At 34.7% G+C, this 288,358-nt stretch overlaps 16 protein-coding genes and 4 long non-coding RNA genes across 26 annotated transcripts in view; 11 read left to right on the top strand and 9 right to left on the bottom strand.

Annotated features, from left to right (window-relative positions):
• Positions 1-1,398: 1,398 nt before the first annotated feature.
• Pisd (phosphatidylserine decarboxylase) lies at positions 1,399-3,199 on the bottom strand. Its single transcript, XM_089713978.1, has one exon. It carries the CDS (start codon positions 3,102-3,104, stop codon positions 1,962-1,964), a length of 1,143 nt encoding a protein of 380 aa, XP_089570104.1. The 5' UTR covers positions 3,105-3,199; the 3' UTR covers positions 1,399-1,961.
• An 854-nt stretch (positions 3,200-4,053) lies between these two features.
• Positions 4,054-9,347, top strand: LOC149475239 (zinc finger protein 711-like). 3 transcript variants are annotated; one of them, XM_089713786.1, is made up of 3 exons: positions 4,054-5,024; positions 5,430-5,602; positions 7,586-9,347. In XM_089713786.1, exons 1-3 carry the CDS (start codon positions 4,187-4,189, stop codon positions 7,979-7,981), a joined length of 1,407 nt encoding a protein of 468 aa, XP_089569912.1. In that variant the 5' UTR covers positions 4,054-4,186; the 3' UTR covers positions 7,982-9,347. The 3 variants fall into 3 exon arrangements, with proteins under 3 accessions (XP_089569912.1, XP_089569914.1, XP_089569911.1); XM_089713788.1 differs by having other exon boundaries at positions 4,054-4,793; positions 7,586-9,346; XM_089713785.1 differs by having other exon boundaries at positions 4,054-5,602.
• A 9,867-nt stretch (positions 9,348-19,214) lies between these two features.
• LOC149475238 (gelsolin, cytoplasmic-like) lies at positions 19,215-39,795 on the bottom strand. The gene is made up of 19 exons (XM_089713580.1): positions 39,639-39,795; positions 37,999-38,073; positions 37,042-37,234; positions 36,541-36,656; positions 34,640-34,817; positions 33,734-33,828; positions 32,972-33,085; positions 32,396-32,527; positions 30,903-31,014; positions 30,406-30,526; positions 29,205-29,337; positions 28,770-28,908; positions 25,687-25,781; positions 25,078-25,203; positions 23,944-24,064; positions 21,704-21,849; positions 21,108-21,218; positions 20,217-20,342; positions 19,215-19,411 (listed from the first exon to the last, which is right to left on the bottom strand). The coding sequence occupies exons 1-19, from the start codon at positions 39,699-39,701 to the stop codon at positions 19,352-19,354; spliced, it is 2,256 nt and encodes a 751-aa protein (XP_089569706.1). The 5' UTR covers positions 39,702-39,795; the 3' UTR covers positions 19,215-19,351.
• Positions 39,796-41,065: 1,270 nt separating this feature from the next.
• Positions 41,066-52,647, bottom strand: LOC149475237 (uncharacterized). Of its 2 annotated transcripts, XR_016318102.1 has the most exons (6): positions 51,983-52,647; positions 50,785-50,973; positions 48,911-49,044; positions 48,262-48,451; positions 46,763-47,799; positions 41,066-41,235 (listed from the first exon to the last, which is right to left on the bottom strand). XR_016318102.1 is itself a non-coding variant. In XM_089713680.1 (5 exons), exons 1-5 carry the CDS (start codon positions 52,141-52,143, stop codon positions 47,736-47,738), a joined length of 738 nt encoding a protein of 245 aa, XP_089569806.1. In that variant the 5' UTR covers positions 52,144-52,647; the 3' UTR covers positions 46,561-47,735. The 2 variants fall into 2 exon arrangements, 1 of the variants encoding a protein (XP_089569806.1); XM_089713680.1 differs by lacking the exon at positions 41,066-41,235 and having other exon boundaries at positions 46,561-47,799.
• A 4,781-nt stretch (positions 52,648-57,428) lies between these two features.
• Positions 57,429-76,135, top strand: LOC149475236 (uncharacterized). The gene is made up of 13 exons (XM_089713568.1): positions 57,429-57,777; positions 58,215-58,316; positions 59,352-59,476; positions 67,236-67,363; positions 69,403-69,524; positions 70,558-70,664; positions 71,418-71,534; positions 72,176-72,321; positions 72,672-72,780; positions 73,135-73,184; positions 73,754-74,009; positions 74,529-74,646; positions 74,774-76,135. The coding sequence occupies exons 1-13, from the start codon at positions 57,619-57,621 to the stop codon at positions 75,674-75,676; spliced, it is 2,442 nt and encodes an 813-aa protein (XP_089569694.1). The 5' UTR covers positions 57,429-57,618; the 3' UTR covers positions 75,677-76,135.
• A 12,101-nt stretch (positions 76,136-88,236) lies between these two features.
• Positions 88,237-96,910, top strand: LOC149475235 (uncharacterized). The gene is made up of 8 exons (XM_089713581.1): positions 88,237-88,465; positions 88,718-88,883; positions 89,087-89,209; positions 89,540-89,623; positions 90,716-90,940; positions 92,280-92,593; positions 93,464-93,687; positions 94,258-96,910. Exons 1-8 carry the CDS (start codon positions 88,395-88,397, stop codon positions 95,235-95,237), a joined length of 2,187 nt encoding a protein of 728 aa, XP_089569707.1. The 5' UTR covers positions 88,237-88,394; the 3' UTR covers positions 95,238-96,910.
• Positions 96,911-99,025: 2,115 nt separating this feature from the next.
• LOC149475234 (uncharacterized) lies at positions 99,026-109,909 on the bottom strand. Its single transcript, XM_089713665.1, has 7 exons — positions 109,731-109,909; positions 108,688-108,847; positions 106,205-106,269; positions 102,687-102,835; positions 101,849-102,005; positions 101,275-101,545; positions 99,026-99,526 (listed from the first exon to the last, which is right to left on the bottom strand). The coding sequence occupies exons 1-7, from the start codon at positions 109,750-109,752 to the stop codon at positions 99,367-99,369; spliced, it is 984 nt and encodes a 327-aa protein (XP_089569791.1). The 5' UTR covers positions 109,753-109,909; the 3' UTR covers positions 99,026-99,366.
• A 9,936-nt stretch (positions 109,910-119,845) lies between these two features.
• Positions 119,846-125,185, top strand: LOC149475233 (uncharacterized). The gene is made up of 3 exons (XR_016318108.1): positions 119,846-120,045; positions 122,453-122,611; positions 124,451-125,185. It is a non-coding gene; the product is annotated as an uncharacterized LOC149475233 (long non-coding RNA).
• A 2,213-nt stretch (positions 125,186-127,398) lies between these two features.
• LOC149475232 (WD repeat domain-containing protein 83-like) lies at positions 127,399-128,756 on the bottom strand. The gene has a single exon (XM_089713673.1). The coding sequence runs from the start codon at positions 128,611-128,613 to the stop codon at positions 127,702-127,704; it is 912 nt and encodes a 303-aa protein (XP_089569799.1). The 5' UTR covers positions 128,614-128,756; the 3' UTR covers positions 127,399-127,701.
• A 228-nt stretch (positions 128,757-128,984) lies between these two features.
• LOC149475231 (sorting nexin-16-like) lies at positions 128,985-134,677 on the top strand. Of its 2 annotated transcripts, none has more exons than XM_089713672.1 (2): positions 128,985-129,218; positions 133,791-134,677. In XM_089713672.1, the coding sequence occupies exon 2, from the start codon at positions 133,804-133,806 to the stop codon at positions 134,644-134,646; it is 843 nt and encodes a 280-aa protein (XP_089569798.1). In that variant the 5' UTR covers positions 128,985-129,218; positions 133,791-133,803; the 3' UTR covers positions 134,647-134,677. The 2 variants fall into 2 exon arrangements, with proteins under 2 accessions (XP_089569798.1, XP_089569797.1); XM_089713671.1 differs by having other exon boundaries at positions 128,998-129,097.
• A 22,498-nt stretch (positions 134,678-157,175) lies between these two features.
• LOC149475230 (uncharacterized) lies at positions 157,176-188,444 on the top strand. 3 transcript variants are annotated; one of them, XM_089713588.1, is made up of 18 exons: positions 157,178-157,503; positions 164,177-164,302; positions 165,336-165,450; positions 166,203-166,300; positions 166,755-166,845; positions 167,703-167,785; positions 168,090-168,177; positions 168,836-168,951; positions 170,137-170,313; positions 170,732-170,820; positions 171,556-171,678; positions 179,613-179,720; positions 182,365-182,470; positions 184,671-184,780; positions 185,639-185,747; positions 186,961-187,059; positions 187,905-188,021; positions 188,302-188,444. In XM_089713588.1, the coding sequence occupies exons 1-18, from the start codon at positions 157,378-157,380 to the stop codon at positions 188,428-188,430; spliced, it is 2,010 nt and encodes a 669-aa protein (XP_089569714.1). In that variant the 5' UTR covers positions 157,178-157,377; the 3' UTR covers positions 188,431-188,444. The 3 variants fall into 3 exon arrangements, with proteins under 3 accessions (XP_089569716.1, XP_089569714.1, XP_089569715.1); XM_089713589.1 differs by lacking the exon at positions 170,137-170,313; XM_089713590.1 differs by lacking the exons at positions 184,671-184,780; positions 185,639-185,747 and having other exon boundaries at positions 157,176-157,503.
• Positions 188,445-191,460: 3,016 nt separating this feature from the next.
• On the bottom strand, positions 191,461-207,256 carry LOC149475229 (zinc finger protein 711-like). The gene is made up of 13 exons (XM_089713591.1): positions 206,950-207,256; positions 204,395-204,535; positions 203,942-204,161; positions 202,884-203,010; positions 202,532-202,651; positions 201,435-201,552; positions 198,444-198,653; positions 197,067-197,185; positions 196,471-196,581; positions 195,556-195,759; positions 194,421-194,532; positions 193,089-193,196; positions 191,461-191,962 (listed from the first exon to the last, which is right to left on the bottom strand). The coding sequence occupies exons 1-13, from the start codon at positions 207,088-207,090 to the stop codon at positions 191,789-191,791; spliced, it is 1,905 nt and encodes a 634-aa protein (XP_089569717.1). The 5' UTR covers positions 207,091-207,256; the 3' UTR covers positions 191,461-191,788.
• A 10,342-nt stretch (positions 207,257-217,598) lies between these two features.
• Positions 217,599-222,091, bottom strand: LOC149475228 (uncharacterized). The gene is made up of 3 exons (XR_016318106.1): positions 221,946-222,091; positions 218,349-218,479; positions 217,599-218,240 (listed from the first exon to the last, which is right to left on the bottom strand). It is a non-coding gene; the product is annotated as an uncharacterized LOC149475228 (long non-coding RNA).
• A 9,622-nt stretch (positions 222,092-231,713) lies between these two features.
• LOC149475227 (uncharacterized) lies at positions 231,714-234,009 on the bottom strand. Its single transcript, XM_089713761.1, has 3 exons — positions 233,721-234,009; positions 233,448-233,636; positions 231,714-233,180 (listed from the first exon to the last, which is right to left on the bottom strand). Exons 1-3 carry the CDS (start codon positions 234,007-234,009, stop codon positions 232,954-232,956), a joined length of 705 nt encoding a protein of 234 aa, XP_089569887.1. The 3' UTR covers positions 231,714-232,953.
• A 10,671-nt stretch (positions 234,010-244,680) lies between these two features.
• Positions 244,681-265,239, top strand: LOC149475223 (uncharacterized). The gene is made up of 5 exons (XM_089713771.1): positions 244,681-245,052; positions 247,195-247,284; positions 247,798-247,884; positions 258,793-258,879; positions 264,825-265,239. Exons 1-5 carry the CDS (start codon positions 244,854-244,856, stop codon positions 264,968-264,970), a joined length of 609 nt encoding a protein of 202 aa, XP_089569897.1. The 5' UTR covers positions 244,681-244,853; the 3' UTR covers positions 264,971-265,239.
• Positions 245,790-247,156, top strand: LOC149475226 (uncharacterized). Its single transcript, XR_016318117.1, has 2 exons — positions 245,790-246,107; positions 246,570-247,156. It is a non-coding gene; the product is annotated as an uncharacterized LOC149475226 (long non-coding RNA).
• LOC149475225 (uncharacterized) lies at positions 251,830-255,277 on the top strand. Its single transcript, XM_089713742.1, has one exon. The coding sequence runs from the start codon at positions 251,830-251,832 to the stop codon at positions 254,545-254,547; it is 2,718 nt and encodes a 905-aa protein (XP_089569868.1). The 3' UTR covers positions 254,548-255,277.
• Positions 260,176-261,745, bottom strand: LOC149475224 (uncharacterized). Its single transcript, XM_089713770.1, has 2 exons — positions 261,429-261,745; positions 260,176-261,330 (listed from the first exon to the last, which is right to left on the bottom strand). Exons 1-2 carry the CDS (start codon positions 261,503-261,505, stop codon positions 260,244-260,246), a joined length of 1,164 nt encoding a protein of 387 aa, XP_089569896.1. The 5' UTR covers positions 261,506-261,745; the 3' UTR covers positions 260,176-260,243.
• Positions 265,240-265,354: 115 nt separating the features above from the next.
• On the top strand, positions 265,355-267,722 carry LOC149475222 (uncharacterized). The gene is made up of 3 exons (XR_016318116.1): positions 265,355-265,858; positions 266,068-267,502; positions 267,591-267,722. It is a non-coding gene; the product is annotated as an uncharacterized LOC149475222 (long non-coding RNA).
• A 19,735-nt stretch (positions 267,723-287,457) lies between these two features.
• Positions 287,458-288,358, top strand: part of LOC149475221 (uncharacterized) — a 2,073-nt gene continuing 1,172 nt past the window's right edge. The window contains exon 1 of the mRNA XM_089713741.1: positions 287,458-288,304. Within this exon, the coding sequence (XP_089569867.1) occupies positions 288,091-288,304 (214 nt within the window). The 5' untranslated portion in view covers positions 287,458-288,090. The remainder of the gene's footprint in view (positions 288,305-288,358) is intronic.

Here is a 288,358-nt window from a genome sequence, read left to right as displayed (position 1 = left end):
AGTGAAGCTAATGTTATAAGCTTGTTTATAAAAAAGATGAAGGTTTTATGATTTTTCCTTATCAATATTGAACATTGTTTATTTTAATAGATAGGTTGTGAACAAATGCTCAATTTAAGAAATCATGGTTTTAGACATTTCAAATGAAAATCTTACGTAGTTATGCAAGCACTAGTGAAGCATGTTTAATATATTGAATGAATAATATTTGGGGAAAAACCTACATTTGTCAAAATCCACTCTTTCCTAGTGATATTATGATCACAAAAGAACTATTTGTTACTGGCTTTCCGCCCGCGGCTTCGCTCGCGCAGTCAAAGAAAAACCCGCATAGTTCCCGTTCCCGTGGGATTTCCGTGATAAAACCTATCCTATGTCCTTCCTCGGGTATCAAAATATCTCTATACCAAATTTCATGCAAATTGGTTCAGTAGTTAAGGCGTGATTGAGTAACAGACAGACAGACAGAGTTACTTTCGCATTTATAATATTAATAGTATGGATTTATTCCCTGAAGAAACAATTGATACAACCTGGATGAAATTTTGCATAAAGATAGATATAGTTTGAATAGCTGTATATTATATAGACTTGCTTTTTAAGATCACATGCAAGTAAAGCCGCGGTGGAAGCTAGTAGCTAATAATTCCCATTATCCTTTAGATCCAATCAAGCTTAGTCCATGACTAAAACTATTTTGAAAGACTCTTTAACCCATTGACCACGGAGCGCCCCGATCGGGTCGCGACACAATAGATTTTCTATTGTGTCTGTGATTCCGGGGACTGATGGATTAACAGATTTTAAACATGATATTATTTCTTTGATTGTTACGAAAACATACCTACGAGTGTAGTACAAAAATATAATGAAGACGTTACATTTAAAATCCGTTAAAATATCTTATTTTCGTACTTGTATAATACTCATGTATCACACAAGACATTTCACACATGTAAATTAATGCTGTTTTACAATGCCCTGATTATTGAGTAACTAAATTCTATACAAATACGTAAATTAATAAAAATAAATATAGCTACATAGTGATGATCGCCTCCTTGGTACAGTGGATGACGCGTGCTCGTAGAACCGAGGGGTCCTGTGTTCGATTCCCTGTGGAGACGAAGATAAAAAAAAATGTTTCGGTCTGGCAGGACACAGAAGGCTGATCACCTACTTGTCCCTAAAGAAAATCTATCAGTGAAACAGATGTATGGATAATGCATCTGCCCCTTACCCCACTTGGACACAGGACTTCAGTTCAACGCTCACGCATCAACCACTGTACGAAGGAGGTGGTCAATTTACATTTTATTTATAGTTATTACATAGTTAACTGATAGATAAAGTGTTAAATAAGCTATCAGACACATAAATCACATAAAAAAGGCTATCTGTGACTTAAATATCAAGCATCAAATATTTTCACTATTTTATCTTCTCATTTAGGTAAAACTGATTGATGGTCATTTACTTTGATTACATTTTTTTATATTATTATCAAATACTCAAATTATCTGCTTGTTTTTCATTCAAAGCTATATCAGGTCATGTAATAAAATTGCTTAAAAATATTCAAAGAATTGGCAATATTATGGCCATAAAGTTGTAAGAAACTATAAATAATAACATTCTGGGTGGATTCCTATCGTTTCCTATAAGAATATTTTTAAACATTCTGCTTTTTAAACAATAATAGTGTGGTATAATAACAATAATAGCTTGATCCATGTATTGCTACATAAAAAAATACTTAAAAAGTTACTCACACAATCAGGGACATTGTACATAATACATAGATTGTAGATAATACATACAAGCTTGATCCACACATGTATACATTTAACGCAACACTGCTACACTTTACCAAACACTGAAACAGCTGCTTACAGCAACAGGGACATAATACACATCATGAGAGCCACTTGGGCGAAATACACTATGTCATTATAAACTGGTCATCTAGACTGCTCCTTTGTCATTTCTGTCAACGCCTGACCCACGAGGACCTTGTCCCCGCTCTTTAAATCAAACGTAAAATCTGCGGGAGCTTCAAAGAGCAGTATCACTGTACTGCCCATGTTGAATTGGCCGAACAGCTCACCTTTTTTAAACGACATCTTTTCTATTACTGCTTCGTCAACTCTGTTCCGTTTTCCTTTAGTGTTCGTTCTTAAATCTGGATCTTTGTATATTTCTATGGAGCCTACGTTTGTAGCTCCGACTGCTGTCATGCTGAAGAAGCCATGTTTCCATTCTCCAATGTATACCGCTCTTTCATTCATCGTAAACAGTCCTGGTATCAATTTAGCCATCCAAGGGTTAACAGATAATAATTTACCGGAAAAATGACGTCGGAAGTTCGACGTCCAGTCACAGGGCGCGTGGAATCTGTGATAATCGCCAGGCGCGAGGTATATGATGCACTGGTGGAGTATATTCTTTTTATCTTTCAACAATGACTCATAATAGTTGTTGCTTTTGTTCGCGGACCATGTATTCTCGCCTAGAAACTCTTCAAGGCTGTATGTGACACCTTTAACTTGCTCTATTCTATCCGTCTTTGCGGGACCACAGTTTAACACTACTCCGTCACAGGGGGAAACGCAAGGCGCTGGAGATATGTATCTTGCTCCATCTCGCAGCGGTCGCGTAAAAAATGCAGATAAACTTTTGTAATATGTAAGATCTGACACTGCAGCTTCATTTAAATTTACGTTGAACATACGGGCATAGGTACCATAAACGATGCTCCGTAGCGATACTGGAAGTTCGCAGGCAGCCAAACGGCCCCACAGTCGACTAGTCACTCGGAAAGGAAACATTTCGTAAAATTTTATTTCGACTTTCGACACTTCGTAGTCTATACTCGCGCGTATATAGCACCATCCCACGTAAATAACGCTCCCGAGAGGCACCCATCGTGTGAATATCGCTCGAAAACTTGTCCATTTAGACTTCTGGAGCTGAGCCGTGTTATTAATCGCCTTTGTCTGGTTGTGGATGTTCGATGTTTGCCTGAACGGCCTGTGCGGCTTCAATCGTTTGAACATAGGGTTTATGACTGGAAGGCAGCTCCGAATGCGCGTCGGCGGGAACATCTCGCACTCGGGCAACCTTCCGTAGCGGTTTAAAAATAAATTATGTTTATTTAATTAGTAACAAATAGTTTTGCGTACTAAAACCACCGTCCGATAACATCCAGTGTTAGCAACCTGAAGTGAGCTGATTATCGTACCAGGGGCGTAAAATTATCGTACATTAGGCGTTTTTGGTTCGAAATTATCGTACTTTTTAGAATAAAGTCAATTATAAATAAATAAATCATATAAATTGTAATATTGATAAGTATGCAAGTTCTCTATAGTTAATCTTTGTTTAACTACCGCTGTCAAATCAACGGGACACTGAAACCCAAACGTTTTCGTGCCTTAATATTCATTATACTCTTTGGTTTTACGCGTGGTACAGACTACAGACCTGAACCGATTCCATTTCCACTTTATGTTCAATAAACGCGCCAAGTTTAAAATTCAATCTGACAAAATTTCACTGTTCCCATGAAAGTTCGATATGAAACACGTCAAAATTTCATATTTGTATGGGTGAAATAATATAAATTCTCGAATTTTGCCTGATAGAAATTATCGTAAAATCAGCGTACGATAATAACATGCTATCGTACATCGTACGTAGGCACCAAATTATCGTGTTTGTACGATAATTATCGTACGGTTGGGAACGCTGATAACATCACAAGGCTACGAAGAATAATAAAAAAATTGTCAGATGCGTTCAGAAATTATCACCACGATTTTTTATCACCTCTTGAAATAAAATATTTTTAGATACAAGTTACATATTATATTATTGTATTATACTACTGATACTATGCATTTAATTCAGAATTACTATGCATAACATTAATTTATTTAGTAACAACGCAAAATAAATTGAAAACCGGTAATTATAAAAATAAACTTTGACAGTTCCGGTATTTCGATCGATTTTACATTTCGTTTCGTTTCATGTTTGACATTTGTATTTTGTATTGTCTTCAAGTTTCATTGAAAATTGTATAGTTGTTGTAATATTGTGGAATGCGAGAAGTTGTTGATGTTTTTTTCATTATTTTGTTTTTTTGATTTACTGTTTAGTTTCCCGTGTCTCAATCTAAACTTCCATGTTCAGTAATCGCAATGATCACCATGCAGAAAGACTGTCGACGGACGAAAATATTACGGACGAGAATTATGGCGCCAATAGTTTTAGTGAACAAAATCTCTCGTCTGAAGATGATTTCCGTGGCTTTGAAAAAATCCCAGTGGTTCGTATAGAACGTTTTGATATATCTCAATATCTGAAAGATGGGGAACACAGAAATGAGAATATACAGTTGGAAAAAGACGCGGCAGAAAATTCGGCTGTTACGAAGTTTCTGCAGGAATGCGTCATAAAGCTTGTCCGAGAGGATTTAGAGCAGTTAAAAGAAACGTATACTAAAAATGTGCTTCTAAATAAGGAGACGGTTAAGGACAGTGACGCAAAATTGATGTTAAAATGTAAGATTTGCGAGAAGGCGTATACCAGTGAGAAAAAGCTAAAGAACCACCAGGAAAACAAACATTTATTAGTTTACAAGCCTCGAGCCAAGACGCCGAAGCGTGTATCGTTTTCAGATCACGTCATCGTCCACGAAGTCAAGGAATACCACAGATGCAGGAAGTGTCCGAAAATATTCGAAAACTATACAGCATTGAAAGTGCACATGAAAAGAAACCATAAGAAGCGTAAGTGCTACATTTGTAACTATTGTTCCAAGAAATTTGTCGATCGCATGTTTTTCAAAGTACATATCAAGTTACACTGCGATGTTTGTGGCCAACTCTTGCTGAATAAGCAGAAATTAATGGAGCACAGGCGGAATGTTTGTAATGTAGTTAAGAAATATGCTTGCAAGACTTGTGACGAGTCATACTTTAGTGTTATGGACCTAAAAGACCACAGCTACGATCATTTGGGTATATTTTTTATTTGTGACGTATGTAAAGACCAGTTTCAAAGTAAATGCGAAGTCGCTCATCATATTAAGTTCCTACATTCCACGCAAGCAACCCAAGACTTGTTTGATGTCCGTACTTTGGGTTCAGATACATTATACACATGTAGATTTTGCGATATGAGTTCAGTGGAGAGAGATGTAATAGAGAAACACGTTTCTACCCTTCCCGATTTAACGAACAGAGCGATGACAGGTTACGACGACTTCTATTTCTGCGATCAATGTTGTAAACAGTTCCCCACGGAAACGGACATGTTGCGACACAAGTGGAGTCACTTTTTAAACTCAACAGACAACTCGCAAGAGCGGCCGATGCGGAAGTCAAAAATTAAACAAACATATAATGCTAGTGAAAAAATTCCAGAGTTTATGCAGCCAAAGCTGGTTCTCGAGAAGATTAAGGTCGGCGGGCGGGTCGTTAGCGAACCGCTCAAGTTCGTCAAAGTTAAGAATGTGGATATACAGAGTGGAGAGATTAAGAAGCCAGTTATAGATCCTGTGTCCAAGAAAACTATCATATCGAAACATCAGTGTGCTGTGAGTATTGAATTTATTTTATTAATTATTTATTACTCTTTAATAAAACTATACATGGGAAACTTATTGCTAATTTATACAAAACAAAACAAGAAAAGTATAGTTTATTAGGCGGCCTTATCACTTAGAAGTGATCTCTTCCAGGCAACCTTATCTTTTTTTTTATAAAAAATATGATAGTGTACATTGTTTGTTTTGTGTAAATAAAAGAAATGTGAATTTTCTAGTTACATATTATAAATTTTCGTTAATAACGTATTTCTTCTCTCCTTCATGATTTTATCCCTTTTTTTATAAATACCTTTTTTAGCTTAACCTGTATGTTTTATTGTTTTGTACCTGAAAGCAAAATTTATCAAATTATGTACATATTTTCTTAATAACATTAACACTTGATAGGCTGGGGTAGAAGCCTTTAAAAATAATGAAAAGATAAAAAAAATCGCAGTCGGATGAAACCCATTAGAAGAGGAGGGGAATATGATGAAAATAAAAGGAAAAATAAATTACGGTCAATCCGAGTTCGGGAAGTGGGAGGGGGGAGCTTTTAAGAGAAAAAAATGGTTTCTCCTAATTTCCGACAAAACTACAAGTCCTATAGAAAAAAGTTCAATGGCAAAGTTGTAGGTAATTAAAAGTTCTACAACTTTTGTATTCACAATTTTTTCACATAACCTAAAAATTTAGGTGAAAAATTCAAAAAACCAAGTTTTTGGTCTTTTATTTTTATCTACTTCAAAATTTATTTATTTTCTACGAAATTTGGTGGAAACTTACTTTATTATGTCCTAAATACACTGTAATTTATTTGATTGAAAATATTTATTTTTTCGCCTTATTTTGAATTAATACCAAAAAAACAACCTAATTTTCAATCGAAAAGTCACCCGTCAAACTATCAGCTTTTTTCAAAAACTTGGGGTGCCTTTTATTCATTGAAATCTCTACTTTCATATGGTGTAAAAAAAAATAAACACCACTATAGTAAATGTTCTCAGGAAATGCATACAAACAGTGTGATAATGAGCTTTTACTAAATCAGGCACACTTCTTGAACTCTTATATCTTCTCTTGTATCGGCTTTTCGGTAATATTTCAAAAGAAAAATAATTATATGTTCTAAGTTTAATATTTTACAGCATATTCAAAAGCAAAATGATGTCGATAATAACATTTCAGGTAGTTCGAGAAGTGTGCCTGATTTAGTAAAAGCTAATTTTCAGACTGTTTGTTTGCATTTCCTGAGAACATTTACTATGGTGGTGTTTATTTTTTTTACACCATATGAAAGTAGAGATTTCAATGAATAAAAGGCACCCCAAGTTTTTGAAAAAAGCTGATATTTTGACCGGTGACTTTTCGATTGAAAATTAGGTTGCTTTTTTGGTATTAATTCAAAATAAGGCGAAAAAATAAATATTTTCAATCAAATAAATTACAGTGTATTTGGGACATAATAAAGTAAGTTTCCACCAAATTTCGTAGAAAAAAAATAAATTTTGAAGTAGATAAAAATAAAAGACCAAAAACTTGGTTTTTTGAATTTTTCACCTAAATTTTGAGGTTATGTGAAAAAATTGTGAATACAAAAGTTGTAGAACTTTTAATTACCTACAACATTGCCATTGAACTTTTTTCTATAGGACTTGTAGTTTTGTCGGAAATCGAGAGAAACCATTTTTTTCTCTTAAAAGCACCCCCCTCCCGCTTCCCGAACTCGGATTGACCGTAATTTATTTTTCCTTACATTTTTATCATATTCCCCTCCTTTTCTAATAGGTTTCATCCGACTGCGATTTTTTTTTGTTTCAAAAATTATCTACTCTAGTCTATGAATTGATTGAAAATGATTTTTTTTCCTTCTAATATTATTTTATTTTTGCAGGTTTTTATTATTTACTTTGCTGTATTACATTTAATCTACACTAATCTTGAACATTGTAAATTCAATTAAATGTAAAATATGTCATAAAACCTTTTCAGACATGCCAGAAGTATTTCTCCTCAAACTACTGTCTCAACAGACATATATTGAAGGTACATAAAAAGTTCGATGATTTACAATGCCACTATTGTGAAGAGATATTTGTGTGGCCGTCCCTGCTACTGTCACACAACTGTATACGAAATAATATACCAGAAATGCCATTTTATGATGCAAGACCAGAGATACAGATAGACGATATGCCGCAAGATTATATAGACAACTTGGATAATGATATGAACTCGATCGACTACGATATGCCTGCTCCAATTTGTGAATTGACAGAATACGAAAATGTAAGAATTGTACTGAACTATGACGACTGTACGTCGTCGTCTAAGATATGTGTTAATCCGTTGCCCGATTATAATGTTATACAAGAGGTGCCTATTTAGTTTTAGTTTGTATATAAAAAATACAAAAATTGTCCCAAGCGAAACTCTGCCTATGCGTTTGGCAGAGTTTTCTAAAGAGCGATACAATCGATTTTGAACATTACTGCACAGGCATAAGGTTAATTTTATAGCTGTAGTCTGGTTATTTATATTATGTCAATACATTCTGGTGTTTGTGTATATAAATTTTTTTGTCACAGTCGTAATGCTACTCACATACCTGCAGCAAGGGTAATATTGGATTTGCACCCTTAATTAATGGCTCCTTAATTGTGATGTGTATAGGCAAGCGGGGGCAATTTAGAGAACAACCGAAATTGCCCCTGTGGCAGGTCGGTGAGTAGCCGGCTTAACCAAACTTTGACAGTTTGATCGACTTATTTTTTTGTATATTTGGTGGGGTTGAGATCATATTATATGGTTATAAAATATATTTTTATATCCCTAAGTGATCGTCTAGTATTCTATGTTATTATTTTCTTAATGAAAATGTAGATTTTTAAGTTAGGAAATCTAGGAATTCACTAAGCCTCAATTATATTATTTTTTTAAATTATAAAAATAGTGACGTTAAAGAATCTTAGTTTATGAGACAACTAATAAAGATATAAGATTGTAATATATACATAACTTTTTAAATCAAGTAGTAATTTTAATGTTAATCGTGTTATTTTTTTTTCGTATTTTTCAAGCTGTTTCAAATATTTTTTTTTTCTTTTTGTTATGTTTAATTTGGTAGTTTGACTTTGCAGCAAAATGTTTGACAAAACTTAGTTTAAATCATTTTATGACAGAAAATCATTAAGTACAGTTATATTAAGTTGTAAAATATTACAGTACATACATGCTAAAAAATATATTGTTTACTGTTTTGAACAAATTTTACAAAATTAACTAACTACATATCTATTATACATTATAGAGTATTAAACAAAATTAAACGAGTTATTTTTGCAAATCAAATTATATAATTTTTATCAAAGTGGCCTTTTTTTAATTTCAATTATTTTAAAATTAAATACTGTTTTTTTACGTATTGCATTGCGCGTTGCGAGGAATCTATGTTCCTGACTTGTTTTTTTTCTGCGAATTTCCATATGATTAAAAAAAATCGTGTTTGCCAAGCACACGTGTCAGAAGTGAAACTTCTTTAGCAAGATTCAAAGATACCAAAATCGTCGCCTTACTCCATGACGTGACGGTATTGTCATGACGCGACTTTGAAATTTTACTGTCAACGCGCCTAAAGAAGTTTCACTAGAAAAATGCGAGATACATATTATGTACTAGCTGTGCCCGCGACTTCGTCCGCGTGGAATAGTGACTGCATAGTAGTTACTACTTAACACACAATTATTGAGTAAACACGTCTTGAAACACGTACTACCATAAACAACTAAATTATAAGTACTTACAGATAATTTTACAGTCAAGAAATAAAATAAATAATATCACAAAATAACTGTTGGTAAAATTAAAACTAAACTGAGCTATAAAACTTTGTTACAGAAGAGTTCAAAATTTCCAGGGTGTGGCTATCCTCTCGCTCCCATGTCCCCCTCTTCTTTCACAGCCTTTCAACCCTTCCCTTTCCATCCCTAGTAAATGGCAGAACCGATTTTGATGTAAATAATATTATCTAATTGTACCTATATGTACACGTCATATCCTATCGTTTGATGCTCCATTTGGTTTATTTATCTAACCACTGTCACCCCTAAAGTGCCCTATATGTAATAAACGGATGAACCGATTTCGATAAAACATTACTAATTGTAATTCACCCGTTATGCACATTCATTTGATATATCACTTAGGTAGGTACTATCACAATATTTGACAACATTCGTTTCTTTCATTCCCACTTATACCTATACAGTAAAGTAAAAAAAGTAGTCAAATTTTATCAAAATCGGTTCATCCATTTATTTGATATAGGTATAAAAGTGGTAGATAATAAAAAAAGTGAATTTTGACTCAAGTGACATATGAAATGAAAGGGCATGACGTGTAAAGTATAATTAGACATATTTAATCAAAATCGGTTCATCCATTTACTATACCTATATACAGGGTGTAATATTTAAGTGTGCACAGGCGATTTTTCCGTAAGTGTTACAGATAACAAAAAACTTTAAACTGATATCGAAAGTACTTAACCTAATGAGTAAAATGGCCGTAATAAATTTTTAAAAATAAATCGAGAAATATCAAAAAAATTATCTTTATGAGGAAAATTATCTTTATCGAGAAATATCAAAAAAATTATCTCTATGGGAGGGTTTCCCATACATTAAGTATGAAATATGAATATCCCATATACATTTAATATGAAAGATTTTTAGCTTTCTTTTTCTTTTTTGGTTTTCTGCTTTAATTACTTCGCAAATTTGAAGTGGCATTTTCCACGCTTTTTCCGGACATTTTCACGCATTTTCCGGATATTTTCCAGACATTTCCCTGGCATTTTCCGGTTATTTTCCGGGATTTTCCAGACATTTTCCGGGAATTTCCCAGGCATTTTCCGGGGATTTTCCGAGCATTTCCCGGGGATTTTCCGGATGTTTCCCAGACATTTTCCGGACATTTCCCTGGCATTACCGGGAATTTTCCACGCATTTCCCAGGCATTTTCCGGACATTTCTCAGGCATTTTCCGGGGATTTTCCAGGCATTTTCCGGACATTTCTCAGGCATTTTCCGGGGATTTTCCAGGCATTTTCCGGATATTTTCCGGACATTTTCACGCATTTACCGGATATTTTCCGGACATTTTCACGCATTTTCCGGATATTTTCCTGGCATTTTCCACGGTTTTTCCGGAAATTTCCACGCATTTTCCGAGCATTTTCCAGTTATTTTCCGGGAATTTCCCAGGCTTTTTCCGGGGATTTTCCGAGCATTTCCCGGGGATTTCCCGGATGTTTTCCAGACATTTTTTGGACATTTCCCTGGCATTTTCCGGGGATTTTCCAGACATGTTCCGGGGATTTTCCGAGCATTCCCCGGGGAAAATGCCTGGAAAATTCCCGGAAAATATCCGGAAAATGCCTGGAAAATCCCCGGAAAATGCCTGAGAAATGTCCAGAAAATGCCTGGGAAATGCGTGGAAAATTCCCGGAAAATGCCAGGGAAATGTCCGGAAAATGTCTGGGAAACATTCGGAAAATCCCCGGGAAATGCCTGGGAGATTCCCGGAAAATGTCTGGAAAATCCCGGAAAATAACCGGAAAATGCCAGGGAAATGTCTGGAAAATATCCGGAAAATGCGTGGAAATGTCCGGAAAAAGCGTGGAAAATGCCTGGAAAATTCCCGGAAAATGCTCGGAAAATCCCCGGTGAATATCCGGAAAATGCGTGGAAAATGCCACTTCAAATTTGCGAAGTAATTAAAGCAGAAAACCAAAAAAGAAAAAGAAAGCTAAAAATCTTTCATATTAAATGTATACGGGATATTCATATTTCATACTTAATGTATGGGAGGGTTTAAAGATAATTTTTTTGATATTTCTCGATTTATTTTTAAAAATTTATTACGGCCATTTTACTCATTAGGTTAAGTACTTTCGATATCAGTTTAAAGTTTTTTGTTATCTGTAATACTTACGGAAAAAATTGTACAATAAAAAAAAAAAAAAAAAAAAAAAATGAACCGATTTTGATTAAATATGTCTAATTATACTTTACACGTCATGCCCTTTCATTTCATATGTCACTTGAGTCAAAATTCACTTTTTTTATTATCTACCACTTTTATACATGGATGAACCGATTTTGGTAAAATTTGACTTATTTTTACTGATAAGTCGTTCACTTTCATTTCATTTAATATATCACTAAAGTATATTCGACAACTTTAGTTATTTTCATTCCCACTTTTACCCCTATATACCTAGTTACAATAAATGGATGAACCGATTTTGATACAGTTTATTTAAGAACCAGCGTCGGAAAATATGCTGCCTAACAAAAAAACATCATCTAATTCGGATTACCTGCTAGCGAGCTACGGTGGCACAAACACACACACACACACAGCGGTCAAACACTTATCACCCATATTTTTGCATCGCGGGTTAAAAATATAATATAATACGACATAATTTAAAGGACATTTTATGTATAAAATTTACCTAGAAATAAGTATAATTTTAATTTGACCCCTCCCCCCTACTACCTCAGCTTACCCCCCCACCCTTGGGGACTTTCGATATGATCACTTGGACATAACTGTAGCGTATAACAGATAACTTACGTTTTATCGTACACTGTATGTGTACCATAGAATGCCTTAGCAAATGTTCGCCGTGAGTACTTAAATGGTCATAACTTTTTTATTTATGAACCGATTGACATGAAATAAACACTAAATGTTAAATGAAGATTACCAAAATATATTAGTGAAAACCGCATCGAAATCGGATAAGCCGTTTCTGAGATTAGCGTGTTCAAACATACAGACAAACGGACAAACAGACAAAAAAATTTTTAACTACAGTTTTGGGTTTGGGATCGATTTAATAATAACCCCTGATAATTTTTTTTTAAATATTTTCATTGTACAGACACCACTTTTCTAGAATTTTATTATATGTATTGATATAGTTAACTTGTGACTATAAATTGTCATAAAATACTGTCTCTTTCTTTCGTTAGCTATTCGCCTTTATTAAAGAGATATACATAGTTAATATCTTGTTCTATTATAGGCGTTTATATGTGAAAGAAAGGGATGGGGATATTAAAAATTAAAATGGATGTAAGCGTTGATTTATGAGTAAAAAAGTGTTGATAGGTTATTAGCGCTCCGAGTGTGGCACGTCAAATGTGGCTAGTTAGCCGCAATGTAAAATGTGGCTAATTCAGTTGTCTCTTTCGCTCACGACAGTTGAATCACGCCATCTCACTTTGACGTCTAATCGTGTGTGCGTTGCCGTTTGAAGATCGAATGTTGTGTTGCTACTTGCTAGCCTATCTACACCTTTTTACTCATAATATCACGTCTAACATAAGCTTAGTGACAATTTTTTGTTAAATGTATGGAATAAAAAAATTGTAAGGTAGATGGTAGACAATCATATTGCATGACATGCATTTTTTAGAATTAAAAAATATAGTTATTTTAGTATCCATTTCCGTTATCCGTTTTTAACCCTTAATCGGCCATGACTTCAAACAAGTTTATTTTAATACATCAGTACGGGGTTATATCGAGATTTAACAGTAAAATATTAAAAAGTAAAATATTGGGTAGCTTATAGGTTTTTTGGCGGTGGGATATTATTTCCCTATAACCATTAAAAGTTATGTTTTGTGGGAAATTATTTCCCTTTATCCATGAACATACATGTGGGAAATAATCTCCCACTTTTGCCGCTTTTGCCCGCGCCTTTACTCGTCGATTTTAACACAGGGACAAAAAATAAAAATGCATCATTAAATTTATTATTTATTGAATATGTATGAATTTTTAAATTACTTTTTACTTTACTCAACTTTTTACTTTATATACCTACTTGGTATCCTTACAGGATAAAGGGAAATATATTCCCACTTGAAGATTTCATGCACGGCTACATGGTATTAATTTCCCACCATTTTTTAAATTAGAAAAAATAACCCAAAGTAACAGCTTTCGTACGTTATTTTGTTTATATTTGATAAATAACACGTTCTTCTTTACGAATTATAAACAATTGCATATTTACAGGAATTTTTCTGGGCGTAGATCCAAAAACTATCTTGAATTTCGGGAAAAAACGGTCGTTTTAATGAACTTTTTACTTCGATTGTCTACCGACACTCACAGTTGACGTTTAGAAAGAAGTGTTGCAAGAAAAAAATTAAAAGAACTATCTATCTTAAGGTGGGTTCCTTAAATTTTACCGTATCTTTAAAAATACAAAAAATAATTATTAATTTGTGGGCAATGCCGAGGTGGGAAAATAATATCCCCATGGCTTATTAAGGGTTAAAACTTATTTATCTACACTAATAATAAAAAGAGGAAAACTTTCTTTGTTTGTTTGTTTGTAATGAATAGGCTCATAAACTACTGGACCGAATTTAAAAATTCTTTCACCATTCGAAAGCTACATTATCCACGAGTAATATAGGCTATATATCATCATGCTAAGACCAACAGGAGCGGAGTAATGCGGGTGAAACCGCGCGGCAGAGCTAGTTCCAATATAAAACGTTTTTAATTTTTATTCTATTGACATTTGTGTACTATTTTCAGGCTCTAAACCCCATACTTATATTTTGAATACAAACTAGTTGTGGCCCACAGTTTTACCCGCTTTGCTCTGCTCCTATTGGTCATAGCGTGATGATATATAGCCTATATGTTGATCCGACTTATGAGTAATATTCATGCAGAATTTGCAGTAAATCCATGCATTTTGCGTTTAGCTCTGACATGCATACAGACACACAGACAAAAATTCTAAAAACTATATTATTGGCTTTGATACCGATTGTAGATGCTCCCAAGTATTCTTTAAAAATATTCAATGTACAGTTTTGACTTTCCTAGGATTTTATTGTATACTTAGATGTGAGGTTTGAAGAAAATGCATGTCATGCAGCATGATGATTAAGGATCTGGTTAAGATATTATTGCTCATTAAAATTGAGATTGTGTTTATTGTTATTATTTTCTATTTGATATTAGAAAAATGCACATTTATGTTATGTTTTAAGGAAGTTTGGAATTTATTATCATGTACTGGAGTACATTTTTATTTAATAAGTGTAAAATATATGAAAATAGTTTGAAAACTACATGCTTATATGATAATTATCAACTTTTACATTTTGTATTGTGTATGATTAAAAAGTACAGTTTAAATTATTGTTTATTTTCGGTACCATAGCCAATTAAGAAAATGGATAATTTTTATTTTTTTCATTGTTATTATGATGACCTCTATAGGTCTCTAACTCTATAGTTATAGACATTGTTTAACTCTGCAATAAATCACTTGAGTATGATTGAAGAACCAGCCCCCCTAGTCAAGTGGCTTTCTGTTAGCGTAGCGTTCAATAGAATAGACTACGAATGTATGAGATTGACGTAAGCTGTAGATAAACGTATCTTCTATTGAACGCTACGCTAACAGAAAGCCACTTGACTAGGGGGGCAGTTTCACGACTTGCTGATAAATCAAGTCGATTTAACTGATAGACAAATAAATATATCTAGAAGTTGTGAAACTGGCTATTAAAATATTTGCCTAATTTCGATTTCATTGCTCTCGTAAGAAAGAAAGTACCATAGAGATAGAGATAGATATATCTATGATGTTTATATTTCAAAAGTACAGCAAAAAATTTTATGTTTTTTCGTCAATGGATGATAAATTTGATTATGTATTTTTAGACTTTTAAAACTGAAAAATTTTAAGACATTTTTTTTATAATTGTTGTATACGCCTGCTTTATGGCCAATTCAGTTTATGAAATAATTATTAATGTATTTCTGTATATTGTATTAATTGAGTCATTATTGGTGTGTCTAATAAATAAATAAATAAATAAATAAAAAAAAAAGAGTTGAAAACTCACTGTAAATGTTAATCAAAGATATGGTGTTTGATATGTAATGAAAAGAAAAGAAAAAAATGTTGTGTGGTTTTATGAAACCACGGTAAAAGTGAAACTGTTCGAACGGTTCCGAACACTGCTTTGTGTAGCGCATGTCGCGTGTCGGTCGGCTGCCGAGTAGGTATACCTACTCGGCAGCCGCGATACACGCGACATGCGCTACACAGACCAAACAGTTTGAGACGATGTAATAAAAGTTTCACTTTAAAAAACACTTGAGCTGTCAAATTTGACATTAGGAAAATAACGCCATCTCGCTTACAACTGTGTTGCCTTAATTTTATTTGGTTGTATTTAAAATTAAGACTCGAAGTCAGGAATTGTGTTTAATTTTATAAAGTAACTGTAAGTGTAATATATTTTATTAAGTCTATGTATATTCTTAATGTAAATATATTTTGTCGAATATTATAGTGTTGGGACTCGCACAAATAACCATTTTATATTATGTAAGATAGATAAAGAATAAGCACTAATTTTTACTTGAAATATGTTTTTAAAGAAATAGTTTCTTCTAAATTGTTTAATATTTGAAATACACTATACATAAGAAATGTATTTTTTTTGTTATTTATAAATGTGTATCACATAATATTTAACAGTATGTATCAGTGAAAAAAATGTCGTTTATTTTCAAAATGCAAGCTTTCATTATTATCAACTGAGAAACCTGTATAGTCGACTGTACTATAGATAGGAACTAAGAATAGGAAAGTAGACGACTTATTAAATAAATCAATCAATTTTTATTTATTTATTATTTGACTTAAAGAAGATTTGACTTACATACTTCTAGCTATGACGTCACAAAAAATGGCGTGGGTTAATTCCTATTCTTAGTTAAGAGGAGGCTCCCTAAATTGTATGTGAATTTGCATTAATATTCTGAAACAGTCACACATACAATCAAAATAGAACTTTAGTATATGATATTATAATAAGTCTTTTTTTGTTTCTATGTACAAGACAGTTACGTAATTGTAACATTTTCGCTCGATTCATTTTTTATTCAATAAATATGACCTTTTTAAGGATTACTTATTACATTTTTTATAAAGATTTACTAGGACTTTATGTCTAAAATAAATGTTAACAGTAAGAAAATATAGTTGACTATCCAATCCCAAGATATTTTTTCTCTAGATCATTTATTAATTTAGTTATAAACGAAATAAGAATTGAGACTTACGAGATTTATTTTCGAGCTCGAACGCGATCAAAGAGCGCACGCGATATTCAACTTTATTACGGCTGTGCTAGCGTCTAGCACCGTGCCGGTCTAACGGGCTCTCAGTGCCAGAAATTATGTTAGGGAGCCTCCTCCTAACTAGAATAGTATAGTTATCGACTATACTATTCTCGACTACGACTGCTGTAGTCTTTTATTTTTTACAGAAAACTACCTTATTTAGTTATTCGATTCTTCACATAATACGATGTAAATAGATATTTTATACAGCCAGTAAATTCATTATTTTTGTATTATTTTGAATGGACAGGCCAGACATTATGATTTATAAGGCATATCAAACGTGCCGTTTATTAAGCGGCGCTTAATCAAGAGGCTAGGCAATTGATTGAATGGCTGATTGAGGTAGTTTTCTCCATCAACAAGAGTATTTTAATATAAAAGAGGTACAATTTTAAAATAAATTAGTCAAATATATAAGTGCTCTTTTGGATATTGTATTTAGAGATCAAAATTGTTTTATTTTGTATTATGAAAAATATATAGATGTTAGAATGTAAACGGTATTTTATTTAAAAAGAGTAAATAATATAAATTTCCTTTACTTTGTAGATGAATATTAATATTAAATCAATCCAATAATTATCAGTGTGTGAGTGAAGTCCCATGTCCCAAGTGGGGTAAGCAATAAGGGGCAGATGCATTATACATCTGTTTCACTGATCGATACCTACGTACAAAAATCATGGAGACAAGGGGAAAAATCTCTACCTGTACTTTCGAATTTTCATCTGTACTCAGTTGGACAGCTGACGGCATAGTGCTGAATCTTATTATTTTATGCTCTTATATCGTTCTAGATAGGTCACGGGGCCTTAGACAAAGTAACAATTACAAAACGATAACGAAGTTAGAAATCGCAAAAATGTATGGGATTGACATTAGATAGACCACGTGATCTAACGCGGCGTATGTCAATCCCATACATTTTTGCGATTTCTAACTTCGTTATCGTTTTGTAATTGTTACTTTGTCTACAGGCCCAGGTGGTTCAAATGACCCTTAACTTTTTCAACATGGGCCTGTAGTCTTCTATATTATATCATTGTTAAGAATGAACTAGGGAAGCCTCAAATAGGGTTTTAACATTATATTTAAAATGTACATAATATATGTGTTCAGCATTCATCATTATTCATTTGTATGAATTTCATTTATTGTTAATTTATGTAAAGAATTTTTTATTATTTTTGTAACTTTAGTATATTATGTCAATCACAGATAATGTAATACTACGTAAAATTAAGTTCTGTAAATATAATATTATTAAAGTAAATTTCGCATTTTTGTTTTCATAAAATACTTAAGTCATCCTTACTTCTGAATGCGTGTATGTAATTGCTGTTAATTTTGCTTTGACCACGCGAACGAAGCTACGGGCCGAAATCTAGTTATATACCTACAGGATGGAAATTTTCAATGGGCCCTGGAGGGACGTTACTTGAAATACTGTAAATGTTGAACTTTGAATAGATAGAGATGAGAGAGGAGACATTCATTTATCATAAAAAAAGAAAAAGAACTTTTAAATACTTGAAAATTCACTTACAATGCCCGGGAATAGAACTTACTAAAAATTAAAAGCATTCCAATACAACAAACTATTTTAAAAAAAGGTCTGACAATCGCCTTTTCTACAACATACTATCTGCAAAATATTTTTTATGAAATACTAGAGGTCCGCCCCGGCTTCGCCCGTGGTACATATTTCGCAATAAAAGGTAGCCTATGTCCTTTCTCGGGTATCAAAGTATCTCCATACCAAATTTCATGCAAATTGATTCAGTAGTTTAGGCGTGATTGAGTCAGACAGACAGACAGAGTTACTTTCGCATTTATAATATTAGTATGGATTATTTCCAACATGGCTGTATTCAAAGACGTTTAACTATTAACTAGACTGTGCACCAAAGATATATGTTTTGATAAAATATGATTATAAAACTGAAGGGTTTGTTTCTTTAAACGCGCTAATCTCAGGAACTACTGGTCCGATTTGAAAAATTATTTTCGTGTTAGATAGCCCATTCATCGAGGAAGGCTAAGACCAACAGGAGCGGAGCCACGCGGGTGAAACCGCGGAGCGCAGCTAGTTATTCATATTAGGATACTGTATTTGATTTGTTATTTTTGAAGTGAAACTTCTTTATCGGGGTTGGAAAAAAATTTATTGTAACATTTTTTCGGTTATATTAACTAGTACATTATTTTTTTAAAAATACTTGGTCATAAAGAAGTTTCACTTCTTACGTGTGTACACTAGTACACGCACACATTTTTTTGTGATATTTTTTGTGTTCATTGTTTTACTTGTAAGTCAGTTTACGAACGATTTGTGTATTTTATTCAAGGGCTTTCAAAATAAGTCGACAAAAAATACTGTAAAAATAATATATTTAAAGTGCGTGATTTTAAATAACAGTTTTAAAGTGTATAAAAAATTAAGCATTAATAATATTAATAAGTAGATTTGACATTAGACTGGATACAATGTTAAATTATCCGTTATTTAGTTTATTCCTTGGTGTTGCCAGCTTTCGTTTCGTTTTTCAAATCTTCGTATGACGTTTGGTTCTGTAAATAAGAAATTTTATCATGTGATGTATAAAAACACGGTGTTTTTAAATTTTAAATTCAATAAAATGAACACAAAAAGATAGGTAGTCATAGGATTTAATATGTCAAGTAAAAAGTTACAATTCAGACCATTTTAATTCGGAACTTTTAAGGCTGTGTCCATTTCTTTTACTCTTATTAAAGTGAAACTTTTATTACATCGTCTCTTCACTTTTTGGTCTGTGTAGCGCATGTCGCGTGTATCGCGGCTGCCGAGTAGGTATACCTACTCGGCAGCCGACCGTCACGCGACATGCGCTACACAAAGCAGTGTTCAGAACCGTTCGAACAGTTTCACTTTTACCGTGGTTTCATAAAACCACACAACATTTTTTTTATATTTATTTTTTTATAAAAAAAAAGAAAAATATTAGCAACTTCAAATATAACATCAAACACAACAACAACTCTGCCTTCTGAACTAGGTAATTACCTGTATCTCAGAATTATTAAATTTTTTCTATGTTCCGTTCTTTATTATTTTAGATTAACACTGTGCTCCATTTTATTTTTTTAAATAAACTACTTTTAAACTATTAGAGCAGCCGTACACGGGCGGCTCGAGCAGTTATCGGTTGAGCGACGTTCATGGACTGCTCGAGCTGTCGCTACAAACCGCGCAGTTGACGGCTTGAAGCAGTCGTGACTGCTCGAGCAGTCCGTGTACGGCAGTGAATGAATGTCCATAGTTCACGATCGCGGCTTCAAGCCGTCGGTCTCAACTGCTTGAAGCAGTCCGTGTACGGCTGCCCTTAATACTCACCTCCCACATATCATCATCCCATTCTCTGAACAGTTTCTTGAAGTTAGCGGGCTCTTTACCCTGTTTCACTGATACTACTATAGCGGTATCTACAGTACGATCAAGGCCATCGTCTTCTAAATATTCCTGTATTTAATAAATATATGATTAAAAGAAACACAATGTTACAAATTGTTCTTGTTTATTTATATTAATAACTAGCGGTCCGCCCCGGCTTCGCCCGTGGTACCTACATGTTTAAACTATCCTATCTCTCAAGTTGGATCGAACTGTACATGGTGTGCGAATTTTATTATAATCGGTTAAGTGGTTTAGGAGTCCATTGAGGACAAACATTGTGACACGAGATTTATATATATTACTAGCGGACAGCGGTCCGCCCCGGCTTCGCCCGTGGTACATGTTTACGTTTTCTCTACATAAGAACCATCCTCGTACTTCAAGGAATATAATAAAAAAAGAATTATCGAAATCGGTTCAGCCGTTCTCGAGTTATGCGCTTACCAACACATTTTGCGATTCATTTTTATATATAAGAAGAAGATTAAAAGAAGATTAATAAGAAGAAGATTAATAATTATATTATTTTATAAAGAAACACAATAAAGGTAAAAACAAAGAAAATTAAAAGTACAATAGGCTTATCACTAAGAAGCGATATCTTCCAGACAACATTAGGATATAGGAAAAGTATGAGAATGTAAGTTTTAATCAAATTATTGGAGTTTATTTTGATTTTAATGATTTTTAATTGTTGTGTTTAATTGCTTTTTACAAGCTAGAGACATAATTTAGTCTTATTATTACAAATTGGAAGAAAGACATACATTCTTAATCTACTTAATTTAAATGTTGCCAGCCTAAAATTTAACACTAAATCATATTAAATACCTCAATAATTTTATCCTTAGCGGCTTTTACTCTTTCTGGAGTATTGATTCCCTTCCAGAAGTAAAGTTCCTCGCCCCCATCAACGATGTAAACACTGTCATCTGAGAGATACTGGAAATGTTGTTCAAAGATTAAAAAATGTTGTGTGGTTTAAGGTTTTATGAAACCACGGTAAAAGTGAAACTTAGGCACAAAATTATCGTATTTGTACGATAATGACTCCGAACACTGCTTTATACCTACTCGGCAGCCGACCGTCACGCGACATGCGCTACACAGACCAAAAAGTTTGAGACGATGTAATAAAAGTTTCACTTTAATAATAATTCAGGGCAACACGGCACGATCTGATCCCATACTAAGTTTTCGCTTGTGTTATGGAAACCAGATGGCTGATAAACATACATATATAATTTTAAATGAATACTTATATAGATAATTATCACCCAGACACAGAGCAAACATCTACGTTCATCACACAAATATTTGGGTGGGAATCGAACCCACGACCTCTTGCTTGGAAGGCAGGGTAACCAACCAAGCCAACCGGTCAGTATATTTGATTAGAAAGTACATTTTTACTCCCATTTGCTTACCGTTTGCTTAAAATCCGGCGGCAACTCCTCGAAATTCACTTTCCCGCCAATTGTGACGTTGACAGCTGTCAGTGTGACAGGCGTTGTGATGCGGCGGGTGACAGTTTGTTGCCAGCCCGATATGCTTTCTGTGGCTGGTGCACCGCCTGTTTTAATAAACGAATAATATCTCAAAATAACAATACATATAAATGATTTAAGTACGTTTAGGCCCTGCGCAGACGGCACACTTTTTGTTTTTGTTGCGATCGAGTCTGCGGCGCACAAAAAGTCTGCATGGCGCGCAAAAAGTCGGTCGCGGATTTTTCACAGACTCAACGCACACGACGCACATCTTCGATCATTTTGTCGGCAGAGCTGTAGGGACGTAGACGCTATGGAAATCGTGTAAAGTGTGCGCCGTCTGCGTTAGCGCGCGTTGAAGCAAATGGCTGGTTCACACTTTGATTAGTGCGAGTGCAGGTGATGAGTAGTACTACGTGTGGACAGCGACTGTTTAGTGCGAGTGTTTAGTAGGCTGTGTAGTAAAGTGAATAGAAGCGTGTTCTATTTTTTTGCGAGTGGACTGCGAGTAGCCACGTCCCGCGCGCCCTCCCTTCCCCCTCACTCGCAGCGTGCCTGCACTCGCACTAATCACCTGCACTCGCAGTCAATTGGACACTACTCGCACTACACACCTGCACTCGCACTAATCACCTGCACTCGCAGTCAATTGGACACTACTCGCACTACACACCTGCACTCGCACTAATCACCTGCACTCGCAGTCAATTGGACACTACTCGCACTACACACCTGCACTCGCACTAATCACCTGCACTCGCAGTCAATTGGACACTACTCGCACTACACACCTGCACTCGCACTAATCACCTGCACTCGCAGTCAATTGGACACTACTCGCACTACACACCTGCACTCGCACTAATCACCTGCACTCGCAGTCAATTGGACACTACTCGCACTACACACCTGCACTCGCACTAATCACCTGCACTCGCAGTCAATTGGACACTACTCGCACTACACACCTGCACTCGCACTAATCACCTGCACTCGCAGTCAATTGGACACTACTCGCACTACACACCTGCACTCGCACTAATCACCTGCACTCGCAGTCAATTGGACACTACTCGCACTACACACCTGCACTCGCACTAATCACCTGCACTCGCAGTCAATTGGACACTACTCGCACTACACACCTGCACTCGCACTAATCACCTGCACTCGCAGTCAATTGGACACTACTCGCACTACACACCTGCACTCGCACTAATCACCTGCACTCACACTAATCAAAGTGTGAACCAGCCAAAACGTTCAATTCTTTTCACACACTTTTGTGCGGAGCGGCGCGGTGCGGTCTGCCCGAATTACACGGATTTTTTGTGCGCCGGACTTTTTGCGCGTCGTGTGCGTTACTGCATATAATTTCATAGGTTCTATTTTCACAGACTAAAAAGTGCGTCACGGATAGTCTGTCGTCTGCGCAGGGCCTTATTGAATTACAATACCATTTATTGAATACACACATAGAAAACTAGATGATATAATATCTAGGTACTAGGTATACTAGTACAATACAAAGAAAAAGAGAAGGGCGAACATTTATTATGTAAAATATTAGTTTGAATGTAATAAGAATGTACTGCGATTCTACACAGCTACCTAATTGATAACAAAACGCAGCAAGTCAACGACTTTTAGCAAAGTGAGGGTAGTTGGGTCGAACGTCGTATAAACAACGTCCGAGCCCCTAGGCACGATTCGTACGAATGCGCCACGAGTCAGGAAAGCGGGAATTTATAGTATTCGACAGCTAGGCATGTTCAGGCATGAAATAATGACAACCACATTGACAACTATTCATCCACAAAAATATTAAATCGAAAGTTACGTCTAACATTAAATATAAGGTAGCTTTTCGCTTATAAGCGATCTCTGTCAACTCCAAACCCAATATGTACTGTATAAAACGCGGACGAACAGAATAATTTATAGTATTACTAGTTTTCCACCCGCGGCTTCACCCGTGAGAAATTTATGTACAAATTATCATTTAAAATTTAGAAAGAAGTAGCATTCTTAATTAAAAATATATACAGATGATATTAAATAAAACTTCTCCGCCACGTCATAGAGTAAGGCGACGATTTTGGTATCTTTGAATCTTTCCAACGAAGTTTCACTTCTGACACATGTGCTCACACACGCTCTTTTATTTTCTTACTCACCCAAAGCCGTCCAAAATTCATAAGTCTCTTCACCCTGTATCACCGCCACCACTTCTCTCTGATCACCGACCACTGTTTTGGTGAACTGTAGCGCTGCGGCTTGTTCTTTTTCGTTTGATTCCTGTATCAAAAGTGAATTAATGTGGTTTTATTTAATTAATAGGTACTTGATCTTAATATAAAGTTCCTTAGCAATTTTATAGCTTTCAAATGCTTTAAACTGCTTTATGAACATTGAGGTACGTATGGATTTACTACGTATAGAGAGGACACCACGAAAAAAATCTGTGCGCGGCGCGGGGCGGCTAGTGAGTCATACAAATATTGTTTATTTTATTAAAAAAATGTGAATAAACTTATCAATTAAACCCAATCAATGTAACAAAAAAAATGGTTTGTGACGATTGACTCCACAGACATAGACTCTAACTCGTGTTACAAATAGTGTAGTAGCGATGTCCTCTTTAGTACGTAGTACATAGTAACTCAATGTTACTCAAATGTAACTCAAATGAGAAATTTGGCACGTAAAAAAATTAAAGAGTCATAGATTATCATCTATGATCTCACGGGTTGGCCCGGTTTTGCGAAATAACGCGTGTTCGAATCCCGCCTCTTGATCTGTTTTTTTAATTCTCATTTTTATTGCAAACTAGCTTACCGCCCGCGGCTTCGACCGCTTTGTCTAAAACCTAATAAATTATATACTAAAACCTCTTGAATCACTCTCTCTATTTAAAAAAAACCGCATCAAAATCCGTTGCGTAGTTTTAAAGATTTAAGCATACAAAGGGACATAGGGACAGAGAAAGTGACTTTGTTTTATACTATGTAGTGATAAATTAAATGTTGGTGTTATTGTAAAATTAAGGGAAGGATAAAGAAAAGACGACCAATTTTCGTAAAAGTGAGCTTTTATTTCAACGATTTAAACATTTTCAATTATTTGGTGGATATTAATTATTTGTAATTTATTTGTATTTTTTTTTTATTAGTTTCTTGAGAATACAAAAATCATTTCTACGGAAGTGAATAAATGTGGCAAAGTTAGTGTTATTTTATCTCGATATTATTTGATACAAATCATCAATTTAAATAAAGATAATGAAATCACCGAGCAAATAGTTTTCTTACCTTTCCATTCCAAACATAGACAACTTCCGGTGTTTCTAGAATGAACACATCATCGTTCTCTAGCGACTCTGTTGTCTCTGGCACTTGCACTATTCTCATATCCTCTTCTGTCTCTATGCCTTCCACCTGTAAGTTATATCTGATATTAATAATTCTTAAACAGTTACTAGTGGTCCGCCCCGGCTTCGCCCGTAGTACCTATATGTTTAAACTATCCTATCTCTCAAGTTGGATCGAACTGCACATGGTGTGCGAATTTTATTAAAATCGGTTAAGTGGTTTAGGAGTCCATTGAGGACAAACATTGTGACACGAGATTTATATATAAACAGTTATTAATTATTTTTATCACAAAAGAGGTTAAACCGCCTTCTATTTCATATTGTCAAAAACAGAATTTAAATGACACAAATCAGAAGGTATCATCAGCTTTCAAATAAACAAAGAATAATCAAAATCGGTTCATCCATCCAAAGAAAACTGCACGAGTTAAAAGCGCGATTAGAATAATTATTTTAATTAAGAAAGAACCATTTATTTCACGCCACAAAACAAAACATCACACTAAAAATACACAACAAACAATTTATTTATTTATTTTTCACTCACTTTAAAGAGCCGTATACCATCATCTTGGTAAGAATGATTGAAGTTATCTGGACTGTATTCATTGTTTTTACCACCGAAGAGGATTCCCAATTTTCCTGGAAAAAATAAAAATAGTGAGTGAGTGAGTTTGTGAGATTGTGAGTCGGTTTGTTAGTTGTGAGTTAGTTACCTACTTTGTGAGATTATGAGTTAGTTACCTACTTTGTGAGATTGTGAGTTAGTTTGTGATTGTGAGTTAGTTACCTACATTGTGAGATTGTGAGTTAGTTTGTGATTGTGAGTTAGTTACCTACTTTGTAATATTGTGAGTTCTTTAGTTAGCAGTAGTTATGATTGTTCATTACTTCCGTCACGACTGGATATATTTTGTTTATTCAATTTGTTACTAAGGTTTTAATGGAGATATTGCATACAAAGTTAAAAAGAATAGAAAGCTTTGCATACTAAGACGATTGCAAGGAAAAACATTGGCTAAACTGTACATTATAGGGCGTGGAGTTGAGAGTCGTAATTTTTTTTGTGGTTAGCTATTGACCTATGGAACCTAAATCTGAAATTTCACAGCGCGAAAACTTTTTGTTTTTGAGTCACGAATTTTTGAAAATCGGAAAATTTTACTCCATTTTATCTTTGAAACGCGAACTTACTGTTATGACAGTGTCAAATTGACCTACAGCGATTGTCAAACGCGTTTCATTTCAGGTAAAACATTTCTATCTAACAAAAAAAATATTATAATTTAAATTTTATTTATGAAATTTGTATATTTTTTAACAACAACATTAAAAATAATTATTATTAAGTATAGTTTTTGTAAAATAGATTAAATAAAATAAAATTATTAATATTCGCAATTTATAATTTAACAAAAATATTAATCGAAGTGTCTAGTCGTCCGCTAAACGGATGAATAAAATAAATTAGTCGTCCGATTACCGGATGAATAAAATAATTTAATCGTCCGATTATTCGGATTACTAGATAACCTTTTAACACTAAAGCTAGTTGGGTTGGACTAAAGCAAAGGGGGCGCAGGACTTTTGATGGAGTTGGTGTCATTTTAACACCTATTTATTATTGTTTTATCGTAAAGATAACGCTAATATAAGCATGTTTTATAGGAACAACTTTTCTCTAAAATCAAAAATGGCGGAGATATTCACCCTCAATTCGTTAGGTTAGGTTTAGGTTAGGTTAGCCTTTAGGTTAGGTTAGGTTAGGTTTCTTAAAAAAAAACTACACAGAAATAGGAGCCCCGCGAAGCGGGGCTCCGTCGACGCGCAAAAAAAATCAAGTTAGGTTAGGTTAGCCGTTAGGTTAGGTTAGGTTAGGTTTCTTAAAAAAAAAAAACTACACAGAAATAGGAGCCCCGCGAAGCGGGGCTCCGTCGACGCGCAAAAAAAAATCTAGTTTAGGTTAGGTTAGCTGTTAGGTTAGGTTAGGTTAGGTTTCTTTAAAAAAAACTACACAGAAATAGGAGCCCCGCGAAGCGGGGCTCCGTCGACGCGCAAAAAAAAATACCTACGTGTGCCCTCCTCCCCCCACAAAAAACCTATAATACGTGCGGCAGTTCTCTAAAGAAACCCCGATAACCTAACTATATAGATAAATAGATGTTATCGGACGATTCAATTATTTTATTCATCCGGTAATCGGACGACTAATTTATTTTATTCATCCGTTTAGCGGACGACTAGCGCTGTCCAATATTAATTGTACGCTTTGTACCGTGGAACAAAACAATAACGACGTCATTTTCAGTTACCGTTCGTTTGCTGCCTTTCAGTCGAGATCGTTTCGTGCGTACTCCTGTTAAGCCCTAAAACTGTACAAAACTATTAAACTTTTACTTTTAGCATACAAATAGGTAGCGAGGAGCGAAGCGACGAGCGTGTTAGGTTAACATTTGAACTGCCGCACGAGCCGAGCGAGCGAAGCGAGCGTGCCGCGGCAACGGCCGGCGAGTGCCAGAAGCGACTTTAGGGCGATTCCCACTCAAACAAAAAAAAAACTACAGGTCATACTAATGTCTATTACATTAAATCTGTCATATTTCAAATCAAAGAGCTAATGCAATATTACTAGTATTGAAAACTATTATTGTAAAGTAATAATTAATATTAATTGCTTCAGATCAATGTGGAACTGGAAAAAAATACCTAAAGCAAAGGGGGCGCAGGACTTAGAAAATTTTTGATGGAGTTGGTATCATTATAACACCTATTTATTATTGTTTTATCGTAAAGATTACGCTAATAAAAGCATGTTTTGTTGGGGCAACTTTTCTCTAAACTTGATAATTACCAAGATACATGACGGATTGTAAAATGTAAATTTTTTCAATGATGGAATATTATGTATTCAATATTAAGCTGCGAAAGTCCGAATCTAGCTAAAAAACGTTACGCTAAAATAAGCATTGCATTATCATAAGACTTGCCACAGAACCGAAGCTGTCAACCCCGAATTCCACGTGGTCTTGTCTGCCCTACCCCTAGAGTGTATGTAAAAAGCCGGAGGCGCGGAGGGAGAGGGAGAAGAGGGAAGGGCTGCACTTCCCGTAGCGCCGGAGCTAAGGCAGTGTCTGAGACAATATAAAAAAGACATGAGGAGATAGGGAAAGGGTTAGGTTAGGTTTTATCATCAATCTTTGAGGGCGAATATCTCGGCCATTTTTTATTTTGGAGAAAAAGTTTTTTTTATAAAACATGCTTATTTTAGCGTTTTGAATAAAAATTATGTATTTTATGATACCTATACAATTTTCACTTTAGATCAAAAATTTTCTAAGTCCTTACTTTGCGCCCCCTTTGCTTTAGGCGGACCAAAACTTAATTTGTAAATATCTCGAAAACTATTAATTTTCGCGCCCCCCCCTTTACAGGGGAAGTTCCTAGTACCCACCCCCCCTCTCTCCACCCCCCACTACCCCCAAATTCCACGCCCTATAATGTACAGTTTTACCAAAACATTGAAAAATGGAAATATTTAGCACGTTAAAAAAAGACACAGATATGAGAATTGAGAATTATTTAAAAAACGCAAAAAACAATCTCTCCTCAGCAAAAACAGTTAAAACCTACCTTTAAACAGTTTCAAGAAGTGTTTTGTCTCTTTCCCTTGCGGCACTGTCACGTTATTCACATCTCCCTCTAACTCTTCTTCCAATTTATTGCAAAACGCTTTTGCTGCTGTTTTAGTATCTTTTCCTGTTTTCTCACCCTTGAAATATTAATTATTACGTATAATATGAAAATTTTCGTTAAAATGAAATATTATTAGGTTTACAATAACATGTTTTCAGAATTATTTAAGATTTTTTAGTAGTGGAGTTTTATTTCAAGAAGAAGCAGGGAAAGCATAGGAGTTGTTATGGTTCGCCTGATAAATAACCAAAAAATTAAAGTATAGTAGTAGCCAAAAATATAAAATCGGAAAGTTTAATTATTTAGAGAATTAAAAAAATCAGGTAGCAATTGCTATTAAAATATAGATATTAAAAAAATATAAATACTTACAACCCAAGTATATAGGATATAGGCATCTTTACCATCCGAATCATATTTATATTGAATTACATATACGTCGTTCTGGTATAGAATTGGTGTTTTCGATATTAACTCAGTAACATCTTCGGGCTCTTCGCCAATTCTGAAAAAAAAATGTGCTAAAATAAACGTGTGTCTTGAGCACACGTGTCAGAAGTGAAACTTCTTTGTTGCAAAAGAAGATTTAAAGGTAGGTATCAAAATCGTTGCCTTACTCCATGATGTGACGGTATTGCCATGACGCGACCTTGAAATTTTTAAGTTAGCTTTTCGCCCACGTGAAAGGAAATTACGATCGTTTTTCATTTCCGGAAAAAGTAGGTACACACTTTAAATATCAGTAAGGATGTTAAAAATATGTTACAAAATAAATAATAAATAAATATTTCGGGACAAATTTCACACACGACACGATCACTAAGCTTTCGCTTGTGTTATGGAAACCAAATATATGATAAAAATACATATAAAATTTTTAATTAAGTAGTAGTTTTTAATGAGCAAAAAGCGATGTTCATCACACCAATATTTGCCCTGGTTCGGAATCGAACCCACCTCTGGCTTCGAAAGCAGGGTCACTACCAACGTATATAAAAAGGTACTCTGTGCTACCAACTAAGCCAACCGGTCAGTCCAGACTGACGTCTTGACTATTTGTATTTATTTATATAACTAACGTTATGACGATTAAGATATTGAAATGTGATTCTAAAGGAAGTCTTATTGAATACTAGCTTTCCGCCCGTGGCTTCGCACGCTTTGTCTAAAACATAATCTACACTAATATTATAAAGAGGAAAACTTTGTTTGTTTGTTTGATTGTAATGAATAGGCTCATAAACTACTGGACCGATTTTAAAAATTCTTTCACCATTCGAAAGCTACATTATCCACGAGTAACATAGGATAGGTTTTATCCTGGAAATTCCACGGGAACGGGAACTATGCGGGTTTTTCTTTGAAAACGCGGGCGAAGCCGCAGGCGGAAAGCTAGTTAATTATATACTAAAACCTTCCTCTTGAATCACTATATCTATTAAAAAAACCGCATCAAAATCCGTTGCGTAGTTTTAAAGATTTAAGCATACATAGGGACATAGGGACAGAGAAAGCGACTTTGTTTTATACTATGTAGTGAAATAAATGTTTAAGTTTGAGTTTCAATATTTACCTATACACAGTCATTTCACCACTACCATCATCTGGCATATAACCTCTCGCTGCGGCACTCTTGCCAATAAATTTCGCAACATTTTCTGGTTCATCAGCATCGCTTGAGAAATAGCCAACGTCTGGAAATTTAACACGATTTTAGTTTCACCTGTATGTTTGTATGTTACTGACTTTTGTGGACTCGATTTTGATCCACTTTAAATTAATTTTAAGTTTGTACACTTATCAAGGATCGATTTAATAAATTGCTTAAATGTTAAAACTCAGCTTGTATTAGTTGTAATAGGCAGAGTTTTAATGAGCTACACAATACATATAAAAAAAAACAAGTCGAACAATAAATGCAATAATTACTTACCATGATGTAAAAAATAAATATATATGTCTTGACAATATTATAACCTTTTTCTAAGTGATAAATATGTACATATTATGTACACATTAAATAAATAAATAAGATTATTCATTTATTATTTATTCATTCATTGAACTCACCAAATTCGCTAACAAGAGCTCTCACAGAGGAAGTGACGATAGTCTGCCAGTTATGGAAGTATTGTTTGAAGTTACTATTTTCTGAACCTTCCGACACTCGAGTTACATTCACCTTGAAATAATTAATAAATATTTCAGGACAATTTTCACACACGGCACGATCTGATCCCATACTAAGCTTTCGCTGGTGTTATGGAAACCAGATGGCTGATAAACATACATATATAATTTTAAATAAATACTTATATAGATAATTAACACCCAGACAAAGAGCAAACATCTATGTTCATCACACAAATATTTGCCCTGGGTGGGAATCGAACCCACAAACTCTGGCTTGGAAGGCAGGGCCACTACAAACCAAGCCAACCGGTCAGTAATGTTTTATAAAACTTTAGAAGTATATTTTAAAAGTTTTAATGATCATCATTGTATCTACTGTAGGGAATAGTTATAGAAACAATTAAAATCAGAATGTATCAAAACGTACCACGATTTTCTGATTTAAATACTGAATTACGATGAAATTAAATATTTTTAACGAACTTTAAACGCGATTTATTCATTATACATATACTATTATATTCTCGACGTTTCGGACACTTTGCAGCGAGCGTAGTGACGGGGAGACAAATTTAAAATCTTTAATTTCAAAATGTATAATACTCGCGTAAAATCGAACAATAGAAAATTCTATGAATGACGATGTTCAATCATTAACGTAAAATAAACAACTTAACTCACAACTAATCTTAACATTTTCTATTGAGTAGTTTATACAATAGACTTTGAGCATTACTGCCACGTAATAAGGTGTCAAATGTAATGAATATTTTGTACAATGATTCTCGGATATTTTTAATTGTGAGTATAGTTGTTTATAATACGTCAATGCATTCAAATCAAATTCAAATAGGTAATGTTATGACCGCTCAATTTTTATTGTTACGTTATGTTATTTTGAACGCAAGGTTATAAAAATTAAGTTGTAAAATAATTAATTTATGGCAATATGACCATATTAATTGAAAGTGACAATTTTTACTATATAGAAAATTAATGCGTTATTTTATAGTTTTGATAAGATAATTGTATAAATTGGATTATTTATTGATATAGCGCCATACGTGCATATCATAGTCTACATACTGATTGCAGATAATTAAAAACAAAATACGCCTTACTTATCAATAAATATTATTAATTGATCGTTTTATCTTATTTTATTATCTCTAGTAAGTATAAATTTCGCAAAGAAAGAGGCGTTACCTGATTTAATACATGATCTACGAATTAACATGATAAGATATAAGTATTCAAAATAATCCTTAAGTTTTTAATATGAGGAGCTAATGGAAAAATAATTGTATTTTATTATTATAGATATAATCAGAATACATTAATTTATTCTCAGTTTAATTTTGCAAAAACACTATATATTTTCTTCCGTTATTTAAATTTTATAGCAAAATAACTTAATTTGTTTTACTTACCCAAGCAGGATAATTTTTCACATCAAGATATTTCAGAACGATGTCGTTATAATTCTTCTTAACTTCAGCATCGACGTCATTTCCGATCCAAATGTATACCCCAGAGCAGGGAGTGTCTAATATGTAGATGTTCTGTAAAATAACAACAGTTAACAGATTGTTATAAAAGAAAAAACAGAAAAAATGACAATAATGCCATTGGTAATGGTTCAAAATCTTTTTTAATAAATAAAATAAATGCCAGTAAAGCTATTTTAAAAAATCATTCTATTTAAATAATTACATATTCGTTTGTTTTAAATTATTTAATTTGATTACCTAACTTAGGTTTTCAAGAACAAAAAGAAAAGATTTTAATTTGGCGAGAAATTCAGCCATATTTTTTTTGTGTCACGTCAGATATATGACGATTCTCAGGACAAGAAAGAAGCTATTATTCAACGTTAAATATAATTTTGAAGTCTTTGTCGTATATTTATGTATGTTAGGTACATACAATAGATCATTTTGCGTCTATATTCATCCAAAAAAAAAACATTCATTCCTTCAATCATTCATTTATTCATTCATACTCACGTCAGACTCCAACTGGTTTTGCTTGAAGGGTTTGTTCAGAGCGTCCAATTCGACATCATCATCGTAGAGCACCCTGTATAAGTATACAGTTGTCATACTTTCTCTGGAGAACGCCTGGAATAATAAATAATAATAAATGAGTATTTAAACAAATATAAGTGAAGTCCCATGTCCCCAAGTGGGGTAAGGGGCAGATGCATTATACATCTGTTTCACTGATCGATTTTCTTTACACAGGAAACAGAAGGCTGATCACCTACTTGTCTTAAGTAGGTGATCAGCCTTCTGTGTCCTGCCAGACCGAGACATATTTTTTTCTTCGTCTCCACCGGGAATCGAACCCAGGACCCTCGATTCTACGCTCACGCGTCAACCACTGTACCAAGGAGGTGGTCGAAAATAACAAATATAAGGTTACAATAAATAAATCAAAATGGTACGCTATAGACGAATAAAAAGGTGTAAAAGCTGATGGAAAATAATCATTAATAAAATGGCAAAAAATGCGAATAATTAGAGACCAAACAGTATTAAAAATTTGTGTAATTTTCACACTTCTTAAAAAAATGTTTTAAGTACCTAATGATCGATTTACTTCAACTTTGTTGCTATTTTTTATGTTTGATACGGTTATTTAATGATACAATATTTGAGCATAACTACCTATTACAATATGGAGTATACCTACTCCTTACAATTACAAAAAAATACTGAAAAAAAGTATTTTCGTTTTTCCTTACTTTTGTTAAAACAGCTTCTTACCATAATAGATTCCTCTCCTTCTATCAGCTCATCCTTGGAGCCGGATCCGAGCGCTTCGAAGAACATCGCAAAATCATCGTTCGATGAGAACTCGTCTAGAAAATATGTTAGTGTAAGCCTATTACCACTTTGTAAATACACACAAGTTAAAGACTTTTTAACGGATTTTAAATGCGATTTATCATTGAAGTGAAACTTCGGCACGTTGAGAATAAAATTTCAAGGTCTCGTCATGGTAATACCGTCACATCATGGAGTAAGACAACGATTTTGAAATTTTTGAATCTTGCCAAGAAGTTTCACTTCGGACACGTGTGCTCGGCACACACGCTCTTTTTTTGTAAATAAAGTGTTCATTCACATCTTGTTTGTATACGTTGTTCAATAAATGATTTTTTTTTACATAAACGAGCTGTGCAGTGTGCACCCAGGCTTCGAAGATTTACTTAACATCACTTACTAATAATAAATAATTTTTTTTAAAGAAAATAAATAATTTGAACACGAGGCGGGATTCGAACCCGCGTCGTCCCTGACCAACTCGACCACCTGTGTTCCCGCCAGAGCAATCGAATTTATTCTACTCTTTCAGTTTTATGTATCTAAGCAGCAGCAGTCTAAGCTAATTTATAAACCACTAGATTTCTGCACGCGGCTTCGCTTGCGTTTTAAAGAAAAAAGCCGCATAGTTCCCGTTCCCATGGGATTTCCGGGATAAAACCTATCCTATGTGTTAATCCAAGTTACCCTCTATATGTGTGCTAAATTTCTTTGTAATCGGTTCAGTAGTATTTGCGTGAAAGGGTAACAAACACACACATACACATCCTCACAAACTTTCGCATTTATAATATTAAATAGGATAGGATTTGAATGCCATAAAACCAAAATATCAAGTTCACTTACCAATAATTTCAATAGTTGCCCTCCCATTATGTTCCTGGTCTCTCAAGTTATTGGCAACACTAATAATTTTTCGTCTCTGCGTGGCTTTAGCGCCTTGCGGCATTAGCACGAATATGTCATGTTCCACTTCGAGTATGAAACAGTTGTTTGCGGTTAGAGATGAGGCTTCTGCTGGTACCTTAAAAAGGAGTTAATTTTATTGTAATAGATTTGAAAAGAATGAAAAAAGTTTTATTGTAATAGATTTGAATAAATCTTAATCACTACATAGTATAAAACAAAGTCGCTTTCTCTGTCCCTATGTCCCTTTGTACGCTTAAATCTTTGAAACTACGCAACGGATTTTGATGCGGTTTTTTTAATAGATAGAGTGATTCAAGAGGAAGGTTTATATGTATAATAACATCCATTAAATAGTGGAGAAGTACTGTTATTTTTGAGGTTTCTAATGTGATGTCGTAAATAGTTACATTTTTTCCGCTTACATTGCAAACGCATGCTGAACCCTACGAGGTTTATCAAAATATTGTACTAAGTATTATACAGTATACACATTGAAAAGTTCTACAGACACGTCCGCGATGGTATATGTCTATCTCTTATAACAGTTTACAACCTATTCTATAATCTATGACCTACGGAATATACCCTTTAAAATTTAAAAAAAGAAATCGATCCTTATCCGATTATTTCATTATAAGTTCATTATATTATAGAACTTTATAATATTAAAGTAAATATATTGTTTACAATATTAAATAGTGAATGGATATGAATGTGATTTTTGTGTCAATTTCACGCAAAATCTACACAGTCGTTTTGAATAAAATTTGGTATGCAGATTGATTGGAATGAAATAACCATTGGCCGTAAATAGATAACACGTTCCGTTCTAAATTTCTGATACAATGTTTATTTTATAATTATGTAATATTATGCTCATCTATTTAAGATACTTTCTATAATAATATTATAAGGCTGAAGAGTGTGTTTGAACTACTGGTCCGATTTGAAAAATAAATAAAACCACTTTTATCGTGACAAAATCAAACGTTTATCTCGAGAAAAAAAGAGCGCCAAAAGTGGTTTATCGCAGATAAAACCAAAACTAAAAGTAATTACACAAAATGCTCTGACAAATATCTTGCAAATGTTTTAATATAATTGTTTATGAAAAAAAAATCATAATAAGTATTACCATGTCAAGTAGAAAACGTAAAAGTGTGAAAATTAGAGCTAACTTGGTGATTTTTTTTTATCGAGTAAATTTTAATATTTTATGTTTTTGATTAAACAGAATCGTTGAACATATCATTTAGTTTGATATATATTTTATTTTTTAGATTTGGTCTTGCATATTACACGTATCATCTAATAGAAGATTGGTTATTTTGCTTTATGCGCCCCCTTAAGACCAACAGGAGCGGAGCCACGCGGGTGAAACCGCGGGGCGCAGCTAGTACTATTATAAAGGCGAAAGTTTGTAAGGATGTATGGATGTATGGATGTATGGATGTTTGTTACTCTTTCACGTAAAAACTACTGAACCGATTACAATGAAATTTAGCACACATATAGAGGGTAATTTGGATTAACACATAGGATTATCCCGGAAATCCCACGGGAACGGGAACTATGCGGGTTTTCCTTTGAAAACGCGGGCGAAGCCGCGGGCGGAAATCTAGTTAGAAAGTAAAGCAAAATTTAAAACGTTCATGTTGCGATTCGATTTTTATAAACAAAAGAGCGTGTGTGCCGAGCACACGTGTCAGAAGTGAAACTTCTCACGCTTTTTTTATAGACTGTTGTTTTCGAGGAATTTAGAACACAATTTGTTAAGTTTTAAGGATGGAAATCTAGTTATTACTTAAAGGCTTAATTAAAAAATATAATATAGGTACCTCTTCAATCCTCATATTATCGCAGCCAGACAGCCTCAACAAGCGCTTCTCAGCACCAGCATTTGTTTCCACCTCGTTGAAGCCAGATTCATTGCCACCTTCCAAATATCTGATGGCTGTTGGACAAAATATAGTTTATTAATCTCATCCCATGGCTTCACTTGCTTGGTAAACCGACAAAAAGCCTGTCTGTTAATCTATAGTAGACTATAGATTAGTACAGTATAGATACTGTAAAAGCTTTGCCAAATAAAACGCGTATTTAAACGCTGTAACGCGCGCTAACGAACAATTAAAGCAAACAGCTCACAAATTGTAAAAAAATGGGTATCGTAGCGCAGCATCAGGCAAGCGCTCTGACGCGCGATAATAACGCGCTCTATCTGACAAAGCCGTAAGCTATCGCTGCATCAAATTTCATACAGATCCGATCAGCTATGCATTTTTGCATGCTATAAATTAAATATCAAATACAGATTATCTATAAAAAAAAACGCTCACCAGGCTGAAAATACCCCACAAAAGAACTCGACTCATGCCCCTGTACTTCCCTATGGTGCACCGCTTTACCCCCGAGCTGATCATCCAACGTCACCGTCCATATAGCTGCAGAACCCTTCTTATCCTGCGTTGTTTTACTGCCTAACCAGAAGTGAACGTCGTAGTATAGGGTTGAATTGTTCTCGCCTGTTGTCTAAAGTTTTAGTACAATTTTAACACATATTATTTAGAAATTAAGGATAATTTGTAACGGATTTTAAACGAGATTTATTCATTATATTATTTTGAATGACCGTCAAGCCGATTTGAAAAATTATTTCGGTGTTAGATAGCTTATTTATCGAGGAAGGCTTTAGGCTATATATCAACACGCTAAGACCAACAGGAGTAGAGCAGCGGGGGTGAAACCGCGCGGAACGGAGTAATGAATAAATCGCGTTTAAAATTCGTTAAAACCTTTAATTTTTAAATGTATTATACTCGCGTAAAATCACACTTCAAAATACTACATATTATTATATTATCTGTGTGTAGTATTATATTATCTCTGGTAATACGTAATTATAAGCATTGAAGTACAATAAACAACTAGACTCACAACACTCACAATCAAGCAACTCAGCTTACGCATCTACTAGTTGTGTAATGAGTTATGAGATACAATAGACTTTGAACATTATTGCTAGGGAATAAGGTGTTAATTTCAATGTATGACATCGTCGCTCGAACATAGTTGATCTTTTAATAGGTGAATTGTGAGTTTAGTTGTTTTATAATACATAGTTTTAATTTAGTGTTATTAAAATAGCATGTCTGTGATTTTTAATTAACTGTTTCTCTGATGAATTATTTATTATTAATAATTTATTATTTACAAGAAATGAGACAGTGTTTTATTTTTTATATATTTTCTTCGAACGCGTTATTTAATTATTTATGTATGTATAAAGAACTTACCTTTAAAACAATATAGGAATCACCATTGTAAAATTTCCCATACTTCTTTCGGTCTATGGGGACAGGCTCAAATTTCTGTAAACATAAAATACGCTTAAATACCTATAATTAAGGCTCTGATACAATGTTTCCGCACTTGAGATAATATCTATCCATAATAATTAATAATCCGTACTTAAAATCGATAAAGAATATCTATCGGTATATACTTTAAGAAGTTCCGACTTTCTAAGTTCTGACTTGTAATAGGTATTACGAGAAAATTATTGTGCAATCATTGAGATATACATATGGAGACGACACCGCCTACATCACTTATGTTCCGCTCAACATACGCCATATGGCGTAACTGCACGCTCATTTTTTATTTGTTTTAAAGTGAAACGCATCAAATATGTTATATGCCTTCGTGTGTGTTACGATATTGCACAAATAATACAAATAATACGGAAAAGTGCAAAGGAATAACTTTCATCGGTAAGTAGGTACCTAACTAAAACTTTTTAGATAATAATTTTTAAAACTTAGAGCAAAAAAATGGCGCACAGATTTTGTTCGTGGTGTCTCCTCCATACGTAGTAATATTATATCAATGTGTGCAATCAATATTATGCATTTTACCCACTGCGACAGAAGGAGGGATATGTTTTTCGAGTGTATGTATGAATGTCTATTTCTTTGGCACTCCCTAGCGCCTTAACGTATGACGACGTTGATAGTGTTGTTGTTTTTTGAAGTGAAACTTCTTTTAGCGCGTTGAGAGTGGCATGGCAATACGTAAGGAGTAAGCTTTTGTTTTCTTATAAAACTCGTATTCCTGGTAAACATTTGTCGAGCAACAAAGTTGACACAACATGTTGCAGAAAAGCTGTTATCATGTTAGGTACTGGCAACACTACGTTTTTATTGAAAAGTAAAGTTCTCGACCAAGGAGCGTCAAAATTTGGGAAACTCGGATTTGCACGACAATTCAATATTATCTATGTGAGATATATTTTAAAACAGCTGTTATCACTTCATACAATATGTACCTAGTAATACAGCAAAGTCGTTGCACGCGTATGTGTGTATGTAATAACAAATAAGTATGCTTAGATCTTCAAAACTACAAAACAGATTTTGATAATGTTTTTTTAATAGCTAGAATGATTTAAGAGGAAGGTTTATAAGTATAATTTATGTATTAGGTTTTAGAGACAGCGGGCGAAGCCGTGGGCGCAAAGTTAGTTTCTAATATTCCAATTTCTCTAAGTTATAAAGTTTTTATAAGAAATATCACTACATAGTATAAAGCAAAGTCGCGTCCATTTTATATTTTCGATCGACTATTAACTATTTCACATGGCTCAATATTGGGGAAATAAATATCATGATGACACACAAAAGAGTTTCATCGTAGATAATAAAAATCAATATCTAAATTAGGGTATAATTTGTTCATTAATATCACTACATAGTAAAAAACAAAGTCGCTTTCTTTGTCTCAGTCCTTATGTATGCTTAAATCTTTAAAAATACGCAACGGATTTGGATGCGGTTTTTTTAATAGATAGAGTGGTTCTTTAGGAAGGTTTTAGTATACATAATTAATTAGGTTTTAAACACAGCACGCGGAAAGCTAATAATTTGTAAAAACTTACGTCAATCGTCCAAATTTCCAAGCCTGCTTCCGCGCCTGCATCAACGAACGCCGGGTGTTCCATTTTCAAATTATAATGTTGCCAATTTAAAACAATCACAAAATAGATTAAAAATAAATATTGTCACACAATGTTCCTCTAACTAATACTGAGTCACAACTGGCTGAAGGCTATAATCGTATATGATTCATGAGATAATAAAATCGATATCATGCGATGGTGTTGATAACATTATGAGTGTTAGAGATGGATAGGTTAGTCAAATTTGCTCGAGCCTAAATAAGCATAGGCCATCTTTGTTTTATAGATATTATACGATTAAACTATACTTATCGCTACATAGTATTAAACATGTACAACAAAGTCTATCCCTATATTTAGTTCTTTAAAACTACGCAACCGAATTTGATGCGATTTTTAACAGTGGTTTCGAGATAGGTGCGAAGCAAAAAGCTATTTTATAATACATAGTAGTATCATATAATATTATTGGTTCGTTATCAGAGCCTTGAATAAATAGCTCTAAAATCTAAATAGTGATTAAAAATCGTTTTTTTTTTTCACTTTAAAATTTTCTCACTAACTAATCCCTACTATATTATAATAACTGTATGTCTGTTACGCTTTCCCGCTTAAACCTCTCAACCGATTTTTATGAAATTTAGCACAGACAATCTTTAGACCCTGAGAAAAAACATAGGCGACATATTGCGAAAAAACTCCTCGCGGGCGAAGCCGCCGGCGGAAGCTAGTTTATAATAAAAACCATGCTTCTTAGTAAATTAAAATTTATTTTTATTCCTGATAAGTCAATCAAATAAAAATAAGTAATCAAATATTTATTATACCTACTCGTATGAGGTAAGTGAAGTACATGCTTATGTTTAAGTATAAAATCTAAGGTTAAGTAAAATATTTTTAACACATAATATAATATTGTTCTGCCAAAAAATCGGTTATGCATTTTATTTTATCTTATCTAGCTCAATTATCCCGCTATCAATTTCATCGAAATAGTAATGCTAACAGATTGGTAGACGATAACATTTGATATCGAAAAAACTTATTTTTGCAAATGTAAATAATATCTATGTATTTCAATGGCTTTATTTTAATAACTAGCTTCCGCCCGCGGCTTCGCTCGATAAAAGGTAGCCTATGTTATTTCTCAGGGTCTAAACTCTAAAGATACCTATTGTCTGTGCCAAATTTCATCAAAATCGGTTGAGAGGTTTAAGCGGGAAAGCGTAACAGACAGACAGACAGAGTTACTTTCGCATTTATTATATTAAGTAGGGACAATATATCCATATTGTATTGTATTATATATTTATTGTATTGTATTTTTAAACGACAGTTCATATTATCTTACTTAAATGTAACTATAATAATATTATAAAGCTGAAGAGTTTGTTTGTTTTTTTGTTTGTTTGTTTGTTTGAACGCGCTAATCTCGGGAACTACTGGTCCGATTTGAAAAATTCTTTCGGTGTTAGATAGCTCATTTATCGAGGAAGGCTATAGGCTATATACCATCACGCTACAACCAACAGGAGAGGAGCCACGGGGGTGAAACCACGCGGAGCGGCTAGTGTAACTATAAAACACTAACCGTTGCCCGCCGCTCCGCCTGCGTGGAAAATATAAATTGTCATGTACATTTCATCCCCTTTTTTATCCGCTTGGTGGTAGAATTGATCACAATCCTTTCTTAGCGGATTCCTACGTCCTAACATCTACCTGTATGCCAAATTTCAGCCCAATCCGTTCAGTGGTTAAGGCAGTGCATTGATAAATCAGTACCTATGTCAGTCAGTCAGTCACCTTTGACTTATATATTATAACTAGCGGTCCGCCCCGGCTTCGCCCGTGGTATATGTTTACGTTTTCTCTACATAAAAACCATCCTCGTACTTCAAGGAATATAATAAAAAAAGAATTATCGAAATCGGTTCAGCCGTTCTCGAGTTATGCGCTTACCAACACATTTTGCGATTCATTTTTATATATAAGATTAGAAGATAATACATATCACTCGCTCACCCACACAAGTCAGGCAATTACCCGGCATTAACCATCTTATATTTCATCTTTACAAATACTCAACACACAAATTCAAACAGAAAGAGGGTGGTTTTATATTTTACCTTACCGTATTAGCGTATAGCCTATAGCCCTCCTCCATGAATGGGTTATCACACTGAAATAATTTTCCAAATCGGACCCGTAGTTCCTGAGATAAGCGCATTCAAACAAACAAATCTTCAGCTTTATAATATTTTAAAAATATACTTTGAAAGTACACAGGTGAAATAAAAAAAACACAAACAATAAAAGCTTTTATTATAATTAATCTTACTTATGCTAAATAACAAATAATATGGCAATACCACAATTGCACCGATAGTCAATACCAATGACACACATGGAGATCATTACATAATAATAGAGCAAAAATTTAAACATACACAAAAGAGCAGCAATCCTTTGCCTGAATTAAAAAAAAAGAGCTGGTGACACAACTTTGACAGATGTCAAACGTGAGTTTTAATCAAAGAGGTATTATAATAAATAGAAAGAGACCGAAGGACGCGATACCCATAAAATTTAACAAATGAAAACTTTTATGTAAATAAGTACCTATAACCATAGAAAACAAAAACGTATAAAATGAAATAATATGTATGCTTTTTAGCAAAAACGTCAAAATATTCTAGTATTTATAAACAATACTTTTCCGCGTCTTCTCTCCAACTTAAAATGTCTTTTGAATCATCAAATACGAAAAAAAACAGTTATCACCAGTTCGGGAAGTAATTTCTACGGAGAATAGTCAATCTCTCCTTCTAATAACTTCTATCTTTTCTATGATACCTCTTTATAAAAACTCATAAGTGTTACCAGCTTAAAGAAATTTTTACATTTTCTTACAGCCATTTTGAACCTTATTCCTTAGCACTGTTCAAAATTGTGTTTAAATTCTTGAAAGCGATTTCGAATCGTACGACACAAGCATACCTATAATTTTTATAAGGGCCAATATAAAATGGTCATAACCCTTGATAGTATAAAAAAATATTGCATACAATGCAAATTAATACTAATTCTTATTTTATGGTCATATTTCTACTGAAGTGTAAGCGTCATATGTTTTAGTTACTTGGTTAATCCGTCGTCATGATGTCTTAATAGATAGAGTGATTCAAGATGAAGGTTTGAGTATATAATTTATTAGGTTTTAGACAAAGCGGGAGAAGCCGCGGGCGGTAAGCTAGCATACACATAAAACTAACACAGTAGAAGAAATTCGATTGCTCTGACAGGATCACAGGTCAGGCGTTGGTCGCTCCAGCAAGACGAAAAACGCGGATTCGAATCCCGCTGAGTGATTTTTTTTTCTTTTGTGGTAAGACAGTTAACTTTCGTACCATAAGAAGATAGTTTCTTATTCCACCCGCTAGAGGCACCATAGAATATGTCAATTAACTGTCAAATCTGACAAACAGCCACGACTCAAAAACTCAGTAGAAATATAACCATATTCATTAAACATTAAAATCACTTGACTAGTCTAATTATTTATTCACGAAGAATACAACAGTAGCAATTAAAAAAATATAATACATATACATAACTATAGAACGGTTTCACCGCGCATTTTGACGGCTAAAAAGCACATTTTTTTTTATACAATTACGATAAGATCTAAAATCTGACTTTCAAAACACGATAAATTAAATAGTCGCTTAATAGCCTATTCAGAGTAGAGCGGTATCCGCTACCGCCGTGGGTAGCGGTATCCCGATGGCACGCGATTAAATATCTTACGAAGTATATTATAGAGACTCTAATCGCGTACAGTTCGATTCAAACTTAATGGCGGTTCGGAAGTTAGCGGAAGAATGCGCGAGCGCGCAGGTATCCGGCCCTAAACGTTCCGGTAATATTTAAAATTGTTTTCTGCGCATCAGATCGCTCGATGTTTCGAGCCGCCATTAAGTTTGAATCGAACTGTACCGAACGGTATACTCGGAATCTCTTGCGTAGTACATTATTACGCGATTAGAGTCTATAATATACTACGTAAGAGATTTAATCGCGTGCCATCCGAATACCGCTACCCACGGCAGTAGCGGATACCGCTCTTATCTGAATATAGACTACAGGCCCATATTGAAAAAGTTATGGGTCATTTGAACCACCAGGTGACCTACCTAGAACGATATAAGATGTAACGGACAGTAATATGTGTTCTGTGGTAACGGACGTGACGTCGCCTGTCACCCCCGTCAAGCCTAGCCGCCATGTTGACATCCCCTCCTGCCAGCCGCCATGCCACCGCCATGCCTACCAGCCAGCCACGCGGAGGGGATAAGCCTATATATTAGCTTGCCATTGCTAAACGTAGATTATTCTTGTTAAAACTTTCAAAATAAATAAGTGTGTCGTTACGCTGCAATTTTATTTTCTCCATTTCTTCACAAAGAGCATAAAATAATAATATTCAGCACTATGCCGTCACTTGTAAGCTGTCCACCTGAGTGCAGATGAGAATTCGAAAGTACAGGTAGAGATTTTTTTCCATGATTTTTGTACGGCGTTGCGGAATAATGGATTAAAAGCAGTATAGAAATAGTATGTACATGACAAGTGACGGCATAGTGCTGAATCTTATTATTTTATGCTGTTATATCGTTTTAGATAGGTCACCTGGTGGTTCAAATGATCCATAAATTTTTCAACATGGGCCTGTAGTCTAATAGGCTTTAAACTAGCAAATTAAACTTCAAATTAGCAAACAAAAAAATAACAATATTCATAATCATATTATACAGGGTTACTTGTAAAACACCGGCAACCTCGCAGGACAAGATAGCTAACATCATAAGTAACAACATTTGTTCTACGACTTTTGATAATTTGTTAGATTTTATTTTCATACAAAAATAAATATTCATTTAATTTTCCGTCTGAATATTATAAACTCTACGCCTCCCAAAAATTACGTAAACAAAAAGCGAACGAGAGGGGGAAGGGGGCGTCGCGTCGTCCATCCGATAATGAATAGAACATAGACTTACAAATGTAAGGAGAGTACAATAAAAGTTTAAAAAATCATTTAAAAATAATTTATTGCGTTATGCCAAAAGTCGTAGAACAAATGTTGTTATTTATGATGTTAGCTATCTTGTCCTGCGAGGTTGCTGGTGTTTTACAAGTAACCCTGTATATAGATTTTTAAACCTCTCCCGATTTCCACCAAATTTAAAATTACATCACCAAATATGGTGAACGCTTATTCTACACAATGATAATTACAACTAACGAAGAAAGAGATTTTCATATTAGAATACTTATTTTTTTTAAAACACTTATCTTTAAAATTTTGTACTGAAAATCGGCCGATTCATAATTTTTACTTACTCTGTAATCTGCTGTATAGATAAAAAAAATTGTGAGAGCAGATATTAAAAAGTTACTTTATAAAAAATTTAGTAATGTTTTTTCTCGCTCAAAAACTATGCATTAGAGGGAGACGGCATGTTTTTGTAATTATCACTTTTTAAAGCAAAAATTACATTGAATTAAGAGAGCCAGAACGGATAATTTCAAAAATCTGGTGATCAATTTGAATGTCATGAATTTTCTTTTGAAAATAGTAATATAATGTGAATCCTACCATGTAGGGTTAGAAACCGCTTACTTTTTATTAAATATTTCTTTCTTTTTTCTTGCCATTTCATACTTTAGTAACGACTTCATAATTTTGAAAAATAAATCTTAATTCCTATCCCAATTTCGCGCCATTTCGCAAACAATATTATCAAAAAACACCCGCGCAAATCCGCCATTTTGAAAACGCCTTGTCTATGGCCGAAATTTTTTTTAATCTATACAACAGACCAGCGCCTAACTTACAATCACATCACCAATCACAGATAGTAGAACCCTGACGTTATGCCGTGCATTGTTGAATTAAACATAACCTTTGCCAATACATATCATAAAAAAAGTGTCGAGCACACCTGTCAGAAGTGAAACTTCTTTGGCAAGATTCAAAGATACCAAAATCGTAGACGTAACTTTTGATTTAGTATTTTTGTGGATGAATAGTTGTCAATGTGGTTGTCATTATTTCATGTCTGAACATGCTTAGCTTTTGTAGAATACTATAAAAAGCCGTTTTCCTTTGACTCGTGGCGCATTCGTAAGAATCGTGCCTAGGGGCTCGGACGTTGTTTAAACGACGTTCGACCTAACTACCCTCACTTTGCTAATAGTCGTTGACTTGCTGCGATTTTTTATCAACCACCTACATCAATTAGGTAGCTGTGTAGAATCGCAGTATATTCTTATTACATTCAAACTAATATTTAACCCGACCTCGCGTGTTGTTTCTTATACTGTTATTTTTTTCAAACTTTGAAAAAATTATATTTAATTCAACATTGCAGACCACCCAATGCCACCCAAAACGACCTCCATGCCAAATCACCAAAAATTTTCCCCTATCTAAAGTTCTAAGAGAATCTATACTACACTATTGTTAGATGACAAAATTAAATATTTTGTTTTTATTTATATTATCAGTACATAGTATAAAACAAAGTCGCTTTCTCTGTCCCTACTCCCTATGTCCCTATGTATGCTTTAATCTTTAAAACTGCGCAACAGACTTTGTTGCGGTTTTCTTAATTGATAGAGTGCTTCAAGAGGAAGGTTTTAATATATAATTTATTAGGTTTTAGACAAAAGCCGCGAGCGGAAAGCTATTTATTTTAATCAATGATGTCTTCTCTTTATCGATTTAATCTTGAGATGTTATTTTTTTCACATTAAAATTTCGGAAGTTATAAAATTATTAAGTGGATTCTTGTACGTGTATTTTGTATATTAATCTAATAAATATTATAAAGGCGAAAGTTTGTAAGGATGTATGGATGTTTGTTACTCTTTCACGTAAAAACTACTGAACCGATTACAATGAAATTTAGCACACATATAGAGGGTAACTTGGATTAACACATAGGATAGTTTTTATCCCGGAAATCCCACGGGAACGGGAACTATGCGGGTTTTCCTTTGCAAACGCGGGCGAAGCCGCGGGCGGAAATCTAGTATACAATAAATTTAGTTATTCGTATCCATGACTTTTACAAAATAATACCTTTCTCGCGCCATTTCAAGACACATGATTAGAACTGTCAAAATTTCATAGACAAAACATTGAGGAATTATTACTACGTATAGAGAGGACACTACGAACAAAATCTGTGCGACAAGCGCGGCGGTGCCGGGCGGATCATATACGAATATTATTCCTTTGCATTTTGCTGTACGATTTGAATTATTAGTGCTATATCTCTGCACACATTTTAGCATTTTGAACAGAGCAATAGCACGTATTGACGCGGCAAGCGGGGGGCACAGCTGGGCACAGAATAAATGAGTTTGTTCGATGCCCTCTCTAGTGCGTAGTACATAGAACTCAATGAACAATAATTATTATGTAAACATTTTTTCATTATCGAATAAAAAAAAACAATAAATTGGCGCCAATTTTGTTGCCGTTATTGAGACTCAGTACCTACATAAACATTTGCCATGTACTCTTTCAGCCCTTCTGTATGAATAACTTTTAGATCAAAATATTTAATTTTGTCATCCTTTTTTTTTGTATGTAAATAGTTAAATACTAATATCCGACTATATTTTTAAAATGTACTTCACTAGAAGTTTTCATATGTATGTACGTCGTTACTCCAAAACAATAAAAATACGTTTAGAATAACGTCAATTTTGAAAAAAAAATTATACAAATTTTGTATTTTATACATAAATATGTAAGTATATAATTTTGAAAATATTTTTTTTCCTAATAAGATATTTCTTTAAACAGATATATATAAGAGATCGAACCTGCAATCGAAAATTAGAGGCGGTTATTTTGAAGATTGAAAATAATAAAAAATAAAAATAGAAAAACATTTTTTTTTTAAACAAATACTTCAGGAACATTACAGTGCCTAATAAAAAAACAACTAAATATATTTTTGAGAAAAAAAAAACAAAAATAACATAAATGGATACTTATTGTTAATTTCGTTGTTCCAAAGTTGTTTCATCTGTGTTCTCCAAATGTGACATTTTCATGTGCCGCCTGAAAAAAAGAATACATATTTACTATTATTTGAAATGATTTTATGAAATAAAATAATTTCTGGAATAATACCTCTCCCATGTACAGTCATTAACTATCTTTTCAGCAAATTTCATCTAAATCGGTTCAGTAGTTTAGGCTTGAAAAAGAGACAGACGGATGGACATTCATTATATGAGTAGGAATAGTATAAAGTATATAATTTCTCAAAACTATACAGATAAATCTTAATATATATAAATCTCGTGTCACAATGTTTGTCCTCAATGGACTCCTAAACCACTTAACCGATTATAATAAAATTCGCACACCATGTGCAGTTCGATTCAACTTGAGAGATAAGATAGTTTAAACACGTAGGTACCACGGGCGAAGCCGGGGCGGACCGCTAGTTAAACTATATTTATAGTTAAACTATATAGTTTAACTATAAACTATATAGTTAAACTATTTTTATCTTACCTCAATCCCCTCTCCCCGCGGCACGTCAAGTTACAAATCTTGCACACTCTACTATCTCTGACCTCTTTCATAGACAATTCTGACATCTCCGAGTTGTCTATGCCCTGCGAGTCTGTTGTCTCTGCCACCTTGGCTTGGACTTTCGGCTTCTTGTCTTGAAGTTGCGGCTGTTTGATTTTGTATTTAAGATCTGTAACACGTTTTAAATATGGAAAGTTGTTAATTAATCGTACCTTCTATTTTTGTATTCGTTATTTTATGTTATAACTTTGTTCTTAAATATATTTTTTTCCAAAAATTTATTAAATTATTTTAGATAAAAAATGCATTTTAACAATATTATGATTTATGACTATCTGACTGCCGTCTCATGATGGATTTGTCCAAGTTTGATTTTTCAACATTTTAACAGGTACCTATCCTTATCCACGCCTAAAGTTTATACACGAAAAATAATTTAAAAACTGTTCAGACATTTGAGTTACAAGTATCTTAAGAAGTGTCTTAACTAATTCTCCACACTCCATTTTGGCGCCGATGTTGGTATCTTTGAATCTTGCCAAAGAAGTTTCACTTTTGACACGTGTGCTCGGCTCACACGCTTTTTTTACATCTGCATACAATGAAAAATTAAGAACATATGACTTACCACTCGTTACAATAACAATATTTGGCACATCATGTCGGGGCGAAGCGCTACGTCGCCCTTCGCCCCGCAGCGGCGCTTCGTCGCTCGACCCGTCTGAGTCCTTCACTTGTTTCTTTTTTATTCGCTTGCGAAACCTGGAATAAGCATCTAAATTAAATAGTTTTTAAATAATTATCGTATTAAACCGCGTCTTCCGTCGCTTTGTCTAAATCCTAATCTTAATATATGTATATAAATCTCGTGTCACAATGTTTGTCCTCAATGGACTCTTAAACCAGTAAACCACTTAACCGATTATAATAAAATTCGCACACCATGTTCACTTCGATCCAACTTGAGAGATAGGACAGTTTAAACATGTAGGTACAACGAGCAAAGCCGGGGCGGACCACTAGTAAATTATATACAAACCCTCCTATTAAAAAGTATACAAAAAGACGGGTTGCACTCCGGGAGTGCCGGCAGAAGTGAAAACTTGATTATTATAATTATACAGTGTGTCCAAAAGGGTAGTGACTATATTTTAAGGTCGGATTCTATTCACAATTTTATCGATAAAAACACCCCATATTGGGGGTGCTAACCTCACCCCCTCCAAGACAGAGCTGTTTAAAAAATTTTAGTCGAGTTTTTTGCCTTTGTCTATTAAAGTACCCAAATTACGAGTTCTAGACATCCTACAGACCTGATTTTTTTACTTTTCAATAGGTAATTAGATATTCTACTAAAATTAATACTAAAATAATCGATATTGAATTGTTTCGAATCAGTAATTAAATGACAAAGTTATAAAGAATACATTAATTTTAATGAAATTTTTGGTTTTCTTAAATTATTACAAAAACTAGCTGCTTAAGATATCATTTTTTTGTATTTTCTTGATAGGTTTTGAGTTTATCTACAAATTAGTGTTTAAATTTCTACTCTAAGTCAAGTATTTTAAAAGTTATTACAACTCGCATTAGACCCTTTCGCAAGCGCTCAGGGCAGGTAGCTGACCTTATTCGTAGAAAAAAAGTTTATTGTGTGAGTAGGTACATCGTGCTCAGCTCAATTGTAATTCCTTGTTAACCTTATTATTAAAAACAATCATGAAACTTAAATTTTCGTTTCATTTATCTTCTTCGCTATACTTAATTTCTCAGTGCGCTTTCGAAGGGGTCTATGCGAGTTGTAATAACTTTTAAAATACTTGACTTAGAGTAAAAATTTTAACACTAATTTGTAGATAAACTCAAAACCTATTAAGAAAATACAAATAAATGATATCTCAAGCAGCTAGTTTTTGTAATAATTTAAGAAAACAAAAAATTTCATTAAAATTAATGTATTTTTTATAACTTTGTCATTTAATTACTGATTCGAAACAATTCAATATCGATTATTTTAGTATTAATTTTAGTAGAATATCTAATTACCTATTGAAAAGTAAAAAAATCAGGTCTGTAGGATGTCTAGAACTCGTAATTTGGGTACTTTAATAGACAAAGGCAAAAAACTCGACTAAAATTTTTTAAACAGCTCTGTCTTGGAGGGGGTGAGGTTAGCACCCCCAATATGGGGTGTTTTTATCGATAAAATTGTTAATAGAATCCGACCTTAAAATATAGTCACTACCCTTTTGGACACACTGTATAATAGGGCAGCCTTTCCCAACCGTTTCCAAAGGCAGACTCCTAGCGCCACCTTACCATGACCCGCGGCCCGCGGGCCCCTTAAAAAACTTAGCAACATAAGTCAATCTATATTATTTAAAAAATTGCATGCCTGCAAGCAAGCCTTAATTGAGCTTACTGTGTGACTAGGTCGATTTGTGTAATAATGTCCTATAATATTTATTTATTTATTTATATAATAAACTATTCCACACTCACCGCTTCTTAGGCCGTTTCACAACCGGCACCTTCTTCACTTTCGTCTCCTCATTGTTATTAATGTTTATATACTTCTCACAAGCCGTGCTGCCGAGTTCCAAGTTCTCTAGCTCTGTACTGCTTGATATAGAGCTTTTATCGCACGCGAATAGATCTGTCTCGTTGCTTAGATCGCTGCTTCCAATGTCACTGGAATTACAAGTGACTATATAAGAATTGACCGCCTCCTTGGTACGGTCGTTAATGCGTGAGCGTAGAACCGAGGGGTCCTGGGTTCGATTCCCGGTGGAGACGAAGAAAAAAAAAGTCTCGGTCTGGTAGGACACAGAAGGCTGATCACTTACTTGTCCCTAAAGAAAATCGATCAGTGAAACAGATGTATGCATCTGCCCCTTACCCCACTAGGGGACATGGGACTTCACATAAAAGAATAATTATTTTCCACAAACACGGAGCAGATGCCTGTCAGATGTGAAACAACATTCTGTACAACAAATTTAGTGGAAACGCTTAAGTTTATTTTTGAAAATATTTGAATGCAGTTCTATCAAAAAAATTATTATATATATTTAAAAATAAAAGAATGTTTCCTTTCAGCAAAATTTGCAATCTTGTATTTCAAGTACTTTCCCTCCAGGGCCCATAATCCTACTAATATTATAAATGCGAAAGTTTGTGAGGATGGATGTGTGCGTATGTTTGTTACTCTTTCACATTAATACTACTGAACCGATTACAATGAAATTTAGCACACATATAGAGGCTAACTTGGATTAACACATAGGATAGGTTTTATCTCGGAAATCCGATGGGAACGGGAACTATAGGGGATTTTCTTTGAAAATGCGGGTGAAGCCGCAGGTGGAAAGTATTAAGTATAAGTATTCTATATTCATTTCCACATCTCTAGCTTCTCAAGTCTCCAGATGCAAAAATTATTTCATAAAACGTGAACGAAAGTCGAATATACTTTAGAATTTACAATATTAGGAAGGTTACAGTAAATTTTAAATTAGATGCATATAATTTAAATTGAAGAATGAATTCAACTAGTCTGTTGAAAATGGTTAAGAAAGTATTGGTGAAGGCCATCAAATTTTAATGAAAACTTGATAACAACTTACTCTAATTAATTTTCAACTGTAGGTAATGAAAAAAATACAATCACTTGACTAGAAAAAGAAAAATGTTTAACAACCTTTGCTCTGAAACATCGCTCTGAGTGGAATTTTCCAGTTTTTTCACTTGAAACGTTATATTTATCCTCTTGTATATTTCCTCTGTTATATTCCTGCATTTTTCATATAACGTTTCCTTTGGAATATTTGTCCAGTCGCTTTGACTATTCAGCGTCGACATTTCGAACGAATTCTTATACGATTCTTATTAGAATTCAATCAATTCACAGCTATTGACGTACATTAAATGGTAATTGAGCAATATATCCATATTAACCGTACGAATATCTAAAATGTATTTTTATTATGGAAAATCACAAAATGGCGGGATCGTATTTTCAGCGTTTCCTGCGATTAATAACTCGTATAAACGTAGTCAGATACCTGCTACAGCCGTTTTTTTACTTGACCCAACTGGAAACCACTTTAAACACTAAAATATAGCACCACGATTCATTATTTTCAAAACAAAGGAAATCACCAACACTTTTATGGCACTTAACTTCATTTGATGGATCTGAATTGCCTTGCGAAACTTAACGGTTAAATATAAGACTAGACAAAATAATTTCCACTCTTATAGAGTGTTTTTTTTTAAATAATAAACAAACACAACATTGTTAAAAATAAAAACCTACGGTCGCCTTTGCGGCTTTTTATTATTTTTTGACGTTTTCAATTTAGTGTTGCTTGACACTAATTGCTCATAATTTTTAATGAAAAAGTACTTCCTACCATAAACAACACGAGTATTTTTTCTTTAAGCGTCTTATTTACGGTCCATCTTGACGTACAGCGTCTTATTCACGGTCAATCCCCGACGTACGTCGGCTCAAGGCCGCGGTGCTGGATGTATCCTACTGACGATCGTGCGCGCATCAAGCATGGCTAGGGTTGCCAACTTTTATTTGAAGAAATAGAGTATATCTGATTTTAAAGGAGGTAAATAAAGAGTAAATAAATATTTTTAAAAATGTATTTTTTTGTACTTTTTGCAGTAACTAAGAATTTTTCATTATTTTTAAATGAATTATATGAATCCAAACATTCCAAATCTAAATTTATATATTTCAAGAGCTCATTTTTAATTAATTTTTAATGAAGCTCGGTTTCTCTCTTCCCGCCACTTCACATTCATGACCGAAAAGACTCTTTCAGTAAATGCTAAAGTGGCGGGAACAGAGAGTATATAGCTAATCATTTTTTTTAAACAAACAAATTCGTCAAGATATTTTTTTTTTAATAAATTGCCATTTTTCTGCAGTGGACTTTTGCATAAAATCTGTGTTATTCAACAATTCGCCTTGGAGTTCTTTTAAAATAATAACTTCTGAATATAAACTGTCCATGTGTACAAGGTTGATCCAAAAGTAATGATAATTGGGATTTCCTGTGTACATAAAAATCAAAAATAACCGTTTCTTGCTTGTTCATGTACTCACTAAGTTATCACAAAAAAATCATATCAATAGGCCACGTTTCCAAGTATTTACATTAATTTCTGTTGGCAACACTAATCTGCTGTACGTCCGCGCTATTCACTGTCCATCTGCACGACGTTCGCGGTGGTGGGGGTGCTTGCTGGATGAAAAGTTGGTCGTGCACATCCAGCAAGATAATAATAATAATTATTGACGTACGTCAACGCTATTCACTGTCGTTTTGCGTCGTGCATCGTGTATGACCTTGGCGGGACGTACGTCAAGATGGACCGTAAATAAGACGCTTTATTTACGGTCCATCTTGACGTACGTCCCGCCAAAGTCTAAGGGCGCGTTCCCACCGTGTCGTGACGACAGATAATCGTGTAGTTTTAAGTGTCGTGGCTTATATGTTTAAATGGAGGTGTTCACATTTAGAACGACACAATTTACTGTCGTCTACGACAGTTTTTGCAGTGACGACACTTTGTCGTGACAGTGGGAACGGCAAGCACGACAGTCGTAAAACGATAAAAAATCGTGGACGGCAACTCTATGACGTCCATTGAACTCAGGAGAGTAAACGCACTAGTAATCACCAAGCGAACGCAGAGGCGACTAGATTTGTAGCTTGCTGATGATGTGTAAACGACAAAGCGACTGCCAGGAAACGATAAAATGTCGTCGCGATCCAATGGGAACAGCTAGATACGACAGTCGCTAAACGATAAAAAATGTTGACGACAAACAATCGTTATAATGGGAACAGGTAAAGACGACAGTCGTCGAACGATAAATTAGTCGTTACGACATAGTGGGAACGCGCCCATACACGATGCACGACGCCAAAACGACAGTGAATAGCGTTGACGTACGTCAATAATTATTATTATTATCTTGCTGGATGTGCACGACCAACTTTTCATCCAGCAAGCACCCCCACCACCGCGAACGTCGTGCAGATGGACAGTGAATAGCGCGGACGTACAGCAGATTAGTGTTGCCAACAGAAATTAATGTAAATACATACTTGGAAACTTAGATCATTAAGTAATGGATGGAGCACGCTGGCAAATGTTCTAACTAAACTTTCTGCCGGTTTTGGTGCGGGGAGGGTAACTCACACTTTGAATCACAATCACACATTCACAAAAATAATTTGTGTCTTTACAAACTCAAACTATTACAAAATGGACAGACTAGCATGTTTTTGCACACATACATCGATTACACAGAAAAATCTCTATACATATACGTAATAATACAATCGCTCTAAAGGGATGTAACCATATCGATATTACAAAAATAATAATTTTGTTGAAATTAGAAATAACATTAATATTGTATTCATAAAAAATACTACACAGGTCATTTGTAACGTTTTCATCATTATTATATGCATACGAAAAAACAATAAAACGCCATTTTATTTGTATTTGAATATGTATTTATTCAACACATCACATATTATATTCAATAAAATAAATATCGGTCCAGAAATTTTTATTATTTCTGTACCGAGGTGTCCATTCTGATTTTCTCCCACAGCATTCAATCCACCTTAGCCTTAAAGCAGGATTTTTTGTAAATCTGAAATATACGCAATATTCGTACATACATATAAATAAAGTAGCTGCTCCGCGTGGTTTCACCCCCGTGGCTCCACTCCTGTTGGTCGTAGCGTGATGATATATACCTTCCTCGATAAATGGGCTATCTAACACCGAAAGAATTTTTCAAATCGGACCAGTAGTTCCCGAGAATAGCGCGTTCAAACAAACAAACAAACAAACAAACTCTTCAGCTTTATAATATTAGTATAGATTACATAATAGAAAGGTTATAAGATTAACATAACAAAAAAAAAACGGCTAAATGCGAGTCGGACTCGCGCACGAAGGGTTCCGTACCATTAAAATGTTCTGCCAGTTAAAAGTAACCGAGCGTAAATTTTAATAAATATATACAAGACAAAATAAACATTATACTCCTTTTTATGCAGTTGTGTAAAATTTTAATATAATAAAGATTAATTCTCATCTCATTTCAAAATAGAAAACCATTTTTTTATCGACGTTCAAGTTAAAAGCAGTCCGTCACTAAGAAAGTCGTAAAAATTAACGACCTTTTAAGCGACGAGTTTTTAAATTTAACTCTATCACTAAGTTCATAAAGATTAAATTTGAATTTCTCTTCAAGATAGTCTCGCTACATCACTTTATAGTCTCGTGGGGAGTGCGGTTCAATATCGCGTTCTAAATTCAACTTTATCGCTTAGTTCATAAAGATTAAATTTGTATATTTTCTCTTCAAGATAGTCTCGCTACATCGCTTTATAGTCTCGTGGGGAATGCGGTTCAATATCGCGTTTTAAATTCAACTTTATCTCTTAGTTCATAAAGATTAAATTTGTATATTTTCTTTCCATGATAGTCTCGTGAGGCCGCATCAATGATCGAGTACACACATGACTCGATTATTTGTCTTGATCATATCGCTAAACGATACATCGACGATTATTAGAAATTGCATTTAATTAGAAATGTACGTTAAAAAAATAAAAAAATATACACAAATGAAAGGTTATTCCATCTTTTTTAATATTCGACATGTTTGAATTGCTTCTGCAAGACTTGACAGTGCAAAACGGCATTTTTAGCGGAGCACTCGCAGACGTCCTTTCGATGTTTTACGAATACGCAGAGTGTTCATAATCGATTACGCAAGTAGTTTTTATGAAAGCATAAGATTTTTCGATTCGAATAATCTTATACCTCGGCAAAAGGGGAAACGCCTGCGTGTGTTATCCATTACTTAATGATCTAAGCTTGGAAACGTGGCCTATTGATATGATTTTTTTGTGATAACTTAGTGAGTACATGAGCAAGCAAGAAACGGTTATTTTTGATTTTTATGTACACAGGAAATCCCAATTATCATTACTTTTGGATCAACCTTGTACACATGGACAGTTTATATTCAGAAGTTATTATTTTAAAAGAACTCCAAGGCGAATTGTTGAATAACACAGATTTTATGCAAAAGTCCACTGCAGAAAAATGGCAATTTATTAAAAAAAAAATATCTTGACGAATTTGTTTGTTTAAAAAAAATGATTAGCTATATACTCTCTGTTCCCGCCACTTTAGCATTTACTGAAAGAGTCTTTTCGGTCATGAATGTGAAGTGGCGGGAAGAGAGAAACCGAGCTTCATTAAAAATTAATTAAAAATGAGCTCTTGAAATATATAAATTTAGATTTGGAATGTTTGGATTCATATAATTCATTTAAAAATAATGAAAAATTCTTAGTTACTGCAAAAAGTACAAAAAAATACATTTTTAAAAATATTTATTTACTCTTTATTTACCTCCTTTAAAATCAGATATACTCTATTTCTTCAAATAAAAGTTGGCAACCCTAGCCATGCTTGATGCGCGCACGATCGTCAGTAGGATACATCCAGCACCGCGGCCTTGAGCCGACGTACGTCGGGGATTGGCCGTGAATAAGACGCTTTACTTTTTCCACGCTTATTTCACGGCACGGGATGGCACTTTATTTGCTAAATGATGTAAAAAAATAGTGTTAAAGTCCCAAATATTTTAAAAATACGGTAGAGAGCTACTGGCTGCCACGGGGTTCAAAGCGTACATAAATTAATGATTTAACAGAACGTCTAGATTCCATGTGTCAGTAGTCAGTACTGACGAGTGACGAGTGCGATATCTTTATCTAGCGGAGATTCTTGCCCAAGATCTAGCTGGTTTATTAGTTAATCATAATTAATAACATGTTAATTAATCAAACTGGCAAATAGTTTAAGGTAGAAAAGCGTGCAGAACTTTTTGTTTTAAATATAATTTTTTACTTAAATGCAGTTTTCAATGAAATAGTAAAACTGACACTATTAAAATTACTGTTATTATTTACAAATATTTTACTTTCAATAAAAAATATTCAAAGTATCCATTTTTCTATGATTTAATACCCATAGACAATAAATTACGGATACCACCACGGTTTCCCGCCAAACGATAATTTATTTTGACGTTTACTTTTAATCAAAGTGAAATCGAGAACCAACTTATTATGTGTTCTTTCATCACAAATAGATAGAAAACTCCGATATATTCTTTGTTATATTATGTTTTATTCATTATTTTGTATATAGTTGTTAATGAACTGTATTTTTGTTTATTAGTAAGCTTTATATGTGTACTTTTATACAATCATGTTATCCAAGTTAAGTATTAGGAAAAGTAAACATCTTTTAGCAAGAGTAGCTTCCAAATGCGCTCCTTGTGCCTTCTGCAGGCGGGAAGTAGACGATGAAGTTATTTATGGTAAACTATACGCTATTGGCGACATACATGTCCACTATTTTTGTGTGGTAAGTTATAAAAACGGTTGATATACATAGTTTAGAAATGGAACATCAAAGATGTGTCCTATGATTTTTGTTTATGCTTAAACATGTTAGAACTCACATTTGAACCCTATAAAGATACTATGGTATTCATGAACATTTACTTATTATATATTATAGTGATACAATCATATTATTAGACTTTATTAAAGTTAAATTATTTAAAACTGGCTTACCGCCCGCGGCTTCGCCCGCTTTGTCTCAAATCTAATAAATTATATACTAAAACCTTCCTAATGAATACAAAGGGACATAGGGGCAGAGCAAGCGATTTAGTTTTATACTATGAAGTGATTATATAGTGATGAGATCATAATATTAGACTTTGTTAAAGTTAAATTATGCTTTACTTACAAAAAACATGAAAATAATATCTAAGTATAGGATATTGTATATTTCAGCTGCTCTCATGCTGTCTAATTCAAAAGGGTAAAGATGAGGAAGGCCTCTTTGGTTTCCTATACCCTGATATTTTGGAAGAAATTAAAAGAAGCAAAAATCATGTAAGTAACTAGCCGTTTAATTACCAGTACCCCTACCATGAGTTGACATAGTTAAATCGTCTGACGTAACTACAATAGTAAACGTGAATAGTTCACGAGATTATTTTCCGTGGATGACGTATCTATCATCGAATAGTTATAAACTATGACATATGTCAAAATTAGAACTAATGGTGCAAAAATTGTATGGTTACTACAGCGAGTGTAGTATAGTTTACTATACGTTATCTACTGTAGTATACTATAATGCACCTCATGGTAGGCTTTTTAGTTCTAATACGGCACACTAGGGGGCGCTGTACGAAATTTCATACAAACCGCTTACTACAATCGCTAGCGAGTATCGTGTGCGTAAACTCATGGTAGACCTACTGAATAAATACAAAAATATAGCCTTTGTCTCTTATGAAAAAGGTAGTACTGGTTAAGGAAGATCATTATTTATTTATTTATTGTACCACACAAATTAACATTACAATGTACAGTTTATATTGTTGTATAGATGCATTACGGTCTGAGAATCAGATAGTGTCTATTTCCATACCCCAAAGTGATAAGAGAAAGGCAGAACAATGTTTGCCAGAATTGATGTAGTCAGTTGATAACAAATCACAGCAAGTCAACAAATATGATAACATAGTGAGGGTAGTTGGGTCATACGTTGTATAAACAACGTCTGAGCCCTAGGGAATTCAGAATTCAATGGATAGCGGAATTTTATAGTATTCGACAGCTAAGCATGTTCGGACAGGAAATAGTGACGACTACATTGACCACAAAACATTAAATCAAAAGTTACTTATATTATTATCTGTTTTCTATATGTAACTAGCGGTCCGCCCCGGCTTCGCCCGTGGTACATATTTACGTTTTCTCTACATAAAAACCATCCTCGTACTTCAAGGAATATAATAAAAAAAGAATTATCGAAATCGGTTCAGCCGTTCTCGAGTTATGCGCTTACCAACACATTTTGTGATTCATTTTTATATATAAGAAGATGAATTGTATTTAATTATTACAACATTCTTACAGAGGTGTTCATATTGTAACAAAGAAGGAGCGACCTTAGGATGTTCCATATCACAATGCAGGAAGCAGTTTCATTTGCCATGTGGCAGGGAGAAAAACGCCATTTCTATGTTCCACGGAAATTACAAGTAAGAAAAAACTGTATAAATACAAATATATTAAATTAAAGTTTTTATTTGTATGTTTTACTGTGTCCACGACTTCATCTACTTAAAATTGCAAAAGTTACTCCTTTATCATCAGCTATCTGTAAAATAGAGTAACATCAAAATCGATCTAGCCGTTTTAGAGATTACCCTGAACAAACAAACAGACAGATATAATTTGTAAAAGATGTACAGTGGATTTCATTAATAACGACCTCGGTTGTAACGACCTTTCGGTTATAGCGACGTCGAACTTACGTCCCTAGAATTTGAAGCATACTTTCTGTTGCCGCAACAAAATCGTGCGGAACGGAGCGTTGCGACTGCGTCATCGCGTCGTCACGTCGCGGCGCCGTGCGATTGGCCGCGGATTGACCCCACTGTCCTCTACGACTTGGACTCGCCACGCAACCGCTGAGCAGGACACTCCCTCACTAAAATTAATTATTCTACCAAACGCACTCTGTAATTTTTATTATTAAACTATATACGCACAAGTTTATTGTCTTCTTCTTTCGTCATCAACATTTTCTGGTCCTTCGAGCCGGATCACATCCTGGATTTTGGAGACGCAATCGGCGAAGAAGTAGCAAAATTACAGTGCAGTTTGGTAAGACGGCCAGCTAATTTATCCAACCCTGTAAAGCTTCATCTGAGTGATACTGTGCTTTGTATATTCCAGAGCTTTTGGTGTTGCTTGCCTCCTCACGTGCTTTTACGCAACCGAAGAATCTGCTTCACGTGGCACGTAAGTACTTGTAGCTTTTTACTTCAGTCATTATGTCTCTTTCTGAGCAAAAGGAGCTTAAGGATTTGAGGAAAAAAAGGGGGTTAATCAAATGTAGGTTAACGAATTTTAAGAAATATGTTTCGTCTTTTGAAAACGTGGATCTTGATACACATCAAAGGGCAGAACTAAAATTACGTATACCAGGTGCACAAAGTTTAATGAACGATTTCAACCAAGTACAAAGTAAAATCGAAGATCTTGTCCCGGAGTCAGAAACGGATAAACTCATAGAATCACGCGTAGAGTTTGAGAGGGAATATTATGTTGTCCTGGCGATGCTGGACTGCATGGTAAACCCAGATAATTCCGAGGATAGATCTAATAAATCCATTGACTGTTCCTTAGCGCACGACCATACGACCTGTAACAATTTTAATAACGATTCAGTAAAATTACCGACTATTTCTGTACCTAGCTTTGACGGTTCACATGAACACTGGGTAGAATTTCGCGACACGTTTTCATCCTTAATTCACAATTCGAAAACAATACCACCGGTTCAAAAATTTCATTATTTAAAGGCGAGTTTAAAAGGCGATGCCAAAATCGTTATAGAAAACGTTGAATTTTCATCCGAAAATTATCTGGTTGCATGGGAGCTTTTATTACACCGTTTTAATAACACGCGATTGATAGTGCAAAGTCACATTAAGGCAATATTTTCACTTCAAAACGTCTCAAGAGAATCGGCTATTCAATTACACAATTTAATTGATACAGTTTTAAAAAATTTACGTATTCTTAAAATCTTAGGAGAACCCACGGAATACTGGGACACTTTGATTATTTATATCGTAGTTTCAAAGTTAGATCCTACCACTGAACGCGAGTGGGAACAATTTAAAAACACATTTTATAAATTACATAAGGACAAAATTATTAAACTAAACGATTTATTAGAATTTATTAAAGAAAAAGCCGATTTATTAACTACACTATCCGTAAATCACAATAAACCTAGTATTTCAAATAACTCAAATAAATTTTCTACTTACCAAAATAAAAATTCATCATCCAAAATTCATTGCAACATAGTTTCGGATAACAAACAATCTAAATCGCAATCCAATAAGTCGCGCAGCCATTACAAGTCATGTTTGCTATGTAACGAAAGGCATCAGCTGTATTCATGCCAGAAGTTTCTCGACTTATCTCCGCAACATAGGGTTAATTTCATAAATGATAAAAACTTATGCATTAATTGTATGCGCCCAGGTCATTTAGTTGGTACTTGTCTTTTTGGTCCGTGTAGAAAGTGTGAACAAAGGCACAATAGTTTACTTTGTGATGCAATTAAATTATCACCAATTAAACAAAATACAGTGACGTTAACTACGTACGAGCACCCCTCGCTTACTAATACGCATCCCGTTTCAGTGGTTTCAGTAGATAACGCACACATGCAACTTCAATGTATTAATCACGCACAAACCGTTATGCATACAAAGGATGACAATTCTTCGCAACAGATTGTCATATTGTCTACGGCGATAGTTGAAGTATATAATGAATCGGGTGAGTATTATTGCGCACGCGCAGTTCTAGATAGCGGAAGCGAGCGATCCTTTATAACGCAATCGTTTGCAAATAAATTAAATATACGAATATTACAGTCCACTCAACATATTCACGGTGTAGGTAATTCTATTACGCAATGTTCGCAATCTTGTAACATTGAAATTAAATCGCGCGACGGGAGCTTCACTGCCCGTTTTCAATGTTTGATTTTGCCCCAAATTACATCAAAATTGCCTACAACCACGGTTAATTTAAATCAATTTAATATTCCTCACAATTTATTGTTAGCTGATCCCAATTTTTACGAAAGTCAACCTATTGATTTACTGATCGGTGCTGATTTATTTTGGGAATTAATAACCGAAGGAAAAATGCGCCTGAAAAGTGGTCCTTTCCTTCAAAACACCAAATTAGGTTGGATAGTGTCAGGTGCAATTAAACCTTTTCCGTATACTAGTAATAAAAAATTATCACATATTAATTGTAATTATTCGACGTTATCCACGGAAGATGATTCACTCGATAAGTTAGTTAGGAATTTCTGGGAATTAGAAGAATTATCCGCGCCTAGCAATAAATTACAGCAATTATCGAGCGAAGATAATATTGCTTGTGAGGAACATTTTATTCGCACAACACGTCGACTTTCCGATGGTCGTTTCTGTGTTTCAATTCCGTTGAAACAATCACCTGAGTTATTAGGTAATACACGCGCACAAGCTGAATGTCGTTTTTACGCGTTAGAGAAACGTCTTCAGCAAAATACTAATTATAAAAAGATGTATTCTGATTTTATACAGGAGTATATTAATTTAGGTCATATGAGTCTCGTCAATACGTATGGGAACCCGCACTATTTCCTACCGCATCATGGTGTGTTTAGGGAGCACGCCACCACAACTAAATTACGCGTAGTTTTTGATGCGAGTATGAAGTCTAGTTCCGGCGTATCATTAAACGACATACAAATGATTGGACCTGCTATTCAAGGTGACTTGATTTCTATTTTATTACGTTTTCGCGAGAATAGGTATGTTGCATGCGCTGACATTGAAAAATTTTACAGGCAATTGAATATTGCTGAAGATCAGCGTGACCTGCAGCTGATCTTGTGGCGGGATGATCCCTCAGAGCCGCTGAGGGTGTACCGACTCAACACCGTGACGTACGGAACGGCATCCGCACCGTATCTAAGTTGTAGATGTTTAAAGGAATTAGCCAAACACTCGAATATTCCGTATGTAGCCGATACTATTAATAATTGTTTTTACGTTGACGATCTCATAGTTTCATCGAATTCTATATCCGAATTAGAAAATATTTGTAAAGAAACTAGTAGTCTTTTAGATTCAGCATGTATTAAATTACGAAAGTGGATTTTTAGTCATAATTTAAATTTAATTACGCCTAGCGTTAATGAATCGCAAACACACGATCTATGTTTACTGAATAAAACTTGTAACAATAAAACTTTAGGTATCGGATGGAATAGTCTCGATGATTATATTTATTATTTCACACAAATTATACAAAAGAGTGAAGTAGTGACAAAACGTATTATTTTATCGTGCGCTTCACAAATATACGATCCGCTAGGATTATTGAGTCCGTTTATTACTATCGCAAAGCATTTATTACAAAGATGTTGGTTGTTAAAATTGACGTGGGATGAATCGGTTCCTAACGAAATTTCGCAAATATGGGATAAGTTTATAAATGGATTATCTTTTCTTAGTAGTTTACGAATACCGCGTCACGTTATGTGCATTGATCCAGTGCGAACCGAACTACATATATTTACCGATGCTTCACAGGTCGCGTACGGAGCTTGCGCATACGCTCGTACGATCAATGCAACAGCTGATGTCACAGTGCGCTTGATATGTTCGAAGGGTAAGATCGCGCCGACTAAACCTACAACTATACCTAGATTAGAGTTGTGTGGTGCGTTGTTAGGTGCACGATTATATTATAAGCTTATTGGATCACTGCGTTCAAACTTTAATAAAATTGTATTTTGGACAGATTCAACTATCGTTTTAGGATGGTTAGGTATGCCTATAAATTTATTAAAACCTTATGTTCAAAATAGGACGGCAGAGATTCACATTTCACGAGCTGACCAAGGAACATCCATGGCGTCACGTCGCAGGCAAGGATAATCCAGCCGATTTAGTCTCACGCGGGCAAAGTCTAGAAGCGCTTAGCTCCTCATCTTTATGGTTATTTTTACATAATGTACATTTTGAATTGCCCGAATTAAAACATTCCAAATTAATTAATTCAGATTTACCGGAAATTAAATCTACGAATATTTGTTGTCACATAAGTAATAATTTAAACGATAATTTAATTATTTTTTCTCGATTTTCACAATATAATAGACTTAAACGCGCAGCTGCTTATGTATTACGTTTTATTAATAACGCGCGAAATAAAACTAATAAGTGGACAGGTTTATTATCAGTCGAGGAATTAAATCGTGCTGAATTAACGTTAGTAAAGTTGAGTCAACAGGAATCGTTTCCCGATATTTACTATGCGCTTAAAAATAATAAAAATATAACGAATATATCAGGCTACAATCAAATTTCTAAATTAAATGTATTCTTTGACGCAAATAATAATTTAATTCGTGTAGGTGGGCGTATTCAAAATTCGCCAAATTTTAGTTTTAATAAAAAATTTCCTATTTTAATCGCAGCTAATCATCATTTTTCAGTTTTGCTTTTTCGGTTCGAGCATGAACGTTTACTCCACGCCGGGCCACAGCTTCTACTGTTTACGCTCAGAGAGATGTGGTGGCCGGTCGGCGGCAGAAACCTCGCTAGGAAGGTGGTACATTCGTGCATGCGCTGCGCACGACTGCAACCGACTACGGTCGCGCCTATTATGGGGAATCTACCGCAGGAGCGTCTGGACCCAGGTTATCCGTTTATACGTTGTGGTGTCGACTACGCTGGCCCAGTGTTCACGCTGAATCGTAAAGGCAGAGGTGCTAAGTTACAAAAATCGTACATATGCTTATTTATATGTTTTGTTACACGCGCGGTTCACTTGGAACTTGTTAGCGATCTATCGTCGGAATCATATCTCTTAGCTTTGAAACGTTTTATATCGCGGCGAGGTAAACCCGTGACTATCTTTTCTGACAATGGGAAGAATTTTGTCGGTCTCATGAATGAGTTCAAAAAATTTTTAGCTACCTGTTCTGATGAAATTAAAGCATATGCAACTTCGCAAAATATTAATTTTAAAATGATACCTTTTTACGCTAGTCATTTCGGGGGATTGTGGGAAGCTGGAGTAAAAAGCTGCAAGCACCATCTCAAACGTGTAGTAGGTAACGCACATTTAACGTTCGAGGAGTTTAGCACAGTATTGACCCAGGTTGAAGCTGTCCTGAACTCCCGTCCTTTGTCCCATCTTTCCACAGATCCCAATGATTTCCTTCCACTTAGCCCTGCACATTTCCTGGTTGGTCGTCCGCTGACTGCACCTGTAACGGCTGAGCTGCTATACGACGTGCCTGAGCTTCGTCTCCCGAGGTTCCAGAGGGTGGAACAAATACGCCAGCACTTTTGGAATCGTTGGTCCAAAGAGTATGTCTCCGAGATGCAAACGCGAACCAGATGGCACCAGCACAAGGGGGATCTCAAGGAGAACACGCTCGTTCTCATTAAGGACGACCGATTGCCGCCGTTGAAGTGGAGCTTGGGGCGCATCCGAGCGACATATCCGGGGAAGGATGGAGTAGCACGAGTGGCCGACATTCGTACTGCAGACGGCATCGTGCGTCGGGCGTTCACTAAAATTTGTCCGCTTCCTTCACCAGATAGCTGATTCTTCGCTTCGTGGTCGACAGTTCGTTGGAACCAGCACGTTCCAAGGCCGGGAGCATGTTGCCGCAACAAAATCGTGCGGAACGGAGCGTTGCGACTGCGTCATCGCGTCGTCACGTCGCGGCGCCGTGCGATTGGCCGCGGATTGACCCCACTGTCCTCTACGACTTGGACTCGCCACGCAACCGCTGAGCAGGACACTCCCTCACTAAAATTAATTATTCTACCAAACGCACTCTGTAATTTTTATTATTAAACTATATACGCACAAGTTTATTGTCTTCTTCTTTCGTCATCAACACTTTCGTATAAATCCATTCGGCAATAGCGACTCCGGATATAACGCCTAATTCGGGTATAACGACTTGTTTTTATGAACTATTTGGGACAGATTCCTAGAAATTCATTGCGGATATTGAGACGGAGTCGGCAAAGGCGCAAAGACTCATTCATCAACTTTAACTATTAAGCTTGTATTATGTAGGAATGTAAACAAAGGATAAGAATCTTTTGTTTACATTCGCAGATGGTCAAGTGATTTGTTTCTGTGTAGGATTACTTAGCACGTGCATGAAGTTAAAATTATGAATCAGTTACGTATCAATTTCCAGTGAGTAAACATCGTTTCTTAAACTTGTGAAAATGGCTCCTAGACGTACATTTACTGTTAAAGAAAAAGTAAACTTAAGCAGTGCACTATAACTCGTTTTTTTAATAAAAGCCTTGTATAATATAAATAAGTGATAAATAAATAACTACGTATGTATATATACATAATGTACGTGATTTTTTATTATGTATTTCGGATATAGAGACCTCCGGATATAGCGACAACATTAAAGTGGTCCCTCCGCCGTCGTTATAACCGAAATCCACTGTATATGCATTTGCTTAAAAGAGGTTATTTCAATACTACAAACTGACACTACACATATGTTCTTATATTGCCTTGTAGTTCGCGTATTGCCTGAGTAGATCCCGTATTGTCTGAGTAGTTCGCGTATTGCCTGAGTAGCTCCCGCATTGCCTGAACAGTTACCGTATTGTCCGTGTAGTTATCGTATAGCTTGAGTAGTTCTCGTATTGTTGCCTGAGTAGTTCCCGTATTGCCTGAGTAGATCCCGTATCGTCTGAGTAGTTCTCGTATTGCCTGAGTAGTTCTAGTATTGCCTGAACAGTTCTCGTATTGCCTGAGTAGTTCCCGTATTGCCTGAACAGTTCTCGTATTGTACGAGTAGTTCTCGTATTGCCTGAGTAGATCCCGTATCGTCTGAGTAGTTCGCGTATTGCCTGAGCAGTTCTCGTATAGCCTGAGTAGTTCTAGTATTGCCTGAACAGTTCTCGTATTGCCTGAGTAGTTCCCGTATTGCCTGAACAGTTCTCGTATTGTACGAGTAGTTCTCGTATTGCCTGAGTAGATCCCGTATCGTCTGAGTAGTTCGCGTATTGCCTGAGCAGTTCTCGTATAGCCTGAGTAGTTCTCGTATTGCCTGAGTAGTTCTCGTATTGTCTGAGCAGTTCTCGTAGAGCCTGCCAACTTCAAGTCAGTCAGTTTTATTGAATAAATAAAGCATTTATTTTATATTTTCAGATCATTCTGCTGGAAGCATGCGCCCAAACAAAAGGTAGCAAGTAACATTTTGGACAACATTAAAGAAAGAAAGATAAAAGAAAGGAAATTAAAAGCTATAGTGGGGAAGGGGGAAATGAAATCTGAAGGTAATTTGACCGGTTGGTTGGTTGGTAGGTCTTCCAAGCCAGAGGTCGTGGGTTCGATTCCCACCCGGGGCAAATATTTGTGTGATGAACATAGATGTTTGCTCTGTGTCTGGGTGTTAATTATCTATATGAGTGTGTATTTAAAATTATATATGTATGTTTATCAGCCGTCTGGTTTCCGTAACACAAGCGAAAGCTTAGTATGGGATCAGATCGAGCAGTGTGTGAAAAAAAAAATTTACTATTTTATTATTTCAACAACATAGTCAATACTAGCTTTATGTTTCTCTGTGTCGCGTTATCCGCAGGCAAAAGCTAGTATTTCTGTATTTTGTGTTATATTGGTACATAAGCTTCCTCACTGCCAAGTATCATCAAAATTGGTTCAGTGGTTTTTGCGTGCAAGAGTAATTATAAACATACGTCCATACATTCTTAACAACTTTCCCGTTGCTCCGCTCCTGTTGGTCTTAGCGTGATGATATATAGCATATAGCCTCGATAAATGGGCTATCTAACAGCGAAATAATTTTTCTAATCGGACCATTAGTTTTTGAGATAAGCTTGTTCAAACATACAAACTCTTCAGTTATATAATATTATACTAGCAATGCCCTGCGGTTTCACCCGCATAGATAGCGATATCGTTACAGTGAAAAGTCTACTACAGGTCGGACTATAGGTTTAATTTTTAATCACATGAAAATCACCTTTACCCCGTCCCGCACTACGGCCTTTTTTTTTTTTTTTTAGTGGGGAAATCTTTCATAGATACCCACGGCCTCCGGGGGAGGGGCCGTGGGTTATGTCGGATTCCTACCGACCAAAACCCCACTGTGTTCCGTCAAGATGCATATTGGTAGAATTCCTCCGTGACCCCCGCACTACGGCCTGCTCGAACAATATACCTACTATTTTCTGTAGATTGACACTTTTAAAAATTCGTTATATATTTTGAATGGAATATCCAATTCTTTTCATTTAAAAAGCATTTTGCTGGTATTGAAACAGTCTATAATAAAACATCATTTAATGGGATAAGGATTAATATATGTGTAATGGATAACATGGTTTGATTACTGTCGGCACTTCTATTTACTTTGAAAACGTAAAAAAGTTGTTGTAGTAACATAACTACTGAAGATGGACATATGGTATCGCGGACTTTCTTGTAGATATTGATCCATTCTATAATACCGTAGAACATTTTTTTGTTCTATCTTCAATAGATTCCGCAGCGCACGCGATGACAGAAGTTTTATTGAGGATTTTTTTACACCTTGGGTTACATTATTGCATTTTTGGTAAGGATCTCTAATTTTTTTGAAAATGCAATATAGCCTATGTTGCTCAGTAAAGATGCAGCAATGCAATGGTGAAATAATTTTTGAAATCGGTCCAGTAGTTTATGCGTGAATACCATACATACATACATACATACATACATACTTACAAACTTTTCCTCTTTATAATATTAGTATAGATAAGATATGTTTTTAAAGTTAAACTTTAGGCGCGTTGAGAGTAAAATTGTAATGTCGCGTCATGGCAATACCTTCTCCTCATGGAGTAAGGCGATTTTGGTATCTTTGCATCTTAACACGTTAGGTGCGAAACAGGGCTTGAAACACCCTGTCCGTGTCTCGTCGTTATAGCGGTAGGAAAAAACTAAAACTTCTCTGTCGTGCGGGCGGCATAACTTCCATCTGGTTCAGTGTAGGAAAGTGATAACTATATATCTGAGATGTGCTATTGATTCCTAGTTCAATGGTATACCGACCTTAATACCGGATTTCTTAGACCTCGTGCCGCACTGAAAAAATAAAAATTTGCACCCTTTGTCTTATTTGGCGCCAAAAAAAGGATTTTGGTCTCCTACGGGCGGTGGGGTTTAATATGCCTCGTGCCGCCACCATCTCTGGTATAGGACAAGGTTTAAAACAACCCGTAACGCAGTAATGGAAAGTACAGATATATCTGTGCCGCTGGGAATGTGTTAAAGAAGTTTCACTTCTGACACGTGTGCTTTTTTATTACAGATATACAACAAGATATGGTATGTGTTATATGCTATGAAAAAGTGGATGCTTTTCCGTCTTTGTTGACTTTTTGGCCGCCTTGCTGTGCGAGAGATGCCTGGTTCCATAGATCTTGTTTGCAGGTAAAGTTTAGTTTTGAGTTAGTTCATACAGTTTAATAGGGAATATGCATAAAATTTGAAATGGCCTAAAATATTTTTCTCTCGAATGCTTATTATCGTAATATTATAATGAAAAGGTTTTTTTTTTATTTACTTATTATTTAAACCCCTAAAATAATATTCAAAAAGTGCAAAATAAGGGAGCGAAATTCAAACTTCCAAAACGCGCCACCATTGGTCGAACGAAATGTGACGTCATCTGACACGACATTGTATTCATCACTCCACAGTAAACACTAAGGTGAACACCCACTGGACGTGTCATGTGACGTCACGCAAAGCGCGAGCAATATGGCGGCGTTTGAACTGCTTAAACTTTTTTAAAGTTTTAAATTTCATTTTTAAAAATATCTAGAGTATTTTGAAGCCCATTAATATATTTTTTAATAGTAAACTATTAATTTAAGACAAAAAAGAATAACATGAATATTCCCCATTGTAGTGAGGTGAAATAATATAAATTGTATGTATGATAAATACATTAAATAACTAGGCACTTAGTTTAAACAATCTGGAGATAGTATTTTCTTTCGTTTGCGTCGTTGTTTACGCGAGTATTATATAGTAGTTGTGCCCAGCAGTTTTACCCGCATTGCTCCGCTCCTGTTGGTCTGAGCGAGATGATATGTATCCTACAGCCTTCCTCAATAAATGGGCTATCTAACACCGAAAGAATTTTTCAAATCAGACCAGTAGTTCCTGAGATTAGCGCGTTCAAACAAACTCATCAGCTTTATAATATTAGTATAGATCTATACTAATATTATAAAGAGGAAAAGTTTGTAATTATGTAATTATGTATGTATGTATTGTTTTCACGCATAAACCTCTTAACAGATTTTGATGAAATTTGGCACAGACAATCTTTAGACCCTGAGAAAGAACATAGTACATAGTATATTGCGAAATATGTACCACGGGCGAAGCCGGGGCGGACCGCTAGTTTATAACAAAATGTTTGACAAAAACAGATAAATTTTTTATTATTTTTCAGCGAATGGCTTTAAGTGCAGGCATGCACTATTTAAAATGTCCGCTATGTAATGATAAAGAACAATTCTACAATGCTGTTATGAGCCAAGGGTATTACATACCGGATAGGTAAGTGAAGTTTATTCTTGTGCATAAAAATATATATTTATATCTAAAAAATTAATCCCTATTTCCCTTAAAAATGAATCGCTATTGCCCTTGGTCACACACAGCATCACGCGTGAACGGCTTGACCGATTTAGATGATTATTTTCTCTGCTGTGTTCCTTGTTGTCAATAGAATAATCTTATGAAGGAAAAACCTAAGAAATGTTTAGCAAAAAAAAAGAAACTTCTGTCGGTTTGGCTGATAAATTAAAAAGAGTGTTTGTGCCGAGCACACGTGTTAGAAGTGAAACTTCTTTGGCAAGATTCAAAGATACCATCGTCGCCTTACTCCATGACGTGACGGTATTGCCATGACGCGACTTTGAAATTTTACTCCAACGCGCCTAAAGAAGTTTCACTTCAAAAAGAAACATAAATAATAGAAATAAAAACATTGAGATAATATTACTTCGTATGGAGGAGACACCACGAACAAAATCTGTGCGCCATTTTTTTGCTCTAACTAAGTTTTAAAAATTATTATCTAGTTAGGTACTTACCGATGAAAAGTTATGTTAGTCACTTTTCCGTATTATTTGTATTATTTGTGCAATATCGTAACACACACGAAGGCATATTTGATGCGTTTCACTTTAAAACAAAAAATGAGCGTGCAGTTAAGCCATATGGCTTATGTTGAGCGGAACATAAGTGATGTAGGCGGTGTCGTCTCCATATGTATATCTCAATGAATAAAAATAATATATTTTTCAGAGACGCAGCATGGGAATTGGAACAGAATGCATTCGCTGAAATATATGAGAGGAAGATCGTTTGCAATGTGCCGGAATGCAAGTGTCCACAAGGAAGGGAATATGATGTCGATAACGGGTAATTATTAATAAAATCCATACTAATATTATAAATGCGAAAGTAACTCTCTCTGTCTGTCTGTTACTCAATCACGCCTAAACTGCTGAACCAATTTGCATGAAACTTGGTATAGAGATATTTTGATACCCGAGAAAGGACATAGGCTACTTTTTATCCCGGGAAAATGACGCAATCCCGGAAATCCCACGGGAACGGGAACTATGCGGGTTTTTCTTTGACTGCGCGGGCGGAAAGCTAGTATATTATGAACTAGCCATGCCCTGCGGTTTTACCCGCATTGCTCCTGTTGGTCTTAGCGTGATGACTGATGATATATAGCCTTACTCGATAAATGGGCTATCTAACAGTGAAATAATTTTTCAAATCGTACCAGTTGTTCCTTAGATTAGCGCGTTCAAACAAACTCTTCTTCTTTATAATATTAAGTATAGATTATTTATACTGTATACTAGTGGTCCGTCCCGGCTTCGCCCGTGGTACCTACATGTTTAAACTATCCTATCTCTCAAGTTGGATCGAACTGCACATGGTGTGCGAATTTTATTATAATCGGTTAAGTGGTTGGAGTCCATTGAGGACAAACATTGTTACACGAGATTTATATATATTAAGACTAATTATATTTTGTTCTTTTTCAGTCCATGGGATATAAAACTATGTTTATTATGCGGTAGTGTAGGCGCACACGCACAATGCGCGGACATACATACAAATTTATATGTTTGTGCTGTGTGCGAACCGGCTGCGCCTAGTGATGTGGAGTACTTGGAAGCTATCGATAGATGTGAGTCACATCGGTTTTTGTTTAGCCGTCTTCTTTTATATGACGTGTATGAGTTAGAGTTACTTAGAGGCTATCGATAGACGTGAGTCGCATCTGATTTTGTTTAGCCGAGGATTTGATTTTGTGCGTTTTTTGACTATGACCCTAAAAAAGGTACTATTAAAAGACAAAATGTTACATTCATATAGTTTTTGCTATAGCCACTGCGGATTGAACGCTATCGATAAACGTGAATCGCATCGGTTTTTGTTTAGCAAGTGTGTGTGTGAACCGGCTGCACTGGACGTGATTCATGAGTTCCATCAATCATGTTTTTTAAAGTATTTATCGAATTTTAATCTATTTTACAGTATCGCTCCCAGATCCAAATCAAAATATGTCAAGATCGAGGCAAGGACCGAGGATGCCAAGCCGAATGTCCTTAAGACGAACAAAACCCAAGTTATTTGTTAATAATATGTAAGTAAAATGTTTTATTTTTTTGGAAATTAAAAAAAAAAACATTTTATAGCCAAAAAAAAAACATTTAAAATTATTAGGCTATTTTTTTGTTTATCATTTTAAGTTTTTAATATGAAAATTCAATATATATACTAGTGGTCCGCCCTGGCTTCGCCCGTGGTACCTACATGTTTAAACTATCCTATCTCTCAAGTTGGATCAAACTGCACATGGTGTGCGAATTTTATTATAATCGGTTAAGTGGTTTTAGGAGTCCATTGAGGACAAACATTGTGACACGAGATTTATATATATTATATATAACTAGAACAATACTGCAATACAATAATGCGTGTTATTTATATTTCACAGGCCGTCAAGTTCGAATGTAAATCAAGAAAAAGTTCAAGCAAACGATCAGAGTAAGTATGTTTTTTTTTTATTATTTTTCATTTTTCTTTAGGCGCGTTTAGAGCAAAATTTCAAGGTCACGTCATGGCAATACCGTCACGTCATGAAGTAGGGCGACGATTTTGGAATCTTGCCAAAGAAGTTTCACTTCTGACACGTGTGCTCGATACACACGCTCTTTTTTATTAATTTATATTATATAAAAATTTGGATTCCATATTCCAAGAAATACTGACTGATTTTTTTAGATAAATATCATTTTTATATATTTTCTTCTTTGTCTAAGACTAACAAGTTTAAATAACAAAAAGAATAAACCACACATAATTTTGATCTGTTATTCATTTATCTACAACGGATAAACACATTTTAATGAAAGCTAGTTCTTCACTACATAGTATAAAACAGAGTCGCTTTCTCTGTCTGTCCCTTTGTATGCTTAAATCTTTAAAACTACGCAACGGATTTTGATGCGGTTTTTTTTAATAGAGTGATTTAAGAGGAAGGTTTGGGCGAAGCCGCGGGCGGTAAGCTAGTATATTTATGAAACTTGGTTATAAACGTTTATTTTTCTTAACAGCATCACAAAACACATTAACAAGCAGAAGCGAGTTAAATCTAAAACCGCCGAGGCGAAGAATTTTCGAGCCATACTACAAAAATTTGGAAAATAAACTACAATCGCCCATAAAACTGTTGGAAAAGAAGTTATGCGAGAAATTGGAAGACATCGAAACTCTCGACAGTTTAGCGTGGAACTCTAGCGAAGTGATAGATGTTATTAGAGAGAAAATACGGAAGCCGAGGCCTTTGGCTGTGAAGAAGAAAATTGTGAAGTGAGTAAATTTTATTCAAATTTTAAAGAATCTGTATTTCTATACTAATCTGTACTGTATTATAAAGCTGAAGAGTTTGTTTGTTTGAACGCGCTAATCTCAGGAACTACTGATCCGATTTTAAGTATGATTTCGGTGTTAAAAAGCCCATTTATCGAGGAAGGCTATAGGCTATATATCATCACGCTAAGACCAACAGGAGCGGGGCAATGCGGGTAAAACTGCACAGCACAGCTAGTATTATAAGTAATCCTACTATAATATTATAAATGCGAGAGTATGTCTGTTTGTCTTTCACATCGCATCATATCTAAATTTCATTGTAATCGGTTCAGTAGTAATTGCGTGAAAGAGTAACAAACACACACATACACATCCTCACAAACTTTCGCATTTATAATTAATATTATATTAGTAGGATTGATAACAATAGAAGAATTTCATCTAATTGAAGCATGTTTTTTTATTTTTTTGTATATTTGGCACATACATAACTATAAGAAAATCTTTATTTTTCAGTTCCGTCATAGACAACGTTCTTAATAATATATTGAAAGAGCGAACAAAAATAAAAGAACCCGTAAAAGAATGGATATCGCCTAAAAAGAGCTGTGACATAACAGATGCTGTTTCTCAGGTACAATAGCTCAAAATGTAACATTTATTCTTAATATTGCCATATTTGAAAATATACAATTTACATCTATCTCTATTTTTTATTTCTTATCTATATCTATTTAAGAACAGTTTTATTTTTATTCCAGAAAATGGAAGTAGATTTCACTCAAGATATAAAGCAAGAACATAGCAACACTCAAGAAAATCCTATAATATGTCAAAATTTTACAAATATGTCGAACAAAAATAATATAGAAAATGAAAAACATATGGACACTTCCAATATACTAACTGAAGAGTTTCTTGATAAAAATCTACCGATCATTAGTCCTAAATCAAAACCGGTAATTGTCAATACCGATTCAGCCATCGAAATATCTAAAAACGATCAAAAACTAGATATAAACGTAGTTAAAATCGCGCCAAGTGACAAAGATAAAATTGTCCCGCTAAAATTCAGTCCGCGTAAAGAAATTGCAGGCAAAAACATAGACATCGATGTAGAAAGCTTCAAAAATCAATACTTGAACGAAGTCACCAACAAAAATAAAACCGATTCAAAACATACGGTAGAAGAAAAATCGAAAAACCGTTCCAAAATTCGAAAGACCAAAGACAAGAGACGTGAAAAAAATAAAAGTGTCAAATCGAAGATTAAAAAACGTTACGTCACAGATAAAGTAAAGAGCAAAAGCAACATCAATTTAGTCTTTGACATGTCAGAGAATATTGCCAGCAAAAAAAGTAATAAAGTGTCACGCAGAAAAAGGCGCGAAACCGAACTGTCAATACGCGATAAAAATATTCACGTCAATATAAAATGGAAGAAAGAACAATTGAAGTTAAAAATAACGAAATCGAAGGAGGAAAGAAAAGTTTTGAAGCAATATGTGTTGAATTATCCAGAAAATTCTCAAAGCGGTGTGCTTTTAAAACCGGACACGGAAATATCGCCTATTCGAAAAAAATTAAAGAAATCTGAAAAAAAATCGGATAATTTAGTGCAAACATCTATTGCTAACTTTTTTAAAATAAAAGTGCCTGAATAATAACTTTTGTAATATTAAAATTTATTTTTTTACACGACTGGTGTAGTGTAAAAGGAAGTTATATTTAGCCCTAATTTTCCATTGAGTTACTACTTACTATGTACTACGTACTAGAGAGGGCATCGCTACTACACTCTTTGTAACACGAGTTAGAGGCAAACGTCACAAACTCATCGCTTAATCTATGACTCACTAGCCGCCACACTTGTCGCACAGATTTTGTTCGTGGTGTCCTCTATACGTAGTAATAATACCTCAATGTAATGTTCTCTATATTTTTTATACATTGTATACAGTACTGATTTTAAGTAAGTTAAGCTTAGATTCCACCGCACTTAACTATATATTATATTAATAAGAATAGAATGTATTAATAATTATTATTATATACCGTCTATTCTATAGAATAACTAATTTATTTATTATTTACCCTTAGTTTTTGTCTATGATACAATATTTTCCAAGACTATCCATACTAATATTATAAATGTCTGAAAACTGTAAACTCTGTCTGTCTGTCTGTTACTCAATCACGCCTTAACTACTGAACCAATTTGCATGAAATTTGGTATGGAGATATTTTGATACCCGAGAAAGGACATAGGCCACTTTTTATTGCGAAATATGTACCACGGGCGAAGCCGGGGCGGACCGCTAGTATTTTATAAAATGACATATAATTCTGAAAATATATTGAACTCGCGATCCACCTCGGCTTCGCCCGTGGTACATGTTTACGTTTTATCTCCTTATGAACCATCCTCGTACTTGAAGGAGTATTATAAAAAAAGATTTAACGAAATCTGTTCAGCCGTTCTAGCTTACCAACACATTTTTGGATTCATTTTTGTTACTTATATAATTGTAATTGAAAAATTAAAACCAGTCTGATTTATGCAATAATAAAATAAAACTACAGCAGACTATAAATATTAGAGATGGGCCGAGCATAACCGTCACCGAATACGAACATTCGGCCGAATATTCGGTACAGCTAGATACCTATATTTTGCATTATGTTATTATCTTTTTACCACCCTACTTACTACTACTTCGTTGAAAAAAAGCGTCAGTAACGACAAAATCAGAAAGCTACACTCCAAAATACTTACCCCATTATGTGATTCAGTGGAATATGAATATTCGGTAAAGCCGAATATCGAATATAAAACGAATATTCGGCCCATCTCTAATAAATATGCATTTTATAATATGAATGAATAACGGGCCACAATAAATTTGTTAAAATATTCTTATTTCAAATATATTCTATAGTTATAACATAATTCATCCCTGTATCCTTACTATAGCTGTAAACGTTCATATACATATTATTATCAATAAAATATATTTTTTTTTGAAGATGTTGTTTTATTTTCCTAATAAAAATTACCACATACCTATCTTTTGTATTCGGCATTTCATTTCAACAAGTTTCAACAGTTAGTATTTAGTCTGTGATATTAGTATAGATTTAATACATTCGTGTTCGCTATTCGCCAGTCGAAGTTATATTCGATGAAACAATAGCCCGGTTTACACGCACGCTCTTTCGCACGATTCGGCTTTCACGCGGGAAAGAGCGAGCATTTAAACGATGACAGAGTGAACGAGATTGCGCGTCCACTCCGCACACACTCCAACGCGCCACGCTTTCCTTCGTTCAATCGCGCGCGATTATCGTTTACACGCACAATCTTTCCTCTTTCCTCAAAGACGCACGAATAATCGCGCGCGAAAGAATAAGTGCATAAAAAAACGTGACAAAACAATCCCTCGCGATTGCGCGCGTGTGCTTTCCCGCGTTCAATCCCGCGCACTCAATCACGCGGTAAAGAGTGTGCGTGTAAACCGGGCTTCGTATACCTACGAGTGTCGACGCGGACGTCAACGTTCACTCGACACTCGTTCCTTTTCCCTCATATATGGTGGTAAATGTTAAAAATAAGTTATGTCAATTCAAAAGTGCTTCTGTAGGAAGTCTTATTGAATAAATAAATGATTATGTTTGAGTTTACGCGAATTTCAAAGCCAACAGCGGGTCCTCATAGACATGCATACAATAGGTATCCAAGCTCAGAGGAATAAACCTATAGAGTACTTGTATCGAGCGTATACAATTTACATATATTTGTTTCTTTCTATCTAAAGAAAACGTCGTAAGAAAGAATGAGATAGCTATAGACTACAAGCTACGTTTCAACATAGTCATGGCACCATTTTTACTATAGGTACGTATTTAGATAGATAGAAGGTGATAGTGATGGGATGTGCTTCAATCGATAAAATCGTGAATGCATTTTGCATTTACGGTTTCGTGAAATAATAAATAATAAAAAAAAACAAAATTAATCATAAATTTCAGTTGAATACATTATTTGTTTAATCCTACGAATATAATAAATGCGAAATTATGCGAGAATGGATAACTTTCTCTTTCACTGCTGAACCGATTACAATGAAATTTTGTACATACACACATAGGATAGGTTTTATACCGGAAATCCCACGTGAACGGGAACTGTGCGGGATTTTCTTTAAAAACGCGGGCGGAAAGCTAGTATATTTTAAAATAAATTTTAAAACTTGAAATATAACTACATAATTTAAAATGAAGATCAATAAAGTTAAAGGAGTGAGGAGAAAGGCACAGTCAGCATGAATTTTAACAAGTTCATAAAAGGACAGTTTTAAAGAAAACATTTTCCTTACATCCTACTAATAAAGCGAAAGTTTGTGAGGATGGATGTTTGTTACTCTTTCACGCGAATACTACTAAACCGATTACAATGAAATTTGGAAAAAATACTTTTGATCCCGTAAATCCCACAGGAATGGGAACTATGCGGGTTTTTCTTTGAAAACGCATGTATATTAAGTATGTATTTCAATAGTAGTTTCTCATCTATGAGAACTGTCATTTAATCAACCGTTTAATTTTCACATAGTTACACATTTATAGTAAATGTGTAAAAAAATTTCCAAATAAAAATTCACTCACACACAAATGTATTTATTATCTAAAGGAACAAAAAAAAACGTAAGCGTAAGATTGCACAATTCTTCTAGAGTCTCTCTATCTTGATAACACGCAGGCTCGAAATGCAGTGAACACAATCTAGCTCGACGGCGTCCAATCTACACGTCTCATGTTTTATACCCATTTCTTATTTAGCTCTGGAAATCTAAAACAAAATGAATTTATTAATAATCTAAAAGAGAAACAACAAACTAAACAAATAAGTAAAATAAAACAACCACGTGGTATTTTTTATTTTCTTGCTGTAGAAAATATACATCAATTATTTGCTACAACAACTACATATAAATCTGATATAAGAAACAAAATAAATAAATCAACGTTAAGGTGATTGCAACGATCTGTTCCCAGCCAATATCCCGCTAGATGGCGCTGAATTCTACATTTCTAGTTTATTTGAGTTTTTGCGTAATTGGAATAGTCATCAAACCTAGGAATAGTCATGGCGGTTACTGAATATTATATTTTATTGAAATATGTTATATCATTGCCTTAAAATCCACCCAATTCGGTAAAATTATGCGTTTTAACATCTGTCATTGCATACAGGGTCGTTTACACACACAGACGTATACAAAAATGATAAAGATTTAACTCTAGATGGCGTGAATGTAAAGCGCGTCACACACGGTGAAGATACTACCTATAATATTTTATCTAATCTAGTAATATTTTATATTACAGTATCTTAAGGTATCCGGTATCAGCGTTCTGACCATCATTTTTCTTTTTTCGCTGTAGAACCGCCATCCTGTTACAAATGACCCACAAAGGAGAATGACCACGGGTGGTATCGGTAAAATTTTAGTTGTGCCACGTATTCGTTATATTGTTAATTCCTATTTGTATTTATAAAGATCATATGTATCAATATTAAGTCTTAATTAAACCGGATAAATTGAAATAATAGTAAAAGTAAAAGTTTTTCTTTTGAAACATGTATGACTACGTATGGAATCGGTAAAATACTAGTTGTGTCACGTGTTCGTGATATTGTTAATTCCTATTTGTATTTATAATGATCATATTTATCACTATTAAGTTGTAATTATACCGAATAAATAGAAATAAAAGTAAAAGTTTTGTTTTGACACATACCTATATCTATCTCTCTTGCAAACGTCATATGTCATAGTTTCTATTTGAAATGTCAAATGAATGTGTTCGACGCATTGTTCGATGTTATTTTGAAATAATGTTTAAATTACGATTTACTTTTCACATTTGTCTTGTAAATTAAAATATTAAGTACCTATGTAATAAATGTAAAACTTAACGTTCATCGTTAGTTTAAACTCGATTAAGTAGTTTTTTGAAGTGTTGAATAAAACTATTGTTTTATTTTTATTGTCGCGAACTGCGGCTTATTTACATAAAAACTTTAATCATATCTAAAAGTACTAACATCAAGCTTTAAATTGAGCTATATTTCATCTTGACACAATAAGTTTGATTGCGATACCAAGTGCCATAGTCACTTGGGCAATCTCCTGTGGTTTTCATTTTTCTGTATGGGTAGACAAAACTTCAAAACGCCACCTGCTACGGTTTATATTATTATGAACGATTAGCTTTCCGCCCGCATTTTCAAAAAAAAACCCGTATAGTTCCCGTTCCCGTGGGGTTTCCGGGATAAAACCTATTCAATGTGTCCAAGTTACGTTCTATATGTGTGCTAAATTTCATTGTAATCGGTTCAGTAGTATTTGCGTGAAACACACACATACACATCCTCACAAACTTTCGCATTAGTAGGAAGTAGGATTGTTATAAAAATAAAAGTTATATTTGTTGGCGTAAACTATTTTATTGTAATTTTGGGAAATAAATAATGTCAAAATTGATTACCTACAATAAAACGCAGTTTTATTTTATTACCTACATTACACTATTGTTTTTTTTTTATCAAAACATGTATTTGAAGTAGCAAATATGATATTATGCTGATCCAAGCATTTTCACTCAAAACTAATATCACTAATGATTTGTAAAAGTAAATTATTTCAAAATACATTTCATAACCAACAAGTAAGAATAATTATTCATACAACAACAAATCAAAAACACTATTTACTATGGAAAAAATACCAGGAAGGTGAAAAACATATTTACGATTTCGATGCACTCGACTTTTAGTAAAATAATAGGTAAAAATATTATTATGGTTTTGATCACAGACATATCTGTGGTTTTGATTTTAGCTACTAGTATCAGAAAGCTGCGTGTTCAATGCACGTCGGGGTCCCACAACTGTGGAGGAAGGAAGGTAGAATACCTCCATCGAATAAGTGAAGTTTCTCGACATACTCGATTTGCCGGCCGGCCTCAATGAAGATTGTCCGAAAGTTGTATATGTGCTCTGTAACGAAAAAATTTCGCTAGCGCGATTCAGAGTGAGGTGTCGTACAATATACCTAATGAAGTTTTTCATCTTTTTATTTTACTGCAAATACAAAATAAAAATTAAACAATGGTAATGTAAATTCTAAACAAACTACTACCAAAATACAATTAGAACAAAAATCATTTGACTTGTTTATTTCACCCAGAGGCCAGAGGCGGCTCGTGACAAAATTGTATAGGTGTTCACTTGAAATAAAACAACGAAAATACAATAGCGTTCGGGATGATTTATTACAAAAAAATGAGCACCACATTTTATAAATGTCTATAACACTAAAAATTACAAAGTACAGGCTATTTCAAAACGAATTCAATGACTAGGTATCAATAATTAGTAAATCACCGAATTTGCATTCGCGAGCGTAGGTATCCATAGTGTTTGTCACTGACGGTCACTGACCTCTATAACTTATAGTTATAGAGGTCAGTGGTGTTTGTTGTGTAAACATGTTACATACATACATGTTTGAGTAGTTAGTAGCATATTATATTCTGAATTTCTGATCCATGCCTATTCACTCAAAACTAATAACACTAATGATTTGTAACAGTAAATTATTTCAATAGGTAGGTATTTGAACATTTCCCAACAAGACGTAAGAATAATTATTCGTAGGTATACAAGATACAATAACAAATCTAATACACTATTTATTATTTTATTATTTACTAGCGGTCCGCCCCGGCTTCGCCCGTGGTACATGTTTACGTTTTCTCTCCATAAGAAGTAATAGCTAGAGAGCTAGCGCAAAGCTACCTGTATGTATTTGACCAGACCTGGATTTTTGTGTGTTGATTCCCCTATACCTACTATACATGAGATGAGGAGTCACTAAGCCCAGAGTGGTGGACGGGGCGCGCGCTTAGGTAAGACAGGTGGAAATTTTTGGCGAACTTTGAAACCATTTGACCACGTCTGCCATTTTGATATTTGAAAATAGATTATTATTACTATCGGAAAATAACAATGGCAGACCATTATCACGCGGATAACATTCTGGCAGACACTTATGAAAGTGCTGAAAAAAATACAATTTTGAAAGTATTTGACCAGATCTGCCATTCATATATTTTATTTATTAGGGTCTTAAAAACTTATTTTCGAAACGGCAGACATTTTCATTGCGTACTGACTTCAGCAGACAACAAAACTTTACAGACTTCAGCAGTCAACAAGACTTAGCTTCTACATGGTCAGATGTATATATGTATTACGTTCCCTGACCTTACATCAATGATTTACTTTATTAATGTTTTTATGGTCATTTACATTTAATTTTGAAAACTATGGAATAAAATTTATAAATTTGATGATACAAAACTAAATATACATTTGTAAAGAATCTCAAATATAAAGTTGTGTTGCAAATAACAAATCATCATTTAAATATTTAGTTTATTTCTTTATTTAAGAAACAATTAACAATTACAAAACAACATAAAAAAACACGCATGCATTTATTGAAATGTTCATTCATCATCACTATCGTATGGCGTTGTGTGACTCGTCTTCATAATCCATTGAATCTGATTCTGTAAAAGTAAAACGTAAATTATATAATAAAAGAAATGAGTCATTATAAACTTACCTAGTAAGGCAATGCCTTTGATGTCGCACGATGCCGCCGCGCCGCCAGTGTAGGTACTTCTGCTGCTACATGAAAATATGCTAGGGTTGCAACAAATGGGAAATAAAACAATTGTGATTATTACTATTATGATGTAATCATTTATTCATATTATGTACATTCAAAACAATTGCTATTATTAAATCTGATGTAATTATTTTTTCATAAATATATAATTATTATTAATTACATAATATATTGCACTGTGAAATATTTACGTATCACTTTATTTTTGATGTTCTTAATTGTCTTTTATAAAATTTAAGTGACGCATTCGCATTGGGATCAACAATCCGATAAGAAAAGAATGGAGACAACATATACATAGCTTTGATTTCAATTCTACAGATACAAAATATACAATCTATCTAAAATGATACAACGGATGTTTCCTGCGTTTTCTCGTCAAAATACCGAAACAACGTAATTATTGTATAGTAGTTGGGCGTGAAAGTAAAAAAACAAATGAAAAGTGTTTTCCATATGATTATTTATTAAATTTACGCGATTAAGAATAATTTCAACGATACAATTTAGTAACCGAGAATTCAGAGGATTAAAGAAAATACCTGCCTGATCATTTTATCAAACTCTAAAAGAATTATGGTTATTTCGCATCACTCGGTTTATTAGTTTGGTAATAATTATTAAAGGTAGTTACAACCCTAGCCATTGAGTCGAACGGTAGGCAACACAATATCGACTTTGTGCGGGTACATATGGTACATTTCTTCTTGCTGTGAAGCGTAATTATTATTATTAAGATTTTTTAGGCTATTTTGAATCAGCTGTTCTAATTTAATTCTAGAAATTTATTAAAACGTGATTTTTTTAAAAGTATATTATGAGTTTATAAATACCTCAACCAATAGTTATTGTGTCCTATCCTCATTTCTTTATATCTTGGTAGTTAACTAAAGTGTTAAATTTACATAACCTCAACAACAACATTTACACTGCCACTGCACTAAAACTAAACTAACTAGCTCTCTAGCTATAAGAACCATCCTCGTACTTCAAGGGATATAATAAAAAAAGAATTATCGAAATCGGTTCAGCCGTTCTCGAGTTATGCGCTTACCAACACATTTTGCGATTCATTTTTATATTAGACTAGCGGTCCGCCCCGGCTTCGCCCGTGGTACATGTTTACGTTTTCTCTACATAAGAACCATCCTCGTACTTCAAGGAATATAATAAAAAAAGAATTATCGAAATCGGTTCAGCCGTTCTCGAGTTATGCGCTTACCAACACATTTTGCGATTCATTTATATATATATATACTAGCGGTCCGCCCCGGCTTCGCCCGTGGTACATAATATTTACGTTTTCTCTACATAAAAACCATCCTCGTACTTCAAGGAATATAATAAAAAAAGAATGATCGAAATCGGTTCAGCCGTTCTCGAGTTATGCGCTTACCAACACATTTTGCGATTCATTTTTATATATAAGATAAGATTATGTGAAAATAACCAGGAAGGTGAAAAACATATTTACGAAAACATAGTAACATAATATGGCTGTCGCTACAATAATTATATTTCAATTTTATCTTTTTATACCTAGTAGAACTGGCCGACGAATAAAAAAAATCGTATTAGAATAAATACAATAAATTACGGAACAAAAAAAGGATTGTAACTGAATTAGGTATGTTTGTTTCTGGGCGCACCGTTTTCGACGACGCGACGCGCGACGTAAGCGTATAGGTATAGGTACCTACTTTGCTAAAACAAACTAATAAAATTGTGTGTCTGTCTGAAAATTCGGAAAAGCATATTTTGCAAGTTTGTAATTACTTTGATAGTTTACCGATTTATAATAATTGTAATTGTAATTGTATAATATATAATTTGCAATGTGGTGAAATTTCATAAAAATCACGGGCCAATTTTTTGTTTTGAATCCCACCGAAAATATAATTGCGTTATTAGAATAATTAATTACTATACCTACCCACGATCAATTATTACAATATAGTCTCAAATGCATACTAGAGAAATATTGCAATTTGATTCAATTAAAATGCATAGCATACAAAAATAAATTCACAACACAAGAAATTCCGCGCGCAAATCATAGCGCGTGTCAATGAAATCAAGAATGTTTTATATCAAGCCGACGCGGACGACGACGCGACGCCGAACAAAAGTACCTACGACGGACGACCACGCTTCGAGTTGCCAAACAACATGAGTAATAAATTGTTTACAAAAAAAACAAGTTTTCCATTTTTCTGTATGAGTAGACAGAACTTCAAAACGCCACCTGCTACGGTTTATATTATGAACGATTGTTATAAAAATAAAAGTTATATTTGTTGGTGTAAACTATTTTATTGATCAATAATTTTGGAATTTAAAATTGTCAACATTGATTACAATAAAACGCAGTTTTATTTTATTACACTATTGTTTTTTTTATCAAAACATGTATTTGAAGTACCATATAATATTATGCTGATCCAAGCATTTTCACTCAAAACTTATATCACTAATGATTTGTAAAAGTAAATTATTTCAATATACATTTCATAACCAACATGTAAGAATAATTATTATTATTCCTACCTACAACAACAAACCTAAAACACTATTTACTATGGGAAAATAACCAGGAAGGTGAAAAACATATTATTATTTACGATTTCGACGCACTCGACTTTTAGTAAAATATAGTAGGGAATCATAATATTATGGTTTTGATTTTTGCTACTAGTATAAGAAAACTGCGTGTTCAAACTACTTGTTTGTCTGTCTGAAAATTCGGAAGTACTTTGGTAGTTTACCGATTTATAATAATATTGTATATATCGTTGTTTAAAAAATATTCAAACACAATAAAATATGATATATGTACTGATTTATCACTGGTTTCAGTGATGAACTGATGAGTCAATTATAGCCACTATACTTTCGTCATACGTGTGTATGATTGATGTGATTTGCAACGTGGTGATATTTCAGAAAAATCACGGGTCAAATTGTCCCACCGAAAATATAACTGCGTTATAAGAATAACTATACCTACGATAAATTATACATAATACAATATAGTCTCAAATGCATACTAGTGAAATATTTTATTTGAATCAATAAAATAAAAAAATAAATAAAAAATAATAATAATACAAAAATAAATTCACAACACAAGAAAATCCGCGCGCAAATCATAGCGCGTGACAATGAAATCAAGAACTTTCGAGCCGACGCGGACGACGAAGGAGCCTAACAAAAGTACCTACAATCATAGGCGGCTCGTGACAAAATTGTATGGCCGTGTTCACTTGAAATAAAACAACGAAAATAGGTACCTACAATAGCGTTAGCAGTACAAAAAAAATGAGCACCACATTATAAATGTCTATTTATACACTAAAAATTATAGAGTATTTCAAAACGAATTCAATTATTATTTAGCAATAATTAGAAAATCCCCGAATTTGCATTCGTGATCGTATTCATAGTGTTTGTCTACACTAATATTATAAAGAGGAAAACTTTGTTTGTTTGTTTGATTGTAATGAATAGGCTCATAAACTACTGGACATTTTACCAATGTTTGCAAGTTTGTGATTACTTTGATAGTTTACCGATTTATAATAATTGTATACTTATATCATTGTTTAAAAATATTCAAACACAATATGATATAGGTACTGATTTATCACTGGTTTCAGTGATGAACTGATGAGTCAATGTTAGCCACAATACTAATCACTTTCGTCATACATGTGTATGAACTATGATTGATGTGATTTGCAATGTGGTGAAATTTCATAAAAATCACGGGCCAATTTTTTGTTTTGAATCCCACCGAAAATACATATATTACTCATTGCGTTATTAGAATAATTAATTACTATACCCACGATCAATTATTACAATTTACAATATAGTCTCAAATGCATACTAGAGAAACATTGCAATTTGAATCAATTAAAATGCATAGCATACAAAAATAAATTCACAACACAAGAAATTCCGCGCGCAAATCATAGCGCGTGTCAATGAAATCAAGAATGTAATTTTATATCAAGCCGACGAGCGACGACGCCGAACTAAAGTACCTACAGTACCATTTACCTTCAGTGTACAATACAGTTTACAGACCTACGACGGACGAACAATAATGAGTAATAAATTAAAAAAAACATAGTTTCTAAGGTCATTAGTTTTATTTTATTTTATTGTTATTTTCTTTGAACGATTGGAAATGAAATTACTCAATTTTTACACAGAACTTTGATTTATTAGAATTATGCTCATTATGCATAAGATAACGAACGCGAATGCACGACATCTAGCGCGTCAATGTCTAAACATCGCCTTTCGTTTAGACATTGACGCGCTAGATCTGTAATAAGTATATAGTCTATGCGCTAGATGTCGTGCTTTATGTCGTGTTTCGCTTGGCAAAAGTCACGCACACTACTGTAGAAGTGTCAAATTTTTCCGGTATTTTACTGTTGTTTTTCTAAGTAAATATTGTAAATTATTGATTAAAAAGGTCGAACGCGCACACATTTCATTATAGAGAAGTGGTAAAATGATTAGTTTTAAAGAAATAGTGTCTGTGTTAAGTGTTTAGAGGTAATCAAAAATGTATGGAGGGACGGTCGGAACATCAACCTTAATATGAAATAGATTTTTTGTCATAAATCGATAATATACGCTAGATGTGTTACAACACTACGGTGGTAAACAAAATGCCAAACTTGATAATATTGTGACATTTTTTAAAAATTATTTAATTCTTTTGTATTCCACAACCCCATAAAGTGGGTAAATGTTACAGTTACAACATAAACTTATAAAAAAGCGCTTGATATAACCTTCAAATAGGGTTAGAACATAAATATTTATCAATTTGCTGAAAATCACTTACCGATGGAAAGATATTTTTTCATTGTTTTCATCCAAAACTCCCATTCGACTAGTAATAGCCGGTAGCTAAACATACAATAGTCATTTTAGCACACTGACAAATAAAAAGAAACACTATACACTTTATATTTTCTAAATATTTCGTTAAAAACACTTGACGCACTGAGCCCACCAGCTGGTTGGAAAACAAACTGACTGCCGGCGCACTACGTTTGAAGACAGTGCAGATACTCTATCGCTATCTCAATCTGACTTATGCTGTTATTGACTAAGAGTAAGTAGATTAGAAAATATGTATTTTGTTCTGTCTCAATATAAGAACTCTATAGGTTTATTCCTCTGAGTATCCAAGTTTTTCGCCTTGCTATTCGCGCGATTGTGCTAATGTACCTTTAAAATATATTCTGTGGTTGAAGCGTAGACAGAGACATAAGACAAAGTGATAGCTTCCACCGCATTCACACGAGAAAGAAAACGACTTATGCCCACGTCATGATAAGAATCGAGACAACACGATTCGATGTTTTGTTTTGCGTTGCGTCATGCGTACCCGGTTTTCCAATGCCAGCAATTATTAGCAAAGTGCAAACCAGTTTGCTAAACAAATTTGAAGAAATTTGACAGGTATCCGTTGCTCTTTTGTTTTTCAAAATTAAATTCAAATTTTATGAGTAGTGATTGAGGTTAAGGCGCTATAACCTTCAGAGTAAGCTTCAGGCATTGTAGAAGACTTTCTTCAAAGTGTTTACCCGGAATAATGGTTCGTTGTAGCGTATTGGGGTGCAAAAGTGACAGTGGAATGAAGCTTCCCAATTTGTCTTTCCACTCGTAAGTACGGTTCATTTGATAAAGCTGTTCAGCTTTATAGTTACGTTAATTATTAATATACGTAATAAAATGGAGACCTTAACTTTGCGCCTCAAATACCTAAGCCTAAAAAGTCGATTGTTTACCTTGATATAACCTAAAAATAATTAGCTTTAGTGTTGCCATCTTCTGGTACTAAATTTCCCCAAAACTCCCAAGTAATTTTTTGAAATAATTAAATGCAGTTCTTACAGTTAAATTTATTTGTTTTAGTTTTCCTATAAACGATGATTTACGAATGCGTTGGATTGAGGCTACGGAGCGACCAAATTTTACACCAAATAAGTTTTCTAAACTTTGTAGCAAACATTTTGCGGCAAACGACATTTTTAAAAAGAGGAAATTGACTGTTCTACATCCTAATGCCGTTCCGATGCTGGTAATTATTATATATATAATATTGGTTTATTTATTTTTATTTAACCTTGTAAAATCACACAAAAGGATTTATGTACTCACCTATTAAACTAATTGTTGTAATTATTAATACATGTTTAAACTAAAGAAACGAAAGGAGTAGTTTTAAAATCCCTTTTAAATTACTACTACCGGTACTACTAATTCGTCAATTTTGCTTTTCAGAAATCAGAAATACTTATTCCTATTCCTTCTACAAGTTCTCTAGTTGAAGAACCTGTGAAAATTAAGAAGGAAGAAGAAGAAGAAGACAGTAATTTAATACAATCTAGATCAGATGCCGATTTTGTAAGCATACTTGTAATTCTCTTTATAAAATACTATTTGCTGTATCTTTTATTCGTTAATATTTATTATTAAATCAATTATCAGTATACTAAAGCACACGAGCAAAGTGACTTCCTCCCTCCTATCAGACACTAAGCAAGTGACAATGGACATTCTCCTAAATAGAAATAGTTAATTAGAAATTTAGGTTAACATAAAATTATTTATTAGTCTTGTAGGCTAGATTGTAATTTCTATAAGGTTCTATTTTAAATATCACCTTATAGATCACCTTTTCAAAAGAAAAAAAAATATCTTCTGCCGTTACCATAATGTTGTTTTTTTATTTAGATCAATGGACCAGATTCCCCAATAACTACAGATGTAGATAAATCAATGCCTGGAACTAGTTTCAATGTTGGTGAATCTACAACAGTAAGTTCAGATTTAACTCTGAGATCACTATTTCTATTATATATAATACTAGCGGTCCGCCCCGGCTTCGCCCGTGGTACATATGAAAAATAGATGTTGGCCGATTCTCAGACTTACCCGATATGCATAGAAAATTTCATGAGAATCGGTCCACCCGTTTCGGAGGAGTATGCAGACTAACATTGTGACACGAGAATTTTATATATAAGAAGAAAGATATAAACATAAACTATATATACATTATTCTTTTCGAAGGGTGGCAATTTTGTTTGAGTACAATCACAGAGTACAATGTACATTGTCTATAGTATTCTCTGTCTATGCTCGGATCATATATGTCAATGTCAATACATTCTTGTTCTACTTCTGAGATGTCAAAAAAAAACATTAAATATTGTGCCACTTCGTATTCGTAAAAACATCCGTAAAAATGGTAGGTATAACAAATTTGTTTATAAATAATTATTTCACTGTAGATTTATGCTCAAAATGAGATTATTCGGATTATACGTCATTTAAAATGCAAGTGCATAAAAATTTGTCAAACGGCGTTGTGTAAAAGATAAACAAGAAAACAAAAGCAATCTTAAAAGTCCAGATATTTTAAAGGAACCTTGTCCAAAAAGACGCGAAACATTATGGTCGGTATTAATTGTATTCTTTTTTGCTATATAATAAGTCGGGTTTTCCTTCCTGACGCTATAACTACAGAAAGCACGAACCGATTTCCACGGTTTTGCATTCGTCGGAAAGGTCTCGGGCTCCGTGAGGTTTATAGCAAAGAAAAGGTGTTTTTATTATAACATAGATAAATAAATAAACAATGGAGAGGAGGCCAGTCTCTCTCTGTACTTAGGACAAAACATGCCTTTACATTTTAGTTGTTATCACACTTTCAGCTGTGCTCCGCGGTTTCACCCGCGTGGCTCCGCTCCTGTTGGTCTTAGCATGATGATATAATATGGCTTCCCTCGACAAATGGACTATCTAACACCGAAAGAATTTTTCGAAACAGACCAGTAGTTCCTGAGAGTGGCGCGTACAAACAAACAAACTCTTCAGCATTTTAATATTAGAATTTTTATTTTACAGAATGTATCTAAGGAAGCAGATGAAATTAATATTGTGAATGTGTATAAACATTTCATGAAAACATTGCCACTAAATGACAAGAAGCATAGACGAATATGTGAAAAAACCGCATCAATCCTCAATACAAGTCTAACTAAGGTGTGGCGTGTTTTGAAGAAGAATGGTATCGATTATACCGACGATTTCCGGAGACCTAACACTCCGATAGTGTTAGATGAAGACGAGGTATCTTTTTAACACGCTTATATTATTTTTTGGGGTAAAACATGTTAAAAAAAAGACGTGTGGCCCTCGGGGACTGCCGCAGTAAAGCTATTGCATGCTATGCCTTCAAGCCACACCTCCGTGCCCGTTGGAGTGGGGAGCGTGAGGTTTTTCGTTACGGAATTTCTAGATTCCGTCCGTGTGATCAAGGCCCGCGATAGAAGCTATGCAATAGCTTAATAATATACATATATATTAGCTTCACTTGTATGCTTGTATGTAACCGTACTAATTTAGTGTAATTTTTTGTCTCCTTATTTTTTATTATTATTTTTTTTTCCTCTTTTCTAAGTTGTAGTTAAATTGTAATGTATGTTTGCTTTTTATGTTTTAAGTTTTTTGCTGTTGTTTTTTATGTGAATGTTTTTATTTTTAATGTCCTTGAAATAAATGTTTTTTCTTTCTTTCTTTCTTTCTTTCTTTCTAACTGATTCAGATATACTCGATTTTGAATAAGTGGACAGTTTAAATACAAAAACACTTATCAAATTTAAAAATGATTGTGCAGTTGGCTTGGTTGGTAGTGACTCTGCCTTCCTAGTCACTGATCGAGGGTTCGATTCCCACCCGAGGCAAATATTTGTGTGATGAATATAGATGTTTGTTCTGTGTCTGGGTGTTAATTATCTATCTAAGTATTTATTTAAAATTATATATGTATGTTTATCAGCCATCTGGTTTCCATAACACAAGCGAAAGCTTAGCATGGGATCAGATCGTGCCGTGTGTGAAAATTGTCGGCAAATATTTATTTATTATTATTTATTGGTGCCAATATTAAATATCATGAGTTTTATATTTTAATTGTTTATTAAATAAGATAATCGCCCGCATATTCAAAGGAAAACCCGCATAATTCTCATTCCTGTTGGATTTCTAGGATAAAACATGGACTATGTCCTATTTTGGGCCTTCATCTACATACGAATTTTCATTGTAATTTGTTCAGTAGTTTTTATGTGCAAGAATAACAAACATACATCTATTGCCACTAACTTTCGCATTTATAATATTAGTAGAATAAGTTACCCCATACAGATTATAATATACTTCACTATATATTCATCACATAAATATAAAATAAAAACTAGCTTCCGCCCACGACTTTGTACGTGCATCCCCGTTTTTCCCCGTTCCCGCAAGAATTTCGGGAAATCCTTTCTTAGCGGATGCCTACGTCCTAACATCTACCTGCATGCCAAATTTCAGCCCGATACGTCCAGTGGTTTGGGCTGTGCGTTGATAGTCACTGTATCAGTCACCTTTGAGTTTTATATATAGATTAACAATATCTTTCCAGATCGAAACCATTACTATAAGTGATATAAAACAAGAACAAGCAGAAAGTAACCAAGAAGGAACCATGAAAGAGCAGGACTCGCATACAATCAGATCTATATGTCCAAACATAGCTGTCAGGACGAATTTGTTGAACGGACAAATAGTTCACAATGATTTTTTAACGAAGAACAACCCGCCAGAAGATTTAACTGCCAATGTAACGAGAAAAGTAGAATTGTTCGAGTATTACGAATGTCCTATGTGTAATATATTGTACCCTAAACATATAAATGTGGTTGAGCATCTGCAATTTTACCACAGTGTAGGTGGAATGTAAGTATCTAAAGTGAAATACATACATTTATTTACTAGGGGTCCGCCCCGGCTTCGCCCGTGGTACCTACATGTTTAAACTAGGAATGAATCTCTCAAGTTGGATCGAACTGCACATGGTTTGCGAATTTTATTATAATCGGTTAAGTGGTTTAGGAGTCCATTGAGGACAAACATTGTGACACGAGATTTATATACTATACTAGCTTTCCGCCCGCGGCTTCGCCCGAGTTTTCAGAGAAAACCCCGCATAGTTCCCTTTCCCGTGGGATTTCCGGGATAAAACCTATCCTACCTCTCAAGTTGGATCGAACTGCACATGGTGTGCGAATTTTATTATAATCGGTTAAGTGGTTTAGGAGTCCATTGAGGACAAACATTGTGTCACGAGATTTATATACTATATTAAAGACTAGCTTCCGCCCGCGGCTTCGCCCGCGTGGTGTTTTGATATAAGGTAGCCTATGTTCTTTCTCAGTGTCTTAAGATTGTCTGTGCCAAAATTTCATCAAAATCGGTTGAAGCGGGAAAGCGTAACAAACAGACAGACAAATAGAGTTACTTTCGCATTTATAATATTAGTAGGGATTTAAATGCTATATAACTAAATTGACGACGACGCAGTTGCCCGGTCAGGGCAAATATTTGTGTGATGAATTATTTGTGTTCTTGGGTGTGGGTGTTATCTATATATGTATTTATTAAATATTATATTTATCGTCGCCTAGTACCCACAACACAAGCCTTAATTGAGCTTACTGTGGGACTAGGTCGATTTGTGTAATAATGTCCTACAATATTTATTTATTTATTTATTTAAATATCAAACTAGTGACATGCATATTGTTTTTTATGCGTTTTATATTACAGAAATCCAGAAAGCATCGAGAAAGTCATTGTACAACAGTGCGTTATTTGCAATAAAACCGTGAAATCGTTATTATTCCACCAATGCATTCAGGGGAACTTAGTTTGTGACGCGAGCACTTATCATTGTGCAATATGCAAAAAGTTTTTTACAACTATGGAGATTGAAAATCATATGCAAGTACACGGACAGGCGAAGGAAACAATGTATTTTCCCAGCTATAGAGGTGAGTTTGTGAGCAATAGCTAGTGGTATGCCCCGGCTTCGCTCGTGGTACATGTTTACGTTTTCTCTCCATAAGAACCATGCTCGTACTTCAAGGAATATAATAAATAAATGCTTCAAGGAATGTTATAAAAAATATATATATCTATCTCGTTCCTACAAAATTTTACTTCTTTATAACACTAGCGGTCCGCCCCGGCTTCGCCCGTGGTACATATTTACGTTTTCTCTACATAAGAACAATCCTCGTACTTCAAGGAATGTTATAAAAAATTATCGAAATCGGTCCACCTGTTCACGGGTGATGCCGGGACCAAGGAAAACGGGTTTCATTTTTATTCGTTGACAGTAAAATTTCAAGTTCGCGTCACGGCAATACCGTGATTTTGGTATCTTTGAAACTGCCAAAGAAGTTTCACTTCTGACATGTGTTCTCGGCACACACGCGTTTTTTTTTAAATTTTCTCAAAAATCGATTACTTATATGAGAATCAAGATTTTTTTCTCTAATCACTTAAGTTTAGTATAACAAACTGCCAAAAAATAACTTTAAAATTTGTTCTATTCGCAGATTTTCGATCATGGAAAGAATACATAGAGGCACAAACGTTGGTGCAATATACGAAAGCGGAGGAACACGACAATAAACAATATTACCGCTGCGTATCTGTGAACGGGAGTAGGGCGCAAATATGTCCCGGTTTAATGATCGCCCAAGAGTATGGGAACGGCATACACGTTGATCTCTTCGAAACACACGAGCTTATGAAGAAGAAACACACATTGCCAGCGAAATTCAAGAAATATTATATATCGAAACTGCTCAACCCAGTCGAAGGATACAATGCTACAAAAGTAATAATGGACGGCAACGACCAGTACTTGAAATTCAAAATATTGCTAGAGAACATTGTGGTTGACGCGGCGAAGATTGACGTGAACAGATTGAAGGTTCTAATGAGCAAGGCGCTAGAAATGGCGTCTATATTGACGAGCTATGATGAAGAAATAGCAAATACAGAACAGGACAATTTTGCGCAAATACCAAATACGTTGCCTGATAGTGATGCGAGTGCAGTGAAAAGACCCAAATTTGATACAACCCCGAAAATAGTGAATACGTTCTCGTTAGCGAGTGTTGAAATCGATAGTGATAGTGATAATAACAGTGATAGTGGTACTAGGTCAGTCGAACTTGAAGATGTTGAATTGGAGTTATTTAAAACTAGCACGCAGTTTAAAAATGCCGAACAAGACAAGTGTAACAAAAACGTTCAAACAGATACCTCGAACAGTGAAAATCAAACGGACACAACTAAAGTGACGTTCAATGATACGTATAGAGATTTTGTCACGAAACATTTTGATCGCGACGCACCGTTACCACAACACCTGATACGTGGGAAAAATTCGCCTGCAACAACTAAGTTAGAATATATACGACATGGTAAAATATCTGAGAACACGAATCGTGAAAGAGATAATGAAGTCGCGATTGGAAAATCCTCTGTGGGCACAGTGTATAGAGTATTCAGTAGTACAATTTCGTAATAAACGCTGAAAACACCTTTTTTGGCGTGCATTTAAATTGTTAATATTGAGCAATAATCAGAATAGTGAGTGAGTTTTCGAACTATATTACAAGTCGAACAAATCCATATATTCAAAATTAATTGCTTGTATTGATAAACTATCGAGAACGGCTCGACAAGTTTGGCAATTTTTTAACGTTTTTTGTTAAGACAAAGATGATTCTTTTGGAGGGTAAACACGAAAAAGGGGCAATAGGGCAGAACTGCTGGGGCAGCTAGAGGGATCTAATATTTTATCCCGAATAACGTATCTTTTTCTATCTTTAGCAAGATACATATTCCAAACATAGGCTGGGATGCATCATGTTACTTTAGCAATAACAAACACGATAAAGTAACGGTTAGGGAAAATATGAATTGCACCATTTGATAATTTTATAGAAGACGTCAGAATTTTAACACTAAGGGCGGCCGTACACCGTACACGGACTGCTCGAGCCGTCAACGACCGATTGCTCGAGAAGTCCGTGTACGGCTGCCATAACTATAACCGCTCTTTTTTCACCGGTTAAAGCTAGTTAACGTTAAATAAATGTCAGAGGTGTCAAATTCAAAATGAGATGACATTTAATTTGGGACTTTGATAATTTTAGCTAAAAAAATACGCTGGTGTAACCCATTTCGCTGGCACTGTAAAAGTTACCGTTAATGTTATTGTTAAATTTGACATTAACCTTAACTATAAGCACACCCCGGACACTCCATACAAAATGATCGTTTTGACAGTCACACTGTAGAGACTGCAAATGTGTGTGTTAACGCTTTATGGTTGGCACATTTGTGACTAGCGTAAAAAAAATTCGCGTTTTTCTGATGAAATACATCCGTAAACAGCACAATATCTAACCATTTTCTACGAAAACGATAATCACAAATCCAAAATAATAAAATTACTTTAAGTCAATTTGATTAATGTTGTCAATCTTCGTTGCGTATCGTCCTTGTAGAAAAATATGGCCCATTTTATGTCTGATCGCGCGGGGGTGAGGTAAGTTTAATTTTGGCGGGAGGCGGAGAGTGTCCGTTCTGTAGCGTTTAGCTACTATTATGTATTCTGTGCTATAAGTAAAATGTCTTGCTACAAAGTCTTAAGCGCGTCACACACGGTGAAGGTACTATAATATTTTATCTTAAGATACAGTAATATTTTATATTACAGTATCTTAAGGTATCCGGTATCAGCGTTCTGACCATCATTTTTCTTTTTGTCATTGCGTCCTAGACCACTGTAGAACCGCCATCCTGTTACAAGTGACCCACAAAATTCCGGGTTATTATAGTAACTTCACCGTGTGTGGCGCACTTTAGGCCGCGTTGCCATCTGCAAGAAAAGTCCGACAGTCTGTTGGACATTTCGGCAGATGGAAACGCGGCCTTAGTATATGTATTTTAGTTATTGTAATTAATATAATGCTTTTGTCATATAAAAGTTATTTAGTTTATGTTTGTATAAAGACATATGAAATGTTGTTTTACTTTGTAAATAATTTATTTACTTTTTTTGCTTCAATATACATAAATATTTTAAGTTCTGTATAAATTCTTTTTACATGATAGAGCGTTTCACGCATTTACCATGTTCTTGATAATTTTGTTAAATTTTAGTAATAAGTAAGTAGATGGTATTAAAGAATTTTTATATACATTATAGTTTTATTTACCTTTACCTTACCTAACAGAAAATACCATAGGTTCACTCTCACAAAAAACAGACATTTTTCATTTTGACATCTCACAAAAAACTTTGGGGTTAAAAACGCGTGTTTACAATACAATACTACAATAATTAATAATATATATTATAACTAGTAGACTTAGCTGAGCCGCTTGGTTTAAAGTCGTGGGCAAAAGCTAGTTTGTGTAATTCAGTATTCTGGTGTAACATTACTGCCAAGTAACATCAGTGGTTTTCCGAGAATAAGTATTTACGTCGCCTCTTTAAAAATACTAGACAAATCTACACTTAATATCTATACTTAATATTATAAAGCTGAAGAGTTTGTTTGTTTGAACGCGCTAATCTCAGGAACAACTGGTCCGATTTGGAAAATCATAGTGGAAAATTCTTTCAGTGTTGGATAGCCCATTTATCGAGGAAGGCCATCATCACGCTAAGACAAATGTAATGCGGGTAAAACCGCATGGCACAGCTAGTAAAAAATAATAGTCGAATGGTGTTCGAGTTCAAATCCAAAAATACTCGAAATGAAAAGTTTTGCTCGATATTGATAACGGGCTACGGCATCTAATTATTAAAATAAAAATAGGGACAGATTATTACAGTGAAAATAAAAAAAATATTCAAAATTCATCTTGTTTTACATGTTCTGTGTAGTGTTGTTTTATTGTTGCTGCTGCCCTCTGCTGTTTAAAAATTGGAAATAAGCTTATCTTATTATATAAATTGAAAAAAGATGTCGCTATTATAAAAAACGAGTAAAATCAACTTGAACATGCTAGAACCTTTAAAAAGTGCTCAAAATTGCTTGTGAAATCCGCTATCGACAGAATTCGACAACTAGATAAACAGAACCACAATATATAATATATTAATCCCCGTATAAAATATATATTAATATGGTCAAAAAGTCTAAGCAAAAAGTGGAGGAAGTAACAGGCAAGAGTTAAACCTCAAAATAAAAAAATGATGTACAATCTTAAATGGTGCGTTTAGACCAAACGAATAAAGAGCCAAAGTAAAAGCATTCTTTCGTGATCTTTTAGTGTAAACGAAAACTCTTAGGCCATGCGCAGACGACAGACTATCCGTGACGCACTTTTTAGTCTGTGAAAATAGAACCTATGAAATTATATGCAGTAACGCACACGACGCGCAAAAAGTCCGGCGCACAAAAAATCCGTGTAATTCGGGCAGACCGCACCGCGCCGCTCCGCACAAAAGTGTGTGAAAAGAATTGAACGTTTGCTTCAACGCGCGCTAACGCAGACGGCGCACACTTTACACGATTTCCATAGCGTCTACGTCCCTACAGCTCTGCCGACAAAATGATCGAAGATGTGCGTCGTGTGCGTTGAGTCTGTGAAAAATCCGCGACCGACTTTTTGCGCGCCATGCAGACTTTTTGTGCGCCGCAGACTCGATCGCACAAAAAGTGTGCCGTCTGCGCAGGGCCTAAAACAGATATTCAGTGTAGTTCAGTCTGTTCAGTATTAAAACATTGCATAGAATCTTTTTGAACGCACTAAAGAACAACGAAAGAATGCTCCATGCCCCTTTACACCTTAGGTTTACATCCATACTATATCCATACTAATATTATACATGCGAAAGTAACTCTGTCTGTCTGTCTGTTACTCAATCACGCCTAAACTACTGAACCAATTTGCATGAAATTTGGTATGGAGATATTCTGATACCCGAGAAAGGACATAGGCTACCTTTTATTGCGAAATATGTACGACGGGCGAAGCCGGGGCGGACCTCTAGTTATAAAAATAATTTGATATAGTGGGCTTAGAATGAGCATTTGCTCGTTTGCATTGATCTAAATGCACCGAAAGAGGCCGCTCACCAGCGCCACACGCATTCACGCGAGAAATTGTTGGTATGGATGGATGTTTTTTTATTGTTTCAGATATAATCTACTGGACGGATTTTGATAAAACTTTACAAGAATATAGTTTATACATCAGAATAAGATATGAGCTATGGGAATACTTGATTTTGCACGCGGGTTTGTCTACAGGTGATACCGGCACAGCTAGGAAGTAATAAAACAACATATATTCTTAAACTGGTCTTTTATTTCTTATACACATCAAATAATTACAACATTCATCACTACATAGTATAAAACAAAGTCGCTTTCTCTGTCCTTATGTCCCTATGTATGCTTACATCTTTAAAACTACGCAACGGATATTGATGCGGTTTTTTTTTATTTATTTTTCATCCTTTTTTTGTGAATTTTCCATACTTTTTTTCTTCTACGTAAAACTTTGTCCTTGAAATAAATCTTTCTTCTTTCTTTCTACAATACATTTTTCTCTAATATCTTTCTAGTTCCTCCTACATCCGATTCCACATCAATAGATCTCATAGATCCTAGATCTTGATCACTGGTAGATCATTCTTCGTTAAAAGTGATTTTATTCGATTTAATCTTATGGAATATATGAAATAATTCTGAAGTAGGCGCTATTGCCCCTTTTAGCGCCCAACTATACAACGATTTGGCCACGTCTTCGCTCTTCAAGTTTAGCGTCAATTTCATGTTCTTGTTCAACCTGTAAATAAAAAAAATGATATGTAAATTTAAGTAAAAATAAAATTCGATAAGCGACTGATTGGTTGGCCCTGCCTTCCAAGCCAGAGGTCGCGGGTTCGATTCCCACCCGGGGCAAATATTTGTGTGATGAACATAGATGTTTGTGTTAATTATCTATATAAGTATTTATTTAAAATTATATATGTATGTTTATCAGCCATCTGGTTTCCATAACACAAGCGAAAGCTTAGTATGGGATCAGATCGTGCCGTGTGTAAAATTTGCCCTGAAATTTATATTATATTATTATTATTTATTTAATAAGCACATGAAAGAAAGTGAAAGTTTTTTTTAAATAAGTTTTTTAATTGAATTTATATTTTTGGTTTTATGGCATTCAAATGCTTTATAAATATAAATTTATAAAGAATAGAAAAAATTCGATCACGAGGCGGGACTCGAACCCGCATCCTTCGCGCCATTCCGGGGCGGATGCCTCACCAACTCAGCCACTCGTGACCCGCCCGAGTGATCGAATTTATTCTATTCTTTGAGTTTTATGTGTCCGGAATGGCGCGAAGGATGCGGGTTCGAGTCCCGCCTCGTGATCGAATTTTTTCTATTCTTTATAAATTTATATAAGTTTTTTAAGTTTATCAGAAACCACTGAACAGATTTTGATGATACTTGGCACTGGCAATATTCGCTTAAGATAGCTTGAAACAACAGCACAGCTTATACATCTTATTAACACATGTTTTTAAGTTGTTAAAGCTTAAATCATATATATATATATATATATATATATGATTTATATATATATAATATATATATATATATAATATAATATATTTATATATATATATATATATATATATATATATATAAATCATATATATATATATATATATATATATGATTTATATATATATATATATATATATATATATAAATGAAACCCGTTTTCCTTGGACAAGGCATCACGCGTGTACGGGTGGACCGATTTCGATAATTATTTTTTTATTATATTCCTTGAAGTACGAGGATGGTCCTTATGTAGAGAAAACGTACCACGGGCGAAGCCTGGGCGGACCGCTTGTATTATAATAAAATCGTGGGAAAGTCAAAACTGTAAATTGAATATTTTTTTTAAATAATACTTTCCTACGATATATTATATGTATACAGGGTGTCCCACTATTGGTATACTAAGCGCGAAGGGACTTGTAGACTTGCATACACTTATCACGTAAAAAATACTTAAACAGCAAAATTACGCCAAAATTTTGAAAATTTTTCTTCGCGCAGCCGACATAACGCTTTGCTAATGTGAGCATTTTGTCTATGAAAACATAATCTTAAACGATAGCTCATGTGCTGGTGGCAAAGTAGAGCGGGTTGCTTGTTATGGGTGTACACATATAGTTTTAAGAATTCATCTATTTGAAAAAAAAATTGGTTGTCTGTAAAGTCGGTTTACTGACGATAGTTGAACGTGACAACGTCCGATTGTGCTTCTTTGTCGCTCGTTCCGCGCTCTCGCTCGCACTTCAAGCCTTACATGGAACGCCTCAGAGCGAGGTAACGCCGCATGAGTCATGTTTTTTCGTGCGTGCAGCCGGCTCTATCGAATTATAAGACGTTGTCATGTCAAAATGCGTCTGGAATTTTTCAAGTATTTTTACGTAATCAGCGTATGCAAAACTATAACCTCCTTTGAGCTTAGTATACCAAAAGTGGGACAGCCTGTATATAAAAAAATCTCACCTTTCCGGATCAAAAAAGTCTTTTTCCGACGTCAAAGTCAATTTAGACAAATGGGGCGGATCGGGCCCAATCACTTTCTGAACATATTCCTCGTCATACTTCCTTCCCGTATAATCTATACCAGATTTGGTCACAACAGGCAACACTCGATACTCTGGCAACCCAGCCAAATGGTCCGCGAGGTCAGTGTTGCCAGTGTTATATATGCGTAGTAGAGAATGTATGTCGGGTCCGTTTAGATGAGCGTCTTCGTATTTCTCGTAGCCGAGTGCTGAAAGCAAATAAACTTGATGTAATACTTATTTAAAAAAAAAACAATTCAAACTTATAATTTACTAGCTGTTCCCCGCGGTTTCACCCGCATTGCTCCGCTCCTGTCGGTCTTAGCGTGATCATATATAGCCTATAGCCTTCCTAATATACTAAAACCTTCCTCGTGAATCGCTCTATCTATTAATATAACCCCATCAAATTCCGTTGCGCAGTTTTAAAGATATACACACATATTATGGACATAGGGACAGAGAAAGCGACTTTGTTTTATACTATGTAGTGATAAATTGATTAGACCTACCTTTAACACAAGTCTTCACTAAACCGCTATGCAAAGAACTAACAACCGCTACAGGCTGGCCCGGCGGAGTCGCTATATACAAAATGGCTCCTTCCTTAGTATCGGACAGCATTTGAACACTTATGTATACTAGATCGCCGAGTTTATCGATTTGTACCTGGAAAAAATAAAAAATCTTATGAACTAGCTCTGCTGTACGGTTTTACCCGCATGCGATCCTGTTGGTCTTAGCGTGATGATATATTATAACCTATAGCCTTCCTCGATAAATGGGCTATCTAACACTGAAAGAATTTTTTATTTTATTTATTTATTTATTTATTAAGTATACTGTATAACTGTGTGTCTGTACACCATTTAATACTATGTAGTGATGTTAAAAATTATATTTATAATGTTAAATGAAATAAATAATTTAAATTTAAACATCAAAATTCTGTGTTTTGTGATTATTTTTTGTAAGTTGTTGTGTGTGTTATTGTTTGTGAATAAATGTCTATGTCAAATCGACTTCGGCCTAGTGGCTAGTTATTCAATTGAATGTCGTCATTCAATGAACGCGCTAGTCATTCAGGCAAATAGCAGATTTAACCAGATGACGGCCACATAGCCATTTCTTCCCTAAACAACCAGACGTACGCAGTAAAATTAAATCAAAGGATAGACGTCTAGAAAAAATTCACATATTATAGTTTGGAAAATAAAAAATCTAAAAATTAAACAATGTTAAAAATATTTGAATGAATGAATGAATGAAAAATGAATGAATGAATGAATGATATTTTATTTATTTGTAATTTACAATTTACAAATAAAAAAATATTTCAAACTTATTTACCTGCGGCCGCATATTCCTATGTCCCTTAGCTGCCCGTATCGCTTGTACTACACGGGAGGGCAAAGCCCTAGACATCACATTGATCGGTTGATCCGTGTGGGGCTCCAATAGTGTTATAACATGCCAAGTGCGTGTCTGTGTTGCTATCACTGTAAGAAAATTGTTTTTTTTTTTCAGGACAATTTTCACACACGGCACGATCTGATCCCATACTAAGCTTTAGCGTTATGGAAACCAGATGGCTGATAAACATACATATATAATTTTAAATTACTAAGCTTTAGGGTGCACTCACACACATCAGTCACCGTCAAGTCACCGATGACTGATCGGTGACGGTTTGTGTACGTATCCACAAACACCAGTCACCGTCATGTTGTCCGTCAGTCACGTCGCCGGTTTGACTGAATCATTGAACACATACATCAGGTTAGTCAGTGATTAGACGTGTGTCACGCTAGAGAACATGTAGCAATTGACGGTAGCACGACGCTGACTGAACTGAGACGTGACGGCACCGGGTGAGTGGGGATAAAAGTATGGTACATGTATGGAAAGATTATTTGACGTGCCTGACCGGGGACGTCACTCATAGATTTCGTGCCGGCGACTGTCGTGTGGGAACAGAGTCATACTAGAACTATTGATACATATTTTTTTTTAATCCTGTCCGGTGACGTGCCGTGACGGTGACTGATGTGTGTGAGTGCACCCTTAGCGTTATGGAAACCAGATGGCTGATAAACATACATATATTATAATTTTAAATAGTTATATAGATAATTGTTATTGTTTCACTGCAAAGCGTTTGTATATCAAAGAAAAAATACGCGACTCTGATAATAAAGTTAAAACAGTTTGGTCAATTATTAATGGTGAAATGGGTAAAAGCAAATCAAGTAATACCATAAAACTTGTAAATAATGACAGGGTTATTGACAAAAGTGCTGATGTTGCGCTTGCTTTTGAAGAATTCTTCAGTAGTGTCCCTGCTACTATTACTAATAGTTTAAATTCGTCTTCAGCACTTGCAGAGACCTTTTTGAGGGACCATGTTGCGGGGTGTAGTACATTATTTGAATTACGACACGTAACTGCTAATGATATTGTTACTGCCTTTAAGACGCTTAATCTTAAAAATACTTGTGATCTTTGGGGAATGTCCGTAAATTTAGTTAATAATATAATAGAAAATATTGCGAAAAATTTAGCTTCCATATTTAATAAGTGTTGTGACTATGGTACATTTCCTAATTTACTAAAGCTTAGTAAAGTTATACCTTTATTTAAGAAGGGCGATCAAGAAGACTGTAACAATTATAGACCTATCTCTATTTTACCAACATTAAGTAAGGTATTCGAGAAGTTAATATTAAACCAATTGAGTAGTCATTTTGCAAATAATAATTTACTGCACACCAAACAGTTTGGTTTCACAAAGGGGCGCTCAACCACAGATGCTGGAGTTGCACTTCTAACACATATATATAAGGCATGGGAAAACTCAAAAAATGCTCTAGGGATATTTTGTGACCTCTCCAAGGCATTTGACTGCGTTGAACATTGTACTTTGTTACGTAAACTTAATCACTATGGAATTAAAGGAAAAGCCCAGAACCTCATAGCGTCATACCTGCATGATAGGATACAGACTGTAGTTGTTAATGGAGAACGTTCTAGCGGTGCGTCAATTAACATTGGTGTTCCACAGGGGTCAATTTTAGGTCCCTTCTTGTTCTTGGTATATATCAATGATCTTCCCTATTATTTGCAGGATAGGTGTGAAATAGTTCTGTTTGCAGATGATACCTCATTAATTTTTAATGTGGATAGGCATGACCCAAATGTTGACGAAGTGAACAGTGCTCTTTTACACATATCTGAATGGTTTACTGCCAATAATTTATTATTAAATGCCAAAAAAACCACTTGTGTTGAATTTTTACTTCCTAATGTAAAAAAGTTGAACAGAGATATTACCTTGAACGGGGAGGTATTGCATCCTACTGAGTCTACTGTATTTCTAGGGTTAACATTGGACGAGAAACTACAGTGGGGAGCCCATGTCAACACCGCTGCAGGTAAGCTCAGTTCTGCTGCATATGCAGTCCGAAAAATAAGGCATCTCACCGATGAAGATACGGCCAGATTGGTTTATTTCAGCTACTTTCATAGCATTATGTCCTATGGAATTCTACTGTGGGGCAGGGCTGCAGATATAGAAACTATATTTATCTTACAGAAAAGAGCCATTCGCTCTATATATAATTTACGTGCTCGGGACTCACTAAGAGATCATTTTAAGAATACTGGTATCCTTACTGTACCATCACAGTATATATTTAATAATATTTTGCATGTACACAAAAGCTCTGACTTACACACAAGAGTAGGAGATAGACACGATTATGGCACAAGGAACAAGAATAGAATTGAAATGCCATTTTTCCGATTAGCTAAAGTTAAAAATTCATTTATGGGTCAAGGTATACGCTTATACAATAGAATTCCTCATAATATTAAAGAGTTTAGTAGTACTAAATTTAAACTTACATAAAAAATGTACTAGTTCAGAGAGCGTACTACAGTATTCAGGAATATATGGACGATAAAGACCCATGGAGGGTTGTCGCGTAAAAACCACAGGACAGTTCTTTGGCATATTATGTAGTTAGGTAGATATAAGTTACATATTATGTAAATTTATTGACATTATTTAAAAGAGCAACTATGGAGTTTCTTGCCGATTCTTCTCCATAGATACTGCTTTCCGAATCGGTGGTAAATGTTAAAATACTATGTAATGACGATTCGAAAGTGCTACTAAATAGTAGTCTAATTGAATAAATGAATGTTTGAGTTTGAGTTTGAGTTTGAGTTATTCATAAGAAGAAGAAATAAAGAAAAAAAAGTGAAATTAATTGTGAAATTTCGGGGGAAATTGATATGTTTTTAAAAAAGAGCGTGTGTGCCGAGTACACGTGTCAGAAGTGAAACTTCATTGGCAAGATTCACAGATACCAAACTCAACGCCGTACTCCTTGACGCGACCTTGAAATTTTACTCTCAATGCAAATAAAGAAGTTTCACTTCAATAATTTTGGCAAACAAGATAATTATTATCAATAAATCCAGTTTAAATTTTGAATCAAAGAAAGAACATTTAATAGCAAAAATGTTTAAGTATTTTTGACTCTAGCATCATACACACATACTCTTTCACTATTAGAAAAGAATATTTCATTTAAAAATTGCATCAAACACTTTCCATGAAATTTTCGATCAAACAATTCCTGTATAAAAGTGAAGTCCCATGTCCCCAAGTGGGGTAAGGGGCAGATGCATTATCCATACATCTGTTTCACTGATCAATTTTCTTTAGGGACAAGTAGGTGATCAGCCTTCTGTGTCCTACCAGACCAAGACATTTTTTTTTTCGTGTCCACCGGGAATCGAACCCAGGACCCCTCGGAGGCGGAATTCCTGTATAAAAACTATATAAATAACATAACACTTACACTTAAGCCGCAGCCTCGCTACCAAATCCGCTAGCTCCTCTGTATCCATATTTTTACTTGCAAACCTGCAGAGCAAAAATTTAATTTTAAACTTTATTTTGCTCAGTATTTTTATTGGACTACATTTTTTACATGTATTTTAATTATTATTGCTTATGTATACCAATACTAATTACTAATAATATTATAAAGCTGAAGAGTTTGTTTGTTTGAACGCGCTAATCTCCGGAATTATTGGTACAATTTGAAAAATTCTTTCGGTGTTAGATAGCCCATTTATCGAGGAATGCTATACCTAGGCTATATGTCATCAAGCTAAGACCAACAGGAGCAGAGCAATGCGGGTATAACCAAGGAGCACAGCTAGTTAAACTATAAATTGACTCTATCGATTCGCCCGCTTTGCCTAAACCCAATAAATGATACACCTTCCTTGAGAATCACTCTCTATTCAATAAAAAATCGCAAAAAGCATAAAATCCGTTGCATACTTTTAAACATACAAAGGGATATAGGGACAAAGAAAGCGACTTTGTTTTATACAATGTAGTGATTTTATTGTATACCTACTTAATGTGAATCCATACTAAAATATTATAAATGCGAAAGTAACTCTGTCTGTCTGTCTGTTACTCAATCACGCCTAAACTACTGAACCAATTTTCATGAAATTTGGTATGTTGATACCCGAGAAAGGACATAGGCTACTTTTTAACCCGGGAAAATGACGCAATCCCGGAAATCCCACGGGAACGGGAACTATGCGGGTTTTTCTTTGAATGCGCGGGCGAAGCCGCGGGTGGAAACCTAATTTATTATAATAATATATTGTGACTGATTATCTTGCACTAACAAAAAAAGCAAACAAAGTATCTGGACGACATTCCAGAGGAGGCTAAAGGACAACACATAAGACGGAGTGTGTCTTTAAAAAAAGAAAAAGAAATCTATATATCTTCTTATCTTTCTTATATATAAAAATGAATCGCAAAATGTGTTGGTAAGCGCATAACTCGAGAACGGGTGGACCGATTTCGATAATTCTTTTTTTATTATATTCCTTGAAGTACGAGGATGGTTCTTATGTAGAGAAAACGTAAATATGTACCACGGGCGAAGCCGGGGCGGACCGCTAGTGAATATATAAAAATTAATCGCAAAATGTGTTGGTAAGCGCATAACTCGAGAACGGCTGAACCGATTTCTATAATTCTTTTTTTATTATATTCCTTGAAGTACGAGGATGGTTCTTATGTAGAGAAAACGTAAACATGTACCACGGGCGAAGCCGGGGCGAACCGCTAGTATGAATATAAAAATGAAACCCGTTTCGCATTGTCACGGCATCACGTGTGAACGGGTGGACCGATTTCGATAATTCTTTTTTTTATTATACTCCTTGAAGTACGAGGATGGTTCTTATGTAGAGAAAACGTAAATATGTACCACGGGCGAAGCCGGGGCGGACCACTCGTAATTAATATATTTCTAAAAATGCTTAAACTCATGAAATTTTATTGTCACCAATCCTTGATAAGCAATTTTGAATTATATACCGTTTACATTTAAAATCGATTCTAAAGGAGTCGGTTGCATACAAACATACAGGTGAAGCTAATGCGTGTAAACAGGGGCGCCGGGTTTTTAAAATTCTCGTGGAAATGACATAGCTACTAATAATTTTTTTATATATCTAGGTGTCGCCATTTTGTATTTTATTTATTTATTTATTTATTTCACCTTACCACCACCAATATAATATTACAATGTAACAATTTTAGTCTTTGAAATCATCAACATAGATTCGTAGGTATAAAAGGCACGAGATAGAATATAAATAGAGTATAAATACTGAAATTACATACAAAAAAATTTTGTATGGCGATCTATCCATCGAGATTCGAGAAGTCAGAAGTACTTACAACGGAAGACTAAATCTATGAAAGCGAAACTGCGTACGGAAGTCTAGCTAGTAAATTAGTAATTACTAAATGGACACAAGAAAATACAAGATTGTTTCTAGGCGCGCGTATTACGTTTAATAATTATGTTTATTACATACTAGCTTTCCGCCCGCGGCTTCGCCCGGGTTTTCAAAGAAAAACCTGTTCCCGTAGGATTTCCGGGATAAAACCTATTCTATGTCCTTTCTCGGGTATCAAAATATCTCTATACCAAATTTCATGCAAATTGGTTTAGTAGTTAAGGAGTGATTGAGTAACAGACAGACAGACAGAGTTACTTTCGCATTTATAATATTAGTATGGATTTAGATCGTGCGGATTAGTTAAAAGATGAGAATTATTATTTTAAATATTCATAGTCGTGGACCTCGTGGGTGCTTGGCACCCACTATTTACCTCTCTCCTCTCTTTATAGTTTGAACGAAATCTGGCCGTTTAAAGTGGGTCAAAATCGCGCCCAAAGAAGTCGGTTACAAACATACAGGTGAAGCTAATATAAAGCGTGTAAAAAAGTAATACCTGCACAGCACCCTCGCAAAGCTTGCCGGCACCATTGGCAGGCGCGAGTTGCGCACCGCTTTCGATACATCTTTCCATGACAATCCAAACTCTGGTAGCGCAAGACTACAGCACACTTCAATTGGCATCTTTGTCAGGATGATTTGAAGGTTGAGTAACTCTGAAAATGATGATTTGAAACTTTTGTAGTTGGTGGTAACTTGTTTCACTAACATGTTTATATTTATATAAATAATATAAATAAATATTTTCACACGGCATGATCTCCCTCTCCTATACTAAGCTTTTCGCTTGTGTTGTGGAAACCAGATGGACGATAAACATACAGATATAATTTTTAAATACATACTTATATAAATAATTAACACGCAGACACAAGAGCATACATTGATGTTCATCACACAAATATTTGGGTGGGAATCGAACCATGGCTATGGCAACCCGACCTATGGCTTGGAAGGCAGGTTCACTATCAACGAGTCAGTTGAAATTTATGTTATGACATTTCAAATTTTAATAATAAAATTATATTGTATTTTTTTCGTTTATCTAAGCAGATGCCTATGTCCTAAAATCTACCTACATGCCAAATTTCAGCTCGATCCGCCCAGTGGTTTTGAGCTGGGCGTCGATAGTAGGGCGTGGAAAGTATCATAATTGTGTTCGTAAGTATAAAGTATAAAATACGTCATTGAACAAAAAAAAAACATTCTCACTACATTAATATTATTGGGCTTATTTATTTATTTATGGAACACACAACAATAAATACACATTACATTATACATATATAGGATGACATTATCTAATTAGTTGTATCTTATGTATTTATCAATTATAGGTGTACACAACATTCACATTAATAACACTTATACAATTAAACATAATAGGGCTTCTTGCATTTAAGTCATGATATTACTGGAAAGCTAAGAAATACTTGATTCACAATGAAATTCCGTTTCCCTCAACAACGTTGTACTTAGAAAAGTAGAACAAACAAAATAAAGGAACGATTGTAAAAGTTTAACAAAATTTGTACTTACTGTTCTTTGATACTTGCTGCATTTTGGAATAGTCCTGTGTCACACACTGATTATATTAACAATTTTAAATTAGTTATCGTCACAAAATTATAATTAAATCTAAAATACAACAAATAAAATATAGCACATCGCAATTCGCTCAGGCATGTCCGTTAAGTTTTGAAATTGAAATTTCAAATTCGTATTTTTGACATTAGTTGACATTTAGGTCTATTATCTATGACTATACATTGATCGGGCGTTAATTCATTTGTAAATATTTGTTTTACTTTAAAAAATAATATAACATAATTTACCACGATAAAATAACTAAAATCATGTAAAGGTAAAAAATATTTTAAATTTGATACATTCAATTAAAGCACAAACTCGAAGCATGAAACCAACTGAGGCACGAGCATGAAAATCGTATCGTCATCGAACTTAGATCATTAAGTAATGGATAACACTCGCAGGCGTTTCCCCTTTTGCTGAGGTATAAGATTATTCGAATCGAAAAATCTTATGCTTTCATAAAAGCTACTTGCGTAATCGATTACAAACACTCTGCGTATTCGTAAAACATCGAAAGGACGTCTGCGAGTGCTCCGCTAAAAATGCCGTTTTGCACTGTCAAGTCTTGCTGAAGCAATTCAAACATGTCGAATATATAAGATGGAATAACCTTTAATTTGTGTATATTTTTTTTATTTTTTAACGTACATTTCTAATTAAATGCAATTTCTAATAATCGTCGATGTATCGTTTAGTGATATGATCAAGACAAATAATCGAGTCATGTTTCGAGAGAGAAAGAGACGAGACTATCATGGATGAAAATATACAAATTTAATCTTTATCTACTAAGAGAGAAAGTTGAATTTAAAACGCGATAATGAACCGCATTCCTTACGAGACAACTTGGAATGAAATACAAATTTAATCTTTATGAACTTAGGGATAGAGTTGAATTTAAAAACTCGTCGCTTAAAAGGTCGTAAATTTTTACGACTTTCGTGACACAAATTATTTTTGTGAATGTGTGATTGTGTTTCAATAGTGTGAGTTGCCCTCCCCGCACCAAAATCAGCAGAAAGTTTAGTTAGAACATTTGCCAGCGTACTCCATCCATTACTTAATGATCTAAGTCATCGAAGGAACATTTGAATGGGAATTTTAAAAACGCCTTTGCCATATTGTGTCAAACTAACAATTTTTTGTTATCTATATTTACTTAACTACTTCCGCCCACGGCTTCGCCCGCGTTTTAAATACCGTTTCTGTGGGATTTCCAGAATAAAAATATGTGTTGTAAATTTGCAAGAAATTTTATGTTTTTAATTTTAAATCATTCCCCAAAGCGTTGAATTCGAATACTAGTTTTTGATTGTTCTAGGCAACGGTAAACAAGATTATAAGGTAAATAAAACTATGTTATATTATGAGTATAAAATTTTTAATACTACCTACTTATTATCTAACCTAACCAATAAAGAACACGATTACGCGGGCAATGCAACATTCTACCCCGTAATAAAAAATTCTACTTTAAATATTTTGATAGTAGCAAATAAATTGGCGCCAAAATTTTGTGGTACTTTTTCAATACCTACCTATTGATGGTTTGTATAAATTTAAATTATTCATATCATTAAAAAAACTACATTTACAACATTTTTATTAAAATTAAATACAATGATATATTTTATAAATAAAAGGTGTAGATATGTTAGAAACACAACATTCGATTTCAAAGCGGCACACTAACGTCAACGACTAACGTACCCCGAGTAAACGTAAGATTTACTGGCAATTTCTGGCCAATTAGCCACATTTCGACGTGCCACTTTAATAACCTTCCTACCTTTTTACATAATATTATAATATTTATGAGTTAGATGCACATTCATCTCTGCTAAATAACATTAAAACGAAATCATTACCTATTTCGTACAAGTTGCAAACGCAAAAAAAAGGAAACGTGATACACAATATTTTGTGATTTTCTTTACTTATTTACAAATTTACATGTACTTAAAAAACTATCATAATTTTATATTTACAATAAAAAAATACCTGAAGGTAAAAAAGTAAATTACATAATACGCGCCCAAAGTCCAAACTGACCTCTTTGACATTAACCAATCAAAATATGTATAATTAAAATTAAAAAAAATGTATAGTCCGTGGATTCTATGGCAAAAATATTGTGAATAGTTTTGCCTCTTTGCAGTAGGTATTAAAAATTAAATTGAATTCATTTTTCTGTTCTATGTTGTAACTGATTAAATTTTCAGAATATAAATTGCTATAATATATAGGTACATAACTTAATAATAATTAGTTTAATTCTAGTTGAATAAATTAAATGTTTATTATTTGAATTTCCGATTTTTCTTTCGAGATATTTTTTTGTGCGAATTAGACATTAATAATAAATTTGGCGCGCATTAAGGCGCATTCAAAGTACAGCGGTATCCGCTCCCAGTACAGTTGAGAACAGCCAATCGGTACGCGATAAGAGTCTCTATGATATAATATGTAAAGCCTCCTCTACACTACTCGCGAAGTTTCTCGGCGAAGTACGCGGCCGAAGTTGACTGAAGTCCGCGGTGCTACACTACACACTTGTTCAACTTTTTTCGATCGCATACGTTCATATTCAGAATGCACTTCGGGTAACTTCGTGCCCTTTGTAAAGTTGGACGAAGTAATCTCTACATTTTTCTATTCGTCTAACCTCGTACAACTTCGCGAGTAGTGTAGAGGAGGCATAAGGATTATCGCTTGGCTTCGGGATACCGCGATACCCACGGCACTTACGAATACCTAGGTGCAGTTTGAATGGCCTTTATAACTATAAAAGTACAATAATCAGTCAATACATTTTTTTATAATTTATTTAAATACAATAATTTAATGAATGTAGCATTAAATTGACAATATTTGATCAAATTAATAATATAAAATAGGTGAAAACAAGTTTTCACAACAAAAAAAGTATCAAAAGCTTAGTAACCAATAGAAAGTCTATTCACAGTATTAACAAGGGGATAGGAATCACTATAATAAATTTTCTATAGTATATTATAGTTTTAACACTAAAATATTACAGTCTTCCTCTTGTTCAATCACTTCATATTCAAAATCGACTTTCCTTGAACTAACACTAGACACTCGCGTCACACTTTTAGGTACCACTTTGTTTTCAATTTTATCACTAACACTATTTTTTTCACTCGTTTTTGCCATTGTCACATCATTTTTAACGACTTGGTTAATTTTAGGAGTTACTTTTGTATCATTTTTAACGGCTTGATTAATTTTAGGAGATACTTTTGTATCATTTTTAACGACTTGATTGATTTTAGGTGATACTTTTTCATAATTTTTAACGAGTTGATTGACTTTAGGTGATACTTTTACATCATTTTTAATGAGTTGATTAATTTTGCGAGATAATATTTCATCAATTTTAACTACTTGATGTTCAGTGTTCAGAGATTTTTCGCTAATCGTCGTTGTTTTTACATCATTCTTTTCTACCGGATTCGGAGCAATTTTAACAGGATTAAATTGCCCAATCTTTGTTTTGACGACAGGCCTCCGTTTCGGTTGACACGTGATCGGTTTATCGTTCTGCACAAAGTTCTTCGTTACGAAATCCTTATATGTGTCATTGAATGTCACTTTATTTGTATCAGATTGATCGCTACAATCCTTCAATATATCCGTGTCAACTGTTTTACGTTCCATGTTGCTTTTTAATATTTCCAGATCTATATCGGTTTGTTCATCCTCACTGGCTGTATCACTGTTATTATTTATTTGAATATTCGCTAAGGAGAAGGTATTCACAATTTTCGGGGACATTGCGTCTAATTTCGGCCGTTTAGCTTTAGTTACGTCATCGTCTTTGTCCTGTAATGCGTTTGCAATTTGCGCGTCTGACAAATTGAATTGTTTCTCCACATGTTCCTCTGTTTCTTCATCGTAACTCGTCAATATAGAGGCCATTTCTAAAGCTTTGCTCATTAGCAATTTCAAGCCAGCTATGTTAATCTTTGCTGCGTCAACCGCAATGTTCTCTAGCAACGTCTTGAGTTGCAAATACTGGTCGTTGTCGTCCATTATTACTTTGGTAGCGTTGTACCCTTCTACTGGTTTTATCAGTTTCGATATGGAATATTTCTTGTATTTGGCCGGCAATGTGTATTTCTTCTTTATAAGCTCGTGTGTTTCGAAGAGAACAACGTGTATTCCGTTGCCAAACTCTTGGGCTATCATTAATCCGGGACACAGTTTTAGTTTTAATCTATCTGCACATTCGCAACGATAGTACTTTTTGTTGTCGCGTTCTTCTACAACTTTGTAATGTATGCCCGATTCGTTTTCTATATATTGTTTCCATGATACGAAATCTGTGAAGATAAAAAAAAAAATTAGCAAACCTGGACGGTTAACATAAAAGACATTTATACACTACTAGCTTTTCGCCCGCAGCTTCGCCCACGTAGTCAAAGGAAAATCTGCATATTTCACGTTCCCGTGTGATTTTCGGGATAAAAACTATGTTATGTGTTTAATCCAAGTTACCTTCTATGTGTGTACCAAATTTCATGAAAACTAGGTCAGCAGTTTATGCGTGAAAGAGTTGTTACAGTAGGATATATTTTTAATGAATTCGTGTATACAAATGTTATACAGTGCTCAAATTTGTATATAGTCTATCGAAACTGGACTTTGGGAACGAATATTATAATCTATGTATATATAAAAAATGAAACCCGTTTCACGTTGTCAGGGCATCACGCGTGAACGGGTGGACCGATTTCAATAATTCTTTTTTTAATAAATTTCTTGAAGTACGAGGATGGTTTTTATGTAGAGAAAATGTAAATATGTAACACGGGCGAAGCAGGGGCGGACCGCTTGTAATGAATATGATTGAAAAAACCTTAAAAAAACATGCTTAACCAAACATGCTTAAAAATCATGAAATTATTGCATTGCCTTCGATCCTTGATAAGTGTACAAAGCTTGGATTAAATCTGTCCATTTAAATTCAAAATCGAGTCTAAAGCAGTCCGTTACAAACATACATGTGACGCTACTAAAATAAAACTCACCATTAAAACTAGGAAAGTACGACGTCTCCTGCGAATGCATTTTAATCACGTGATCGTCAAATATTCGGATTGTAGGGTATTTCTTTTTACATATCGAACAGTTGAACGCGCTTGATTCGAAAAATAGCTTCTCGTTTTCGCATTGGTGTATTAGCAATGATTTCACCTTTTTCTTACAAACTGGGCAGTGTCGTACTGACACTTTTTTTAGGCATTCTGGATTTCTGTAAAAAAAAAAACGATTTGTACGGTTAATTTAGATTATAGATAAAACGAGCAAATACTCATTCTAACCCCACTGTCAAATTATTTAAGTGTAAACAGGCGTAGAGCATTCTTTATTGTTCTTAGTGCGTTCGAAAACATTCTGCAATGTTCTTATACTGAACAACACTGAATACGAGTTCGTATACACTAAAAGATGACGACGAATTCTCTTGCTCTAGCTCTATGTTCGTTTGATGTAAATGCAATGTTACAATATTATCTACTTGTTGATTAATTAATTGTGATGATTTTGTAATTTATCTGTGAACTAGCTGTGGCTCGCGGTTATACCCGCAGTGCTCCGCTCCTGCTGGTCTTAGCGTGATGATATATAGCCTATTTTTCAAATCAGACCAGTAATTCCTGAGATTAGCCCGTTCAATCAAACAAACAAACTCTTCAGCTTTATAATATTTTAGTAAAGGGAAGATGGGTTGATGATGATGACTTCAGTTTAAATACTTACATTCCTTCTCTACTGTGATAATATTTCAAGTGCTCGATCGCCTTTTCACTCGATGGGTACGTTATTTTGCACAACGGACACTCATAATGTTCAAATGTTTCTTCATTACCATTCTTTGTGACAAGTTCTAGAGAAGTATTTCTACTTAAGCATTCTACAGCAGCTTCGGGTAAATTAACTTTATTTTTCGTCAAATTCCTCTTTACGGCTATCTTTGGATGTATGGGCGGGGGTGTTTGTGTATCCTTTCCTTTTCTTAAGTCATATGTTTTGTGTGCTCGCTTGGTTTTTGTTGGGCTTTCTTGGTCACTATTACTTTTGTCACTGTTATCGCTCTGGAAAAGTAAAATTGTTATTTAGAATGCATACCTCTAGGACCATGTATCAGTCATTTTTAATGTTTGTAGAAATCGTATTCTCTTCGGAATTTGTTTCATGTAGAAAATAAAATGGCTTAAAATGAAAATATAATATTTTAATATACTTTCTGTTCAATTACAAACGAAATAAATTGCATTACAATCAACTACAAACGTAAATCTATAAGAAAATAAAAAAAATGTGTGCGTGTACTAGTGTACACACGTAAGAAGTGAAACTTCTTTATGACCTTATTTTTCAAAAAACAATTTTCTATATGCAATTTTACAGAAATACGTCGAATCAAGATGGCGCGTAACGGAAAAACGTCACGCGTAACGATAAAAACTTACACAAAATTTTTTTCCAACCCTGATAAAGAAGTTTCACTTCAAAATATATTTTTTGCAATTTCGGGGGACGAATTTTTTTCTGTGCCTATAAATTTTTTTAGGCGCATAACAAACAAAATAAGTTTCACTACTTACTACTACATATCGAAATCTTATAAATGAACACAAAAAATGTTTTTTTTTTTAAAGTCGGGTGCCAAGTTTACATAGCTTGACATACGATAACTAATAAAAGTTGTTCCTATTGGTGTACATACTGGTTTCACTTGCTAGTAATGTACCTGATAGCCTATTCAACACTTTTTGACTGACATATGAAAGAATTTATTCAGTTGTGAAACCAGCCCATTGAAATGATTGATTCTAAATAAGGAGATAAAACTAATTTAGTTTAAAATAAGTAGGGTGAGGAATTACATTAGAAAGAAAGAAAGCATTTATTTGAACACACACAAACTAAAATCAGTATGAGGCAAATTATAAAAAAAATAATTTGGAAAATCCAAAAGTGCACGCCTCATAATTTTTTTTTAATAAATATTTATTAATTATTATTTTTGTTTATTTAATAACAATTAAACCACATCGAATCAGACCCTGAAAAATGAAAGGGTTCTATTCCTGAGCATACTCAAGCGTAAGAGAAAAAAAAAGACTCGATTAGTAAAGTATTTCGGTCGCTATCGTGTTAACAAGAAAAAGGATCCGCACATACAGACACACGGACGTCCAAGACAGAACTTTTTTAAACTGTTTTTTAACTAGTTTAAATAACAAAAATGACATCAAAAATATCATGAACGTTAAAAATAGTGTTTTTTCTTAATATGTGTGTGTATGTATTATCTTACAAGTGCAATGTATGATACATAAAGACATTTTAAGTTTGAAAAATCAGATGTTTTGCGCGAAGTGACAGTAGTACCCACCTCAACGCTTCGCTTATGAGGCGTGCAATAATACAAACATTTATTAATTTTTTAAGCCATCCTAGATAATCTCAGTATTCATTAAAAAACATAAAAGAGTGTGTGTGCCGAGCACACGCGTCAGAAGTGAAACTTCTTTGGCAAGATACCAAAATCGTCGCCTTACTCTATGAAGTGACGGTATTGCCATGACGCCCTTAAAATATTACCCTCAACAAGTTTCACTTCAAAAAGGTACATACCTCATATTCCTTCGCCTCTATTGGAGTTATCGGCCTCTGGGGCTCTTTCGTAACATCGACACCTTTACTTTTTAAAACTCGGCACACTTTAGCGGGGTTTGTTGCCAGGACTTCAGCTGTTTTCTCGCACATTCGTGTATGTATCCTATCCTTAGCAGGCCACGTCTCTAGGAGATGATTATACACGTCGATAATCATTTGATTTTCGTTTGGCCCTGTTTTGAATCCCTTCTGTAAAAAGTTTAAATTCATCAGTTTTTTTTTTGTGGGCTGCCAATGTAAAGTAACATAAAAACAAATCTTGTACAAAAATGATCGAATTGTGGTATTTTCACTTATAAGTCACTAGCTTTCGGTTTCGCCCACTTTGTCTTAAACCAAATAAATTATTAAACCTTATAATTATTAAAACCTTCCTCAGAAACCACTCTTGAAAATAAGCCGCATCAAAATCCGTTGCGTAGTTTTAAAGATGACAGTTGAATTGGGAGTTTTAAATGTAACATATTTGGATATATCTCATTTTAATCTTAAAACCTTATTATTGCCATTTTACTCATTAGGTTAAGTACTTTCGATACCAGTTTAAAGTTTTTTGATATCTGCAATAGTTACCGAATAATCGCCAGTGCACACTTAACGATTATATAGTGAAGTCCCGTGTCCCCTAGATTTTTTCAATGTTTCAATGATCAATTTCATTTTGGGACAAGTAGATGGTCAGCCTTCTGTATCCTACTAGACCGAGACTTTTTTTTTCTTCGTCTCCAACGGGAATCGAACCCAGGACCCCTTGGTTCTACTCACATGCGTCAACCACTGTACCAAGGAGGCAGTCAACTTACACACATTTAACGAATATTATTATTGTTTTAGATATTTAGTAGTAGAATTTAGCAGTGGTTACATTTTATCTACAATTGGAATAACTTATATTTTAGCTTTATGTTGTTGCCTTGAAGAGATCACTTATCACTACTAGCACACCCCAAACACTCCATACAAAATTATTGTTTTGACAGTCACACTGTAGAGACTGCAAATGTGTGTGTTAACGCTTTATGGTTGGCACATTTGTGACTAGCGTAAAGAAATTCGCGTTTTTCTGATGAAATACATCCGTAAACAGCACAATATCTAACCATTTTCTATGAAAAACGATAATCACAAATCCAAAATAATAAAATTACTTTAAGTCAATTTGATTAATGTTGTCAATCTTCGTTGTGTATCGTCCTTTCAGAAAAATGCGGGCCATTTATTGCGTGACTGTGCGGGGTGAGGTAAGTGTTTAATTTTGGCGGGAGGCAGAGTGTCCGTTCTGTAGCATTTAGCTACTATTATGTATTCTGTGCTACTAGTATAAAACAAAGTCACGTTCTCTGTCTGTATATTGATACGTATGCTTTAATTTTAAACACTACTCACTGGATTAAGATACCGTTTTTTTATATATAGAGTGATTCAAAGGATGGTATATATTCGGTCGCCGCGCTCAAGGCCCGCGATAGAAGCTATGCAATAGCTTAATTATAACACTAAAACATCTTACCGCGGATATTGTAGGGACAGCATCAGCTTTTAGGCATTGACGAAAGTTGACCATAACAAAACACGAAGGTTCAAAGTGTTTGCTGCATACGACAGTGTTCTTTGAGATTCTTCGCCTAATTTCCATGTTTTCGAGCCATTGCTTCCGCCTCTCTTCGTTTTTCGGTAAACTGGAGAAATAGTGCAAAAATTATAACCGCATCGTAGTTAACTGTCACTTTACTAAAACATTTGTAAATGTAATTATTAACTTACACGTGGAATGATAAGTCGGAACCTTTATTAGATTCACTCGTACAAGCATAAACGCAACACGTTCCCACCATTTTAACTCGAAATATTCGTGTAGATTCTTGTTATTTTATTCACAAATCACATCCTAAACGTCAACAACATTGTCTTCCACGCTGACCATAGACCACAGAGCAAGTAATATGACGCAACATGACATTTGAGAAGCATTTGATAATTTTTTTTTTAATAATTTATTCATGACCATGGATACAAGTCCTTCAGTCGCAATCTTAAAGTAATATACATTTCAATATAATATAAAACATACATTATACAAAAATAATAAAATAATTATAATAAGATACAGAACTAACATTAATATTTTAACTTATTTACTAAGTTTACAATACAATTATACATATTATATATTCGATCGTTTTTCAAAACAGTATTAGAAATTAAATTTTTTCTACAGTATTAACAATGTAATTATATAGCGGAATGAAATAATCTTTGTTAGATAATAAATCTTCGACCCGGCGGGGAACACTAATTGAATGTCCTTGGGCGATATCACTTATTTCACTGACAAGTGTCAATCTTTGAATACCAAACGTTCGATACTGTAAAATAATATGGTTTATGTCTGCATTTTCCTGGGAACAATGGGTACAAATGTTTTCTGTAATTATTTTCATCCTATAAAGATGCGCTGGAACCAAGCAATGTCCAAACCGCAAACGGCTAATGATCGTTATAAACTTTCGACTAGTGTATCTGAAATCATTATACCAAGGTGTTGTAGGTAAGTTTCTTTGTAAATTTGCATACCATTTTCCTTTGTTTTCTGTGGTCAAATCCCAGTAATCTTGCCACATATTTTTCATTAAAGTTTTAAACTTATGATAATAATCCGTAAAAGGAACTTTGAAAGATCCTGTCAGGTCTTCCTCATGCTCCTGACGTGTTGCCTCGTCTACACCCAACCAACAAATCGTTGCTCTATAGAAGGGATAAGAACGTTTCAGAGGTGCTAACTGGTAGTTCTATAAGGGTGATAAGAACGTTGTATAAACCCCAAAGTGGCGCATTTATAAAGCCATTTGATGGTATTGTGTTGCTGTAGCAGCAACTCAGATGCCAATTGGACCTATAGAAGAGTACACTTATAGAATCGCGATGCTGTTATAGAGCGAAGTAGTGATATAAAAGGAACCGCGATGCTGTTACAGCGCGAAGTTGTGTTTTAAGAGTAACCGCAAATCTTTTGTAGCACGAAGTTGCGATGTACAAGTCACTGCGACGCTATAAATATAATACAAAATGGTAAATCGTGTACCAATCGATACGAGTAAATGACTATAGGAACCATCATCGTGGTGTCGAGTATTAATTTTTGTTACACTGTTACTTATGTTAGATACATAAACTGACTTGTGAATGAAATTTTACTGATAGATTATATGCATAATTACGCTGTTTTTTTCATGCCCCCCTCGAATTATTGAGTTTTAAGTAATTAAAAAACTAATTTTACACCAAATTGCTGTATAGGATGCCAAATAGCAACTCCGTGGCTATTATACGTCCGCAAACGAACGTAGTTTTGACAACTGTCATGCCATATACTGGATTAAATTAGTAGGGTTCCCTGATGTAAATAGAAAACCCATAACATGTTTTATTTTGTATTTTCTAGTGTAAATTCCGATTTTTAGATTCCGATCCCGAAATGTCAAGCAAAACACTAGTGTCTGAATGGTCTGCTTCTGAATTATCACAAACCACATGATGGCTGTTAACTTGGTTCTGTTCATAGGATGTAACAGATTGTACGGAATCATTGTCCGTATTCGAAGCCTCACCTTGAATTTGTCTGGTGTCAATCGTTACTGAAGCTGCGATTTTTTTTAATTCATTCAATCCATGATTATTAAAAAGAACCCTTCAATTATTTACGAGACGGTGCTGACAATATGGCAGGTTTTTGTTGTTTTAAAGTGAAAGAAACTCTCTTATAGGCCGTATATCTCTCGTAAGTGTCGCATTTTACTACATTAATACGCCGTTTTTGTTACATAACAGAGTTATTAACTCTTTTATACAGTAAATCAGTCCTATAACTCTGACCACTCAGCTATTAAACCACTGCGTTATAATGGGCAGAAAAACACTAATATAATTCAATTAGGTTACAAAGAAGTGATATAAAACTCGGATATATCACCTAATTGCTCTATTATGGAGTTTCAGCAACCATGAAGATTCACAGTGCTATAATAGTAATAAGGAAAACCATTACAACACTAAATTGTCCAATTGTAGATTTTTTTACGCCTCTATAGGCATGGGACTATAAAGGTTACCCTAGAATCGTTTATTGCACTAATTTGCTGTAAAAAAGAGACCACCAGCGCTGTTATGTGATAATATCGTCCTGTTATTGCTGTACCAAAATCTGGATAAGAGCTGCTCTATAAACGCCGTATAAAATAGTGATATAAACGTTTACATCACCTTGTTATGGGATGAATTTGCTGTGTATGATTATAGAGCAAAATCATCTCATTAAACGCTATTATACAACAAGCTTGTCACCGCGACACTGTTATACGTCATTTAAAAAGCTTTTTAGTGATGTAAGTTATTGTTATAGGACATCTTTGCTGGTTGGGCAATTTCGTTACCAGTTATGCCACTGTGTGAGGGAACCCATACAAATTCAATATGTTTGCCAATAATTCGTAAAAAATCCTTAATCCTATACAAAATATAATTCTGTTTAAATACAAAATTGCAATTACATAAAGCAGATAACACACTTTTGGAATCTGAAACTATCAAAATATTTAAATTAATTACATTAGATTTTACATATGTCAAAGCAGCCAGAATGGCCCAACTTTCTGCTGTGAAAATACTACAACTATTTGGCATTCTGAAACATTTAGTTACTTTCATTTGTGGGTCATAAAACGCAGCCTTAACATGACAATCACTCTTAGAGCCATCGGTATATACAATGTAAAAATCAGTTTTATTGGATATATATTGTCTGAATTCAAACTTGTTATTAACAGAATCTAAATCACACTTTATATCTAGAAAATTAAGTAATGTATCATAAGGGAATTTGTAAATTGGCCATTTGTTGCTAATGTACATATCTTTTGTTAGATTTTTTACATAATTCACTATTGTTATAATTTCAGGCAAATTACCTGAGATAATTGTATTAGCCGTGATGTTGTGAGTACCAGTTGACTGTAGAATTGGATGAATGATATTATTTAGAACAATATTATTATTACAAGATAACACCTTCAAACAAAATCTCTCAGCCAGCTGCAATCGTCGAAGACACAATGGAGGTATGCAATTCTCAATTTCCATAGAATTAATAGGAGTGGTGCGCATGGCTCCACTAATTATTCTCAGACCCATATTTTGTATCACATCCAATTTTCTTAATAATGTATTACTAACATTCATATAAGCTAAAGAACTATAATCAAAATGACTTCTGACTATACTTTTATATAGCATACTCAATGTTTTTGGATCAGATCCCCAAAAAGTTCCTGCTAAGCTTCTTAAGATATTTATGCCCCTCATAGCATTCTGACATATGTAATTAATATGCTTATCAAATTTCAATTTATCATCTAGTATGACACCTAGAAATTTATGTTGATTGGTACTAGGAATGATTTCATTATTATATTTAATATTTACAGTAGAGTGTGCAAAAGGATCTTTACTAAAAATTAGAACATTGCTTTTTTCCGAACTTATTTGAAGTTTTAATATGTTACTATAATAATAATGCAATTGTCTTAATGCTGTATTCATATTTTCAATAGCTATATTAAGATTTTGATTTTCACAATATAAAAGCAAGTCATCAGCAAATTGCAATATTTTAACTTCTGATGTGTCTACAAAATTAAGGATCTGAGATGTGTATAAGTTGTACAATAAAGGTGATAATGTTGCTCCCTGCATTGTCCCTTTGTTTACAGTTCTAGGTCCATGTAATTTATTGTTGTATTTTACAAATAGAGTTCTTTTATATAAAAAGTTTAAAATCCAGTTTAAAATATGTCTTGGTAATTCCAACTCTTGCAATACATTTATCAAGCTCTCAATATTAACATTATCAAATGCACCTTTAACATCTAAAAAGACACATATAACATTACTGTGACTCAATTTTGCCTTTTTAAGGTCTGATATAAGAGATACAAAGCTTTCAGAGCAACTTCTTCCTTTTCTGAATCCAAACTGTATGTCTGGTAATTTTTGCTGTGTCTCAGCAAAGTAATCTAAACGTAATTTTAACATATTTTCAAAAAGTTTGCCCAAGCATGATGACAGAGAAATAGGTCTATATGATAGAGGATTGTTCGCAGGTTTATTTGGCTTTAAAATCGGGATTACACATTGAGTTTTCCATGAGTCTGGTATTACTAAATTTAACCAAAGTTTATTGTATATATTTAATAAAATTTCTTGCGCATTGGGGTGTAACTTTTTAATTAATAAGTATGGAATACTATCTAACCCTGGTGTTGTATCTTTCCTACTTTTAATTGAAATGTACAGTTCATTGATGGTAAATTTGCTATTGAGAAATGCATTTTTAGAGTTTTCAACAGATTTATGTAAAATGGCATATAACCTATCTTCATTTAACTGTGTTGAATCTGATATGTTATCTAAAAAGCTTGGAATCCAGTCATCATTGAAATTCCTATTATGACAAGAACCTATTCTTTTAAATCTTTTTACATAACTCCATATTTGAGAAACAGGTGTCATTCTATTAAAACTAGTACATAAGTTGTGCCATGAATTAATACTTTCCTCTTTTAATATCCTTTTCTTTTGAGCATCAAGTTTTTTATACTTAATAAAATTAGGAATACTTGGTGACTGTCTATATTCTCTAAGGGCTAACTTAGAATTTTTGACTGCATCCTCACATTTATTATTCCACCAAGGTGCAGGTTTCCTCATTACTTTTAAAGATTGTTGGGATTTTTGTTTTGGAACAGTTGACATTCTAATATCATACAAAATATTTACAAAATTATTATACAAATCAATTGGTTCTGTGTTATCTATATCTAAATTTGAAAAACAGGTTTCTGATAATTCATGATATTTAGACCAGTCTGCCTTGCTATAAATATATTTTTCATCCACAGGACGTACTTCATATATAGATGGTTTCACATTCATAACAACCATAGTTGGATAGTGATAACTACCCATTGGATCATCGTGGACATGCCATTCACACAGAGGAGCCAATGAGGGAGTGACCAGGGATAAATCGATTGCAGAAGCATTTCTATTGGGATATTGAACAGTTGTTGCCTGACCATCATTTAGAATACACATATCAAATTCATCAATAAGATTATATAAACTGTTACCTCTATTATTATTAGTCGCACATCCAAATAAAATGTGATGTGCATTTAAATCACCCATGACAAGACACGGCTTAGGAGTTTCGAGTAAGACCTTTCTCATTTTGTTGGTGGCAAATCTGTTACTATTTGGAGGAGCATATACACAAAGAATATGTAATTTACCTATAGATGTATCAATTGATATGCAAATGTTTTGAATGCTTTCATAAAAAGTTGTTTGTACAATATTGTATTTTAAATTTTGTTTAATTAATATACCTACTCCATTATGCGTATTTACTGAGTTTTTATATATAAGGTTATATGGTGTAAAATTAGGAATAATACTAGTACTTTTAAGCCAGGTTTCGTTCAATAAACAAATATCTATATCATGCTCCGAGAGAAATGTTTTTAATAAGGCTTTTTTGCTTTGTAAGCTTTGTATATTAAATTGTAAAATCTTTATATATGCATCCATTATGTTATTAAATTACTTAATAAAATATCTTTAATTGTTTTATTTGTTACTGGAGTACTGTTTTTGCTATTACCAAGCATTATGAGAGACTTGACTAATGCATTTATAATTATTTCATTATCTACAATTTGCTCAAGGTTGAGTGATTTTGAATTAGTGCCAGTAGCTGTGTCTATCGGCTTAACCGGTTTATTAAGAGCTGGGAATCTTTTATCAGGGATAGTGGGTACTGTACTCACCACAGTGGCATATGATCGACTGAGGTTCATGTATTTACTTTTCTTTTCTTCTATTTTTTTTTGTTTTACTGGGCAGTCTCTCGAGATTGCTAAGTGATGACCGCTGCAGTTGATGCATATAATTTCTTCAACATCGCATTCCTTGTATGAGTGCTGTCCAGCACATGAAGAGCACATTTGAGTACCTCTGCAAGCTTTTGCTGAGTGATTAAACTTAAGGCATTTATAACATTGTAACAGGGGTGGGATGTACGACTGGATCGGGTATCTGAACATTTGTATATAAGCATATTGTGGCAGCGTCGTAGTCGCAAAGGTTACTGCAATAGTACCTAATGGTGTCAGTTTTCCATCTACTTTTCTCTGGAATCGTTTTATTGAAATCACTTCCGCATCACAAGTGATAATCTTGTATATCTCTTCATTTGTTAAATCTGTGGGGACATGCCTAATGACCCCAGTGGATTCTGTTAAGTGCGCCGGCACAAATGCTTTTAATTTATTTTTTAAAAGAAATTTCTCCATTTTTAAGAAATTGTTAGCTGATACTGCTTTTTTAAATGTAACACCAAGTTTGAAAGCATTGACTCTGTGCACACCAGCAACACCTTTAACATGCTCAGTGAAAAGTTTAGTAAGCGCTATTGGATTTTTATTACCAATTTTTTCACTGTCGAGAGATTCTACGTATACTATACAGTCTGTGCTATGATTATCTGGGAACTGTCTCGTATAATTTGGTTTGGTAAAAATTTTGAAATCGAGATCTTTCTTCGTCGTAGTCAATTTTCTTTTTTTAGTTTCTTTTTCAACGGGGCTTTCGCCACCGTCAGAATCGACTCCCATGATATTTAAAATATATTTTGGTGTGTATTAATTAACTATATAAACAATTATTCACAGTATTTAAACAAAATGTTGAAAAATTTAATCGCAGAAAAAATTAAACCTCCCGCTTAGTTTGACTTCCCGCCAAAAAGTCCTAAGCATTTGAGACTTGGGAGGGTTACCAGTTACCACTCACATTTTTCTATTATAATATGCATAGTCTATGGTTATCACTAGCTCTTGCTCTCACAGAGCAAGTATTAAGCTCTTGCTAGCAACACTTACTGCCACACAGAACCAAAATTTAAATCTTTAAAACTACGCGATGGTTATTGATGCGGTTATACTAAAGTGAAAGGTATAGATGTATAATTTATTTGGTTGACACAGCGCGTAGAGTGAGAATGAACCAACACAGCGGGTTAAGCCGCAGGCGGAAAACTTACACGAATGAAAAATGGGCATTAGAGATTGCTTCCAAAAGATTTATCAACGTTATACAAATGGAGATCTCTTGGCTCTTTATGCCCATAATACACTTTTCTAAATTTAGCGACTGAATGTAGAAACACAATATAGCTCATTTTGAAATCCGAAGCTTCCGATCACACTATCCTAAATTTAGAAACGAAATAAGATAATTAATATTGTAATAGTTTTACAGGGTACAGAAATTGTTTATAGATTTATTCTAGAATCTAGATCGTTACATACACAATATTATTAAGTTATGTGAAATCGTAATGCCTTTAATACAGGAACTAGCGGTCACTAAATTTAGAAAAAATTTGCTTTTAGCAAGTTAGCATCCAAAATTCAGAAATCTGAATGGTTTCTGACTGACTGATCATTTAAAAGTAGATATGCAATTATGAAGGTGTTATTGCATTCAGTCATAAAAAAATCGACACATTCAAATAGGTACTTTTATAATTCAAAATTTTTGGATATTATTTTTCAGTCAGCAGGGGTTGGATATTATAGAACTCAATAATTATTATCACTACATAGTATAAAACAAAGTCGCTTTTTCTGTCATGTAATAAAATCTTTAAAACTACGCAACAGATTTTGATGTGGTTTTTTTTAATAGACAGTGATTCAAGAGGAAGGTTTTAGTATATAATTTATTATGTTTTAGACAAAGCGGGCTAAGCCGCGGCCGGAAAGCTAGTAAATAAAAATTCATATTTTACTTCCTTTAATAACATATGAAATAGAAATTGTTTTCATTTTTAACATTTTAGCACACTTTTATTAATTTCACCTGTATGTTTGTATACTTGTAGGAAACCAACACGAGTATTGGTGACAATACAATAATTTAATGAGTTTATACTACATAGTTTTTAATTTTATTAAACTTCACCACACTTCACTTACTAAAATTAGCATTTATTCTAAGGCTGCGTTTCCATTTGCAAGAAAACTTTGTCTGACAGCAGCTTGCAAGTCTAAGACCAGATGGAAATGCAGCCTAACTTATTTTAATATTAATCATCCATAGCCTTAATCCCCCATAACTTGACTTCATCTTCACATGCAGTTAATAAATAATTATCAGTAGGATGATGACTCAGAGACACCACTGCTTTATTACTAGTATGTACTAACTTATTTGTTATATTACTTGATATTAAATCCCAATAAAACACCTCACCACTCGCTGAACCAGATATGATGTGACTATCTTTTTCATTTATACAATTCTCCAGCATATAATCTCTACTTTGGTGTCCTGAAAATGTGTTCAGTAATTCACCAGAATCTTTGTCAAACAATTTGATTGTATCGTCTGAACAACTTAATACATAACACTGCCCATCATGTGTCATGCTTCCATGGGTTATAATAGCGCCGACATAATCAGAAATCATTTTTCCCACTCTCATATCATACAACCTCGTGTGACAATCGACGGATGTAGTTAAAACTTCATGGTCAGTAACCTGTATGGATGTGATACTGTCTTTCGCGTCTTTTAACGTCTGCACAGGCTCTTGCCTTCGACTAGCGACGTCCCAAAAAGCTACGGTATTGTCTATGGAGCCAGACACAGCCATGGTCGATTCTTCGTTAAACCTAATACACGTTATGGAGCTTGCATGTGCGCGGTACCGACGAAGCGGTTGGCCTGTAGTTACGTCCCACAATATTACAGATTTATCCACGCTTCCCGATATTATCTGGCTACTGTCGCATGACCCAGCAACGTCTAATACCTCATTCGCATGACCGCCGTAGGTTTTAAGTAACAAGTTTTTATGTGGATTCCATAATTTAACTTTTTTGTCGGCACCACACGTGAGGCAATATGTCCCATCGATGTTAAATCTCACAGCACGCACAGCTTGCTGCTTACATTTTATTGTTGTTAATGTTATTAATTGTGTTGTTTCAGACATGTTTTTACGACTGATTCATTTATTTTATTGTATGGTTTTATAAAACTGAAATGATACAAAACTGTAAAGTAAACAAATAACTAAACAGCTGTTTGACTTCAGATTGAATTTGACATGATTCTGATACTTGTTTGGTGTTTCTATTTTTTTACGTAACCACTGTTTAAAAATTAAATTAGCTTACTTAATATAAACCGTTTAAACAACTAATATTTTCGTTGTTCAAGCTCAAACGATAACAATACACTTATCTTATAACCATATAATGTAAGAAAAGCGCACTAAAACAGTTTTTTACGTCCTAAATATTACGAACAATATCTGTGATGTGCAAGACGCAAGTGAATATCAAAATTATTTAATCTGTGGTAGGTTATAGGTAATTAAAAAAGTGACTTGTAATTTGACGTGTTTTTATGTTATCGAAATTATTTTCCCATTTAATTCTCATAAAAATAAACAAACGTGAGTTAAATATTATAAAGTAAGTGAATCGTGGTGCTATATATAAATTTAATGTGAATACATTTGTGTTAAAGTGCATAATAATAAACAGCGTCAAAAGTAAAACATATCAAACAGCAACATATTGATGATAATAATATGTAAGTTTATGCAAAAATTTTTTAAATTTCATCGTTGTCCTTCTTTCATGTTAATTTAAATATTGTGATTAATTTTGAAGAACTTGTGTTTAAATGGGTATCGAAGTTTTGCTAAAACTTTTATGACATTAGTTATTGTGGTCAAATCACCTTGAACTTACAAAAGAGTCAACATTTTAACGCATTAGTCGTTTAATAGCATTACAACTGTAATTATTACGCCTATTAACTTAAATGTGAATATACTGTATCATATATAATTTGTTTACAAAATATGTTACCAATAGGAATTATAATTATAATTATTCTATATGACGATAATACGAAGATTCCGAGTTTGTTTGTTTGTCCTTAAATCTCAGGAACTACTGGTCCAATTTGAAACAATCTTTCTGTGTTAGATAGCCCATTTATTGAGGATGGCTATAAATCATCACGGCAGGGCAGACCTATTCATGTTTTAAAATTTCTTTGTTGTGACATAAAAGAAAGACAAAGAATATAAAATATTAGTTATAATATATAAGTATGGTTTGAAAAACAAATTTTAAGTATTCTCTTGTGTTTGATTTTCCAGTACTTATTATTATTTATTATCATTTAATTAAAAAAATAGGAAAGAAATAATAAAAATAATTCCTAACTTCATATTTTGGTATGAAGTGCATTATCTTCATTCTACCATATAGAAGTAACATAGTATAAAGAGAACGAGTAGGCCGACTCTCAGCGTTTAGGAGCTCATGGTACCCAGAGTAGTCGCAGGGTTGTCACTGGTCACATTGATATTTTAAATAAGTGTATAAACAAGCACCGACCGCTCACAGCAATGGGGCAATCCTAACAAGAACGGTCCATGAGGAGGAACCGAGCGGCGTTGTGTGCGTGCGTCAAGCTTGCATACGTATTGTGTTTTCCCAATCACTTCTATGCCACTTATCGTTAGTTACGTGGTCAGCCTAGCGATACTTAGGGCGGCCAACTGGCAGGCGGCCTAAAGGACGTCCCAAGTAAGCCCGCTTATCAGCATGATCATCTACCATTCACATAACATGGCCTATCCATCATAGCCTGTGCGCTTTCACCTCTCCTAAGATGTTCGGTTCAGCCAAAAGTGTCTCAAACTCCTTATTTGTTGTCACTCTCCAACTGTCTGGCAAAGTGGCCAAGCGTTCCGCATACATACAAACGGCGCGATGTACCTTTGTTCGAAGATAACATACTTGTTCTCTTTATACTATGGTAGTAATAAATGTAACAAGCAAATCTATAAATAGAATAAATAGATTAAGGGTCACAAGATATTACAATAATGCATACATTTGCTTGACCTTTTTGCTATAACAACGGATCTACATTTAAATTCTTGTTCAAACTCAAACATTTATTTATTCAAGTAGACTTCTTTTTGAAGTACTTTCGAATCGTCATTACATATGTTTAACATTTACCACCGATTCTGAAAGCAGTATCTACGGAGAAGAACCGGCAAGAAACTCCAGTTGCTCTTTTAAAATCGTGTCAATATTACAATTGTTATCTATTACTTGCTGTGTCCCATTGTTTCACTCGCATTTCTCAGCTCCTATTTGTTGTAATACAGTGATGATATATACCCTATAGGCTTCCTCGATAAATGGACTATCTAACACTGAAATAATTTTTCAAATTGGACCCATTGTTCCTGAGATTAGCGCATTGAAGAAATAAACAAAATATTTGGCTATGTGAACTGGGCACTCGAAGTTAAAAACACGTCATTTTTTGTGTGAATTTGAAAAATTTCAATATGTAGTAGTAAATAGTGAAACTTAATTTGTTTGTGGTTGTGCCAAAAAAAAATTATAGGTATCAAAAGATTGTATTGCCCTGAAATTGCATAAAATGTTATTCCGGTTGATTCTACCTGAAAAAAATATTCTTTTGTAGCCAGAGGCGGCTCGTGACAAAATTTTATGGGTGTTCACTTGAAATAAAACACTGAAAATACATGGTGTAAAGCAGTACATTTATCAAAAAAATTACTTATAAAGGAAATACATACGTCTTTCTTTTTGGTGTGCAAAAATATCTATAACTTAAAGCGACAAGACATACGTAAATATCTGTTGTTGCTTTCATCACAACCACACAACCACGGTGTTTTCACATATTGTTCAGATTTAAACACACGCGTATATGTTTTCGTTTTTGTCGTACATTTTTGCGTAAGATCAAGTTCAGGCCGTGGCGGTCCCTTAGCTTTACATTCAAGCCGAATTTGTAACGTTTTATCACACTTTTTAATGAACGCCACATTATAATTATTGTTCATTTTAACACTCACAAGTAATACTGATAACTACAGGCTATTTCAACACGTATTTTATAATTTTAATTAGAAAATTGCATGAATCGCGCGCGTGCATTGAAGTTGACTCGAGAGTCGAGTGTTTGTTTATATTATAGACGTGGCAACTGGCAACGTCTCAATCGCTGTCCTGCCGGGCGGTACTATATTACTTGCTCTGTGCCGGGCGGTAAAAACGAACCGGCAACGTTTGCGGGTGCGCCGCTCCGAATTTTGCTACTTTTCCATAGAAAATCTTTTGTTTCACGCGCAGGGCTTTGGCAAAACCCTCTCTTTCACTCCTATTGGATTTCGTATTAGGAAATGTACTAAATCTTTTTTCATTGGATCGCAATCGTGAGCGCACCGCTTCGCGCGTTACATTAATACAGTAGGTATTATACAGGTGTATGGGATGATGGAATGATGGATATATTCATTGGTATTAACAGTAGTTTTAAAGATTACGATTGATTTTAAATAGTAATAATTAATGTTAATAATTAAATTAAGGAGTATGATTTTATTATAATTATTTATGGGAGTTCACTGCACCAGCGCTCCTTAGGGCGAGCCGCCTCTGTTTGTAGCTAATCAGAAATTGATTGAGAGCGGATAATCGAAAAAATCGATTTTAGACTCAATTTATCTCAATATCTTCCGATTCGAAAATGTTAATTTTGCCTCAAACGTTATAAATGAATTATAAATGGCCCTAGGGGTAGAAGTGGAAAAATATTCGATTGTAGTAAGCCGGAAATTGATTTAATGCGAATACTTAATCGATAAAATCGATTATCTTTTTATCTTCCGATTTGAAGATTTTACGATTGATACATACGTAAAAATTACTGATAAATGGTCACAGATGTTTGTAGTGGAATAATATTCGATCGTAGTAAGTCAGAAATTGATTGAAGGTGGATAATCGAAAAAAATCGATTTTCGACCCAATATATCTCAATAACTTCCGATTCGAAGATTTTACGATTACTACATACGTAAAAATTACTGATAAATGGTCCTAGATGTTTGTGTATAATAAATATTTCCAATAAAAAAAATGTGCTTTTTTTAAGTTGGATGCCTAGTTCACTTCTGACACGTGTGCTCGGCACACAGGCTCTTTTTAATAGAAGTGCTCGAGGAAGGTTTTAGTATATAATTTGATGAGAAGACAGAGCAGGGGAAACCGCGGGCGGAAAGCTAGTAAACTATATTTATATTATTATAATCTGTTTAATATCTTAAGACATATGTTTCGAAGCCATGTAATATAATTCTATTATATATATTCTTATGTAAATGCAACTGTCTTGCATTTACTTGTAGTATTGTCTTAAAGCAGAGAAGTAGAGACAATTGTTTTTTTACGGAGAGCAGTGAGTCACACTGTTGAGTGGTAGAGTTACTTTTATTATAAACTAGCGGTCCGCCCCGGCTTCGCCCGTGGAACATATTTACGTTTTCTCTACATAAGAACCATCCTTGTACTTCAAGGAATATACTTAATAGAAAAGAATTATCGAAATCGGTTCAGCCGTTCACACGTGATGCCGTGACAACGCGAAACGGGTGCAGACCCGCCGCCTTTTTATAGCTCCCGCCGCGAAGCGCGTCGAACGCGGCAACTGATACACGAAAATAATCCTTATGGCATGATTCTGTATTCACGCGCGATGACTTTTCATGTATAACTTTGGTGTTTCTAAACCGATTTACATGATTCTTTTACTATAACCTGCCCAGGAGTATGAAGAATAATTGTGCCAAATTTGGTTAAAATCCGTCGTGTAGTTTCTGTTTCTATAGCGAATATACAGACAGACAGACAGACAGACAGACAGACAAAAATTTTACTGATTGCATTTTTGGCATCAGTAGCGATCCCTTATCACCCCTTCATAGTTTTTTTTTTAAATATATTTCATGTACAGAATTGGCCTCTCTACAGATTTATTATAAGTATAGATTATTACATCAATCATTGCATTAGTCGTTGCCTTTCCTTGCATAATGCATTATGTTTAAAAAAACATCTCTTTAATTATAATGATTATTTTACAAAATTTGTTTAAATCTTTGACACAATAGAAACTGGCAAAACGTAGGTATCCGAATCCAAGAGAACAATAGTTTTCATTACAATTCCTTATCAAAGAGATGATATGATCAATTTGAATAGATAACTCCAGGTCATAAATCAATTTATATATACGTCTAACCTCGATCCATTGTTACAGATTCCACAGTACAATGGCAGCAGTACAAAACTTAGATAACCAACGGACAATAAACATACCAGATAACAGGAAAGAGCGAGACGCCATGAACAATGAGATATCGTCTACATCGAGTGATGAGACCCAAAACACAGCGTCCATCGTCAAATATAATATATACAAGAAGAGATACAAAGATTGCGCGTCTGACAACGAAACAGATGGTCCCAGGAACAAGACAATCATGCAACGTAACCATTACAAATCCATGGGCAATCTAAACGATTCGTATCATCGTGAATTTAGAAATAGCGTGAACAGCATCAGTAACGTCGATTTAAGCCTACACAGTGATGATATAAAGAAGTTTGAATCACTGCAAATACCAATAGTTGGGTACGAAGTTATGGAAGAAAGAGCAAGATTCACAATATACAAATTAAAAGTAGAAGATGATAAGCGGGACCAGTCCTGGCTTGTTTTCCGGAGATACACAGACTTTGTTCGATTATACAATAGGATAAAGAGCGAACAGCCGAACCTGATTCTCCCGTTGCCAGGGAAACGGTGGTTCAGGGATAACTTCGAACCGGCGTTCTTAGAAGAACGAGTGCGTGGGTTACAAGTGTTCGTGAACGCGATATTGAATAAACTACCCAATCACCCTGTCGTTAGGGAGTTCTTTTGCTTGGACGAACCGCCTCAAGTGTTCACGTACCAGCCAGAAGTACAAGCGGTGTATGGGGCTCTAGAAGATTCTATTACCACGTTGAAAATGCAGTTGAAGCAAAAGGACGCGACGATCATGCATTTACAAACACGCCTGTCGCAGATCGAGGATAAAGTTAAGAACTGTCCGAAATGTTCTAATCAATGATATTATAAGTAAATGGGTGTAGATAGGTTTTTTAAAGCATAGAAAAATTCGATCTCGAAGCGGGATGCGAATATCAAGCATTTGAATGATGTAAAACTAAATATCAAATTCAGGTGTAGATAGATATTTAATATATCATTTTGGTTATATTATCTATATTAATATATCATTTTGGTATTTTAAATACGCATTTTCATCAATTTTAATAAAATATCCACGGGTTACTTAACGTTTGAACTGATGTCACCATAAAATATATACATAGAATCAATAATATAAGTACTATGTTACAAACACAACATTCGATCTTCAAAAACGGCACCCACGCACACACGATTAGACGTCAAAGTGAGATGCCATGATTCAACTATCGTTAGCGAAAAAGAGACAACTGGAGGGTTACCATGATGTCTTATAGAAGTGTTATTCCCAGAGTGAGAAAGTGTTTGCGCTAGACGATCTATTTAGTGTTGTCATTTTTCTGTATGAAGTCAATAGTGGTTACTTAGCCACATTGTGGAATGCTTTTAGCCTATCTACACCTTTCTACGTATAATATTATATTTTTTAGGTTGTAATGTACAAATGTAGTGATATTTATGTTATATTATGAAAGCATTTATTTTTTTATTTGTGTTGTGTTGTGGGGTAGGGTGTGAACAAAGAACAAATATTTTCTTTCTTATAATTAAAAGATATTAGAGAGTTAATTAAATCGGTCAAATTTTAACATGATTACACCGATTGCAGTTTATTTACGTAAATTTGAAGGTAGTTGAATATTAGTTTTGTTGAACTGCCCTCATTTAATTTCAATTTAAAACCTTTTCATGCAATGATTCTTAATGAATATGAAATTAAATAATTATGACGTATATAACAATGTACAAATAATAGTTTTTAAGATCAAATAAAACAAATAAATAAAAATATATGTCAATTGTTCACACCCTTTCTCTTCACACATTTCAACATTCAATATTTTATTTAACAGTAACATTTTAATTTTAATGAAATTACCAAATACTAAGAAATGATCTATTTTTTGATTGCGAGCTGAAAGTTGTAATTTAATGTACGAATCACACGAATATAGTTTGTATGTTTGTTTGTTCCACTCACAAAGAAAGGCTAAACAGATATGGATACAATTTGGTACAAAGATAGCTTATTGTTTTACCTAAGCGCGTTGCTATCATATTGCTTCTTTACTACTATCTCGCTCTAGCAAAAAATAGCATCGTGTGTTGTGAATAAAAAAAATAGCGAGTTACAAACCATCTGAGTCAAACTCCATCAAATTGCGTTCAGCCGTTTTTGCGTGATTAAAAGTGACATATGTACATATAAAAAAAAAACTTCAGCTCGTAATCAAAACAAGTATTATAACCTATAGGTGCTAATTGATAAGCATTTTATTGTGATAAGCGTATGTGTAATTGTTCATTAGTTTTTAGATTTATTTTAAGTATTTTTCTAAACATGACACTAAAAAGGGCTGGTTTTTACTTTATAATTCACAAGCTGCCGCGGATGTACCCGCGTGCTGAAACAAGTATTTCTATAGCGCATGTTGTGTTCTCATGTCCAAAAAAAAATGTGGGCGTGTACACACGTAAGAAGTGAAACTTATGTATGACCTTATTTTTCAAAAAATAATTTACTATATGCAACTTTACAGAAATACGTCGAATCACGCGTGGTAGTGATAAGAAAAAGATGGCGCGTAACGGAAAAATGTCACGCGTAACGAAAAAGACTAACTTCAGATACAAAATCATATAATACTAGCGGTCCGCCCCGGCTTCGCCCGTGGTACATATTTACGTTTTCTCTACATAAAAACCATCCTCGTACTTCAAGGAATATAATAAAAAAAGAATTATCGAAATCGGTTCAGCCGTTCTCGAGTTATGCGCTTACCAACACATTTTGCGATTCATTTTTATATATAAGAAGATCAAGAAAGGCCTACAAACAAACGGTCGCATTTATAATATGTATTAGTAACTTATTATATTAATTTTGTATTAAATTCAAAAAAAGCGAAATATTAACAACAATGCATTCTAATGAAATGGTAGGAAAAAATCAGCCCTTGACTAAAATTTATAAGTGAAAAAATGTGTGAATACAGCTTAGTTTCAATATAAGTTCTATTATTAAGTGCAAATTAAATACATATTATAACACAAATCTACAAAAATTACATGGAAATTGTTGATTTAAAAACTTGTAATGGATTTTAAATCCAGTCGAATAATACAAAAAAATGTAGGGTCAACCGGGGCAAATGCAACTATGGGGCTATGGCAACTAGTTATCATAACTAATTTATTAGAGTTGTTGTAATATATCGCCACCTATGATTCAATAACTCAACGACTAATAAATCTTACAAGTAATAGATGGTGCCACTACGATGAAAACTATTGGATTTATAGGCCATTGTGTCAAACCGCTATTTTGAAGTTGGTGTGCGTAAAAACAGGTGTCGAGTTTTACAGACAAAAAAATTGTTTAGGAGTGATTTTTTGCAGGTGTTTTTGATTGGACACGATTATCACAAGCCGTTAAGCATATTTCATTTATATTTTTAATGCGTTAGTTGACTCTATTTTGTGTTATTGATGCAGTTACAATTGCCTCATGAAAATTTCACTGTGGGGTTATTGCAACTGTGAGGTTAGTTACAATAGCCCCTTATATTTTTGTATGAAACTAAAAACACTAGTGATGTGACAGTGTCGATATTTTTAATTTATTATGTCCTTCTTGGTGGTCAAAATATACTTTCTTTATGATTAATTAAAGAAGAACCATCGATTATTTCTTCGATATTATACCCAGAGACGGGTTCATAAGTAAAATTCAAATTAGATAAAAAAGCGTGGTTAAAGAATATAACTAAAAACGATAGGTAGGATAGTTCTGTGATTGTTCAAGTAATTTTTAGTTAACGGTTGATTAACTAATAAACGTATTTTGTTTGGTTTACGATTTTAACAATATTTAACACAAAGAATATTATTTGTTCTGACCAAAAACTAAAATTGACTTAGTAGGTAGTACACTGTATTGCACGCCTCATAAGCGAAGCGTTGAGGTGGGTACTACTGTCACTTCGCACAAAACATCTGATTTTTCAAACTTAAAATGTCTTTATGTATCATACATTGCACTTGTAAGATAATACATACACACACATATTAAGAAAAAACACTATTTTTAACATTCATGATATTTTTGATGTCATTTTTGTTATTTAAACTAGTTAAAAAACAGTTTAAAAAAGTTCTGTCTTGGACGTCCGTGTGTCTGTATGTGCGGATCCTTTTTCTTGTTAACACGATAGCGACCGAAATACTTTACTAATCGATCTTTTTTTTCTCTTACGCTTGAGTGTGCTCAGGAATAGAACCCTTTCATTTTTCAGGGTCTGATTCGATGTGGTTTAATTGTTATTAAATAAACAAAAATAATAATTAATAAATAATTATTTTAAAAAAAATTATGAGGCGTGCACTTTTGGATTTTCCAAACTATTTTTTTTTGTTGCGATTATATATAGAATAATAAAAATATATCGATGAATAAGTTTTTTGCATTCCCCACACTAATTCTCTAACAAATAGTTGCATTTGCCCCACATTTAGAAAAATAAGATTTTTCCTGAAAACTCGTCCTTGCTACACGGTAATCCAGTTCAAAATCCTATGAATAACATGAAATCTCATAAATATATTCTATATTCGTTGTTTTATATGAAATAGAAGAAGAGCTATGGCAGTTAGTTGCATTTACCCCCGACTAGGGGTTAATGTAACTTTTTCTACCAATTTTAGGAAATATTCTCACTACCAGTTATTTATAAGACTACTGTATTGCTTGATTGGTTTAAAATAATCTTGAATAAATACAAAAAACAATAAATGGGTCAAGTAAATGACCAAATATAAAAGGAGATAACTGCAACCGATCAAACTTGAGACTTGTTATTTTTTAGTTGCATTTGCCCCGGTTGACCCTACAAATAATTTACATGATGTTAATAATTTTAAATAGAGCCGGCATTTATGGCATATTTATAGTACAGGCAAACAAAAATATTCTGAGAATTCTAAAGTTTGTTTTTGTATAAGAAGTGGCAACATTACAGCATAAATATTAAATTGCAAAAAAATGAAAAATTATTGATATAATTATAATAGCAATTTATGATGTTTATGAAAAATATTAACTAATTTATAAATACCAGAGTTTGTTTCATGTTCAAATGTATAAAGCCTACTGTAATACAAAATATGTGCATAGTCTTAATATAATTCGCAAAATAACCATAAATAAATGTTAAGTTTTTACTAAGTATTAATAACCGGTTTCTATATTCTTATATCATTTCATCATCATCATCAGCTCATATACGTTCCCACTACTGGGACACGGCCCACGGGCTTCCTATAAGGGTACAGGCCATAATCCACCACGCTGGCCAAGTGCGGGTTGGCGGATGTCACATGTTGTCGATGATATCATTTAGGTATTTTAAATACGCATTTTCATCTATTCTAATAATTTTTATACATTTGAAGTAACAAGACCGTAAACATAAAGATAGAATCAATGATATTATAAGTAAAAGGGTGTAGATAGGTTACCAATACAACATTCGATCTTCTAAAACGGCACACACGCACACACGATTAGACGTCAAAGTGAGATAGCATGATTCAACTATCGTGAGCGAAAAAGAGACAACTGAAGTAAATTGTGGATAATTCATTTACGCTAAGAACCAATCTTTGCCTTTTTACTTATAAATTATTATAATATAATTGGTCAAAACCACGGGTCAAAACTGAGTTATGTCACTACTCACTTTACTCAAAATTCAATATTGCGTCGATAAAAAAAATAATTTTGGGAGCCAATTTTTTCAAGAATATAGAAACCGCCGGTTAAAATGAATCAGCGTTGTGATAACTAAATGTACAAGCAATAATGTGCCTTATGTAACATTTATTATATACAATCGTTTACATGTATTTTTAGATCTTTTGCCGTTATACATATGAGCGATTTTTGCTTGATACGGGCGATGTTTGTCTTATATAGTTTTTATAAGATATACGATCTTTTGTCTCTCTCGATTGCGTTAAAGTATCGTTTGTTAAAACGAGACGGAAGTAGAGAACATGCTTTTACATTTTAAATATAATATGTGAAATAGTCAGTCTCGCTCTAGCGAATAATGATTCTATGTTATAGAAAGAGACAGGTTTACATTGAAATAGTATTGAACAAAATTTGAAAAGAACCGTTTCAATATGTTATTCTAATATGAACCATTTTCTGTACAGATAGAGTTTATATTGCATTGATATTTTAGTAATTATCAACATATTCCTGTCGTTTGGAATGATTTGTCAGTTTTGTTTTTATAAATAACTAGCGGTCCGCCCCGGCTTCGCCCGTGGTACATGTTTACGTAAGAACCATCCTCGTACTTCAAGGAATATAATAAAAAAAGAATTATCGAAATCGGTTCAGCCGTTCTCGAGTTATGCGCTTACCAACACATTTTGCGATTCATTTTTATATATAAGAAGAAGAAGATTAGAAGATAATTAAAATATTAATTTAAATTTAATGTAATAAATGGATGTATATTTTCTTACCTATCGATAATTTTTATTTTTTTATTTCTGATGGCACAAAGTTTTTTTTTCTATAAGGAATAATATTGTAAATACTAAATATGTACTTTTTTTCAATGGGAATTTGTTTAATTTATAAAACTCGGATTCTTGATGTAATTTATGAAATTTACAAAAAAAAAAGCATTTTGTTTACCTAAAAATCTGAACTCAATAAAAAACATTAAAAATCAGTTCAGATGTTGTTATTGTATTAAACAACTAGCATTCCGCCTGCGGCTTCGCCCGCGTTTTCAAAAAAAAACCCGCATAGTTCCCGTTCCCGTGGGATTTCCGGGATAAAACCTAGCCTATGTCACTCAGAAATGATGTAGCTTTCCAACAGTGAAAGAATTTTTCAAATCTGCCAAGTAGTTTCGGAGCCTATTCAATTCATACAAACAAACAAACAAAAAATCAAACCTTTCCTCTTTATAATATTTGTATAGATAAGTTAAATTATTTTGTCCGTATGAATTGTCTCGAAATTGATTGATGTTAATGTAATACAATAAATTTTATAGCTATGTTGTATTCTTTATTTAATACTAACGGTCCTCCTGGCTTCGCCCGTAGTACATGTTTACGTTTTCTTTTCTCTCCATAAGAATATTTTTTGTTAAAATCAGTTACATATTTCCTTTCGTTGAAGAATTGAAGATATTAACTATATAATATGGAGAAATCTAGACATAGGACAGAAATTTCTCAAATTCTAAGCTGCAACCCCATGGCTTTAACTCCCATCCCTCCCACCGCACTTATTTAGTAAAACTCGATCTTATGTGTATAATGAATAGGGAAACTCAATCGCTGTTCTATTATATTACTTGCTCTGTGGTTCTATCACAGAATACGTAATAGTAGCTAAACGCTACAGAACGGACACTCTCCGCCTCCCGCCAAAATTAAACTTACCTCACCCCCGCGCGATCAGACATAAAATGGGCCATATTTTTCTGCAAGGACGATACGCAACGAAGATTGACAACATTAATCAAATTGACTTAAAGTAATTTTATTATTTTGGATTTGTGATTATCGTTTTTCGTAGAAAATGGTTAGATATTGTGCTGTTTACGGATGTATTTCATCAGAAAAACGTGAATTTTTTTTTACGCTAGTCACAAATGTGCCAACCATAAAGCGTTAACACACACATTTGCAGTCTCTACAGTGTGACTGTCAAAACATCATTTTGTATGGAGTGTCCGGGGTGTGGTTCTATTTAAAATTTAAATAACAGGCAACAGCGCTACTTAAATTTGTCAAATATCTACCAATTGACTATTGAGTGGGTTTGTTTAATTGAGTATTTGAATAAAAATTTTTTTTGTGCTAAATGGAAAGATTATATATTAGTTTTATAACAAAACTATTTTTTAAAATTTTTTTTTGCAATAATTCAAAAGTTATTTCAAAATAAAAATTCGTCTTTGAATCCAGTACCGAAAACACACCGACAACTCCCGAAGCGTCACCCGAACGCGTGTGACGTCATAATGTTAGTTTTCACTCATTGCAGTTGATAGAAAAACATATACAACTATAACATTTTGACGTCACATCTATCGTGACCAGTCATGGCGCGTATATAGTCACGTGACTTTAATTTAAATTTCATCAATTTTTAATTGCTTATAATTAATTGAAAAATAATTTTTCGGAGTTTTTTGCATTAAATATCAATATTATTAATAATAAAGTTTTAAAATACATTAAAAAAATCAATATTTTTTTATTATTCAAATACTCAATTATTTAACCGTCTCGGGCTCACACGCTCAATGTTTCTATAAAATATTAGTCTACAGATACAAGACACAAATAAGAAGATTTCTGGCTTTTGAACACAGTTTTTGAATATCCAATTTATTTTTACTATAGGTATTACTCATATATACTACGTATGGAACCCACACTCCCTAAGAAAAAGTAAAGTCAAAGAATTTGACCTTGAATCTTATCGTTTCCCCTCCGTCTCTTTCTAGTTACGGTGTCATGGAAATATAATATATAGTACGTGCGACACAAAAGAGATGAAAATAAATGAGGGCGCCACCGTCGCTCATATAGCAACACTGATACTGCGACGCAAGCGATCTTGATACTATAGAATAAAAATCCAAAAATCTATATATATAATCTAAAATAAATACCGCGATTTAAACCGTTATAATTGTTTCATTGTAGCAATAGTGTAAATTTAAGACAAAAATACATAGTATTTTAATTGACCTACCTAGGTCAAATTTTACTTAAATGTATTTGGAATTAGTTATTTTATAAAAATCGGTCAAGTGCTTAGACTGCAGAGGCGCACATAGAATCAAACATACAAACAAACAAGCATACATGCAGCTCAAACACATTACCCTCTTTCTGGGTCCGTCGGGTAGAAAAAAACAAGGCGATTTGAAAACCACATATTTTTATTTTTTTTGTGGATAAATTTTGTACATTAATATAATTCATCAAAATCTAAATATTCTACTCCTTCAAAGGACTGATCATCACTCTGTTTCGAAGTACTGGCAAGAGGGTACGGGGCATCTTCAGTATCTGTAAATATGATTTTTTTTCTTATGGTTTGATTGATTAATAGATAGATAGCTGTATGAAAACAGTTATCACTATACTATGTAGTAAAATCTAAACTAGGTACTTTATTTGAGGCTGGTTGGATTGGATATAACTTCTTGACTCAAATTGTGCTGGTCGCACTATAAAAACTAGTTTTTGTTTACATACAAATAACCTCAAATTAAATTGCGAAAACGTAATAATCGCCATACATACATACATTAAACACTCGTCACTAATGGAATATTCTATTTTACGTAGTACTGAGCAAAAATAAATGGAATCTCACCGGTATATTCTGCTGTACGTTTGTAAACGTTTTCCAAATCAGTCAATAAATTTCCAGCTTGAAATTCGGACAAACACCGAATAAAAACTTTATACACCACATCACGGACACCGCTACGTTTAACCTTTTTCATGATGTCTCCTTTTTTATTTAAATTTCTTGTTCTAAATAACAATTTTATCTCAATAATTCTCCACTTCACGAAAAAAACAACAAATTTTTATTCAACTTGACAGCTACATTGCCAATTCAGGGTTGCCAGGTAATGAAAAACGAATTAGTTCCAAAATAATTAATTTCATCTCTTTTATGTCGTACTATATGTCTATATTTCCGTGGGGTGAGTATAAATTTAAAAAATTCAGGATATTATGGAAAAAATTACGGATACATAAAATTTTATTCGTATTAAAATTTTACTATAATACTAGATGTTGCGCGTGACTTCGTTCTCGTGGAAGTCATAAAACGTAAAATCCCATTTACCCCGTGGTAATTTCGGAAAAGCCCTTCTAAGTGCACCTTTAGGATACTCAAGATATACAGTGTGCCAAATTTCAAATCTTTAGGTCCAGTGGTTTTAGGCTGTGCGTTGTCTGTCAGTCACTAAGTAACGGAAGAGTTTTACATATATTGATCGATTGATGGTTGATGATTTACGGTAAGGCTGAAATTAATTAATTAGTTACATTTTCTATGCTTACAGCTGTTACTGTAGAGTTTTTGCTAACTAATAGATGTTCAAGTATTATTCATTGGAAAATTGGAATGTTCTTTTCAGTGTTTTTTTTTTCATGTTTGCGTCTTCCGCTATGCTAATGCATCTTCAGAACACAGGACCGCTATTATGAAAACATTTTGCTGTATAATTTGGCGAAACGTCCAGTCATTTGAGGAATTAATGAAGTAAAATATCAATGTGTTTTAATAATATTTATTTATCATTACAATGGAAAAATATAAGAAGAATACAAATTATAAGATACAATAACAATAAAAAGTAACGAAATCGGTTCACAGAAAATATTTTTATTATTCCTTACCCTTTAGTATTTTTGAAGTTATACTTCTTTTGGCGCGATGGAGAAAAATGATGAGAGTGAATTTTTACGATGCGCGCGCACACCGACAACTAAATTTAACAGCATGAAGTTAGTTCTAGGTGGTATGAAAATTGATTGCTTGGCCGAAATAAGTGCTATTATTGACGAGTCGGACACTCAATGTGTTTATATTATGGGAGACTTTAATGCCCATCCTTCCGCCGAGTTTGGCCAGGAGTTAATTAAATTTTGTAAGGATATGTTGTGGGAATGTGCAGATTTTAATATACTCGGCATAGACTACAAGAGTCCTATGAAAATTTCAAATAAAAAATATTGGGAACAGACTTTGGAAGAAACAAAAGAATATTTAAAATCTTTGAATATTAATGGAAAAAATATTTTACAACACGGGCGCAAAACATTCGCATTAGGTTTTTTAATGAATATAGATAATTTTCCCTTACTTTTTGCGGATTTATTAAATCTAGATCCTCCAATTAAATATCTTCTTACTTTTAAATGCTCACAAGATAATTTAGAGATATATTTTTCTTGCATAAGAGCCCGTGGTCGGACAAATGATAACCCAAGTCCTTTAGAATTTCGGCGAAGATTGAGGAAATTGTTGTTTCGAAACTCGGTACAGCCCTCAATTAACGCCAATTGTATCGTTCATACGTATGAGGCAACTCATGTCTTTGATTATCGGACTCAGCCATGTTTATTAGAACCAGCACAATATAAAGATGATGATACAGATACTGAAGATGATATAGAAAACCAGTTGCGGGGTCTTGATTCATATAATACCCATACCGATTATCAAGCAAATATCCTTTATTATATAACAGGATACATAGTAAAAAATATAGTAAAACGGGTTAAATGTAATGACTGTAAAAATTTGCTAATTACTGCAGATCATTCACAAACGGATCATTTATACGTTTTAAATGTAAATAAATATCAGTCGTTTACAACATTTATTAATCGAGGAAAACTGCATTTCCCATCTGTGCAGGTGTATAAAATTGTACATTTTGCCGATAAAACATTTAGAAGGGCGTCTAATATGAATAGCCTCAGACAAGCAAACATAAAAAATAGATTAATAAATATTATACATAAACATTTCATCCCACAGTTGCAACAAATGTTTCATCATCCAATGGATGATGGTATACATTGCTGTGAATATCACGAATCCAGAATTTCGGGCCTCCTATGAGGGTACAGGCTATAATCCACCACGCTGGCCAATAAGGGCTGGCGGATGTCACATGTCTTCGAACTTTTGATTTTTCGAGAGAGTTTCCTCACGATGTTTGATTAAAAATCAAGTTATTTCCTGCGTACTCAAACAAAAACTTCACACTACATAAAATTAAATTTAAAAATATTTTTTATACGTGGTTAAATAAAATAGTTTTGTGAAGTTTTTGTCGCTTGGTACGAACAGTACTTAGCTTTTCGTCCATACAATTTTTAAGATGCGTTCTGAGACGCATGGTCAAAAAATAATTGGAAATTAATTTTAAAATTCTGGATTCGTGATATTCACAGCAATGTATACCATCATCCATTGGATGATGAAACATTTGTTGCAACTGTGGGGTGAAATGTTTATGTATAATATTTATTAATCTATTTTTAATGTTTGCTTGTCTGAGGCTATTCATATTAGACGCCCTTCTAAATGTTTTATCGGCAAAGAGTACAATTTTATACACCTGCACAGATGGGAAATGCAGTTTACCTCGATTAATAAATGTTGTAAACGACTGATATTTATTTACATTTAAAACGTATAAATGATCCGTTTGTGAATGATCTGCAGTAATTAGCAAATTTTTACAGTCATTACATTTAACCCGTTTTACTATATTTTTACTATGTATCCTGTTATATAATAAAGGATATTTGCTTGATAATCGGTATGGGTATTATATGAATCAAGACCCCGCAACTGGTTTTCTATATCATCTTCAGTATCTGTATCATCATCTTTATATTGTGCTGGTTCTAATAAACATGGCTGAGTCCGATAATCAAAGACATGAGTTGCCTCATACGTATGATCGATACAATTGGCGTTAATTGAGGGCTGTACCGAGTTTCGAAACAACAATTTCCTCAATCTTCGCCGAAATTCTAAAGGACTTGGGTTATCATTTGTCCGACCACGGGCTCTTATGCAAGAAAAATATATCTCTAAATTATCTTGTGAGCATTTAAAAGTAAGAAGATAATTAATTGGAGGATCTAGATTTAATAAATCCGCAAAAAGTAAGGGAAAATTATCTATATTCATTAAAAAACCTAATGCGAATGTTTTGCGCCCGTGTTGTAAAATATTTTTTCCATTAATATTCAAAGATTTTAAATATTCTTTTGTTTCTTCCAAAGTCTGTTCCCAATATTTTTTATTTGAAATTTTCATAGGACTCTTGTAGCCACGTCCAAAAGGTGATTTAGAATTCATAAAATCAAAAATTCTGTCTATAGTTTTTAAAAACTCGACCGTGGCTTCACTTCCCAAAAAAAGAGGATTCCCGCTAAGTCTTAAAAATTCTATGGACTCTGCAACCGATGAGCTTAAAACTTGGGCGGCAAGTTTGACGTTCATTTTTTTGTTTTGATATTCTACGTGGGTAGATGATAATTTATTGCCAAATTTAAAACCCTCTTCTCTTTGCACTTCGTGCAAACTACGAATAAAACCGTATGACGTGGACCTACTTGGTGATAATATTTCATGTTCTGCTAATACATTTCGTGCTAATTTCAACATGTGTGCGGCATCCAAAAAGCAGTAAATTTTGTCGCGACCATTTGGATGTGAAAAATATGGCTGGAAATTTTCCGGTTGTAGTTGACATCCTAAAAATTGGTACGCTCGTATATTAGATGGAGCGCCATCGCATGTCATGGATCGGACTGTAATACCAATTTCGGTTAGTAAAACAACAGCAGTGTGTAACAGTTCTGCAAGAAGTTCAGCGTGCAAAGTATTTTTAATAAAAAAATAAGCTATTGGGCACTTGAAATGAGTCGTGTAGGACACGATTTGAAAGACCAAAGCTTCAGTAGCCATTTCTTCCGGATCGCTCACAACGATTTTACCTAGATCAACATAACCAAAAACTTTGTCGAGTTTTTGGTCATAGATTAAATCTTGTTTTAACGCCATGCCGTCAAATATTAAGGCAACATTTTTTAAATAACTTTTTTCAGGTACTTGTACTTGTAGCTTCAAATATTCTAGAACTTCGGACAGAAATCCCACATTGCAATTATATGAAGCCAAAGAACGTCTCAAGGTCTCAACGTGTGGTAAAGTTGCATATTGTTTTATGAACTCATACGCCTTCGCCGAGTAAAAATGCAATGTTAAAGCAAAAGATTTCACTTCGTCGCTATACCTCACACCTTGTGGGTTTTTAGATTTTTTTTTAAATTCCTTACATATGTTAGCAAAATTTCCTGATATAATATTTTCTATCTCACTATTTTCCGTATATGACTTTACAATTTTTATTAAAGATTTCATATTAGTAATAGTTTTGTTGAGGCGAAATATTTTTTGAACTAATGATTTATTTCTTTTCATTAGTGTTTCTTCTCGCGATGATTTTAGACGTGTTTGCACACTTTTATCAGCGCAGGAGATTTGAACAGGAGAAGTGCTTCTGTCCATCACCTGAAAAACAAAAACATTGTAAAACTAGTACTTTTTAACAGACTTCATATGACGGAGTAGTGCTAGTCGCAGACGCGTCTAAAATAACGAGTCAAATTTTAGATAAATATATTTTAAAAATCTATTACTATAATTGAACTAGTGTCACTCTCTTAATCAAGAATGTATATAACGACACCTCTCAAACTAAAATCCGTCAATTTATTTTAGCTACAGAGGTGCTAAAGAAATATCCATATGAACATTTGGAAAAATAACGGGTAAATACGAAACATGCATCATAACACATAACAATTTTTAACAACCCAATGCTAATAGATAATATTAAAATGTCTTTACTTTTTTGGGTGTCAAAGTATCATCAATGGGCATGTTTTCCTTTCCAGCTTCCAAAAAGTCTCTTAGTATAGACCGCGGTTTTTTACAAATAGAGACAATTACATTTTTTTCAGTAGCATCATGCAGCGGCAATGATTCCTGAAAATAAATGAAAATCTGTATGTTATATTGTTAAGACTATAAGAAGGATTTAATGGTTTATATTTATTAATCTTTTTATTACTTTTCTTAGGGTTCCGTACCCAAAGTAAAAAAAAGGAAGCTATTACTGAGACTCAGCCGCTTTAGCATGAAGACGGATCATACATACATACACATTTATAATATCAGTAGGGAAAAAGGGACTAAAATAATATCCACTCCAAATTTCAGGTAGATCAGGCGTGTTACTATTAAAAACAGACACACGAAAAATGTGATTTGTAGTCTAGGGCGCTCGGTAAATAATAAATTATAAGTATAATATACAAATTCTGTCTTAATATTTTATTACATATATAAATAAGGTTTTAAAATTATAAAATGGCTTGTCCACTTACATGACTGGTAGATGGTTTGGCTGACATAGTTTCCCAGGTTCTTTTACAAGCTGCGCTAGTTGCATATTCCTCGTTCAACTGCAAAATACATATATTAGGTATTATATTAATTTATGACAGATTATTCTCATTATAACAAAAAAACTATAAGAGTGTAACATTAAATTTTATTATAATATTACAATCTCCATCATCCTGAACAGTATCAGGCTAAACTGACAGTTTAGATAGATTTTCATTTTTAATTTCCTTGAACTGATGAATTAAATAACAAAGGCTCATCCCTTAGTTCTTAAAATATTTAGAACAGTATCTAAAAAAAAACTTTGGGCTATATCAAAAGCGAATTCATCTCTTTCTAAACGAACTGCGAAAAAAATTGTCAAGAGCAAAATGTTTCAATGTAATTTTTTTTTTCTAAGACATGAAACACTGCTTTGATCTTAAAGGTGTGTCTTTATCACTGTCATTCAAAGATCAAACACAATTTTTTGAACAACAAGTATGAGAAGTAACAAGTTACAAAAGAATAGTTACATACCTGTAACGGAGAAGAATTTGCTTGTTCGTTAAAAAATGGTTTGACTCCTGGTCTTAATCTTTTTCCCGTAACCATATAATCTGTTGGTTTGAAATGAAGAGAGCAAATCTTCGCTTTTTCAAAAAAAGGTTTTTTTAATTGTACTATATTCAACCATTTATTAAGTTCCCCTTGATTGGATGGAAACCTATAAAGGGAAAGAAGATTATTTGAAAAATATAAATAAAATTGTCATTCAGATACAGATTACACGAAATTTGTGCTGTTGTCTTGTGCTTCCATTTCAGTAGGGACCATATATACTTTATATAATTGTATAAAAGAAGTAAACAACGTTTTTATCCCGTCCGTACGTTTCATTATATAGAAGTAGTAAACAACGTTTTCATCCCGTTAACTTTCACGCAAATTGAGTAAGTAGTCAGTGGAGAAAGACTTCTCTTTTTCTTTTACCTCATATAAATTACCGTACCGAAATACACAATTTTATGAAGTATGGACACCCTAGTCTAATATTTATTACAATCATGAATCATTAAATAAGAAGCAAATAACGAAGTTAAATGGAAAAAAACTAATCAAAATTAACATTATAATCACAACTTCGATCTATTATTCCAGATTTAACAACAATTTAAGTAGAAATATTACTAAATTACAATTTCACATGAAGCGTAGTTTATGCATGGTGTTTTGTACTTACGAATGAAATATAATATCACATCCTGGATACCACTCACTTTTGCAACCGCGCACAATACATTTAATAACCATTGTAATTAATCTTAATTCAGAATAATTCCAAAATAAGACAACAAACTAACGAAATAAACAGAAACATCCGCCATTTTGCAGTAAAGTGTAAACATTATTTGCCACCTAGAATTGGGGTTGCCACGCAACGATTTTCATAACATAATTCAAAATATGGGAAAAAAATTATGAGCGTGTTCGATAAGCAGTCCATTTTAAAAGTTGTAAACCTTTGTTATTTCAATGGAAAAGCAAACCTGCATGAATCTCGTTTAAATTTCATTTTTTTAGCGGATTTTATTAATGATTTTTGTCATATAGACTATTATTACTGACAGTCGATTTTTTAATGCACGTCAATAGGGGAAAAATTTACAATCATGCTGGCTACCCTATGGGGTAAACAGGGGTTACTTGCGGTCATTCTATCAGTTTTTTATTTATTCTTAGGAGTTTGGGTTCCAGTATGACTTATATTCCATGGTATTACTTAACATGTTTTTGAATGTTATTATCTACGTCAATGTCTTATGTTGGCACTTGACATTTAATTATTTAGGTACCTACTGATCACAGAACAAATATACTCTAGGGAGAAGAACGACCATGGAACTATAGTCATACTGGAACCCAAACTCCTAAGAATAAATAAAAAACTGATAGAATGACCGCAAGTAACCCCTGTTTACCCCATAGGGTAGCCAACGTGATTGTAATTTTTTCCCCTATTGACATGCATTAAAAAATCGACTGTCAGTAATAATAGTCTATATGACAAAAAACATTAATAAAATCCGCTAAAAAATGAAATTTAAACGAGATTCATGCAGGTTTGCTCTTCCATTGAAATAACAAAGGTTTACAACTTTTAAAATGGACTGCTTATCGAACACGCTCATAATTTTTTTCCCATATTTTGAATTATGTTATGAAAATCGTTGCGCGGCAGCCCCAATTCTAGGTGTCAAATAATGTTTACTGCAAAATGGCGGATGTTTATGTTCATTTCGTGAGTTTGTTCTTGTATTTTGGAATTATTCTGAGCCAAAATTAATAGAAATGGTTGTAAATATATTGTGCGCGGTTGCAAAAGTGAATGGCATCCAGGATGTGATATTATATTTCATTCGTAAGTACAAAAAACCATGCATAAACTACGCTTCATGTAAAATTGTAGTTTAGTAATATTTCTACTTTAATAATTGTTGTTAAATCTGGAATAATAGATCGAAGTTGTGATTATAATGTTAATTTTGATTAGGTTTTTTCCATTTAACATCGTTATTTGCTTATTATTAAATGTTTCATGATTGTAATTGTATTAGACTAGGGTGTCCATACTTTATAAAATTGTGTACATATATTTCGGTATGATATTTTATATGAGGAGAAGTCTTTCTCCACTTGAGTTAGTTCAATTGGCGTGAAAGTTAATGGTATAAAAACGTTGTTTACTACTTTTATATAATGATATATTGTAAAATCAAAAACTCAAAGTACATACATATATGGTACCTACTGAAATAGAAGCACAAGACAACAGCACAAATTTTGTGTTATCTGTATCTAAATGACATTTTTTTTTTATATTTTGCAAATAATCTTCTTTTCTCTTTACAGGTTTCCGTCCAATCTAGCGGAACGTAATACATGGCTAAATATAGTAGAATTAAAAATATCCTGTTTTGAAAAAGTGAAGATATGCAACATTCATTTTAAACCCGCACTTGGCCAGTGTGGTGGATGTGGCTGTAACCTCATAGGAAGCTATGTCCCAGCAGTGGGAACGTAATATATACGTTACGGGAAATAAAATGTATGGGAGGGTTTAAAGTTACATTTTTAGATATTTCTTGTTATATTTAAAAAAAGTTATTATTGTTATTTTACTCATTAGGTAAAGTATCATATCAGTATCATATCAATATCAGTTTAAAGTTTTTTGATACCTGCAATAGTTACGGAATAATCACCTGTGCACACTTAACGATTACACCCTGAATATATATATTTTGTTTTTTATTGTATGATAGGGAAGCGCTAGACCACGATCTCATATTTCAAGTACTCTTAAAACTATTTAAATACTTAAGGGTATGGAATGATAAAAATATTTTCAGTGAACCCATTTCGTTACTTTTTATTGTTATTATCTTATAATTTGCAAATTTGTAAAGGCAGTTGGCATTGTAATTATAAATAAATATTATAAAAACACATTGATATTTTACTTCATTAATTCCTCAAATGACTGGACGTAACGCCAAATTATACAGCAAAATGTTGTCATAATTTATAGCGGTCCTGTGTTCTGAAGATGCATTACAGATAGCGGAAGTCGCAAACATGAAAAAACGCTGAAAGGAACATTACAATTTTCCAATGTTAAATACTTGAACATCTATTTTTTATCTATTTGCAAAAACTCTAGAGTAACTATATTAGAATAATAAATGCAATTACGTAATTTATTTCCGCCGTAAATCATCAACCATCAATCAATCAATAAATATAAAACTCTCCCGTTACTTAGTGACTGACAGACAACGCACAGCCTAAAATCACTGGACCTAAAGACATGAAGTTTGGCACACTCTGTATATCTAGAGTATCCTAAAGGTGCACTTAGAAAGGCTATTCCGAAATCCCCACGGGATAAATGGGATTTTATGTTTTATGACTTCAACGAGGATGAAGTCGCGGGCAAAATCTAGTATTATAGTAAAATTTTAATACGAATAAAATTGATGTATCCGTTATTTTTTTCCTTAATATCCTGAATTTTTTACATTTATACTCACCCCACGGAAATATAGACATACTATATATATTTCCATGACTCACCGTAACTAGAAAGAGACGGAGGGGAAACGATAAGATTCAAGGTCAAATTTTTTGACTTTACTTTTTCTTAGGGAGTGTGGGTTCCATACGTAGTATATATAGTTCCATGAGAACGACGACTTCGTACAAAAAAAGTAAAGACAGTTTTGCTGCGCGCCATCTAGTGGCACCCCCAGAACAACTAAAGAACGCGATTAGGGCGGGATATTTGAAATATTTTAGAGAAAATTACTCAAAACTGAATTTTTCTTTCTAGATGTGCCATAGGAATGAATAATTATCTCAAATTAGCATAATATATGACGTAGTACCTACGTCATATATTATGCTAATTTGTTATAACTTTTCATTTCTATTGCACAACCAGAAAGAAAAATGTAACTTCAAAAACATGACCTACATTAACATTAGCAAAAAAAACTCAGGAATTATAATAATTTTCTTTATTTTTCAATTTCATTTGTGTTTTAAAATATCAATTTTTCTCTTTAAGGAAGCTTTCGAAGCTTCTTCTGAGAGCTGACGATTTTTTAATGTACAGTGCCTCTTTATACAAATATATGATACATTGTCAATAAAATAATTGAGATTTCTTTCCCAATGTGCTGGACAAGCCTTTAAAAACTCATGATCAACTGATTCTATAATTTTTTCTTTTACTCTTTTAAGTACTTGCTTTTCGTGTCCTATATCTTCAAGCATTCTGTTTGCCACCAAAGCACAGGATTCCACATAATTTATTATATTTTTATGGGGATAATTCAAGCTCTGCTTTTCGGAGTATTCTTTAAATTGAATAAATAAATGTTCTACTGACCCTTTTTCCTTAGAAATTAATATTTTATTACATATATAAATAAGGTTTTAAAATTATAAAATGGCTTGTCCACTTACATGACTGGTAGATGGTTTGGCTGACATAGTTTCCCAGGTTCTTTTACAAGCTGCGCTAGTTGCATATTCCTCGTTCAACTGCAAAATACATATATTAGGTATTATATTAATTTATGACAGATTATTCTCATTATAACAAAAAACTATAAGAGTGTAACATTAAATTTTATTATAATATTACAATCTCCATCATCCTGAACAGTATCAGGCTAAACTGACAGTTTAGATAGATTTTCATTTTTAATTTCCTTGAACTGATGAATTAAATAACAAAGGCTCATCCCTTAGTTCTTAAAATATTTAGAACAGTATCTAAAAAAAAACTTTGGGCTATATCAAAAGCGAATTCATCTCTTTCTAAACGAACTGCGAAAAAAATTGTCAAGAGCAAAATGTTTCAATGTAATTTTTTTTTTCTAAGACATGAAACACTGCTTTGATCTTAAAGGTGTGTCTTTATCACTGTCATTCAAAGATCAAACACAATTTTTTGAACAACAAGTATGAGAAGTAACAAGTTACAAAAGAATGACTGACCGGTTGGCTTGGTTGGTAGTGGCCCTGCCTTCCAAGCCAGAGGTCGTGGGTTCGATTCCCACCCGGGGCAAATATTTGTGTGATGAACATAGATGTTTGCTCTGTGTCTGGGTGTTAATTATCTATATAAGTATTTATTTAAAATTATATATGTATGTTTATCAGCCATCTGGTTTCCATAACACAAGCGAAAGCTTAGTATGGGATCAGATCGTGCGGTGTGTGAAAATTGTCCTGAAATATTTATTTTATTTTTATTAAATAGTTACATACCTGTAACGGAGAAGAATTTGCTTGTTCGTTAAAAAATGGTTTGACTCCTGGTCTTAATCTTTTTCCCGTAACCATATAATCTGTTGGTTTGAAATGAAGAGAGCAAATCTTCGCTTTTTCAAAAAAAGGTTTTTTTAATTGTACTATATTCAACCATTTATTAAGTTCCCCTTGATTGGATGGAAACCTATAAAGGGAAAGAAGATTATTTGAAAAATATAAATAAAATTGTCATTCAGATACAGATTACACGAAATTTGTGCTGTTGTCTTGTGCTTCCATTTCAGTAGGGACCATATATACTTTATATAATTGTATAAAAGAAGTAAACAACGTTTTTATCCCGTCCGTACGTTTCATTATATAGAAGTAGTAAACAACGTTTTCATCCCGTTAACTTTCACGCAAATTGAGTAAGTAGTCAGTGGAGAAAGACTTCTCTTTTTCTTTTACCTCATATAAATTACCGTACCGAAATACACAATAGGCATGACGACAGTATCCATAAATGTTCGAATTAGTGTTTTTAAGGGAATATGTATAATATATAAATTAAAAATAGTGACTTAGAAATATTAAAAACATTAAGATTAATGAGATTATCAATAAAATAAAACATTGAAATTCTGCAGTCGGCCATTTTGACTAAGGGTGCACTCACACACATCAGTCACCGTCACGGCACGTCACCGGACAGGATTAAAAAAAAATATGTATCAATAGTTCTAGTATGACTCTGTTCCCACACGACAGTCGCCGGCACGAAATCTATCAGTGACGTCACCGGTCAGGCACGTCAAATAATCTTTCCATACATGTATCATACTTTTATCCCCACTCACCCGGTGCCGTCACGTCTCAGTTCAGTCAGCGTCGTGCTACCGTCAATTACTACATGTTCTCTAGCGTGACACACGTCTAATCACTGACTAACCTGATGTATGTGTTCAATGATTCAGTCAAACCGGCGACGTGACTGACGGACAACATGACGGTGACTGGTGTTTGTGGATACGTACACGAACCGTCACCGATCAGTCATCGGTGACTTGACGGTGACTGATGTGTGTGAGTGCACCCTTAAACACGCTTGACGTCACGTCTACGTAAACAACTCACAACAACTTCGCGGCAGGTGTATTTTGTTGTTATGAATATGCTGAGAATACGCATTTTTATTTATTTTCTATTTTTTCACGTATGCTTTATCGACTCAAAACAGAAATATAATTGCGAATTCACGAATATGTGGTTCGGGTTTCTCTGCGTCAAATTTATACAATCATTTCATATTATTTTCTCACTTTAAACAATTACTAACACTTTTTTTGGGTATTATTTTTATGTAGATTCACATTGCAATACTGCACACCACTTATAAACTTTGAAATTAGATTCTATAACACTTTATAATTAAATATTTGTTTAATTTTACTTCGCTATGCATACAGATAATTACGTATTTACGTAAGAGTGACGTCACGCCTACGCCATGACACCTGTGAGCTGTTTTAGCACAGATAATAAATATTTTTTGAAAAATGGCTTTTATCTTCGTTAAATTTAAGTATATTAGCGAAATATAGGGTTTTTCTTGTTTAATAAACGTATACACACATTATGGAAGAGGTTTTGAAAATCTTTCGTCATGCCTATTTTATGAAGTATGGACACCCTAGTCTAATATTTATTACAATCATGAATCATTAAATAAGAAGCAAATAACGAAGTTAAATGGAAAAAAACTAATCAAAATTAACATTATAATCACAACTTCGATCTATTATTCCAGATTTAACAACAATTTTAGTAGAAATATTACTAAATTACAATTTCACATGAAGCGTAGTTTATGCATGGTGTTTTGTACTTACGAATGAAATATAATATCACATCCTGGATACCACTCACTTTTGCAACCGCGCACAATACATTTAATAACCATTGTAATTAATCTTAATTCAGAATAATTCCAAAATAAGACAACAAACTAACGAAATAAACAGAAACATCCGCCATTTTGCAGTAAACATTATTTGCCACCTAGAATTGGGGTTGCCACGCAACGATTTTCATAACATAATTCAAAATATGGGAAAAAAATTATGAGCGTGTTCGATAAGCAGTCCATTTTAAAAGTTGTAAACCTTTGTTATTTCAATGGAAAAGCAAACCTGCATGAATCTCGTTTAAATTTCATTTTTTTAGCGGATTTTATTAATGATTTTTGTCATATAGACTATTATTACTGACAGTCGATTTTTTAATGCACGTCAATAGGGGAAAAATTTACAATCACGCTGGCTACCCTATGGGGTAAACAGGGGTTACTTGCGGTCATTCTATCAGTTTTTTATTTATTCTTAGGAGTTTGGGTTCCAGTATGACTTATATTCCATGGTATTACTTAACATGTTTTTGAATGTTATTATCTACGTCAATGTCTTATGTTGGCACTTGACATTTAATTATTTAGGTACCTACTGATCACAGAACAAATATACTCTAGGGAGCTACTGATGCCACTTTCGAAATCGAAATTAAATCAATCAATAAAAATAAACAAATACTTGCTTTAAGTGCTTACAATATTTTGTACCTAATTTCATTAATGAAAATCTGTTCATAGTTATAAATATACTATTACTATTCAATGCAAGATTTTAAATACTTCTTTTGCAATAAAACCAGTTAGAAATGGATGAAAAAGTAGGAATACAAAATGTATTGTGTATGGCCTGTTTATGTGTTGATCGTGCGTTAAATAAACTTGATAATGAACCTTTAAAAAAGTACTATCTAGATGCCCTTAATGAAATACCGGTAAGTAACTAATTTTAATATGTACTATTATTACTAGTATTTTCTTATATTCGTAAAAAGTTTGTCTTCAATTTTTAACTTGAAAAAATTCTTTTTTCAAATTGATCCAGTACTTTTTTGTGTAAATATTCCAAACATAAGTAAATATTAACTCTTTGATTTATTACAGTTTAGATTATTGTTGTTTTTTAAACATGAAAGCATATTTACAATGTATAAAATTAGGATGAAATTTACTATATATTTAATCTAACTAATAATCCGCCCGCCGTGAAATTTAGTACAGGAATAACTTGAGACCTGAAAAAGGACATAGGATATGTTTTTTATACTAGAAATCCAACAGGAACTGTCTGTGTTTTTATAATATTGTTGTTTACAATACCACAGGACAGTTCTTTGACATATTATTATTATAATATACTAGCGGTCCGCCCCGGCTTCGCCCGTGGTACATATTTACGTTTTCTCTACATAAAAACCATCCTCGTACTTCAAGGAATATAATAAAAAAAGAATTATCGAAATCGGTTCAGCCGTTATCGAGTTATGCGCTTACCAACACATTTTGCGATTCATTTTTATATATATATATGCCTCGGGGTAGCCTTATTCCCTAGAGGCCGCGTCCCCAGGTGGCGGATAGGGGAACGCCCTGTGGATGGACAAACTGGTTCATGCATTGGGTAGAGGAGAATCCTCCGCGGACCACAAGGCCGGAGAAGGTTAACTCCGTTATAAAAACCTAGGTTGGAGAGCTGAAATAAATACTCCTGAGAGTGGTATGTGAGCAGTGCTCTCAGTACTTGGCTGGGGACGATAAGGACGACGTGCGCCAAAAGGGCCCAGTACAAGATAGTGGCTGGCGGGACTAACCGGCAGGCATTCTGCAAACTTAGTGGAGAGGCGAGAAGGAAGATGGAGGCAAAATTAAAAAACAAACTACCCCAGGAGGGTACCGGTACTTCCGGAGAATCCCTCCCCGAGCAATCCTCGGGCAGCCCCTCGTATTCTGGGGGGGGCACAATTTTGCCAGCACCCTTGATTGATAACTGCACAGGAATGGGCCACCAGGTTCCTGCGACAGCAAATGCTACTGGTAACAAGAAACTCGTGCAACAGGCCTTTCATCCGAGCCTTTTTATTCAGAGACCACGCAGTAATTCGGTAGGTAATGTGCCTATTGCAAAACAATCAATTGACTTAACTAATCAGAATCTGCCTCTTGATGATAATTTAAGTGTTGAACAAAATTATCCAGTGGAAAACACAGAAACAATATTACCACCACCCTGGCAAAGAATACCTCAAGCACGTAACCCTAAAAGAAAAAAGCTATCAAATTCACCATCCCCAGAAATTAAGACATATAACCGATTCAGTGTTCTCCCCCTGGATTTGGCAGAAGAAAATGATTCAGACAATAATTACAGGAAACCCAGCAAACCACCACCTATTATACTGTACGGAATTGATGATGTTAATCGATTAACAGAACTCCTTGAAAGTGTTGCTGAAAAAAATCAATTTTCTCTTAAAAATATTAGCAGAAATCAGTTAAGAATTAACTGCATAAATGTTGAAATTTATAAAAAAATAATAACACTAATAAGAGAAAATGGAATAATTGGTCATACTTTTAATAGAAAAGATCAAAGAAACTTTAGAGTAGTCATTAGAAATTTACATCCCACAACACCAATTATTGCAATTAAAGAGGAAATAGAATCTACTGGAAACACAGTTGTAGGCGAGATAATTAACGCAAAATATGGACCTGAAAAAAAACCAACCTCAACATTTTTCGTAAACATTGCTCCTGGACCTAATAATAAAATTGTTAAAGAGTTAAAATTTATATATCACCAGTCCGTTGTTATAGAAGACCCAAGGAAAAGACGATCGATTGTACAGTGCCACAGATGCCAGCAATACGGACACTCTAAAAATTACTGCATGCGCCCGTACAGGTGTGTTAAATGTGGAGAACCACACAAAACATCCGAGTGTAAAAAACACGATAGAAATATGCCGGCAACGTGCGCTCTCTGCAACGGACCACATCCAGCTAATTATAAGGGATGTGAAATCTACAAAGAGATCCTTGCCAGAAGAACCAATAACAAACTAAACTCGAATTACAAAAAAGATTTTAAAACTCCATCTGAAAATAATATAATCATAGATCATAATAACACTAATAGAGAAACGAAAAATCCGAAGAAATATACTCTCTACTCAGATATACTAAGACAGAAGAATAATGAACAGAAGACTGAAACAAAACAAGCAGATAACTCTCTACTTGAACAAATAGTTATAAAACAAAACGAAAAGTTCGATCAAATCTTACAACAAATGAGTAATCTAATGGTACTCATAACTAAGCTAGTCGACAAAATGTCAAAATGACAGCTCTGAAGCTAGCCACCTGGAACACAAATGGTTTAGCGCCTAATAGAAATGAAATCGAACTGATTCTTAACGAACATAACTTAGACTTACTACTGGTATCTGAAGCACACTGTACCTCAGCTTCAAACATAAAATTTAATAAATATCAATGCTATGTAACACTCCACCCAGACGGAACTGGCCACGCTGGATCTGCAATTATTGTGAGAAAGACAGTTAAACATCATATCTTACCAGAATTTAAAACCGACTACATCCAAGCTACTACAATAGCTATAGAAGATAGGACCGGCTATATCAAAGTCTCGGCGGTCTATTGCCCTCCAAGACATAAAATTAGCTGTGAAATGTTCTCCGAATTCTTCAGCAGTCTAGGAAGTCGCTTTATTACAGGAGGCGATTGGAATGCGAAGAACACTCACTGGGGATCACGGTTAACAACTACAAGGGGCAGGCAACTAAAAACTTGTATAGACAATAATAACATGCGTGTCATTACTACTTGCGAGCCAACGTATTGGCCTTCAGATAAGAATAAAATCCCGGATCTACTCGACTTTTTCATTACAAAGGGTATGTCAACATATTACTTTAAAATAGAATCTTGCTACGATGGTTCTTCTGATCACACTCCAGTTCTACTAACAGCTAGCACCCTACTAATAGAAGAAGAAAACATAAAGACACTTCATAATAAATCAACAGATTGGGATTCCGTTAGAGAATATCTGAATAATAATATTGACCTAAAAGTTTCCCTGAAGACACCCGATGACATAGAAGAATCCACAAAATATGTAACATCGCTTATTCAAAAAGCCTGTATCCTAAACACTCTGGAAAGTAGGACTTTAAAAATACCTGATAATTATCCTCGCGATATAAAAAGGGCTATAGTAAATAAAAGAAGAGCAAGGCGCATCTGGCACGACAGCAGGTTGAGTACAGATAAAACAAAATTCAACAGAGAGGCAAGAAAACTGAAAGATATGCTTCATAATTGGCGAAATAAAACTCTCGAAACACAACTCCAATCGCTGACTGCAAATGCCTCGACGAATTACTCGCTCTGGAAGTTTACAAAAAATTATGATCGTCCACAGAATGCTAAACCACCAATAAAAGGAACGCAAGGCTGGGCGAGGACACCAGAGGAAAAAGCAACCTGCTTTGCCGAACATCTAGAAAAAGTTTTCCGTCCCAACAAAGAGACCTTCACTGGACACGACGATGAAATCATTAATGCCCTTAAAGAGGATATGCAAATGTCTCTCCCACCAAAACCAGTAACTACCGCCGAAGTATGGAGGAAGATAAAAGATCTTAAAGATAAAAAAGCGCCTGGTATAGATCTTATAACCAAGGAAATTTTAAAGCAGATGCCCCGTAAGGTTATAGTATTCCTGACCATCCTTTATAATGGAATTATAAGGGTTCAACATTTTCCTAATCTCTGGAAATTATCAAACATTCAGATGATACATAAGCCTGGCAAACCGGCTAATGAGGTATCATCATATAGACCCATTAGCCTATTACCGATACTGTCTAAAGTATTCGAAAAGATTTTGTTATCCAGAATGCTTACCTGCCTCGCAGTGAACAATGCTATTCCAGATCATCAATTTGGCTTCAGACAGGAACATTCCACTATTGAACAGGTTCATAGAGTAGTTGAAAGAGTTCGGAAGTCACTAGAAGAAAAGGAATACTGTTCATCGGTGTTTTTGGATATCCAGCAAGCTTTTGACAAAGTGTGGCACGAAGGTTTGCTATACAAATTAAGGCAAAATCTACCTCACAGCTTTTATCTACTTATAAAATCCTATCTTAGTGAACGTCGCTTTCAAATTCTGGAAAGTGGAAAGACATCAAACATCTACAACATCAGAGCAGGTGTGCCACAAGGTTCAGTGCTTGGACCAGTACTATACACACTTTTTACAGCTGACTTACCGCTTACTGAAAACGTTACTACAGCAACATTCGCTGATGACACAGCAATACTAGCAAGTAGTAAGGATCCGGCAATTGCATCAAAAAATTTACAAAAAGGTCTCAACGCAATCACGGACTGGATGGAGAGGTGGAAAATTAAAGCGAGCTCCTCAAAATCGGTACACGTCACCTTTACGCTTCGAAAAGAAGATTGCCCGCCTGTAAAGCTTAAAGATTCTACACTACCACACACTGACAGAGTCCGCTACCTCGGGCTACACTTGGATCGACGTTTGACCTGGAACCACCACATCAAAGCAAAAAGAGAAGAAATAAACATTCGCTACCGCAGCTTGTACTGGATACTGGGCCGGAAAAGTCGCCTGTCACTGGACAACAAACTACTGATATACAAAAGTGTAATTAAACCTATATGGACATACGGCATTCAACTATGGGGTAGTGCCAGTAACTCATCGATCTCGCTACTGCAACGACAGCAAAATACTATACTGCGAACTCTCAGCAATGCCCCCTGGTTTACTACTAATGCTGAAATTCAAAGCCACACTAACATATGCTCCATAAAAGATGAAATTAACACGCATACAAAATCTTATGTTGCTAGACTGGAGAAACATCCCAACAAACTAGCTAGCCAACTGATAAAAAGGTCCTACCACAAACGTCTTAAAAGAAAAGATGTAATCTAGCTTTTTTTACTTGAAGAGCAGTTGTCCTCACTGGAGGGCTCGCTCTACCTGCCAAACTTTGACTTACAACACATCCGCTTATAGCGAAATCCGCTGATTGCAGATGAAAAAAAAAAAAAAAAAAAAAAAAAAAAAAAAAAAAAAAAAAAAAATTTTTATATATAAGAGAAGATGATGTTATACCGTCATATCCTCCAACATTGCCTTTCCAGCCTATCTTTGCCCAAATAGAAATTTTAACTTTCCCGAGTGTTTATGTGGAGTAGCATGACATTTAAGACTTGTTTTGTTTTGTGGTAGAAAATTAAAGTCTTTTCTCGTAACACTGATTAGATAGTACATGTATAACGTCAATCAGTCTGCTGCTACATGTCGACAAAGAAGGAGGTGTTTTGGTGGTGCCAAATTTTTCTAAAAAAACTTGTCTCTGATCACTGGGAATCAATTAGAATACGTGGATATATCTTATTATTTATTAAAATAGAATATAAAAAAGGAGGTTATTTGTTATTTCCAAGCAAAAATACGTAGTATTATAGAAGTTTTGTCGCTGGGCAATGTTAGGTTAATAAACGTAGTGTGACCTATCCCAACATTGCCCAATCGTTTTGAGGTGCTAGGGCTGACACATTTTTAACAGACTTCTCAAATAGGTAGCAAGGTAATTTTTTTTAGGTATAAATTAAGTACACAGCATGTTTTTTCTTTTAGGTACCTAGGTAGGATTGTACGAGTATGTATGCCTACCTAGGTACTTTTTAAATGTTTAGTAGAAGTTACGTATAGGTACATAAATACTCATAATTTCAGTGTCATTTTAAAGATATACCTAGAAACAGTACGAACGCAATATTATTGCATGTGTACCTACCTATTACTTGTTACCCACCTACATATTTTATTAAACTTAATTTTTTCATCCTTTACTTAGTTGATTTTTTTGTGACAACCCTAAACCCTAAAGATTTTTGTATGAAGATTGTGAGAAAATTACACCTAACTTTGCCCATACAATTTAATGAAGATCTACTTATTTTGGATCATTTTTTGTAAGAGATTCGGCATCTTTGCCTTGTCTTGTACTTTGTCTCTTAAAAACAGCTACGTATGTCTTAAAATGGCTGAAATATTAAAGGTGGGCAAAGTTGTATACTTTTCCACCTTACTTCGCCCACCTCTTTCTTCCTTATTTTTAGAGAAACTATTAAGAATATGATTATTTCAAGTATATCTATTCATTCTAAATTCAATTCCCTACTCAAATAACAGCATCAATTCTGTAAATATTTTGTTTTTTCTTGTATATGATCAAAACACTGTGAAAAGCGGGCAATGTTGGAGGATATGACGGTATGTATATTGTATAATTAAATTGTAAATCTGACATGATTTAAAAGAGCAACTATGGAGTTTCTTGCCGGTTCTTCTCTGTAGATACTGCTTTAATCTGACATGATTTAAAAGAGCAACTATGGAGTTTCTTCGGTGGTAAATGTTAAAATATGTATTGACGTTTCAAAAGTGCTTCTAGAAGCTAATTGAATAAATAAATTTTTGAGTTTCAGTTTGAGTATAATATAACCGCAAATACTATTGTCTTATTTCAGCTTCTCAGCCCACTATGTATTGAGCCTATAGTATGCTGGGATTGTTCGATTATACTAAAAAAATGTCTTGCCTTTCGGGACCAAGTGAAAGATTCATTCAGAATATTGCAGACTTATACGGAAGAGGTAAGTAAGATTTAAATCCATACTAATATTATAAATACGAAAGTAACTCTGTCTGTTACTCAATCACACCTTAACTACTGAACCAATTTGCATGAAATTTGGTATAGAGATATTTTGATACCCGAGAAAGGACATAGACTACTTTTTACCCCGGGAAATAGAAAAGGTTTTATGTCGAAAATCCCACGGGAACGGGCACTATGCGGGTTTTTCTTTGACTGCGCGAACGAAGCCGTGGGTGGAAAGCTAGTATTATATAACAACATTTTACAGAGCATTTACATGAAATGAGCGAACGCTAATTCTAACCCCACTATGCCAAATTCTTTTAATGTAAACAGGCGTAGAGCATTCTTTTGTTGTTCTTAGTGCGTTCGAAAAGATTCTATGCAATGTTCTAATACTGAACAACACTGAATATAAGTTTTTGTTTACACTAAAAGACCACAAAAGAATTCTCTTGCTCTATCTCTATGTTTGTTTAACCCATTAAGCCCCGAACGGCCCGATCTGTCCACGACACAATAGATTTTCTATTGTGTCTGTGATTCCGGGGTCTGAGTTATAAATGTAAAATTCACCGTTAGAATATAACCACACCTTTAGACTCAATTTGACCAACTTTAAACATGCAGATTTTATTAAAATTTTGTAAATATCAAAGATGGATGTCTTTTTATTAGTTTTACATATAAATATTGATTTTTCCATACCATAATATATTTTTTTGGTTTATCGTGTTGATGACAATAATTTTCTTTCTTTCTAATACAAAATAGAGGTTAAGCAACGGTTTGCACGTTCATAAACTGGATGGGTGACCAATTTGAAGTGAAACTTCTTTAGGCGCGTTGAGAATAAAATTTCAAGGTCGCGTTATGGCAATACCGTCATGTCATAGAGTAAGACGACGATTTCGATTTCGCCATCGAAGTTTCACTTCTGACACGTGTGCTCGGCACAGTCTTTTTTATTTATCAAACAAATCAGTCTGTCTAAAAAAATAATTATAATTCTTTTTTTTCATTTTTAGTCTCTTCAAGAATGCTTGTTGAGTGACGTCTCACGACCGCCACGATTAAGAATACATGCAAATGAAGCAATTAACATTTTACCGAACAATGAGATAAAAATTGAATTTGATGAAGGTAAGAGAAATTTATTAAGAACTAGCTTACCGCCCGCGCGCCCTCTTGAATCACTCTATCTATTAAAAAATACCGCATCAAAATCTGTTGCGTAGTTTTAAAGATCTAAGCGTACATATTACTATCTGTCCCGGCAAACGTTGTTCTGCCACTCTTATCACTTAGGGGTATGAAAAATAGATGTTGGCCGATTCTCAGACCTACCCGATATGTACAGAAAATTTCATGAAAATCGGTCCAGCCGTTTTGGAGGAGTATGGTAACATAGTGACATGAGAATTTTATATGTATTAGATAAGTGAACATAAATATCTGTACTGATATTATAAAGCTGAAGAGTTTGTTTGTTTGAACGCGCGAATCTTAGGAACTACTGGTCCGAATTGAAAAATTCTTTCGGTGTTAATTAGCCCATTTATCGAGGAAGGCTATAGGCTATATCACGCTAAGACCTACAGAAGCGGAGCAATGCGGGTAAAACCGCGTGGCACAGCTAGTTACAGCTAGTTATGTTCGCCTCCTTGGTACAGTGGTTGACGCGTGAGGGTATTAACGAAGGGTCCTGGGTTCGTTTCCCGGTGGAGACGAAGAAAAAAAAATGTCTCGGTCAGGTAGGACACAGTAGGCTGATCACCTACTTGTCCCTAAAAAAAATCGATCAGTGAAACAGATGTATAATGCATCTGCCCCTTACCCCACTTGGGGACATGGGACTTCTCACAGCTAGTTATTAGTAAAATCTTATTTTTCAGTAACTAATAATGGTGATGAGTTTCCTAAATGTGACTCAGATGATGATTTGAACGCAGAAGAAATACAATCTATACCTTGTGATGTGAAAGATGAATTTGTAAGTCGTTTATTCTCTGCCTATCTCTTTCTCTTATCATCTCTTACCATCTCTTTCTCTTTTTATTTACCTGTATTGATAAAAGTAGTAAAATATAGCCTATAATATTTATACACTCATAAATTTATCTAGCTTCCTAATGGTGGAACTTTTTTTTTCAAAATCAAATGATTTTTTTAATGCAGTTGTTTTTGAGGTAAATTAAAAAAGAAACAGTCAATATTTCCCCATTTCGACAAGCTTTATTCTTTTTAAATATTATTTTTTGAAGTGAAACTTCTTTAGGCGCGATGAGAGTAAAATTTCAAGGTCGCATTATGGCAATACCGTCACGTCATAGTCTAAGGCGACGATCTTGGTACATATCTGAATCTTGTGAAAGAAGTTTCACTTCTGACACGTGTGCTCGGCACACACGCTCTTTTTAAAATAAAGTTATTTCTATTATTTGTAGAATTATCCAGAAGACAGTGTGTCATCTGCAAGCGACATAGATCGTTTGTCATTACCAAATAATGGAGAAATTAAATTGGAATTTAATAATGGTAAGTAACCCATATTACTACTACTGTCTACTACATACTATGTAGTATGTAGAAACTATCCTACTTCCTACTTATTGTTATTCTACACTAGCGGTCCGCCCCGGCTTCGCCCGTGGTACATAATATTTACGTTTTCTCTACATAAGAACCATCCTCGTACTTCAAGGAATATAATAAAAAAATAACTATCGAAATCGGTTCAGCCGTTCTCGAGTTATGCGCTTACCAACACATTTTGCGATTCATTTTTATATATAAGAAGAAGAAGATATATATAATAGCGTTCCGTCCGGGCTTTGCCCCTGGGTATGTGTTTACGATTTCTCCTCGTAATATCATTAAAAAAGAATTAACGAAATCGGTTCAACCGTTCTCGAGTTTTACGCCTACCTACACATTTGGTGATTCATTTTTATTATACAGGGTGTCCCACTATTGGTATACTAAGCGCGAAGGGACTTGTAGTTTTGCATACACTGATCACGTAAAAAATACTTAAACAACAAAATTACGTCAAAAATTTTTTGCTAAATTTTTCCTGAAAATCTATGTTTTCTTCTCTAGCTTCGCGCAGCCGGCATATACCGCTTCTGTAATGTGAGCATTTTGTCTGAAAACATAATCTTAAACGATAGCTCAAGTGCTGGTGGCAAAGTTGGACGGGTTGCTTGTTATGGGTGTACACATAGAGTTTTAAAAATTCATCTATTTGAAATAAAAGCGTCTGGAATTTTATAAGTATTTTTTACGTACTCAGCGTATGCAAAACTATAACCTCCTTTGAGCTTAGTATACCAACAGTGGGACAGCTTGTATAGAGATTACATTGCTACTTCATAACTCTTTGCTCATTTCAGGGGTATATGAAGATAAACATACAATTTCAGAAGATTTCAAGATATGTTCAAATTCAAAGGAAAAGTTAAGGAGGAAGAAAATTGTGAGTTTACTTTAAATAATTCAAAATGAATAAAAAAAAGCGTGTGTTGAGCACACATGTCAGAAGTGAAACTTCTTTGGCAAATGGTATAAAATTAGGTCTTACTCCATGACGTGACGATATTGCCATGACGCGATTGATATTTTACTCGCAACGCGTCTAAAGAAGTTTCACGACAAAAGTGCTTCTTATTATATATTTTTCCAACCGATAATCAAATGAATATAGTATATTGATTATTTAAATAATATAATGAATAATTCGCGTTTAAAATCCGTTAAAAATTAAACATTTTTTGTTTCAGGGTAAGAAAAGTGTTAGACATAAAAATGCACAAGAAATTAGTAGAAATGAGGAAATAAATGAAGACAACAAGACTGTACTAAATTTAGGTAAGTAAAAAAACTAGCTGTGCCCCGCGGTTTTACCCGCATTGCTCCGCTCCTGTTGGTCTTAGCGTGATTATATATAGCCTATAGCCTTCCTCGATAAATGGGCTATCTAACACTGAAAGATTTTTTCAATTCGAACCAGTAGTTCCTGAGATTAGCGCGTTCAAACAAACAAACTTTTCAGCTTTATAATATTAGTATAGATTTTATTATACTAGCTTTCCGCCCGCGGCTTTGTTCGCTTTGTCTAAAACTTATATGTGTACTAAAGCCTTCCTGGAGAATCACACTATCTATTAAAACCGCATCACAATCAGTTTGATAGTTTTATAGATTTAAGCATACATAGGGACGGCGACGGACTGACAACGACAGCGACAATGAATATATATAAATAAAATAATATATGTATGATACTAATATTATAAAGAGGAAAGGTTTGTAATTATGTATGTATGTATGGTTTTCAGGCATAAACTAATGGACCGATTTCAAAAATTCTTTCACCATTAGAAAGCAGACTTCACTGAGCAACATAGGCTAGGTTTCATCCCGGAAATCCCACGGGAACGGGAACTTGTTGTTTTTCTGTGAAAACGCGGGCGAGGCCGCAGGCGGAAAGCTAGTGTATGATAAAATAAATATAATTTTATTACAGATATGGAATCTTTTGAGCAAGGAAACAACGAAGAGATAAACAAATCTTTATTAAAAGAAAGGAAGATGAATAGACTGAGAAGGATTAATAGGAGTAGGAGAAAGAGTGAGATAGAGGTAATCCATACTAATATTATAAATGCGAATGTAACTCTGTCTGTCTGTCTGTTACTCAATCACGCCTAAACTACTGAACCAATTTGCATGAAATTTGGTATGGAGATATTTTGATACCCGAGAAAGGACATAGGCTACCTTTTATTGCGAAATATGTACCACGGGCGAAGCCGGGGCGGACCACTAGTATATATTACATATAAATGTGAAAGTAACTGTCTGTGTATTACTCAATCACGCCTAAACTACTAAACCAATTTGCATGAAATTTGGTATAGATATATTTTGATACCCGAGAAAGGACATAGGCTTTTATCCCGGCTAGGGTTTTATCCCGGAAATTCCATGGGAACGGGAACTATGCGGGTTTTTTTTACTGCGCGGGCAAAGCCGCGGGTGGAAAGCTAGTTTTTAGATAAAAAGAGCGTTTGTGCCGAGCACACGTGTCAGAAGTGAAACTTCTTTGGCAAGATTCAAACATACTTAAATCGTCGCCTTACTCCATGACGCGACCTTGAAATTTTACACTTTTGTTTCACTTCAAAAATTAACTTATTGCCTTTTTTATTTAGATATCTATAAGGTTATATTTGTCTATGCTATAACGCAAAAACAGCTTAACCGATGTGTATGGATTTTAAACATAGATTCACACACTTAATCACAATAGGAAACTATTACAACAAAAAAAAATATACCGGCCGAATTGATAAGTGATAACCTCCTCCTTTTTTTTGAAGTCGGTTAAAAAAGTAAAAATATTTTCAGTAATGGCTGTACCCAAATAATATTCAATTTTTTTATATTTTACAGGAAAATCTAATAAAGATAACAATGAAAATTTTATTTAAAATATCTTTGTTTATATTTTTGAAGTGAAACTTCTTTATCGGGGTTGGAAAAAAATTTTGTGTAACGTTTTTTCGTTACGCGTGCGGCGTGACATTTTTCCGTTACGCGCCATCTTTTTCTTATCCCTACCACGCGTGATTCGACGTATTTCTGTGAAGTTGCATATAGTAAATTATTTTTTGAAAAATAAGGTCATAAAGAAGTTTCACTTCTTACGTGTGTACACTAGTACACGCACACATTTTTTTAATATTTTACAGGAAAATCTAATAAAGATAATAATGAAAATTCTATTTAAAATATCCTTGTTTATATTTTTTTTTATTTTTGCAGCAACAAACAAAAAAAATAAATACGATACAACTTACATATGATCAAATGATGGCAGAAAGACTAGCGATATCGCAAAATGATAGTTTTTCAAACTCAAAATATAAATGTGCAAGTTGTTTAATTACATTCACAAAGAAATCCACTTATAGTGCTCATGTGAAGAATCGCCATGATCTTGTAAGTATCAAATATTTATTTATTTATGACTAGCGGTCCGCCCCGGCTTCGCCCGTGGTATATATAATTTACGTTTTCTCTACATAAGAACCATCCTCGTACTTCAAGGAATATAATAAAAAAAGAATTATCGAAATCGGTTCAGCCGTTCTCGAGTTATGCGCTTACCAACACATTTTGCGATTCATTTTTATATATAAGAAGATGATTTACTAGCGGTCCGCCCCGGCTTCGCCCGTGGTACATATTTCGCAATAAAAGGTAACCTATGTTCTTTCTCAGGCTCTTAAGATGTGTGTATATCTGTGCCAAATTTCATCAAAATCGGTCTAGTAGTTTATGCGTGAAAACCATACATACATACATACAAACCTTTCCTCTTTATAATTTTAGTATAGATTTATTTATATATTTACAGAAAAAAGGAAACTATTCGTGCCCCATTTGTCAAACAATACTGCCATCTATAGAAAGATTTGGCGCACACTATAAGAAGCATATGAAAAGGTATTTATTATTTACTAGATGTGCCGCGCGGTTTCACTCGCATTGCTCCAATCCTGTTGGTCTTAGCGTGATGATATATAGCCTATAACCTTCCTCGATAAATGGGCTATCTAACACCGAAAGAATTTTTCAAATCGGAGTAGTTCCTGAGATTAGCGCGTTCAAACAAACATACTCTTCAACTTTATAATATTAGTATAGATTAACACGCTTTTTATTATAGTATAGATTAAAACGCATGTTTGTATGTAACCGACTCCTTTAGGGTGCTTGATTGTAGAATATCAAACGATGATTTTTTAGATTAATAATCTATACTTATATTTTGACGTGACAACGTCTTATAATTCGATAAAGCCGGCTGCACGCACGAAAAAACATGACTCATGCGGCGTTACCTCGCTCTGAGGCGTTCCATGTAAGGCTTGAAGTGCGAGCGAGAGCGCGGAACGAGCGACAAAGAAGCACAATCGGACGTTGTCACGTTCAACTGTCGTCAGTAAACCGACTTTACAGACAACCAATTTTTTAGTTTATTTTTCAAGTGAAACTTTTTGCGCGTTGAGAGTAAAATTTAAACGTCGCGTTATGGCAATACCGTCACGTCATGGAGTAAGGCGACGATTTTGGTATCTTTGAATCTTCCCAAAGAAGTTGAACGTCTAACGTGCGTGTTTTATTAGTTTTTCAAACTATTTATAATATTATTTTAACAATATTTATTATTATTTTCAGATACGAATGTGCAATATGTAAAATGCGTTCGAACGACGCTAAAACATTATTACGGCACTATGATAGTGCCCATAGTAATGACACTAAAAGTTATTCGTGTGACGATTGCGGCCATGTTTCGAGGTGAGTGAGCTAGTTAGTGAGTGAGTTGGTGAGTGAGTGAGTTGGTTAGTGTGATGGTCAGTTAGTGAGTGCGTTGGTTAGTAATTTAAAGAACATAAGGCAAGTATACGGCAACTTATTCGATAGAATACATGATTAAGTCATGCAGTTAGTAAAATGTTCATATAAAAAGTAAATTTGTGAGTGAGTTATATCGTATTATATGTACTTCATTTATTGCAGCTGATTGCAGCTCAGTGGATCAACATAAAGATCAGTTTCATAAGGTTTTAGTGCAATAAAGTTTGTATGGCTATTGTTATTTTATATCGACAATATCACTCATATACAAACTATTTAGTAGCGACATGTAGCAAGATGTGTGTTAGGTTTTGATATGTTCGGTTTTTTAAAAATAGTTATTGTTCTTGTCTGCCATCAAGCGTTTTATTTTATTAGAGGTTATGAGCCCAGATTTTTTAGTTGAAAATGACGACGAATTATCTTGTTAGTGTGCCTAAATTGAAAGGACGTGAAAACTACAGCGAATGGGCTTTTGCGGCTGAGAATTTTCTGGTGCTGGAGGGATTGTCTGATTGTATCAAGTCGGAGACTGTACCAGCAGAAATAGGAGCAGCAGGTGACGCGAAAACCAGAGCTAAGCTGATCATGACAATAGATTCGTCGCTTTATGTGCATATAAAAAGTGTACAAACGACACATGAGCTGTGGAAGAAATTGAAGAACCTATTTGATGACTCAGGATTCACGAGAAGAATCAGTTTGCTGAGGAGTTTGATTTCAATACGACTCGAAAATAGTGCTTCAATGACTTCATACGTGACACAAATCATTGAAACAAGCCAAAAATTAAGCGGTACGGGCTTTAATATCAATGATGAGTGGGTCGCATCGCTTTTGTTAGCGGGATTAACAGAAAAATATTCCCCTATGATAATGGCGATTGAGCATTGCGGCATACCATTGACATCAGACGCCATTAAAACAAAATTATTGGACATGGAAGAAAGTGGAAATGGCAAAGACAGTAGCGCTTCCAATTCCAGTGGAGCATTTGCGAGTTATAAGATGAAACGGAATGTTGGTAACACTGAACAGATGTCAAACTTGTCAAAGTCAAAACCAAAAGTCATTAGATGCTACAAATGTAAACAAACAGGACATTATCGCAATCAGTGTACATTTTCGGACAAAAATGCGTCGAATACAAATAAAAACGAACGCACAAGAAGTAACGCGTTTAGCGCCGTGTTCCTGAATGGTGAATTTTGTAAAAGTGACTGGTATATTGACTCCGGGGCGAGTGTTCATCTTACCGCGAACGAAGAATGGTTGTCAAATGTGTCGCGAGATGTTATGATCAAAGAAATTGTCGTGGCAAATAAAGATAAAATACCAGTAGTATGTACTGGAGATGTGCAGATTACGACAAAGACGCATGCCTGTGAATACGATATTACAGTGGAAGATGTATTATGCGTGCCGAAGTTGACTACAAATCTGTTGTCTGTTAGTCAACTTATATCAAAAGGAAACAAAGTTTCATTCAACAATAATGGATGTCAGATTTTCAACCAAGCAGGAGTATTAGTGGCTACAGCGAGTCTGTTGAATGGTGTGTATAAACTAAACATGCCTGAGTGTTGTTCATCGGCTGCAGTGATGGTGTCCAGTGAAGTTTGGCATCGACGTCTAGGTCATGTCAACAGCCAGTATTTGAACAAGATGCAAGATGCTGTACAGGGATTGACACTTGATAGTAAGACTGATATATCAAAGTCATCATGTGTTGCATGCTGTGAGGGGAAGCAGAGCCGCTTACCTTTTCCCAAAGAAGGTAACAGAAGTACTGAGTTGCTACATATTGTGCATACTGATCTCTGCGGACCAATGGAAAACCTATCTCTAGGTGGTTCTAGATACTTTATGCTGTTCATAGACGATTTTAGTCGTATGACATACATTTATTTTTTGAAAAGTAAAGATGAGGCATTAACATGTTTTCAACAGTATAAAGCAGAGGTTGAGAATCAACTTAATTGCAGCATAAAGATCTTGAGAAGTGACAACGGGACAGAATTCTGCAACAGTAAGTTTGACAATTTTTTGAAGTCGCATGGGATCGTACATCACAAAACGAACCCATACACTCCCGAGCAGAATGGCCTCTCGGAACGATATAATCGGACTGTCGTTGAGAAAGCCAAGTGTCTACTGTTTGATGCAGGTCTCGAGAAAAGGTTTTGGGCAGAGGCGGCACACACAGCAGTGTACTTACAGAACAGGACTGTGACCGCATCATTAAATTATAAAACTCCTTTCGAGATATGGACAGGCAGAAAGCCTGATGTAAGTCATCTTCGTGTTTTCGGTAGTACAGTCATGGTACATGTGCCGAAACAAAAGAGATTAAAGTGGGACAGAAAGTCTGATAAATGTATCCTTGTCGGCTATTCCAATGAGGTCAAAGGGTACAGAATTTACAACCCGAAGACTAATGCCATTACTACCAGTCGAGATGTTATAGTGTTGGAGAAGATGGAGACAGAGAGTGATCTGAAGGTACAGGAAAATTGTTCAGATGAAGTGAATATGGTTCCAGTGGAGGAAAAAGACTTGACACCTCAGGAAGATTCACTTGAACAATCAGAGAGCTCGAACACAGATGACAGCAGTGAACTATATGTACCTTGTGAAGAAGACACATTAGATAGCTCTGAGACTGGTACAACAGACAGTGAAGACTCCATTATATTGAACAATGTCAACATAATATCTGGTCCCCGGCGTAGGCAGCAGCCAGACAGATATGGATTTGCAAGTGCTTAATGACATAAATTATTATTATATTATTCATAAATTGCCATTTATGGACTTAAGCAAGCCTCTAGAGCTTGGAATAAAAAGGTTGATAATTGTTTGATCAGTAATGGTTACAAAAGGTCAAAAATAGAACCATGTATGTATACAAAGAATATTAATAATTGTAAGACCATTGTGACAGTCTGTCTATGTCGACGATTTCTTTATATTTTCCAATGATATAATTGAAACTAATAACTTGAAACAGATTTTATCTAATAATTTCAGCATTAAGGACTTAGGTGAAGCTAAATTATGTCTTGGAATGAATGTAACCTTCAATAAAGATAAAGGATATGTAACTTTGAGTCAGGAAGCTTATATTGATCAACTTTTAAGCAGATTTAATTTAAGTGATTGTAAGACTGTTGATACTCCGATGGAGGTCAAATTAAATGTAAATAAAGGTCCAGTAGGGGCAAATAGTCATGTGCCCTATCAACAACTAATTGGTAGTTTGATGTACTTGTCAGTCTTAACTAGGCCAGATATTAGTTACTCTATAAGTTTTTTAAGTCAGTTTAATAATTGTCATACAAAAGAGCATTGGGAATATGCAAAAAGAGTATTAAGGTATTTAAAACGAACTAAATGTTATGGAATAAAATATTGTAAAGAAGGTAATTCAGAAATAACAGGCTATGTAGATGCTGATTGGGCTTCTAACTCTGAAGATAGGAGATCATATACTGGAATGTGTTTTTTGTTATCTGATGGTGTAATATCATGGGAGTGTAGAAAACAGAAATGTGTAGCCCTCTCTAGCACTGAATCAGAGTATATTGGTCTATCTGAAGCATGTAGAGAAGCATTATATCTTAAGGAATTACAATATGAAATAACCAATAAGATGTACACTATTTGCATATTTAATGATAACCAAGGTGCGCAGAAGCTGTGTGCAAATCCAGCATTTCATAAACGTACAAAGCATATCGATATTAAATATCATTTTTGTTGTGATCTAGTAAGAGATAAAATTGTTAAGGTGCTGTATTTGCCAACAGCTGATATGCCAGCTGATATTCTTACTAAAAGTTTATGTTCAGCAAAACATTATAAATTTATGTTGCTTCTTGGCATAGTTTGTATAGAATAATTTTGTATATGATTGTTTAGTGAATATTGCGATAAGTAGGGGTGTTATTTTATATCGACAATATCACTCATATACAAACTATTTAGTAGCGACATGTAGCAAGATGTGTGTTAGGTTTTGATATGTTCGGTTTTTTAAAAATAGTTATTGTTCTTGTCTGCCATCAAGCGTTTTATTTTATTAGAGCTATAAATTTTGTGTGGTAGAGATCGCCATAGGCTATAAGCCCGTATTTTATACCATTTGTGTTTTTTTATGTGTATTGAACGTATGTTTAGTTTTAATTTAACATTTAGTTTTATAGCCTTCAAATACTATGAAATGACATATTTTTAATTAAAAAATCGTTCACGAAAAACGTGGGTTAGAATAATCATTATATTTTATTTTTATTTTATTATTTATTGCACACACAAAAGAAATAGAGACACATACAGTACAGATAAGAGGAAAATATTAAATAATGTGTACAAACGTATATGTAAACGTATACATATGTAAGGAGAGACGTTAAAAGGAGGTGGGTGAGCAAAAAATAAGGCGTTAGGGAAAAAGAAAGAATAATTATAAATATTCAATGTGTATAATATATATCACATACAATACATATATAGTAGAAGTATATAACCAGAGAAAATATAATTATAAATATTTAATAAACATAACATATAGAACAAATATACAGGGTGTCCCACTGGATATACTAAGCTCAATGGAGGTTATAGTTTTGCATACGCTGAGTACGTAAAAAATACTTATAAAATTCCAGACGCATTTTTTTTTCAAATAGATGAATTCTTAAAACTCTATGTGTACACCGATTACAAGCAACCCATCCAACATTGCCACGAGCACGTGAGCTATCGTTTAAGATTATGTTTTCATAGACAAAATGCTCACATTAGCGAAGTAGTATATGCCGGCTGCGCGAAGCTAGAGAAGAAAACGTAGATTTTCAGGAAAAATTTTGCAAAAAATGTTTGACGTAATTTTGTTGTTTAAGTATTTTTTACGTTATCAGTGTATGCAAAACTACAAGTCCCTTCGCGCTTAGTATACCAATAGTGGGACACCCTGTAGAACAAATATATAGTAGTAGGTATATAAGAAAGAAGAAAATAAGATAATAGTAAGGAAATAGAGGAGGAAGCTATGCAAGAGAAAGAATTATATTTATAATCTTTAAAAATTTATCAAGTTGTTGAATTTTATATTTAGTTTTAACTATTAGTCCATCGAATGAGTCCCTCCAAGGGGGGTCTAGAGTGCGAGAGTTAGTAACGTAAGATGTTTCTTCGGAAACATGTCAAGAGTCCCTAGGTAATAAACATACTAAAACCCCGGGACACTAGGAGGAGCCCCAAAGTGGGGGGAGGGGGGAAAAGGTCCATTTTTTTTCATTTTTCGCTTAAATCTCAAAAGCGGTACATGTTAGAGAAAAACTTTCAAGGAAAAGTTGAAAGGCCATAAAATTATCTACAAGTTGTACCTAGATCATTTTTTTCTATTCGCAGCCGTTTTCGAGCTACATCCAATGAAATGTGAAAAATTCGAAAGCTTTTTATTTTACCTAACTACTCTAATAAATTCAATACCTCCTAAACGCCTCCATGGTGGAATCTGTTTTTTTTATCAATGATAGACATAATTATGAGCAATCTATCTGAACCGGTATCAAGTTGCACTTTTGAGTTTTTTGGAAGAAAAAAATAAAAAGATCAAGTTCAGTAACTCAAACTACCCTAATATTATAATATTTTGACAATCGATTCCTCCTAAAGGCTTCTATGGAGGAATATATTTATTTTACCAATTATAGACCAAATTAAGAGCAATCTATCAGTACCGGTCACAAGTTGCACATTTGAGTTTTTTGGAAGAAAAAAAATAAAAAGTTCTACTATCGTAACTACCCTAATAAAATTCAATTCCCCGTAAAGGCCTCCGTGGTGGAATCTGGTATTTTTATCAATGATAGACCTAATTATGAGCAATCTATCTGTACCGGTCACAAGTTGCACTTTTGAGTTTTTTGGAAGAAAAAAATAAAAAGATCAAGTTCAGTAACTCAAACTACCCTAATAATATAATATTTTGACAATCGATTCCTCCTAAAGGCTTCCATGGAGGAATGTGTTTATTTTACCAATCATAGACCTAATTAAAAGCAATCTATCAGTACCGGTCACAAGTTGCACATTTGAGTTTTTTGGAAGAAAAAAAATAAAAAGTTCAAGTATCGTAACTACCCTAATAAAATTCAATTCCCCGTAAAGGCTTCCGTGGTGGAATCTGGTATTTTTATCAATGATAGACCTAATTATGAGCAATCCATCTGTACCGGTCACAAGTTGCACTTTTGAGTTTTTTGGAAGAAAAAAATAAAAAGATCAAGTTCAGTAACTCAAACTACCCTAATATTATATTTTGACAATCGATTCCTCCTAAAGGCTTCCATGGAGGAATGTGTTTATTTTACCAATTACAAACCTAATTAAGAGCAATCTATCAATACCGGTCACAAGTTGCACATTTGAGTTTTTTGGAAGAAAAAAAATAAAAAGATCAAGTTCAGTAACTCAAACTACCCTAATATAATATTTTGACAATCGATTCCTCCTAAAGGCTTCTATGGAGGAATGTGTTTATTTTACCAATTATAGACCTAATTAAGAGCAATCTATCAGTACCGGTCACAAGTCGCACATTTGAGATTTTTGGAAGAAAAAAAATAAAAAGTTCAAGTATCGTAACTACCCTAATAAAATTCAATTCCCCGTAAAGGCCTCCGTGGTGGAATCTGGTATTTTTATCAATGATAGACCTAATTATGAGCAATCTATCTGTAACGGTCACAAGTTGCACTTTTGAGTTTTATGGAAGAAAAAAATAAAAAGATCAAGTTCAGTAACTCAAACTACCCTAATATAATATTTTGACAATCGATTCCTCCTAAGGGTGCACTCACACACATCAGTCACCGTCACGGCACGTCACCGGACAGGATTAAAAAAAAATATGTATCAATAGTTCTAGTATGACTCTGTTCCCACACGACAGTCGCCGGCACGAAATCTATCAGTGACGTCACCGGTCAGGCACGTCAAATAATCTTTCCATACATGTATAATACTTTTATCCCCACTCACCCGGTGCCGCCACGTCTCAGTTCAGTCAGCGTCGTGCTACCGTCAATTGCTACATGTTCTCTAGCGTGACACACGTCTAATCACTGACTAACCTGATGTATGTGTTCAATGATTCAGTCAAACCGGCGACGTGACTGACGGACAACATGACGGTGACTGGTGTTTGTGGATACGTACACAAACCGTCACCGATCAGTCATCGGTGACTTGACGGTGACTGATGTGTGTGAGTGCACCCTAAAGGCTTCCATGGAGGAATGTGTTTATTTTACCAATTATAGACCTAATTAAGAGCAATCTATCAGTACCGGTCACAAGTTGCACATTTGAGTTTTTTTGGAAGAAATAAATATTTTTTGATCGTATGGGGTAATTGTTTGAGCCAAAATTATTTTTTACTGCGTGTAACTCAGAAACGGTAGGATATAGGAAAAAATGATTTAGGAACAACTTGTAGATAATTTTATGGCCTTTCAACTTTTCCTTGAAAGTTTTTCTCTAACATGTACCATTTTTGAGATTTAAGCGAAAAATGAAAAAAATGGACCTTTTCCCCCCTCCTCCCACTCCGGGGCTCTTCCTAGTGTCCCGGGGTTTTAGTATGTTTATTACCTAGGGACTCTTGACATGTTTCTGAAGAAACATCCTACGTTACTAACTCACGCACTCTGGAACTTTTTATTCAATGGACTATATAGCATTCAAATGCTTAATAAATATATTTTTTTCATACCTTTGAAAATTTATCAATTTATTTTTATTTATATGCTCTATGAATAAAATTCATTCATTCCGTCATTCATTCATTCGTTCATTCATTCCAGTTCAGTGGACCAACACAGATACCACAGGGACACACACAAGCGTCGCATACAATGTAAAGACTGTGATAAAACGTTCACACATAGATCCGGACTTATGAATCATAGAATGTGAGTGTATTGCCTTATTTTGTAGTATTTTTTTTATTTGGGATTTAAATAAATTAAAACAAACAAAAAATATACACAAAAATGTCTGAGGTGTCACATGTGGGACACCCGATTGGAACGAAGTTTTCTTTCGTTTTGAAATAAGTATTATAGGAGGTATAATCAAATAAATTAACAATATTTATAATTAAGAGGAGGCTCCCTAAATTTTATGTGAATTTGCATTAATATTCGTAGTGTCGTGAGGATTTTCCAATGAACTTCGTTCCAATTACACAAAAAAAATCATAACCACGGATGATGATCACGGAACGGGAACTAACTATGTTTTTCTTTGAAAACGAGGGCGAAGCCGCGGGCGGGAAGCTAGTTATTAATAATCCATTGTTTATTGATTTTTAAATAATAGATTAATCTGGCATTTTACTATTACGCTGATTTATTAAACAAAGTATTCTTATTGTTTGAAAAATTCATGAACTATAGAATTTTATCATTCTAAAACACATTTTATAAATATAGTGTTAGAAATAACAAGCGAGGCCGGGTTAAATATTACTTAGTTATTTATTTATTTATTTATTTATTTATTTGGAGATCTTACAGAAACAATTAAAGGCGTATACATAAATTAATGACATAATCAATAATAACATTAACAATTGTTTCCTCTACGTCTCACAGTGAACATAATAGAAAAAGTAAAAGAAAAAAAAAACACAATACAATTATTATCTGTTGCAAGGTAGCCAAATATTTAAAACTAATACAGACTTCTGAAATATTAAACCGGGAGAAAAAGCATTAATTTAAGCATGTAGATACTTATTCAAAGTTAAAAGGTTTATACATATAATTGGTTTATTGAACATTTGAAACTATATCGGGAGCATGAAAACAGATCTATTTCATTTAGTTTGTCATTGTGTAAGACACACATTCTGTGAAGTGGCGCGCGTTGTCCTGCGTTGGTTCTGGTATGTTGTATGTGGAAAAGACATTTGGAACGAGTTGGTCGCGAAGGCACACGAAAGGACAAGTCGGCTAGTAAGTTCGGAGAATCAATTTCACCCACACAAATGCTTCTTAAAGTGACAGCATCAGTTACTGAACGTCTGTTGGACAAGGACATCATGTTATATTTTTCTAAGAGTTGATTGTAAGAGCATCTGGGAGAGCATAAGCGATAGTTAAGTGTGCGCAGAAACTTCTTCTGTATCATTTCCAATTTATTTATATAGCAATTATAAAATGGATTCCATATAGGAGATACATAATCGAGGTGTGATCTAACTAATGATTGGTAGAGGCAAATAAATGTATCCTTTCGTCTGAAATTCTTAGTAATTCGGGTAATGAAACCCAACATACGGTAAGCTTTATTCAATATGTAGTCAATATGTACGTCCATTGTGAGTTTAGCATCAAGGTAGACGCCTAAATCACGAATAGAAGAGTCGGTATCAAGAATGTGTTCTCCTAGTTTAAATTTTGATGGAATAATATTTATATTTTTAGTAAAACGGACATGTTTGCATTTATTGTAAGATAGGTATAGCTTGTTGTTTTTGCAGTATTCGCCTAACCTATCAAGGTCTTCTTGTATAAGACGAATGTCATTTTTATTTGAAATGGAAGAATATATTTTTAAGTCGTCGGCATATAAAAGAAATTTTGAGTGAATAAAGCAACTGGATATATCATTAATAAATATAGTGAAGAGCAAAGGGCCGAGAATAGATCCTTGAGGAATACCAGATGTTACAACTACTGGAGAAGATGTAAAACCGTTCATTACTACTACCTGGACACGATTTTGTAAATATGAAGAAAACCAACGGAAAAGATTGCCTTAGTTTGAATGTAATAAGAATGTACTGCGATTCTACACAGCTACCTAATTGATGTAGGTAGTTGATAACAAATCGCAGCAAGTCAACGGCTATTAGCAAAGTGAGGGTAGTTGGGTCGAACGTCGTATGAACAACGTATGAACCGAGCCCCTCCCCCCCCCCCCCCCCGGGCACGATTCGTACGAATGCGCCACGAGTCAAAGGAAAGCGGCTATTTAGAGCTAGCGCGCACGAGCAACTTTGTCTCCGCAACTATTTTGTCTCTCCCATCAATTTGTATGGGGAGTTGCGTCGCTACGTGCGCGCACTTTCATACTAGCCCATGGGTGGGAGAGACAAAATAGTTGCGGAGACAAAATAGTTGCGGAGACAAAGTTGCTCGTGCGCGCTAGCTCTTATAGTATTCGACAGCTAAGCATGTTTTGACAGGAAATAGTAACAACTATTCATCCACAAAAATATTAAATCAAAAGTTACGTCTAATAATAGTGTAATTTTTAATTGTTATTTGCACGCCATTTATGGCTAATGTGTTGATTCGAATTGTAATGTTATTTTGTTATCTTTGTGCAAATAAAGATATTTATTTATTAAGGGCCGATTTTTCAATGCTTGGATAAAACTTATTCGTCGAATAATGTATAAAACTACCATTTTAAAAACGTATTCTTATTGCCCGTATTTGACAGTTTACGTGACATTTTAATATTATCGTGTAATACTTTATTGGACGGATAAGTTTTATCCAAGCATTGAAAAATCGGCCCTAAAATAAGTATTTTATTCCACAGTTCAGTGCACGAGTCTAAAAATGAGTTTCCGTGCCAGTTTTGCAAGAAAATATTCCGATGGAAGGCGAGTCTGAAACGGCATTTGGAGAAACATGCCACTACTAATGTAAGTTGAAATTATTATTTATTGAATCCTATATCATTATATACTAATATTATAAAGAGGAAAGGTTTGTAATTATGTATGTATGTATGTATGGTTTTCACGCATAAACTACGGGACCGATTTCAAAAATTCTTTCACTTGAAAGCTGCATCTTCACTGAGCAACATAGGATAGGTTTTATCCCGGAAATCTCACGGGAACGGGAACTATGCGAGTTTTTCTTTGAAAACGCGGGCGAGGCCGCAGGCGGAAAGCTAGTTACTAATATGACCGCGTCCTTGGTACAGTGGTTGACGCGTGAGCGTAGCACCGAGGGGTCCTGGGTTCGATTCCCGGTGGAGACGAAGAAAAAAACATGTCTCGGTCTGGTAGGACACAGAAGGCTGATCACCTACTTGTCCCTAAAGAAAATCGATCAGTGAAACAGATGTATAATGCATCTGCCCCTTACCCCACTAGGGGACATGGGACTTCACATTATCATACTAATATTATAAACTGGCTTTCCGCCCGCGGCTTTGTCCGTGTTTTCAAACTAAAACCCGCATATTTCCGGGGATTTCCGGGATAAAACCTTTAGTATGTCTTTCATCATGTCTCAAGCTTGTGCCAAAATTGCAGTAAATCACTTATAAGTGATCAGGCCGCCATCTGTGCTGTGTCTTCTTTTAGTATAAGTTTTCTTTTTGTAATTTTTGTTGGCAGTACAATAACGTATTTAAATAAAATTTAAATAAATCCATGCAGTACTTCAGCTACCTAGTACCAAGTTTAGCCCGAACAAACATACAGACAAACAAACATTCTGAAATCTACATTTTTGGCGCAAGTATTCATTAAAAAAATATTTAATGTACAGTTTTGACAATCCTGCTATTTTATTATATACTAGCGGTCCGCCCCGGCTTCGCCCGTGGTACATATTTACGCTTTCTCTACATAAGAACCATCCTTGGACTTCCACAAACATTAAAAAAAATATCGAAATCGGTTCAGCCGTTCACACGTGATGCCGTGACAACGCGAAAAGGGTTTTATTTTTATATATTAGATAGATGTATATAGATTTGAAACAAAAATATATCTTATATGCCTTATGCCTGGTAGAAATCGCTTAGTAGCGATAAGGCCGCCTTTTTAGCTTTATAATCATATTGTCTGTTTCTTTTTTTACGTGTATTTACATGGTGCTGAATAAAGTGTATTTATTATTATGTCTCTCTCCATAATACACGGGTACCACCAGAAGGAAGATACCCGGTCCTTTGGAAGGCTTACGTGGGGACACAGGTCCAACACGCAGAGGCCCTTTAGAGAATTTAATGTGTTGTGGGACACCAGCCGCAGCCTGCCCATGACTGCACTATAGAGATACAGCCCTGGGCAGTCCGCGGCCAATGTAGGACTATTGCAGAAAAATGGAAATGAACAAAACTGGGTTATGGAAGGGGGTGTTAGATGGACTGGTATATTGGTTCTATGGGGACTATGGACGTCTGCCTTTTCAATATTAAAAATTGAAAATAATGGCAGACGGTGACTCGCCAGTTCGGTCGATGGGCTCCCAAAAAGGTTACCGAGAATGGCAACAAGGGGGCAACATCAGCTGAACGGCTAGGGGTGTAGAGAGGTGCGGCACCGGTTTCACCATCACGGGCCTTAGGGCCCGGAGCGGGTTTCCCCGCTATTACGCCATTAGACACTTCCACCCCCGAGCATATAGCTCTGGCGGCTCCACTCTGGACGGCCAACAAAGGCAAGCCAGAGGTGGGGGATCCTGAACCTCGTCATTGTTCACTCCGAACTGCCACTGGGACAGTCCAGAGGTGAGGACAGGGACCTCCCCCGGGAGCGCTCGGTTCCCGCGGGGTCGCTACTCCCCGACACCTCGCCACAAGGTGCCCTGCGGGGTGACTGACTGCACGGTTGGGATATCTATTGTAGATATGCCAACCGGGGGCGATGGGGTCGTCACATCCCTACGCCTTTATTATTATTATTATTATTCTTATATATAAAAATGAATCGCAAAATGTGTTGGTAAGCGCATAACTCGAGAACGGCTGAACCGATTTCGATAATTCTTTTTTTATTATATTCCTTGGAAGTACAAGGATGGTTTTTATGTAGAGAAAACGTAAACATGTACCACGGGCGAAGCCGGGGCGAACCGCTAGTAAGTTAATATATTTATCCCCAGCAAAACCCCGAAGCATTTTGCACACAATGTGGTATTGGTTTCGCGTCAATAGCGTCTCTACAGCGCCACTTAAAGAACAGTTTGAAACACGTCACGCCGGAGCAGTTCAAGTGAGTTAGTTATAACAACACCTATCTGCCAGTGAAAGTCCCATCATAATCGGTCCAGCCGTTCCTGAACTTAGCGCGAACAAACAGGCAAAATTTGTAAAAAAATTTGGTATATTATGTACAGTGTATACATATGCATTTAGTAAAAATCGGTTACTTCAATATTAAAAACTAACCAATTATTTTATTAGACTGACTTGCAAGCCACTGGTCGTGGGTTCGATTCCCACCCGGGGCAAATATTTGTGTGATGAACGTGTTCGAAAATGTTTGCTCTGTGTCCGGGTGTAAATTATCTATATAAGTATTTATTTAAAATTATATATGTATGTTTATCAGCCATCTGGTTTCCATAACACAAGCGAAAGCTTAGTATGGGATCAGATCGTGCCGTGTGTGAAAATTGTTCCGAAATATTTATTATTGGTATAGAATATAGATGATGTCAGAAAGTGTAAGGTCATGTTAGCCGATTAAAGAATTGTTAAATATAAATTCTTCATAGTTCTAATATTTTTACTATAGAAAATACAATTTCATAGTGTTCATATTTTTATATAGATAATTCATTTTCATTGAAAAAATTCATAGACATATATTCATTTTCTATAGAAAATACAATTTTTACCCGATTTAATACCGTTAAATAAAAATTCTTCTAAGTGCTCATATTTTTATCAAGATAAATCATTGAAAAAAATTCATATACATATTATATAAATTTTCTATAGAAAACTCATTTCTTAACCGATTAAAACCCGTTAATCATATTTTTTTCATAGAGGTCATATTTTTCCTATATAAAAAATAAAAATCATATTTAAACCGATTAAAATACAGTTAAAAATTAAATTACAGATTTATTTGCGACCACTGTAAGCGTCGTTTCGCTGATAAAACGAAACTTCGGGTACATATAGAGGATAAACATTTGCACGTGACATACCAATGTTATATATGTCATAAGGTGAGATTTTTAATAATTAAATGTAATTATTAATTACTAGCGGTCCGCCCCGGCTTCGCCCGTGGTACATGTTTCGCAATAAAAGGTAGCCTATGTTCTTTCTCAGGGTCTAAAGATTGTCTGTGCCAAGTTTCATCAAAATCGGTTGAGAGGTTTATGCGTGAAAACCATACATACATACATACATAATTACAAACCTTTCCTCTTTATAATATTAGTATAGGAAAAGAGTGTACCCAGCATGCGTGTCAGAAGTGAAACTTCTTTGGCAAGATTCAAAGACAATAAAATCGTCGCCTTTCTCGCGTCATGGATATACCGTCACGTCATGACGTAAGTAGACGGAGTAAGACGACGATTTTGGCATCTTGTTAAAGGAGTTGTTTGGTGAGTTTTACTTCTGACACGTGTGCTCGGCACGCACGCTCTTTTTAATATATTTCACGAATAAGGAAATTTTTATCGCAGCAAAAAAACTGAACCGATTTAAATGCTATTTCTAATAACTTTTGAAGGAAATCATACCCAAGCGAAAAATAATTTGTAAACATATTATAACACTTTTGGTGAAGTGAAACTTCTTTAGGCGCGTTGAGGGTAAAATTTCAAGGTCGCGTCATGGCAATGCCGTCACGTTATGTAGTAAGGCGACGATTTTCGTATCTTTGAATCTTCCCAAAGAAGTTTCACTTCTGACACGTCATGTGCTCGGCACACTCTCTTTATTATATATTTCACGAATAAGGGAATTTTAAATTTAAATCACACCCGAAACCGCTGAATAAAACCTATCCTATGTGTTAATCCAAGATACCTTCTATATGTGTGCTAAATTTCATTGTAATCGGGTCAGTAGTATTTGCGTGAAAGAGTAACAAACACACACACACATCCTCACAAACTTTCGCATTTATAATATTAGCAGGACATTTAAAATATTTTGTATAATTTTATTATACTAGCGGTCCGCCCCGGCTTCGCCCGTGGTACCTACATGTTTAAACTATCCTATCTCTCAAGTTGGATCGAACTGCACATGGTGTGCGAATTTTATTATAATCGGTTAAGTGGTTTAGGAGTCAATTGAGGACAAACATTGTGACACGAGATTTATATATATTCTATTATTATATAGTAACTTCCATATGGAAACACGTGTTCTGAAATAAAACAATTTTATTTTTATTTATTTTTTTTATTTTTTATTTTCCAGCCGTCAAAAAACAGCACGTGTTTGGAACAACACATACGCAATGTTCATAAGGGCAGGCCTAATAATAAGATGTGCCATCATTGTGGAAAAGGATTTCCTGTAAGTATATTTATATAAAAAAAATGTGTGCGTGTAGTGTGTACTAGTGTACACACGTAAGAAGTGAAACTTCTTTATGACCTTATTTTTCAAAAAATAATTTATGCAACTTCTCAGAAATACGTCTGTTAAACTGTCTTACCACAAAAAACTTTAGACAGGGATTAACTTTAAGCGCGGTTTCTCTTTAATCCGCTTTTGTCGTATTTCACATACACAACTATTAAAGTGACAGATCCCTGGTTTAAAGTTAGACTGTGTTTAAATTGTTTTGTGGTAAGACCAAAAACGTTTTTTTTTTTTATTTTTCTTTCCCTAAGAAAAAGTATATAGAACAAAGTTGCTTTCTCTGTCCCTATGCATGTTTAATTGAAACTACGCAACGGATTTTGATGCGGTTTTAATCTCATTTGTATTTAAAAAAAGTTCACATGAATGGTCTTACCACAAAACTACTACTCTAAAAAAACATTTTTTTACAGGGATCTTATTAAAGTGTCTTTTTTGTTATTTTTGACTAGCTTACCGCCCGCGGCTTCGCTCGCTTTGTCTAAAACCTATTAAATTATATACTAAAACCTTCCTCTTGAATCACTCTATCTATTAAAAAAAACCGCATCGAAATCCGTTGCGTAGTTTTAAAGATTTAAGCATACAAAGGGACATAGGGACAGAGAAAGAGACTTTGTTTTATACTATGTGATGTATAGATATTACTTTTTTCCGATATCTCCCTCTAAAAAAAACAATTTCCTTGTAACTTTGTAGATTTTTCTGATTTTTGATCTTAGGTATCTTATTATTATTATTTTTGTTTTTTAATCTATTTTTTTATTAATTTCTAGACGAAAGTACAACTGGATTGTCATATACGTATACACACGGGCGAAAGGCCGTTTATTTGTGAATTTTGTCCAACAACTTTTTCACAACAATCCAACTTATATAAGCATCACAGACAGGTAAGTGTATAAAATCTATACTAATATTATAAAGCTGAAGAGTTTGTTTGTTTGAACGCGCTAATCTCGGGAACAACTGGTCCGATTTGAAAAACTCTTTAGGTGTTAGATAGCTCATTTATCGAGGAAGGCTATAGGCTATATATCATCACGCTAAGACCAACAGGAGCGGAACAATGCGGGTAAAACCACAGGGCACAGCTAGTAATATTATATCAGTCATTATAATTTAATGAAATTAACTAAAAAATTACGTTAATTCATTTTTTATATTTTTCAGGTACATCAAAGTATAAGAATGAATAAAAAGAAATTGCCAATACTAAAAAAGGATGAAATTCCACAAACAAGTACTGAAGTTCCGATGGTGTTGCAATATATAGCTATGCCTGATGTTTTTGGTGTTTAAATATATATGTATTTTTAGTATTTTGTGTTTTATTTACCTTGAATATAAGCATACTAGCGGTCCGCCCCGGCTTCGCCCGTGGTACATATTTCGCAATAAAAAGTGGCCTATGTCCTTTCTCGGGTATCAAAATATCTCTATACCAAATTTCATGCAAATTGGTTCAGTAGTTAGGGCGTGATTGAGTAACAGACAGACAGACAGAGTTACTTTCGCATTTATAATATTATATAAGCATATTTAAATCTATTGTATATTAATTATACTAAGGGCCGATTTTACAATCCTTGATTAAAACTTACCCGTCCAATAAAGTATTACACGATAATATTAAAATGTCACGTAAACTGACAAATACGGGCAATTAGAATACGTTTTTGAAATAGTAGTTATACGTTACTCAACGAATATGTTAACCGAGAATTGCAAAATCAGCCCTAATTCAACTGTGATATAAAATAAATGTTCTTAAAGCTGAAGCACGCTGAAGACAGTTTGTTTTAACGCGCTAATCTCAGGAACTACGGGTCTTATTTGAAAAAATATTATTTATTTATTTATTCTCTTTATTGTGCTGCCAAAGTACATAAAATACAAACAAAACTTATTCTAAAAGAAAAACAGCACAGAAGGCGGCCTTATCACTTAAGAGTGATCTCTTCCAGGCAACCAACTGATAGAAGGATAAATAATAAACTAGAAATTAGTTTATAGTTAGATAGTCCATTTATCGAGGAAGGCTATATGCTATATATCATCACGCTAAGACCAACAGGAGCGAAGCAATGCGGGTAAATCGCAGGGCATAGATAGTTCTTAATAATGCGAAAGGATGTTTGATTTGTTTTACCTCGCAATGGAGCCATTTTATGATGATTTTTGTCTGTAAATAGTTAGGAGGCTAGAGAGTGATATATATATCTTATATATAAAATTCTCGTGTCACAATGTTAGTCTGGATACTCCTCCGAAACGGGTGGACCGATTCTCATGAAATTTTCTGTGCATATCGGGTAAGTCTGAGAATCGGCCAACATCTATTTTTCATATGTACCACGGGCGAAGCCGGGGCGGACCGCTAGTATACTTGTAATATATTCATTCCTGTGAAAAAATTTATGAACACGCGGGTAAAGCCGCGGGCGGAAAGCTAGTGTAAAAGTTATTATTCGAAAAACAATAAATAGGTGACTGAGAGACTGTCATAATTTAATACATATACTTAATATAAACAAAAATGAAATATTTTCCTTTTAAAATATTTAGTTCAATCTTATTGTCTTTGAATGTAAATTAATTTCCTTATTCTATCTTTATTTCTGCGATAATACACAAAACTTGTCTCTATAGTGTGTACTAAGGTAATACTTTTAATTTAAATCACCACTACCTACGTAAATTTCATTAAAAGGTACTAACTACTAGTTTGAACAGAGAGGACCAACTTCATAAAACTTATTTTACTCAGTATACAACTAGCGCCATCTATCGTAACATACAGATTGAAATAAACCAATTTTCGATAGGATGGTCCAGCAAGCCAAACAGTACCTAAATTTCGTCAATCATTTCTTCAAAGCTGACTGAAAACTTGAACTATAGTCACAGATTTGTATTTTCTAAATAGTTACTATGATAAATGCTAAAAATATGTAATAAAAATTCAAAAATGCTTCTAGAAAAAGTCTAATTGATTAAATAAATGTTTGAGTTTGGTGGGTTTTATTTATATTCACTCCTGTTTGTAAATCTATTACAATTTACAACCTATCGCTAATAAATATATAATAGGTATGTATAGCAAAGCAATAATGAAAGGTGAAATAAAACAATATCGTAAATAAGAACAATTTATTGAAATAATAATACTGTTACAAAATATCATGTTATCTTGCATACGAACTATGTCGCAGGTTGCTCCCGGGCCCTGGGGGAAAATTTAATGTATTTCTATAGCTTATTTTTTATTAAGGTACTTATGCCACATCACTGCAAAGTGCCAAGTATATCTAATCAAAGTTCGTCGAGTAGATTTTTGGTGAAAAGTAACAAATATATCTACTTGCATTCTTACAAACTTTCACATTTATAATATTATAGTATGACTTTATTAGAGTTCTGCTAGCAGAAGGAACGAAATTTTCGGTTCGACCTGATATTTGAAAGTAGTTTTAAAAAACTTGTAAATTAGCTTGAAGTCCCCGGCGGGACTACGGAATAATTTCAGAAAATTTTAATATAATTGTAATTATCGAGGAATGTTTTAGACTTTCATATCACTCGGCTCTTGTTGGTATTAGCTCGGAGATATATAGGCTGTAGCCTTCCTCGATAAATGGGCTATCTAACACCGAAAATTTTTTTCCAATCGGACCAGTAGTTCCTGAGATTAATGCGTTCAAACTCTTCAGCTTTATAATATTAGTATAGATTTAAAAATGATATCTTTTGAAAAATACACTTTTTATAGGTAAAATAGAAGGTGAAATAAGACACATTTTAAATATAAACAATTTAATAAAATACTTTATTTGATAATACTACATCTGTTACATAATAAGGCATTTCTAATATATTGCTATTATAATTATAGATAATATATTTTGAACCAATTTTTACATAAAAAACATTCTTAATATTGTCATTTCATTAAAACACAAAAAAGGACACACAATACTTGAAACAACTTTTGTATAGAAATTAAAAAAAATACAACATCATATTATAATTGTTCAATGAAGTAAAATACAGTTTTATTAGCATAATAATATATTATATAATAGCTTTTTATAATAATAACACAAACTGGATTAAAGGACGTAAAACTATTATTTTCTTTAAAATTTATGAATTATTGCTTAGTATTTAATTTATTGACTTGGTAGTCTTGGTACTAAAAATTGTTTGAAATTGCTGTTTTAATATTAAAAATAAATATAAATAGAAATTAAAAAGGCAATAAAATTATATTATTAAGTTTTTTCATTGAAATAAATAATAATCGATGGCAAATGTTAAAAATATGTGACAAATTTGAAGTGAAACTTCTTTAGGCGCGTTGAGAGTAAAATTTCAAGGTCGCGTCAAGGCAATACCGTCACGTCATGTTAAAGGCGACGATTTTGGTATTTTTGACAAAGAAGTTTCACTTCTGACACGTGTGCTCGGTACACACGCTTTTTTATTTTCCTTGGTCACGGCATCACGCGTGAACTGGTGGACCGATTTCGATAATTATTTTTTTATTATATTCCTTGAAGTACGAGGATGGTTCTTATGTAGAGAAAACGTAAATATGTACCACGGGCGAAGCCGGGGCGGACCGCTAGTTATATATATTTTAATAAAGACTATATTATTATTCGGGCTTTTCCATAAACTCGACGACTTTTCTTGGCGGCAAAAGTTTGTGTACTCTTTTCTTGTGTGTATATAAAGACGCCTTTTGTTTGAATGTCTGTGCGCAAATATCACATGACAACGGTCTCTCTCCAGAATGTATCGCTGCGTGTTGGTTCAGGGCTTTTCTGTCCTGAAAATAAATATATTATTTAATTATATGCCTAGCAAGAGAGCCAGAGCCTCATATTCAATTTTGTATAATCTAAAGGTGAAATAAAGATTTATATTATTTACTAGCTTCCGCCCGCGACTCCGTCCGCGCGGATGTCGGTCTTCGCGTGGATGGTTTATTTCTCCATTTTGAGTAACTCTGACAATGACATCTTATAAATATCTATTGGACCCAAATACGGCTAGGCCTATAATAATACGCAACGTGTGTTCGCGGTTCTACAGAACAACGTCTATGGATAAAACTGAAAAATTAAGATTAATTTTTTTTTACGTATTTTTTCAGGATAAAAAGTATCCTATTTTACGCCCAGGATAATAAGGTATAAATATACTAAGTTTCATCGAAATCGAACCGTTAGTTTTTACGTGATGCCTGAACATACAGACAGACAGACAGACAGACAGACAGACAGACAAAAATTTTTTTAATCACATATTTGGGTTTGGTATCGATCCAGTAACACCCCCTGCTATTTATTTTTTCAATATTTTTAATGCACAGAATTGACCCTTCTACAGATTTATTATATCTATGTATAGATTTATTTATTTAATTTTTATTTATACTAGCTGTGCCGCGCGGTTTCACCCGCATAACTCCGCTCCTGTTGGTCTTAGCTTGATGATATATAGCCTATATGACTCGTGGATAATGTAGCTTTCGAATGGTGAAAGAATTTTTAAAATCGGTCCAGTAGTTTATGAGCCTATTCATTACAATCAAACAAACAAACAAAGTTTTCCTCTTTATAATATTAATGTAGATGTAAAGAAAACGCAAGTTATTGAGGAATATTGTAAATTTGTAGTAGTGAAATTATTATCAAAATCTGTTCAGAAGTAAAACATTGTTAATAAATATAACATACTAGCTGTGCCCCGCGGTTTTACCCGCATTGCTCCGCTCCTGTTAGTCTTAGCGTGATGATATACAGCCTATAGCCTTCCTCGATAAATGGGCTATCTAACACCGAAAGAACTTCAAATCGGACCAGTAGTTCCTGAGATTAGCGCGTTCAAACAAACAAACTCTTCAGCTTTAAAATATTAGTATAGATAAAAATATATATTTTAATACTTACAGAAAATCCTTTCCCGCACTGATTGCAGATATGATTCTTCGGTTTCTCTTTTTTCTCTCTATGTACCCTCATTATATGTTTTTCAACATTCGCCTTTGAAGCTATGGGCTGAAATTTAATATCAAAATATTTTTTACGTATTTATTTTTTGTTTTGACTTACTTTCGGTTTAAAGAACTTTATTTATCTCATAAAATAAACAAGAACAATACAATGAATTACTTTTTTGAAGTCAAACTTCTTAAGGCGCGTTGAGAGTAAAATTTCAAGATCGCGTCATGGCAATACCGTCACAACATGGAGTAAGGCGACGATGTTGGTATCTTTGAATCTTGTCAAAAGAAGTTTCACTTCTGACACGCGACTTTTTTATTTCTTATTAACTTTTCGTTTAACGTTTCACTGTAAAATTTACATAACCTAGCCTGTGTGCCGAGCACTCGTGTCAGAAGTGAAACTTCTTTGGCAAGATTAAATGATACCAAAATCGTCGCCTACTCATGACGTGACGCTATTGCCCTGACTTGACCTTTGAAATTTTATTCTCAACGCGCCTAAAGAAGCTTCAATTCAATAAAAATATATATAAATATAGTTATTTATTTAAAATGAATGACCGCCTCTTTGGTACAGTGGTTGACGCGTGAACGTAGAACCGCGGGGTCCTGGGTTCGATTCCCGGTGGAGACGAAGAAAAAAAAATGTCTCGATCTGGTAGGACACAGAAGGCTGATCACCTACTTACTTGTCCCTAAAGAAAATCGATCAGTGAAACAGATGTATAATGCATCTGCCCCTTACCCCACTTGGGGACATGGGACTTCACATATTTATTTAAAATTCTCATACCATAGAAATCTAAATAACAAAACACATAGAAGTGCTATAATGTCATAATTCGTATGAAAACCGCTGTCGCCAAAATCAACACATTTAAACCGATAGCTAAACAGTACACACAAGTAAACTATGCCTTTTATTGGACAGCTTGATTTTAGTGAAAACTAACTTAAATATTAAATTAAGCTTTTTAATATGTATCCTAACGCACGAATTTACGGTTTATTTTAGAATAACATCCCTAAGCATATGAGACGTTTTGTTTATTTTTGCTCCAATACGCAAAAATTCGGCTTTTCTACAACAGAGGTTGTCAATTTTCAATAGATATAACTTTGAACATAAACTCATAGAAATAAGGTTGAAATTTGTGTTAAACGTGATAATAAGAATGGTCATGGTCATGTGGCATGGTTACCACCTGAGCGGCGACAATGTCACGCGCGCTTACCACTTCTATTGCCTTTTTATTTAGATTTCTATGTCTCATACCTTATTACAAATAGGACATTTGTGTGTAGTTTTCCCCAAATGTTGGTAATTAAAGTGATCTTGCATCGCTTCTTTTGTAGGATATCCTTTATTACACATAGGACAGGGGTATCTGTCAATAAAAAATACATATTTCAGGACAATTTTCACACACGGCACAATCTGATCCCATACTAAGCTTTCGCTTGTGTTATGGAAACCAGATGGCTGATAAACATACATACATATATGTATATTAAATAAATACTTATATAGATAACTAGCGGTCCACCCCGGCTTCGCCCGTGGTACATATTTCGCAATAAAAGGTAGCCTATGTTCTTTTTCAGGTTCTAAAGATTATCTGTGCTAAATTTCATCAAAATCGGTCTAGTAGTTTATGCGTGAAAACCATACATACATACATACAAACCTTTCCTCTTTATAATATTAGTATAGATTAACATCCAGACACAGAGCAAACATCTATGTTCATCACACAAATATTTGCACTGGGTGGGAATCGAACCCACGACCTTTGAAGGCAGGGTCACTACCAACTTAGCCAACCGGTCAGTAATAATAAAAAAATAATAAATAAACCATTAATATATTATTTACTAGATTTCCGACTGCGTTTTCAAAGGAAAACCCGCATAGTTCCCGTTCCTGTGAAATTTCCGGGATAAAAAGCCTATGTCTTACTCTGGGTCTTCAGCTACCTGCATAACAAATTTCATTGTAATCGGTTCAGTAGTTCTTACGTGAAAGAATAACAAACATCCATCCATCACAAACCTTCGCATTTATAATATTAGTAGAACTAGCTATCCGAACAAATGTTCTTATACCTTACTCTTATGACTTAGGGTATGAATAATATGGTCTTGGTGCCAAAAACAAGATAGTTACTTAACACCAACTTGCAAAAATACCAATAAATCATACATTTTAAGCATCCAACTTTATAAAACACTTATTGCATCCTTCTAACTTGCAAATAACACCTATCAAATGCTTCCAACTCGCAAAAACACCTTCCAACTTGCCAAAAGCACTTATACCTCGCAAAAAACACTTTTAACTTGCAAAAAACACTTATCTAACACTTTTTTTTTGCCAAAAACACTTATAAACACTTAAAATTGTCACTAACTTAAACACAATCTCCGTGGCATGTGCCCTGGCGTACTTCAAGTGTGCTTGATATGTTGCCAGATGTGAAAACACTTTGTTACACTCGGCACACTCAAACTTGCTGCTGTCTTTGTGTCTTTGTATATGATACTTGAGTTGCACAACTCGCACCAGTTTTGAACATATAGGACATTTTTCTCGGGGCAAGGGGCCTTCGTGGAGTCTGTAAAGAAAGATTGATAAGATAAGATTGGTTTAAAAGATAGATACATTGAATAGCAATATTGCGATATTAAAAAAATGTGTACGTGTACTAGTGTACACACGTAAGAAGTGAAACTTCTTTATGACCTTATTTTTCAAAAAATAATTTACTATATGCATCTTTACAGAAATACGTCGAATCACGCGTGGTAGGGATAAGAAGATGGCGCGTAACGGAAAAATGTCACGCGTAACGAGAAATAGATAAAGAAGTTTCACTTCAAAAAATTGGTAAATTGAAATGATAGATTGGTTTAAAAAAAGATACATTGAATAGAAATATTGCGATATTAATAAAATTTTAAAATACATGTTGTTTTCAAAAGATCAAATTCAAATTCGAAATTTATTTATTTTTCACAATTTTTTACATTTTTAAACCCACTATTTTTATATATTATTACTAGCTTTCCGCCCGCGGCTTCGCCCGCATTTTCAAAGATAAACCCGCATAGTTCCCGTTCCCGTGGGATTTCCGGGATAAAACCTATCCTATGTGTTAATCCAAGTTACCCTCTATATGTGTGCTAAAATTCATTGTAATCGGTTCAGTAGTTTTTGCGTGAAAGAGTAACAAACATCCATACAAACTTTCACATTTATAATATTAATAGGATGATAGTTATGTGTATTTTAATATGAACTAGATAAATTTTATTATTAAACTTACTTCAAATGTGTTGCCAACGTTGTTTTATTGACAAATCTTTTTTTACAATGGTCACACTGTAAGCCCTCTCTGTGAAATCGGGCAACGTGATTTTTTCTCGCACGGGAATTTCTGAAAAATAATTTTACATATTTTCTTTAATTAATTTAAAATAAAATCAAATCATTATGCGTACATAAAAAATCCATAAATATATTTTATTAAAACTAAAAAATTCATTTTTTTAACTAAGTATTCATAACTACAATAATTTTTTGTTGTTTTGAGATAATAATATATCTAATGAAATTATTGTATTGTCACCGATCCTTGATAAATGTACAAAGTTTGAATTGAATTAAAATAGAGTCTAAATAAGTTGGTTACATACAAACATACAAGCGAAGACAATAATGTATACTAATATTATAAAGCTGAAGAGTTTGTTTGAACGCGCTAATCTCAGGAACTACTGGTCCGATTTGAAAAATTCTTTCGGTGTTAGATAACCCATTTATCGAGGAAGGCTATAGGCTTATATATCATCACGCTAAGACCAACAGGAGCGGAGCAATGCGGGCAAAACCGCGGGACACAGCTAGTAATAAAATACTTACTTGAAAAACATGTCACATTCTAAGCATTTATATCCAACTATTGTAGTTTTTGATAATAACTTTCGTAAGTCACCCGGCTCCGGTTGTTTTTCCTCGTCGTTGTTTTTTTTCTTTCTACGCTGTAAGTTATAAAAATTAATGTATGTATAAATGTTTTAATACAGGTGGGATATTATTAAAAATGTATTCAACAATGTTATTTTTTAAAGTATATAATATACTAGTGGTCCGCCCCGGCCTCGCCCGTGGTACCTACATGTTTAAACTATCCTATCTCTCAAGTTGGTGTGCGAATTTATTATAATAGGTTTAGTGGTTTAGGAGTCCATTGAGGACAAACATTGTGACACGAGATTTATATATATTAATATTTGTATTATTAAGGGGGGTTAGGCGGTCAGCGAAAATTTAGCTATTCGGGTCTGAGGTAAGCGGTGAGGGGGTCCGCGTTTAGTATGGAATCAACGTGCTCGAAACTGAAAATCGTAAGCGCCATTCACATTTTTATCAAAAAGTGAATGAAAATATCTAGTATTTTCTAAATCTAAAACAGTCACGAAATCGAGAAGGTAAATACCTATGTATTTGTGATTTTATACGAATTATTATCGTAAAATACAGTTGTAATGAGAATTTATATGATATTTTAGAGGTAACTTTAGGATTTTTTTTTATCGAGCAAAATTTTTCCAATCGTGTTTTGGAAACAGTCATCCCATCACACATACGTTCTGTAATACATATTAGAAATTTCAGTGCGAAAAAACTTCAATATTTTCAATTATAGCTCATAGAAAACAGTCCATTTTTCCGTTTTCACCTACTAAGGGCCCTTAAGTTGAATCTGTAAGTTATTAGGTTTAGTTTAAGTAAAGTTATTTTAATACAAGTAAGTTAAAAGTAATTTTAACAATATCATTTTCAAATGTATGGAGTTTCTAATATGTATGGACTTAAAAAACTCTACGTAACGTAAACGGCTGAACCGATTTCGTTAATTTTTTTGATAATATTCCTTGAAGTACGAGGATGGTTCTTATGGAGAAAACGATTAAATGATGTTTTATTGTAGACTGTTTCAATACCAGCAAAATACTTTTTAATTAAAAAAAAATAGATATTCCATTCAAAAAATATAACGAATTTTTAAAAGTGTCAATCTACAGAAAATAGTAGGAATACTGTTCAATACAATGAGCAGGCCGTAGTGCGGGAAGGGGTAAAGGTGATTTTCATGTGATTAAAAATTAAACCTACAGTCCGATAATTAAACCTATAGTAGACTTTTCACTGTCACGATATCGCTATCTATGCGGGTGAAACCGCAGGGCATTGCTAGTATAATATAAAAACATCAATAAAAACAATTATAATTACCTTTTTAACACTATCCCCTATAGGAATCACGCCGCCCGGAGTTTTCTTGCTCAAGTGCGTTTGCACATGCAACTTGACAAGTTTTTCACTCAACTCTGTATGACTGCACATTTTACATATATATCTTGTGTAATGTGTGTCTGTGTGTTCTTGTAGTTTATCATCGTCAATATATACATAGCATATCTTGCAGGGCGTTGCGTTGGGGCGCTAAATCAAATCAAATCAAATGGAAATCAAATCAAATATCAAATGGAAATCAAATAAATAAATAAATAAATATTATAGGACATTATTACACAAATCTACCTAGTCCCACAGTAAGCTCAATTAAGGCTTGTGTTGTGGGTACTAGGCGACGATAAATATAATATTTAATAAATACATATATGACGGAAGAAAGTGCTCAAAGGCTATTTTTAAAAAGAGTGACGTCAGCAATTCCGACGTCCCCATCATCAGGGCAGGCGCTCATACTCGAAGAAGAACGCCCGTGGGTATTTTTCTGCCCTTTTTATCCTCGTCGTAATTATAGAGAGAGCTCCGAACGCTCCGACGGCCGGCGAGTGAATGTGCTCTGTGCCGTCGGTCGCTCGTATTTAAAGCAAACAATGACTCACAAGAATTAGTTTGAGTGTTGCCACTCGAATTTTTACAATGAATTTTCATCAGTTTTAACAAACATTAATTATTTCGTTAATTTAATTATTTCATTAGTGGTTGATTAATGAATCAACCACTTATTTAAAAAGATCAAAGTAAACTTTCGCTAGTTTTAATTATTTAGTAGTTTGAGGGTAGTCGTTTATCGTCGTTGCGCCGACACGGCCATACTGACAGGCGGTGCGCGCTCTGCACCAGCCTCGTTGTAAATGTCTCGTTGTAAAAGCAGGTCACTAATGCGCTGGACTGACCAAGTGAAATCTGCTATAGGAATTTGTGTATCAGACTGCACCAGACATTCTATTAACAGGAAGACATGGCGGGAGATCGTGCGGAAAGCTGTGTCCGCCTCCACTACCAATGTGGATGTCTCAACGTGACCACGACCACTCTGCCAAGAGTGAATCGACAAAGAAGAAGAGAACGATTCTCGGCGTATTTTGTGTCGGTTCTCGGAGAGTCTCGAAGGTTCTCGTAGATTTCTCGGAGGTTCTCGTAGATTTTAAGTCTAACACGGCCATACTGACAATCGTACGTCCTCGTACGCCTTTTCTCGTATGACAACACTACGGTAGTTCATCTCGGGATTTCAAAAACACACTGCCTCGGCCACACTGACCTTTCAGAATACTGAACACTCCACATGACAGACACAGTCCGTTCGCGTATCATGTGATCAACACCTACTCATTTGTGATATAGGCAGATTCTCGAAGTTTCTCGTAGATTTCTCGGAGGTTCTCGTAGATTTATGCTTATCACAAAGAGAGGCGCAGCTCAGATAACACACACAATTCCTTCGATGAACTACACTCCCGTTACAATTATCCACGTAACAAACTTTTACTTTACACAACGCACGAAAAAACACAAACGCCAGTGTGCCGTTACAAAACTACGTAAACGTTAACATTTAAAAATAGAGAGCTTGAATTCTATCCAACTTCTGATGACGGAAGAAAGTGCTCAAAGGCTATTTTTAAAAAGAGTGACGTCAGCAATTCCGACGTCCCCATCATCAGGGCAGGCGCTCATACTCGAAGAAGAACGCCCGTGGGTATTTTTCTGCCCTTTTTATCCTCGTCGTAATTATAGAGAGAGCTCCGAACGCTCCGACGGCCGGCGAGTGAATGTGCTCTGTGCCGTCGGTCGCTCGTATTTAAAGCAAACAATGACTCACAAGAATTAGTTTGAGTGTTGCCACTCGAATTTTTACAATGAATTTTCATCAGTTTTAACAAACATTAATTATTTCGTTAATTTAATTATTTCATTAGTGGTTGATTAATGAATCAACCACTTATTTAAAAAGATCAAAGTAAACTTTCGCTAGTTTTAATTATTTAGTAGTTTGAGGGTAGTCGTTTATCGTCGTTGCGCCGACATATATATAGATAATAACACCCAGACCCAAGAACAAATAATTGAGTTCATCACACAAATATTTGCCCTGACCGGGGATCGAACCCGGGACCGTCGGCTCAGTAGGCAGTTACTTTACCACTGCGCCAACCGCGTCGCCAAATGTATCAAATCAAATGGCATCATAGTATTACGAGAAAATCCTACTAATATTATAAATGCAAAAGTTTGTGAGGATGTTTGTTATTCTTTCACATAAAAATTACAGAACCGATTACAATGAAATTTGGTATGTAGCTGAAGACCCAGAATAAGACATGGGCTAATTTGTATCCCGGAAATCCCACAGCGGGCGAAGCCGCGTGCGGAAATCTAGTCAATTATATATAAGTATAAAGTAACATATATTGCATGAATCAAATCAAATATAAGTCAAATGGAAATCAAATTGCATCATAGTATACTTTACGAAAAATCATCTATATACAGGCTGTAATCGATAAGTGTGCACAGGCGATTATTCCGTAACTATTGCAGGTATCAGAAAACATTAAACTGATATTGAAAATACTTTACCTAAAGAGTAAAATGAAAATACTTTTAAAAAATATAACAAGAAATATCTAAAAATGACGAAACATATCTTGCAGTGTTGCGTTGGGGCGCTGAATCAAATCAAATCAAATATAAATTATACAGAAATCAAATCAAATAATAAATCAAATCAAGGATGATGTTACATATATGTATTTTGTAAAATTAAATTGTAAAACTGACATGATTTAAAAGAGAAACTATGGAGTTTCTTGGCGGTTCTTCTCCGTAGATACTGCTTTCCGAATCGGTGGTAAATGTTAAAAATATGTAATGACGTTTCAAAAGTGCTTCTATAAGAAGTCTAATTGAATAAATAAATGTTTGAGTTTGAGTTTGAAGGTTAATCACAGTTAAGTTTTTGATGCTTACCACTCTATGTGCGGCTATGAAATGCTCTTCGACTTGTTGTTGCAAATAAAATTCTATTATACATAATTCGCATTTATACACCGCATTAACATATGATATTTTCTTTTTTAATTCTTCCCTGAAAAATAAATATATATTTTACAGTGACATACCTAATCTTAAGCGCAATCTATACTAATATTATAAAGCTGAAGAGTTTGTTTGAACGCGCTAATCTCGGGAACTACTGGCCCGATTTGAAAAATTCTTTCGGTGTTAGATAGTAGGGAAACTTCATACAAACGTTCGAAATGGCTCACGCACACAAGCAAGCGTGTTTTATGAGAACCGTAAATCTGTCAAATTATTCAAAGATACCAAAATCGTCTTTCCTAAATATGGTCCTAATAAATTACGCCATGACGTGACGGTATTGCCATGATGCGACCTTGGAAATTTACTCTCATCGCGCCTAAAGAAGTTTCAATTTATCTTTATTAGAAAAAAAAAACTGATAAAAAAAGCATACGTAAGGTACAAACATTTTGCACAATAGGCGGCCTTATCACACACAGCAATCTCTGCCAGGCAAACTGGTAAGATAGGAAAGGTGTTTTTTGTTGTGAAAAATAACTGATAATAACTAATTCGACTGGCCGGTTGGCTTAGTTGGTAGTGGCCCTGCCTTCCAAGCCAGAGGTCGTGGGTTCGATTCCCACCCGGGGCAAATATTTGTGTGATGAACATAGATGTTTGCTGTGTCTGGGTGTTAATTATCCATATAAGTATTTATTTATAATTATATATGTATCAGCCATCTGGTTTCCATAACACAAGCGAAAGCTTAGTATGGGATCGGATTGTGCCGTGTGTGAAAATTGTCCCGAAATATTTATTTATTATTTACTAGCTGTGCCGCGCGGTTTCACCCGCATTACTCCGCTCCTGTTGGTCTTAGCATGATGATATATTACTCGCTAGCCTATATTACTCGTGTATAATGTAGCTTTCGAATGGTGAAAGAATTTTTAAAATCGGTCCAGTAGTTTATGAGCCTATTCATTACAAACAAACAAACAAAGTTTTCCTCTTTATAATATTAGTGTAGATTAACTTACCTACAAGCTAACATGTCTCCTTCTAACATATATTCCACGTCATATCCTAATCTGTTATTTGTTATTATATTTTCCGATTGTTTATTCAACTCTGTAACAATCAATTGTGTTGTGTTTGTTCTGAAAAAAAAGCGATTATTAATACACACTACATAGTATAAAACAAAGTCGCTGTCTCTGTCCCTTTGTATGCTTTACCTTTAAAACTACGCCACGGATTTTGATGCGGTTTTTTTTAATAGATAGAGTGATTCAAGAGGAAGGTTTTAGTATATAATTTATTAGGTTTTAGACAAGGCGGGCGAAGCCGCGGGCGGAAAGCTAGTTGTTAAATAAATTAAAAACAACTCACTCCATAGTAAATTCAGGCGACTCGCCCTTGACCAGATTCGTAAAGTCCGTCGAAACAAGCGCGTCCGTGCCAACTACTATGTGCGTTATTTCTCCTGTCAGCGGATTCTTTATATCCAATTCAGGCACTGAAATAAACAAACAATTATAAATAAATAAATAAAAAATAAAATAAAAATCATTTATTGAACAATTTGTGGGACCCCAAACTAGGACAGCATGTATTTTGGGGTCTACCTATATAATTATCTATATCTATAGGTATTCTTATATATAAAAATGAATCGCAAAATGTTTTGGTAAGCGCATAACTCGAGAACGGCTGAACCGATTTCGATAATTCTTTTTTTATTACATTCCTTGAAGTACGAGGATGGTTTTTATGTAGAGAAAACGTAAATATGTACCACGGGCGAAGCCGGGGCGGACCGCTAGTATTATATATTACAAATATATTATAATAACAATTATATATTATTACAAAGTGTGCGAAACATCGGGAAAATAGTATCTATAATTCTATACTAATATTATGAAGCTGAAGAGTTTGTTTGTTAGTTTGGACGCGATAATCTGGGGAACTACTGGTCCCATTTGAAAAATTCTTTTGGTGTTAAGATAGCCCATTTATCTATAGGCCCCTATAGGCCTATTTATCTTCACAGGATATATATCATCACGCTAAGACCAACTGGAGCAGAGCAATGCGGGTAAAACCGCAGGGCGCAGCCAGTATTTAATACTAGCGTTATTTACACACGTGTCAGTTTTTTTTTACAATATTCCTTGAAGTATGATAATGGTTCTTATCCATACTAATATTATAAATGCGAAAGTAACTCTGTCTGTCTGTCTGTAACTCAATCACGCCTAAACTACTGAACCAATTTGCATGAAATTTGGTATGGAGATATTTTGATACCCGAGAAAGGACATAGGCTACCTGTTATTGCGAAATATGTACCACGGGCGAAGCCGCGGCGGACCTCTAGTGTAAAGATAAAGTAAATATGTACCACGGGCGAAGCCGGGGCACACCGCTAGTAGATTATTACTCACCTTGCGACATCCTCTCATCGATAGCAAGACTAATATGATCTCGCAGGCTTAAATCAAAGTTCTCGTTTTTAACCGTCTGCGGCGTTGAAATAGTTATATACGGCTGAACCCATTGTGATTCGGTTTGGCCAGTGTAGTCGATATATAGTCTATCGTAGTCCCTTTTTACGACACACTCAAGTGTCGATAGAGATTGCGACATGTATGTATGGTCGAGACTCTGAAATAAGAAAAAAGATGTTAAATCTCTACTAATATTATGAAACTGAATAGTTTGTTTGTTTGAACGGGCTTATCTCAAGAACTACTGGTCCGAGTTGAAAAATTCTTTCAGTGTTAGATAGCCCATTTATCGAGGAAAGTTATAGGCTATATATCATTACGCTACCAACAGGAGCGGAGCAATGCGGATGAAACCGCGGACAACAGCTAGTAGTATATACTGGTACATACCTCTTGCGATTGACTTAGAGCCAACACGCGTAAATGTTCTTGCGCACTTTGCACTTTCTTCCTGAACTTGGCACATTTTATCAAAATGGCGTGGCACTCCCAGCACAGGGCTATTTCTAACGCACATAGTGTATCGTCAATCTGAAAGAAGTATATAAAACATATTAAAAACCATTGAGATATACATATGGAGACGACACCGCCTACATCACTTATGTTCCGCTCAACATACGCCATATGGCGTAACTGCACGCTCATTTTTTGTTTGTTTTAAAGTGAAACGCATCAAATATGCCTTCGTGTGTGTTACGATATTGCACAAATAATATGGAAAAGTGCAAAAGAATAACTTTCATCGGTAAGTACCTAACTAGATAATAATTTTTAAAACTTAGTTAGAGCAAAAAAATGGCGCACAGATTTTGTTCGTGGTGTCTCCTCCATACGTAGTAATATTATCTCAATGTTAAAAACCGGCCAAGTGCGAATCGGATTCGCGCACGAAGGGTTTGCGGCAATGGAAATACATCATTTGTGAAGAATTCAGCTTTCTAGCTATCACGGTTTATGAGATACAGCCTAGAGACAGACAGACAGATGACGAAGTCTCAGTAATAGGGTTCCGTTTTACTCTTTCAGTATGGAATCCTAATAAAAAACAACATAAATAAACAATATTAATATTATACTTTGGGATCACACACTTTTATTAGCTTCACCCATATGCTTGTATGTAAGACAACTTTAGACTCTATGTTAACCCACTTTAAACAAACAGATATAATTCAAACAATTTATGAGAAAGAAAAAATATATATTATTTAGATTTAAATTTCACTAAACCATTTATTTTTCAATGGCACAATATAATTTTTTTTTATTTATATTCAGTTAGTTATAGTCTAAGATCCCACCGCAGGATTGGTGTGGTCATAGTTTTTTTGATGAAACCATATTTTATGTATATTTATAGTCTATCTAGTACTATTATAACATATATGCATACAAAATATACAGAATACCATCGTAAATACAAGTTTCACTGTAGTTTGTTTAAGAATAAATGAATAAAAAATTTTGCACTTGCATATATTTATTTAAATACATACATAAATATATTTTAGTTCAAAGAAAGGAAAGTTGTATAAACTTTCGATTTCATAAATACAAAATAATTTGGAAAATCCAAAAGTGCACGCCTCATATTTTTTTTTTAATAAATATTTATTAATTATTATTTTTGTTTATTTAATAACAATTAAACCACATCGAATCAGACCCTGAAAAATGAAAGGGTTCTATTCCTGAGCATACTCCAGCGTAAGAGAAAAAAAAAGACTCGATTAGTAAAGTATTTCGGTCGCTATCGTGTTAACAAGAAAAAAGATCCGCACATACAGACACACGGACTTCCAAGACAGAACTTTTTTAAACTGTTTTTTAACTAGTTTAAATAACAAAAATGACATCAAAAATATCATGAACGTTAAAAATAGTGTTTTTTCTTAATATGTGTGTGTATGTATTATCTTACAAGTGCAATGTATGATACATAAAGACATTTTAAGTTTGAAAAATCAGATGTTTTGCGCGAAGTGACAGTAGTACCCACCTCAACGCTTCGCTTATGAGGCGTGCAAAAAAAGACTCGATTAGTAAAGTATTTCGGTCGCTATCGTGTTAACAAGAAAAAGGATCCGCACATACAGACACACGGACTTCCAAGACAGAACTTTTTTAAACTGTTTTTTAACTAGTTTAAATAACAAAAAATGACATCAAAAATATCATGAACGTTAAAAATAGTGTTTTTTCTTAATATGTGTGTGTATGTATTATCTTACAAGTGCAATGTATGATACATAAAGACATTTTAGGGTGCACTCACACACATCAGTCACCGTCACGGCACGTCACCGGACAGGATTAAAAAAAAATATGTATCAATAGTTCTAGTATGACTCTGTTCCCACACGACAGTCGCCGGCACGAAATCTATCAGTGACGTCCCCGGTCAGGCACGTCAAATAATCTTTCCATACATGTATCATACTTTTATCCCCACTCACCCGGTGCCGTCACGTCTCAGTTCAGTCAGCGTCGTGCTACCGTCAATTGCTACATGTTCTCTAGCGTGACACACGTCTAATCACTCACTAACCTGATGTATGTGTTCAATGATTCAGTCAAACCGGCGACGTGACTGACGGACAACATGACGGTGACTGGTGTTTGTGGATACGTACACAAACCGTCACCGATCAGTCATCGGTGACTTGACGGTGACTGATGTGTGTGAGTGCACCCTTAAGTTTGAAAAATCAGATGTTTTGCGCGAAATGACAGTAGTACCCACCTCAACGCTTCGCTTATGAGGCGTGCAATAAACCATTAGGTACATACGAATGAAATAAATTTATTACAGTTTTACTAAATGCTTTTCAATCTATTCGAGCATTGTACTCGGAAGTTTAGTTGTTACGTAATTTATTTAAAGCCAATTATCTTGTCTCTATTGCGTATTGAATGAGAAAAATATTAATTTGAAAACTTACCCTATCACCCGCGTTGTCACATAGTAATAGTCGGAATATTGAATAAAGATAAGATGTGGAATTTATTGTAATAATATCCCGATCGGAACTTAAACACGCGCTACATACGGTTCTAAAATAGTCGTCAATCCCCTGCTCCATTTTTAAAGTAATTGAAACATGCAAAAACTTTCTACAATAATGTTTGTTTTCATTAATTTCAAATCACAACAAAAAGTAATACTCCCATGTAAAATAGACGAAATTCGATGAACATTATTAAATGCCACACCGACACCACAAAATGGCCTCTTTACCCGGTGTTGCAATATACAAAAACAATTATTTAGTGTATTGGCATTTTGTCGGGCATTTACTAGGGCTTTTATTATAAAGTTTATTATAAATTGAAAAAGCTACTGATTTAATAAAGTTGCTGAATGAGGTACACTATTCAATGCGCTATGTATTGAAGTATACAATTATATTATTGAATCCATAAACTGGCTTGTTATGTTTTGTTAACTGACCTCTCCCATTTTAAAGCTGAAAAAAATCAACATATATTCAATCGGTAATAATTTCAAAGAAACATCAGAGAATTTTACATTTTAACTTCAGTAAATAACATATTATAGATAGTTCACGTTTCTATGATATACATTTTTGTTCGTATGTAAATATTGAAGTATGTAACGTGGCTATACAACGGCTATACCAAGGGCTATACCAATAAATGATGGTGTAATGAAGGTGTAATGAGAGCCCTTTGAGAGCCATTCAAATTCAAATTCAGCTATTCAAATTCAAATTATTGTCTTGCTGATTTATATTTTCCTTCATTCGAGAACCAACCAGTGTATTGTATATGCATAATGCATTACTAATCTGTGGTCACTGGTCAGCACAAAGCACATACTCTGTGACAGTTTTGTTGTTTTTCAATTTTCTGCATTCCGAATTTAAAAAGCTCCAATACGAGCTCCAATAATCCATACGAATTCAAATTCTTCTGTAGATATTTCATTAACATCAAACTGTTTTACCAAGGTTTTACCTTGTTTGTTTTGTTGTGTTTTACGTATAAAAATAAGTATCCTGATAAAATTCGACGTAAGTAATAATAATATGTCTGCCGGTAGTATGGACTATGGAATAATTTTGTCTAAAAATTCTCTCGTTTGTCATGCTGTGTGTCCATTATTGAGATTTTGAAGAATTCTCCCAATTGTATTTCTTTGAAGTTCTCAGTTTGGGTTGTTCGTTTATCATCACATAATTGTGTTTGCTCTTAAAAATACCACTGCTCCAGAAATACAGATGTGTATATTGCACATTGTAAATTTCTTATTCATTTTTATTGGTAAGTGATATGACAGCACTTGTCTAACAAATGAATATATTTTTTGGTATTATAATGACATAACATTTTAGAAGTATTAGCATGAAATTTTAAACTTATAAAGTCGTGTAATAAAATAATATATTGTAGTGAATTGAGGTGATGTTCAAATTATTAGCGATAATCGTTGAAAAAGCATGGTTTACCATTTCTGAAATAATAAGTAATATTGCATCAAGTCAGATTAAGAAATAATATTTTTAAAGTTTTCAAGATATTCTGTGTATAAAAGATTCTTCGTTTTGCATCCCTATTGTTGCATCCATCAAAATCCAGTCTATATGAGTCGGTTACCTACAAACATTCAGGTGAAGGAAATAAAAGCATGTTAAAAATAAGTTCAAACACATTTTAAGTTCTATATGTATATTTTATAGCCTTAATTACTTCCAAAAACGGATCTTTTTTATTATTTCCTGCTACTACCTGATCCTCTCGTTCTGCTGACTGGTATTTCTCCACTGCTTCTTGACAATACCCGTACCAGTTAGTAATAGTAACTGGAGTTAAACATTGTCCATCCATTCGTGTACCATCCTCCCATATAACCTTATCCATCGGCCATTTGTGCGCATAACAGTAAACTAAATAGAAGATCGTGGGCAAGCAGATTTTCGCGTTTTCGAAAAAGGTCCCGATAGACCGGGCTACGCGATTCTTTCCCTTGCACTTACCTTTATAACACGCAAATGCGCCGACAGTGTTATTATTTGAATAATATATTCTCATTGGTACACGATGGTAAGTGCAGATTTTTTCTTTTTTAATCAGGCCGTGGTCTTCAGCGAATGTTACGCATTGTTCCCGAGTACCTAATTCTCTCACAAGTTTCGGTAAATTCCACATTCGAGCTACTTCTCTTGATTGTACCTCCTCGTTCGAACTATCAGGGCGGCGGGATTCAGCACTGGTAGATGGTTGTTGGTCTTGAAATTCCATAGTGGATCAGTCTTAAATAATCACAGTCAATCGGTAATGAAAATTAATCAAAATACAGTAGGTTAGTTGTAAATCTGGGGTCCAAAATACATGCAAAGGTCTGTAAGAAGTTTTAAAATTAATAATAAAAGATGATAGCCAAGTTCGTCGTCGTCTTTTCACAATGAATTACAGCAGTAAAGAAAACAGAGCACACTCAAGTAACAAGTGTAACGGAATGAGCTTCCAAGATGGCGTCCTGTCAACTTGACGTTGTCATTTGTCAAGTTACGTCGTTTTTTAAATTATTATAGTGGCGTCGAGTTATTGTGATTTTGGAAATGCACGACAATGTTGACACAGTGTGGAAATTTTCGATGGGCCCTGGAGGGAAAGTACTTGAAATACTCTAGTATTTAATATATCTCTAGGTCCTATACAATAGTTTTGCCATTTTACTTTAAATTAGGTTAACGAAAATGTAATTTTAGTTGATGTTTGATAAACATTTTCGTCCAAATTATTACGGTGTTTCGATTTAATGTGAAGCGTACTTGAAAATCCGGTCTCACATAGGTGTGGCCGTTGTCTGTCTGTTATATTGATATTTTACAGGGTGGTCGGTAATATGTACAGGTAGGGTTGCCAACTTTTATTAGAAGAAATAGAGTATATCTGATTTCAAAGGAGGTAAGAGTACGGACTTACGAAAAAGAGTATCATTTATTTAATATTTTAAAAAATGTATTTTTTTGTATTTTTTGCAGTACCTAACAATTTTTCATTATTTTTAAATGAATTATAATATGAATCCAAACATTCCAAATCTAAATTTATATATATCAAGAGCTCATTTTTAATTAATTTTAATGAAGCTCGGTTTCTCTCTTCCCGCCACTTCACATTCATGACCGAAAAGACTTTCAGTAAATGCTGAAGTGGCGGGAACAGAGAGTATATAGCTAATCATTTTTTTTAAACAAACAAATTCGTCAGGACATTTTTTTTAAATAAATTGCCATTTTTCTGCAGTGGACTTTTGCATAAAATCTGTGTTATTCAACAATTCGCCTTGGAGTTTTTTAAAATAATAACTTCTGAATATAAACTGTCCATGTGTATGTTTAGTCTTCGTAAAAGTACTTCTGTACAGTACAGAAGTTGGCCTGTACAGTACAGAAGTTGGCCTGTACTGTACAGAAGTACAGTACAGGCCAACAACATATAATTTGAGAAATGGAGTGATATTCCAAAATGTGCTAATTTGTCATGATGCAATTATTGGAGACTAAAAAAAAACTGAATTGTGTTTATTCTCTCAGATAATGCATTGTAATTTTATGTTGCAAATAAATAACGACATAATGTGTTTTTAGAGATATAACTATAAATTTGTTACATTTAAGATAAAAAAAAAGTTTTATTTATTGCCATGTATTACCAAAATGCACTAAGTCATTAGGCATATTGTACTAAGTCATAACTAATAGTAGGGGAGGCCAAGAGGGGATTTTGGGATTTACTCGAGCGCGTCAGATTACTATAAGGGACGGTACCTTAGCTATTCATTAGTACCTCTAGTCAATATGAGCAGTTATGGTTGGTGGGTGCGCTCAGGGGCCCCGCTGGAAAATTTGAATAATCCATAATTCCCTAAGGTTGAGCTCGAATCGTCAGATTAGCGAAATGGGGACTTCTTATATTGTAATTAACCCCCCCATATATTAATCTGACGCGCTCGAATAATATTACTTTAATTTTTTACCCTTTCTTCATAGCGATTAAATCGCCACTTAAATCGTCAGATTAACGTATACTTTTTTTCAGTGACGTCCTGGAGCATGCAAAATATCAATATCTAACGCGCTTGAGTATTTCCAAGCCAATTTTTTTCTTTTTTAAATTAAAAAAAATCAAAACACCCTTCCCCACCGCTAAAAGTGAAAACATTATAGGACCTTTTTTTCTCGCTATGGTCTAATCTACCAATTCTAATAGGTTCCCGTGACGCTCGAGTAAATCCACATTTAGCATCCTGGGCTCCCCTACTATAAGTACATTTTGAAATAAAATCACATTGCAAAATCGTAATACTATTGTGCCAGTCGCCAGTGTGGTAGGTTCAGTTCATCAAATCAGAAAAGTGTCATTTTATACATTTTAATATAAAGAAGCACAATTCACTAATGAAAGTTATGAAGTCAAACAATCAATGTAACACTACCTAACTAAAGAAATGAAAAAAAAAAATACAATCTGGCATATTATAAAATTTATGGCTCATATAAATACTCTTCATCGTCATTTCCATAAATAATTTCTTCATCTGACACAACACTTGCACAATTTCCGAGTGCTTTAGTAGCCACTGATAAATCACAAAATTGAAGTAATTTTCTTACATCATTCTTTTTATCTTCTGATATGCAGTTTTCAGCTGGATTTTGAATTTTATAGTCATTGCTGTCTATGCATTTCTCAACCATAATATCATCTTTTTCCGATGCAGTTGTCATGGGTGTATTAACTGCTTCTGAATTCTTACTGTTTCACAGCATAGGATCCTGATTTTCAAAGTCGTTACAATCTATCCATTATTCACAAAATTGAAGTAATTTTCTTACATCATTCTTTTTATCTTCTGATATGCAGTTTTCAACAGCAGGATCAACTTGTAGATTATTATTGTTGTGGACTGTATAATTTTTTGGGGTTCGTGGTCAAAATAAAAACCCTTCCTTCGACATACATACATATATTTTCCCTTTTTACACTATTACAATAATTATACCTAATCACTATTACTACTTATTCACTACTGGTCTGTAATAAGGACTTGCTCGAACTGAACGCAATTTGAAAATGTGGGCTATTTATATGGAGAATCTACTGTGTCCAATATAGTGGAAGAAGTGTGTGATTCTTTGTGGAAGCACCTTCATCTATTTATGTTAAGTACATTAACAATATGATCGGTCTTTATTTCTTCAAGTGCAAGTGCGAACATTTGCGCAAGTTGAAATATGCCTGATTTTCTGCGGTATTTTTATGTCCGATAAAACTGTCACTTTTTTGGCTTTTTGAACTCTGTTTACTACAATCTAAATCACTTGTAATATTCATATTTGACTTTATCAAAAGATATAAATGATTATTCATTACACAATTTTCTGTGCTATGTACATATAATTATCTTTTGGTGTTCGAGGAAATTCAATATTCCTCAACATAGAAAATTGAGTGCCTCTATAACTTGTCGTATACAACGACTTGCTGTTCGCTGTGGCAAAAATTGGGTAACACCCACTTTATCCTGGTAGGATCCCGTTGCTAAGAAATTTAGCCAACAAAGGACCTTCAAAATAACAGAAATGTTAACAATGATTATCGTATGCTTCCAATCAAATAAAATCTTACAGCATATCTTGAAATTAAAGTTGAATTTATTTACATTTTCTTCCAAAAGAATCATTTTACTCTTTCGTAATGCGGAATGTATGCGCAAATCATCACATTGCTTTTTAAGGGTAACTATTTAATTTCGCTACCTTTTCGTAAATACTATATCTGGAATTTCAAGAAAATTTTCTAAATTCTGCCTAAATAATTTCTGCGCTTCCGCCTAATAGACCGGGAGATACTGACACAAAATTTCGAGTCATTTGTAACAAGGATGGCGGTTCTACAGGGGTCTTAGTACGCAATGACAAAAAGAAAAATGATGGTGTGAACGCTGGTACCGGTGGCTTAGTCGCGTGGGCGTTTGTCGAACTCGTCGGAAAAATAGCGAAAGTCAAACGATTTGTAACACAAAAATTTTAGAATTTACCGATAGCCCATAAAAAAGTAGTAGGCGGTAGTGTCATGCCATACTTTTCCGGTGTGACTTACAGCCCGCCATACCGACGCGAATGTGTTGATTTAAATAAAACAATCATTCAACCATTTGTACCAGGCTAACTTTTGCACAGGTAACTATCGTCGTGCAGCCATTTACGAAAATCGCCATGCCATACTTTTCGGACGATTCCAAATGGTCGCCATACCGCCGAAAATCTGCAAAAAATTTTTATTTCGCCAAACTTTTTGTACCAGTATTGCATTTGGATTTTTGGAGAGTATTTGATAAAATGTGACCATTATTATATTTGCCATACTTCTAGTAGGGGGAAAAAGTGCTGTCATACTTGAAAACTTAATTTATTATTAATTTATATAAGTGAAGATTTCCAACACATAGATCTTTGAAATTTTGTATTTATATTTGTTGATCCTCAAACTTACAGGAAAAATAAGTGCCATACTGTTACAAATCGTTTGACTTTCGCTATTTTCCGACGAGTTCGACTAACGCCCACGCGACTAAGCCGCCGGTACCAGCGTTCACGCCATCGTTTTTCTTTTTGTCATTGCGTACTAAGACCCCTGTAGAACCGCCATCCTGTTACAAATGACTCGAAATTTTGTGTCAGTATCTCCCGGTCTATAAGATACACTTCCTCATTATGCGCCCCCCGTGACAAATTTAATTGATGCATTTTAAAAATGAAAGAAATATTTCTACAAAGATGAAAATTTACAGAGAAATGTCATTCAAATTTTTATCTTCGAGTGCCTTGACATTTGTTTGGTTTCGTCAAGAAGCTTATATTATCTAAGGGCGTATTCAGAAAGAAAGCTTGAAACTTATAAGCGCTTATCGGCGCTTGTCATGTTCATATATTTTCCTGTCAGTGCTGTCAACCCGCGCAGGAAAATATATGAACATGACAAGCGCCGATAAGCGCTTATAAGTTTCAAGCTTTCTTTCTGAATACGCCCTATTACACTGGAGATTTCAGTATGAACATTAACTTGTAACAAGAAAATATGAAGTTGGCAAGTTGGTGTGAAAGGGATAAAAAAACGTGAAAGGGATAAAAAAACATATAGGCGTCATTCAAGGTCATATTTTCTTGTTACAAGTTAATGGTCATAGTGCAATCTCCAGTGTATTAGATATAAGCTTCTTGGGTTTCGTACTACTAATTCCTTTGTCATAACCTGCCATTTGGCAGGTGCCAATTTTGGTTTCGATACAAATGTAGTGATGCTTGGAATAAAGGAATAGATTACCCTGTCACTTTGGCTTCTAATATCTATATATTTTTGTTTTAATTGTCATCTGCAATTAGTCGTTGCCTATGAGCAGTTTTGGGTCAGTATATTTGGCGGTTGGAGAATTAAAGCCAGTGCCCTAATTTCCCTTACTAATTTAGCTGAACTTCTATACGTTACAGCAAAATGCTTATCGTAAACATACATTTGTATTCCCATACATTGAAGATTCTATTATACTATCGTTATTGCCGTTGGTCTCGGCCTGCAGTTCGTAAACATTCTTATTGGTGCACATGTTGAACACTTTGATTATAATTTTTAATATATTTTAGGTGAATAAGAGTACTAAAACTCACTTATGAGCATATTTATTGCGCTCGATGTAGACGTCCGGCGATATCGATAGCAAGTTGCATACTGCGTTTCACATTGTACATTTTGTATGTTAGCAAAACCCCTACAGAATTATTGTCTTTACCAATTTCGGAAACACCAATAATTTCTAAATATTGCCGGAAAATCTTCGGTGTACATACTCATTACATCTGATGATGCCCTATACAAGCCTCCTCTGTCTTTTACTGATAGTAAATGCGCATTAGAATAAGATGGAGGATAAAACAAAGCATTTTCTTTAATCACACTGCTTAAGGCAGAACGTATTTAACAAAGTATAATATTATTTAATTTGCTGGCCACATATACAGAAATATAGATAACTACCATTTCTGAAAATTCAGACAAATTCGGATTAAAGGTGTAGTCGTGGTCAAAATATGTCATTTCAGTGTCCTCTGGGTTCACTGCACCATTGTTGTTTCCAAATAATTTAGCCTTTTGAGCCGTATTTTTAATAGCTTTAGCATAGTTCGGTTTTGTCGAATTCTTATGTCGTCTAGAGTCAAACAATTTCCATTTCTACTTATCTTGAATTCTGCATGGACTAATAGTTTTTATGTGTGGACATAAATGCATATGCTGATGGATTATTATTAAATCCACCCATGGATGGCACCAAAATAATTCTATTTGGTCCTGTGATAATTTGTATACAAGGAGAAAATGAATAAAACAGATTTAATACAAATTTTAAATCCTAGAAAACCAGTTTATTTTCTAGACTCTACAGTCTAGCACAAAAGTGCCGCCCAACAATTTAAGACTATTAATGTACTCATTAATTTCGAGCATTTTAACTCTGCCTTATGCAATATTTTTGTTTTTTTTCTGGGTTTTTTTCAAACATACAGCTAAATTTCGTGAGATCATCATACCGTACAAGTCATTTATTATTCTTATGAACTTTATTCGCATCTTTATATCGGCATCACAATTTTCAGAACCTATTTTTTTTTCTTAACATGTTTGCAGAGCGTCTGCTACAGACTTACTCAATAACTGGGTTGCCAATTTTCTCTGTCAGTTTAAACGAAATATTCTGATTAGGTCTTCAAGTATATTATATAGCAATACATTAAGAGCTACGTTATCATAAATATAAGTGTGTTTGCTGATTTAAAGCCCGTATCGGTTATTGTATTTACTTTAGAGGCTAAGCTGCTTCTAATACTTTATTCTATGGAAAAATTGATTGAATGACTCGCCATTTTTAATTTTTAAAGATTCAGGTTCTAAAGCTATGCATTCCTCGAATATAGGATCACCGAAATGCTGCGAAAGCAAAATTTTAAGTGCAGCCATGATACAATGTCTTAGATTTCATTAAGTAAACAACGGCTTTTCATAATATATATATATATAAATCGCAGAAGACTTGTTGCGTCTTTTCAGAGTCGATACTTATTGCGTCTTCCTCTTCCGAAACGATTTTATTAAGTATGTTTTTGAATATTGTTGATTTATGCGCACTCAAAATTATCAGTCGTAAAGAAAATTCGTTTAAACCAGAAAGGGTGATATACATTTTTGAATAATTCCCGGTCACTCTGTGCGTCCGGTCGTATTGGTGACCATGTCGCACACTGTATATTGTCATGTATATCCGATATTGTGTGCTCACTTCATGCTTCCGTTTATGCCGGTAACCTAGTAGCACGCTGTATATTGTCTCGTATAAGCTGATGTAGTGTGCTTACTTTTTGCGACAGTTCGTATCGATAACCATCTTGATTCGTACTTCGCGGACATCCTCAATAAACTCTCGATTAACTACATAGTATAAAACAAAGTCGCTTAATGTCTGTTTGTCTATTATGTGTCCGATCCTTGAAGTTAAGAAAATTTTCCTATTTTAGAAGTTTCTTACATAAATTATAAATCATACAAGAATAATGTTTGAATGTTTTATATTAAACTAAGGGGACAAGTAGGAGTTAAAGTAAGGTTTAAAAAATTGCAAGACTAATATATGGCTACTTCAAAAACGTAACTGATTTTGATGTCCAAAATTAGGCTGACTTTAAGCTGATTTTAATATATTCCTAACGAAACCGTCCCGGGCTCTAGCGTCCTTAAAAATTTGAGAAGTTTTCATCACTAGCTCTACACATCTTTCCAATGACTGTATGTGTCAAAGAAAATCGAAAATATCGAGGCTGTATTCCAGGCCCGTAACTAGGACTCGGTTTCGGGGGGGGTCCAAGGGGGTAGAGAGACGTAACGAAGAATTGCGCGAGCGAAGCGAGCGCGAAAATTTTACGGTGTTTTTGGAATAATAGGAAAATATTCGTTTGATGAGAGACTCGTTTTGGCCCTAGGCTCCTTCTACTTTGCCTTCTAGTAAATCTACCTTGAAAAATGGGAGAGCTCAGTAATGCTTATAGTTAGCTGAATTCGTCGGCATGGGCTTTAGGTACCCGTACTGATTGTTTCAGAAACAAACTAGGAACCACAACACAAACATGTAAAATTGTTAACTAAAAGTTAAGTTCTAAGTCATTTAAAAAGTGCCGTTAAGTCAAACCTAATTCGTATTGAAAGGGCTCAACGAGCGGTACTTAAAACTATGCTGCAAAAACCTTTTAGATACCCTACCTTTAACCTTTATAAAGACGCTAGTGTTCTTACAGTTCGCCAACTTTTCATCCTTGATAAAATTATATCTACGCACAAATGGGTGATTACCTCTCCCAATTACAAGGATTACGTAAGAAAGCGTATTTACAAAATACCAAATGTTCGTGTAAATACTTCTTTTGCTAAGCGTTTCAATCCTTTTGCTGGTATATTTATTTATAATAAAATTTGCTCCAATTGTAATATTAAAACTGTTCTCCGAAAAAAGCAAAGATCAACGTAACTAACTTCCTTAATTCTCTGAACTACGTATCAACAGAAAATCTTCTTGCATCTTTATTTTAATTCGTGTATAATCGGCACTTATATCATTTCATAATTATTATATTTATTGTTATATGTATATATATGTATTTATTATGTATATATTTTATTTATTTCATAATATATTATATTAATTTTATTTTTTAGTACCTCTAGTTTTTAAGATATAAGTCCTTGGTAATTAATCCAAATAATCAGTCTGATTATTTAAGTGGTTTAATATGTAATTTATTTTAAGTTAAATGATAATAACAATAAAAATTGTAATTAAATATGTCTGTATTACTCTGCCCAAAGGGTGATCGGCAATATGTATAATGCCCGGTCAATTTTGATTATTTGAATAATTATTATCAAATTGCACTCTCACATTGGGCATTTTTCATAATGACCGGGCTTTATGTATACTGCCCAATTTATCACTTGGTCCATCGCATATGCATGTAAAGCGGATTTTCAAATAAAAACAACAAATTTTCTTTGTAAAGTGTATTTTCCCTTTCTTTAACATTAACAGGTAAATATGTTTAACCAAGTAAAACATTTTTCATCCTAATACCTAGTTACAATGTTGAGAGGGTCAGACTGGTGTCTGAAAAAGGATTAAATGACCTGTGTTTTACATTACCAGGTCACAACGCCACAAAATACATATATTTTTAAAAAGTTTTTAAGGAAAGATATATAATAATAAACTTACATCGGTACTGGGGGGAACGTATGTAATATCGGTATCTGCGTCATAATCGTTACTGTTCTCCTCGTCGTCAATTTCCCAAGGTCTGGGAGGATTCTTTGCGTTTTCCAAATCGTCATGTCGGACTTTTTTAACTGAAAACGTAGGAAAGTAAATTTAAACATAAGGTTGTAGTATGAGGAGCCTATACAGGGTGTCCCAAGACACCTGTACCAGCGAAGGTCTATTGTCGGGGGACATTTCAACCTATCCATTGGACCCCCATGTATGTTCTACGATTATTTGTAGTTTTCGAGATATAAATTTTGTAAGATTTTTAATTTTTTCCCATTTTTTTAACGATTTTGGCTAATACAAAAATGTGGGTCATGTTTCTTTAAAAATAAATTTTTAAAAGTTCTTTTAATTATTTATGGTATATATATATATATATATATTTAATAATATATTTAATAATATTTTATATGTACATAATAACGCTTACTTACACACAAAAGTAGGAGATAGACATTGTTATGACACAAGAAACAGAAATAAAATTGAAATGCCATTATTCCGGCTAGCTAAAGTTAAAAATTCATTTATGGGCCAAGGTATACGCTTTTACAACAGAATTCCTCATAATATTATAGAGTTAAGTAGTTCTAAATTTAAATCTTATATAAAAAATGTACTTGTCAAGAGAGCCTATTACAGTATTAAGGAATATATGGAAGATAAAAACCCATGGAGGGTTGTCGCGTAAAAACCACAGGACAGTTCTTTGGCATATTATGATAATATAATATTATGATATTATTACATATGTAATTTGTAAAATTGTAAATCTGACATGATTAAAAAGAGCAACTATGGAGTTTCTTGCCGATTCTTCTCCGTAGATACTGCTTTCCGAATCGGTGGTAAATGTTAAAATATGTACTTAATGACGTTTCAAAAGTGCTTCTAGAAGAAGTCTAATTGAATAAATAAATGTTTGAGTTTGAGTTTGAGTTTGAGTTTTATATATACTGTGACGGTACAGTAAGGAGTGGATTTCAGTGTTCTCTGGGTCTTCTGCATATTCTTTGAATTCTATCTTTGGATATGCCTTTTCTTTAATTTGATTGAGCGTTTACCCCCAACAGTTACTTCCTACTTTGGAATATAATAGATACTGTTTGATTTTTCTTTTATATCCTCCTGAGACCCAGGACCCCAAAAGTTATAGGATCTTCGTGATTTTTGGAATAGTGGTTGATATTGATGTAGAGACTACGGGAAAAATATTTAAAAAAATCCCCTCCTCCCACAAACCCCAGAATAGGGGGTATCACAGGTGATACTATGGGATCATAATAGTATTAAAAGGCATTAAAATTTATTGAATGTTTTTTTAATCAGACTTTTAATCAACCTTAAACGAACGAACGAACCTTAAAAATTAATCATGTTTGGTATGAAATTCAAGAAAACAATTGCGGTTTACATTGAAACATAAGAAAATGTTACAAGTAGAACATTTTACGAATGTTAATTGGCTGCATTTATCGAGTCTACATTTAGACCGATTGTTTTGATCGCCCTTCACGCATATTGGTAAGTGTTGAGCTTCTTTTAATCTTTTAGCTTCATGGGGAAGAGGCTGCACAAGCCTACGCTTCCGGTTTGAAGGTAGTGCTACAATATCCTCTTCCGGCTTTGAGCATACTCCAGGACTACTGGTACCACTTCGAGGGCTATTACGGGAGATGCGTCGCAGCGAAGGACTTGGACATGACTCTGGAGCGGGAGTTTGACTTCCATAGATTAAATGGTTGGCTAGGTCCATTTTGAACTCTAAATACTGCTAAATTCGTTTCCGTGGCAATCCAAACTTGGTCGCATCTTCTCGGTATTGAATCCATGCAGCAGCAGCGGAAAAGTCAAAGAAATGATAAATGGCTCGTACAGTCCATTTACCAGTTCTGCCTCGCATGGGGTATTTTTATTGGGGTATGATCCCATCTCAAAGGACGGTTTCTTGACCTTCTCGTAGCATTAGCACGTGCAATTGAAAAAAGCGGCTCATCGTCAGAAGAATCCCAATCACTTTCGACTAAAGGCCGAGGTACTACTTCCTCGGAGATATCTTCTTGCTCTAAATTTAGATCTTCCTCGTCTTCTTCATCTATATCTTCACACTCTGATTCATCTAAATTCATTAAATTCTGAATAATTTCACCATCCCGCAACCCTGAAAATGATACGATTTTTAGACGCGAGTGCCCAAAGTATCACCTATGATACCGAAAGAAATGTGCCAAAATAATGTATTTAATTGCATAATCTATACAGTATAACTTCGTGAACGTTTAGTGTAATGCCGATTCTAAATAGTTACAACAAAAAACACACGCAAAAACAATATATAATAATACTTACTTCTGCTCAAATTCGCCATTTCGGTTTTTCTGCGTACCTTCAATTTCAAATTATGATAGGCAAGACCCAGACCAACCAAAACGAGCCGTAGCCACCTAGTAGCATAGCCTAATAACTGTTTCAAGTTATTTTGATAATGATTCAAACAAACCGCGACAAATGGCGTTTCAAAAAAATTATTTTCCCGAGTATCATAGGTGACACCGAGGGTCTCAGGAGGATATACATTTGTTTGATAAATGTGGAGCATCAATTTTAGAATTTCAAATACGACCCTCAACATAGCCAAAAATATTTTATTTTTAAATTAGCGTGGTTAGGCAAGTGTACTACTCAATTAAATAACTTATGAACAAAACAAACAATTAATACTAGAAGTGGCGATATGAGTGCAAGTAGGTTTCTCTGATTTACTTAATTCAGAGTCTAAAAACTCTAAAACCTATACTTAGGTTGCAAAAACTCCCTAAATAAAGATGATGTTGGTACTTTTGCCCTACTGCTTCCTGGACTCAGGATCTAATTTTCAAAAGATCATTATTTTTATCATTATTTTTAAAAGATCCGTAAAACTAGGCCATTCTATAAACTGTCCCGAAAATCTAGGTATGGAAATGCAATTTAAAACTATTATGAATTATTTTCGGATCCCAAATTTGAATTTCTTAATACTAATAATTTATCCTTTAATAATGACTTATGTATAATCTAGATGGCAAGTTTTTTTTTTTTGGATTCTATTTTTAACATAGAGTCGTATACATTTTCTCCATTATCGACGACGCGACTCCATGACGACGCGGTTGGCGCAGTGGTAAAGTAACTGCCTACTGAGCCGACGGTCCCGGGTTCGATCCCCGGTCAGGGCAAATATTTGTGTGATGAACTCAATTATTTGTTCTTGGGTCTGGGTGTTATTATCTATATATGTATTTATTAAATATTATATTTATCGTCGTCTAGTACCCACAACACAAGCCTTAAATGAGCTTACTGTGGGACTAGGTCGATTTGTGTAATAATGTCCTATAATATTTATTTATTTATTTATTTATTTATTATCGCAAATTCAATTAATAATTTCATGTTTTTTATTGGCTTTTTATCAATTTGGCGAGAGTAGTAAGGTTTGTATTACAAAAAAATTGTTGATGGTTCTTCCAATGGCAGGAGCATGTTGAACCACTCTTCATATACCTCTGCATTCATCTCTTCATGGCAATCGCCAGATTTCTTCGATTTAAATGCCAGCAGTCCATCTTGTACATAACCTTTTGCCGTACCAGCGTATCAAATGATGAGTCGTTCACTTTTTCCCATTGGTAGAGATCGACGTAGCAGTATCATCAGTCCAGGAACGGGATATTAGGTTTAAAGAATCATTTATTCTCATTTAAAGACTTAAAGCTAATTACATGAGAATAACATAACAAAGTAAATAAATAATCTAACAGTCGTCCGGGCACAGCTATTCCAAAGGTAGGTGTTTTATTCCAGAAGTGATTGGTCATTAAGTATGTGATCAGCTAGGCGCTTTTTAAATGTATAAATCGATTCAGCTGTTTTTATATTATTGTTTAGTTTATTATAGAATTGGGCACCTTCAAAAGTAATACATTTCTGTCCATAGCCGGTCCTGACCTTCGGTATGTCTAGATCCTTTGTGTTACGTTTAGAATAAGCTGGTTTATTTTTCTTGAAAGTTAGTGCTGTATGTATTTTCTTGTCTAAAATTTTCTTAATAAGAATACATGTTGTATATTTATATAATTGTTTGATGTTCATCAGTTTTGTGTCTTTATAAATTTTGATTGACGGTGTTAGGTAATGATAGTGATATAATATTTTAATTATTTTATTCTGAATTATTTGTAACTCTTTTAGTTTGTATTTGGGAGCACTTCCCCATACCTCGATTAAATACATAAGATGTGATTTTACTAAGGAATTATAAATATTTATGCGGACCTGTTTAGGAAGGCATCCTACAACCCTACGAAGTGAGCCAGCAAGGGATGAGAGTTTAGATTTAACATGGTCTATTTGATTGTTCCAGGACAAGCCACTATCTATTCTTAAACCAAGATATTTTTCATTACTTTTTTGTTGAAGTGGAATTCCATTCAAAGTAATTGGCACATGAGGTGGAATTTTTTTATTTTTTGCTTTAAAAATAACATAGGATGTTTTTAATACGTTAACAGTTAAGAGGTTGTACTGAAACCATTCAAATAAGTGGTTGAGGTCTTCCTGAGCTTGTGAAATAATATTATTTATACAGGATCCGAAATAAAATAGACATGTATCATCTGCGTATTGGGTAATTTCGCCATGTAGGCCTATGTCATGGATATTATTCACATAAATTAAGAACAACAGTGGTCCTAACACCGATCCCTGTGGTATTCCACAGGTCATTGGTAAGAGATCGCTTTGCGTATTGCCAATTTTGACAAGTTGTGTTCGGTTATTTAGATATGAAATAAACATTTTTAGTGCAATACCAGTGATTCCAATAGCCTCGAGTTTTTTTATCAATAATGAGTGACTAACTGTGTCAAATGCTTTTTTTAAATCAATGAATACTCCTAAAGCAATATTTTTACGATCAAAGTTATGTTTAATATTTGTGACTAAATCTATTGTAGCTGATAATGTATTAGACTGTGGCCGAAATCCGTATTGTTTGTTAGATATAAATTTTATTAAATTCAAATGATCATTTAAGCGGTTGTAAATAATTTTCTCGAGAATTTTGGAAATCACTGGTAGTACAGAGATGGGACGATAATTGTTTACTTCCATTTTATCTCCCGATTTGTAGATGGGACTAACCTTAGCAATTTTTAGTGAGTCCGGGAATTCTCCGTTTGATAATAGATTATTAAAACTAATTGTAAGTTTGTCTAAAATTAATTTACTTATGGATTTTATGGCTTTAGTGGTCACACCATCTATGCCTGTACTACAATTAGGGTCAAGATTTTTAATTATATTATTTATTTCTTTTTCGTTACACGGTAAAAATGCAGATAATGAGTGGCTATGATGATGTATGATTGGTAATGTATGAACTGTGTTGTTGTGGTATCTGATTGGAATATGTTTTGCAAGGTTAGGACCAACTGTGGAGAAAAACTCATTAAATGTTTTACAAATATCAGAAATTTTTGTAATTGGACCAAATTCAGAATTTAATTTAAGGGGACTATCATAGTTTTTAAGTTTGTTTGTTGCAAGAGTATTAATAAGGGTCCATGTCTTCTTTGGGTCTTTGTTATACTTAGTAAATTCTTTATAGTAGTATGTCTCTTTCGTAGTTTTGATTTTATCTTCAGTGATCTTCTTATTCTCTTTGAACATTATCTTCAGTTTTTCATTATCCGGGTCTAGCCTTAAATTTCTCCATGATTCATTTCTTCTGTTAATAGATAGTAATATGTCTTTGTTAATCCAGTCTTTCTGTGGTAGGTTAAGTATTTTCGTTTTAGTGATCTTGCTTTTATTAATTACATTTACAATATAATCTTCAAGGGCATTATAGGTGTCAGGTATTTCATGAGATGTTGTCGTAATAAGTTTTTCTAATTTAGTGTAGTCAATAGCCGCGTATTTCGTCTTCTGTTTTGGAGGTGGCTTGAATTTTTTTAACTGTAATATTATTTGCTTGTGGTCAGACAAAGAAGCATCAATAGTTGTCATATGGAATTTGTCGTTTATTAAATTTGAGCTTATGTGATCGATAATAGATTTAGATGTAGCCGTTTCTCTTGTACAATATGTTTCTTCAATATTATTAAGTATTTTATACCCGGTCTCTTTTATGACAGCCTTATATAATTTAGTTCTTTTATCAGCCTTTAACAAATTTATATTAAAATCGCCAAATACAAGAGCCCTGTTGTGATTCTGTATTTGTGTTTCAAATGATGACAAAAAAAGATTTTAGATTATTATCGCCAGGATAGTAAATAACTGCTATGTCTAGTGCATATTTTTTTAGATTAATCCAAAGGTAATTATTACCATTTTCATAGAGAGAATTAATTAAGCTATGCTGTAAATCATTGTGTACATAGGCTGAGACTCCACCACCGATTTTATCAGATCGGTAGCTATAGTAATGTGTGTAGTTAGGAATTTGCATTTTAACTGCTTCCTCTTCTGATTTGAGCCATGTTTCTGTTAAGAGTATAACATGAATAGTACGGGACATGCTTGCAATTATAGACTTCAATTCGTCAAATTTGCCTTTTTTTCGTATACTGCGGATATTCGTGTAAAAGAAGTTAATACGTGATTTATTTAATTGTAGACATCCATAGTCATTTTCTATTTGGTATGTGACATTATCGTTTATAGACTTTTTATTGTTAATAATTGGGTTTATTGATTGAGATTGGAGTTTTTTGGAATATGGATTATTGTAGGGACTCCTTTTATAAATTTAATGATTAAGTCTTTTTCACCATTTTTAGTACGATTTTCTAGTTCATTTTTAATCTCATTGAAGTAGTTTATTTGAGAGGGAGTGCGATCGGAATAAATCTTGATGTGTTCCGGAAATTTTTCTTTATTGCGGAGTATAATTTTAGCTGTTTGTGGTTCTTCAAAACATACCTTAATTTTGCGGTTCTTGCCTGGTACAAATTTACCGAGCCGAAATATTTTTGACGGTTGTGGGCAGTTTTCAATTATGCTAGAGAGTAGTGAATTAATTTCGCTTGTATCTTGTCCTGAATTATTGGAGTTATTCTCTGATAAACCTGTTATTATTATATTTTTTTCTCTTATTATTCGCTCACGCAGTTCACGAATTGTTTGTTCATTTGACAGTAACATTTTTCCGGGTAATGTAGGAGGAGATCCGATTTTTAGGGCCGATAAATCAGTTTCCAAACAGGTAATTTTTTCTTCTTGTGTGGTAATTTTTAAATTCAATTCTGTAAGTGAAGTTTTCATATCATCATGTGCCTTCATAAGAGTAGAAGTCGATTCTTTTATGCATTTTATTTCTAAACCAATTTCTGAAATGTTTTCGCGCACCTTATCCATATTTTGCTGTTGAGATGTAACGAATTTCTCGAGCAACGTAGTCATTCGCGATAGCTCATTACGCATTTCGCTTATTTCTTGGTTACAACTACATAAATCTGGTTGTTTTCTCTTACGAGTTGTTATTGTAGATATTGATGGTTCCACGGTAATTTTTGATAAGTCCGGCTGCGAACTGCAGCGTGATTCGGAATTACTCGGTGATCGTAGAAGACTCATAACTAGTATTTATTAAAGTTTCAATATTGTAAACACGTTCAAGCGACAGCGCAGTAAACAAAACTTAAGTTATAATATTCACTTGATTTGCGGTAGTGTCTATAAAACGTTGAAAAATGCACGTTATTACAGTGAACTTAGAGTGCACGGGGATGTTGTGTTCGGTTATCAATCGCACACAATTGCTTGTGACTTGTTGATTCTCACATCTAAAAAGGCACTAGTAGTGACGACACTTTTTTTAATAATGAACTGTAAATCACTTGCATTAAGGTTCTTTTTTGATTGAAATACTATTATTTGTTTAGCACAGATATTTGTAACACGTCCGCTCACTAGCACGGCGACGGACGACTCTCAGGACGATATTGCCTGATTCATCCGTAAAAACAATATTTGTCCAATCTTGTATTCTTTATGCCTGCCTTAAAAAGTCACATCGTGACAAAGCAATATCAGTAAGTTCCATTAATACTTCACTTTTATCTGATTTTTTATATGAAAGGATTTATTATAAGATTTTTTATATTTTTGAAAACATTTGTTTTCAAAAATTTGGCCAATGAATTAAAAAATTTGGTAATAAAATTCCATATTCATCCATTGGTTCCCCCATCTTCTTTTTGGCAATCTTCATAATTTTATATCTTCATTGAAACTCGCTTCACACTTCCTCTTGATTGATTGACTGTTTGATGGACTTACCGTTTTCCGGAATTGTTTTGCACGAAGTTGGAATCAACTTAGATGCTTCTTCGATGCACCTTCAGTTGCCATGAACAGTTTAATAAACTTTGGCGACCCTGCTCTGGGCAGCTTTATCAGTAGCGAAGTGATTACCTGAACAGTAGAGACAGGAAGTCTCTACTTCTACTTTGGGACAGCTGTCACCTGCATGCATTTGAGTGCACCGATAGCGTCGTTCTTTGGAGCTACACTGTTCACGAACGTGGCCGAACGACAGCACTTGAAACATTGGATTGTCGGAAATTGATAGACAATCATGGCAGTACACAAACAGTATATTTAAGTGGGCATAATCAACACAGGTTTCACACATAATTATGTTAGTAAATTTTCGTGAAATCCAGCCTTTCAAAACCCCATAAACAACTGGCTTGTTAATTTAACCTTCATAATATTTTTTTAAAATATTTGTGTTCAGCGCGTAACTTATTCGCTACATGAAAATTCTCTTTCTCTTGAAACTCTTGCAAAAATTTAACATAGTCCCAGCGAAAGGAGTTACCGTTTTTCTTTTTGGAACTCTAGATACTGTTCAAAAGTATTTCTGAGCAACTTAAGCATATGGACAGGGTCTTAATAGATGTATATTAGCGCATGGGTCTTCAATTGGTCCTTTTGTAACTTGCTCCCTAAATGCTTGGCCATAGCCAGGTTTGCTGGTCAACCATCGAAGGTCAATGCTTTAATTGTTATTTTGTTTTCATAGTGACGTTGTTTTAAAATGAAACGAAGATTTCGAACAGCTTTTTAATATTTCTTTATAACTTAGTTACATACATCGTCACACATTACATTGCAAGAGAGCGAGCGAGTGAACATAGGAACGAATGAATAAAACATACTTCAAACTAATACAGACTAAAAAGTTTATAATACAGACAATATAAACATTTATAAAATTGGTTATTTTGAGAAGCAGTGACTCTTATTGAAGTAACGAGTGGAGAGATGTAGCACTCGTAAACATTGTGGTTTGCTGCATTGATTACGCCAAAAGAACCACTTGGTTGTAAAGCATTAACTTCAATTGGTCCTTGGGGGATTGCTATCTCAGGAAGGTTGAGTCTGATTTCCTTTCCGTCTTGGGTTATTACGCTGGTTATATGAGATATTTATTTATTTATTTATTTATTTATATACAACCATTCCTACCATTACAGTTACCCAATGCGATAGGGAGCTCAAATAGTCATATGTAGTCACTGATGGATTGTCAATCTTTTTATGCGACTAAATTCTCCTAAAGCTCTCTCTTTTAAAAAATGCCGTAAATATTCGTCTGTTCCACCATTGGTTTTAAAACTTTGTCATTCAAAATTTGACGCAATATAGTGAATACATCCGTGTTCATATCAAAGTGAGAGAGAGATTATCCCAACCTGTAAAATTTTCTGGGAGTAGGTCATCTACTTGAAACAACCATTGATTTTCTACTCGAGGATCTTGTAGAGGTAGAGATATTTGCATGAATGGGCACATTAGACTGTTGTTCTTCTTGGCGTAGCTCCTCCTCGATAAAGTCTCTAATATCGTCTACAGTTTCATAAATAATAGTTGGTGCAGACTCACGTTCAAAAACCAGCGCATCTTCATCCTCGGAACTCGATTGGTCATTGTTTTCAAGTAGACGGATTATGTCAGCATCACGATTGTTCTTAGCAGCCATTATGAAAACGAAGATCCTCCTTTATTTGAACTTTTTGTTCAAACTTTGTTACAGGTACAAGCGTAGCAGTAATTGTATTTTGTGGGCACTAGATTTTATTTTACACTAGAGGTCCGCCCCGGCTTCGCCCGTGGTACATATTTCGCAATAAAAGGTAGCTTATGTTCTTTCTCGGGTATCAAAATATCTCCATACCAAATTTCATGCAGACCGGGAGATACTGACACAAAATTTCGAGTCATTTGTAACAGGATGGCGGTTCTACAGGGTTCTTAGTACGCAATGACAAAAAGAAAAATGATGGTGTGAACGCTGGTACCGGCGGCTTAGTCGCGTGGGCGTTAGTCGAACTCGTCGGAAAATAGCGAAAGTCAAACGATTTGTAACAGTATGGCACTTATTTTTCCTGGAAGTTTGAGGATCAAAGAATATAAATACAAAATTTCAAAGATCTAGGTGTTGGAAATCTTCACTTATATAAATTAATACTAAATTAATTTTTCAAGTATGACAGCACTTTTTCCCCCTACTAGAAGTATGGCAAATATAATAATGGTCACATTTTATCAAATACTCTCCAAAAATCCAAATGCAATACTGGTACAAAAAGTTTGGCGAAATAAATTTTTTTTGCAGATTTTCGGCGGTATGGCGACCATTTGGAATCGTCCGAAAAGTATGGCATGGCGATTTTCGTAAATGGCTGCACGACGATGGTTACCTGTGCAAAAGTTAGCCTGGTACAAATGGTTGAATAATTGTTTTATTTAAATCAACATATTCGCGTCGGTATGGCGGGCTGTAAGTCACACCGGAAAAGTATGGCATGACACTACCGCCTACTTCTTTTTTATGGGCTATCGATAAATACTAAAATTTTTGTGTTACAAATCGTTTGACTTTCGCTATTTTTCCGACGAGTTCGGCTAACGCCCACGCGACTAAACCACCGATACCAGCGATCACACCATCATTTTTCTTTTTATTATTGCGTACTAAGACCCCTGTAGAACCGCCATCCTGTTACAAATGACTCGAAATTTTGTGTCAGTATCTCCCGGTCCACACAATTTTTAGTCCACACGTTCATAACTCCTTAGGGAGTCATATTTATTTTTACAGTATTTTCCTGAAAAAAAAAAATTTTTTAGGCCGTATTAGTATAAATTAATACTCTTATAAGTAATGATTATTGTCAAGTTAGGGCAAAATTGTAGGTGGACGTATGAATACATTTTATAACTTTGTACTAGGACAGGGAACGTGTTAAATCGAAACAATGTTTATTACAATGGCAATAGGTGATGTAGGTAAATATTGTGGCATAAATAAATATATACAGTCTTATAATAATTTTAAAGTAAACTTACTTTCAATAGAATTGGAGTCGATGACATTTGGTACTTTTAAATCTATAAAGGGACAGATGATGTCAACCAAGTTGTCAGAATTTGTTCCTGCATCAGGGACACACCCCCGCGCTTCAGTACAATATGATTCTGCTTCTTCTTCGTTGTGTTCATCTTCTTCTTCATTAAATTGAAATGGTTTTAACATTTCGATAACAGCAGAGGGCAAAGGAAATTTTTTAATGCTGTTTTGGCGCATACTCAAACGTGTATTTGATACAACTGGATCGGACGATTCCAATGCCGTATGAAATAAGTCTTCCATTGTGTGTTTTCTGTCGTCTTTTCGGCTGTGATGTTCGCGGTCATATCGCCAATACTTATTTCTGGACTCTCCAGCTTGTTCGGATAAAACAACTACGGGCAGTACCGAGTTTTCTATAATTTCTTGGCCGTGAATGAGGATTTTGTGCATTGTCGTCGTCATGGGGTGCCAGTTGTAATTAGCTACATATTTTTTGGCTAAATTTCTGCAAAAAATTCCGAACTTCGTTGAGTCTACCGCGGTACGTCGCATGCTTGAAGCTTCTTGGCTAAGCTCCTTCTTTCTGAGGGTTTTTATGTTTTCCCAGCATCTCTTCAACTGCATGTTATTTCTTTGTGAAACATATGGCTGTGAGTTGAAGGCAGCAGTCAAGTCCTCCCAAGCTTGCTTTTTTAATTCAATATTTTTTGAATTAGTACGCTTGTCTTCAATAATGGATCGGTCTCGTACTAGAGCCACGATTAGTCCCTTTCCGACGTGGTGAATGGTATTTTCTTAGAACTGGAATACAATTAGGTATATTGTTTTATACGTCACTCTAAATTTTCGTTTAAGTTTTCCTTAGTTTGTCAGTCAATATGCCATATCAAACCAAGTTAAAATTACATACATAATAGCAAAGTAATAATATAACAATGTTTATACTTAGGTAATTTGTGAAGATAGTAAAACAAAATTTCTCTTACCACATTGCGTCCGTAACGTTATTTTTTTATTTCCAGTCACGTGGTGCTGCGACATTTTAAGTGTAAGCTTATTATTTAATGAAAATTACCGCGACAAATCAAATGAACAATGTTTCTAAACAAACGGATTGAGGTTAATTGATTGTCATTTATTCCTGTCAAGCTCTATAATATGTATACAGCGACTTAAAAACATAGGTTACACGTGCCTAACGTTGGCTCGTGTTGTTGTGACGTCGTGTGTAGGGATGCAACATCGTTCTGAAAAACATCGATATTTTAAATCATCGATGTTTGCATGAAAAACATCGATATGCAAAAATATCGTTGATATGGGCGATATATCGATGTTTTTGCCGATGTTTTACTTTTTTAATAGGATGCTTCATTAACACTAGCATTAACACGTTTTATTACATTAAAACACATTTTAATACACAAACGTTATTTATTTTAAATAATGTAACAATTCTGAGACAGAGTTAAAGTAAACAAACTTAGACATGATGTTATGACAGCTGCTTCAGCAGCAGAATCATCTTTGTGTAGTTAACATTATATTACATGGAATGTTATATATAATATTTATTTCGAATTTAATAGTCTTGCCACAGAGTTAAGGAAAAGAAGCTTAGATAATCTAGACCCTAACAGCCTATTTCTTTGTTGAGTAATGGTTGCTCCAGCTTCCGAGAACAACCGCTCACTTGGGACAGACGTGGCAACGATTGGAAGGTATATCATTGCGACTTTTGTAAGTTTTGGAAAAAGAGATTTCATATCTTCCCAAATTTCAATGGCATCTCTCTTTATTGGTGTTACAGGAGATTACAGGTACATCTGGACCTCGGTTTCGTTGATGGAGCCTGAAAGTGTCATAGTTGTAGCAGATGATTTATTTTTCATGTATGTTTAGGCCTACGTGTTAATATAAAAACCTTTTTGGCGCGACGCAAGCTGTAGGTGTTATAGCCTTCCGAAGTGTGCCCTTCCCTGGAATGAATCCCGTCCGCTCCAGACACTACAAACACTGGGTATTGTAAATTGTGATGTTATAACTGCGATATCTCACTTTCACGCGCGTGGCTCTAAAATTACTATTTTTAATAATTTTATTTCGCGGAGCCAATGTTATTCGTGTATAGTCTAGGTGAGTGGGGGGATTTATATTATTTTTACTAAATAATATAAATCTAAAAATGTGCACTTGTAACGTAAACCAAATACGAAATTTTTGTTTTTGTTATGATACCTAATTTTAAATATTCTTTCACATAACCCGGAACAAAGTTATTTAGTATATTCTTGTCATGACACATGAATACTCACACCAGAGTCTATAAGCCACACATTACTCTGCACACAAGCCGATAACGCCGTTAATAGTGCCTTTTCCGATGAGCTCTCCACCGTAGCTGATTTCACAGACTTGCAGTCCCTCGAGTATTGACCAAGCTTCATACACTTAAAGTATTTGACCGGTTTCTTACGTGCCGCCAACGCTGTTGAACTTGTGTCACCTTTCCCATCATGCCGTTGCTTCTCCTGCAAGAGCTTCGCTTTGACCACCTGGATCGATAGCTTGATATTTGAATTTTCAAACGCCACTATCAGCGGATCAAAGTCTAGAGACAAGCCACTCAGTAAAAGAACTGCAACGAAATCGTCTTCCAGAGGTGAATCAATTTACAGGAATAGGCATTGCGTATTTTGCTTTATAATGGTATGTGTCAATAATGTTCCTCACAGCCTTACAGTTACTTTTCTTGTAACCCAAAGTTGTGAGATAAAATGTTTGACATACCGCAACTTTCTCACCGTTTTCATCACATTAAAAATACTATTAATATTTTTTCAAAACGCCCTGTGTGAACCAAAGCCATTAGGAATCTTAATAAAGTGTGATTCTTATTCTGCCCACCACAGCCGTCGGCAAACAAGTGCAACTCTGTTACACTATCAGGAACATATTCGTCAATGTACATTTTCAAGAATGAACAGACTTCATTTGGTGATTTCTTAGCTACCTTCATGGTATGCATAAAATTGAGCATTGTCATTTTTCAGATTGTGAATCCCAAAAAAATTTACCCATAACTGCCGTAAGTAAAACACTTCTTTGACTGGTATCATTGGAAGTGGCTTATATTGCATATAGTCAAATGTCAATGTAAACCGAAAATGTCAATGTAAATGTCCCGATGTAAATAATATTTTCTTCTATTGGCTTAATTCTTTCTTCTTCTGCTAAACTTAATTGATACTGCGACATCAGTAAGGCATCACTATCATAAATAGTGAAGAGACCATCAATTTGAGGTTCTATTAACTTTTTAATTGAGTTTAACGGATCATCTTTATATGCTGGATTAGGAGGGCCACCACCTAAATAATGAAAGGTTATAAAACATTAAATCCTACCAATAATATAAATGTGAAAGTTTGTGAGGATAGATGTGTGAATGTTTGTTACTTTTTCACGCTTACAGTACCGGATTTTGATGAAATTATGCAAAGAGGTAGATATATATAGTATGGAAAAAATCATGGGATACTCTTTTTTACACTTAGGTATGCGGGCGGGGCCGCAGGAAACAGCTAGTAAATTAATAAAAGTACAATATTAAAAACTAATTTAATGTACGTACAAACCGGTTCCCAATATAGCCTTTTTGGCCTTGTTGTCTTCTTTTTTGCATTCCTTAACTAGTTCATCAAAACCTTTTTGACAAACCTCTATTGGTTGCTTTACTGTCACTGTTACCTCTTCCCAATTTTTTCCATTTTCTTCTATAGCACTCACCAAAGCATCTCTGTGTATAGGATCTAGAACATTGAAAATACCATAAATAAATATTATTCAACAATAATTACTTACACAATATTGATTTTATGAAATTAAATAAACAGGACCTATGTACTCACCTTTTATCAACATCTTTGCTTCAGAGTGTTGCTTTTTAAACTTGCTTTTTGCGTTTCTGTAGCAACTTAAAAGGTTCTCCGTAGTGCGATGCAGGTTACTGGTATTCGCGTTAAATACTTCGGTAATTTTTGTCCACGCATTTTGCTTATCGCTTTGCTTAACACTATCTGTTTGTTTACATTCTATAATATGGGCGTAAGGCTTGATGGAATCGAAAAGCAGCAACTGATCTTCTTTTGAAAAATTAGGAGCACGGCTCCTCGTATGTTTGGTAGATTTTTCAGCCATAACTTAAACACGTAAAATTTGAAAAATTACCACGGTAACAAACAACAAAACTAGACTATAATCATCGAGATATATTACTAGAGGGGTTATTCCAAACAAAAACATTGCGCGCGGCCGATGTGGTGGGGTAAGTGTGGAACGAGCGAGGCGTGGCTTCAAGTTCAAAGATTAAGCAATGCGTGCAGATGCGACACATTGTGCAATCTGTTTACTCGGTACTATCTGGTGGTACTGATACTAGGGAATTAATAAAACGAGGATTTTATATTAAACTATGTATTTTAATTTCCTTTAAATAATATCAATTTATTAAGCTTTTGTCGTTTTGTGTAGTAATCAATAGTTTTATCAGTTTTTGCTTCATGATGTAATTTAAATGGATACGATGATTCAATGTTGATGGCGTTTACGTATAAGAAACTCACATTTTGAAAAATCTCACGCGAGATTCGAGGATGGGGGAGGGGTTGAATAAATTCTCACGACATCTCACCAGGGGGGGAGGGAGGTGCAGAAAATTTAAAAAAACACCTCACGTAATTTATGGACGCCCCCTTACTCGATCACAATTTTTGTAACTTTACTATAAACGGAACTACATTTAAAAATATACTTTATTTATTGAGTTATAAGGTTGCTTCCATTCTGTTTATTTACATTCTCAAAAACATCAATCGCTACAGAGGTGGCTTGCGACAAAGGCGGCTTGTGTCAAAGGCCTCGGCGATATCATTTAAGAACATAATATTATGTACTTTAGGCAAACTTGTTATAAGATCTATTTTACTTTCTTATTAGTCCAATTTTATTATTATGTATGTACTTATTAAATCCGCGAATAAAAAAAATTTTTAGTCGTGAATATAGAAATTGGGTCGCATTTTTTTAATCCGCGAATAGTGAAAACACGAATAAAGGAAGCGCGATTAAGGAACTTTTACTGTATTAGTTTCTGTGAATGTTGTGTTTATTTGTAATTGTTGTGCATAATAATTTATAAATCCTATTGGAACAACTATTGATTAGGCTTTTTTTAATAAATAAAAATAGGTAAATAAATAAATATTACTTAATATAACCTACCGTTTTACTTTGCGTAGTCGGGTAAAAGTATAAATATTTAGGTACTACACCACGGTAATCTTTCCTAGTAGATATTGTATATACATAGTTAAAAAAATCCAGTTACATTTTTTTAACAGACTCATCGATAGTGTCACGTCTGTGCTGTTAGTCTATGAAAAATGGCGCGAAACGCAGAACGCGTGGTGATTTTTCGCAAAATGATAACAATATTAGTAAAATGCATGACTTACTCATAATAAGGAAACTTACTGGTGAAAAGTCACTCCTCGGGCTTTGTTTGTATTATGGGAACTGTTAAAACAATATCTAAGCAAACACGAAGGCATTTTGAACAGAGCAATAACACGTGTTGACGCGGCAAGCGGGGGGCACAGTCCGACACAGACTAAAGAGACTTGTGATTCTTACCTCTAGCTCGTGTTAAAGAGAGTGTAGTAGCGATCGCCTCTCTAGTACGTAGTACATTCTATCTCGATGACTATAATAGGCAAACTATTTCACATCACAAATGAAGTTCTCGCTACTGACAGTTTTGACATTGACAAGTTCCTTTTTACGCGATTTTTATTCAAATCCCGTTCCCACACATCAATTTCACGTAAAACGTCACCCGAACTGAACGTTACGCGGAACGGAACGCGTTAAATAGCGTTTAGCTAAATGACCTTAAAAAGTTACACGTGCAAGACATCTGCTAAATGTATTTAAGTTAAACGTATTTTACCCGTAAACACATTTAAACATATTTATTATTTACAATCAATAACACACACAACAACTGACAAATAATAACAAAACACAGAACATTACAAATAAAGAAATAAAAGCAATAAATAGTTGTTATTATGTGGCTATGGCTGTAAAATGGTTCTGGCTCAGCATATGTCATGAGTCAGAGGATTCATGACGCTGTTGATTCTGCCTGCATTTAGCTAAATGTAATTATCTTGTATTTAAGCTTTACGTTATGCAAGCCGCCCTTAGTACCAAATGTCTTAATTACACCACCGTACTTAATTATACTACTAAACTTTACTTTTCGACACTGGTAAAATTAAAACATTTTTTAGTCGGCTCTCCTGCTGCTTCTGCAACAAGGTTGAATGTACTCGCTGGCGTTATGCTTAAAGCAGTTATGAAAAAACATAACCAATTTGGTTTTCTCAGTTTTGAGCTTCCTGCACGATTGCGACTTTGCGATGCGGAACGATGCGTGTTATTTCCATACCTTCGACCGCTAAACGATTTGCCTCTCGAACTTGCACATTCCAGCTGGTTTATCCGCTGCTTTAGTTGTGCTAACTGCTCGAGAAGGTTTAACTGTACCGACGAAACTGCTCTTACTGGAACTGCCGGATTCATTTTTAATTGTTAACAAACGATATCTATGCAATTCACTATTATGTTCACTACTAATTGTCGGGAGTCACCAATGTAGATCTTAGTGAACTTAGCAGATCATTTTTAGCAGATCAAAAAAAAAATGTGAGTTCTTATCGCGTGCAGTTGAGTTCTACAGTTCCTGATACTTTTTAGAAATATAGTTCTGGCGTTTTTACCTTAAAAAACGACATTTGAAAAAATGATCTGCCAACTTCCCGTAGCAGATCATTTTTAGCAGATCAAAAAAAAAATGTGAGTTCTTATCGCGTGCAGTGGAGTTCTACAGTTCCTGATACTTTTTAGAAATAGTTCTGGCGTTTTTACCTTAACAAACGACATTTGAAAAAACCCGACCTGGACCCGGCTTAACGTGATGCTAAGACGTAATGCTACGACGTGATGCTACGACGTGATGCTACGACGTGATGCTACGACGTGATGCTACGACGTGATGCTACGACGTGATGCTACGGCGTGATGCTACGCTGTGATGCTACGGCGTGATGCTACGGCGTAATGCTACGGCAAGTGTTACGGCGTGATGCTACGCTGTGATGCTACGGTGTGATGCTACGGCATGATGCTACGGCGTGATGCTACGGCATGATGCTACGGCGTGATGCTATGGCGTGATGCTACGGCGTAATGCTACGGCATGATGCTACGGCATGACGCTACGGCATGAAGCTACGGCATGATGCTACGGCGTGATGCTACGGCATGGTGCTACGGCGTGATGAAATATGACATAAATAAATTTTCTAGTGTTTCATTTTACGCGAGTATTTCTAAAAAGTATCAGGAACTGTAGAACTCAACTGCACGCGATAAGAACCCACATTTTTTTTTTGATCTGCTAAAATGATCTGCTAAGTTCACTAACATCCAATGTAGGGGCTTGTTCATATGCGGGTGTAATAAAAGATGAATAACTAGGCACAGGTTATATTTCTTTAACTACATATATTTATCCGTATGTAATTAATATTCAACCTATGCGACCAACCCGCGTCCCGACAAGCCCGTAACTGTCCATGCATAGCGCACAAACTGTTTATACGAGTTACCGTGTGAACCTGTGGTGTGTGAACTTTCTTAGTAGGACACTTGAAATTCGATAACTCGTAAATTGGCTTGTCGTCGCTACAGTACCTAAGTTATCAGATAACATCACATTTATTTATTTATTTATTCTTTACGCGTTTTAAACAGGAAAAACTCCTTTCCCCAGAACAATTTGTAGCAGGAGTGGAAAGTGCAATGCGGAGAGCTATATCCAAGTCAGGGTAAACATTAGACAGACTTTGATTCCTCAAAAAAGTTGAGAGACTGAGTAGTGAGTTTGATTCAGGCTTCACTGCACACTCTGCAGTTTTATCTGAGGAAATGTGACTTTGAAAATGCACACATTCTTGTCTCAAATCGTCCTCAAAATCATTGGTATAATATTTTACGAGAGACTGAGCTTTTTCTGTAACTTTTGTGTTGTGTCTGTAACAGTTTGTGTTGAAAGTTCAGTCATTCTTGTTAAAAATGAAAATTTGTCTTTAAAGTTTAAGTAAGCATTATGCCTTCTCTGTATTTCAGCTCTCAGTCTATCAAGGATGACCAAAAAGGTATTCACTCTGAAATAATCTCTAGAGCTGGTGGGTATTTCAGGTTCTTCATTCGTTGTTTCATCCGTAATCTTTTTTAAAGTGAAACTTTTATTACATCGTCTCAAACTTTTTGGTCTGTGTAGCGCATGTCGCGTGTATCACGGCTGCCGAGTAGGTATACCTACTCGGCAGCCGACCGTCACGCGACATGCGCTACACAAAGCAGTGTTCGGAACCGTTCGAACAGTTTCACTTTTACCGTGGTTTCATAAAACCACACAACATTTTTCTTTTAGGTTGTCTATTTATTTAAGAAATTAAAAATAAAACATCAACAATGTAGATCAATACGTTTATTATAATATAATATTTATTATATAACATTTTTATATAATACTACAATACAACTCGATTCACAATTGATACTTTTCCTTGAAATATTTTGCGGGATTTCTGTTTTAAAATCTCGTTCTTTTAGATACGAATACATATATCGTTGCCGCTCGGTTCGCCATATTGGAATTGTTGTTTTCTTTGGACATAATATCACATCTCCAATTGATTCTACAGCCGAAACATGTATATATTGTTATGTTATTATTATGTTTTATCTTTCTTAAAGAACAGCCATTGGGTAAATATTGCAAATATTTTCACAAATCACAATTATTCACACGCTTATTTTAATATATCATGGTTTACACAAATTACAAATTGGAAGAGCAGGCTAGGTTCAATGTATTTGGGATAATTCAATGTACAGTTATTAGCTGAGTAAATAACAAAATCTACGATATACGACGAACAAATTTTGCAATTTAAAATTAAAAATTATTTATTGCAACCGCCTGTAAACATTATCTTACTTATTAAACTATCATTAGAGATCAATTTCAGTCACTTTGGCAATCAACTTTGAAAATTATAAAAGTTAAAAAAACAGATTTGACTCCCATTACACCGACATCGGGGTAATGGTGATCACCCTGCGGGCAATCGGAGTCAAATAAACTCTAGCATAAAAAATAAATGTGACTCCCGCCCAGTGCACTCCGCGTAAGCCCATTGTCCACACGAGGTACACCTGTACCACATTCTACCGAATTCGTCGCATATTTTTATATTTACTAATTAAATTTATTATATCAGCTTTGGCCTCTAACTTAATAATTTAAGTTCAATCAATCAAAGAGATAATCTCTTTGATAGCAGAAAAATCTTTAGCTAACGAAACTAAGAACAGCATGTCGGGATTTTCAGATAAAATTGTATTATTATTCGCTTCCTTAGGCGGGCCGCACACCAGCGCCACATGCTACATGCATTGAACATTTACCTCGCCACAATCAATGCGCTACAATTCAGCTTGCTACAAATGTATTGTATATGCGCACATCGGAAGCACAGTTGTAGTTTGGCACCGCTTTGAGAATGTCGACATCATCGTCGACAACATGAATCGATTCCTTGACATTGCCTTACTAAATATCGTTTGGAATCTGTGATTGGATATTGAGGTGAATGGATACGTAAATTTGTGTCTTCTCTGTTTGGTTCTTCATTGAATGAATCCATCATCATGAGTGTCTCTTCTATATGGAGCGTGTTCCAAGCCGGCTATTTTTTAACAATACGAAGGGATCCTCTTTCAATTGTAACTCTTAAAGTAATAGACCGAGAGTTGAGTTTAAAGAGCAATACTTACAAAAATGGTTACTTAAACAGTTCCTCTGACTCACAAGAGCAATGATAACAAACTTGGTACGAGTATAATAAATATAGCTCATAGACAACTATTTGCACATTATATATTCCACAAGTCATCATCATCATTACCAGCCTTTGTTCGTCCACTGCTGGACGAAGGCCTCTTCCAATGCATGCCACTGAGCCCGGTCGACGGCCCTCTGCCGCCAATTGTGGCCAGCAACCCTGCGGATGTCGTCACTCCACCGTGTAGCAGGGCGTCCTACGCTACGTTTGCCGAGCCGCGGTCTCCACTCTAAGACATGTGTGCGTGTGCCCCAGCGGTTGTCCGTCCTGCGGCACATATGACCGGCCCACTGCCACTTCAGCTTGCTAATTCGTTGAGCTATGTCGGCGACTTTCGTTCTCTGGCGAATAACTTCGTTCCGGACTTGGTCCCTTAGAGAAATACCGAGCATAGCCCTCTCCATAGCTCGCTGAGCGACTTTAAGCTGGTGGACCAGTCGTACTATATATTCCACAAGTGTTAAGTCACTATTACATAATCCTTAATAATAACTATGCAATTTATTATCCTTATTGTGTTTACATAAGGTCGGCAATTGCGTGATAAATTAGCGTGTAAGGTAACCTTTGCCTATATAATAACACCAAATTCGAGCCCCTGCAAGGTGTAGAACACAATCCGCCGTTGTTTTACGAGTGAATGTGACTTTTGGTAAAATGAAAATAAAAGTATCAACCGTACATATAGATATTTCATTAATAAAAGTTTGAGAATGCATGTCAGTGAACTCGCTAGGCGAGTTTAAGGCATTGCAGAATAGTTTATTTTCTTTCGATTATAAACTGGGTCTGCACACCCGGCCCACCACGTAATTCTTTAGATTAGGGTATATTTAGTTTTCAGTATCATTTTAACCAGAAAATACACATGCATTTTGGAAAAAAAATAGCAAACACATTGAACCCGACGGGCGAGTCTACGGCGCTGGAATAAAATTTACGTGGACTCTCCGGGCGAGTCGGTGGCACTGAACGTGTATGGCACTTAACTAGATGTAAATGAAAATGATGATGTACAAAAATGGCTTTTATATATTGTGAAAAGAGGACAAAATAAAAATATACAGTCTTCCCAAGCATGTTTATTGAAAACATTCACAATTTGTAATTTTAAGCAAACAGGAAAACATATCCGTGGTACCCCGACTGTCTGTGATCAAGGTCCCACAAACGTTGGCACTTTAAATTTGCTTAAAAAGTTTTCTGGACATCCTCTTGACTGAATAATGAGAAAATTTATATACTTTATGACGTTCCTCATTTATTAAAATCCATCAGGTACAATTTTTTTTTGAGGGCGGCGTTTTAGCTTATGATAGAATGAAAGCAAGGTGGTCACATTAAATTCAATTTCAAGAAAAACAAAACACTTCATTTCAAAAAAATTACATCACTCCATGTATATCCTAAGTTTCGCGCTAATTGCTAAAATGAAAGTCAAACTGGCCGCGCAAATACTCAGTAATTACGTATCTGCTATTTTAAAATTATTTGCAGAGACATTTGATTCAAATTCAAATTCATAATTCAAATTGTCTTTATTTGCTGAATGTAGTAACATAGCTGAGGTACAAATTTTATAGGTTCTTAGACATTCTGCTCGTAGTTGAGCGTGCAAATATTTTAAATTATAAATTACATTATAATACTTCACACAACACTATATCTCAATAGGTACATTGCAAAATTACAGTAATAAAATGATCTTATATATAAAAATGAATCGCAAAATGTGTTGGTAAGCGCATAACTCGAGAACGGCTGAACCGATTTCGATAATTCTTTTTTTATTATATTCCTTGAAGTACGAGGATGGTTTTTATGTAGAGAAAACGTAAATATGTACCACGGGCGAAGCCGGGGCGGACCGCTAGTTACAAATAAATATTATGTCAATTAAGTGCCATATCACACTAGCGGATTGCGAGCGGTTTCAAAGCGGAGCGGGTGCGCAACGAATACGTTGCGGGCGCGCAACGAACACGCCGCGGTTGCGCAGCGAATTCGTTGCGGACGCGTCATTTTGTATACTCTCGCACAAAAGCCAGCCCTTCCGCCTTGCCTAACTTCCATTCAATATTTCCATCGTTTCTGTAGCACTCAATTTTTTAACCGTACTGTGGAAATGCACTTACTTAACAGTTAACTAAAGATGTAATAACAACTGGAGTTGTTAAAAAAAGGTGCTATAAAATTGAATTACTAGGACTTTTAGAATGTACCATACATTCCAAAAGTATGTAACGACTGACCAGTATAATCTCTCCCATAGCAACGTATGTTATAAAGAGATTTTGTGAACCTAATTATGAGCAAAGTGATAGTGAGTTGCTGGTTGCTTGATAAAATTTTCTATTCACTGCTATTTATCTAATAATAAGATAGCCCTGTTTTAGTTAAGGAGCTTTAACATTTATTTCACTAATGAACTTTCTTAATGAGCAATTAAGTTATCTGATTGCATTTCGACCAAGATTTAATAGATAAAACAATACCCTAAACATTAACATGTTATGAAACTCGTAAAAAATAATGATCTCATAATTATTATACTATCACAAGTTATAAGTAACAACCAGCACGGATTCCATTTTGTTAATGAGTGTACATGACTGCGACGTAAACGTTGCGCATCTGCCACGCGTCCGCAACGAATTCGCTGCGCAACCGCAACGTATTCGTTGCGCACCCGCTCCGCTTTGAAACCGCTCGCAATCCGCTAGTGTGATATGTCACTAAGATGTCAATTAATTTAAAATTACTATTATTGATTTAAGAAGTCACAAATATTACAGTATTGCTTTGTGATTAGCCAATTTGTTAACCTTGTCCGGAATATATTTACGTAGTTCCTTAAAATCGTCTGGTATTTTATTAAAGATAGTAATACTTTTAAATATTATACTATTTTTCGCTGTATTAATTCTACACATCGGAAAGTTTTTTTTTTTTTTTTTTTTACTCTAGATAGGGAAGCGCTTGACCACAATCTCGCCTGATGGAAAGCTAGATGCGGTCTAAGATGGTACGCGCTTCCCTAGTATAGTTTGTTCTGAAATCTGGTCATTATTTCAGTATTATTTCTCCTTTTTTCTTGTAATATTCGGGGTGCTTTCTTACAAATAAGCATACATCCCTTATATACATACATGTCAAAGTTAAGATTCGCAGCTTAACAAATATTGGTTTACAGCTGTCTCTTTGTCTCAATCCTGTTAAGGCTCGTACGCATTTTTTTTTGTGCTATGAACACCTTTTTTTTTTTTTATTGTACAATAGGGGAGCGCTTGGCCACAATCTCGCCTGATGGTAAGCTGAGATGTGGCCTAAGATGGAGCGCGCTTCCCTAAAATGTACCTGTTGGTTATCACAAGATTGCCCCCATAATATAAGTCCATAGGAGAGAATTGATGATACATTTGCATGATAAGCACTTAGGGCGGCCTCCATTGACACTGTGTTCCTGAGTCGTCTTACTTACGTGACAGAGCAAAGTTACAATATGCATCAACTCAACCACTTCATATCTAGCGGAACTCGTTAATTGAGCAATTTTATTTATGTCAGCGTTTGATTGCTCTCTTGAGTTAATGACACATTTATTTTCTTACATTCATTTCTAATGAGTAAAATTGACAATTTTGTAATTAACGTGTGCATTAAGATGCCACTGTGTTCATCACACATCCACGTTAAACTCACTTCCTTGTACATCATTACACAACAATCTTAATCTTAATCTTAATATCTTAATCTTAATACTATTATAAAGGCGAAAGTTTGTATGGATGTATGGATGTATGGATGTATGGATGTTTGTTACTCTTTCACTTAAAAACTACTGAACCGATTACAATGAAATTTAGCACACATATAGAGGGTAACTTGGATTAACACATAGGATAGGTTTTATCCCGGAAATCCCACAGGAACGGGAACTATGCGGGTTTTCCTTTGAAAATGCGCGCGAAGCCGCGGGCGGAAATCTAGTATTTAATAATGCCATTGATGTGTAATAAATGTTTACTATCACGCTCAAATATGGATACACATAAATTTACTGTTTCGCAGAGGTTCAGGGTCGAATATGTAAGAGAGAGCTTGTCCTTCCACCATTCTTTAAGAGCTTTATAATTATATGTGTTAACACTCCCTGGCTTCAATGTCCTTAAACTGTCGCAGCATTTCGAACAGTGACATCTTTTAACCAATACAAAGGCTAGATAACCGCTAACATAAACAACTGGTTGATTTTCAAAAAGCTCAAACCAGTTGTCATCTGTTTCGGGTTCAATGTCTGGCAAATGTAAAATAGGATCACTATCATATACATCATCTATATCAAGTGTAACTGGATACGAATGTTCTGATTCAATTACATCGTCGACTTCGGCATTTTTAAAAACTAAATCATGAAAATCTAAAATAAGTTGATTTTCGTCAATTAGCTTCTCGAATTGGAGTACTCAATTTTGTCAATATGCTAGTTTTGAGGGCTGCCGTAAAATGGTGACACGTTGGATTTTGATTCGTTGGCGAATGTTGCCTAATTTAATCGAAAAGATTCTCTAGTGTCTTGGTTTAATTCTTACCTGTAAAAGATTGATACACCTGCCACGATTTGATTGATTGTAACCCATAATTGTCTGTGTACTCAATTGTTGGTAAGCCAAATAAATAAAAACAACAACCACGCAGACAATGTCGCGGGCACATTTTATGATTACAATATTTGGCTTCCGCGCAGACAAACTAGTTCCAAATACAGATACAGCTGGGGAATTTATTTGAAAGCTTTCAGTGTTCGATAGTCTATTTATTGATTGAAAGATTTAGTTAGTTCCTGAGATTTGCGCTTTGTTTGTTATTGTGCATAGTCACTGTTGTGTGATTACTGTAAATGTCATGAACCTTTATTAGAAGTATATATACCCTTTTCATAATATAATAAATTTTATAAATAAAGTTTGACTAATCATTGTTTTATTTTTTTCAGATTTTGCAATGCATCGTTTCTCAGATGCAAAAAAATTCCCTGAGAGATTGAAAACTTGGGTCAATCTTGTTGGAGGAAGATTTGAAACATTGTCAGCTATTGAATATTACAAGAAACAGGTTATTTGTGACATACATTTCTGTGAAACTTACAGAAATCGAAATAATCGGTTGAACGCATTGGCAGTTCCAACACTTCATCTGCCTGGTAAGCCTTTTAATTTTGACTCATGTTGAGTTTATTTTATTAATTGTGGTGTTTAATGTTCGAGTTGGATTTGAAACCACCTTTAACTTACAGACAAGATTTATAATGTACTAGCTGCTCCGCGCGGTTTCACCCCCGTGGCTCAACCCCTGTTGGTCGTAGCGTGATGATATATAGCCTATAACCTTCCTCGATAAATGAGCTATCTAACACCGAAAGAATTTTTCAAATCGGACCAGTAGTTTCCGAGATTAGCGCGTTCAAACAAACAAACAAACAAACTCTTCAGCTTTATAATATTAGTATAGATAACCAAGAGTACTTCTTAGGTCATTGGCATCAATGTTTCCTTCACTAATTACATCATCGTATCCCATACCTGGATAAAATATAGCCTAAGTTCACGGCCAATAGTGTAGCTTCCCAACGGTGAAATATTATTTAAATCAGTCAAGTATTTTCGGAGCCTATTCAATCCAAACAAACTATCAAATCTTTACTTTTTATAATATTAGTATCAATACCATACAAATCATGTTTCTCCCTTTTAATTCTTGTTCACTATATCTATATCTACATCGAGTTGCTTGGAAGAAATCGCTCACGAGCGATAAAGCCGCTCTTTGTACATCTCTATTACCTATAAGCTATCTTAACTATGTAACAAAATTTATTACTATGTATGTACAAAGAGTATTTCATTCATTCATTCATTCATCATGTTGTGGCACATTATAGTACGACATAAAAGAGATGAAATTAATTATTTTGGAACTAATTCGTTTTTCATTACCTGGCAACCCTGAATTGCCAATGTAGCTGTCAAGTTGAATAAAAATTTGTTGTTTTTTTCGTGAAGTGGAGAATTATTGAGATAAAATTGTTATTTAGAACAAGAAATTTAAATAAAAAAGGAGACATCATGAAAAAGGTTAAACGTAGCGGTGTCCGTGATGTCGTGTATAAAGTTTTTATTCGGTGTTTGTCCGAATTTCAAGCTGGAAAGTTATTGACTGATTTGGAAAACGTTTACAAACGTACAGCAGAATATACCGGTGAGATTCCATTTATTTTTGTTCAGTACTACGTAAAATAGAATATTCCATTAGTGACGAGTGTTTAATGTATGTATGTATGGCGATTATTACGTTTTCGCAATTTAATTTGAGGTTATTTGTATGTAAACAAAAACTTGTTTTTATAGTGCGACCAGCACAATTTGAGTCAAGAAGTTATATCCAATCCAACCAGCCTCAAATAAAGTACCTAGTTTAGATTTTACTACATAGTATAGTGATAATTGTTTTCATACAGCTATTTATTAATCAATCAAACCATAAGAAAAAAAATCATATTTTAGATTTAGCTTACTAACTACTTACTAGTGTAGCGCAGGGACGCTGGCCTCCTACATTAAAAAAAAATTAATAAAATAAAGGAAGTTTTAGTTTTAAGCTACTATAAAAATATGTTAAATGTACTATTTGATTTTATTCATCTTAATTCGTTTGTTATAGGGGTTTCTGAAAGCACAGTACGCAGGATAGTAGAGGAAGGGAGTAGAAATGAAGGCAAATTTTCAACGCCAGCCAAACATAGGAGAGGTACTTCGAAACAGAGTGATGATCAGTCCTTTGAAGGAGTAGAATATTTAGATTTTGATGAATTATATTAATGTACAAAATTTATCTACAAAAAAAAAATAAAAATATGTAGTTTTCAAATCGCCTTGTTTTTTTTCTACCCGACGGACCCAGAATGTGTTTGAGCTGCATGTATGCTTGTTTGTTTGTATGTTTGATTCTATGTGCGCCTCTGCAGTCTAAACACTTGACCGATTTTTATAAAATAACTAATTCCAAATACATTTAAGTAAAATTTGACCTAGGTAGGTCAATTAAAATACTAATGTATTTTTGTCTTAAATTTACACTATTGCTACAATGAAACAATTATAACGGTTTAAATCGCGGTATTTATTTTAGATTATATTATATAGATTTTTAGATTTTTATTCTATAGTATCAAGATCGCTTGCGTCGCAGTATCAGTGTTGCTATATGAGCGACGGTGGCGCCCTCATTTATTTTCATCTCTTTTGTGTCGCACTGTAGCTAATAGAGTAATTGTAATAAATTTCAGGCCTAAATTTGAGTCAAATCACATCAGGACAAGCTTCAACTTCCACACAACATAATTTAGAACCTACTTTAATACAGCAGGAAAATTCAGGTAAATATTTGAAATGTTTTAAACTATATAATAACTAGAGGTCCGCCCCGGCTTCGCCCGTGGTACATATTTCGCAATAAAAGGTAGCCTATGTCCTTTCTTGGGTATCAAAATATCTCCATACCAAATTTCATGCAAATTGGTTCAGTAGTTTAGGCGTGATTGAGTAACAGACAGACAGACAGAGTTACTTTCGCATTTATAATATTAGTATGGATATCAATGATTTTGATTTTATATTTAACACAGTCACCATTACATTCCAGTTAAAAATTACAATAATTGCTTGATAAATAATTTTATCATCTGTTTTAATTTAATTGAAACTAGCGGTCCGCCCCGGCTTCGCCCGTGGTTACATATTTACGTTTTCTCTACATAAAAACCATCCTCGTACTTCAAGGAATATAATAAAAAAAGAATTATCGAAATCGGTTCAGCCATTCTCGAGTTATGCGCTTACCAACACATTTTGCGATTCATTTTTATATATATGAAATAATATATTTTCAGAACCATCTGTGAGCCATGATACTTCAGAACAACCATCACCATCATTACACAACCTGCTGCCTTCAATATCGCAACCTATAGCTGCAGGTAATGGCAGTGTTTATCATCTACTAATGAACAAGTTGTCTTAATTTATCTGTCTGTTTGTTCATGCATGATCACAACTTTACCATCAGTCTGATAAATAATACCTCGAGATTTAAAGAAGCTTTAAAAACTTAAAATAAATTGTCAAAATATTGTGTACTAGCTATTTCTTGCAGTTTCACCCGCGTCCCGGACCAATATCTTCTCGTACCTATTTTTACCCGACTGCCAAAGAAGGAGGGTAATGTTTTTCGAGTGTATGTAAGTATGTATGTATGTCTTTTCCTTTGTGACCACCTGTAGCCTAAACGGCTTGATGGGTTTTGATGTATGAGGTATCGTTAGATTTGTCTTGATTACGGGAGTGTCATAGGATACATTTTATCCTAAAAGTCCCACGGGATAAAGACATAATAATATTTTTTCTAAATTTCCCTTTAAAAAAATATGTATACGGTATCATTAGATTCATTTCAATCACGGGAGTAATTAATATAGGATACGTTTTTTCTCAAAATTCCCACGGGAACATGTTAATTCTGCGTCAACGCAAAGCAACTCATGCGTTAGCAAGCAAAAAGATAGGGCGTGGCCTGGCATGCGGCGCGCGGCGCGGTGCGGAGGGGGATATGCTCGAGTATACAGCCCGATTGCGGGCACACGCATGAGGGCACACGTCGTTGACGGTCGTCTCTAAATAGCGATTTTTTCGATACTTCGTCGTCTGACGCGAAACTTATAAAGTATAAATAACTCGTTCTTTTTTTTTTCTTTCGTGTTTCTCTCTTTAAATTTATTCGTTCTTTCTAATTAATTAACTCGTTCTTCCGTTCTTTTTTTTGGTTCTTTCTTAAATTCTTCATATTAATTAATAATATAATAATAATTATTAATAAAATAACTAGGTAGGTAGATATTTTTGGTTAGTTTAAGTAACATACTTTTAAACAATCCTCACTTATTCTTTTTGTATTTTTTTTTTAGTTATAGTTCAACTGTTTTTTTTTATTATTATTAAGTACTTCTCCATTAGTACTGATTTTTTCGGCAATAGGTATCAGATCATTTTAAGAAATAAAAACATACAATATGGGATTATCTCGCAAAACAAAAAGGGCTCAGGCTCGGGCTTAAAAATTAAAAGCCGAATCTCCTGAGGCACGCGAAAAAAGGCTTTTAGAAGCAAGAGTAAGAATGTCCCAATGGTACAGCCAACTTTCACCTACTTCACGTCAAGAGCTTATAAATAACAAAAGTACCCGTAGACGTACTTTACAAGCACGTGAGTCTAGCGTTGATAGGGAACAAAAGCGGCGTAGGCTTGCAGCTAGCAAATCTGAAAAGAGAGCTGCTGAGTCCCCGTCGTCTCGTATGACACGACTCCAGCAGATGCGGGAATATGCCACAAACGTTCGTGAACATGAGTCTCCATCATCTCGCGCTGCTCGACTCGAGCAGATGCGGGAGCATGCGGGAAATGTTCGCGAACACGAGTCTCCACCAACTCGCGCTGCCCGACTCGATCAGATGCGGGAGCATGCCGAATTAATTCGTGAGCATGAGTCTCCATCATCCCGCGCTTCTCGACTCGAGCAGATGCGAGAGTATGCTGTGCAGTCTCGTAACAACGAATCACCTGGCTCGCGTTTAGAAAGACTTTCGGCTATGAGGTCACAGTCTCGTGTTCGACGGCAGTTGTTTACAAATAGTGATGCCACATTCAATGAAGCGATTTCTCAAGTGGCGGATGTGGTGTGCTACGTATGTCATAAGCTTCTATACAAGAAACAGTCACGCAGTATCTTAACTGCTAATATTACTGTTCTACCACAAAATGTTTCAGACCGCATAGATTGTTGCAATAGATGCGCCAACAAATTGTCAAGGAATCAGTGCCCGTCAAATGCATTTTGGAACAACATGACTGTTGCACCTATTCCGCCTGAAATTGAATGTCTATCAGAGATGGAGCTGCGGCTCATTTCTCGGATAAAACCGTTTATAAAAGTGGTGCGTCTGGGTGGTCGTTACGGACAACAGGGATTTAAGGGGCAAGCCATCCTCTTTGCACAGCAAGTTGAAGAGATACCTGAACAGCTTCCATTGAATATAGCAAATGCGGGAATAAGTGTGGTCACTGAAAATTTAGATAACGTGACAAACAATCGACGATACTCGGTAGACATCGAAAAAATTAAGAAAGCATTAGAGTGGCTATTGCGAAACAATCATTTGTACTCTAATGTGCAAATTAATACTAACATTACCAATGAAGAGATACGGTCAAGTATTCTGGAGGCAGTTATCACATTAGAAAATGCAGATCACATTAGAAATGAGCCAAAAAATCACTTCAAGGCTTTGGGACATGACCGTCACATCTTGCGTGGGTCTTTTCACCAAGGCAGTGATCGGTTTGAAGAGGAATCCCGTGGCCGCCAGTGCACGGCTAATGCCGCCACGGCTATCGCCTACTCCAGTTCCAAACCATTAAATGAATGGGCCCCATCTGACTTGGATCGAATTTTATTAGCTGGTAATACATATTTCAACAGGTGCATGTCACGACTTGCAAACAGACCGCAATTTTTAAATACTGAAGAGCTATTACCCGCAGTTTCTGTGGCCGCTACAGAATTCGAATTAAATATACAGCCCGATGTTGTCGTTGGAGTTGTTAACTCGAGTGCGCCATCTGACGTTCTTGAAGGATACTTCCCTAATTTGTCTTCGGGGATTGAATATTTTTTTACAACACACGATAAAGGAATTATTACATGTCAAACAAATATTGCATTGGCGGTAATGAAAGTAATCGTCGAACGCAATCAGTCTCCCGATGTCGAGATCCCAGAATATTACTTATTCGACTCACATTCTCGGGGACCCAAAGGTTATGTTGCACCTAACAGAGGAGCCTCCATGTTGATGAAGTTTGCAAATCAAGGCGATTTATGTCAACATCTTGCTGTTGCACTACAGGTAAGAGGCCATCGAGATATGCAGTATAGTATCACAGCTATAAATGCAACACCCTTGGTCATCCCAAATGAATCGCCAGTACTGAATGAACAACACGACACTCAGATAGTTAGCGACGGCAATCTGAATAGCAGTGATCCTGTTCACGAAGAACACGCGTTTGTTACTACAGCTCTTATGCCGATTGATACTAATATTCCAGATCTAAACGAAGTTGTTTCGAACGCTAATACCGTAGAAGAGAGACCAATACCTATCTACGAACTCAAACGGAAAACTGTGCCCCCGGTCAGCGTCTTGAGAGAGCAAAGAGCAGAAGAGCTAGCGTGGATAAGGTTATTCCCAGATGGTCGAAATGGGCTTAGGGAACAAAGACCCGTTCCAATAACACCGCTCGATTACTACCAAACTCGAGTGATGAGCAATGACAAACGGTTCCAATTTAACGAGTACATATTTTACGCCCTCTCGTTAGTAGAACTTTGCAAGGCTCAACAAAATGTTTCAGTCTGTGGCCGGTTGCGTCAGGATGGAGCTGAGCCCACAGATGTTGTACAAAATGTGCACCTGGTAATGCGCAACATACGTGGCACGTCCGCGTACTGGCACAAAGCGTATACGGATCTTCTTGCCATGGTGAAAAATTTAGGTCCTCCTCATTGGTATCTTACTCTCTCTTGTAACGATTTAAATTAGCCCGACATGCTAAAAGCCCTTTTAGTTGCCGATGGCCGCCCAAATTTTTCTTTTGAAGATTTGACCTTCCTTGAAAAGCAGCACCTTGTCGAGTCTTACCCAGTCACGTTATCAAGACAATTTATGTTGCGCCTAAACACTTTGTTTACTAGGCTGAGAAGAGAAGAGGATCCGATTTTAGGAAAGAAAATTATTGATTTTTGGTGGCGCATAGAATTTCAGCTACGAGGTAGCCCTCACGTTCACATGGTTTTATGGTGTGCTAATATGCCGGCTTTTGACACCCCTGAAGGTATTCAGTTGCTGGAGCGTGTTGTCACGTGTGAGGTTCCCGACGCTGAGGACGACTCAGAGATGCATGATTTAGTCGTTCAGTTACAAACACATCGACACACTCAAACATGCTTCAAAAATAACCGAAACGTTTGTAGATTCGCTTTCCCGAGACCAGTGTCTGAAAACACTACAATCTTAGACGACGAGCAAGCAATGAGAAATGGTGGAAGATTTTATATATTAAAAAGAACAGATTCGGAAACCATGATAAACTGCTACAATTCGAGATTATTAAAACTGTGGCGCGCCAATATTGATCTACAGCCTTGCGGGTCAGCTTTAGGTGTGGCGTACTACATCTCAAAGTATATCTCAAAAGCTGAACCTGCAGAGGTCTCTAGATCAATAAGGCAAGCTATAAGTGCTGTAAGAGACCGCGGTGGAAGCAACTTAAGACGGCTGGTTTTTGCTATCCAAAACGCAATCTTGTCTCACAGAGAAGTCTCTGCCAACGAATGTGCGTTTCGATTGTGTCATTTAAAATTAAGAGATAGTTCACGTAAATGTGTTTTCGTAAACACTTGCGCGCCTGAACAAAGATACCGAATGCTTAGGATTGACACAGAAAGTTCCGAACCGTACAAAAATGTATTTGATAGGTACGTTCACAGACCTCTTTCTCTGGAGCAACTTAGTTTAGGTGAGTTTGCGATTTGGTACGAGGTTGTCTCTACTAGAAACGATACAGAGGAGGATGAACAAGATGCTGATGCCTATGATGCTGAGGATGAGGACGTGTCTAGTCGTCGATACATTACCTTATTAGACAACGTAGGTAGGATGAAAAAGCGGACACGTCCAGCTATACTCCGAACGCGTTATTATACGCTGTCTTCAGACCCAGAAGCATATTACTACTCATTGGTCCTGACTCATATTCCGTTCCGAGCAGAGGAAGAGTTGTTGGATGGTTTTAATACTGCAAAAGAAGCTTTCTGGGCCAAAAGGCATCGACTACGTCCGCTGCAAGAAGGTTTTGACGCCGAAACTATGATGCGGTGGGAAACTGAGATCCAACAAGCTATAAGCCGCATTGTGGCAGAAAACTTGGCAGCAGGAACCGTTGAGGAACAAAACGATGACGCAAATGACAACAATGACGTTCAGCCTATTGAACACATACTCGACGACGGCGGTCATAATATTATGATCGAAGAAGTCGAAGATGAACCAACTGACATAGGCATGCCAGACAATCAGTTTGAAACATTTGTAGCTTCATTGAACATGAGTCAACGACAACTGTTTCAAAAAATTTCCCAAAAGTTATTGGACGTGTCGAATTCTGATCCGTTACTAGTTTTTGTTACTGGAGGAGCTGGTACCGGAAAAACATTTACCTTAAAAGTTATGACTGAACAAATTCGTAGGTTGAGTAACACTGAAATAGGTAAAAACGTGATTGTTACTGCACCAACTGGAGTAGCAGCCAGACTAATCGGTGGAACTACACTGCATTCCACTTTTGCGCTACCAATTGAAAAGGGAAGAAATGAAACATTACGCCCACTAACAGGTGAAAGGCTGCAAAGGGAGCGACAAAAGTGGAGGCATATAAATTGGCTCATCATCGATGAAATATCAATGGTGCCCTACTTAACACTGCGAAACATTCACATTCGCCTCCAGCAACTAAAACAGGATCAAGGGAACTTTGGTGGTATCAATGTAATTTTGTTTGGAGATCTCATGCAGTTACCACCAGTTTCCAGAATCACCGGTGGTTCTTACTGCTTCCGACAGCCGTCGAACTTAACTGGTGAAACAAATCTGTGGCAATTGTTCAGCTTTTGTGAATTGCCACAGAATATGAGACAGGCAGGAGACAATACCTTTGTGGACATTCTCAATAATATTCGTGTTGGTGAGTTAACGATGGACCAACTTGAGATCCTGGACAGCCGCAGAATTCCACTAGAGGGTCCATTTGCCGATGGAGAGGCAGTTCAAATTTTCCCTACTACGAAACAAGTCGATGCTTATAATTCAGCCATGACTAAAAAGTTGGGCAAATCGTTAAAGCTCTACCAAATAAACGCTGTTGACATCTCCCTAGAAGCTAAAACCTACGGTCAGTGCCCTCGCAAACAATACATTTCTGACGACCCGAACAAAACAGGGGGCATTCTCGGCACACTAACTATTGGAATTGGATCTCGCGTGATGTTACGCCGCAACATCAATGTAAACCACGGTCTGGTGAACGGTGCTATGGGTATCATAAGAAGAATTGAGTGGCCTTCTCTTCGCAGAGAGCAGTTAGAACCAGGTGAGTTACCGCAGGCAGTATTCGTAGAGTTCGACGATCGTTCTGTTAAGGGCAATGAATTGGGTGTGGGGGTTCGCATAGAGCCCTCCACTGTCGACTTTGATGCGCTTCGCGGACAAGGGAAGATTGAACGTCGGATGCTGCCTTTGATACTTTGTTGGGCTGTAACGGTACACAAACTGCAAGGTACCACCTTGGATCGGGCTGTCGTGGACCTATCAAACGTGTTTGCAAAGGGCCAGGCTTATGTAGCCCTAAGCCGTGTTAAAACACTTGCTGGGTTAGCAATAAAAACACTTGACCCAAAAAAGCTGTTGGACCGGCCCCACGACGAATGTTCTTTAACTGAACTTAAACGTTTGCGGGATCTTCAGCAGTAATGACTCACCTAATTCTTTTTCTTCTTCACTACCAACAGCCCAGATTGGCGGTAAATTTATGTTGCGGAGTAACATCACTCGTAATCTAAAGCCAAATGTCGTCGAAATAATTTAAAATGGTACTTACATATACATAGTCTTCTACATCTACAACATTTTCGTTAAATAAAAACAGCTAAAAAGTTATAAATAAAAAAATTATTATTAAAAAAACAAAATACCCGACTGCACACTAAAAAAAGAGTAAAACAAGCCCCACAATAATATTGATCAATCAAATGCTAAAAACTAATTATGTAATACCGTTTAAACAATACCTATATTAAAATACACTACAATATGTGTTCGTAATCGATAGTTAAATAAACAGAAACTTATTTTGAATACAAATTTACTGAATATAATTTATAAATGTTGATGGAAAGCATCGCAGGCGGGGACCACCTTGACCGCCACCAACGAAAATTCTGCTAAATGGTGCACAACCGAAATGACTATAAATAAGCCTCTGTTGGTCCCCGCCTGCGATGCTTTCCATCAACATTTATAAATTATATTCAGTAAATTTGTATTCAAAATAAGTTTCTGTTTATTTAACTATCGATTACGAACACATATTGTAGTGTATTTTAATATAGGTATTGTTTAAACGGTATTACATAATTAGTTTTTAGCATTTGATTGATCAATATTATTGTGGGGCTTGTTTTACTCTTTTTTTAGTGTGCAGTCGGGTATTTTGTTTTTTTAATAATAATTTTTTTATTACAAAATAAAAGTAGCCTAAGTTATGCTTTATTACATCAGCTACCTGCCAATAAAAGTGCCCGTCAAAATCGGTCCATCCGTTTTAGAGATTAGCCAGGACAAACAGATAGACAAAAATTGTAATAAATGTTATTATGGTGTTTGTACCATATCATATGCATGTTGTAAAAAACGGTTATTTCAATATTACAAACAGACACTCCAATTTTATATAGTTGTATGTGTGTATAAAAGATTTATAGATATAGATGTATATATAACTAGCTTTCCGCCCGCGGCTTCGCCCGCGTTTTCAGAGAAAAACCCGTTCCCGTAGGATTTCCGGGATAAAACCTATCCTATGTCCTTTCTCGGGTATCAAAATATATCTATACCAAACATGCAAATTGGTTCAGTAGTTCAGCCGTGATTGAGTAACAGACAGACAGACAGAGTTACTTTCGCATTTATAATATTAGTACTAGCTAAAAAACCCGGCTTCGCCCGGGAGTTGATATGAGATGACGTGGTAGAGTCGAAATAAAAAAATAAACTATGACGTAAAAAGTAAAAAAAAAATTTATTGAAAACGTTTTCTCATTATTACAATACTTGTTTATAAACAACATTTTTCATTTTATTGTCCGGAGTATATATACATAAATTTTTCGGATTTCCTACTCTTGAAGCAAGCTACATATAGCTGACCGTGAGAGAAGCAGGATTCTTTGAGGTTAATGTCACAATATTTTAAAGTTTGTCCTTGCGCTTTGTTAATTGTAAAACTAAAGGTTAATTTTATTGGAAACTACAGTCTTTTAAATTGAAATGGCAATTCCGAAGAGATCAGTGGTATTCTAGGTATAAATACTGTCTGTCCTTTGGTCTTTCCAGAAATAAGTTCAGCTTCAATGATATTATTCGATAGCTGTTTTACGATCATTCTAGTTCCATTACATAATTTTGGGGAGTTGAGATTTCTGTGTAGTATGATTGGAGTTCCAATTTTCAGACGAAGGCAGTGTAATGGCATTCCTGGTACTTGTAAAGAGTTTAGAAATTCAGTGAGGAAGTTGACACTTTCTTCAATAGATACCATCGTGTCGATCGATTTATATATTTTCTCTTCATCAGGTATTTTCTTCAGAATATTAAAATTGATATCGTCAACAATATTATTTTTAGTGGCCAAAATTGCTCTTTGAAATAACCACTCTGCATTAGTATAGTTCTGAATAATATTTGGATAAATTTTGTCGATTAGTTCGTCTTCAGTAGTAGCTATATTACAGAAATCACTGTTAAGTTCAATGAGGCCGGTCGTTTGGTCAGTAGGATATGTACCTTCGCCGATTTGTAAAAGTATTTTAGCAAATTGTGCTGTTGTTTCATCTCTTGATAATTCAACTCTCATGTTTTTTGTTAATTGCAGTATTTGGACTTGTAGCCAGAGATGTGATTTTTTCAAGCATGCATTGATATCGTCTTCTCATGTTGTCTTGGGAATAACTGGAAGTGTTTGTCGAAAATCTCCTGAGAGTATGAGTAGAGCTCCTCCCATTATTTCAGAGTTTTTTCGCAATTCTTGTAATGTTCTGTCCATGGCTTCTATAAATTTTTTATGGGCCATGGTGCATTCATCCCAGATGAAAATTTTAGCTTGTTTTAGAATTTACCACGTCCAGATTTTCCTGAAATTTTACATACCGGGAATTGTTGTTCGGCTATATTCAATGGTAGTTGTAAGGCAGAATGGGCAGATCGTCCTCCTTCCATAAGTGTGGCTGCAATGCCAGATGATGCTAGTGCCAGTGCGATGAGTTTTTTAGCACGTATTTCCGCCAGTATTAGATTTATGAGAAACGTTTTACCGGTGCCTCCTGGTGCGTCCAAGTAAATAATTCCACCAATATCGTTATTTATCCGGCTCATTATAACGTCGTAAACTTTTTTTTTATTGTCATTGAGAGTTGTGAGCATTGTATTCAAGTAGTTGATTGATGTTGTAACTTTTTTCCTTCATAATTTCGTAGTTTAGCACACTAAAAGCATTTCTTTGTGGTGCTGGCATTCCAAGTTCTACTTAGGCTTGATTATTTATTGCTAAACATTTATCTTCTAAGCGAATGAGTGTTTCATTGAAGATCTCGTCATTGAATTCTATAGTCAGTTCAGGATTAGCTTGTCGGACTTGGTACAATATATCATCACTCATACTCCTTTTGAAAGAGTCCCATAGCTGTTTTGGGTTTGATGGGTTACATGTTGTTAATATTATAGGGAAATTTCACGAAAAAAACCCACAAATAACTTATTTCTATTTCGTTTCAAAATCGAGAGTTAATTAAACACACTATTAAAAATACTCACACGTGATACTTCTAAATAAAGGCTCACAGATAACTTCTCTTATTTTCGTTTTGAAATCGCTCGTTTCGCTGTTCAAATTAAACTAACTCTGGTGAGCGACACCGGGCTCTTATATATTCAGAGAGCTAGGCTCTAGAATATTCGAGAAAATTTGAAAATATTTTCTCTCTCACACCTTCTAGAGTATTCTGGTCACTATCGTCCGCCATAATAAAAGGTTCTATAGCGGTAGCATTTGTACTAAAAGCGCGAAATTTTAAAACCTAAATTTTTTAAGGTTTTGAGAACTAATTTGGATAACTAAAATTATGTCGCTTTAACTCCAAAATATAAGTTAGCTAATGACGTACAAATACACAAAATTTAATAACTTTATTATAGCAACAAATTAAATTTAAGACTTTATTGAAATTTGCTCGCAACGCTTTTGGAAATGCAACCCAAACAATCGTTGTCCTGAATGAAGTTCAAATATTCGATAACAGATGGCGCCACTATGTAGGGTTGGAAAGTTCCTTATATCTTTAGAAACACGCCCTTAGATTAAAACGGGAACTTTCTAGCTTCTGTAGCGGTAGCGTATGTAGTAAAGGCGCGAAATTTAAAAACCTAAATTTTTTAATACTTTGAGAATTAATTTGGATAACTAAAATTATGTCGCTTTAACTCCAAAATATACGTTAAATAATGACGTATAAATACACAAAATTTAAATTTAAGATTTTATTGAAATTGGAATTTTAAATTTCGCGCCACTACTACACATGCTGCAATGGCTCACAACTATGGAGACTACACACTATGTCTATTGGAGTGTAATATAGTCTCCGAAGTTCAAATATTCGATAACAGATGGCGCCACTGCACTTAATTTCCAAGTTGAAGGGTCGGAAAGTCCCTTATATCTTTAAAAACATGCCCTTTAGATTAAAACGGGAACTTTCTTGTTCGAGGGGGGATAAAGGGCTATCACACCACATAAGTCCCTTTATCGTGTCGGGACTCCTTTTTAAGTTTTATCGGCACGCACATTTTATCGACTTAGTTTTATTATATATATAGATGATTATATAATAAGGGGTATGAGTGAAATAGAAATGTACAATCATATGTAATTTCAAATTTCAGATCCATCTCAAACATTTTCTTTGGTGAACAACATGATGGAACATAATTACAGTGCTATTAGCAGACCTAGAAGAAAAACTGTGAAAGGTATTAATTAATTTTATTATATACTAGCGGTCCGCCCCGGCTTCGCCCGTGGTACATATTTCGCAATAAAAGGTAGCCTATGTTCTTTCTCAAGGTCTAAAGATTATCTGTGCTAAATTTCATCAAAATCGGTCCAGTAGTTTATGCGTGAAAACCATACATACATACAAACCTTTCCTCTTTATAATATTAGTATAGATCAATGGTTAATAGTCAATAATTAATATCTACAAAAATGAAATTTCACAAGATGTGGCTTTCGTGTGTGTTTTCGGCTTTTTCCTTTTCTATATATATGAGGAGCTTCTGTTCAAAAGGAGATAAATCCACCATAAGAGAATTTTCAGAAAAGCAATATTTCTGATAATTAGCTGAGTAAAGGTTATAGTTATATTTAAAAAAAGGTGATGGGTAAGTATCAACACAACAGTTCAAAATCATGGCAATAAATTTTTTTTTAATAGCATGGTATTTTATAAAAAAATAAAAATATTCGGAATTATCGCTTTTTGGTCCGAATTTCAGATTATAACTCCTTTTGTTTCATATGCTTTGTAAATATCTCCTTTTGATTCAGATAACTTTGTAAATATCTCCTTTTGACTCAGATAACTTGTAAATATTTTAATACCGAAATAAAACATTAAAAAATGGTTAATTCTTTATTTTTATTCTTATTATTATAGAAAGACACAAAAAAATAAAAATTACACTCGGACGTGCCCCACATCAGGTTCGAGGCGTATACAGCTGTTGTCATCATCATCACAGACTCGGTGTTGTTCAGTTTCATCATCACTATCAACAGCGGTATTAGCATTGTTAGCTAAAATTCTTTTATACCAAGATAATTCTGTCAGTTCAGGCCATTCATCTCCAAATTGCTTCTTTAGAAGGTTTTCAACATCCTTTTTTTTAGCAGCAGATAACGCATTCTGAAACCCTTCCAAGTTATCCAAACTCAAGGCATGTCTCTTTCCTCTTTTCAGAAGAGACTCATATGCTTCACCGTCACACTCAAATCTGTAGTTTTCTAAGGATTTTATCTTGCAGTCTGCCACATTTCCTCTTTTTGGTTTTGTTCTTTTTAGAAAGATACGCTTCATTTTTTGAATGCCTGTTATATTTTTGTAATGGCCTCCTAACGATTTAATGTCATAAAGGGACCAATGTTTATTTAAGATCAGCACCTTACCATGGTTTTCAAAAATTTTGTGGTATTCCTTTGGTGTAGTAATTACAGGAAATTTCCTAATTTCTTTCTCCAACCGACCAAAGACCCGGTCAGCTGGGAGGAAGCTGTGGCCTCTGACAGGGAATGTTAAGTTAATCTGTCTCAAATGTGGAGGTGCATTGTTATGTAGCTAGAACAAGAGCATATGAATGATATGGTTGTTCTTGTTCTGGCCACCACAGCCATCACAGAACAGTCTCAATGTTGTTATTTCAGCAGGTATATCGAGTCCATTCAAGTAAGTGTACAGAGCGGAACCAATTTCCACTGACCTGGCTTGAGTCTCATTCCAAGTAAAAAAAGTTGGTTTTTTAGACTTTAAGTCAACTATACAAAAATTGTAGAGACTGACTTGCCGGGAGTAAAAGGCATCCTGGATAGAAGTTCTCGGTAGAGGTTGGACCTGCTGTAGGTCAAAACAGAAGGATATACTCCCTTCTACTTCATCCTTCATGTACTGATAGAAAGCATTAGCCCGGAGTTTGTGAACCCTTTTTTCTACCATTAATATTTGTTTCTTGGCTGGATCACATTCGTTTTTTATTTTGTTAGACCAAAGGGTACAAACATTACAGGCATCAGAGGAAGGGCATGAGAAGCCAATATTAAAGTCTTTATAAAATATATCATAAAACATTGATCGTGATACCCTTAAATTGGCAGGAACAGAACTATTGTAATACCTCAACAATTTGGCACCATTCAACTCTGAACTTAAATAAATTCTTTTACTTTTTAATCTATTATAATGACTTTCCTTTGCTGGCAGTGCTTTAAGAAAATTTCTGAGGCTCTGTTTTTTTTCTTCACTTTTGGTAGATCTTCTGTCCCCTCCTCTGTTTTCTTGCGGAAGATCTCCTTTGTACGTGGATGTGTTGATAGTTTGCAATCGTTTGTTTGTTACTGAGAAAGTAACCTTGAAAAATTCTTTACATACAGTTACCATTTTGTTCTTTTTTGATAACAAATGATAGGAGCAAGACATTTTTCTGTTTTTAAGCCCAATTCCTAAACCACCTCTTCTTCTCTGAGGTTCATATGATGTCATTAATCTCGTCAAATAAACATCTTGTTTGACTTTACTGTTTTGTGCAAAAAACAACTTTCGGTTTTTTATAACATTCCGAAGTGTTACCGAAGAACATTTGAATTTACTGGAGGTCTTGTGTTGACATGGCTGCTTAAAATTAATTCCAAGAGGATCCTTATCTGTGTACCTAAAACAGAAAATTATCAAAGTTGAAGACCATACTGTGATCCTTTGTACTAGAACATGAACAGTGCTCAGTGGCCTCATGGTAAAGAAAGTACTTACGTCTTCTTTTTATAAGTAGACCGATCTTTTCGTTGTTTCTTTCTCGGACCAGAATTCAACTGGCCTACAGTGTCCATTTTACAAAAAACACACGCTGAACGGATGTAATTGTCTATTTTATAATCTTTTTCTAAAAAAATACAGAATAGTCAACGCGTTTGGCAGAAATCACAGGAGAAATTGACATGTGAAGTGACTGACGAATGACGAAATAGAAAAAAATAAACTGTTTTTAATCATACATTTTGTAGCTCTGGATACAAGCTCTTTTAACCGTCTTTGACATAACAAATCGATTTTAAAATAATCGTAGTCGAAACGAAAGATCTCCTTCGAGAGATAAAATACGCAACTCTGATAACAAAGTTAAAACTGTTTGGATAATTATTAATGGTGAAATGGGCAAAAGCCGGACAAATAGTACCATAAAACTTGTAAATGCTGGCAGGGTAATTGACAAAAGTGCTGATGTTGCGCTTGCTTTTGAAGATTTCTTTAGTAGTGTCCCTGTTAGTATTACTAAAAAATTAAATTCATCATCAGTGCTTGCGGAGTCCTATTTGAGGGACCATGTTGCGGAGTGTAATGTATTATTTGAATTGCGACATGTGACTGCAGATGAAATTGTTAAAACTTTTAAAACATTAAACTTAAAAAAAACATGTGATCTCTGGGGAATGTCTGTGAATTTAGTAAATAATATTATAGAAAACATTGCCAACCATTTAGCGTTTATATTTAATCAATGTTGTGACTGTGGTATATTCCCTGATTTATTAAAGTTTAGTAAAGTTATTCCTTTATTCAAAAGCGGTGACCAAGAAGACTGTAATAACTATAGGCCTATTTCTATTTTACCAACTTTGAGCAAAGTCTTCGAGAAATTGATTTTAAACCAATTATGTAGTCATTTTGTTTCAAATGGTTTACTGCACGCCAAACAGTTTGGTTTTACAAGGGGGCGCTCTACCACTGATGCTGGAATAGCTCTTTTGTCACATATATATAAAGCATGGGAAAATTCAAAGAATGCTTTGGGGATATTCTGCGACCTTTCTAAGGCTTTCGACTGTGTAGAACATTCCACTCTATTACGGAAACTAAATTTTTATGGTATCAAAGGTTTATCTCAGGACCTCATAGCTTCATATCTTCAGAACAGGGTACAGACCGTTGTTGTTAATGGAGAGAAATCTTGCGGTGCGCCGATTAACATTGGTGTTCCGCAGGGATCTATCTTAGGACCGTTTTTGTTCTTAGTGTATATTAATGACCTACCTTATTATTTGCAGGATATGTGTGAAATAGTACTGTTTGCAGATGATACCTCATTAATATTTAATGTGGATAGATATGACACAAATGTTGACGAAGTAAACTCTGCTCTTTTACGCATATCTAATTGGTTTAATGCTAATAATTTATTATTGAATGCAAAAAAAACAAATTGTGTAGAGTTTATCCTTCCAAATGTAAAAAAGGTCAAAAGGGATATCATTTTAAACGGGGAGGTATTATACCCTGTCGAGTCTACTGTTTTTCTTGGTTTGACACTAGATGAGAAGCTACAATGGGGGACCCATGTTGCCACCACCGCTGCTAAGCTCAGCTCAGCTGCATATGCAGTTCGAAGAATAAGGCATCTCACCGATGAAGATACGGCTAGATTGGTTTATTTTAGTTACTTTCATAGCATTATGTCCTATGGAATTCTACTATGGGGCAGGGCTGCAGATATAGAAACTATATTTATATTACAGAAAAGAGCCATACGCTCTATATATAATTTACGTGCTCGGGACTCACTAAGAGATCTCTTTAAGAATATTGGTATCCTCACTGTACCATCACAGTATATATTTAATAATGTTTTACATGTACACAAAAACGCGGACTTACACACAAAAGTAGGAGATAGACACTGTTATGGCACAAGGAATAGAAATAAAATTGAAATGCCATTTTATAGGTTAGCTAAAGTTAAAAATTCATTTATGGGCCAAGGTATACGTTTTTACAATAGAATTCCTCATAGTATTAAAGAGTTTAGTAGTGTTAAATTTAAAACTTATTTAAAAAATGTATTAGTTCAGAGAGCCTACTACAGCATTAAGGAATATATGGAAGATGAAAATCCATGGAGGGTTGTCGCGTAAGAATAACAGGACAGTTCTTTGGCATATTATGATAATATATAATATTATGTAGTTAGATGTAAGTAACATGTAATGTAAAATTATATTGTATATGGACATGACTTTAAAAGAGCAACTATGGAGTTTCTTGCCGGTTCTTCTCCATAGATACTGCTTTCCGAATCGGTGGTAAATTTAAAGAATGTAATGACGATTCAAAAGTGCTTCTGGAAGAAGTCTAATTGAATAAATAAATGTTTGAGTTTGAGTTTGAGTTTGAAACGAAAATATCTCCTTTTGTACCGATAATTTTGGTCTAGTCGACATTTTATATGAAATATATCTCTTTTTGTTCAAAACATTTATTTCTAAAAATATCGTTCGGAATTATCTCCCTTTGATTGAAACTTGAAATTTGAACGTCGTTTTTGTATTGGAAATATAGCTTTTTGAAGCAAAATGTGTGCACAAGTTGGTGTATTCGAACATAGAGAACAATAAAAAAAATAAAAATGTAAAGTGGATTTATCTCCTTTTGAACAGAAGCTCCTCATATGTTTTTAATTTTTATTCTAAAAATATAGTTGTTGGACCTATGATAAAACATTATAGATGAAAATAAAAAAGACATAAGTTTTGAATGCCTCCAATAAACCTTCAGACACATAAACTGAAAGAATAGAATAAATTCGATTGCTCTGGCGGGTCACGAGTGGCTGAGTTGGTAAGGCATCCGCCCCGGAATGGCGCGAAGGATGCGGGTTCGAGTCCCGCCTCGTGATCGAATTTTTTCTATTCTTTATAAATTTATGACTCCAATAAAGTTTGCTTATTGTAGATATTATTTATTGACTACTAGTGGTCCGCCCCGGCTTCGCCCGTGGTACATATTTCGCAATAAAAGGTAGCCTATGTCCGTTCTCGGGTATCAAAATATCTCCATACCAAATTTCATGCAAATTGGTTCAGTAGTTTAGACGTGATTGAGTAACAGACAGACAGACAGAGTTACTTTCGCAATTATAATATTAGTATGGATGTTACTCAGGGATAATGTGGCTTTAAAATGGTGAAAGAATTTTTAAAATCGATCCAGTAGCTTTTGAGCGTAGTCATTACAATCAAACAAACAAACATAGTTTTCCTCTTTATAATATTAGTATAGATAAACATATTTTATCATACAATGTTTTGCCAAGGTAACTGCTTAAGTGGTTCGCGGCTATACTACACAATTTCTAAATTGAGCATTTTTCCACAGATCCAGCAGCTCAACTGCGCACGAAGATTAAGCAACTGCAAACTGATATTATGCGTTTGCGGAACAAGGGGGAGTCTTTCAAGGCAAGATTAAAAAGCGCTGAAGACTATTCAAACAATACCCTCTTCAAGCATTTCGCTAATTAATAATTTTAAGAATACCCGCACGACTCTTTTTAAGTATGCAATTGCAGGCTGCAAAAAATCCAAAAGGGCGTCGTTTCACGACGGAAGAGAAAATATTAGCGCTTTCACTTTATAAGAAAAGCCCGAAATCGTATTCATTGTTAAATAAATATTTTACTCTGCCATCGGCTAAATCAATGAAGCGCCTTCTGGGATCCATTAAAATAAATGCCGGGATAAATCCTATTGTTTTTGAAAAAATAAAAAAAACACTTAGCGAAAAAAACGAAAATGATGATGAAATGATAAAAGCAAAAATTATTTTAAAAACAATCAAATTTACTTACATAAAATCGACCGGAAACAAATCTCGATTGATCGAAACAAACATACCATCAAAAGAAATTTTTATCAGGATCCGGTCGAAAATTTCTTTGGGAATATCAGAAGCTACGGGGCGAGAAATAATGCACCTAATTCGGTAGCTTTTGAAGGTGCTTTTAAGGCACTACTGTAAAATAATTATAGTTCCCCTCATTCAGGCAGAGCAAACTGCGAGGAAGACTCTAACAAATGTCTTCAAACATTAGAGTTTTTTTTAACAGAAAAGTCAACGCCCCATGCTTTTGATGCTCCCAAAGAAAACGAGGCCATCGAGTATAATGAAAATGTTTTAAATGTTAGTAGAGAAAGTGATGCAGGCCAAAGAAATTATGTATGTGGCTGGGTCCTGTCGAAATGTTTAAAAAATATTGTAAAAAATTGTAAAAACTGCAGACAAAACCTTATAGATCATGGGGACAATCATGGTAGAAATAAATTCATTAGAGCCAAAGAATACGCTAACAAGAAATGGTTATGTTACCCAAGTGAAGAGCTAGAAAATAGCTTTCATTAATATTATATAATGTACTAAATCCATACTAATATTATAAATGCGAAAGTAACTCTGTCTGTCTGTCTCAATCACGCCTTAACTACTGAACCAATTTGCACGAAATTTGGTATAGAGATATTTTGATACCCGAGAAAGGACATAGGATAGGTTTTATCCCGGAAATCCTACGGGAACGGGTTTTTCTTTTATAACGCGGGCGAAGCCGCGGGCGGAAAGCTAGTACTAAATATTATTTAAAAAATAATGTACCGAAACAGAACATTAAAAGAAATATCAAATTGTTTGCTGATGTGATGGTTGAATATCCTTTTAACTGCACCACGCATATTGAAAAATTAAAAGAATATTTTATAAAAGTTACTATTAATGTTTTATTATATAGCTGGTGTAGATTGATCAATCGAATTTTGTCCGGAAAGTTAAATTATGTAGGTGACGATGAAACTAAAATAGCTGCTCAAAAATATTATGACAAACATAAACATTATAAAAATAAAAAGTAATGTGTTAACACTGCCTTTTATTTCTATTATCTTTTTAACTCCCGATTTATAAAACTCTATGTTGTAAGTAACGAAATGAAATAACTTTGCACTTCAAAACAACTGAATGCTCCTTACAGAAAATAAAGTGCAGAATTAATTTCATTTCGTTATTTATGACATAGAACTTACAATAAAAAATATTTTGAAGCGGCCATATTGCCGCCGCCGTAGTTTGGAAACAAGTTTCAGATGGCGTTGACTGTCAAACAGTCTGCCCAAAAATGCTCAAAGAGGGCTCTCTACCCTATTTATTATTATACTCTTTGGTAATGGCGGCCATCCATACTCTTTAAATAATGATGGCGGCCTCATTGAAGCGACAGTGTGACCAGTGCAAATATTTTTATATTTTTGCATATGGGAATACTGATACAATAGCAACGCACACATACATATTTTAGCATGTGTGCAGAGTAAAAAATAAGTCATAGAAGTTAAGAGGTTGCTCCGGCGTATACGTCAAGATGATGCACTCGGTGCTGATAAGAAGCCCGTCATCTATTTGGATGAGACGTGGATCCACTTGCATTACACTGTTGCCAAGTGTTGGCAGTCTAGTGAGACCACTGGGGTCCTTAAAAATACGAGTGCTGGATCGCGTTGGATCATTGCCCATGCCGGAGGTGAAACGGGATTCGTGGACGGAGCTTTCCTTATGTTCAAAGCGAAAACAAAAACGGGCGATTATCACGACCAGATGAACGGTGATAATTTTATGAAATGGCTAACCCAGCAGCTGTTACCAAACATGCCCAAAAACTGCCTAGTCGTAATTGACAACGCTCCTTACCACAGTTTCGAAGAAAATAAGCCACCGACTATGAACGCAAGGAAGGTTTGCCTGCCACGGCCATGAAGTTTTGCGTTTGCCACCATATAATTGTGATCTCAATCCCATAGAATACATATGGCATTTAATAAAAAGGCGTGTAGCAGACAAAAATGTAAGCCAGTTAGCCAGCGAGATTGAGGCTCTGACAAGAGAGGCTGTAGCTTCAATCACAGTAGATGACTGGAGACGGGAGATAAATCATGTAAAAAGACTTGAAGCAAATTATGCTGAAATTGAGCGGCTCGAAGACGATGACTTCAGTTTCATTATAAATACAGGTAACTATAATTTTAGATACTTCTGAAAAAATAAAAAAGTGAATAATAGAGTTTGAGTTTAAATTAATCATGTTTTCTCTTATTACAGGCGGAGATAGCAGTGACAGCGACAGCAATGAAGATTCAGAATACGACGACGATGACGCTGTTTAGTGGTGTAGAGGAAATATTATCCGATTGATAAAAACTGAAATAATATATATGTTTTTTTTTATATACGTGCTTTTATTTTCAAATCCTACTCATTCATAATAAATTTGGCGTGAAATGTATTAGAAATACCAACAAAGCGTACATTAAATATTTAAACTGAATATAATTTCTTTATTGATTTTTTTGCACACCATACGCTTTGGTAATGAAGTTAGCGCGTATTACTGAACAATATGGCGTCTTGACAGTCCTATTCTTATTTAGCACGCATAGTAGTAATTGTTTTCTCTTTGCTCCACTGCCCGGAAGAAATGAAAGTGTTTCATACGTATTTCTTGGCGACGGTGCTTTTGCTTTACATAAACATATTATATTGAAACCTTTTGCAGGTAATCATAGTTTCGGCACAAAAGAACGTACTTTTAATTACAAACTTGCTAGTAGTCGCGTTGTTGTAGAAAATACCTTCGGCGTTTTAACATCAGCTTTCAGAATTAAAAAAAAAACCAATAGAAATCGAAATAGAAAAAGTGCCTCTTGTAACTATGACCTGTATTTTGTTACATAATTTTTTAAGAAACAGTCAAGACTCTCGGGACATCTATACTCGACCCGGATCATTCGATTCTTCTGACGAATCACATACTGAAGCTGGAGGAATAGCATTACAACAGATACCCAGACGCTCTTCAAGGGATATTACCGTAATTAGAAACGAATTTGCTGATTATTTTCAAAATCTGAATCAACAACAGTAAAACAACACGTATGTCACACTCGCAAACACGTGCACATTTTATTGTTATCACAAGTAAACTTTTTAAATTTGTTTAATCTATATATAATATATATATAAAACTCAAAGGTGACTGATATAGTGATCTATCAACGCACAGCCCAAACCACTGGACGTATCGGGCGGGCTGAAATTTGGTATGCAGGTAGATGTTAGTACGTAGGCATCCGCTAAGAAAGGATTTCCCGAAATTCTTGCGGGAACGGGGAAAAACGGGGATGCACGTACAAAGTTGTGGGCGGAAAGCTAGTAAGAAATAAATAACTTACAACGTCTTCTGTATTCATTGTTTTCTTTACATCATAATCTGATCCTAAAAACAATTCCATGGCGTCGTAGGCAAACCATGATGGTTGGTAAATATATTCAGGCGAGGAGCCAGAACGCATGGTTGCTTTTTCTTTAATTAATGGCCTAAAAGATGCCATCAAATATTTTTTTTTGGCTTTGAGCTCTTCAACGCCAATGCTCATGATTTTTGAAAGTCTTACCCAAGCATCGTGTACCTAAAAAATAATAATTAATAATTAAATTAGAAATAAATCGATTAGCCGACTATAAGTGCAGGCAAACTATATATATGTATATACTAGCTGACCCGGCAGACTCCGTACTGCCTCATCGATAAATAAAAGACCTAATCTTTTGTATAAAATGATTCTAAAACAAACAAATCGAATACGTATTTAATAAAAAAAGCATTTATTGAATAAAGCATGAAGTTTTATTATTATTTTCGATACATCATGTTGCTTACTTACAAAACAGAGTTTTCCTGAAATACTGGCTATTTATAAGGTTTATTTGATATTCACAGACACACACTGTTAAAATACAGTCTGTTTATTAATTTAAAGCTTTCTCATAAACTATATTTTTTGTTTTATTTTGTGGTGCGTAAATAAACAAAGAAGACGGTTTTTCGACGCGCGAACACGTGACGTATAATTGTCCATGCGCGAAACAGGGAAACTCCAAGTTGATTCCACAAATTCCTAATGGTTAGGGAGCCAGCAGCAGATTTTATGACCAAGTTCCTCTCAAGCGGTAATTTGTAAAATGCATCAAAGTATAGTATTATGAAGCCTCGTGAACGTCAGCTGGAGCTCGGTTGGGGGGATGAGCGGCTGTAGCCTCCCACGCACGTAGGAAAAAAAAATATATTCAGTCATTTCCTCTCAGCTAAAAATTTGTCAAATTGTAGCTAACCCAATATCTCAACGAAAAAAAATAATCAGCTGGTTACAACGTGGTGTATTGTACGTCAGCTGGTGTCTCGAACATGAAAAAAGAACAATTATTTTCCGTGATTTCCTCTCAAACAAAAATTTACCTGATGATAGCTTATATGTAACTGTGGATAAATATATAAGTCAGCTGGCTGTATCTTGGTGGAAAAACCGTCAGCTGATACTTTGAAAGTTATTACATAGGAGTTAGACAGAAGCATCTATTGCCAATTTATATGCATCAGCTGACTAGGTTTTCCTCAACTTATTGCTAGCTGATTTTTTTTATTTATCGCATCAGTATATTAACAATCAGCTCACAAATTTTCATCTGAGAGGAAATGACGTATCTTTAATTATTCGACATTGCGCTTCAATATAAGAGTTAAGTTGAAATAAACATTCAGTATCAATATTTTTGAAACGAATAAGTATGTAATCAAATAATTTTATATATTTAAATAATTAAATAATCAATTAGCAATAAATGAACTAGTTACTCGATAAATAATATCACTACATAGTATAAAACAAAGTCGCTTTCCCTGTCCCTATGTCCCTATGTCCCTTTGTACGCTTAAATCTTTGAAACTACGCAACGGATTTTGATGCGGTTTTTTTTAATAGATAGAGTGTTTCAAGAGGAAGGTTTATATGTATAATAACATCCATTAAATAGTGGAGAAGTACTGTTATTTTTGAGGTTTCTAATGTGATGTCGTAAAAATTACATTTTTTCCGCTTACATTGCAAACGCAGGCTGAACCCTACGAGTTTTATCAAAATAATGTACTAAGTATTATACACATTGAAAAGGTCTACAGAAAAGTCCGCGAAGGTATATGTCTATCTCTTATGGATAACCCACAATAACTTTTTTTTGTCATTTACTTTTTACGACAAATAATGGCTAATTTTCGATGCGATTTTAACCAATACAGCATTAATCCTTAACCAATTAAATACCTTCAATACATTGTTCATTTAATATAGATCTATATGGCCCTTTACACCGTATGATTTAAGTGAATATTTTCAAAGATATTACAGATTTAAAATTTGCGGGACGTAGCGTTTGCGGCGGTACCGGCCGGCCGCCCGACTATCTATTTTATACCCGTGCGAAGCCGGAGCGGTCAGCGGGCCGCTATGTTTTTATATACAACCTTCACAGTTTTTCTAAGTAGTGTATTTAGTATCAGCATTGCACCCGAATTCAACACGAATCCAACGAGCCCAAACTCGATACCTAAAGTTGAGTCAATATATTACCGAGTTCCTATGGCCACCTTCCGATTCCATCATCAAATCAGCTCTATATCATGATAATGTTTCATCGCTATCCAATTTACATACGTATACAAAATTTCTGCTCAATCGGTTACCAGGAAGTGAATCAACTTTACTTGCTTCATTTCAATTAAGTCATCGAGATTAGACAAAAATGCTCATAAAATAAAAACTACTGGGCCTATCCGAATAAATCCGAATCCGAATTTTTATGGGACCAATTCGACACCATTCCGCATCAAACAAAAAAAAAAGAATCACGTCAATCGTTTCAGAAACCTCGGAGTAATCGGTGAACATACATAAAAAAAAAACATACCGGCCGAAATGATAACCTCCTCCTTTTTTTTGAAGTCGGTTAAAAAATCAGCTAGCAATAAGTTGAGGAAAACCTAGTCAGCTGATGCATATAAATTGGCAATAGATGCTTCTGTCTAACTCCTATGTAATAACTTTCAAAGTATCAGCTGACGGTTTTTCCACCAAGATACAGCCAGCTGACTTATATATTTATCCACAGTTACATATAAGCTATCATCAGGTAAATTTTTGTTTGAGAGGAAATCACGGAAAATAATTGTTCTTTTTTCATGTTCGAGACACCAGCTGACGTATAATACACCACGTTGTAACCAGCTGATTATTTTTTTTCGTTGAGATATTGGGTTAGCTACAATTTGACAAATTTTTAGCTGAGAGGAAATGAATGAATGTATTTTTTTTTCCTACGTGCGTGGGAGGCTACAACCGCTCACCCCCCCAGCCGAGCGCCAGCTGACGTTCACGAGGCTTTATAATACTATACTCTGATGCTTCTGACGAATTATCTCTTGAGAGGAAATAATGAACCCAATTTGCACCTGGCTCCCTAACTATAACGACTGTCCTTGCGATTTATTTATGGTCATCGCAAAGGCCAGACGACGTACTGGAAATTGTAAGCGTTTAAAATCGAATGGTAAGTCCGTTGGAATCAACGGTATCCGCGGGATCAAGACATCCTCTCCTTTGTATTTTCCTTTTATGATTGTCGCCTCAATGACGTTATTCATCAGTCTTTTCACAGCCAGTCTTGTTCCATTGCATAGTCGAGGTTGTTACGCCTTACAATATTTACAAATTGTTTTCATTTCCCCAATTATTACCGATTTGTCGGCACAATAATCAATTGCCGGATCATAGTGGAATGCAGCTTGTTCAAGAATCACAGGAGCGAATCCGCAGACGCTGCGTCTGCGGATTCGCTCAATTTCATTATGTCTAGCTTGCTGTTGTTGTGTTTGATGTGCACGAACTCGTTGCATTCTAGCCCTTATATTATTTTATATATTATATAATGCAAAAATCTAGGTAGAGTCATTTCGCCTGTTCGCGTCCACTTAGAGCAAATTTCAACGCAAAATTTATGTGACGTGTTCATTACATAGTCCGTTTTAAGATTTACTTTCAATTGTGTTCGAAATAACATTAGGTTTATTTATCTAGACACAGCAGAATTAGGCGCTTTACCCAGTTCACGTCCAAAAATAATTACACTTTGCGTCCACCCGTGGACCACTTCGCGTCCACCAGATTAGGATTTTTAATAAGATAAATTCAAATAAAAATTAGATTTTAACCGATTGTTTAAGAATATTAATCATTACTTTTTTGATCTTTTCATTTTATTATTTAAGTAACTGTATTTTTGTGCGAAACGGAACGCGCCGCGTGTCTAAAGAGACAGTACGGGGATTTCCCTTTAGTCTAACGTGCTATTGCATGTCAAACAAACTTTTTCCAGTGGTGAAGCAATTATTTGGAGCGATAGCTTCTTCAGCTGCTGCAGAAAGAGTGTTTTCTACATTTGGAATTGTTCACAGCAAATTAAGAAACCGACTGGGAGTCGAGAAGGCTGGAAATCTAGTTTTTTTATTCAAATATTATAATAGTGATATTGATCCCTCAGATTTAAACGACCCTAGTTTTTAATTAAGATATCTTAATCTGCTTTATGTTGATTTCTGTGAAAGAAAGTAAAATTAAACCTTTTTGTTTTAATCATTGATTTTTATTGAAAAAAAAAACGGTTGATTTAAATCAAAATGATTTAATCGGGCCAACCCTGCTTTCTATTGATCTTGGCGTGATGATATACCTATGGCCTATATGACCTTGGCTTCCATTCGATTGGAGATCCTTTTAGAAAGGTATTCAATGTTCTACTGTTTTGACTTTCCTGCGATTTATTGTATATATATATGTATATATGACACATTATATGCATTTATTTATTTATTATATTTATTTATTGAAATAACAGCTAAGACATTTACAAATGAAACTTCTAAAGCCCTGAAAATGCGAAACATCCGAATTATTACGTTGAAGAAAAAGAATCCAAATGAAATGTACATTAAATATTCAATGAAAGAAGAGACGTCACCTGATAAAGTACTATTATTTAACCCATTGAGACCCGAACGGCCAGATCCGACCGCGACACAATATATTTTCTATTGTGTCTGTGATTCCGGGGCCTGATGGATTAAAAAATCTGGCAATAAAGAAAAAGGTAAGGGTCTCTACCCTTACCTTTTATAAGGGAAGATCTAAAAGCCGATATCCGAACAAGATGTAACCAATGATACACATAAAAGGGTGATGACTATGTCCCCAAGTGCACTTTATAAAAACAAATTGCAAATATCGGATGCAAAATATAAGGATTTAAAACGTCTATGTGAACATGGAATCGTACCGAAAAGGTACCACCATGATTATTTTGACTTACCCCATGGAAATGTGACTGACTCTCTGTCACTAACCGACGAAGAAGACGAGAAAGAGCTATTTAAAGAGCTTTAATTACTTATTATTATAAAATTATAAATAACTAGCGGTCCGCCCCGGCTTCGCCCGTGGTACCTACATATTTACGTTTTTTTTTCATAAGAACCATCCTCGTACTTCAAGCAATAGATTCCGCAGCGACGACAGAATTTTTATTAAGGAATTTTTAAAATATTAGTATAGATAAGTACACATTCTTGACGTGTTATTTCTCTATATTATAATAAAATGCAACTCAACTTATTCTCTAAACATCAATTTTCTTTAATACTTAACTAGCGACCCGCCCCGGCTTCGCACGGGTGCAATGCTTATACTAAATACACTACAGAAAAACTGTGAACGTTGTACATATATATAAAAACATAGCGGCCCGCTCCGGCTTCGCACGGGTATAAAATTAAAAAATAGATAGGCGGGCGGCCGCCGGCCGGTACCGCCGCAAACGCTACGTCCCGCAATTTTTAAATCTGTAATATCTTCGAAAATATTCACTTTAATCATACGGTGTAAACGGCCATATAGATCTATATTAAATGAACAATGTATTCAAGGTATTTAATTGGTTAAGGATTAATGCTGTATTGGTTAAAATCGCATCGAAAATTAGCCATTATTTTTCGTAAAAAGTAAATGACAAAAAAAAGTTATTGTGGGTTATCCATAAGAGATAGACATATACCATCGCGGACTTTTCTGTAGACCTTTTCAATGTGTATAATACCTAGTACATTATTTTGATAAAACTCGTAGGGTTCAGCCTGCGTTTGCAATGTAAGCGGAAGAAATGTAATTTTTTACGACATCACATTAGAAACCTCAAAAATAACAGTACTTCTCCACTATTTAATGGATGTTATTATACATATAAACCTTCCTCTTGAATCACTCTATCTATTAAAAAAAACTGCATCAAAATCCGTTGCGTAGTTTCAAAGATTTAAGCGTACAAAGGGACATAGGGAAATAGGGAAATAGGGACAGGGAAAGCGACTTTGTTTTATACTATGTAGTGATGTAAATCTAAAAAACTTTATTTATTATTTCTTCATGTTTTATTATGTTATTACTTATTAATATGTACACTCAAATGCACTACCCATATTATACTTATGTAATCTATTGTTAAGGATCTCATTTCATTTTGAGAAATAAAACCATTATTTATTTCCAGATTCTACAATCAATTCCGAGCACTAAGAATAAGATTAGGTACCCAGAGTAACCACATGGATGCATTGATAGTATTCAAGAAGCCATGAAAAGCTAGCACAACATGAAAATATTTTTTTCAATAGGAAGCAATATCATGCTTTAAATGTTTAAGTGCAATAAAAAACATTATAAATCCAAAAACTTTATTTAGTAGTAGTATTTATGATGCTTCAACTGGCATTGCAACTATGTGTGTATGGGACGAAACAACAGCTGCTTCGAGAGGGCCTCAAGAAATAGGGTCTTGTTTATTGCATTACATTAAAGAAAATTTGAAAACTAAAACATTGATTTTATATTCTGACCAATGTGGTGGCCAGAACCGGAATATCAAAATGGCTTCTCTTTGCCAATATATCACTAGTCATCCAGACTATATTGTGGAAAAATTGACCATAAATTTTTTGTATTGTGGCCATTCATACTTGACATGTGATCAAGACTTTGGGTTAATAGAAAAACAGAAAAAATTATTTAAGAATATTTTCATACCTGATGATTGGATTGAAGTTATAAAGGCTGCAAGAAAGAAGGATCCGTTTTAAATCAGAAAAATGACAACACAAGATTTTGTGTCGACAAAAAAAACTGGAAAATAATATTACAAATCGAAAAGTCACTGCAGAGAAAGCAAAAGTAAAGTGGCTGAGTATTCAGTGGCTCCTTTACCACAAGAACCACCCATTTACAATATTTTTTAAATATTCAAATAATCCTGAGGTCTTATTTGAATCCGTAGACATAAATAAAAGAAATTCTGTTAATATTGCTAATATTGAGCTTGACGTTTTGTATCCAGTGGGAAAACAAATAATTGTAGAGAAGAAAAAGATTTGATAGAACTTCTCCAATACATTCCCCCCGTTTATCATGATTTTTATACCAATATTAAGGCAAATGTTTCTTATATTAAGGCAATATAAAGACATTAATATATTATCTAATCGACTCCTTAAATTATCTTCAAAAATCGAAATGACCGCGTCAAAGAAATTAAAATATGTGTCTTCTGTTTAATAACGCAATGTTAGAAAGTATCGATCGACCAGAAATTAAACTTAACTCTATAAATGAAATTGATTGCCCTTGTTTCTTAAACAAACGAGCAAGGGAAGTCTTGAAAAAGTACGAGGACGATTCTTCACTTATCGCAGGCTTAGAAAATGTAGTTAATATTAAAATTGGTGCACGGGTGATGTTACGTAGAAACATCGACGTAAGTAAAGTTTTTTTTTTAGTAAACGGCTCTATTGGAATAATAGAAAAAAAAACTGGGACGTCGACAGCAACAATACTGCACGTAAAATTGTCATAAAATTTAATCACAACTTAACTTACGAGCTAGAGCGTGTCAAGACCAAGTTCCAGATATTAAGAAATGCATATGTTCACCGAGAACAATTCCCTATTTGCTTAGCATATGCTATTACCATTCATAAATCACAAGGCCTTGGTCTTGACAGTGCTCTTCAGTATTTTGTAAAGGGCAGGCTTACGTTGCACTGTCTAGAGTTAAAACTCTAGATGGGGTACAGATCCCAGTCAAATTAAAGCACAAGAGAGCGCTATAGTGGAGTACAATCGCTTGCGGACGATGTATCGTCCTGACTTAGCTAGACTTACCATAATCAGTGTACGATTACCTAATCGTACAGACAATACATGTTCCCGTAATGCAATGCGTCGATATTGCATATTCTATTATTAGACTACAGGCCCATGTTGAAAAAAATATGGGTCATTTGACCCACCACCTGACCTATCTAGAATGATATAAGAGCATAAAATAATAAGATTCAGCACTATGACGTCACTCGTAAGCTGTCCACCTGAGTGCAGATGAGAATTCGAAGGTTCAGGTAGAGATTTTCTCCCCTTGTCTCCATGATTTTTGTACGGCGTTGCGGAATAATGGCTTAAAAGCAGTATAGAAATAGTATGACACAGATGCCGTACAAAAATGGGGGTCCACAAAGTCGGAATTTATTTTTATTTTTCGACAGTTGCCGGGGTAAATTTGGTCATTTGATTTTGTACGGCATCTGTGTCATACTATTTCTATACTACTTTTAATCAATTATTCCGCAACGCCGTACAAAAATCATAGAGACAAGGGGAGAAAATCTCTACCTGAACCTTCGAATTCTCATCTGCACTCAGGTGGACAGCTTACGAGTGACGTCATAGTGCTGAATCTTATTATTTTATGCTCTTATATCATTCTAGATAGGTCAGGTGGTGGGTCAAATGACCCATAATTTTTTCAACACGGGCCTGTAGTCTATATAATGTATATTATTATTTTACCACACAATAAGTCAGTTCGCAGTCGGACTCCGTACCGGGCGGAGCTACATCATCTCATCTCATTATAGTGAACTAATAATAAATATTTCAATTTATCTCAAATCTCAATCTTATAATTTACCCCAAAACCTCCCCCATACAATCAGAAAACGAGTTAAAAAATCTTATTTGCATAATATAGAGTCGATAAATATTTAAAAAACTTGCAGTAACTATGTATAATATATTTAATTTCATTTTTTTGAAACTTAAAATGTTAACAATGTACCTACTATGTTATAGGTACAATTAAATTTTTATTTCTTGGAAACGAAAGACCTGTATTACTGGGGCCTTAGACAAAGTAACAATTAAAAAACGATAACGAAGTTAGAAAAGGCAAAAATGTATGGGATTGACATACGCCGCGTTAGATCACGTGGTCTATCTAATGTCAATCCCATACATTTTTCCTTTTCTAACTTCGTTATCGTTTTTTAATTGTTACTTTGTCTACGGGCCCTGATCTATGATGGCCACGGAAGCCATGTCGATATTTCTGTCGTAGAATTAGCTACCCGTAATGGTATTATTATTTTAAAAATTACCACTTCACATTTACTACAACCCCTTGACGTCTGCGTCTTCAAATCATTTAAAACACGATGGAATGCTAACCTCGGACCATTAGATCCCACCCAGTGCCCCGCCTGTAGTTGCAGGCGGCGTTGCCACCACTGAAAGGGGCCGTCGCCCCGAACAGTTACCCCGAGGCCTGTGAAGGCCTGCGTGGAAGACCCCGAGATTGAGATTGAGTAGGTAGACTGGCAACGACATAATGTGGGTGATAAATTACCCAAAAAATAATTTTCAAAACTATTTGCAAAAATGTGGCACGAAATTAATCCCGAAATTATACGTAATGGTTTTAAGGAGGCAGGAATTATTCCTTCCAATCGCAATACGAATCCTGTTGAAAAGTATGATCCCAGATCTTATAGCAGATGACTTAAAAGCAAATCTGAAAACGAAAGTATTGCTTCTCGTCATGTAATTATGACAACTAAAACTGTCCAGCCCGCCTAGTCAAGTGGCTTTCTGTTAGCGTAGCGTTCAATAGAATAGACTACGAATGTATGAGATTGACGTAGGCTGTAGATAAACGTATCTACAGGTTACGTCAATTTTTAAAAATTATGCTCGTGTGATGTTGATATTGTTACGATTACGTCGAAAAGCAGATATAATATCACAGTGAAAGACGTGTTATGCGTGCCAAGTATTGCAACGAATTTATTATATGTTAGTAAATTAATTGAAAATGGAAACAGAGTGGACTTCAAAAAAGATCATGATTGCTATATCTACAGCAGTAAAAATCAGATGATGGGAGAGGCAAGGTTAGTCGATGGTGTCTATAAACTTATTGTAGAAAATAAACTAGACATGGGTAGGTAATGCGTGTAATAGTACAAAAGTAACATCACTTTGACACGTAATGTAACATCACGCATTACGCATCAGTTACAAACATCACTCGCATCACTCACTTTTTTTTATTTTGTTTTACATTTGCTTGCGTTCATTATAATTATTAACAAACAACATAAAGTACGTGGCCAAGTATGAAGGAAAATCAACTACATTTTTTAAATATTTACTTAAATTGTAATTTTACGATATGTAATAACTAATAAGTATTGCAGTTATTATTGCTATTTTTCAATATGATCTGTAATACTTCACATTTCACCATTAATATAATATAAACCTCAGATATAAACATTATAATATTATTAATGTCATCATTTCATTAAAAATCGATCGGGTAATGTGTGATGTTACGGAGTAATATCACTTCCGTGGAAGAGATGCGTGATGTTGCATTACTATTTGACGTACTGTTTTGCGCATGTCTAAAATAAACACAGCTGTTGGCTCTCAACGACTGTCAGTGGAAAAAGTGAGTTGTGGCATCGAAGGATGGGCCACTTGAATAGTAGAGACCTCACCAAAATGAAAGAAATGTTTCCTGATAATGTAACAGCGAATTAAAAATAACTATATTTTTTAATGTGAATATTATTTTTAAATGCCAGATAAAAAAGTTATTCAGAAATGGAAAAATATGTGAGATGAATGGATGAAATGCGAAAAGAAGATGAGGGAAAACAAATCTGGATCTGCAACAAAAAAGTTCATAAGTACCCATACTATGATAATATGTTGTTTTTAAATAAAATATACAACCCCCGCGAAACTAATTCAAATTGTAAGAATTCTGAGCCAGGAAAAAGTTAACCAAATACGAAAAATAAAGAATTGAGTGATGTAGATGTAAAATTCATGAAGTTTATGGACTCTGTTGAAAAAGAAGAAGAAGACAGTGGTATGATGTCGTTTTTTAAAGGAATTTTACCAACTGTTGAACGATTCAATGACGAAGATACTGTTGAGTTTCAGTACCAGGTGATGTCTATTGTGAGAAATATAAAAGATAAAAACCAACAGCTCCAGAATGCTGGTTAAAATAGGCCTTACTTTACTCCACCACCCGAGACTATGTATCGTTGAGAAGGCGAAAATCAGTATGTATCAGTAAGGATAGGAAAGGTCCTTGACTTCAAGTTTCCCAAGGCGACGAAAATAAGTCCTGACGGATGAACGCGCATACACCGGCACGCGGCAGGAACTTATGTTCCAGACTGTAGAACCGGGGTAGTGAAGATACGAGGTATCGAGTGGGGAGGAGATTTGTGTTTCCGTTAAGAAGAACAACGCCGGCTTCGTGGATTCCAGGTGATAGTGAATGGAATTTATGTTCGAGTGCAGACCCCTTACGTTACAGAAATCCACCTGTAGTGTGGAGAGGGGTGTGGAAAGACGTTTCTTCTTATTGGCCCGGGAAGAGGATTTGAGCGAAATTTTGCCCACCCCAGAATACGCTGGGCAGCCTGAACCAGAGAGCTCAGGGAGGGATTCTCCTGCACAATCTGTGCTGGTACTGTACTGGGGTATAATATATCTATTTAATTTCGCTGCCATAGTTATTTAAGGGGGGGGGGGGGGGGGAGATGGGCGCGATGGTTTTCAATTAATCTCTATATTATGATTTGCAGGTCAAGGGGATGTTCCAAAAAAAATCTGCGCTTTGTTTGGAACACGGATTAACTATATTAAAAAAGAAAATAAAACCAAAATTCCCATTAGAGGCACATCCGATGACACATCGTGTCATCGGAGGTGCTGACAGGAATTATAAAAAACCTTCAATTGCGGCTGACTGAAGGAACAATACAAACAATGTAAGGGCTTTTATAATTTCATCCCTATATATCAAGTATGCAACAAAAAAAAAGAAGAATTTCGGGCTAATTTGTTTAATTTTTATGTCATTTTTCATAAAATTGTTTTTTTTATAAAATTATTTTTTGTTGATTTTCCATTTGATTCAATGATTGAAAGATTTAATAATTGTTTTTGCAATTCATACAATTGTATATTAGTTGCCCTACTGTTGTTGTTGTTGTTTCAGCCGTGGGACTGAACTACTGTGACTTAAGTCAATTCTTTAAGATTTATTTTATATTCAATAGTCGTTATAATCAATAATTTATATAAAGTGTATTTGTAGTAGCATGTTTAATATATAACGTTCAATGTTTAATGAAAAGTGAAGAAATTATGTTTTCACTTCTTCAAATAGGATCATAGGAAAAAATCACAAGGAGAGTGATGATGAACTGTGAGATTTACAGATGTTACCCCTCCAACAAGCCCATCCACTTCATTTTCATCAAAATCAACCTCCAGGGCTGAATCTGGCCAAGCTGTAGCGGCAAAAAACAAACGGAGGCTTAAATTAGAAAATTTCTTGCTCAAATCTAAACTGAAGATTGTAGAAAATAAGCTTTCTAAATACAAAATGCGCTTAAATACAGAGGAAGAAAAATGTTGTGTGGTTTTATGAAACCACAGTAAAAGTGAAACTTTCCGAACACTGCTTTATACCTACTCGGCAGCCGACCGTCACGCGACATGCGCTACACAGACCAAAAAGTTTGAGACGATGTAATAAAAGTTTCACTTTAAAATAAAGAAAAAATTAATAAAACGATGATAGTAAAAAAAGATTTAAAAGATGCAGCTCATCGTTTTTTACTCAGTGACGAATCCAGTCGTTCCACCGCTGGAAAAAAAGAAACTATTACCAGACTTAAACAGAAGAAACAGTATACGGTTCCTCAACGATTCCCTTATCAATCTGCACAAAAAATTTGTGATTCAGATGAACTTGACGATATCGTATAAATCTTTTTAACGGGCAATGATCATAAATGGACCACATAATTCAAGCAACCGTTACTACAACAAAAACAATGTTTATAACAAATGAAATACGTTCAGATTGTGTGAAAACTCTCAAATATACGTTTTTATACAGACAACAATACTTACTGGATTTTTTTAGACATATCCCGGGATTTACTGCGAACAACACACAAAAAATTTTTGTTTATAACCCATTGACCACCGAGCGGCCCGATCGGGCCGAGACACAATAGATTTTCTATTGTGTCTGTGATCCGAGGACTGACGGAATAATGATTGTGACGCGGCTGGCTGTAAACGTTTTGAAAATATTTCAAAATTCGGATTAGCATTTGCCACTATTCCAATTTCGAACGCGAGTGTCGAACGTGCATTCTCTGTCTATAATGTTAAAAATAAGTTGCGGAATAGACTAATCTATTAAAATGTTGCAAAGCATCATGATGGTCCGATTTACATTAAATCGAAATGGGGGATCTTGTACAACATTTAATCCATCCAATAAAATGTTAAATTTATTCAATGTCAACATGTATGATTTCAAAAACGCTCAATCTTCAGATGTAGACGAAATATTTTATGTATTAAATAACTTTCCATAAAAATGTTAAGTCATTTTACTTGTACTGTACATAGGGTTGCCAACCGTACTATAATATATAGTATTGTACTATATTTCGGGTCTGCGTACTATATACTGTTGAAAACATATATAGTACGCAAAAATACTATATTTTCAACACCGACAAATGTAAGTTCAAACAAATCCTTCATTTAAAAAAAAATAAGAACGCGCCTTTTAATTGTTAAGATGGCTAAGTCATATAACCTATTGCGCATATACCAGTGGCGAGAAAAAAGAAACAGAAGTAGTGTATCATTAATAAAAAATGAGCTTTTAATTTATATTAATTTTTAAAAATGAATGTGACAAAGCATATGACACTTTTATTTTAAACAAAAAGCTGTTACACAGTGCAAGAAGCGCAAAAAATATAGTTTTTATAAAAATAAAAGAGACGTGTGGCACTCGGGGACTGCCGCGGTAAAGCTATTGCATAGCATGCCTTCAAGCCACACCTCCGCGCCCGTCGGAGTGGGGAGCGTGAGGTTTTTTCGTTACGGAATTTCTCGATTCGGTCCCCGCGCTCAAGGCCCGCGATAGAAGCTATGCAATAGCGTAATAATTAACAAATATATATTTGTCCATTTTTTTTTGTTTTTCGCATAAAATACTAACTATATTTTTATTAAATGTACTATATTTTTTACACCTTATTTTGGAAAATACTATATTTTCATCATGAAGTGTTGGCAACCCTAACTGTACATGCTAATAACATGCTAATAACACAATCGAAAAGTATCCTTTGTAATTTATGTACGCTGATCCCGTGTTAGATGGAGCTTTTATTCTAATATGTTTGCCATCCAGACTTCCCACACAATTCGGTAAATTCCAAAGAGTATGGAAACGCGCAGCTATCTCTAGCCATTTTTCTACATTGGGTGTAGGCATATATTCGGGTTGTAATGTTTGCCATAGAAACATTACAAGCCCGCATATGAAAAAAATATGGGTCAAATGAACCACCAGGGGTCATATCTAGAACGAAAGAAGAGCAAAAAATAATAAGATTCATCACTATGCCGTCACTTGTAAGCTGTCCAACTGAGTGCAGATGAGAATTGAAAAGTACAGGTAGACTCGGTAAATTTTGGTCATATATTTTTGTACGGCATTCTTAACCATCGATAGATCCATTAAAAATAATAAGAAACCGCTCAGTGCCGTACAAAAATGTTGGTCCACCAAGTCGGAATTTTTATTTAATTTCCGAGAGTTACCGGGGGTAAATTTGGTCATTTGACCATGTACGGCATCTGTGTCATACTATTGCTATACTGCTTTTAATCCATTATTCCGCAACGCCGTACAAAAATCATGGGGACAAGGGGAAAAAATCGAGAGTTGCAATCCCCTCTCTTTCCCCACTCCAGGGGGTCATTTGACACAACACGAAATAAAATAGAAGTTTTTTGTATTTTGCAAAATACAAAAAACTTCTATCACTTCCATCTGGCTCTGCAGTCAAGAAGGTAAAAGAACCTTGCTCAGCACTTGCATTTTTTGGATAAATATTTGAAATCAAGACCTTCCAAATCTAATCTAGAACCACAATGCAGGTCAGATACTCATACGGACGAAAGTGAACTTGATGAGGAGGAGTCAATGTCGCCGTTTCGGCCTCCGTCCCATTCACCCTCTCCACAGGCTCAAAATCATCCTTCGCCGTTATCATCGGACTCGAGTAAAAAAAGTAAAATGCCTACTTTGAAAGACGTCAATCTGCTTTTGATTACTTTAACAGAAAACGACAAAATAGCGAGAAACAAATGCAACCCCTTGATACAGATCTTGCCTTCCTTCAAAGCATGTTGTCTGATATGAAGGCCATGAATCTTGTTCAAAAACGAAGGTTCAAGATGGGAGTAATGCAGTTGGCGGCGCAAATCTTAGATGGAAACGAGGCAGCATCGACATCAGAACAAGCATATTCTACCCGCATTTCTCAAAACAACATAGCCACGGTGTCTTCTATACAACAGCCGTTTCATAATGTTGCACCTCCATCGACAATAGAGCAAAATCAAAATGTTGCACCTCCATCAACAATAGAGCAAAATCAAAATGTTGCACCTCCATCAACAGTAGAGCAAAATCAGAATGTTGCATCTCCATCAATATCTGTGCAGGATGAGAATACCCCAACGTTTTTCACTCTATCACCCTATTCAACAATTAGTTCAGTTTCGGCTGCACACGTCACCAATACATCTTTTTTGAATGAAGAATTACCTCTGAACTACACGTACAATTTTTCACCAAAGTAATCCATCGGATTACTTTAGTGTAGAAAAATTGTACACATCAACATCGGTTTGAGCGTGCACATATTTCAAAAGTTAATTAAACCTTATTATGTAACACAATTTTCTGTTAGTATTAAAGTATTAAAAATTAAAAAAGATAATGTATTTCACTTACCTTAACGTTATAAGTAATCTTTCTTCAGCACTAATAGATACTGATTTGTGTGCTTTCTCTGTAAAGCATTTCTCACTTTGGACATGATAATATTAAAACACTGTGGAGTCATTTTATACACTGTGACAAAACGATCTGGGTAATTGTGTAGGTCCTCCATTATTTAAAAAAATCGATTGTCTTCATTGCTTAGCCATACCGGATGTACCCTCGTAACTCGTAACGTCTAACCCTCTGTATATTAGCGAGATGTACCAGTGCTAGTACATCTTCATCTTCAGAAGAAGACATGTCGACGTGACAAAATCAGACTGTTGAATGCCGAAAATAGTCCTGACTGCGCGACTGCGTCGCGTCCGCGCCCCGTCTTTTCTATATAACTTCAAAAGTCGCGTCCGAGTCTCGTCTCCGCCCTGTCCGCGACGCGTCCTCGTCTTACATCTCTTCTGTCTGGCCTGCGCCTAAAATTGGCGAGGATTAGGAAATGATCCGAAACATGCTAATATTCAAGAGCATGATGGCAAGACGTTTGCTCCATTTCTTCTGCGTCGGTCTCTTGAAATTACTCCAACGTATGAAGGATTCGGAAAATTGATTTATGACCTGTATTGTCCTAGCCTGCAGAAGGATCGGCAGACACTTTTAGAAAGGACATGCCAGCGGTGTGCATTGTACTTCTGTACAAAGAAAAGAGCTAAGGAACATGTGAATTTTTGTCAAAAACAAAATAATACTCCAGAGATGCACAGTGTTCATCCTTCCTGCATCCTCACGCGACGGTCGAACGGTAGATCAAGAGAGATTCTCTGCGTGGTGCGCGAAAATGATGACGCCGAGTACTTGATGAAACCGATGTTGATCTTCAACAAAGCACTGTGCCAACAACTGATTTGCAAGATGCTTAAAATTGGAACTAACTACAAAATTTTTAGGGAAACTGCAGATGCTGATGATATTCCCACAGCCAACGCCGAGAATATATACAGAGCTCTTATTGATTCATTCACCAGCCGTAATGCCGTAATATCCCATTGACAAATGTTTTAATGTTATGATGGGTCATAACGACTCTGTAAAAACGAGACTTATACGTGATTTTCCAGGAATCATAATAACGAAATGCGTTTGTCACTCGGCCCATTTATGTGCCAGTGAAGCATATAAACAGTTGCCTGACGGTGTAGAACAACTAGCTCGAGATATATAGTTTTTTTATGCATAGTGATAAACGGCAATTAGATTTTCGCAAATTTCAGTCCTTTTCTGCAGTGGAGCCCCACTAAATACTCTTAAGTGATAAGGCCGCCTTCTGTGCTGGACTAGTTATAAGTTTTAATTTTAAGGATTTATTTGTATGCCAGCACATTAAAGTGTAAAATAAATAAATAAATACTTAAACCATCACAGACAAGATGGCTTTCTTTACTGGCAGTAAAGAAAGGCATAAAAAAATATACATAAATTCATGCTTCTATTCCTATAGTTAAATTCAATATAGAAACTTCGACTGCAGGGACATGAAATTGGCGATGACTGTAAAGTGAGCGTTATAAATGTTTTGAAATGATAAATGAAGACCGAAGACAAAATTATATGGCAGATTAATAGTTTTGCGATCACGTATGATCAAGACTAGAGGTCATACTCATACTTGGAATGTGACCGAAACATGGCTTACTTAAATCAAAAGACTAGGATTGAACTCCAAGAATGGGCTGAACACGTCCGTGGAGCTCGACAGAGACCGAAACTGTTATTTTATGTCAATTTTGTATCGACAATTTCACTCAGTACTAACTAGTAGCGACATCTAACGAGAACTGTGTAAGGCTTATGTATGTTCGTTTTTTAAAATAAAGTTCTTAGAGGTTATGGGCCCAGATTTTTTAGTTTTTCTCGCAATTTTCTTGGATATTCCTAGTGGAAATAGACTTTGCAGATTGAGATAAACTGTGTTAACGCTGTGACTGTGAAAATAAAGTTTAGTTCTTGTCTGTCAATCAAGCGTTTCATTTATTAGAGGTTCTGGACCCAGATTATTTAGTTTTTCATTTATTAGAGAAACCTATCAACAGGATCGGATGTTCACAAGATGCATTCAAGAACTGGACTGAATTTCTGAAACCATTTTACAAAAAAAATTGTCCTTTTCCTATTAGACCTGTGCGTGAATTTAGAGTTCAGAAAGAACATCCACATCTCATGTTTCACAGAAATTTCAATTATAGTCCATGGGAATCATGTGTGATCAACACACCAGCTTCTTTGCGGTCTATGAAGGCAGGCATTAATGAGGGAGAATTCAAATTACCTGGTTTGGCTTATAAAGACAAGCTGCCTATATCAACAGCAATATATAACAACCTGCAGTTTCTGAAAAAATTCTGTAGGCCTGAAACGAAACGTTATGATCAACTTCCTCATGCTGCAAATATTAAAGAAGCAAAAGATAATTAAACAATCTTTGGGACACCTATCATTATTGTCTGGTAACGCAGTGTGGACAGTGATCATTATAGTCCTAATTTCTAAACACTTACTTACGATTTGACCGCCTCCTTGGTACAGTGGTTGACGCGTGAGCGTAGAACCGAGGGGTCCTGGGTTCGATTCCCGGTGGAGACGAAGAAAAAAAATGTCTCGGTCTGGAAGGATACAGAAGGCTGATCACCTACTTGTCCCTAAAGAAATTCGATCAGTGAAACAGATGTATGCATAATGCATCTGCCCCTTACCCCACTACGGGGACACGGGACTTCACTACTACTTACGATCATATCGCCTCTTTGCGAGAAAAACGTGATATTTCGCAAAATGTTTTTTTTTTTTATTTGATAATCGAAACCGCCGTATTCAACTTTATTTTGTGCAAAAACGTGGTGTTTTAAAAGTGAAGGACAGCGAGACCATGAGCGAAAAGGACGTCACTACAGTGGTACGTTGCGTTATCGCGTTGTCCCTTTCACATAGTACTCTGTTTTCAACACTGTGACAAGTTAGTTTTCTCTTTAAGCGCCAAAGGTAAGGAGCTCTCAGTTTTCTGCAAAAACGTGATATCACGAGTGTACCACAGTTTTATTGCAAACATATCTTTAAATTCAGTGATATTTTTTGTTATTATACTGTGGTAAAGCAATATAACTCGGTTTTCTTGAAAAAATGTTTCAAATGCAACTTTTTATAAAATCTGATATCACGTTGTTGTTGAAATAATAACATTTTTGAATTGTGATATCATAAGGTGTAACATTGTTGATGATGAATGGTTTTTTATTACAAGAAATGAGTGATGGTCATTTATTGTTGTTCCGTTTTTATAGATATGTTTCTTATTTCAATGCAATACATAATGATTTATCACGTTGTAAGCACTAAAAGAAAATACTATTAAGACTTATTTTTTCAGATGGGGACGCGGTCCAAATACTTAGTTTTATTAGCAACAAAAGAAAATAATGACGGAGAACAAAGCAATTCCATTTCTCAAATGGAAATACATGAAAATGAAAGCGACAACAATAATATCGAGCAAGGCGATTCAACTTTTCCAATGGAAACTAACTATGAAAGCAACCGAAATGAGGAGGTGACTGGTTGCAGCGCTGCAGCAGTTGCCGAATGTAAGTAACATTATTAGTTAATTTTATTGTATGTAATGTTATTCGACGCCCGTC

Source organism: Colias philodice, chromosome 31 (genome assembly GCF_061535455.1).
Source record: "Colias philodice isolate Cphi_HAF_F1 chromosome 31, ilColPhil1 Martin Lab GWU primary, whole genome shotgun sequence".
In the NCBI taxonomy this organism is placed as follows: Eukaryota; Metazoa; Arthropoda; class Insecta; order Lepidoptera; family Pieridae; genus Colias; species Colias philodice.
The sequence above is the reverse complement of the archived record's forward strand: the minus strand, read 5'-3'. Positions and strand labels throughout refer to the sequence as shown.

What these genes read in the sequence shown, in the direction of transcription:
- LOC149475239 (XM_089713785.1), top strand. Translation starts at nt 4,187, where the DNA reads ATGTTCAGTAATCGCAATGATCACCATGCAGAAAGACTGTCGACGGAC. An exon ending in TATCGAAACATCAGTGTGCT is followed by an intron (nt 5,603 to 7,585) that starts GTGAGTATTGAA and finishes AAACCTTTTCAG; the next exon opens with ACATGCCAGAAGTATTTCTC.
- LOC149475227 (XM_089713761.1), bottom strand. Translation starts at nt 234,009, where the DNA reads ATGGCTGAAAAATCTACCAAACATACGAGGAGCCGTGCTCCTAATTTT. An exon ending in AGCAAAGATGTTGATAAAAG is followed by an intron (nt 233,637 to 233,720) that starts GTGAGTACATAG and finishes TTATTTATGGTA; the next exon opens with TTTTCAATGTTCTAGATCCT. An exon ending in AAAGGCTATATTGGGAACCG is followed by an intron (nt 233,181 to 233,447) that starts GTTTGTACGTAC and finishes TTCATTATTTAG; the next exon opens with GTGGTGGCCCTCCTAATCCA.
- LOC149475237 (XM_089713680.1), bottom strand. Translation starts at nt 52,143, where the DNA reads ATGTCGACGCTGAATAGTCAAAGCGACTGGACAAATATTCCAAAGGAA. An exon ending in TATTGTTATTGTAACGAGTG is followed by an intron (nt 48,452 to 48,910) that starts GTAAGTCATATG and finishes AACGTGTTACAG; the next exon opens with ATCTTAAATACAAAATCAAA. An exon ending in CGCGGGGAGAGGGGATTGAG is followed by an intron (nt 47,800 to 48,261) that starts GTAAGATAAAAA and finishes TCTTTTTTTCAG; the next exon opens with GCGGCACATGAAAATGTCAC.
- LOC149475229 (XM_089713591.1), bottom strand. Translation starts at nt 207,090, where the DNA reads ATGGAGCAGGGGATTGACGACTATTTTAGAACCGTATGTAGCGCGTGT. An exon ending in TCATAGCCGCACATAGAGTG is followed by an intron (nt 198,654 to 201,434) that starts GTAAGCATCAAA and finishes GATTTGATTTAG; the next exon opens with CGCCCCAACGCAACGCCCTG. An exon ending in AGTGCGGGAAAGGATTTTCT is followed by an intron (nt 191,963 to 193,088) that starts GTAAGTATTAAA and finishes ATTTATTTTCAG; the next exon opens with GACAGAAAAGCCCTGAACCA.
- LOC149475231 (XM_089713671.1), top strand. Translation starts at nt 129,030, where the DNA reads ATGTTATCGAAATTATTTTCCCATTTAATTCTCATAAAAATAAACAAA. An exon ending in CGTGAGTTAAATATTATAAA is followed by an intron (nt 129,098 to 133,790) that starts GTAAGTGAATCG and finishes CCATTGTTACAG; the next exon opens with ATTCCACAGTACAATGGCAG.
- LOC149475232 (XM_089713673.1), bottom strand. Translation starts at nt 128,613, where the DNA reads ATGTCTGAAACAACACAATTAATAACATTAACAACAATAAAATGTAAG.
- Pisd (XM_089713978.1), bottom strand. Translation starts at nt 3,104, where the DNA reads ATGTTCCCGCCGACGCGCATTCGGAGCTGCCTTCCAGTCATAAACCCT.
- LOC149475235 (XM_089713581.1), top strand. Translation starts at nt 88,395, where the DNA reads ATGGTTCGTTGTAGCGTATTGGGGTGCAAAAGTGACAGTGGAATGAAG. An exon ending in CTAGATCAGATGCCGATTTT is followed by an intron (nt 89,210 to 89,539) that starts GTAAGCATACTT and finishes TTTTTTATTTAG; the next exon opens with ATCAATGGACCAGATTCCCC. An exon ending in TACCACAGTGTAGGTGGAAT is followed by an intron (nt 92,594 to 93,463) that starts GTAAGTATCTAA and finishes TTTATATTACAG; the next exon opens with AAATCCAGAAAGCATCGAGA.
- LOC149475225 (XM_089713742.1), top strand. Translation starts at nt 251,830, where the DNA reads ATGCCGGCTTTTGACACCCCTGAAGGTATTCAGTTGCTGGAGCGTGTT.
- LOC149475223 (XM_089713771.1), top strand. Translation starts at nt 244,854, where the DNA reads ATGCATCGTTTCTCAGATGCAAAAAAATTCCCTGAGAGATTGAAAACT. An exon ending in AATACAGCAGGAAAATTCAG is followed by an intron (nt 247,285 to 247,797) that starts GTAAATATTTGA and finishes ATATATTTTCAG; the next exon opens with AACCATCTGTGAGCCATGAT. An exon ending in TAGAAGAAAAACTGTGAAAG is followed by an intron (nt 258,880 to 264,824) that starts GTATTAATTAAT and finishes ATTTTTCCACAG; the next exon opens with ATCCAGCAGCTCAACTGCGC.
- LOC149475234 (XM_089713665.1), bottom strand. Translation starts at nt 109,752, where the DNA reads ATGCAGCAAGTATCAAAGAACA. An exon ending in GCAGCAAGTATCAAAGAACA is followed by an intron (nt 108,848 to 109,730) that starts GTAAGTACAAAT and finishes CATCATTTTCAG; the next exon opens with AGTTACTCAACCTTCAAATC. An exon ending in GACTTTTTTGATCCGGAAAG is followed by an intron (nt 99,527 to 101,274) that starts GTGAGATTTTTT and finishes TTTTATTTACAG; the next exon opens with GTTGAACAAGAACATGAAAT.
- LOC149475238 (XM_089713580.1), bottom strand. Translation starts at nt 39,701, where the DNA reads ATGGAACACCCGGCGTTCGTTGATGCAGGCGCGGAAGCAGGCTTGGAA. An exon ending in ATTCCTATATTGTTTTAAAG is followed by an intron (nt 37,235 to 37,998) that starts GTAAGTTCTTTA and finishes CTAAAACTTTAG; the next exon opens with ACAACAGGCGAGAACAATTC. An exon ending in AAGGAGAGGAATCTATTATG is followed by an intron (nt 33,086 to 33,733) that starts GTAAGAAGCTGT and finishes TTATTATTCCAG; the next exon opens with GCGTTCTCCAGAGAAAGTAT.
- LOC149475230 (XM_089713588.1), top strand. Translation starts at nt 157,378, where the DNA reads ATGGATGAAAAAGTAGGAATACAAAATGTATTGTGTATGGCCTGTTTA. An exon ending in TGCAGACTTATACGGAAGAG is followed by an intron (nt 164,303 to 165,335) that starts GTAAGTAAGATT and finishes TTTCATTTTTAG; the next exon opens with TCTCTTCAAGAATGCTTGTT. An exon ending in TATATAAGCATCACAGACAG is followed by an intron (nt 188,022 to 188,301) that starts GTAAGTGTATAA and finishes TATATTTTTCAG; the next exon opens with GTACATCAAAGTATAAGAAT.
- LOC149475224 (XM_089713770.1), bottom strand. Translation starts at nt 261,505, where the DNA reads ATGGACACTGTAGGCCAGTTGAATTCTGGTCCGAGAAAGAAACAACGA. An exon ending in TCTACTTATAAAAAGAAGAC is followed by an intron (nt 261,331 to 261,428) that starts GTAAGTACTTTC and finishes TTTCTGTTTTAG; the next exon opens with GTACACAGATAAGGATCCTC.
- LOC149475236 (XM_089713568.1), top strand. Translation starts at nt 57,619, where the DNA reads ATGTTATCCAAGTTAAGTATTAGGAAAAGTAAACATCTTTTAGCAAGA. An exon ending in CTTGGAAGCTATCGATAGAT is followed by an intron (nt 72,322 to 72,671) that starts GTGAGTCACATC and finishes TCTATTTTACAG; the next exon opens with TATCGCTCCCAGATCCAAAT. An exon ending in AGTTCAAGCAAACGATCAGA is followed by an intron (nt 73,185 to 73,753) that starts GTAAGTATGTTT and finishes TTTTCTTAACAG; the next exon opens with CATCACAAAACACATTAACA.